General features: G+C 40.0%; 2 protein-coding genes and 1 long non-coding RNA gene across 4 annotated transcripts; 1 reads left to right on the forward strand and 2 right to left on the reverse strand.

Annotated features, from left to right (window-relative positions):
• Nucleotides 1–6,303: 6,303 nt before the first annotated feature.
• LOC135463105 (EGF-like domain-containing protein 2) lies at nt 6,304–25,339 on the forward strand. The gene is made up of 11 exons (XM_064740424.1): nt 6,304–6,359; nt 10,765–10,834; nt 11,352–11,495; nt 12,285–12,416; nt 13,013–13,224; nt 15,969–16,111; nt 17,065–17,216; nt 20,988–21,069; nt 21,894–22,053; nt 22,565–22,703; nt 24,176–25,339. Exons 2-11 carry the CDS (start codon nt 10,786–10,788, stop codon nt 24,361–24,363), a joined length of 1,401 nt encoding a protein of 466 aa, XP_064596494.1. The 5' UTR covers nt 6,304–6,359; nt 10,765–10,785; the 3' UTR covers nt 24,364–25,339.
• An 8,073-nt stretch (nt 25,340–33,412) lies between these two features.
• Nucleotides 33,413–192,230, reverse strand: LOC135462850 (uncharacterized). Its single transcript, XR_010443502.1, has 4 exons — nt 192,113–192,230; nt 34,542–34,607; nt 34,153–34,260; nt 33,413–33,483 (listed from the first exon to the last, which is right to left on the reverse strand). It is a non-coding gene; the product is annotated as an uncharacterized LOC135462850 (long non-coding RNA).
• LOC135462849 (uncharacterized) lies at nt 159,887–167,727 on the reverse strand. Of its 2 annotated transcripts, XM_064740135.1 has the most exons (3): nt 167,466–167,727; nt 167,030–167,257; nt 159,887–161,413 (listed from the first exon to the last, which is right to left on the reverse strand). In XM_064740135.1, the coding sequence occupies exons 1-3, from the start codon at nt 167,705–167,707 to the stop codon at nt 161,359–161,361; spliced, it is 525 nt and encodes a 174-aa protein (XP_064596205.1). In that variant the 5' UTR covers nt 167,708–167,727; the 3' UTR covers nt 159,887–161,358. The 2 variants fall into 2 exon arrangements, 1 of the variants encoding a protein (XP_064596205.1); XR_010443501.1 differs by lacking the exons at nt 167,030–167,257; nt 167,466–167,727 and adding an exon at nt 164,048–164,156.
• Nucleotides 192,231–288,358: the final 96,128 nt, after the last annotated feature.

The following is a 288,358-nucleotide window of genomic DNA, read 5'->3' on the forward strand; positions in this document are numbered from 1 at the left end:
AACAGGCACTCATCCTGGATCAGTGATGCAAATGGGGTCGATTCCCGCCCATGGGACGATAGTCGACATTTGACAAATCACTCCTCTTTCGTATCATCATCTCCTTTTCCTCTTCCTTGATATCATCACTCTCTTCCTTAACATAGTTTATCCATCTCCTCTTCCTTCTGCTCTTCTTTCGCATCATCCTTGCAGTGTTCCTTTGCATCATCTTTTCGTTCTCCTTGACATCATCTTTCTCCTCATTCTGCTCCTCTCCCACTCTTTCTCATTCTCTTCCCTTCCTCTCCTTCATCTCCATCCTTCTCTCTCTCATCGTCCTTCTTCACTATCTCTATCTGCTCCTCCGCCTCATCATTTTCTTCCTCGGCCTTTTTTTCCCTCGTCCGAATCCTTCCCTGCCTCATCTTGATCTTTTCCCTCTGTTTTTTCCTTAAAAGGGATTGTGCCACATTCACCCGCTAAAAAAAATTAATGGTACACTCACTTTTACCAAGTATTAAATGAACATTAACTCTAACAACATTTTTATCTTACCAACTGTCAAATATTTTTCTCCAATGCACTGATCAATAAACAATCAAACAAATAAATAATGGGAAGGGTTTTTTGGTTTAGCTTCTGAATCTTTCTGCCATAAAAGAACATTAGTCCGCTTTCTTTACTCGAAATCCAAGTCTGTCTACAGTGATAGAAACCTAAAGATACCTTGAAGAAATATATAGTACGGGAACGTTATGCCACAGGTGTTTTGCGAAACCCACGCAGGGTCTTTTCCATTTACTTCTTACCTGCTTTTCAGGAATAAAGCATACGTACACTTAATCCATGTAATAAAGAGAAGGAAACATTTTCTTGTGCTATATCTTCTTCGAAAAGGCCCATTTTTTCGCTACAGATGATAGATTGCATAGATTTTTTAAGTATTAAAAGCCTTTATCTGAGCCATTGCATAAGTCATATGCGGGTCTGGATGGATGAACTTTTCGTCTGGGCGCAAATCCTCTTCAAACGGCCAGAAGTAAATCAGGGGTAGAACTTAATTTCTAAAATTGTAGTTTTCTTAAAGACAATCACTGAGTGTAAAGGAATATTATTTGTTTTACGACATGTGCTCAGTAAGGCGAATTGTATCGCGCTAAAGCCCATACATTTCGCTTGCACGTGATCCATTTTGCTGTATGAAGTTTGTCGAGGCTGATCAGCTGTCTACTTGTGACGTCACGCGATCCTTACCATGCTCTGCAGGCGAGTTCGGCTACGTTCGGTCGGCAAGTGCAAAGCGCACATGCAATTGTCACCCAAGCAGCTCATGTTCGTCTTGTTATTATTTTTACACCCATGGTATGAATTGGTGTAGTGAATCATTACCACTGAAATCACACTTTAAACGAGAGTTTTTCTCCTACTAGAAGTTTTGAAATGGTGAAAATAAACAATTTCTGTTTTCTGTCCAGGACATTTGTTTAAGCACCATATTTATATAGTTATATCTAGTTAGGCTTAAACAACATTGATATATATGACGTTCAATAATTTATCTGTTAAACTGTGTTGTAATATAGGAGTGATATATATATATTTTTTTATAAAATTGTAGATACCTATCTCTATTTTTTTCTCACATTTGCATTATATACTTACATTATATGACATAAAATTCACAACATTATAGACCCTGACAAAATTGTTATCTAAAAAGAATTAGTTTAAAATGCACCCGTACAATTACACGGATATATGACGCCTTATGAGTGATGAAGAACATGGTCCCACAATATTTCCTGCCTACGCACGACGGTCCGAAGCTGCGTAAAAAAAAACACATCCTTCTCTACTGTTACCCTGCCATTCTTGTTAATTGCGATGATTGGTACTTGTTGCTGCATCCCCGGAATTTATGCGTCAAAACCGACACTCGTATAACAGCAATCAACCAACATGGATATTCCAGCAGAATGACAGCATGACGCTTGTTCTCCGTGACAGGATATAGGGCCTACGAGAAAAGTGCCTGCGGTGGAACCTGGCGGACCTCTGGCTTTACTCTAAGAAAATCTAAGTAGAGCGTTCTGTAGCTCTACCTCGTAGTGTAGAGGTTTCTGGAGCTAGGGTAAATGCGTCTACGTGTATGACGCTTTTATCAATTTTAAATTCACTGCTAAACCCCGTTTTTTTTTCATTCAAACACCATCTACATGCATAACAGAGGTGAGAGGTCGAATGGAAACTGAATAGTATCAAATAAGCCCATGATGGATTGATCGCTCTCACACTAAACTGTATTTGCATTACAAAAAGCGTTAGATTTACATATCATACAGTGTAAACGCAGTATTATGCTGCATGAAAGTAATTTCTGCTCTCGACCCCGTTTATGGACGTTTTCATTTATTAATATGAATGATTACTTGACTTGCAAGCATATGTTTTATAAAGAGGGAGTTTCAAACGCGGTTTTTTAAGTCTAAGCAGACTTCTTCTATTCTATTCTGTGAACTTATAAACGTTTACATTCACGTGGAAGATCAGTTGGGTGATGTCAGTTTTTGAAATGCTAATGCGGGTCGATAGGATCCGCCTTTTGCGTGGTTATGACCCAAGCCAGTGGGCCACAAGTTTACAAAGGAATCATGCTCTCGTGCAAGTCTCGATCATATCGAGACTCTGATGCAAACCTCGGCCATCTTTAAACCACGGCCTGGTGCAAGTCTCGGCCATACAGAAACCACGGTCTCATGCAAGTCTCGGCTATATTGAACCCAAGTTCTGGCCCAGATCTTTGACATACAGTAAACTGCTTTACAAGACTATGCTTCAGTCTTAGTTAATTGATGATAATTTTACAAGATGGCGGGGGATTGACACCAGTGTCCCTGTTTTCTATAGCTCTCAAGATACTTGAGACATCTTCGTAAAACATTTATATTCTATCGCTGTTGTGAAGTAAACTCGAACCACCAGGTTAACCGCTTTGAAATTATCCCTGCCAGGCTTTGAGTGAAAGTGAGCTTGTAATAAAGAACACTACAACAAGGAGCGCAAAATGTATATGGCAGGAAAGACAGTTGTATAACTCGCGGATGGACACACGTCGCCAGTGAATCAGACATTTTGTCAGTTTACCTCAGTAAGGGTTTAATTCTATCTGCTCATATAAAATGGCTAGACAACTAACACTTCAACAGAAGTCATATTTGCAATTCATTTGGCGTCACTGGTTCAAATTGTTCTGTAGTAAGCAAAAACTAGCCTGTCAAAGTTATTCCATCATACTCCTTCTCTCCAAGTTTCTTAACTTTTTACAATGGGTATAATTCTCTTGTAAGCAAATATGGACAGTGTGTCCAGATTCTCTTGCGCTCTGCTTTATGACTGTGTCTAATTCCGCTTAACCCTGGGCGAGGTGCCAAATATTCATTAATCATGTTTAATTAAATCACTATCGTAAATATATTAACAGTTGCAATCAAAGCGCATCTGAGATACATATTTCTTTACCGATAACTTGCATGATACATGATTTGAATACTGATTTCACCAGAACATACCGTGCGTCTTTCCAACTTTATTAAAAACTGTTGGGTACTTCTTCCGTGTATGATTGCGTCCAAATTTCGCATTTTATATACTTTCTTAACTCTTTGGTGGTTTGTGTTAAACGTCGTTTCGGGAACCTGCCTTGCGATTTTTGATCTGTGACGTTATTATTGGTTGAAGGCCGGTATACAAATGTCTGTTTCGACGCATAGGTTTATTGCAACTGTTCGTATAAACACAGAGGTGCAAAACTGTGCTATGTTCATACAGTCGCTACCCGTATGAACGCATATCTTGTGCAATTGGCATCTCGCTATTATGCAATAACTACACTTACCTAATATACATGTCTGTGAAGATTGATCCTACTTCCCGGTTCAAATTCACGTGTGACGATACATGTATAACTCCAATTTCATGTAATTAAAACGGAATTGAGATGCATATTTTCGATGAAAGACTTCAGGCAATGAAACTATCATTGTTGATGTTACGGATACACATAAAATTTGACATTTTCGTTATAATTCAGTGTGTGTTGTGTTGCTTACATTTACACCTGGAAGTTAATATTTGCAATACTGGCCTTAACAATGATAAGAATACTGTTCGGAAATGTTTTCAAATCGCATGTCTTTATGCCTCAAAACTGTTATCCGTTTACATGTCCAGCCAAAATGGACGTCTTAAAAGGTCAATTCCCAAAACAACACTCAACGCAAATCACCAAAGAAGTGTAAATGTATATACTACATTCAGGTTTGAGCATCAGGAGTTAGAAAATAAAGAAATTCACCAGATTTCGATGCTGATGTCGAAAAGTTAACACTTTGTAGATAGGACACCGTTGATTCTGTAAGTGATTTGCTCAAGACTTTTGTCTGTGATAGTCGTTCCACTGCTTTTATTAACCCAAAATTGTATGGCGCTCCACCGAAAGTACAAATAGCGTTATCAAATAAATAAATCTAAAAGGACAACCTTTTCCGTCTTCGAGTCACAGGAATGACCCGGATAGCACAGCTGGTAGATCGTCCGCTTCGGGACCGGTAAATCCAGGATCAATCCTTGATCGAGTCACACCTAAGACTTTAAAAGAGGAAGTTGCAACTTCCCCCTTTGGCGTTCAGCATGAAGGGGATAGTGCAACGACAGGTTGACTTGTATCAGTATAATGGCTCGAGCCGGGCGGCTTACTCGCCTTCGGTAAGTCATCTCAGTGAAGCAGCACTAAATGCAAAGAGCGGTGAAAATCCGTCCTGCAACAAGGAGGCACATTACACGTACATGCATTCTAACGATACCTTCGTCGTCATATGACTAAAAAATTGTTGAGTACGACGTTAAACTCCAAGCACTCGCTCACAGGGTTAGTGGCACGGAAAGCGCCTGAAACGCGTCTCCGGTTGTCGGAAGAGATAAAAGCGTTATATTTGCTGCGCCTTTAAATAAAAAAAATGTTTCCCTGCTTTATTTTGTCAGCGACAAACGGTGCTATAGGTCGTTTAGTCTGTCAACATGTGAATATTTACTCTCACAACATCGACTATTTATTTTACAATTGGCCTACGTCAAAGATCATTTTGCTTGTGGGGTTTACTATATGAATGACAGAGAGCATATCACAGAGAGCATTCTAACTGTATTTTCTTTGTAATAGCGGATGGATGTTCAGTATATTAACATGTAGAACTTGTAACGTTACACTGTACTTTTCAGTGAAGAAAGGCAATTTTCGTAGAAAGCAGGAGTGGTTTTTAGTCAAAAAAGCAAACATAGATGACAGTTACATGGAAAATGGATGTAACACGTTTATAGCAACAGTTGATCTCTTCTAGATTGTATGAGATGAGAATGTTCTGAAAGTTCAGAGTTCCGCTGTGAGTTGAAGTATAGGGAGGATTTGCTTGCTATGAAGGCGTGTGGTCACCTATGCCGCCTAAGGCAAACCGACCGCTTCAATAGCCTAATGGCTAGGGCGTCCGCCTCAACGCCGAGCGGCCCAAGATCAAACCCGGGGCTTGTCATACCAATGTGTTAAAATGATTGGTCCAGTGTGAGTATGATGTGATCCTGTGGGGTATCTTATCTGCGGCTTTTGGCATAACACTTAACTGGCGTCCGCACATTGGCGACCGCACCTTGGTGTCATGGACCAGCCACGATGAGATAGTATATGTGCACACACATGGTGATTCCTTGTCGTCATACGACTGAATAATTGCTTAAAAACGACTTGAAATGCGCCCCTAAACGAATAATTCAGTCAAATACATACATACATTTTTTTTTACCATCCTTGACTTTTCTATATTCATTTAACGAAGAGGGCAGATGCACTTAGAATCTCTGCATCAGCGGTCATTTTTATCTTTCTTTTCGCGCGCATTATGAGAATGAGAACTTTGAACTCGCTTTTAATAACAAATGCAGAGTCGTCATTATTATGATAATCACATGGTTAAAAGCCAAACTATCTCTTTCACTCAATACATTGATATAAGTCATTTCTGATACGGAAGCACAGATTTTATTGACCTGAATAGCAGGTCGTGTCGAGCGTGCGTACTTTTTTTTCAAATGCAAAACAACTGCAACAGGGTCTTGGACTTTGATGCATCAAAATTCTTTTCACCCTAAAAGGTAGACACAATTAGCATAAAAGAGGACGTGACATAAAGGAAAAAATGTGCTTATCGCTTTCCATTTAGGTATATTTTGGTAAATTATTCATAAAAACACATTATAATATCGGGTTATCATGAGATAGACGCAGTCAAAACCAGGGAAGAAGACGAGACTGTTTCTCTGCCATTTAGGTATGTAATTTTTCATAAACTATTAAACAGAAACGCTCGATACCATACGATTCCAATTCCATGATGCGTCATCTAAACAGTGAATTGCACTAAATAATTACTTGCCACAGTGGCATTAATTAAAGAAATCCTAAAGAAAATAAAAGATGATTAAAATATCATTGAAAATATTGTCTGATGAGGTGTTATACACAACGCAAATATTTAAAGTAACTTCAACGTTTAAAACCTATGTAAACATGTGCATTTCTTATTGACACACATAAATAGATTCCAACAACCTGCGGATGGTCGTCGGTTTCCTCCAGGCTCTGCCTGGTGTCCTCCTACCATAATGCTGGCCGCCGTTGTATAAGTGAAATATTCTTGTATACGGCGTAAAACACCAGTCAAATAATTTTTTTTCATTCGGTGAGACTAAGAACACATTAGGAGCAGTTTCTCTCCGTAACCATCGCAACACTTTGTGTTGGTCGATTTATAATAGTATTCCGCAACTAACTTGACGAAGTGAAAATATTTAGAGTTTTAATGAAATCTCGCTTTTTTTTCTGTACCCCGGCTGGAGGCATACACGGTGTATTTATCACAGCGAAACAGAATGACTTGTGGCCCGTTGTGGTCAGTTTGATTCTACCCTAACTGTTCATCTAAACGCTTGAACAGTAGCAACTTACGCAAACCCCTAGCACCATAGCTTAAACAGAACTGGATAAAAATCCAGCGATGTCTATTACTTTATAAAAAACGTCAATAATCTAGATATGCTCAAATGATGTATTGTCATTGCGATTGGTAAGACTAACATGAAAATGTATACATGTAGATAAACTATTCTTCAAGCACATAAAGGTAACAAAAACTGTTAACAAAACGATCTCTTGTAGTCACAATCTTCAAAATATGTGTAGAAAAATCTTTTACTTCGTCTTGTGTTTATGTATGAACTGAAGAGTATGTTTATTTATTTGATTGGTGTTTTACGCCGTACTCAAGAATATTTAACTTATGCGACGGCGGCCAGCATTATGGTGGGAGGAAACCGGGCACAGCCCGGGGGAAACCCACGACCATTCGCAGGCTGATGCCAGACCTTCCCACGAACGGCCGGAGAGAAGGCCAGCATGAGCTGGACTTGAACTCACAGCGACCGCATTGGTGAGAGGCTCCTGGGTCATTAGACTGCGCTAGCGCACTAACCAACTGAACGAAGGAGGCCCCGAAGAGTATGTTAAGTGCATTCTTCAATAGTTCTTCCGTTGTTTAGTAGATTGATTAATAATCGTACTAGCCTCCACATATGCGGACTCTTTTATCGGAATTAATTGATGTTTTAGAAAATAAATACAAAAACTTTACAAATATACGTTGACGTATCTATTCAATAAGTCTTCTTTTAAAAAATATGAACTTATTCAAACAGTTTCTACAGTTGTGTCTGTAGATAACCAGGGAGATCTGAATTATTACAATTAGCCTCACTGCACTCGTTCCCCATTGCTACGTGGGGTGTAATTTGCTACTATCGGAGCACTTATACAAACCCTTTGTATAAAACCTCAGCTGGTGTAAGCTGACAACAGGCTGTATTTCACCGATGATGTGTGACCATTTGTCAACCATTGCACGGTCGTCTCTCTTCTGATTTTACTCTCCGTGCTTATAATGATGATATTCTGTACGGATTATGTCGAAGAGCATGAGATACAAATATCTTTTCATCAGCTTCGCCTTCATATACCGGGTTTTGTTTGGACATACATTTCACGTTTATGGATCGTATAACGAATCTTCTCCCTTGGTTTGGTGAACTGTGCTGCTGCAAATTTTATTTATTTATTTATTTATTTATTTGATTGGTGTATTACGCCGTACTCAAGAATATTTCCCTTATACAACGGCGGCCAGCATTATGTTGAGTGGAAACCGGGCAGAACCCGGGTGAATTCCACGACCATCCGCAGGTTGCTGCCAGACCTTTCCACGTACGACCGGAGAAGAAGCCAGCATGATCTAGACTTGAACTCACAGCGACCGCATTGGTGAGTGACTCTTGGGTCATTACGCTGTGTTAGCGCGCTTACCAACTGAGCCACGGAGGCCACGATGCTGCAAATAGCTGACAGTGTGCACAATACACCATAAAAGGGGAGGCATTTTTAAATCGACGCTTTATGTTAAGTGTCTAGTTTTTAATTTATTGCAGTTCACCAGTGCTTGTGTTGTGTGGTGTTTTAATATTATACCATTCAAAGGATTAAAAACTGGCCTGACTAGTTTGACTAAAGGATTCAACACCATCCATCTGGAGAGAGTTTCACCTGAATGGTGTAATAAAGCGCCAAGCATTCTTTTTTCGGGACTAGAAAGTCACGTCACATGAGATGTTAACATAGCACAGACCAGAGATTTTTCGCATATGCGATTAATATGCGATTCAGCAAACCGAATTACCATAAGTTGAAACTATTTTACCTAGCTACTTTTATAAAGCTTTTGAATAAAAATAGCCTACGTCAAACCGCCTAACGTATTTATCCCTGTTTGTTGACGTGTGAGTGACATTCTATATCACAATGACGTATATGTTGAAAAGATCTCCATATCCGTATATTGCAAGGGCTGAGAAAGATATTTACACACCTTCCCTAGATTTAAAGGAAACACAAACTCTCCAGATGTTAATCTTAACTGGATCTAGATTTGTACAAAGACCAAAACGGCTTTCTGTCTCGCAGACTTTACGACTGTTGCATTTGTTAAGCCCTGTGTCTTGTGTAACGATTTCCATCAACCTCACAGGTTATTACTTCAAAAACTTGTGTGTCAAGGTTATTCCGTCAAAGGCCATCAACCTAAGCGTGTTAAGTTTTACAATGAGAATACCTGTAATTCTCTTGTAAGTAGATATGGACAGACTGTCCAGAATCTTTGGTAGTTTGCTTCATGATTGTGTCTATAGTTTATTTCTCTTTGTGAGTACTCAGTCATACTCGCTACCAAAATTGCCTTTAGTTAATGACACGTAACAACAGAAACCGTTTAAACTTTTGAATCTCACAAACGAAACTAACGTCCGTTATGTTTGGAATCTTTTTTTCACCTTCGGACAGGGTGATGGACCTGAAAATTTTCATCTTACCCAACATTCTGTTTACAGAGCATGCAATCCTTAGAGGACTACCCCAACGCCTTTTTTATACTAAATGTTCCCTAGACACAATATTTTTGCTATGCTAGCATATAAACTGCATTTAAAAATGCATGCCCTGTAAACAGAATGTTGAGTTAGATAACATTGTCGCGGCTCATGATCCTGCGCGAAGTTGAAAAAAAATTCCAAACATGGCGGACGTTAGCTTGGTTTGCCCAATTCAATGGTTTTAACGGTTGAATTTGTGTTGAAAAGTTGTTTACAGATGCCGGCTTTGACATATTTACTGTGTGTTCCTATCAGGGAATCGGTCGGAAGCAAAAGAAAGGTGTTCAAGCCGGTTTTCTTTAAGTCCATATGACCGAACCTTCGCGTTATACGGTAGGAGAGACCAGCTTAACTTTGGGCTAGGTTTCAACGGCAAGAATCCATGGCCTCGGGTGACGACAGAATTATTAGAAAACAGTGACATGCTAGATACTGGGCGGAGTTCAACATGCTTTACCGAAGGGTAACACCAGTTACGTGAACAGCTGCCGAATTAACTATAAACCCTGTTACTGACACTGTCATATTTGATATTGTTTACACGTTTAAATATAATTCAACCATATTAAGTGAATTTCATTTTATCTTTTGTAGCATATGATCTACGGGCAGTATAGATACAGAGATGGATGATAGGAATTTAAAGCGAGGAATTCTATTCGCAGAGTTTTAGTGTAGGCTGTGAGTCTAACCGCTTGTCCGTGCAACCATTGTAATACAAATTACACTGTTAGCCCATTTTCCAGCATGCAACTTGCTTTTGAACACTTATGACGCCACAGGGGGCAATGAGTTCCTGGTGTGGAAACTAAGATTATAGAGTTTAACATTATGAACTAGACACTAAGTGTAAATTGTAGTAGTATGGACATTCAACGCATCAGTGTGTAGAAGTTGGCTTGTTACATGTCACGGACTAGATCGCCACGTTGAATACATAAACGGGCGCAATCAAAGCGCAAAGTGGTCTTCAACGAACTTTGAACATCGCGAATAGCCGTTCATCGAGTGCTGATTGTTACCAGTGCCCCAAAAGCACTGAACTAAACACAACAATTTACCCATCATACACTGCAATAAATAATGTACATCACTTCCACGACTGGGCAACATTAATTCTAAACACAAAGGTCATCGACAGCGAAACAAGGAATGACCAACATTCGAATCTCGGCTCATTATTTTTCTGTTTTTTTTCTCCAGATCGCCTTTTGTTTCACAACCATGAAGCCGTTTATCTCTGTTGCCTGTCTGTTTTCGCTGATCTTAGCAGGTAAGAATCCATCTTCGGTGATGCATTATTAAGTCACCTGCACAAGGACAACGTTTATGTTGGAAACAGGATTCCTTACTCCCGGGGGGGGGGGGGGGGAACAATATTTAGTCTCGTTCTATAACAATCGAATACTAGTAACACGGTAACATGAAGTGAACAGTACATTTTTACAGGGTTATTTTTTATTTCGAAGTTGATACATACGTCAGTCTCAAAATAGGGAATATTACCCGTCTGACATCGACCCACGCCTTGTACCCTATTGTTCTGTGTATAGACGTGTGAAAAGAGACTGATACTCGTATATTTTGACTGATACTCATATGTTTTGTAGACAACAAACTATTGTAGGCTGGAAACATGAACGGGTAATGATCATTGTTGGCTATTGGCCTTTCAAAATAATGTCTTACCAATAAAATTTTATTCAGTACACCCTGAGATGGATTAAAAATAACTAATACTTTCATAGCGACGTTGCATGTTGTTTTTTTTTTTGGATGTTTTGTTTCAGCACTGGCCATTAATATTGACACTGGCGCTTTCACGTACGACTGTCGCCGAGCGTCAAACTCATGCGGAAATGGAGCTTGCGACTCGCAGACTGGAAACTGTATTTGTGGTAATGCTGGATTAGGACGAGATTGCAGCATACCGTGTAAGTGTTCCTAGAAAATACCTTGCGTATTTCCGACATAATTGAAAACTGTTGACTGCTTCTCTTTGTATGATTCCGTCCTGTTCTCTTACTTTATATATTCTCTTAGATCTTTGGTGGTTTGTGTTATACGTCGTTTTTGGGAATTGGCCTTGCGAATATTGACCTGGAACGTCCTTATTGGTTGGTACGGCTAGTATACGAATGTGTGTCGATTCAACGCACGGCTTGTAACATTTGCTAGATCTTCTGCAAACTGAGATGACATCAATCAGCGTCACAAGGAACTGATTCAATAAGAAGCGTGTCAAGGGCATCACATGTCACAACAGGGTTTTTAAAGTTTACAAATTATTTACACCTCATTATTTACACCTCCAGAGACGGTCACATGATATTCTGCAAAACATGATGTACATTGACCACGTGCCTAAGGAAAGCAACATCACTCTCACAAAAATAAAATCACACGTTCACGAGGCAGTATCCAACGATCTCCTGATAATACCCAACGATCACGTGCGTTTATTCCACGACAGTTATCTCCCTTTGTTAGCTGCTTGTTCGTAAAGTAATCAACGGTTTACGGTCATGGTTCCGTTATCGACGTACAAATCCAGCGATTTAAGCACAACCCAAAAAGGTACACTTCTCTCGAGCTGACAATTCATCATATCCCATCCCACAGTATGAACGATCTGTATAGTAAAACACTCTTGTTTGAAAATAAGGACTGAGGTTTCATTCCATAACTGTATCTAATTGTTTGTTTCATTTTTCTTCCAACAGTTGGCTCTCAACAGACTAACTCGTTTCAATGCAACTGCCAACAAGGGTCATCGTGCTATACCCCAAATTTCAATGACTTTAGGTGTGATTGTTTACCTGGATGGACCGGGGAGGACTGCAACACGTGTAGAGGTATGTCACGGAACTCCTGCAACACCTCAATAATCTGACAATGGTCATTTTGTATGACACAGTTTCAGCTTGTTGTGAAATTAGCATCCACGCGGTCATCACAAATGAGCTAGCTGTGAACCACTCTGTTTAGACTGTGTTCATGTTTCATTAGTACCTTACCGTATGTGAGGGGACTAGAGGTTCACAAGTCCACTCCCGCTACCGCAGGGTACCAGAGGTTAGTTAGGTCCACTCCCGTTACCGCAAGGTACCATAGGTTCATAAGGTCTCTACTGGCCTGACAGGGGAATAAAGGTTCATTGGCTGTGTATCAGTTTGTCAGTCGGTCTAGAAAGAGTTTTATGGATTTCTTTTGTGTGTTTGTGTCTCACGCTCCTCAACGTTTAGCAAAATTGTGGTCGTTGTGTAATACAGAACAAGTTCGAAGTTTATGTCATCTTGACCTAGTTATTCCCGCTTTTGTTCCCTTAAAGACTTTGATGTAGGTATTATTCTGAAGTTTCAAAGCAGTAGGTGGCCGAGCTAGCAGAAGGCTTATTTTTCTTGACATTACCACTATGAATCAAAAGACGCGGTCATTTTCAATTTCACAGTAAGTTTGCAGTGTAGTTCAAGCAGAATGGACGTCGCCATGATACCACAGAATCTTCCGTTTGCTGGACATCTTGATTTTATCTCTGCAACTGGCCAAACCGTGACAACCTGCAGACAAACAACCCTGTTTTCACCCTCGTGGACTGGTAGCCAGTTCAACCTACAGCTGGGGACTGGCTCATCTTCTTGTCCTCAAGCTCTTGAGCCACGGGTAAGAATCCTACCGTATTTCATGCAAGTAACAATATCAAACTTCTCCCCGACGACAGCATTTGTTTTAAATCAACTCTAGACCAAGTGAATATATGTCCTGATAAACAATCACAGGCAGTTATAAAAGCATATTCTAATGGAAAGCGAAATTACTCTATGTGGTTGGCAGCAAAAGTTAAAGTAGGATCTCCACATCCAAAGTCCATCGCGCTACCAAGTAAGCTGGAATTTCCCATTACCTACTGGTAATATAATCGCTGGAAATCTACTTCCGTTACAATATCGATTTATTTTGGTGGCGTTGTACAACCAACGCAGTTCAAGGTACGTAAACACGCATACATCGAATGCTCGTCCAGGTAATCAATCGAGTGTGAGTTATTTTATTAGCGCAGCAAGGACACTGTTTCCATTATAAGCGTTCTGTTTTGTCTTATTGAGGTCATATAGACTGACTGTCGTAGTTTAAACGTGTTGGGATGTCATTTTTATTAATATGGCGTATTCTGTGATCTCACAAGAATTTCGGATTACGCATTGATTTATACCAAACGTAGTGAGGCGAGGCCGAAGGCTGAGCCAAGAGAAAGGAGGCATATTGCTAACGTATGAGCTAAATTATTTTACCGGTCATGTTCATGTAAATGTGAAAGCTGAACTTCCGGTTTTTATGACAGCTGCCATGTTGAAGTGTTAACCTCACCAGAATGTAACAATTATCTGTACTACATGCTTATGATTTTCACTGCCTTGTAACTCATAATCATCATTAATCTTTCAAACAGCGTTTTCTCTCTCTCTCTCTCTCTCTCTCTCTCTCTCTCTCTCTCTCTCTCTCTCTCTCTCTCTCTCTCTCTCTCTATGTCAGTCATAGCGGTAGTCTCCATAAGAGCCCGATGGTGAAGACGCGACAAATGTTAGTGTCGAAGTATCCTGGCACACACAATCAGCGATCGGCTAGTCCATTAACAAAACCATGGGTATTTCTCCTATCCGCATTTGGAACTTTCGTACAGCGTTTTCTACCTGACATTTCTCAATCAGCCATGCATCCATGGCCGAGGGGATCGCACTTTCATTACACCACATTCGGCGAAGTGAACTATTCTCCGCGATATGGATGTTTCGTTTGTCATGCACAACAGACGATATTTATCTGTGCAGCTATCCATCGTGGAGAATACTTGGTACAACATTGAGAAGGAAGCATGGCTGGCCCAAACTGTTGCCGTCTTTTCGGTTAAAATTACCGATTTAAGCAAAACAGAAGCAGAACATTGTCCAATAAAAGTGCGATCCCCACGGCTCGGGGTTAGCCTACTGATCGACAAAATGTAGCAAAAGCTACAATGGTTCCAAATACAAATAGAAAAATACCGATGGTCTTGTGAATGAACCTCTGTTAGACGTTGTTTTCGTTACAATACATGCAACGGGTTATTCATTAGTCTAAGGCTACATAGGCCGCTCATCTCCTCGGCAATCGAAGGGAAAAAAGTAGCACAAAGACAGGCTTTTCCCATGTACTACGACTTGTTGACAATGAACTGATTCTTCATTAGCAATTCTTTTAAACTACACCACACTTAATTGATAAAATGAGGAAACAGTTATTGAAAAAAAGTACAAAGTTTTGCTGGTCTACAATGAATATATTTCAGGCAACCCTTGAAATGCGTATTTATTATCGGAAATTCTGCATGTATTTTCCAATCAAAATATGTTTAAATTTTGTCTTGTTTCTATATGGAATACTTACATTACTGCTGCTTTTATGATAAATAAAAAAAAACATACTTTATGGCAAACGTCCCGGTTTCTTTTCATCACAATGCTTACAATTGTCGTAGTCAAACACCTGTTCACAGCCCGGAACAGCTTCTTAATTAAAAGCATTGGGCATGCGTTTTCACTACGTTTATTTCATAAATGCCATGCACTTACTAGAAATCTCGCATCACATTTCAATGCCTTCTCAAATGACACCCCCCCCCTCCTACCCCCGACGTCATGATAATTATCCATGTTGTTAGAGGGAGTGATGATTTATGTATTTATTTATTTATTTGATTGGTGTTTTACGCAAGAATATTTCACTTATACGACGGCGGCCAGCATTATGGTTGGAGGAAACCGGATATAGCCCGGGGGAAACCCACGACCATCCGCAGGTTGCTGACAATCTTTCCCACGTACTCAAAGAAGGTATAAAGAATGGAGAAATGCACCATATGCAATACCACAGATACATATCCAACCAATTCCTTGTTTATTGTTTCAGCTACTGTAAATATAGCCTAAATAATAGATAATATTTTTTTTATTAATCTGCTAAAAATTTCTCAATAATGGCCAACACGCTACGTTCGATCTTAGGGTTTGCCTGTTTCATATTGGGCTTACCTAAAACTGATATAAGTCCGCGTTTCACATGTTATTTATACACTTTCCAAATTTACCCCTCCTTTAACATTGTGGCGACAGGAGGCATTCAGTTAACAACACTCAAGACGCACGATTTTTCTTTATCGGTGACCAAATTTTGCTTCCTGCATGAATGGATTGATGCCTAGTAAATAACAAGCAGCGTAGTTCTATTTTTGGGAGGCTCCGAAGTGTGCACCAGCTTGCGCATAGAACTCGTCCACATCAGTCGGAATATAATTCAGAGAACTATAACATTTTAGTCGCTGGTTTTGCTATCCATTCCTTGATATTCTTCCTTTCTCTTTTATCTAACAGGCAAATAACGAGAGATGCTATACCCTTCAGTTGAGGTACAACAGTAACTTGCGAACGTTCCTTGACGAGACTTTCACACTGTGTTGCGGCCAAAACGGAGATACTGTAGCTCAGAGCGGCGTGACCGTGAGCGTGAGCGAAAAGTAAGTGTGTGTGTTAGCAGGACACATTCAATCACTGCGGAGAATTTCAAGGGCAAAGAAATTGGAAACAGGAAATAAACATCAGTATAGAAAAAAAATGTAAAATGTTTCTTTGGAAATAACCGTACTGACATTTGCAAATGCATTTTACTTACGGGTGAATTAATAGCAGTGAGCTTTATGGATTTTACAGTCGTTTCAATGAACCCCATTGATAGTGAATGAGGGCTTGTAATTTGATGCTTATTAGGCATTTATATGAAAAGTTAAAATCCTATCTGACATGAATTGACAAAAGACCGAATTTCACCCGGTTACACGTGGCCATTTGCCAGCTATCACACTGTCGTCACTGTTCTGGTTTGACCCTCTGTGTTGTTAGTCTTTTATTATATTGTATTCGAGCATGAAGCATCAATTTGCTGGTGAACTAAGCTGCTTAACCCTAACAGAGTTAATCTGTAATACTGTATGTTTACTACTGACTTAAAACATTCTTCGAACAAACCAGTTGACTCACGAATATCCTACCACGAACACACCAGATGACTCATGAGTAATCTACTCCGAAGACACCAGATAACTCATCAAAAACCTAACCCGGACAGACCAAATGACTCATGAATAGCCTACCCCGGACAGGCTAGATGACTCATAAATAACCTAACCCGGACACAACAGATGACTCATGAATAACCTAACCCGGACACAACAGATGACTCATGAATAACCTAACCCGGACACAACAGATGACTCATGAATAACCTACCCTTGACAAGCCAGATGACTTATGAATAACCTACACCGGACACACCGGACACACCGGACACACCAGACACTACTTTCTCACCATTCACATTATGTTTATATAAACACCGGCCTGAGCTGTAAGCCACATAACTTTTGTGTTAAACCCTAAGCAAGGAAGTACTGAAAATTGTTTTTCTTTATAGTGTCTTCAGCAACGGCGTTACACCGATCACCCTGACGGGATCTATCGGTGGCCTTACAGGAGAGTTCCGATTAACAGCTTCCAACACACCCATTTCAGCCGGAACTACCCTAAACATTGGGGATGACATATCGTTTTATATCGCGAGACCATGTGAGTATATCCGTGATTTCGTCAGAACGGAGGAGTCGACATGTGAAAGACACGACCTCTCGTATGCATTTGTCACACAAAACACAAGAAGGCAAAAGGAATGGAAGTTCGAAAGAGCACTTCATCATAATATCTCACAAATGTAATTTCTTAAGTGGATAGCTTAACAGTGAGGCGCCCAAGGGATCTGTTTGATTTTATCGTGGCAAATATACCCATGGCCTAACAATCACACAACTAGTTAAACACTTTTTTAAACGATGCATATTTTATACATTGAAGTAGGCCAGTATTGAATCATGAAATGAAATCATCGAAAAAGGATATCTTATTAAGATGATAGTGTAGGTTTAACCCCCTGTTTGTGGTCTTTGAGCAATGCATTAAGAGAAAAGAGAGCAAAAGTATAACATGAGTTATTCAGAAAGAGGGGAGGTGATGACAGATCGTAAAAGACACAGCTATTTTTGAACGTGTTAGGTGACTCTATATATCAACCTCTGATCAGAGAACTTCCCGAACTCATGGGATGCGCTATGTTAGAGCAACATAGCCCTCATAAAACCGTGGATGCATCCGGTCCTCTCATGAGGCCGTGGAGTCATCCGGTCCTCTCATGAGACGGTGGAGTTATCCGGTCCTCTCATGAGAAGGTGGAGTCATCCGGTCCTCTCATGAGACGGTGGAGTCATCCGGTCCTCTCATGAGACGTGGAGTCATCCGGTCCACTCATGAGACGGTGGAGTCATCCGGTCCTCTCATGAGACGGTGGAGTCATCCGGTCCTCTCATGAGACGGTGAAGTCATCCGGTCCTCTCATGAGACGGTGAAGTCATCCGGTCCTCTCATGAGACCGTGGAGTCATCCGGTCCACCCATGAGACGGCGGAGTCATCCGGTCTTCTCATGAGACCGTGGAGTCATCCGGTCCACTCATGAGACGGTGGAGTCATCCGGTCCTCTCAGGAGACCGTGGAGTCATCCGGTCCACTCATGAGACCGTGGAGTCAACCGGTCCTCTCATGAGACCGTGGAGTCATCCTGGTCCTCTCATGAGAGCGTGGAATCATCCGGTCCACTCATGAGACCGTGGAGTCTTGAAGTCAAATCGTGAGTCCGTCTTTCACCGGTTACGTGGTTACGTAATTATGCCATAAAACAGTAACTTGCCACTGATTGGATTAAGATGATACGTGGCGGCACTTTTGAGCAGCTCAACACGGTGCCTCATTTTGCTTACCTTGAACAGTAATATCACAGTTGGGCAACATCACAAGAATGTAAAGTTGTGGATTTTAAAATGTCTGCGTGCAATTCATTTGATTAGTGTTTTACGACGCCCTCAAGAATATTTCACTTACGACGGCGGCCAGCATTATGGTCGGAGGAAATCCGGCAGAGCCCGGGGGAAACCCACGGCCATCCACCATTTTGGTAAGCCGGCCCGGCGAACCCATGCAGTGTATGTATGTACATGTTTGTATGCATGTATCGTTGGGATTTTATGTGATACTTAAAATTTCACATGACGACAAGGAATTATTAAGTGTGTGTACATATATATCGTGTCTTCTAGTGGCAGAGAGAGCCCATGCCGCTAAAGTGCTGTCGCCACTGAAGTTTCATGCTGATGACATTAGACATGACACCCTACCCAGTCATATTATGCTGTTTTTCCCCCCCCCCCTCTAACCCCCTGGATGCTGAGCGTCAAGTGAGGTAGCAGCAAGTACCATTTTCAAAGTCTTTGGTATGACCCGTCAGCTTCTCTACACTGTATATACATGTATATAGGGCTAGCAACCAGCCGACAACAACTCAGATGCAGCATACATAAGTAAACAGAGACCAGCGTAAATTCACACTCCATGGAAGATGTGCCTTTCGGTATACAACGGTATCAGTTTGAACCAAGAATCTACGGGCGTTTTATGGCGGAGTTTGACAGCGACAGCTCAGAGCGACAGCTCAGAGCAGTGCATTGTCGTCGAAATGTCACATCACGTGGAAATCAAACTGGCACAACAAACCATCTCTGAGTGTAAGGAAATATCTATAAATGAGAAAAAAATGGCACGGACTGATCAGTTAAAAATACGCTCGGGCTCGTCACTATATCGACCAGGGCTCACCGTGCTCGGGGCACTTCGGATTCACCATGCTCTGAGAAAGATTAGCAATGGCGTAACTGCGAAAAAATCCAAACATTGAAGGAAAATATACCAAATATTCAGAGGTAATTAAGAGGTATAAAATATCCCCTAAATGAAAATTTTAAAATGTTTTTGGGCAAAATTTTCTTCATTTGGTTTAGAAACATAATCTTTGTTTCACAATTCTGTTTCATGGATCTTATAATTAAGAGATAAGTAAACATATTTAAATGTACCGCAGGTGTTCTTTTAATGAATTAGACAATCTGTCCACCTAATACCCTCTCAGATGAACTAAAGCATCACATCTATCTATCTATATGCATATCGGCCCTAAAGTGTGGAAAACAATTAAATTCGATTGTGAAAGATATTATTGCAATTATATTGTTTAAATTTAAATAATCAACTTCGTATGACGGTAACATCGTAACTGTTTTCTAATTGTCTTAACACAAACACTTACGTATATGTATCTTAGCATTTTAAGAAAAATTACCATGTGTAAATGACACCTATACTCTGCACCATTATATATGATGTCTAATGCATTACGTGGAACTATGCATCTTCCCTATAGCTAGTCTCCATGGCACATAACACATGTTATGTTATCTGTAGAACCTAGCGCCACCTAGAGGAGAAACATGCTCGCCTCTTGGGTGGAAATTGTGAACTGAATTACAGGAAATCTAATGTGCTGAGACTTAACCACACGTTGCAACCGAAACTCCGTATTTAAAAACTACGATTTCGCCAATCGTTGATGCTATCCGGTTAGGAAACCACTGAATATTTTTTTTATTTAAAAGCAAGTCTAAAAAAATTTATATCAAATACATTGTTGTCCCTTTACAAAACTCACTACAACTACCTTTGTAACATTTTCCCACCATGCATCAGCCGTTTTTCAAACTTTTGCTGCTCATTAGAGAGAGAAAAAAAAATACATATTTGCGCGGATACGTCACATAATGTGTTAGAGATCGAAGAAAAGTGTAAAGTGCCATGGAGACTAAACATAGAGATGTTGCATATTTGTTATCGTAGCTAATATATATACTTTATTCCAGCAGGTCCATTATTTTAGGTCTTCCTTGATATTGTGCGTTATACAAATTCCAATGAAATGAAAGAAAAAATATTAATTCTCTCGTTAGACGTAAATGTTAAATTGGCCACCTCTCCGGCCGTAAGTGGGAAGGTCTTCCAGCAACCTGCGGATGGTCGTGGGTTTCCCCCGTGCTGTGCCCAGTTTCCTCCCACCATAATGCTGGCCGCCGTCTCACTAGTGAAATATTCTTGAGTACGGCGTAAAACACCAATCAAATAAATAAATAAATGAATAAATTGGCCACATTGTTGTTTAAATGATTTATTATGTTCAATGTGTTAGTGCCAACATTTTTGAAATGTCACGACGCGTTGAGTCCAAGTTGTAACATGACATATATACATGACATACATACTATAATATTACAACATTTTCTAGAAATTGTGTAAGTGTTAAATGTAGCAGTTGACAAAACCGTTCAGATAATCGTGTATAGAAATTTTCAGTTTTAAGAGAGTAGGCACACCAAGTGTATTATTGTTTGCTTTGTTTTTTTGTTTTACAGCCAACGTTCAGGATTTCCGGGTCCACACTTGTCGAATTAACAACCCCGGGCTCACACCCATCAGTATCATCGATGTCAACGGGTGAGTCTGCCTGACTGAAATGTTCAAGAACCTGTGAGGTATAACCACAGGGCAGAATGTTCATTTTGTTGGACATTCTTACACTGATAATTGAATGCGATCTGTGTGGAAATAAAAATTTAAATTTTTTCCCAAATGATAAATGCACATTTTCGTTTTCGAGCGGCGATTCCTTCTGATTAGATTTCCGGTCTGAACGTGTTGTCAGCGTGCTGCATAAAGTGATTGCTAACCTATAGCGCGACATAACACAAACAAAGTGAAGAATACCTTGTAAATGTATTAAAGTTCGGTACACTGCCATGCAATCAGCGATAATTAATGCTGTCAAAATTTAAACTATCTTCCACTCTCGGCGTGAAATGATAACATTTTATTTTTTGTACATATGCATACAAGTGTAAGCAAGATGCACCGTTTGGACGATATAGTTTCCTTTCAGTTCATGGAATGTGAACGTATTTCTTTCACAACCTTTCTTATATACTGATTATTTAACAACATTTCCAAAAATAGGCATCAGTAATCCTTAAGTACACGTAAGTGCACCGGAGCGTACGACTTATAATGATAAAATGGGGTGTCTGTGGGAGAGGTGGTTAGTGCGTCAGGGGGGAGCATCGAACCAGGAGTAATGACACAGGAGCCAGGTTGCTGGCAACCCTGGTATAAATACGCGTTAAACACAAATCAAATAAATAAATATAGTTGTAAACATCTGTAATATATAAACTAGCGTTTGGGAGTACCTGTTTCTCATGAAATCAGCACTTACGAATCATGTGATAAAATATTTTTCATTTCTGTCAATTTGAATTAAACAGGTGCCCAGTTAGATCAAGTTATGGCATCTTCAAGAACATAAGAAAGAGTTCTGTCCTAGGGTCGGCGGGAGTTTATATCGACATGGAAGCCTTTGCCTTGGAGAACGCAAACGAAATTGTTATGACCTGTGAAATGCAGTCATGTGGAGTAAATACATGTGTAAGTCTTGCCAAATGTACCCATCATATCAGTGCGTGTATGTTCCTTCACATTATCTCTCTTCCTTCGCATCACCGTTCCCCTCTTCCTTCTCATTACTGTTCTTCTCTTCCTTTGCATCTCCTACTCTTCTTTCGCACCATCCTGCTAGTGTTCCTTTACATTATCATTTCCTCTTAGTTCGCATCACCCCTTTCATCTCTTCCTTCGCATCATCTTTCTCCCCATTTCTCTCCACTTCCTACTCTTTCTCATTCTTTTCCTTTCTACTCTTCCGCCTCATGTATTCTCTGCCTCCTCCTCTGCCTCCTTGTACGCTTCCCCTTTCTGTTTCTTCCTTAAAAGGTTTTGCTTGTGCTTGAGGTCTTCACTTTAACCAAGTCCTAAAAAAAACATTAACAGTTGTGAAGTCAAAATTCTTATCTTACCAACAACTGTGAAATATTTGCTCTATTGCACTGATGAAATAATGAAAAACAAATAAATAATATCAGGTTGTTTTTTTGTTCAGCCTCTGAGCAATTGTCAGAACGATCCTGTCTTTCAAAACATTGGAAGGCGTCGTCGAGAGGCTACTAGCAATGAGACCGGCATTGAGACTGGGGAGGCCACAGCTTCATTCAAGATCAGAGTGTCCTACACCGACGAATGTGAGTGTAAATATAGTACAAACCGAGTTGTGTTTCAAGTTTCCTGTTTGGTGATGTTCCTAATTCGAAAGTAATGACATTTACTGACAAGAAAATAGTAGAATCTAATGGCATATCCTTTTGTGTAGGAATAACATATGACCATAACATATTTACCCAGAAATGAAAGTGTCTTTCCTGGTTCAGACGGCTAAAGATGGCTAAAGAGCTGGTTCGAAGCTACTTTTACTTCAAATGACACTCGACGTCATATATACCTACCCAGCTTTGAAATATCTAGCTCAGTTGCAATGGCCTAACCTTGCTGTTGATTGTTCTAATACGTATGACCTATGCTGAGGAAATGAAAGAACATAAAATATGCTGTTTCTGTAACATTTTCCTCATTTTTGAGATAGAATACACCTCAAATAATAAGCTCGAGAGGAAAATTCATGAGTTAGGCGTCAAACACCTAACAATCAGTTAGTGATTCCAGATATCTATATTACTGTGAGTAAAAACCATTATGACAAATATAAGTAAGTCTTCCTCGAAAAGCAATACTGGTGTGAAGTCTGCATGTATTCTAGTGGTGCTTATTGCTGACAAACACAGATGATCCTTCACACATTCAAGGATTAGGTGCTATTTCAGGCCTAGTCAGCCATATGTAAATACAGGGATCAACTGATATGCCTGTATGCTTGGGTTTTATCGTCATATTCATTTATTTGACTGGTGTTTTACGCCGTACACAACAATATTTCACTTATACGACGGCGGCCAGCATTATGGTGGGAGGAAACCGGGCAGAGCCCGGCAGAAACCCACGACCATCCGCACATTGCTAAAAGACCTTCCCACTTACGGCCGGAGAGGAAACCAGCATGAGCTGGACTTGAACTCACAGCGACCGCATCAATATAATTAAAGACGTATAACATAGAGAGTAAATTGTTAATTGCAATTTATTAGACGCCACTCTCTACACCGGCCCGGATAGCGCAGTTGATAGAGCGCCCGCTTCGGGACCGGTAGATCCAGGATCAATCGTTGATCGAGTCACACCTGAGACTTTAACAGAGGAAGTTGTAACTTTACTTGGCGTTCAGCATGAAGAGGATAGTGCAACGACTGGTTGACCCGTATCAGTATAATGGCTCAGGCGGGGCGGCTGACTTGCCTTTGGTAAGTCGTCTCGGTGAAGCAGCACTAAATAAAAGAGCGGTGGAAATCCGTCCTGCAACAAGGAGGTACATTACACGTACATGCACCCTAATGATTCCTTCATCGTCATATGACTGAAAAATTGTTGAGTACGACGTTAAACCCCAAGCACTCACTCACTCACTCTACAATTACTCAAAATACTGTGTTGTCTTTAAAAATGTAACATACAATCACATTTTCATAATAGCAAACAAAAAGAGACAAAACAGAAAAAAAAAAAACAGGTAAGAAGATTAAAACAATATTACATATTTGCTCAGGTCCAGCCCAGAACACGTGCAGAATGCACGAAGCCTTCCTCCCAGTCGCTATTGTGTTCGGTGTCCTGCTACTGGCGGCCATCATGGCAGCTGTGTTTCTCTGCGTCAAGATGTCGAAGGCTCCCAAGCGTGAGAACACGCCAGCCAGTTCCCCACCAACCTACTACAATGTAGCTATGAAAGCTTAAGTGCAAGGAACGGACTTTCCTTTTCACCCACGTAAATGTTTGTGTTTTTTTTGTGGTACTACCACTTGTACCGTTAGTTTACCGTTATATTATCGGCTTAAATATATGTATGCGTGTAGTACTGTAATAATATAACATAACTAATAACAGAAGATACTGTTCATAATTTGACGCGTTGTGCTCCAATGAGATACACTTGTGTTGCAGAGTTCAGTTTGTACAACAAGATGGTAAATAAGGAAGCGACGTCAACTATTTGTGTTACAGCGCCCAGTGTTTATGTTACATAAGCTGAAACTTATGTTTTAATGTCAGCTATAGGATTTTACCAGCCTTTGTTTTCGTATGCATGTGTTTATCTTACCACAGCACACATTTTCGTCCTGCTTTCAGTGGTCCAATTTGAAAAAAAATATCGACCTAGTGGAGAAATATATGTTTTAAAAATGATTTTTTCATTATGTTTTAGAACTCCGAATATTAGAACATTTACCACAAGGTATGGTTTTGTCGAAAATGGTTTCTCTGTTTTAGCATAAATTTTGATTGAAAAAATTGGTTTTAACTTTATCATGAAGTGAGCGGAAGAAAATTGTCAATACATGGAGATGTATACAACTGTTTTGAAATAACGACTTTTCATGTCCATTTAGCTGTGCGTAAACCCCTTTCATTTCTTCGCTCCTAGAAAGAAAATAAGCCAAGTTTTATGTGCACGTCTCTAAGACTGCTGTAACAAGCCATGTACTGTTTTATGTGCATGTCTGTAAGACTGCTGTAGAACATTTTACCTTTTAATATTGTGTACAAAAGTCTCACATTCAAAACGATATTTTTGATTTCATCACTTTGACTATAACTTTTTTATTATCAGCTTAATTAATTTTATTTGTTAGATAAAAGTATATTAGCCTGGAGCAGCTGGCCTTTCCACTGAATAATTGTTATGCTAAAATAAACTTCAGGTATCAAATTGCCTTTACGTTGCCATTCTGTTTCTCAATACTTAGTTTATGATATTCAGGTTTACTCTAAATGCTTTCAAATATCCATACATTACCCGTTTCTTGCAGCAAATGGCGGGTGGTTGTCGGCTTCCCTCGGGCTCTGTCCGGTTTCCTCCGACCATAATGCTGGTCGCCGTCGCATAAGTGAAATAAGTGTAAAACACCAATCAATCAAATCAAATAAACACTTACTTCATTATTGCTTTGGTCGTCTTGCCAGTAAGCGGTTGACGGTGTTCGTGAGTCATTTGCAGTCTTTTGTTCCGTTAAGATCTGTTCTCTTCCATCACTATGGTGAGGAAGTTTGTATGTCACACTTTTACAGTAACTTTGCCAAAGGGCGATCTGATGAACCCAGTTTGGAAACTGGTTTAATTTATTCTCCGTGTATATTCCTTGTGTTTCTACGTCATCTTAGACAACTGTTGTCTGATTCTCCCTGCATCAGCGAGAATGTCCAACCTAATGTACTTTAATAGTTATTTAGTAGTTTTTGTCCTCGGATTGTTAACGGATAACGTCAACTTTGATTGACATCTTGTATACGAAGGTCTGTTTCAAACCATGTGTCCAGTGTAAATATAGCCAAAATCTTGAATCTTTGATCACCAGCAACAAAGTTGCATACCACAGTTTTTCATATTAGAATACGATTTAAAGAGTTGCATTCTTTTAAAACCTCACATTCACATCACAAATTCTACATCAAACCAGTTTGATTATTCAAATAGTGATTTATATAGGTTGTACACCTACGATGATGACGAGACTGAAGCGTCGTGCTAACCCTATATAAAATATTAATATGTTATAACAATCTGTAAACTGCATTTAAATATAACATGTTCTCTCGTTCCGATTAATCAAAACCCCCCAATAGTCAGTCCGCCTATCCAGTACGCCGCGGTCCTCTGGCTAGGTGACGTCATGCAGTGAAAGTGCTGAGACCAGGTACTTCAGACTCACCACTCACAACTTCATTTAAAAAGAAAATCATTTTTGGATATTACCGTCTGTGATGAATTATAGATTTCATCGGTAGAAGTAGCTTTCATAATAGATGAACAAACGTATTCCTCAATTAGCGTGTCCACAACATCCAGTTTGTCCTCATGTGTAGGAGAAGTTGTCTCCCTTGCGAAAAAATTTGCTAACGTAATTGTTTTCATAACAGTGTTAATTCCAACAGCTGAATCTAAGCCGACATGTTGTTGGAAGAAATGGAATATAAGATTTACAGCATACAGAGCACCGACAACAGTGTGACAATTGACAAATGGTCACAAGGAACCGATGAAATACTGCCTCATGTCAATTTGCATCGGTTAGGGTTTATTCCATTAGCTCGTATCCAAACTCTAACACACCACACTACACTTAACTTTATTTTAAAAAAAAAATAAGTTTTGGATATCACCGCCTATAATCGATTGTAGATTTCACTGGATTAAGTACCTGACATATACGATGAACAAACGTTCCTTTATCAGTGTATCCTAAATGTCCAGTTTTTCATACCTCACAGGATAAGTTGTCTCCCTTGTATACAGACCAACGACTACAGTGTGATAATTCAATTTGCATCAGTCATGGTTTTGTTCTAAGTGTTAATGGAAACTAAAAGAGAACAGATGTTTGCATGACGCATATTGTTCCCACTCATTGATCATTTTATCACTTCACATACGTTTAGAATAAGATCATATGAATGGTGATATTAGTGGCCAGTTTTAAGGATCTCGTGTGAAAACTGCTGGAAATATCATTTTAATTTCAAATCCGAAGTCCAACTCCAAACAGACAGCTTTAACAGTAACGGTTCTTACAGGTATTTACCGAGTAGGCGTAAAACGGTCGATGCTTATACAGTCCCCGGGGTTGTAGGTGGATTGACTCAAAATATGCATGTTAGATATCGCAGGATGTATTTCTCGAAGCCGGGTTTGCCTAAAGCCAAAAATTAAATCTGGTTTCAACAATGACTTGTGAACTCTAAAATTTGAAATGTGCATTTCTAGCAAGTGCTAAGTGCTAAGTTAAAGGGAATGAACATTCCTGTATATGTATTTTAAGCAACTGACATAATTAGAAAATTCTTAGAAATTGTATTTAACAATACCTTCACCTACTTGTTAAGAGCTTTTACACCCTAAATCACTGGTTGTAAAACATGTAAATGATGTCAGATTTGCTTTCTCGTGTACAGGAACTCGCACACATTGTGTGATTGAAGTTCAGAAAAATTGTTATTCAAACCTGGAAATCTAGAGGCTTAGAGAAATTTGCATGACGTTACTGGCTATACATTGTCAATATGTTCCATAAAACCTAACTAATGACCCATGCATTGGTCTGCCTGTGACCAGTGAATTAAGGTATTTTCGGATACAGTTTCAAATAATCATTTGTGTGAGGCTTCTTCCATTCTTATGAGAAAAGCTGACGCGGTTTGTACTTTGAGTCAGGTGCTGCTTGTTGTGATGATTTTGACTAACAATTATAAATAATAAATAAACACTGATTTGTGAAAATGGATCCTCAACGTACTGTGTTGTAATGGCAGCAAACAATGAGAAATTTGAAAGGGCGTTTGCATGACATAAGTAATCCTCGTGGCACTGTGGTACAATGAAAACAATGCTACATGTATAACCGTGACTGAAATTAAGCAGACCAAACCAGTGTTAAATTTTATTTCATTCATAAGATATACAACAAACTGTTTTACGCTCATTTATGGGAGGAGGGAAGGAGGAGAAAAGTGTTACATGCAGAAAAGCTGTTTTAACCAAATATAAGGGGTGAATATATACTCAATCGCACAATCTGTTGTACATTTAAATATGAGAAAAATCTTCAAAATTACTCCAGCTTTTGTCTCCACAGGAGACAATCTCGCTGCCTTCATATTTATGCACCCACACTCCAATATCTGAACCAGTTTTCAAGGAATGTGATTTCCAGACAACACATATTTATTCTATAACATATTTAGGGCATATAATTTTCTAAAAGCTATAAAAGGACATATCCAGAAAAGTTCAATTGGTTTCACCGTACGATTTGTGTGGTCGGTGCAGAAAAAGAAGAAATAGTAATGCATTTCAAAGCGACTTAACTAACCAGAAATTCACTGATAAATGTAGATGTGGCAAGATTCGGATTTCAGCCTGTGTCATGGGATTACAAATCACGTAAGATAACGCGACACTTCACGAGATTGTAACAAGACAAGAATATGAACATTCTACAATTCCATCAACATTCGTGTATTGGTTTAAGCAATAAATACACACTACTACAGTAAAAAAAAAATAGGTGCTTAACTGTTTCACCCATCAGTGACTACAGGCCAAGTCAACCGAAGAGAGAAATAGGTATATACATGTAAGGAGCAAGACGAGAAAATTTCATATGGTATTTACATAAAAAAAACTTGTTTTTCTCCACTGTGAAAATGGTTGCCCAAGCTGTTGAAGTTAATTTCGTTCTAGGCTCATCGTACATGTAATATATACAAGTATTAGTTGAATATAAACAAATATAATTTCTACTGTTCTCATCTCTGCAATCCGAGAGTAGTTTTTGTACATATTTGTTTTCTATTCTATCATTTCTCCATATTAGAAAAGTCATACTTTTACACCTATGTATATGTACATACATATTTTGCTGTGATGGCTAAGCAATTTTGTTTCAAAACCTGAACAGGTGAAAACATGCAGCTACAGTCGTAAGTCAGGTAAGCGTACACACAAAAGACTTACAGCATAGCCTGTAAAACCATAGCAGCGTTAATTGGCAGATGGTCACACGTAAGCGTTGAAACAGCGCCTCTGTTTTATTCTAACTCTTCATATAAATTCTTAAAATAGCAGTATATAATACAGGTCCTAGCATAAGACCTTGAGCAGAATTATATAAAATGCAATTTATTCGACGACACCGGTCTAGATTAGTTAAAATGCTGTGGTGTCATTTAACACACAGTTACATGAAAAGAATGCAAAGGCATATCCACATTATTTTGTTTTAAGAAATTTCAACGCAATCGATGTACCTGGTATAATTCTCTAAACAAAGTTTATTTTATAGCCTGTCTAATACAGGGCTTTATCATGATAGCTGCTTTCACGTGCCGTGGTAAAGTTTAGCATTTATTACGAACTATGTGAGCTTGCGGATTTAATCGACGAGTGACATGATGAGGCCTTTGAGGCAACCCTATAAAACATGGTGAAGCAAGTACCGTCATAATAATCTCTATGCACCAATTGTCGAGTTCGAACTCTTTTTTCATTGAAGGTACAGTCCTCCAGTACAATGTGGCTTGTGAAAAAATGCTAGGCAACGTTTACTGACACTAATTTACCGCCCACTTGTCTCACCGGGTAGCACAGTTGGTAGAGTGTCCTTTTCGTGACCGGTAGATCCAAGATCAATCTTTGATTGAGTCACATCTAAGACTTTAACAGAGGGAGTTGTAACTTCCTCGCTTGTCGTTCAGCTTGAAGGGGATAGTGCAACGACTGGTTGACCCGTATCAGTATAATGGCTCGGGCGGGGCGGCTTACTTGCCTTCGGTAAGTCGTCTCAGTGAAGCAGCACTAAATGAAAGAGCTGTGTAAATCCGTCCTGCAACAAGGAGGCACATTACACGTACATGCACCCCAAGGATTCCTTCGTCGTCATATGACTGAAAAATTGTCGAGTACGACGTTAAACCCCAAGCACTCACTCACTCACTCTCACCGTGTTCCAGAGGCTTAAAAAGCAACCCTTTCCTTTAGAAACTTGTCAATTCATAAATGTTCAAGTCCTCAGTTTCCTCAGTAGTTTATCTTCTCCAACTTTTAGTTAGCTAACACTCTCCTGTTGGAATCATTCACATAAATTATATCTCGTGTTCTTTTTTCACAAAATATATTGTACGTAGTAGAATTTTCCACACATTGTTATATATAAATAAATTGTGGACTGGTCACCGAGGAGAAATTAGTAGGGCTGATAGACCAGAAAATGTTATATTTCATATGTATTTTGTTTTTATCGTTCTGCTAAAAAATGTTTCTCGTTTTAGATTTATGGACGAAGGAAACCGGAATGAACGGATTGGGTCCCTGAACTTAGCCAGGTAGACTACTTGACAATCTACTGACGTCAATCTTCATTTAAATCACCGAAATAAAAAAATCAAGTTTGACATCGTGGATGAAATGCCCATCGGATTCCGGTAAGAACCACGCTAAAGCACATTAAGCAATGTTTCAATGCCTCTCTACACTGAGGCAAAACTCTTTAGAACAACATAAAAACACAACAGCATAAAAAAGTTAAACCAGAGCAGCAACAACGAGGGTTATAGTTGACAAATGGCCACACCTATTGCGTGCAATTCAGCTTCTTGTCATTTACACTGAGTTAGAGTTGTATTCTAATCGTTCATGCAAAGCTTTGAATGGTAAAAACTTACAATCTCACATGCACCGTGGTAGAATTAACGAGAAAAGTTATTTTTAACTAGGCCTACTGATGTCTTCGAGCCTGATGGCTGCTCGTATCTTAAACTTTTGGCAACTGAAGTTTATCGTACAAAATATCTGCATCAGTGTTGGTGTGAGCGTTTGGGCCTTGACTGGTGCGAGACATATCCACATATCCACAGTCAGATGAAAGAACAGCGTTTCCGCTTCCGTCCTGACCGGGCAGAATATTTTCGGGGTTCTGATTGGCTGATTTTACACCCACGCTGTATAGACTGTCATAGTGATAGGCTTTACTCCGGGGACTAGGCATTTTCACCACATCCTGTTGCTTTTGTACAGCTGTGCCGTGTGGAATATTGTCATCTGAATGAAGGGAGTCCCCATCCAGAATCTCGTGTGGCTTCTTCGGTATTTTGTGTACCACACTGTATTCTACCGGTTCTGAATTCTTCAGCTCGTCACTATTATTAGCCTTGGTGTCATCTTTTATCGATGATCTGCCATCAAAAACGGATACTTCCGTTCGAATAAGAACTAACGGAGTGACCTTGGTATTTGTAGGTGTGGTTGATTGATCAGCCTCTGAGTTGTTGTAGTTTATACGGTTGGCACTGGCTTCTTCCGTAACCTCTGAACTCGTGTTTTGGTCGACGCTGTGCTTGTTGTGATGACATCTGAAAATAGAAAGACTTACATCCAGTGTTTGTATGATAATGAATAATTCTAACACCGTCTTCGGGGCCTCTATGGCTCAGTTGTTTAGCGCGCTAGCGCTGCGTAGTGACCCAAAAGTCTCCCACCAATGCGGTCGTTGTGAGTTCAAGTCCAGGTCATGTTGGCTTTCTCTCCGGTCGTACGTGGGAAGGTCTTGCAGCAACCTGCGGATGGTCGTGGGTTTCCCCCCGGGCTGTGTCCGGTTTCCACCCACCATAATGCTGGCGGCCGTAGTATAAGTGAAACATTTTTGATTACGGCGAAAAACACCAATCAAATTAATAAATAAATAATACTTTTGTTCGTTGCAATTCTTTTAGCTTCTATGCGATTGTCTGCGTCAGCTGTGGAGAGAGTTGTAATACTTATTGAAGCAGCAGAAGAATGAAACAAAGTTGAAACTCTACGTTTATTAAAAAAATACTGTTAGTTGTTATACCGTGTTTTAACAAAAGTTTTGTTCACAATCAACGGAATGCAGGCTGAGTGTTATCGAGTAACCTGTAAGGCTTGAAACCAGCGTCTGCATGTTGGTGACAGCATTACGTCAAGAAGATCAGTGCCTGGTGTATTTCGAAGCGGTCATATCTTGATGACTATTTATGATCTGGCATGAGACATGATTTCGAGAGGGATTTAATGCATTTATTCCCGTAAGCCAACCATCGGATCTTCATCACCGCCATCACCTCTGCTTCGATTTTTATGAATCCGTTGTAATTTCTAAATTTATATGTTTCTAATTCGTGCAAGGTTTGTGTTGATTTTGTTTTGGAAATTTTTCTTGTGATTTTTAACCCGGATCGTGCATTACTGTAAGAGAGCTCGGACCCAAATGTCCGTTTAATTGTTTTCGAATGGCCTTATTTCCGTTTGCTCTTACCTGGTTATCAGAATGATAACTACAATGGCTATAAAAACAACGCCACCGCTAATTCCTCCTGCCAGAGCTATTACTAATGTTTGAGATGCATCGTCTGAAAATCAAAAATATGGTCATTAGCTTTCTCTTATGTCACAACAGTAAGAACTGGAATCCAGACTTATAACGTATATAACGAAACATATAACAGCGTTTATCCTAAAATCTGCAATAAATGCATGTTCGTTTCCATGTAGCTCACGATATCTCAGGCAGTGTTATCGTGTTGCAAGTGGATTAGTCCAAAGTAAAGGTGTACAGATTCTGCTAAGGCACTTGCCTTTTCCAGCATGTCTTTGACATATTCTTAAAACGAATCTGATCATAATTGGACGCGGTGTAAATTTCAGTGGAAATGCTCAAAATTCAATAATATTGTGCGTGAGGTATGTGATATGGTAAAACATTTCCACTTTAAATAATTTTGTAGAAAAAATGAAATTCAAAACTTTTAAAATTTGATGTATTTTGGGGAATTTTCATAACCCAAAGGAATGCCATTGAATCGCCAAACGCTTACGATATTTTGGTCAAAAAGCTGTTTCCACTCTTGTTTGTAGAATGGTGACACTTGCATGTACAGTGTGAAAAGAAGACAAAATGTGTAGGACTACTGAAGATGTTCCGACCGGATTCTGATGTGTTAAAATATATGTAGAAATAAAAAATTGATTCTGTGTGGTAAAACGCCTATCGTACATAGATAGAAGACAAAGGGCGTCTCTTTTAAAGCGAATCCTCTTATCGTTGCCACGTCTGTTTTCCCAGAAGAATATATTTCAGGCATTTAACGCCAAAAAAATCGGGCCGTTTTATTTTGAGCAAACACCTGTTCTGACACTTAGGTATACACTGGGGATAACCATCTATTTCACGTTTGAAGGTTATTATCTACCTTTTTGATCCATTCTTTTTTCTGATGAGGTGGTTGTTTGGCCTAATGGAGAACCTGGTGACGTCTTCTCTGAAGTTTCTGGTTTTGACGAAGTTCCTGCTAACAAATTTTTGATAGAAATGCTTTGTCTGTTTGCATAGTTTTCATATTTTTTATTGTTTATCGGATCCAAGGATAAGAGAACTTCTGGATTTTTTTCGACTAGTGATGTCTAAAAAATTCCTTTTGCACTCATATCATAATATCACTCACATTTTTGTGGATCTAATGTTGTAGGAAATCATATAACTTTATTTATGAAGATTATAAATTTGAGAAGAAAGACAGTCTCATATAATGTAATATGCCAGTGTGGAAACTTTGGCAGTACTGTAATGAGCTATGTATCCAGGTAGTCTTACCAAGGCTCTGTCAAGAAATAATGCCAAAACCAAAGCTGCCCTGGCAAACAGGTCATGAAGATACTGATTCAAAAGAGTCAGATCACACTCAATTCGTAGATCAACAAGCCGCTCACGCTTACAACAGCACTAGTGTCTCACGTTTACAAAAACTTTGAACTCTCGCGCTTATGAAAACGATAACGTCGCGCGCTTACAACAACATTAACGTCTCGTGTTTGCAAAACTGTTTAGAAGTTGTTCACGAGTACGTAAATAAAATGATCAACCCAACTGCTTATTTACAGAATTTATGGATAAATGATTAACTTTTATCTTTCCGCTTTGATTTGTTATTTCTCAGAAATGAGAAGGATAAGTATACCTGTAAACATGAATATGAGGTTACCATGACTTTCCACTGGCTTGTGCATGGACATTGTGTGAGTTGGAGGCGTGGTCAGCCTGTTTGACTGCTTTGTCGATGTTGACACTGTTATGTGTGGAAACAAATGAAGGACAGGCATTGTTATCGACGATAAACAGGTTTGCACAACAAGTATCGGCAAAAAACTGTCTAGATAATGAAATATCTAAGAGCTGTCAGTTGCTTAAACAGTCAGATACATACTGAAGATTTAAATTGACCTGATTGATTTCTGAAAAGGCTGCAGTGAGTATCCAAGTTAGATGAGAAACGATCTGTCCTGTGCTTTTTATAACGTTACTGTTTTATGTGTACTTGTTTATAAACCTGTCATTTGATGAACATACCAATCGGTGTTGTTGTTGAACTCTTGTGTGTAGATGGTGTGGTTACAACGGTAGTTGACGATGAAACTGAAATAAAGCAAACACATGGTGTTAAAGGTAAGTGCAACCCCCACTACAACATTTCAGACCTACTCCAAATAACTCAATGTGTAGGAGTTGTGACATAAGATGGCTTCCATCTTGACTTTCATGTAAGCTGAATATATTAACTGAGAATAATATATTTAGAAAGGACTGAATTATCCAGTTATCTAAATTTTAAATGTGGGTTTAAACAGCAAATAGTCATCAAACAAAAATGAATATAAGCACATAGCTACCGTTTTGTGTCACTTCCTTCAACGAATACAACATTTTTTCAGTGAACGGACGTAAAATGTAAATCATACATATCTTCATACGGCACAGTGGCTGTTTCGTTCGCGAGACACCCAAAACGCTACATATGACGCATACAATTATTTTGGTAACCCTGCAATTTAGTAACGGCTAACAACAAAGTTCATTGATGGTTGATGTGTTACACTGAGCAACTTATAACGCATGTGTTTTAATGGGGGTACCAAGTACACTGGAATCCATCGCAAACTGAGAAGCAAATCTTAGAAGGTCGTGTAGGTTTAACTATCGGAATAATTACAGAGCAAAACACAAAGATGTTATGTAAACAACCTGGAATACAGCCATTTTCCCCAGGAGGTCCAGTCCTATACCCTTCTTCACACTGACACATCACAAAGACAATTTGTAGACGAACCTTGAGTTGGGTTAAACGTTGTCTTACTTTCGAGCAGTGTGCATTGCCCATGCGAAGTTGGGTATGGTCAAGAACGCCTTATCATGTCGACGGTGTACTTTCCATGAACACAAACGTTTATCAGGGTTTACTTATTACATCCCATTCACGCGATGAATCACATTTTACACTAGACATGTTCAACTTTCATCCGCGATAAATTATGATTTAATGTAATTCTAGCGAATGCCTTATATTATACTGATCCGTATAATTTTGGTTCTGCTCTGTCAACATTTGCTTTGCCTCGCCATTTTTCAGTAAAACGGTGGTATTTGACATTCGGAATTTCTGTCAACAGTGTTTTTTTTCATTCCGTCCCATGATCAACGACCGGGGTTGACTTTGTAATTAAAAGGTGGTATTTCCTATAGAGGTAAGACACATCCAGTAAAACGATGCTTACGAATATCTCCATTAATGTCAAATTGCTGTCTATCTCACTCTCATGTATAGTGTGTTTGCTTGTACATTGCATAAACGTGAAAGACGAATGCCCTTTACACAGGGCTACAAAAACACTTGTGCAGTTTTAATGCTACATAGCGCCTTCAGTATAACTTTACTGCATACCACTTACGAATTCATGCTACATATGAAGTATTGCCTAATGTCAAACTATCACCATTTTCCTGCGATGCAACTTAAATGGGTATATATTATTCCGCCTAGTACCCCCTACCGGTACAGGTTACCAATTATCGGTTTAGGCTTAACTGTACGATCTTACCACATAACGGTACGATCTTACCACTTAAGGTTACAGTCTTATACAGGGATCACGTATATATCCTAGATATTTCTTTTACTTTCCTGAGCTTGCACATGCAGGTCATTGAGAGTTACAAAAGATGAACACTAAATATCGATGTGATAACGGATTCTGCAAAATGATTATGTAAAGTGGTCTATAACCGAATGACTAATCATTTGTATGCAATGATCGAGACTTTTTCAGGCCGTTGTTCCCATACAAGTCATACTTAAAAGTGCGTGTTTTAAATTCATTTAGATAAACCACTCCACGTTCCCCTGTTAACTAGTAACGACTTGTTTATGATGCAGTATGCAAATATCAATATAAAGCCTTCGTATTATTTAGTTGTTTGAAGGTAATATTTTTAGCAATACTTTATAAATGTAATTTTACCCAAGAGGTGCACAAAAACCGAACCAGCTGACATTAAAACCACAACACATACCGCCCTTTTTCCCCAGCAGATAAAAACACGTTTACAGAAGGCAGCTGATGCTCACATGTATGTCATATTAATTGAAGGAATTAAGGAATCCAAATAATGCCTTTCTACTTTGAGCAGATTATACATTTTGTTCTAAGCGAAACTTATCGTTAAGGTAAGTGTTATTCCAAAATAATTGAAACTGCTTCTATTAACTCGTCCCGTGCAGACATTTGTCCATCAAACACTGTCACCATCACCCACAAAACTCATTTAATATAAAATTTGTGTGTATTATACTAGGGAAGTCTTACCACTTACCGATACACTTTGCTGCATTACTCTGAGAGAGAGGCCGATGGTAGCCTTCTTTACAAGTACAGGTAAATGAACCCGGGATATTGGTACAGACGGCGTTAGCCCCGCATGGAGCCGACGAACACTGGTCGTTGTTGGCTGTAAGGAGAGGCAAAGTAGTAAAGTAAACAAACAGCCTTTGCATGCTAAAAGACATTAAACGATTTACGAATCATTTTAGCTCCACTTGCAGATGTCATCGTTACCATGTAAAGCACACATAATTAAATTTTTAGGTTGTATGAGTGAAACTTTATCAGTGTATTTTAAAACACTTCAGGTGTACATAGTACACACTCAGTAGCAGAGTACACTGTGACAGGATGAGCATATACGACTCGGTTCAGTACATAGCTGTCACGCTGACATGAGCCAAATACATTCCTCGCTGTCATGCACTAAACAGATGTCTCGCTGACATGCGCCAAATACATGTCTCGCTAACATGCACCAAATACATTCCTCGCTGTCATGCACCAAATATATGTCCCGCTGACATGCACCAAATACATGTCTCGCTGACATGCACCAAATACATGTTTCGCTGACAGACACCAAATACATTCCTCGCTGTCAGGCACCAAAATACATGTTCCGCTGACATGCACAAAATACACGTTTTGCTGACTTGCACAAAATACACGTTTCGCTGACATGCACCAAATACCTGTCTCGCTGACATGCACCAAATAAATATGCCCAATTATATATAACGGCATCCTTCCTTCAATTACATGTATTATCTAATATGTGTCTTTTTGCTGTGAAAGAAACTAACACAGTACGACTCGGCTAGACAAAAGCCATAAAACTTGTGGTTTTGAATTTCCTTTATTCAGGTGATTGTTAGTGAAGGAGAACCGAAGCCTTCTTACGTTAGAATCAATAGCTTCACATTTCACACTTACCTAAACAATGTCCAGTTGTTGATCGACTGTACCCAGCAGAACAAATACAGCTGTAAGTACCGTTGTTATTCTTCCTCCCATCACACGTGGTGTTTGTAGAACAGCTCTTGTTAGCACTGCATGATTCTGTCCTCGGAGAACACGAAAATAGAAAAGAAACAAACGGTTACACTTAGTGTCATTTTGAAATGCACTTTTTAAAATTTGGACTATAAGTTTGATTTGACGTTTTTTTTTTTATCAGTATCTATATTTGTAACCTTTTTAGATATTTTAAGTTTACTGGAACGTGTTGTCTGATGATGTATCCGTTAAAAAGCACTAAAAAACAGTTGTGTATGTAATACTGAGGGACTTTTGCTGGCCGAGTTGTCTAAAGCGGTCTACGCGAATACCACCATCTATGCACTGACAAATACGGTCCAACTATTATTTGATCGAATGCGACAGCATATGACGAGATTAACGTCAAAAAAGTGCAAGGTGCCAAGGTTGTCTTCTTAACTCTGCTCTTTGCCCCCAGATGTAGTTGTTTCTAATATAGGAGTATCACATTAGATTATCAAATGACCTAAATCGTCCGTTGTTTATCGCAAGGGATTGACGGTAAAGCCAGGTACACGTCTCGTTGCTATAGGATCATCTCTGCTGGAGAAAAATTCTAAAATTTATTTTGATTAAAGACTTAGAGCATAGGGGGTAAAACCACGTCAGCCACGACATTGTGATCACACGTTGTGGTCAGGCAGTCACACGTAACTGGTGAAATACGTCCTCTTCCTGACAGTTGCAGATACCAACATAACAAATGACGAGATTGTATGCGTAACTACCACTTTTTTAATTGACCTGGCGTATCTCAGCGTTGCGGTTGGTAATAACATTGAAAACTTACAGGGACAGCTTTGACATATCAAATCGTATGGGGATTTATGTTCATATTAGATGACAGTTTTGAAGTACATATATATTATTATATTTTATTTTATGAATATTATTACATTTTGCGACTTTTATAACAAAAGTAGCTGTTATACAGTCAGACCTCAAACGAAATGGTGCCTCCATATCCAGTTTTTTCCGGCTTAAATAAGCTATGACGCAATTATGGGCATTGCCTACTTCTGTTGACGTTTGTCAAACATATCTAGATGTCAGCAGAAGTGGTCCGGCTCTTTCCTCAAAGCTCCATATCACAGATCTGGGCGAATTCACATGTATATGCACTAAAGAGAGCTCTTCCACCGTGCCTACAGCTATTACTATGGACATTTTCGAAACTTATACAGTACATACTTGCATGGAAGATACATCTATGTATCTACCTTCGCTAGATTTAAAGGAAACTACAGATTCTCCAGATGATGTAAACATATATTTCTACAAAGACCAAAACGGTTTCCTGTCTCGCAGATTTTATGACAAGAAGGGTAGTTTCAGTTTTGAAATTGTAAAGTATTCTTATACTCGGGTAGCAATTTAACGAAGGGTGCTGCATGTGGCGTGTACATATCCCGCCTTGTGGCATTTGTTAGATCCGATGCTTTACTCGTAGTCAACGATCTCAATCAACGTCATAGGTTGTTACTGCAGAAAAAAAAGTGTGTCAACTTTATACTATCAAACGCCTTCACACTTAGTTTCTTAAGTTTTACAATGAGTATAAATCTGTCGTAAGTAAATATGGACACAGTCTAGAAATGCTGGCAGTCTGCTCCACAAATGCGTGTACCTTCGCTCAACCCTGAGCTAGGAACAATATGTTTGTGGTCTTAGATCTCCACGTTGGAGACATAATTGAGGTATGTATGCATTCACATTGATAATGCGGGCCTCCGTGACGTAGGGGTTTAGCACGCCACCGCGGCAGAGGGACTCAGCCGCCTCCAACCAGTGCGGTTGACGCGAGACCAAGTTCAGCTCATGCTGGCTACCTCTCCGGCCGTGCGTGGGAACGTCGGCAACCAGTGGATGGTCGTGAGGTTTCACCTGGGCTCTCGTGTTTCTTCTCATCACAAGGCCGGCCGCCGTCGTGTAAGTGAGATATACTTGAGTACGACACGTAAAAACACAATCAAATCAGGAAATAAACAAATAACTAATGCGGTCGTTGTGAATGCAAGTCTAGCTCAAGCTTGCCTCGCCTACGGCCGCACGTACGAAGGTTTTCCAGCAACCTGCGGATGGTGGTGGGTTTCCGTTGTCTGTCCGGTTTCCCTCAACTGTAATGCTAACCGTCTTCGAATAAAATTTTAATGGTCTTTCTATTATTGCTTAATTCCTTTTTATTGTTTCTCTCCTGCTAACCTAGTTTCTAAAGGTTCTGAATTTTTTAGCTTACCGTGACAATGTATTAAAGGTGGTGTTACTAAGTTGGATACAGTGCTTTTGACGAAGCCGATTTTACACACACATGCCGACCTGTCACACCTGGATCCATGACCACATCTAATACCGTTACACAGCGCCGCCTCGGAACCTGGAAATAGAATATGGTATATACTGACAACAGGCCACATTAGTTTTGTCTTAAAAGTGCACATGGAAAGAAAAGTACGAACAGAAAGAACGGATCATTAGCAAAATTATCATATTTTAGATAATTAGTCTTCATTAAGATGATAATAATGAAACAGACGTGGTCACGGTGTAACCAATAAATTCACTAGTTTACATGGTTAACCTTTTTTACAAATCTTATTGTTTGTAAAAATGTGACTTTGCATAATGTGAGTATAATCATCGTAGGAAATAATATGCTCAGAGAGAGGTTCCATCACCAAAGTTCTCTATTGACTATTGAGTGATAAACCCGCGTATACCTTGCTTTTTTGTTTATTTATTTATTATTATTATTTTTGGATAATGGCATTCATTCTCTACATAGACGTCTGCATATAAACTCGAGAATATACTGAAACGGAAAGTAAATATTACATTCATCAGGAAACAGTAAGTCTGCTGGAGATTGCATATTACATGTACAAATAAAGCTTTACTTTCTCATATATAACCGAATACATAATCTACAATGCACTATACGTATATCAGCTAACACAACAGTTCCTGACCCATATCAGGCAAACTCACACTTGGAATTGGTGGAAAGAACCTGCTATCAAAAATCCGCAGATAATCATCGTGCGTCTTGAATTTATCGCCTGATAAGTCGTAAGAGAATGTCAGTGAATATGAAAATATCGCCAGCAAATGGGAGGTTGTCGCAATGCTTTTTATTGCATTTTACATCTGCCTAGCTTTGTCACGAGAGTTTCGTACGTCCCTGGGTAACGGTCATCATGAGTCTTATGCACATTGTTGTTACATAATCCTTAGGACTTCATTCGATCACGTACGCATGTACATGTACGATGTCGGCCAGCATTATGGAAACACGACAGACTCCAGGAGAAGACCCCGATCATCCGCTGTTCGCCAGCAAACATTTCATTTGTTCAATGAATAAGCAATTGACTCTACCCGAACATTCTGACGTATAGAAAACTCAATAATGTGCATGTGTTAGGTTATCGCGTAGAGTTTTAGATGAGATTTGACATGCAAAACCTCGAAGCAAAAAGTGAGTTCGACATTTAGGAGTTGAAATAGGCCTATGTTTGTTTTTCGTGACCCAAACAGACCACCATACAACCTCGACATCGAAGTAACCGTCAGTCATACTGTATGCTCTCATATCTATATTTGTAATGACGCAGCGGAGCGTGACTGGGTGACAGAAAGCAATTATCACTTTCTCCTAAGATCTTTTTGACAAACACACCTCTCAAGATTTATCTGTATGTCTTTTATACTTTTTAGGTTAGTTTTGACACACCTTAAAGTCCAAATAAGCTTACAATGTTTCGTCTGCCGGTTTAAGTGAAAAGGTTTGCCTGGCACTTATCACATGATCAGATTTAACCAATGAAAGTCAGGAACTTGTCACTGTAGCTTGTGTACAGATAGGCTAACGTGTTAAGGTCCAATTTTCTTCAAAAAATTTAAATTACAAGAAGGGAAGTAATTTTCTGCAAATTTCCTTGATGACAAACCCTTGAAATTGACTTTTTTTGAAAAATCGGTGAGAACTGATTGTTATGCCCAGGTCAGGTTGAAATCTTAGAATCACAACTCGTTGACTTCGGTGGAGTTTTTTTGTTGTTGCTTACAGATTCTTTCTCTTTTCCCCTACCTTCCCTTTTACCGTGTAGGACTGGTGGTGTTGAAAGCCTACCTAACTGGTAATCTTATATATTATTTTTGTAAATTATCTAAAAGAACAACATACACACTTCTAAAAGAGCGCTATGAAAGAAACGGACTTCACCGATACACTTGCTAGTGTGAAATACCTGCCAAATCATCACGCCATGTTAAACATGGCCACACACTTCTGAACGGAAAGCCTTTTTATCTTAACCCACCCTCATTTTGACAGATTTACACTGACACGCCCGGGCAGAAAGGGCGAAAATAAGTGCATCGAGCAGCGGTCTTTTGTACTCATACAAGTATAGTGCACATTCACATACTTGCTGATTTATTTATTTACTTATTTGATTGATTTATTGGTGATTGATTGATTTATTTATTTACCTGAGTCTCAATGTTGGTTAACGCCATACACTATTCGATGGCAACTACAGCTACTCAGGTTTCCTCCACACTATATTCTGACTACAATGGTAACATTCTTGGGTATACCGTTAAATACGAACTCAATAAATAGATATAAAAGTTAAACCTGAAAACCAATAATTAAGCAGAGGTTCTTTCTTGGCAAGCAATTCCAATTTGTATTAGATCTACCATAATGCAGTGCTGTAAAGAGATGGGGTAAAATATATAATTGGAGGAAAACCATTCCTAAATAGTGCAGATATGCACACTTTACACTCGGCATACACAGACACTTTAGACTCAACTCAACTCAACTCAACCGAAAGGTTGTAAAAGCTCGTAAATGCGAAATAAGGATGGAACTCTTCTAAAAAGGGCGCTACAATTATATTAAGCAAGCAGTTGAATCTTGAAGTCGTATGGTCATCGGTGACTGAGGCCAATTCTATACGACCAGACGAGTTGAGTTCAGTTGTGTCTTGAGTACTCCTGTACTCCGAGCTTCAGGGGTGTTAACAACCTTTAATAGGGATTTAATGACCACCCCCCCCCCTCCCTCAATGGCTCATGAAGTACATGTTGGCTCTCAAATCTTGACTAACGAAGCGGGAAAGGTGGGGGATGGTTGTGGAGGGGGAGGCCGTCAATTTACCAGTAGCGCAAGCTTAATTTGCTATTGGATGCAACAACAACAATGGCAACCATACTATATATACCATCAATATAGGCTGGAATCATTCAGATACAAAATACATAGGAGTGGTACTAGAGATAGATACTAAGTTAAGTGTTGTTGTTGCTCTTGTTGTTGTTGTTGTGCTTTTGAATTCAGTGATAAAATCTTTTAGCCTGTAGCCTGCGGATGGTCGTGGGTTTCCCCGGGACTTCCTCCTTCAATAATGCTGGCCGCCGTCGTATAGGTGAAATATTGTTGAGTACGACATAAAACACCAAGCAAATAAATCTTAGCCTGTGTTTAACATAGAGAATTACACACCCACCTGAAACGACTGTCAGCAGGACCAGCCCCATTATAGCCAAAAGCCATACCCTGTGACTTGCGGAGATGACGACTTCCATCTTCAACGGTTTAGATGCTAAATATACGGATAAACCTTGTATAACGTAAATAAACACATATTCGGTCTTAAGACTGTGTTTCAGCGCCAGACAAGCGTTTCTATAGAACGAGTAAAAATGTACGGAGGAAAGCTTTCCTACAGCCCTGTGCGTTTACTTCCTAATTGGTAGAGCGCACATTTTCATACCGAGAAAATAGGTAAAAAAGTAACATGAAAGCGGTGAAAGATTGGGCTGACTGCACACGAACTCATAGGATTATTGCCTGTAAAAGGCGTTCCCATATCTGTAGGCTAACATCACACAGGCAGGACAATATAAGTTCTTTTCAAACATCAGTTTCTTGTGTCCATTTAGAGAATAATAACGCCCTTTACAGCAGTAAGCATATGTTCCTTCTTACTTGTGTCTGAAACGTTTGCAAATAAGGAACTCTATTCAAAAGATGAAGTCAAACGCAAAATCTTTAAATGTCTTTTTTTTGGCAGATATTTGAGAATTGTACGAAAAGACTTCTTATAGAAAACTCTTACTGTATTGATTCACGGTGAATTAAAACGGATATTTTGTTACTATGACATCCTGTTTAGCTTCCGTCCTTACTGGATAAGACACACCGATAATCTGTACGTGACCAACGGGGAAAATGTTCAACCACGGATGGCCCAAGTGTATATTAGTTGTTGTTACATGTACACCCCAGTCACAAATTGTATAATAGCTATTCTTCACATAGCTGTGTCTGTGTCACATGCCCACCTGTTACATGTACATGTCAGTCCCGAACAGTACCCTAGTTATTATTCATCTGTCTTTGTGTCAATGTGCCAGCCTGTGAAATGTACATCCCGCTCCCAAACTGTACCCTAACTAGTATTCACTGTTTGTTTCACTAACTGTTTGTTTAACCGAACCCGTCGATTACATGTACACCCGAGTAGCAAGCTTTACCTTAGCTATTAATCAAATAACAGTGTCTGTGTCACAGTATTCGCGTGTTAAATGTACACTCAAGTCCCAAGGTGTACCTCACCTAACTCTCTCTGTTTTCCACGTATTAGAATATTGGGCCATTCGGTGCTTTCTTGTCTGTGAGTGTGCCACCAATTTAACAACGATACTAATGGCCTTAAGAGGAATAGGTAAAGTAAAATATGACCCTGTGGGGCGTTGTGTCCAGGGCCTTTAAGGATAGGGTAATGCAGCACTACAATTATGGCGGCATCTGGTCCGGTCTGCAACAGGGAGACACCGTCACACTATCACCGCTATAACGCACAAAGCGATGTTTAACCCCAAAGAAAGAAAGAAGTGCAGGTCACAGTCCATCTACATGTATATCGGAATATCTTGTATCTTAGGTGTGTAGCCTCCAGGTATCAGCTGCTACAAGCACAGGAGTAAACTGCGAAATTCCGTTTCTGTTATTTTTTTAAGTCAGCGACGAGTGCGATAGCTGCCAAATGGCTTTGAATATTTTGTCACAGGGTTTGAAGTCATTAATACACAGTGAACATCCATGTACCAGCGTTACCCGTGTCCTGTTTGCGCGTTTCAGGCACAGGGAACATCCATGTACCAGCGTTACCCTTGCCATGTGTGCGCGCTTCAGGCACGGCGAACACCCATGTACCAGCGTTACACGTGCGCTCTTCAGGAACTGTCACAACCACACACATAAACTCACAAGATACGTACGCACCCTGTAATCTTTTTTTCAATCCATGGCACCAAAGTGAGAATACAAATTAATCAAATGTCTTCTTTTGTTGGAAATGGAAGTTGACTATTCTGATGAATGAATGAAGCTACTAACCAAAACGGCATCCAACAGAGTAATGATGATAAGTTTCCTACAGGGCTCTACTGGTGCAGATGGTACAACAGACTAACTGGGTTTGGTGTAAAAAAAAATGGAGACAATGAATATTCTCTATAGATTCCTTTATGTGTATGCAAAGAGCCTATACCGGAGATTTTTCGCAAAACAATCCATACTCCCAAAACTTTTCAAAAATGATTGCCTCTGGGTAAATATCAGGCTCGTACCTGCAGCACTTAAAACGGTACATGATTCTAAAAGTTCCAACGCGACTCACTTTAAAAATTTAATAATTTGATTAGATTTGATCTGTGTTTTACGCCGTACTCAAGAATATTTTGCTTATACCTATACTATAGGCATAAGCAGTATAAGCACTATACAACAGTATAGTGGGAGGAAACCAGACAGAGCCAGGGGGAAACCCACGACCATCCGCAGGCTGTTGCCAGACCTCCCCACGTACGGCTGGAGAGGAAGTCAGCATGAGTTGGACTTGAGCCGCAGTGGTGAGAGGCTACTGGTCCATTACGCTAGCGCGCTAACCAACACGGAGGCCCCATAAATTTAATGAATGGTAATAATATGGCTGATATTAAGTGAAAGGTGATTTTTGGGGCTGTTTTAAAAATAAAATAGAAAATATCGATTGGATTTAGCTAGTCGAATGACTTGGGCTGTTTTAGCGCCAAGGAAAAGCGCTGATTTAAGTCTGCTCAATAAGGTGATAGTCTGGGGTTATTTATTCAAAGGAGTGCATGTTGAAATCGACATGTACACGTAAAGGCAATTTACATGTACACGTGCGTGTAGATTCGGGTGTTTTTAAATTCACCGCCAGGCTGGTTATTTTACAGCATTCTACACTTAGACTGATTACTGAAATGTCCATTCACTGAAGAAATAAAAAACTTGGCTTTTGCGTAATGTTATAAGAAGAGCGTTTTGTCTCTCCTCTAGTGCGGTGACCGGCCCGGATAGCACAGTTGGTAGAGCGTCCGCTTCGGTACCGGTAGATCCAGGATCAATCCTTGGTCGAGTCACACCTAAGACTTTAAAAGAGGAAGTTGTAACTTCCTCGCTTGGCGTTCAGCATGAAGGGGATAGTGCAACGACTGGTTGACCCGTATCGGTATAATGGCTCGGGCGGGGCCGCTTACTTGCCTTCGGTAAGTCGTCTCAGTGATGCAGCACTAAATAAAAGAGCGGTGGAAATCCGTCCTACAACAAGGAGGCACATTACACGTGCATGCACCCTAATGATTCCTTCGTCGTCATATGATTGAAAAATTGTTGAGTACGACGTTAAACCCCAAGCACTCACTCACTCCTCTAGTGCGGTCGATCCAATAACCCCTATCATGAGTTAACTCCCGTGAATCTGAACTCTACATCACAGCTGTACACTGGATACGGTTAGTGACCGTATCTACACTATAAAGGTAGATAAATGTCCCATCTTTTCACAACCTAATGTTACCTTAAAATAAATAAGCGCAGTAGAGTAAATAATTAAGATTCTAGAAACAATATAAAGCGGATTTTCATGAAATCTGCGAGAAACCGTGCATGAATCAGAGCTGATTTTCACGTTATATAATGAAGGCGCAGAAAAAGGTGAAATACCTCGTCCCCTTAAACAACTAATTGAATATTACGAGATTTATCTTGCAATAATAAAGTCATGTTTTTAATTTTCCACAACATCAGAGGGTAGGGCACATTGCTCACAGGAAGAACATGTAGTCTACACACATCCCCTTACTTATTCTATTAATTCTGCTATTAGTTGAGGCGTTGAGATGTCACGCGAGGTAAACCCCATGTACACACAGACAGCGTAAAGAGGGCAAATCTTTTGCACAGTTTATACCACTACTGGGCCGTCTTGCGTCTTGAAATACACAATGTACAAGATAATATCAATACTGATATCATCCTATTTATGTCCTTCGTTTATATTTCACCAGTGTAATAATATAATGTCTGTTTTTGTCTACAAGTGTTCATTTATTATACAGAATGCATTTAATCTCAGTGCGAGATGGCGAGAAGCATGTATTGTGATTAAGCTAATAAAATTCAGTTCATTTCTATGGGATATGCACTCTAGTGGGAGAGGAGTTTGACGCCCATTTTTATTCTCCCTAGTAGGCAGAACTCCAACTGTAAACTCTGGTGTCTAGCGCAGCCATGCCGAAATTAAACAGGCCACACGTGTCTTTCGTTACACAAATGAGAGCACATCATCCTTACTTCTATCTGAACCGATAATGCCGGATATCCAATGATGAGTCAAAGACGATGGTTTATTGAATGCTCAGTGGTATTTAGCCACCTACATAGGTGTCACGTAGAGCATTCAGCCTTCTCTAGGGTCGGCTTTAAAAAGTTGTTGCGCCAAAATTATGACTGATGTCTTTGTTTAATGCGATTGTATGCTAAACATGATGACAGCACAGTATGCTAAATGTAATGACAACAGAGCATTTAGAGTAACTCTACTATTTTTTTACCTAATTCTGATTAGGCTATTGTGATACAGGCCGTGTAAATTGCCACTATTTATTCATTTAAATAGTTAGAATAAAGCCCTGGCTGAAGTAAACTGACAAGAGGCCAAACTTCACCTGTTACATATAGCCATTTACCAGCTATCACACTCGTCGTTGCTTTTTTTTAGTCTCTGTAATCATACTGTGTTCCTGCATCAACCAGAATTCTGCTGGAGGACTAAGCATGCCCGAGACCTGGTCCCATTGTATTGTTTTATTGTGATTGTATGTTAAATGTGAGGTCAACAGAGGATTTTGAGTAATATTAGATCAGTGAATCTGCTCTAATCGCTACTAATAATGAATTTACGTGAAAAGTTAAAATAAAACCGTGACTGATGTAAACGAACATTTCACTGGTTACCTGTGGCCATTAGCCAGCACACTGTTTTCGCTGCTCTGATTTTCCTCTCTATGCTATACGTCCTTAGCTACATTCAATTGAAGTCTTTTTTATTTTCTTACTTGTTTGTTTTTTAACGTTTTACTGTGGAATAATTCACTTATTTGACAGCGGTAAACATTGTGCTTGCAGGAAACCAGAGTAAAACAGTCCAGAAATACTAGTTGCAATGTGCTTATAAACGTCTGCGGTATGCGAAGAGAATGTCCAGCTACATGGGGCTATCTTCACGATCAGTAAATACAGAAAACGAGCACAAACTTGTAAAGAATGTGGACTTCCTGGTTAAACCAGTATCGTTACAGGCTCCTTTGTAGATATGTTTCTGACGCAAGGGCGAACACGGTTGTGTATGCATACAACGTGTGTTGCATACCCGTATACTATGATAAATAACCCTGGCTATTCTAACTATCTACATAGCTTTAGACTATTATAAACTCTTACGTTATGTATAGCATGATCATGGTTTATAAATGGACCTATACACTTCCCTATATGGCAGGGAAAATGGCGGATTTACTGCTTGTGCAAACAAATTGACGATGATGACGGGAAAAGGGGTATTTCGTTATCACTAGTAAGTAACAACACTACATCTTGTAATTCCAATAGAAATAGTAATTTAACAGAAATGACAGGGCCATAGGAGCACATAAGGTTTCAAGGCTGTTTAAGCTCGGAGCGCCATGTTAGATGTGTGTTAATAGCCATGTGGGCTCTACCTTGATGATTCTTACATACCGTAACTAAACCGAAATTTTCCCATGGCAATCCAGCCGCGGAGAGCGAATCCACAGAAAGGCGTTTTCGGGTCTGTTACTAGCAGGCTATAAAATGATCTTATAAAGTGTATTTTGGGTTATGCATACAGTTGGGACAGTAGTGCGGGAATGCGGCTTGCAGTGCCTTCATACGTGTGAGGTTTTCATAGTTTGTGTTGTGCCTTTACAAATCATGCCGTGCCTTTATGCATCGATATACAGTATTTAGTTTTTCCATACAACTTATAGGGCTTACATACAACGTGTGGTGTCTAAATAAAGATGTGGTGCCTATATACATATACTGAGTGAATAGCAGTTTGTGCTGCTTACTGTTTTTATGTAAAGTATGGGGAGATTCATTAAGTATGGATTGATTACTTCAGTATGGAGTGATTCATTAAGTATGAAGTGATTGATTCGCCAGGTAATGATTGATTCATTAAGTATGAAGCCATTCATTAAGTATTGAGTGATTCATTAAGTATGGAGTGATTGATTCATTAAGTATGAAGTCATTCATTAAGTATTGAGTGATTCATTAAATGTGGAGTGATTCGTTAAGTATGGATTGATTCATTAAGTGTGGATTGATTCATTAAGTATGAAGTGATTTATTAAGTATAATGTGATTTATTAAGAATTGACTGATTCCTTAAGTATGAAATGATTCATACATTTTATGTTGTTCATACACATAAGTCATAGTCGTTAAATGCACACTGACAAAGCGCATGCTTTTTCTGCCATTGTGTTTATTGGCGATGCGTGTTCGGGTTTTCTCATTAATGTTAGCCACGGATGTCATAACCACGATGCAGGAAGAGCTATACCAAGCCCTCTAAAGGCTCTGTTCAAATCGTGCCTCTATAAACACACTAGACAGACAAATTTATGATAGTGAATCGGAATTCCCATCCGATACCTAAAAGGGTCTTCCAGAGATGAGTATTACAATTGTAATCGCACAGGGCAGAGAATTTCAGTTTTTTGGAAGTAATTCTAAATTTAAATGCACTTTGTATATAAGCCACACTTCCAAGAACGTCCCACCGGCCCGGATAGCACAGTTGGTAGAGCGTCCGCTTCGGGACCGGTAGATCCAGGATCAATCCTTGATCGAGTCACACCTAAGACTTTAAAAAAAGAGGAAGTTGTAACTTCCTCGCTTGGCGTTCAGCATGAAGGGGATATTGCAATGACTGGTTGACCCGTATCAGTATAATGGCTCGGGCGGGGCGGCTTACTTGCCTTCGGTAAGTCGTCTCAGTGAAGCAGCACTAAATAAAAGAGCGGTGGAAATCCGTCCTGCAACAAGGAGGCACATTACATGCACCCTAATGATTCCTTCGTCGTCATATGACTGAAAAATTGTTGAGTACGACGTTAAACCCCAAGCACTCACTCACTCACTCACTCACTCCAAGAACGTCCCTGGAAATCTGGGTATTTTATGTCATTTTAGTAGAAGTCCCAGTTAAAATCCCTTCTCGTTCAATACTACATTGTACATTACTACTTTATCATATCTTACACACGGTATAGAAACGGACAGTACACATCATCACATTATTAAATACTATCAACCATTATTTTAAATAATCAAATTTTAAATAAATCTGTTAAATCAATACTGTATTTATATTGTTTACGCAGAATTATTTCCTATTACGCTAAATCACTACATACAACGTCTTTGTCAATGTTTCACTTATACGACAGCGGTCAGCATTATGGTGTGAGGAAACCGAGCAGAATTCTGGGAGTGGTCAGCATTATGGTGTGAGGAAACCAGGCAGAGTTCTGAAAACTGAGAAGCCTCTAACCAATGTGATCTCTGAGAGTTCAAGTCAAGCTTTTGCTGGCTTCCTGTCCGACCGTACGTGGGAAGGTCTGTCAGCAACCTGCGGATGGTTCTGCCTGGTTTCCTCCCACCATAATGCTGGCCGACGTCGTATAAGTGAAATATTCTTCAGTACAGCGTAAAACAGCAATCAAATAAATAAATAAATAAATAAACGGCGTTATTGCCTTTCATTGGAAACATGCATGGGTACAATTGTGATTAGTATTTTTATATTATGTCATAAATAATATCAACATAGCTTATACATCAGTATGTAGGTAATGAGAAACAACAATGCAGAAACCAGGAAAAGCGTGCAAAGCCTGAAGGAATCCACCGCATCCTTTATATACATCTACCATAAACTATCTGTCCGTTAAATGTATTTATCAATAAATAAATCAATCAAGAATACAGTTTGTCTACATGTATATACTGAACGCATCAGTTGTGATAGCGATGCTAAGTAGAAAGGGTGCAATTCGTACATACAACAACCTGTCGTAACCCAAATAAGGCCGACCTCGCCTCACCACGTATCTGTACCTAGCAAACCCACAGCCAGTAGCCGGATTTGAACACTGCGACCAAGTTTATGTTTTTATTCGACTTGTATTTAACTCCGTACTCAAGAATATTCCATTTATACGACAGTGTTCAGTTTTAGGGTGGAAAGAGACAGGTAGAGTCCTGGAAAGCCCACGATCATCCGCAGCTTCCTGGCCGACTACCACATTTACGGCCGGAGAGGAAGCCAGTATGAACTGGACTGGCATCGGACATGGACAATCGCCACATTGTATTGCGACCAAAGTTTCTATATCTGTTTACAAAAATAGCCCACATCCGTGTTTTTTTTTTTTACTCTACTCCATATGAAGGCATTTGTGAAATCTTCAAGAGATGAGCATCTCTTGTATCTGTTCCGTTTTGGGGGTTTTGGGTCTGAGGCCGATGAGCATCTCTGTATACTGTAACTCATAGCCGATGAGCATCTCTGTATTCTGTACCTCAGCAGCCGATGAGCATCTCTGTATACTGTACCTCATAGCCGATGAGCATCTCTGTATACTGTACCTTCATAGCCGATGACATACTCTTATAACTGTATCGCTCATAGCCGATTGAGCATCTCTGTATACTGTACCTCACAGCCGATGAGCATCTCTGTATACTGTACCTCATAGCCGATGAGCATCTCTCTATACTGTACCTCATAGCCGATGAGCATCTCTGTATACTGTACCTCATTAGCCGATGAGCATCTCTGTATACTGTACCTCATAGCCGATGAGCATCTCTGTATACTGTACCTCATAGCCGATGAGCATCTCTGTATACTGTAGCTCATAGCCGATGAGCATCTCTCTATACTGTACCTCATAGCCGATGAGCATCTCTCTATACTGTACCTCATAGCCGATGAGCATCTCTCTATACTGTACCTCATAGCCGACGAGCATCTCTGTATACTGTACCTCATAGCCGATGAGCATCTCTCTATACTGTACCTCATAGCCGATGAGCATCTCTGTATACTGTACCTCATAGCCGATGAGCATCTCTCTATACTGCACCTCATAGCCGATGAGCATCTCTCTATACTGCACCTCATAGCCGATGAGCATCTCTCTATACTGTACCTCCTGGCCAACGAGCATCTGCCTATGCTGTACGTCCTAGCCGACGAGCATATCTCTATGCTGTATGTCCTAGCCGATTGGCATCTCTTTATGCTGTACGTCCTAGCCGAGGAACATTTGTCTATGTTGTAAGTGCTAGCCGACGAGCATCTCTCCATGCTGTACGTCCTACCCGATTGGCATCTCTCTATGCTATACGGCCTAGCCGAGGAGCATCTGTCTATACTGTACGTCCTAGCCGACAAGCATCTGTCTACACTGTACGCCCTAGTCGATGAGCATCTGTGTATACTGTACGTCCTAGCCGAGGAGCATCTCTCTATGCTGTACGTCCTAGCCAACGAGCATCTCTATGCTATACGTCTTAGCCCAGAAGCATCTGTTTATACTGTACGTCCTAGCCGACGACCATCTCTATATGCTGTACATCTTAGCCGACGAGCATTTCTCTATCCCGTACGTCCTAGCCGACGAGCATCTATTTATGCTCTACGTCTTTTTATAGTATTCCACCATGAAATGCAATTCATGTATTCATTTATGAGATATGTGTTTACGCCGTTTTTAACATTACCTTATGAGTAGAAGAATTGGGGTGACACTGAGAATTCAAACACTGATCTTGTCAGTGATTTGTCATTATTGGTTGAAGACTCATTTCCTGTAGTCAGCTGTAGATGGTTACATGTGATGTATTTTCCAAAGCAATGTACAAAAAATACACAAGATGTGTACTATATGCACACATCAGTTGTAACAAATTTGGCCATGAAGATTAATGTGTACCATTCATTAGCCATACTTAAGTCAAGGTTATTCCATTTAAGACCTTGCCGTCTTAAGTGTCGAATATGTGACAATGAATACAAAAAAAGTGTTTTTGGTAAATCTGAACGTAATGTCCAAAATCTCTGACACTCTACCCATAACTCCATTCACGCAATCGGGGCAAGGATTGGATATTTATCGTCACGTTGGATATATGAACAGTTGCAATCAAACCGCAAATGAGATTCGCATTTTGATTATCGATAACTACTTAAAGACTTACAGCAGAGAGAGTAAAACCAGTCACGGTGATTGCAATATACGTCACTGTTCTAATTTAGCTTGTTCGCCTAGAACATTGCAAGCGCCGTTCCATTATTATTAGAGGCCGAACAATGTTCAGAGATGTGAACAGGCACGTGTGTAGAAAGATGCCAGCAAATAGTTCAGAGCTTTAAATAGTAAAAGCCTGTGTTTTCTTTATTTGTTTCAACTAATTATTTAATTTTTAGTATCAATTTCAATTGTTAGATTGTTGTTTGACTATTCAATCACATGTCATAATGGAAATAGATACCATGGTGCAAAACCCGTGCAAAGTTATGTACTATATGTGATGTATATACAAGTATGAAAAAGTTAAAGATGTGAGAATTTGAATGCATAAAAGAGTCAACCCTGATTCCAGTCTATCTGGGTACTACATGCAAAGAAAAATTACTGATATCCTATCTCCCTATGTTTTCTGTCAGTTTTTGGGTGGGACCAACTATCCCTCTCCATATGGTTTCGTAATGGATATTTTTAAAGTGTAGGAACATAGAATGGCCTTTTAGAAATATTGTCAAACGTGTCGTAATGTGTACATTTGTAAATATGTCCCTGGGTTTGTATACATCTGCTCCATTAAATATTCTCGAAATGTTTGGGTTTTGGCTGGGAAAGCCCCATACATCAAACAGTATAAACTATGTGTGTGGGCTGTGGGTGAGAGGCGTACTCACACTAAATTATTAACATTCTAATGCCGCAGCTGAAAAGAGTAATAGTTGGAGCTAATGGTTGTTGGGGTGGGGTGAGGGTTGTGGGGGGTGGGGGTGGGGGGGTCCTCGGACTAAACAACTGACATTTGTCAAAACTTGACAGACACCCAGATCTATTTACAAAGCAGTGATCGCTGAGGGTTGTTGGGAAGGGGGGAATTCGTGCCTATCCCATTTTATTATGGGGCATATATATCATATTTCCTTTAAAAAAATAGACAAATATGTTTTACTATGAAATCCGGATGTCTGAGATACCCTCCACCATCCAGCAGCACTTCCTAGAATAAAAATGTAAATCAGAGTGTCATTATAATTCAGTTTGTAGATGTTTCAATGATGTACAATACATGTACAAAGTTTCAGGGAAACTGGTGCAATGCTTTAGCAAGAGTTACATGGATTGTAATTCAGCCTAAGCATGGATAAATTTAGAGGATGAGGAAGATGTGTGCCACGTTTCTTGGAAAGAAGTTCAGAACTTTAGGAAGAGTTGCAGCGACAAAACCTGGATACATAGAAAAGCGCCATTACCCAAAGCCTTAAATGGGAGTAATTTTGAAATAATTTTCGATGCCAATTAAACTGAAGCTATTAAGTTCAAAGGATAAGCGAAGATGTATCGATGCAGTAGTTTAGAAGGTGATGCATGGACAAAATCGTGTGTACAGACAGACGGACAGTCAGACAGATGGACAGACAGGGTGATTCCAGTATACCCCTCCACCCTAACTTCATTGAGAGGGGTATAAAAATATTTTCTTTCACTGATAGCATTCACAGTTTCTTTTCTCTCATATTATCAGTCCTTCTAAGCATACGCCAAACCGCATGATACTGTACCATGTAGCAATCGTTCAATGAGCGTGACCCCCAGAAAAAATGGTTTTACACTCTGATCAAAAGAAACACTTAGCTCTCTTTCAACAGATGTATGGTATATAGTAAACCGGTTCTGCCATTTGTCAAAAAAAAAAAAAAATATCATAGATAAAGGTAGTATAAAGGCGGTGTAACAAATACTGTGTACTTTACTGGGGTGTCTATTCACTGCTAGTACGCAGGCTTTTACATGCCTTCAGAAGATTATCACGGGCTGTTTTCAGAATAATGTTTATTTCTATTCATGCTGGGGAGGGTGATAATTTGTATTATGTGTATTGTTACTTTTAATGGGTCATTTATACGTATACATGTGATACTTTTGTAAAATGTCCTGCTTTTTTCGGCTATACCGCAGTGATCTCGTCTTTCACACGTACGCAGGCAAGCGCAAGTTCCACAATCCCTTGAATAACCAGGTCAGCTTGACTTGAACATAAAGATCGGGTAACGAAATCTTGCATGTATATGTGTACCTTAAGAAAGTGGGGATATTCACTCAGGAGCTGAGTGTAACACTGCGAATGTGGCTTCATAGTTAACATGCGAATGTGGCGTATACCAAACCATTGTTATTACACGTACATGAACTTGTTCAATGTGTGCCAACTTCGCAGGTTCATACAACTAAGGCTTCATTCTGAACACAAGGTCTGTCTCCAGCCTGAGGATGATCGTGAGTTTTCCGCCGTCGTATAAGTGAAATATTCTTGAGTACGGAGTAAATAGTATAAATAAATTGTTCTCAAGACAGCAGATTGACACCTTGACAATCAGTACACCGTCTATGCAATCAATTTTACATTCACTGCAGGTCCTCCCACCATAATGTTGGCTACAAGTGAAATATTCTTCAGTGCGGCGTAAACACCAACAAAATAAATAAATACATAAATAAATAAATCTGTGAGTCCCGAACAATTCTTCATCCTATGAATCAAACCTTGTGAAATGTCTGATAGGGGTTGACCATTGAAATTTTAAGCACAAGTAACAGCTGGAAGGGTTAGAACATCGTCAGATAGAGGTAGGTGAACTGTGACAATGAACTGTCACACTGACTTTGGTCTAGTGTGTATCCACCTTTAGTTGCAATATATACAGATTTACAGGCAAAATGAAGCAGAATCTTGATACCATTCAACAGACAGGAAACCTAACAAAGGCATCCTACAGGAGCAGCTGAAAATGTAGCTAAACATGATTTTAACCTGATTTGTGGTAAAAAAAGAGAATCGCACACTGGAGTATACAGCCCTCAATTGTGCGCGAACTGACATGGTGAAGTGGTGACAGGAGGAAATTAGGTTTACGTTTTAATTAGGTCACTGCCGTATAAACCAGGTTAAAATGCCATCGATACACTGTGTGTAGTTCGCCATTAGCAGGGTCTTCATCGATGTGCCACTACAAATCTACTCGTCGATGCAGGTATTTTTTTCCAGACATCAACTATAATGGATAAGTGAATTTTGCCAGAAACTTCGTTTCAAATCATCGTTAAACATAATCCACAAAATAGTCAAGAAAGTACATTACAAAGCAAAGGCAAGCGCTCATCGGTTTTTGATGACGTCATAAAGGCACAAGGCCCAGAGTGATCTGTACACAGACCCCCATTACAACTTACGTTTTTCGGTAGGGACGAAGGGAGGTATGAGCTTTATTGATGAAAGTTTGAAATTCTGGGCGAGAAGACACAAGGTGTGAGGTAGTGATGAGGCTGCGAGTGACGTCCCCTTGGCGTTGCTAGGCACGCCTCCCAGCTGCCGGCATGGAAAGGTCCAGATTTTGACGGTCAACCTATGTCAAGATTTTTATGGCTTCTTTTTCACAGGCTGGGCCAGGTATGCACCAAAGCTTATTGGCCACGGAATGTTTGGGACTGAGCTACAGCGCTAGACGTAAACATTGTCGCTCATGGAAAATTAATGGGGGTCCGAGGCCTGTACTGACGAAGTCACCAAAATGTGAAAAATGTCACTATGCGCTTAGATTTCGCTGCAGCCTGATAATTTTTGGTGGGTATGTCTGTGATGTGTTTTGCATTGATTGGGCCGTTTCATAGCTTCTTGGGGCTATTTATATTTTGAAAATATCCATTTTGATGAAAAATCGGTAAAATGCTGTTCAGTGTAGGGTAGCATGTGTATAGGCATCCTGAAATGAACAACATGCAACGTTCTAGTATTCCTACGCTTGAAAATGGAGACGTTCAGAGCAGAAATTGCTGCAAAAATTGAAAGTTTCAGTGTTTATAGTGAAAACTGAGCCTGTCGAGTGTGGACTGGACCATTGACGAGGGATGGTCGATATGGTCTTGCCTCCTACAAAGACCCCGTCACACATCGATGGAAGAAGAAACACATCAGTAGACTTGTTTATATGGCCAGACAGGGGCTGTCACATTTAGATCCCAAGCTTGATTGTTCACACGTGTGCCACAACACACGCTGTGTAAATGTGGACCACATAAGCTTGGAACCGCATTGTGTTAACAATAACAGGCAGCGCTGCTGTCTCGGCCATGGGCAGTATGCAAGGTGCATGTTGCATTTAAGACTGAGCAGGTTGGTTTCCCCTCATTAAAAATAATAAATAACAGATTGTTTCAGATTTTGCTCAATTTTTGTTATCATTTTTTAATTTCTTTCATAAGCAACAACAGCAGTGACAAATTATATACAAAATTGGCGGTTATAAATATCTAGTGCATGTGTGATCTGTTTGGGTGTTGTCCAGTTGTCCCTTGGCATAGTCAGTTTTTTCTTCTGGATTTGAAAGCCTGTACTCAATGTGCTCTCGAAGTTTTCTGGCTGTATTGCGGAGTGATCTCCCCTTAACTGTCTGTCGCTTCTTATAAACCTTGTGGTACTGGTTCACCCTTTCAATCTGTTGTACTGTTCTCTCGCTCCTAGGTGAAATACTGGCGCCGACAGCTTGGAGTTTGACAGCCGTGGACTTGTCCTGGCCATTGTTAAGTCTGTGGATTGTGGACGCCGCCCTTCCCTCCATATTTCTGCTGTAGTTTACATTCTTGGGCAAGGAGACGCTGAGTGATCTGTTGACAGCTTCGCACTTTTCAGTGCTGGTGTTCATCCGGAGACTGGTGACGGCTGTCTCGCTCAACCTCATGTGCAGTACTTCGGTCAATAGTTTCCTGTCGTTGTCATCCATGTTAAAAGGGCAGAGTTTACTGGTGGATAAAAACAGGGACCTCTCCCACCAGCTGCTGGTTTACCCTCCGGAGCAAACCACACTGTTCCTGCGGCATTTGGAACAGTCCCCACCGTAACACCCACAACCCTGGGTAGGCAAGTTTTTATTTTCCTCATGTCACCAATGTTCTCAGACATAAGTTGAGAAAATATCAAGCTACACCTGGCCTTAACATCCTGACTCAACACCTTCTGTGCTTTCTTCCTGGCTTCCCTCGTTCGGCCCTGTCCTTCGAACATGGCATCGCTGAACTTAGCCTGGTTACATTTCTTGAACTGGGATCTACCAAGGTGCGTGGGGTCTGCTAACTGTTCGACCTCCCACAGTGGCTCGACCAGTCGGATGCCGTCCTCCACTCCCTTGGCTGACCTGGAGTCGCCGTCCGTGGTTACATGTTTGGTTAAAACACCTTGCCTCGCCAATCCCTCGCCAATCTCGTTCCCCATATTATACTCGGACCAGCGGGCATGTGGGTTTGTGTTCGCTGTGCACTCCTCGTGTCCTCCAGGGCACTTTACTTGAAGCCTTTTCCTCTTAGCCAGGACCCAGTCCAACACAATTTATTCTTCAGTGCTGCGGAGACAATGTATTGCTTGTCTGTTGATGTCTCCACAGCCAGGGAAATTGCTTGTGAAGCATTCTGGCCCGGTTTCTTGGGACTGGTTATGGTAATGCTGTTGTAGCGAGTGTCTGTGGCCAGATCTATTGTGCTGTCATCCTCTCCTCTTTGCCTTTTGTATGCCTTTACCTCTTCCACCTTATTTGTCATATCCTCTCTGTTCAGCTTTGCGATTGCAGATGCGACATGGTTTGCAGTGCGATGCATGTTCCTACGAGTGGCAGGCGGCACGTCCATCGCTGCAAATAGGAGTCTGGCTCGGGTGTTCCCCATTGGTGTGTCCTGGAGGCCTACTTGAAGAGCTCGGTTCACCGCCGCAGCTTTTTGGCCAGGTCTGTTGCATTCTACCTCTTTGTAGAATTTGTGGAAGCCAGATACATAGTCACAGTCACAGCACTTAAAACTGAACGCCCAGGCTAAACCCCACTTTTTCTCTGCAGCTATCTCTAACCTGGGCAGTGGACAGTGGTCCTTGGTCTCACTGTGCTCAAGCATAACTTTGTTCCATATACACACCATTTTCTGTATGTCTATGAGTCGCATTCCTTCAGCAGCCCATTCCTGCTCATGTGTATCTCTGTCTGATCCAGCCGTGGAATCTACCTTGCACCGTCTTGGCCGCTGTATTCTCTTATTGTCAGGATGGTGTGTTCTTACAGCCTCCTGATTGGGCTGGAAATCTGTGTCCATCAAGGAACACCCAGGCAGAGGATTCAGCATGTCTGTAACTGCTGACAGGTTATTTGAGCGATCCTGGGCCTTTCCAGCTTGAAATCTTGGGGGGCCTGGCTGGGTGGTCTTTTAAAGGGTTTCATCCTGTTATTCAGTGGGGAACTGGGAAACTAGTCTTTTCTTAAGTCCTGTCCACTAAAAAAGTGCCTGTGAGTAGGTCTTCATCACCTTGAGGCATTATTCTTGCTTTGATTTTGGTCACAAATGATTGTTCCGAAATCGTGACAATCCACTTTGATACCCCCTACCACACTGTCAGTCAATTTTTTTCACATAGTTGCTGAAGTAAATGTCTTATATTTTGACATTTAATTGTCAGATAAATTGCCTATATTTTGCTGTATGCTTTGATACTTTTGGCTTGTAACTTTGATATTTAAAGCTGCTCTGAGTAGAAAAGTCTTCTTAAAAATGTATATTTCTCTAAATGGTTGCTTTTGAAAAGACTAAAGTGCTCTGTCAATGTGATTTTTTAAACTTTTCTTGCAGGTAAACATCTTGTCTTTCCAAAACAGTTGACCTGATGGAGATATATCGAACGGTATATGCACTGCAAAGCTTCAAAGTTTACACTTCAGAGTTTTTTCACCCTGAAAAAAAGACACATACCCAAGATGTGGGTACCCCAACTTGAATTCATTCAACTCCAAAGTTTCTGCATGTATCAAGCCCTAATTTTGCCTGTGAGGTTCTGAAGTGTCAGGAACTGTGTGGTGCAAAAAGGATTGATTTTGAAAAAAGTTGGCTGGTGTGATAGGACACAGACCCCCATTACAACTTACGTTTTTCGGTAGGGACGATTGTAGTTCTGTGAATTTTAGGGTGTAAAGTCTTTTTTTGCTGCCAGCCTGCCGTTTTTGGTGTACAGGTGCATGCTTGGTATCAAAATGATGGAAATTGTCTAAGCTTTGGGCAGGTATGAGTTTTAATGGTGAAAGTTTGAAATTCTGAGCGAGAGGACACAAGGAGACAGGTGGTGATGAGGCTGCGAGTGACGTCCCCTTGGCGTTGCTAGGCACCCCTCCCAGCTGCCGGCATGGAAAGGTCCAGATTTTGACGGTCAACCTATGTCAAGATTTTTATGGCTTCTTTTTCACAGGCTGGGCCAGGTATGCACCAAAGCTTATTGGCCACGGAATGTTTGGGACTGAGCTACAGCGCTAGACGTAAACATTGTCGCTTATGGAAAATTAATGGGGGTCCGAGGCCATCTAAGTCTACGTCTAGATTTGAAGACGCCAGCCTGTGTTATGGTGGGAGGAAACTGGGCAGAGCACGGGAGAAACCCACGACCATCCTCAAATTGCAGAAGAGGCAGCCAGCATCACGTGGATTTGACTTCCATGTGACCTCATTGGTGAGAGCCTCCTGAGTCTATGCGCCCCGCTAGCGTGCTGACTCCGTCCGTCACGGAGTCACCCCGGTTTCATAGTGGGATTTCTATCGCAGGTATATGTGTGAACAGGAAAGGCAATAAGTACCTTGCTAAAATAAGATCGATATCTAAAGAATTCTTTCTTTAATTTTTATTATTGTGAAACTGATATAGCTAATTTATTTGCTTTAATCAAAAAATTTCTCCAAAATTTTAGGTGTTTCAACGTGCATGAGATGGCTACACGATGAGCTAATCGATCTACAAAGGCCGGGATCCAATGTGTACATGCTACTGCGATGGTGGATCCCTCAAACTGGCAAAGGGCTCGACGAATCTATCGGAGCAGAGGCTCAGGGAAGTAGAAAGACTATCATTGTTTAAAAGTGAATCATTCATACATGTGTTTGGAAGAAAAAACGTTAATGCCTACCCTGGTTAAAAACAAAACATAAGATGGTAAAATACACATTGTGATACAGGCTCTTTTTCACTAACGTTAAAAAAAGCGTTAATGCCTACCCTGGTTAAAAACACTACATAAGATGGTAAAATACGCATTGTGATACAGGCTCTTTTTCACTAAATTTCTTAAGATAAATTAATTGCTTATTAAAGTCGGTAGTTTTTTCATTAAGTCCGAAGTTGGGTTACATATATAGAAATTCAGTTAATCTTCTAATCAAACACTTTTGCATTTAGGAACAAATTTCAGGTAGTCTGTTCCTGGGGAATTTGTCAAAATCGCATGGCTCACCTGGATACGAATTTCATATCCTAACCACCTGGGAACATCAAAAGACCTCGCCTATCTGATATGTCAAATGCATATCCTCTAGTCTATATGATTTAAAACATGGCCATCCCTTTTTTTTGGTGATGGGAGTAAGATTTAAATGATTGATGGCCACGTGGTCACGATGATGGCCAGGTGGCCTCGGGAAATCGCCATTATTTACAGAAAGACTTCGCGACGTGGTTATTGTACTCGCGAAATCGCGCTCGCGTAACGGTGCACAGCAACGCAATATGCGACGCGAAGTGTTGAATGTATTGATATTCTTACATACATGTTAATTTTGTTGTTGATGAAATTCTACCATAATAATATCGACCATCCAAAAGCGTTGATAGAAGTGTAGGGTAAATTATTAGGTATGATTATTTCTCCCATATATTTGTATTACTATTTTCTCATTACACTGTATTTTTTCCTTCACAGAAATATGTATATATCACTTGTTGAATGGGTTTACCTACATATACGTAAACGTTTTACTAATTCATAAATATATTTCATAAAGCTGCAGCTTACTGTGAAAACAATGCATTGACATCGATGCATAACGAAGGATGGACGATAAGACCCATTTTACGTTCATAGGTGAAACAAATCTTCATCTTTGTGTTTTCCTCTTCTTGAAAGAATAGGCGTATGCATAAAATACATCAAATAATGTGTGTACATACTTTCACGCTCCACGGCCTATTAGCAATATTAGTAGTTGAAAGTCGTTGATTTTTTGAATTTATGTGAAATTTTATTAATATGATCTCTGCACAGCTTCTAACACCGAGGATGATCCGTGTGCATCAAATCCATGTGGAGATAACTCTGTGTGCGTGGATAATAACGGCCTCGTTAGATGTGATTGTAACGACGGATTCCAACGCTCGGCAACGGAGAGTCCCACTGCGGCCTGCACTGGTACAGTATCAGTTTATTAATAAAACATAGACACATATCTGCAGAGTTTGTACCCATAGTACCATGCCTTCGAAAATAGGCATTCTTACATCAGCCTGTACAAAGTGCCGTAAACATATCTCGCGTAACGGTGCACAGCAACGCAATATGCCACGCGAAGTGTTGAATGTATTGATATTCTTACATACATGTTAATTTTGTTGTTGATGAAATTCTACCATATTAATATCGACCATCCAAAAGCGTTGATAGAAGTGTAGGGTAAATTATTAGGTATAATTATTTCTCCGATATATTTGTATTACTATTTTCTCATTACACTGTAATTTTTCCTTCACAGAAATATGTATATATCACCTGTTGAATGGGTTTACTTACATATACATAAACGTTTTACTAATTCATAAATAGATTTCATAAAGCTGCAGCTTACTGTGAAAACAATGCATTGACATCGATACATAACGAAGGATGGACGATAAGACCCATTTTACGGTCATAGGTGAAAAAATCTTCATCTTTGTGTTTTCCTCTTCTTGAAAGAATAGGCGTATTCATAAAATACATCAAATAATTTGTGTACATTCTTTCACGCTCCACGGCGTATTAACAATATCAGTATTTGAAAGTCGTTGATTTTTTGATTTTATGTGAAATTTTTTTAACATGATCTCTGCACAGCTCCTAACACCGAGGATGATCCGTGTGCATCAAATCCATGTGGAGATAACTCTGTGTGCGTGGATAATAACGGCCTCGTTAGATGTGATTGTTACGACGGATTCCAACGCTCGGCAACGGAGAGTCCCACTGCGGCCTGCACTGGTACAGTATCAGTTTATTAACAAAACATTGACACATATGTACAGAGTTTGTATCCATAGTACCATACCTTCAAAAATAGGCATTCTAACATCAGCCTGTACAAAGTGCAGTAAACATATCTCGCGTAACGGTGCACAGCAACGCAATATGCCACGCGAAGTGTTGAATGTATTGATATTCTTGCATACATGTTATTTTTATTGTTGATGAAATTCTACCATATTAATATCGACCATCCAAAAGCGTTGATAGAAGTGTAGGGTAAATTATTAGGTATCATTTTTTTGCCCATATATTTGTACTACGATTTTCCCATTACATTGTATTTTTTCCTTCACAAAAATATGTATATATCACTGGTTGAATGGGTTTACTTACATATGCGTACACGTTTTACTAATTCATAAATAGATTTCATAAAGCTGCAGCTTACTGTGAAAACAATGCATTGACATCGATACATAACGAAGGATGGACGATAAGACCCATTTTACGTTCATAGGTGAAAAAAATCTTCATCTTTGTGTTTTCCTCTTCTTGAAAGAATAGGCGTATTAATAAAATACATCAAATAATTTGTGTACATTCTTTCACGCTCCACGGCCTATTAACAATATTAGTATTTGAAAGTCGTTGATTTTTTGATTTTATGTGAAATTTTATTAACATGATCTCTGCACAGCTCCTAACACCGAGGATGATCCGTGTGCATCAAATCCATGTGGAGATAACTCTGTGTGCGTGGATAATAACGGCACCCTTAGATGTGATTGTAACAAGGGATTCCAACGCTCGGCAACGGAGAGTCCCACTGCGGCCTGCACTGGTACAGTATCAGTTTATTAACAAAACATTGACACATATGTGCAGAGTTTGTATCCATAGTACCATGCCTTAAAATAGGCATTCTTACATCAGCCTGTACAAAGTGCAGTAAACATATCTGATTATGATAAGCCGGCTTAGCATCAGTTTTATTTTATTAACATTATTTTATTAAACAATTAAGTTATCGATAATCAGCTAAATGACCTTTACTTTTTATTTTTTTTTATTTGATTGGTGTTTTACGCTGTACTTAAGAATATTTCACTTATACGACAGTGGGAGGAAGCCGGGCACACCCCTATCAGGGAAAACACGCGACCGTCTGCAGGTTGCTGCAGACCTTCCCACGTGCGACCGGACATGAAGCCACCACATTGAGACCTTTACTCGACTAAACAATATGAAACCGGTATGGGTCTCTTGTGAAACATGACCTAACTTTGACTGTATGACTGTAGCTTAAAGTGAGGAGGTACATGGTGGTGGTGGATGGCATATTCCGTGCAATAAGCTGTTAAAAGATATGTATAAAAGGTTCAAATTCCCCATGTAAGCAGTTTAACGTTTTGACAGCCGGGTGTATATTCCTGGGTCATGGCAGAGGGATCAGTTGAAAATGGTGCGTCCCTTTCAATGACGAGGACATCCTCTCACTGTCTCTTCGTGTTGGTGACAGGTGCTTTCCGGAGTGTATCGTATGCGCCTGAGTCCCTACATATGATATACATCATATGCTCTTGGATGCAATTTGTCGATGCGATTTGGTACATTAAATGGCATTTGTTTTATTCCAGCAATACAAGCTCCCGATGACGAATCAGGTACGGAAACTTTGAAATAAAAATGTTTTGAGATTTTTAGCCTTGGTGCCAGATTGACAGCAGTTCAACTTAGCTTGAAAATTGAAAATAAATTAGAGTTACTCTTGAATGAAGAGGTAGAAATTTACAAACATTGATCAGTGTGACACACTGGCAGTAAAGCTCAGACTTCCGTGGTTTTCTGCGCTGTTTGTTTAACGACCAATTGAACATGTTAAAATATGTGACGTTGACTTATCCAATCATTTGGTTTATTTATTTGTTTATTTATTTAGTTATTTTCATTAGCAGGATCGCCGGCTTTGGGAGCAGCCCTTGGAGTCGTTGCTACAATTGCAGTTGTGCTGGCTATTGTTAGTGTTGTTTTATACAAACGGTAAGAGACCATTGAATATTTTTACAATCTCTTCCATTACTACGTGTGTTGGGATAAATTAAGATATAGCACATGTATTTGTGTATATGATTTCTACAAAAACATAACTATATGTATTTTTTACTGAAGTACATGTAGGTTACTGTTTGCGATTTGTTTTTACAACGGATCGGTACGCTTTTACTGTTTAACAAACACCAAAACCACGTTTTTCTTTGCTTTGCATTAAATGCATAGCCCATACATTTTAAACCAGTCTGACGCATTTATCACCAATTGCGTAAGGACTGTAAAAAAATTACTTCGGCAGAAAATTACATTGGAGAAATAACGGTTAAGCTTACTTTGTAAAGAAGGGGCCTCCGTGGCTCAGTTGGTTAGCGCCGCTAGCGCAGCGTAATGACCCAGAAGTCTCTCAACAATGCGGTCGCTGTGAGTTCAAGTCCAGCTCATGCTGGCTTCCTCTCCGGCCGTACGTGGGAAGGTCTGCCAGCAACCTGCAGATAGACGTGGGTTTCCTCCGGGCTCTGCCCGGTTTCCACCCACCATAATGCTGGCTGCCGTCGTATAAATGAAATATTCTTGAGTACGTCATAAATTAGCTACAAAATAAATAAATAAATAAATAAATAAATAAATAAAGGAATACTTTGTAAACAACATTGTAAACTCTGATTACACCTCTTTGGCTAAGCTCGCTTTGGAAGAAACGATATGACAAGCTTCAAATACATATATATTGATATAACACAAAAACTTCCTGGAGTGGTTCAGTTGGGGACGATTTTCATCAGGTGAATTTTGTTACAAAAGTACTTACGTATAACATAACGTAATAATAAACCTTGTCAAATAAATAGCTATTATAACTAGGTAAATAATAATTACGTAACATTTTCGATATTTTTTTTATAAATAAATAAATATTAAAAAATTAACATGGTCATTGTAATATCAGTACACTGAAAAAATTATTATATTCATTTTAACAGAAAACCCATTCTTTGGCAGATCCTAGCGTGAATTCTGTTAGTATTATTCAATATAATATTCTTTTAGACTAATTGAATTAATAGAAGATGGGTGTTATATTTAACAGAATAATTTCCTGCAAAAACAGAATACATTCTAACGTCACTCGGACGACAGACTTTCTGTTAAATTTATTAGATTATGTTTTTTTTTTACTTTTTCCCTTGGTGGATAACGGGAAATTTGCATACCTTCCCAGGAACTATTACTGTTTATAAGCTAATTGAAATAGTACACATGAATTATTGTAGCTAATCTAGCTCATTCGAAGAACACAGCTATTTTATTCACTTTTAGGAAAGACAATATCCTCATTAAATGTTTATGTTTTTTTTGTTTTTAATTTCAAGGATTTGCCTTTTTGATAGTAGCACGAGTAGGCGTTTGTTCGAATTCTGTCTTGTCCATGTAAGGTATTCTGGTTTTAGACTTTTTTCTTCTTATATTCACTGCAGCACTAATGTCTAGTGTAATATTTTCCCTGGAACATAGTTATCCCCCTTTGGGGCATTTCATTGTCCCTGTGAACCAAAACATATCCAGCTCGGTAGTTTGACGTTAAACGGGGACAAACAGAGAATCCTACCCAAATAGCGGTTTGGCGTGTGCATAGTGGCACATCTCGATGTGTCATGCACCATTTAAATAAATCTTTGTTGTACCTCGTTCTTTGTTCCCCGTATAACTTGTTATGGGCATGCGTACTGATGGCCAATCAAACTATCACCTGCCTTGTTTTAAAACGAAGACAATAAACACATTTCACTGAATTATTTAAATAGTTTTCTAGTTTAAGTATTTTATTGGTTTATCTCAAATTTCTAGTGTACATGTACGAGAATGAAAGGTAGGAATGAAGGTAAACAAAGGCGTGCAGTTTTATTAGACGTCACTTTATTAGCCTTCTGTCTCATAATTGGTGTCTGAGTAGAAATTTTCTCCTACTGTTCGAAATTGAGAAACAAATAACAACTCACCGGACTTAATTAACCATTATGCAACAATGATTTAACCCATCATCAGATGAAAACTATGTGTGCAACTCTACAAAATATCAGCCTTACTGTGTATGATTCAAGTGCAGTTCTTTTATGTTACATCTTATTTGTACCATGTCCTTACTGTTGTTTATGCATTTATACGTGCTGATGTGGAGGTGTTATATGCATTTATACGTGTTATTGTGGAGCTGTTATACGCATTTATACGTGCTATTGTGGAGCTGTTATACGCATTTGTACGTGCTATTGTGGAGGTGTTATATGCATTTATACGTGTTATTATGGAGCTGTTATACGCATTTATACGTGCTATTGTGGAGGTGTTATATGCATTTATACGTGTTATTGTGGAGCTGTTATATGCATTTATAAGTGTTATTGTGGAGCTGTTAAATGCATTTATACGTGCTATTGTGGAGGTGTTATATGCATTTATACGTGTTATTGTGGAGCTGTTATACGCATTTATTCGTGCTATTGTGGAGCTGTTATACGCATTTATACGTGCTATTGTGGAGCTGTTATATGCATTTATACGTGCTATTGTGGAGCTGTTATATGCATTTATACGTGTTTTTGTTGAGTGTTATATGCATTTATACGTGTTATTGTGGAGCTGGTCATAAGCCTTCCTTTAGGAAATCTCCTCTAGTTTTTCATTATAGCTGACAAGTGAACGGTATGGACAAAAATAGACATATTCGAGGGCGAATATATTTCATTATTTTTTTCTATTTTATCAACAAATACAGGAGAAGAGGAGCAGCACCTAGGAACGAAGAAGCCGCACCGGATCTAAATAACCCGAGCAAAACATACGAATCGATGGATTTTGACTGCAAGAGTCTCCTGCCAAGAAGACGTATGAGCCAATAATTGTAAATTACTCAACAAAACGGAACAGCTGCAGAACTGGACAGAACTGACTCTACAAGCAATCACGATTATTACAACGTTACAGATAACCCAAATGCCCCACCTGGCAATTCTGAATCACATGACTATATAGAAATACATGAATGAGTCGGATTTCAGACGCGTACGCAGCACGTACAATCTGCTATTCTTGTATCTTAAAAACAACCATGAGACCGTTCTAATACAGCATGTATCATGTATAAGGCCACTAGTTATACCACAATGTGTCATAAAACGTAAAACCTGAGCAACGAAGGCTGATCGTTTGTATCTGGTCACCCGTGAAATCATTGGAATCAGGGCTCTTCACAAGTTACCCCGTTCATATACGTGCTTTATTAGAAACATCGTACACCCACCCCCTCCTCCCTCTCCCCTCCCCCACCATAAGTCATGGTCTTATCAAAAATGCTTTTAAAATGCTTTTTAAATATCGGATTCTATGGTGCCCAGGTGGAATGAGTGAAGTCACTTCGGTGCTTTGTGGTTTGGAATATTTCGCCTCGACAACAAATAAAAGAATAACACCATATCAGTGGTAAATTGACAAGAAGCCTTATTTCACCGGGTATTTGTGACCATTTCCAGATTATCACGCTATCCTCGCTGCTCTGGTTTTACTCAGTATGCAGTTAAATCTTTACATTTCGTCTTTCATATCGTTCATATCAGCGGTTTGGTTGTCTTTAATGTTAAAGTAAAGGTTTTCGGGGAGCACGCGTTGTTGTTGTTTTTGTGGGGAATTGGTATATAACACCCTTGATAGTGAAGGGTAGTTTTAAAATGCCCATGCAAAGCTTGAGGATTCACGTCAGTTTTCTCTTAATTTTGGACTGCAAAATAAATAGTATAAGATTTGAACATGTTGTCTCTAAATGTTAACTGCAAGTAGATTAGATAAAATACATGTTTTGATAACATTCCCCTGTTACATGTATATGATTTTAGGCCTTGCCATTTGGGTACACGTCATTCAGCATCGCTTCGTTGTTATACGGCTCTTTTACGCATTTAATCTACCTCTGTCTGCATTTTCGTGAAACCTTGACCACACCTAAATGTGTTGGTTGATGCAACTTGCTATTTACTGAGATTTTATCGTAATATAACCTGTATTCTACCGGGTGTATTTACGTTCTTTAGTTGTGCAACAGGCCACAAAACCTAGCGGACAATTTGTGGCAGCTGGATATAGAGAGAGACAACCCGAGACGCTAAGGCAAGGCATACGCGCACACACTGTGGCTTCAGGAAAGATGTCCTCTTGTCATAAACTCTAGAAATGACAAAGGCATCAGATAAAAACATCACATCTGATGATAGTATTTATGATTGTTTTCTCATTACTAATCTTTCAGTAACAAAAATGAGAGTCCTACCCAAATAAACCGAAGTTTTACTATGTACACTCTAACCGTCTAAAATATCACCCCTGATACTTACATTCCAGGACATCTTTAATATACATCAGAGTTTTAAATGATGCCAACATTTACCACTGCATCGTATTTGCTAATTTTTTTTTTAAACAATCAGTCTAAAGGCCCGTTTATATGTACAGCTTGAGATATTATTTTTATATAGTATAAACTACCCGGGGCCTCCGTGGCTCAGTTGGTTAGCGCGCTAGCACAGCGTAATGGCCCAGGGGTTTCTCACCAATGCGGTCGCTTTGAGTTCAAGTCCAGCTCATGGTGGCTCCCTCTCCGGCCGTAAGTGGGGGAAAGTCTAGCAGCAACCTGCGGATGGTCGTGAGTATCCCCCGGGCTCTGACAGGTTTTCTCCCACCACAATGCTGGCCGCCGTCGTATAAGTTAAACATTCTTGGGTACGGCGTAAAACACCAATCAAATAAATAAATATAAACCACTCCGCCCAAACACTCCGCCCAACCACTCACATAGAATATGATCTTTTCCACAGTATTATAGCCATAGATTACTACCGTTTCGCATGTGTATACCGTTGTGACAATTACTATATGGTTTTAGGCGAGACCCGTTTGTTGTTTCGCCATGAAATATTTGGAAGCATGATGTCAAATGATTCACATGATTGCGCTCACGGATAGCATGAGAATACACGTCCCTATTTTACAATCGCCAATGGACCTTGTACAGCATTTCTCCTCTCTCTTCACGTGCCACGGCCCCTGATACGAGCACATACTGACTATCTCCACGGACTGCCAGAGAACACGTGTCTGTTGTACGGCTAAAGCCGTACAGAGACCTTCTACTGAGCCTAACCCTAACACAAACACATACTGGCTGTCTTTACAGTCGCATTTCTCGACTAGGCAACAACGGGGATATCTGGATCGCTGGCACAGATTACGTTAAGCCGTATGGTTTATTTTAATACCCGGATCACACATCTCGGATCGTACCTATTGAATATCTGCATGAATGACGCCGTTGTTAACATCGGACTGATGTAACACTTAAGTCTACTAAGACATACCCATTCCTTAGGAAAATGTACCACATTTCTGTCAAACCTAACTAGATATATTACATTTCAAACATTTACCACATATAGTAAAGGCCTATGTTCTATCACAGAGTAGTCATAGTTCAATAAAATGTGTTGAAACAACAACTTTCATATAATATCTTACATAAGCATTTGCGTTTATACCATAATATCAGCGGTTTTACAGCATAGAGAAGCACGGAAAATAATGAGAGCTGTCCTTCCTAGAAATTGCCAGACTTGACAGCCGGAATCTGCATATACGTGTACCTGCAGAAGGAGCCCCATGAAAACTTGGTTGATATTTTTTCAATCCTTGTTTCATGTTTGTAGTTGAATCATTGCATGCCACTTTGTTATTTGCCAGTGGTTTTAAGTAATAATTGGTTAGCGCACTAGCGCAGCGTAATGACCCAGAAGTCTCTCAACAATGCGGTCGCTGTGAGTTTAAGTCCAGCTCATGTTGGCTTCCTCTCCGGCCGTACGTGGGAAGGCCTGGCAACAACCTGCATATGGTCGTGGGTTTTCCCCGGGCTCTGCCTGGTTTCCTTCCATTATAATGCTGGCTGCCGTCGTAGAAGTGACATATTCTTGAGTACGGCGTAAACACCAACCAAATAAATAAATAAATAAATAAATTTTAAGTAATACAGCTTCAATTTGATTCAGTGTAACGAGTTACACGTATTACTTCAAAAACGAGTAAGTTTCTTAAGTTTTAAAATGAATGTAAGTAAATATGAACAGTGCGTTCAGGTCTTAGCTACCTGATTGTGTTTAATTCCGCTTAACTCGGGAAAGGGGTTTAATATTCATCGCACTGAATTATTTATTTATGTGATTCGTGCTTTACGCCCCTGTCAGGGATATTTTACGGCGGCCATTATTATGATGGGAGGAAACCGGGGAAAACACACCACTATCCACAGCTTGGGGTTAGACCTGTCAACGTACGGTGATGTAGTAGATCGCCAGATTGCATATGTGAACAGCTGCAATCAAACCGCAACTTAGATAACATATTTCATTATCGACACCTTATATAGTGGCACTGCACAATGTTTGAACACTCATTTCACACATTCGCCTGGATGATACCGTGCGCTCTTCCAACATCACTGAAAACTGTTGACTGCTTCTCTTCCCATGATTCCGTCCTATTTTCGTACTTTATATTCGTTGTTCTTTGGTGGTTTGTTTTACACGTCGCTTGGGTAATTGGCCTTGCGATTATTGACCTGGGACGTCCATCTTGGCTCATTGCACAAAGCTACCCTAACGTGAACTCTTAACTTTCGCATGCTGGCCTCCTAAGGTAACCATCCGCGTTCACGAAACTACCTCACAGTAACAGTAGCTTAAGTTAAGTTACATCTTATCGCAAAATGGATGCTTGCTTAATGTTTTAAGATGTACTTAGACGAGGTCGAGTGTTTAGACACAGATTGTCGCAAATAGAAACCCTTTGTGACGAGGAGCTTTTAAACCGATACCGTATGCCGAGACACGCCCTCTTTCGTATTTTATACATGTTATATCACTCATCGAACACGTAGAACGTGCATTTGGTGGGATGAAATCACGTTCTCGGTACTCGCTGAAATATAAAATATATCATATACTTTACACATGTTGTACAAAGCAATTTTTAAAAGAAAATGCAAAAACAAACGTGATGTTGAAATGTTCTTTTCTTTAAGTGGAAACATTTATGATTATTTAGGAAATGAATGCATTTACGCACAATTATAATTTCACAGATTTATATAGGTCATTATTTATACTGCAGTTGTTTTCACAAGTCCACGATCTGTCTACAGTTTACCCCTACAGCACTATACAATATGTACCAATATCATTATGGCAGCATTTCCTTTATATACCCTTGCACTGATGTTAAATAACCTAATCCTACTTTAATTGATGCTAATCAAAACCCTGATTTTGAGTTTGATCAGACTACTTCCCCTGAAGGTATTCAAGTTACGCCAAAATTAATTCAAAACATATTCGCATAAACCATACCTCAGTTAAGAGGTCAAATAAAGAAGTATTTCTTGTTCAGACCACAAATAGGCCTACACTGATGTTCTATATTTCATTCCATCAACATCAATGAATAACATGTAGAAAAAGCAATTTATATACAGACTGACTGACTCATTTCACATTCTAACTTTACTGAAATAAGGATTAGGTCATTTTAACAATATCAAGGGCGACGATTCTGTAAAATGACGGGAGTTTATTTACATACATGTATATACCGGGTGAAATATTTGGTAACAAAATGTGTAGTACATGCACGCATTGTGTTTTCAGCCCACAGTTTACGTTTTCAAATGCCTTTCCGGCAGCACTCCCCGAAAGAATACTCAGATAAGGCCCAGGAATGAGTTCCTGGCCATGAAAAAAGCACTTATCAAATGTCGAAGTTGACTTGAGACAAGTGTTCACATGTTAAGTGATTTACTACAACGCAAGACTAAAGCCACATGCAGGGCGCTCTGCCTCAACTTGAGGTGTACACCGCGCACGGCCAACAGAACTGAGAAGGAACGTGACACTGAATCGGATATTACTGTATCAGAAAGTAAATGTGACGACAGTGTCTTCCCTTTGTCAGATCTGTCACCGCTAGTAGCCGGAAATACGATAGGCAAAAGGAAAGATAATAACAACAACGCCTGTATTAGTCTGACCGGTGGAGCGGAAGATTTGGGAAAAAATCCTGTGAGTGACTTCACTAAGAAGACAGGACATGTACATGTGCTACCAAAGGAAAGTGCATCGCTTCATTTCCTCAATCTCATCTACACTAAGGAATTATACAACCTTTTGGTGGATCAGTCCAATCTACATGTATAAACCAGGCAGTGTGTTGAGAAAAAACCTGACAACAAACGGATCCTTGCAGCAACTCAGAAAATGTCGGATGTAATATTGCTGGACGTTTTATAAACCATTTTATAATGCATGCGTATGAAGTACGCATAACACCTAGAGTAGCGTCTGACCCCCAACAGCTTTAGTACCATATATATATATACACCTTAGGGAAGGTACAGAAAATAAAATATAAAAATGAACAATATTTGTTGGCGTTGTATCTCGTCAGCTGAAATCATCTATGGATTTTGTCTTACGTGCAGGGTATTAACAGGGTATTAGCAACACAAATATTGATTCCCCCTGTTGGGCGAACAATTACTGCTGACGTATTCATTACATCGTTGTATATACGACATAAACCATAACCTGAAGTATTGCCATGTACTAAGTCACGCTCAGACTGTTTAAATTTAACATGAGTGCACAAGCTACAAAACATAAATATTTCACTATGAATGCAAAAAGACAGGTACGCAGAGTTCCTTTAACTTAAGGTATTTTAATGTTGCATACGTGGTTCTAGTTTCAAAACGATTATTGTCATGTTTATCTCGTATGTCGTGTTTGCGTAGACTGATGATGTAATCACGTGTGTGTGACGTTCTCGCTCTTTGGAGTTTCTTATAAGCATATGCACGAGTCAACAGAGCATCGTCCTTTAAATCAGGTTTAGGGAGACTATCATATAGAGGGACAAGAAGCTGTGTGACACCCTAATGGCTCTGCTGGTAATGTTGATTACCGTCCCAGGTTTATATGGAGTGCCACCAATTCGTAAGTAATCCTGGCCTTCGCTAAATTGTCAACCTCATAACAAACTGACAAGTACTTGTACAGATTCAATGAAAACTTACTTGTTAATACATGTTCTTGCAATACTTCAAACAATCGTGTAGTGAGCGTCAAGTTTTTAACTAGTCTTTGGAAATACCTTCTCCCTGCCCTTTTTTTACACTTTCTTATATTAATGCTAACAAACAATTTCGCCATGTAATGATTAATTGCCTTAGATAGCTAACATATTTGAGCACTTTTAGAGACATATATCTGGACACATTGATAGATATGACCATGCTAAGAAATTTTAGACAATATCACAAATTCCTGAAATTTTCTATTTGAACTGTAAGGATAGGCACATTTCCTATAATTGAAATCTATATGTTTGACATGTAAAAAGTAACTCGGTTAATTTGATATTTAATTGTTCGCAAGAAAACTCGTAACCTTCTTTTCCATTCTGACTCCTATTAAAGAATAAGTTCGGCCCATCGGCTTTTAAGTGAAAGCGAATCTTTAGAAAATGTTTCCATTTCCATGGACTGTTTCCATTTTAATTTCTTTTAACCAAATGACCCTTGTTAACAATAATATAGGCTTTTTTCACAGTATGTTTTATTTCTTGGATATTGTATTCATTTATACCTATTTTTCATACTTGATTTTTCCACTGATGAGTCTAATATAGCTCATGAACTGAAAAAGTATTGCTGCAACGAGCAGATCATTACCAAAAGCGATTTCTCAAAATTCTAAGTATAAAATAAATTTAATTCGTTAGCTATGAAGTGCCAATAAATAAACAAACACATAAATAGAAAAATAACGCATAAGATGAGCCCGTATGGAAAGTTAGGACAAAATGGAACATCTTTTGAGGCAGAGTAGATATTTGTAGTGACACGCAAAAGAGTATGATGCAACGTTCCGTTTTTTTAGACTAGGCACATTCAGTTTGTGGTGGAATTTGTGACAATAATGTCACACTTTATGCCCAATTAACAACCAGATAAGATATTCTGGTCTATCTCAAATTGTTTTCTCGTCAGGAGACGCTGCTGGACTAACCCAATATATACCGATATCGAACGCTTATGTCCTTTAGATTATGTGTGATGTAGTATTAAACACGTTTCATTTTGCCGTAATTAGTGGTGTATCATTTTGCCCCACCATGAAGGTCAAAATGGGTCATTTACTAAAGTTTTGTTTTCCGCTTTCTGTTGAAAATGTTGAAGTGAAATGCAATTTCTTGAGGAATACTTTTAAAGATAATGTATGTAACATCTTGTAAACTTCCAATTGGAGTTACACTTCTTCAGTTATTATATAATTTAGAGGTTTGAAATTAAGTGTGTCGCATGACCTCTTCTTCTAAAAAATATCACAGCACGAAATTGAATCTATGCATCGAAACAGACGTTTGTATACAAACAATGACGATTCAAGTCAATAATCGCAAGGCCAATTCCCAAAATGACGTTTAACACAAATCACCAAAGATCGAAGGAATTTGAAAAAACCCGAAATATGACGGAATTCTGCAAATAGAAGAATTCAGCAGTTTTTAATGTTATTGGAAAGACGCTTGATATGGCCTAAGCGAATGAGTGAATTCAGCATTCAAATCTTGTAACATGCTAGAATAGTTGTCGATTACAAGATATGTATATCCGTTGAGGTTTGATCGCAACGGTTCATATATCAAACGTGGCGATCTAATTCAAAACGATGAATACCCTGCCTCAAAACACCGGGTTGAGCAGAATTAGACACATCATGAAGCAGAGCGCCAGATATTCTCCACGCGTCTGTGTTACATATTTACTTACATTAGAATTATACTATATATTACTTATTGTAAAACATTAAAGGCCTTGGAGTGAAGGCGTTTGATGGAATAACCTTGACACACTATTTTTATTAGTAAGAACATTTAACGCTAATTGAAACCGTCGCACAACACACACGATCTTACATATACTACAAGGCGAGGATACGCACACGCCATATGCATTTGATATGATGCTTAGAGGAGAATTTACAATGCCAAAGCTGAAAGTATCCCTATTGTCATAAAATCTGCGAGAGAGAAAACGGCTTTGATCTTTGTGCAAATACAGATAGCATGCACCATCTGACGTGTCTGTGGTTTACTTTAAATCCAGCTGTGGCGGGTTAAATATTTTTTACCGGGATTTTCATTGATGTTTTTTTAAATCGTTCCTCCAGAGTATAGGTCGATATGGTGTATACGGTGATGTTGCGGCAGTTGTGATGATAAACTCATCAACAGTCTGAAATAATAATTTACCTTCAGACAAATAAAACAATACTAGGAGCTGTGTCTGTAGGAACAATAATGTATTTCTTTTGAAGGTCACCAAGTTCTTTCACCTGAGTACTGGTGTTGAGACAGATACATAACCTTCTTCTTAACTAGCTCAGATCAAGTGTCAACGGCTGAGTGTACTACCTGTAACCGTTCAAATAACTCTTTGCAAAGTTTTCGAGCGCTAAAAGGATTTTCTTATAAGCTCTCACATGTGTGGTCTCTCCTTCGGCTCTGTCGGTGTTTCTTTCTCTCGAATGTCTGTTTTGACTAGCAGATACTTCAAGACTTTTTGGCATTTACGGTAAGAATGCATGCTTTTTATGTATTGTATGTGATGAAACTGGTATTTGTGTATTTGACAGTGGATTTGACTTGACAGCACGAGGCTGAATTGTGGAATATTTAAACCAAGAGACACTTACATATACAAACGAAGCAATACAGCGCCATCGACGTTGTCAAAAACCGTTTTGGAAAAACTTTTATCCTTTTCCGCGTTCAAACACTCCCACAAGTAAGTCTCAACACTGCCAAAGTTTGAGGTGAATCGTGGGAGTTGAACGATAAGCGACAGGAAAAGCCACGTTACAAACTTTGGCAAACTCATCTCTATTACTTGCATCTCAGGGACTATAAACTCTCTGTTTTTTGGCATCCAAATGGATACGTTGTTTGACTTGTGGTTGCATTGAGGAGCCAACTATTTTACCATGTACAACAAATGTTTAGCTTATTTGACGTATTTACAAAATGACGTCAACATTTTGTTGTAGAAACGCACGAACATTATGACCAACAACTTCACCCCGGTGTGGAAGTGGAACTTTCATTGGTCTACAGTGGAATTAAACTGGCTACATTGCTTTACCTAATTATACTTAAGCCTTGGTGCTCGAGGGCGTGTAATTTGCTATCATGTATGCATTTACATGGTAAACCCTTACCCTGGTAAACTCACAAGAGAATGTATTTCACCAGTTGCGCCTGGCCATGCGCCAGCGCTGCATACCACACTGTCGTCGCTGCTCTGCCTTTACTCTCTATGTTCAGCGTTTTTAATTATGCAAATCTGCATATCACGCTCTCTTATTGGCAAAAGTAGTATTTTGATAGTTGGGATTAGTCAGGCTATATAGGCTGACAACTGCGATCGATTAAGCAGCATTCTTATTTTGTCTTTCTTCACATGATTAGCGCGCTAGCGCAGCGTAATGACCCAGGCGCCTCTCTGTGGTCGCTGTGAGTTCAAGTCCAGCTCATGCTGGCTTTCTCTCCGACCGTACGTGGAAAGGTCTTACAGCAACATGCGGATGGTCATGGGTTTCGCTCGGAGCTCTGCGCAGTATCCACCCACCACAATGTTGGCCGCCGTAGTATAAGTGATATATTCTTGAGTGCGGCGTAAAACACCACTCAAATAAATAAATAAATAAATAAAATATATCCAACGTGGCGAACTAATTCAACACGATGGATATACATCCTCTGTACTCCCCCCTCCCCACACGCAAAAAAAGACCGCTTCATTATGTCAGTATGAAAGGCATAATTCTGTGTTTTTTATCTCGCAAAGGCTTTGTTTTCAATAATTATTTTGTTCACTGTCTAGGTAATGGAAAACTAGGTTGATGTTGTTCAGGTATTTAACTACTGCACACTGTCAGATTTGTTATTAATTAATTGCATTAATCAAATGCTTTTTTTCTGCTGGAATAAAGACAAATTTTCTCTGAAGGTCAAGAAATGCTGTGGGTTATACTATGGAATATTTTAAAACCTACTTGACTTTGATTGGGCTTTAGTATCCTTTTCGAACTCTATCTAATACCGCTTAACCTGGGGCTAGAGGCCGTAAAGGCAGCCATGGTTATTACATCTGCAGGATGATTTTATGAACAGTTGCAATCAACGTGCGACTGAGATACCTTGTGTAATTGTTATTTGACTTGGAACTCATTCATCGAATACGAATTTGAAATTTGATATGGATTTCATGCCTGGAATATCCACTGCCTGCCCGGCATCATTGAAAACTGATCACCGTTTCTCTCTTGTGTGTTACCGGCTTTATTTCGTATTTGTATAATTTCTTACATACTTTTGTCTTTGGAAGCTAGTGTCAAAAGTTGTTTTGGAAATGGATGGCGATTATCGACTTGGAACGCCCTTTACGGACTACGAATGTTATACGAATGTCGGACACGACACTTATATTTGTATCTTATGCATATGCCAAAATTCTACTGGTAGACGTACCATCTTGGTGTCTTTGTATTGTTTTAATGTGATAGTATACTAAATGTAATGACAGCAAAGCTCCAAAGTGACCAACTTCCAACACATGGTGTATTTAGCAATTCTAAGCATGAAACTTTGATACCGGTATGCAAAACAGCGTATATCTGGTGCTAAATCGATCGCATTGTCAGAAGGCAGGTCCAATAGCTGCTGTCTCTCTCTATATATATATGCTGAGTTGTTCAACAGCTACGCCCAGTCGATCCACAAGTCTTTGATTTCAAACGTCAACAATTCGTCGTATAAATACACCGACAGCTGTGAGCACCGACTTGAGCTCCCAAAATACAGAGCAAAAATCAATTAGACCAACAGTGGACAGGTTGATAGTAGATATTTCTTCAGATATATAGACGTGTATATGCACCACAATGCAAATATGTGAATGTTAATGAATAATGCCTGTTCAATAGAAGGTTAACCTGCCGATGTCGTTTATTTTCCATTTAGTGGCTCAGAAAACAAAGTTCGTGCAGTTAAGCATTAACGCATTGTTGTGCAGTTACAACAGTTGCTGTTTATAATAATCACAGCCTGGTTGTAGCACGAGCACCATTGTACAGTTAACAAGCTCATTACATGATACAGTGTTAAAAAAGCCTACCTGCCCTACATGAGCATATATACAAAAGAAAATTTACTTGGATATGAAAAGTTTTTGTTGACTGTACTGCCGAGAGCATCGTTTGTCCTGACAACGAGTATTAAGTGGTTTTACGTAAATAATAAAATAAAAATGAAGTGATGAGATTTAGATGATGAATCCTGACCGATTCACATATATGCAGTAAAATCATCAAATATTTGATCACAAAAAGCAATACTGCTTGTGAGTGGAAGTTTCAAGGGGAATAACTCTTGCCGATTTGTTGACACGGCTGCAGAAAGGAAACGATTTTCAGTAGTTTAAAATATTACGAAAGGTATGTGTGATTTAATTTCTACCTAACCGTAATCCACATGTACAGTTTATTATGAGAGAAATATCTCATTAACTTATATGGTCCCAGTCCCTTCAGTATAATGCTAAATCCTTCCTGCTTAACACACTGAAGATCGGTGATCTCCCGCCAGGTCAAGAAAATTTCCCGCCGGAGATTCTTTCGACCCTGCGGGAAATTTTCATGATATGCTGGGGAAAATGTTGCCATGACGTAAAATGCATGGTACAATTGTCGGAGGGCTGGAAGCTACGATCTTCCTGTAGCTGGCTGGTTGACGTGTCTGTAAATGGCTTGTAGATCTGTGTGTAGCTGGCTGATAGATCTGTCTATAAGTAGCTGCTTAGTGCTGATCAGTCTGTAACTGGCTGGTAAATTTGCCTGTACCTGTCTGGTAGATCAGTCTGTAACTGGCTGGTAAATTTGCCTGTACCTATCTGGTAGATCTGTCTGTAACTGGCTGGTAAATTTGCCTGTACCTGTCTGGTAGATCTGTCTGTAAGTGGCTGGTAAATTTGCCTGTACCTGTCTGGTAGATCTGTCTGTAACTGGCTGGTAAATTTGCCTGTACCTGTCTGGTAAATCTGTCTGTAACTGGCTGGTAAATTTGCCTGTACCTGTCTGGTAGATCTGTCTGTAAGTGGCTAATTCACTAGTAGATCACCTCGTGGATCACCTGTAAATCGCTGGCAAATCTGCCTGTGCCTGGCTGGTAGATCAGCCATAATTTATGGCTGGAGGGAATTTTACTTTAGTTCTAGTGGTTGAAGCGTGGACCAAAGATCGCTGGTTCAAATCCCTAGCTGGTAAGGCCCATCACATTTCACCCTGCTCCCAGCGCTAATTGTTACGAGGATTGGAACCAGTAATCACTGAGTTTGGAGTCCACGCCTCTACCACTAGACTAAAGAGAAATTCTTTCCAGCTCAGAGATAGATAGCGCTTGTATAATAACCACTTACAATAATTATTTAGCTATTCATTTCCCATGAAATCATGTCTTTGGCGCTCTGACTTACATCCTGTTACACAAACGCTAAAAATGATAAAAATGTAGCTGCCGTTGTAATAAAATCTTTTCTGTTATTATAAAAACATCGCACTTGGTGATCAGCGAGTCTTTCTCATCCATTTCAAATTCATGAGCGTATAGGGGCACATATCTTAGGCTTAAACATGTGCAAAAGCTGTCAGATTTTCAGAAGGAACCAAAAGCTGTATCTGACCTGTAGGAGGAAAGAAATACTGCTCTGGATGGTCTTCTGGAGGAGCCTAAGTTTGTGTCAAATATTCAGAAGCAGCCAAAACTGTGCTACGTCTTCTTTAGAATCTTAAATTTATGTAAGATCCTCAGGAGGAACGAACAGCTGTGGCAGATCTTCAGGAGAAACCAAAATCTGCCAAAAATTTTCTGGAGGAACAAAAAGCTATCTTACATCATCAGGAGAAACAAACAGCTGTGGCAGATCTTCAGGAGAAACCAAAATCTGCCAAAATTTTTCTGGAGGAACAAAAAGCTATCTTACATCATCAGGAGAAACAAACAGCTGTGGCAGATCTTCAGGAGAAACCAAAATCTGCCAAAAATTTTCTGGAGAAACAAAAAGCTATCTTACATCATCAGGAGAAACAAACAGCTGTGACAGATCTTCAGGAGAAACCAAAATCTGCCAAAAATTTTCTGGAGGAACAAAAAGCTATCTTACATCATCAGGAGAAACAAACAGCTGTGACAGATCTTCAGGAGAAACCAAAATCTGCCAAAAATCTTCTGGAGGAACAAAAAGCTATGTTACATCATTAGGAGAAAAAAAAAAGCTGTGACAGATCTTCAGGAGGAACTAAAAGCTATGTTACGTCATCGGGAGAAACAAACAGCTGTGACAGATCTTCAGGAGGAACCAAAAGCTATCTTACATCACCAGGAGAAACAAACAGCTGTGACAGATTTTCAGGAGGAACGAATAGCTCTGTCAGATCTTTAACAGCCGTAGTAGTGCTTGTCGAGTAAATCGATCACGCTAATACGAAACATGATCCAGGGGTATCAGGTTACCCACAACGCACCTAAGGTGTTAAAATCTATCCAATCACTACAGGTAAAGCAAAAATGAAAAAAAAAAACCGGCATAATACATGATTTCATTCGCTCTGTCGTCACAACCACGGACGTTATGCATTTTATACCAGTCAACGGCAAACTCAGCAGCTGACCTAGATATTCCAAAGCTGAGTATGAATGAAGTCGTTTTATATCGTTACCAGACGCACATGTTTGTAGAATATAAAGCTTTTGTAATAACAAAGGTGATATCTATTCACTCGGAAATAGCTCCTTTCTCACTGAAAAGGAATTTCGACGTTTCGCATATCTAGAGTATAAATACTAGTCTATCACGTTAACACGTTGAAATGCCTATAATAAAGAGCAAGGCGGCGTATTATTTGGGGAGGAACACGTGTTGCGTGACAAACTCGGTGTTGCTTGAAAGGTCCTCTCTGTCTATCTTTGCATGCGGTAGAGTTATAAAACTGAACATAGCTACCTGGGCCAAGTCTGTTCCACACTCTAAAGTTCGCTCAGTTTGCCCACCGCTTAGCTAAGTGTCTGACCTACATTCTGAGATGCGGTCAATTACAACTCTGTCCGTCGCTAACTAAGTTAAGTCTCTGACTCACATCCTGACGTCCGATGAATTGTAACACTGCACATTACTATGTAAGCTCAGTTTCGGACTCGCTCCCCGACACCATACCATCTATAACGCTTTGTCTCCAGTTGGATTATCTCTCTTATCCACATAATAATGTCCGATCTTCCTAATACCGTACATCGCTAGCTCAGATCCATAGTCTGACATCCGATGAAATATACCAGTGGGCATTGCTAGCTGGTTTAAGCCTTGATTCACATCCTGATGTCCGATAAATTATAACACAAGCCGATCTAAATCTCTAGCCCTCATCCTCACGTACGTCGCCAGTATTTTGCTGAGCACAAATACACAGACCGACCATTGAATTTATCAGGTTCTTTCTCCCGTCTTTGCAGTTTATAGCAGGAACTAGGCGGTTGTGAACTTGAGTGCGGCGTACTGTTCCCAGGGGCCAACGTAAACCCTAACGGACTATCCTCCAACTTGGAGCCCTCGTGCCTAGTTTCCAGTATCACGTCGTTTTACCATTAAGCCGTAAATTACCTCGTCTAACCTACATGTTTCGGCTGTTAAAGTCATGTCTACCTCATCAAACACCTGGCTAGCATTTATCCCAGGTAACCCTACCCCACTGTCCACATGGCTTTGAAGCGTTTCTTGTGCTCTGCCTTCCACATTTCCATGTCTGCGGTTAACCGTCTTCTTTAAGCTAACACCTTTCACATACCTTTGTAAACAGCCAATCTCTGGAAGGCGATCTCAGATTCAGGCACAAATGAAACTCGTCTTATTCCCAACGTCATCTAGGAATCCTGGTAACGACACCAAAATGTAACGGGAAGCAACAAATGTTGTCTTCCTTGGCCTACCCAGGTTCGTATGTTAGGACGGGAATCAACCAAAATGCCAGACAGCCAAAGTCCAAAAAGTGGACTTAAAGACAGGTTAACAAAACAATACAGAAATGTATCAACTTAAGATGAACAAAAGTATCCAAACATAAGGCAACGTTAAAAAAAAAACACGACTCAGCGTGAAGGGGTGGTGGTGGTCTGTATGTTGTAGTTTGCTATCAATGGCAACCTGATGCTATCCCCAATCTATTCGCCCAAGCAAGCATGGTATCTTAAGTGGAGACCTGTTGACAGAATGATGCTTTGCAAACTATTCCCATTTTCTATAGCCGGCACGGCCCCTGTCTCACATGTACAACTCGATGATCACAGGTTGTATAAATTGTGAAACACATTGATCCAGGTCACTCCAGCTTCGGAAGTTCAAGACATTCCTCTAGCCTTAGTTATACAACATTTCTAACCAATTACTTAGACACAATATGTATATAAACACCTCTTAAAAACAGGAAACTAATTAAACAAACACATATGTCAGAACAAAGGTTCACTTTATTCAAAAGAGGAAAGTTAAAGGTCAAGCAGATACACAAACAAAGAACAATAGTCATGGACAGAGGGGCTATAAACCAAACTATACTGACCAAACCAAACTAATCCTTAGTTGACTTTGACACGGTTGCCATGGTGACTGAGGTTGGCACTAGATAGAGCGTTGTACCACAATCAGTAACAAGTAAATGTGAGGACCATCACGATGACAGGTGACGCTGTGGTTCACGAACGGCAATATTCTCCGGATTATTTTCAAGGAAACTCCCCTCATTTTCATATTTCGTTGATATTAACAAAATGTTTACAGAAACCGCACGTCTACTGAAATTGTATACAAATTTTACACATTTTTTAGTTCGCAGCCGTCAATAGTATAAATAGCAAATAATTTCTCAAGGAAAGCAAGGTTTATAGATTTTCCGATCAGATGATTGAGTACGATGAGACAGAGACATTGTGAGGAGGAGGATGGGCGCATGCTAAAAGTCACAAAAATTCTTCTACCCGAGGATCCTGATGACACATTCTTTTAATTTTTGGATCAGAGTTATGAAGTTTTAATGACCGATAGGGAATGTAAGTGGAACGACGATATAATTTGCCTGATTAAAAACATATAATTATGTGGTCTTCAGCGTGGCCATACAAGTTGACAAGTTGTATATAACTCGGTCTATCTGTACATCCATCTGAAAGGAAGCTATATTTTACCGGTTGTTTGCTATCACATTCTAGTCGCCGTCCTAGTGTTAGGCATTGGAATGTCGATGCTTTCATTGTCTACGCTGCAGTCCTTTCGGTATGTAAGGGCTCCAATTTACTGATAATAGAGGAAGATAATATCAGAACAAACTAAAGCCAATTGCCCTTTCGGTGCTCGACAAAGGTGGAAACCGTGTCATTTGGAGCTTGTAAACAATTCATAATATACGTGTAGACACTAAAGCTCAGCCAAAGTCAAGTAGGTTTTTAGAATATTCCATTGTCTAACCTGCTTGTTGACCTTCAGAGAAAATTTGTCCTTAATCCAGGGGGCAAAAACCCCCATGAATGTAAATAATTAACTGGAATTATGACAGTGCACAGTAGCTAAATATCTGTACAACGTCAACGTAGTTTACTACTACATATACACTGAACAAAATAACTAACGAAAACAAGATAGAAACACGCAATTATACTTTCCCTTCATACTGACATCCTCAAACGTCCTTTGAGACCACAGGGTGTATACCAATCGTGTTGAATTAGGTCGCCACGTTGCATATATGGACAGTTATAATAAAACGCAACTGAGATACATATTTTGTTATCGACAACTTATATTCTACTCTGGTTCTCGGTTTGAGTAGTGAATTCACTCACTCACCTAGAACACGCTTGGTTTCTTTCCAACATCATGGAAAACTGTTGACTGCTTCTCTCTGCGTGATTCTGTCCTATGGTCGTACTTAATGTTCGTAGTTCCTTGGCGGTTTGTTTATTTTTTCTTATCGTTTGGGAATTGAACTTGCAATTATTGACCTGGAACGTTTTTACTGATTGACATCTAGTGCGATGCATGGATTTAGGATTTAGATGCCTAATACAGAGACCTCATACAGGGCTCGGTACAGAATATTCTTACTGTTGCACCGATTCTAAACAACTTGAAATTTCTTAAGGAGAAACGCGATCTGTGGGTTGCGACCGGTAATCGCGGAGGACGGAATTTATGTGGCTTAGGATTGGCTGGTCCTACGAGACCCTCACGCCCGACACTCCACTCCCTTACTTTGTGATTATATATCCACACGAGGACATAATATGAGAGATTTAGCCTACGCAGTCTCGTACGTATGTCACACAGAATTTAAAGTTAGGAATGTGTAGTGTTGACTGTGAGGTAGAGCGATTGTACGGAGAGCGACGCTGAAAGGGGTGTACATGAGGAAATGTAAAAAATCCCGCTGTGTACTTTGAGATTTACGCTTTCTTTACTACCCATACTTCCCAGTCGGGATCCTCGCTGTAAGACACAGATTCTTTCCACGTGAATCCTCTGCACTCACGGATGGCCATATTGAAATTAAAAAATGCACAGCCTTCGGACTTTAAACAAATGCGGGAGCACATCGTTGCTGCGGCAGCTCGTGTCGTGAACAACGGGGATCCTAGGATCAGATCAGATTTGGACACTCTGGTTACAACTGTGAAGAAAGACAAAATAAGAACGCTGCTTGACCAATCGCCGCTGTCAGCCTATATAGCCTGACTAATCCCAAGTATCAAAATACTACTTTTGCCAAAAAGAGAACGTGATATGCTTTATGACTACCATCGATTTTGTCAATCATTAATACACCCTTTAACTGGGATATGTTTGGTTCGCACGGGCCCATCATAAAGGACATTTAATAACATACTCGTAAGAATATTGACTTTTATGTGTGTAAAATTCTGCTTAACTACAATCACTCATTTATTTTAGCAAAACAACACCACCTTACACGTCACCCCCACCTAACAGCCATGTGTTATTTGCCTTACCCACTGTACTCGATGAAGCGCTGGCTGGTATTTTCGGCTGAAACACGGATTCCTCTAAAACAGGAAATTTAGAAATGTATGCCATTGTATACAAATGAATGTGTTTAGATGCCAATGCTGGCTGGTGTTAATTACAAAGCGAACAATTACGTTCTGTTTACCACCTTGGCTGAAAAGTATTGTGGCTTTTTGCACAAACATTTAGGAGTACTGTTCAACAAAAACAGGGAAGTATTGCGTATAGAAGACAACTTATTGATCGGACCGTCACTTTTGAGATATTTTATCAGTTATTTGCCAAAGGTAACTGGTTTACCTCGGGGATAACAAGTCTCTCCAAACCATAAAACTGACTGTCACCGTTTAAGTGAAACTGTTTCTGTATGTCGTTATATACTTGTACAGTGCGTTTGCTGGAGGTTTACTGCGGACATCCCAATGTCTAACAGTCAAGCAAATTATCCACCCTCGTATTGGTTACAAAAATCTCAGGTGCAGTGTAATATATGTAAACACCAATTAATCTAATAAATATGTAAACGAATACTACCACGAGTACATTAACTATATAAACAAATACTACTGGTTGTAGATGAATCTCACTATAAAGCTGTAATAGCACAAGTTTTGATCAACACGAATGCAAGAGCTGGTGGTCTTAGATAAAAAAGAAAACACCACTACACGTACAGGTATGATAATCATCGAAAAATACCACCCTATAGCAAATGGCAACTTACCATATTCACAAATATAGAAACGTTTTTCTTTACAGAATACGCCGTCAATGGGGAAATCTTCACCATTCCTGCAAGTGACAGGGCATCGATTGACAACAGCTAAGTACCAGAATAGAGAAGAGCTGGATTCTGTAATTAATAAAAATAATGGAAGTGATGTCATTAGGAAGTCAAGGGCATTGATTAGAGTGTAAGGAAAACTTTTGCATGGATGTCGCAGTCTGGTTAATTACTATAGAAGACGTTTGTTTATGATGTAAGGCATATTATAATTGAAAAAGAATGTATACGCATGTATAATTAGAATGGCCACACAACCTTGGAGACTTATACTGTATCGAAAGCCCCTTCTGTCATATAATAGCAGGATTGTAAATAACATAATCTAAAGGTGTGCAGTTTACGTGACCAGTCGTACTTGGGAAGGTCTGCCGAGCAAAAAAGAATAATCAGGACTTCCTACCACCGTAATGCTGAGCACCGTCGTATAGGTGAAATATTTTCTACGGCTTAAAACATCAATCAAATAAGTAAGTAAATAGTTAAAATGAACTTCTAAACGTTTGAACCGTACTAAAACTCTTACATGTAGGCATGTAGTCAATGATAGTCATGACATTGTAACCCTTGATGTCAAACATGACTAACCCCTTTACCACGGCATATCTAAACCCAAAACCACACTGACGTATAAGTCACATGCTTAGTAAAACCTAAACGAGCAGCTGTAAATAATTCATTGTTTTATTTGTCTTTTACGCTGTAACTCAAGAATATTTCACTTATACGACATCAGCCAGCATTGTGGTGGGAAAAAACTGGGAGGAGCCCGGGGAAAACCCACGACCATCTGCGGGTGGCTGCCACAACTTCCCACGTACGGCTAGAGAGGAAGCTAGCATGAGCTGGACTTGACCTCAAAACCACCGCATTGGTGAGTGGCTTCTGGGTCATTCTGATTCACGTGGACCACGGAGGCGCCACGAGCAGTTGTAGTCTTGCTACACTTCGGATTGGTATTTGAGGGCTTCAAAGTCATATGGGGACGAAATCATGCTTTACACATACATGTAGATTTGCAAGTTACCAGATAGACTTTTGTCACATGTCAGTTCCATCATTTTGAGTGCAACGGGAAACTATTTCCACCTGAAGTAGTCTGGGCCCAAGCTGTGTGCTTCATTGATTTATTCCTACCACTGTCATGACGTTTGTGGAGAAACACAAGTCTTGATTATTATGGCAAGAGAACAATTGTCACTTTCGCAGGGAAATGTGCCCATTCACATTGAGATGAACCATTTACATCTGTGTTCATGTCCCTTGTGTAGCTTTCATCCTTTTCAGACTTTAACACTTAATGGCACTTGTCTCTATGCTAGTTAAGGTATTCAGCTTTTTCAGCTAAATAAAATTTCCTTTTAACCGAGACAAACTTTACCAAACTGAGTAACTTACCCTCCAGTCTATCAAGTATTAGGCTAAATTTTGATTGACGTTGACTTTAATTATACTGGATTCTAGATTAACACCGCTCATTGATAAAAAGTTAATAATTGACTTTTTTTTTCTTTACGTGCAAATACTTAATATGTTAATATTCACAGATATGCTGATCAGCAGTATTCTTTATTTAGTATTCATTTAGCCTGCTGCTCTGCCCGGTTCCCACACACCATAATGCTGACCACCGTCGTATAAATGAAATATTTTTGAGTACGGCGTAAAACACCAATCAAATAAATCATTTAGCCAGCTTCCACCAGTGTGACGCTATAACCAGTATCCATTTAGTCACCTTCTACCCTAAATTATGTACACGTTTTGGTAGAATTGCAATTTTATGACTAATTCACACTAATTCTACCTGGGTTAACCTTGTCGTATCCATCCTCATCATGAATTTATAATCGGTCATACTTCGTGTTTCTTCATGTTCTTCGGCCGTCCATAATGTTGTCTATGCACACTTTTCCGCACTCTTTTCAATTTCAGCTAATATAATAAAAGACCACAAAAGAGGCATTGAGGGTTACGGCAAATGTTCGCCCGTCATCTATAAAATGCGCCCTCTTGTCATCAGAGATGCATAGATGCTGGTCGTCGTATAAGTGAAATATTGTTTAGTACGGCGTAAAATAACAATTTGTCTTACCTATAGATTTCGCGTAATCTGTAAGGTATACCTTGTGCATCCAATAGCAATAGTTGTCCTGCAGATGAAGATCTTGGAGGTCATTGCCTGAAGTAAGCAGTTCATGGAAAGGTTTCTTTGCAATAAATCCTTTGTCCCTAACACAGTTGTGAAAAGCCTCATTCGCAGATACAGACTCCTTCTTAACCTGGTAACATCGCCCCTGCGCCAAGGTCATTGTGTCTGGACACGCTCCAACTGCAATGTATGTGTGAACTCGTTTTATTAACGTTTTAGCATTTTAAAGTATTAATAATACAGTGCAACCAGAGCAGCAACGACAGAGTGAGAATTTGTAAATGGTTATGCATAACCGATGTAATACGGCATCTTTTCAGTTGATCTCAGTTACGGTTTTATTGTAACTGTTCATGTAAACACTTAAACAGTAGCAAATTACACACCATGGCTTAAACCAAATTACGTGAAAAATAAAGTGATGTTAATTGCAATTTATTTCACGTCACTTGTCTTACGCTTAAAGCTTTAGGACATGTCTTAGCCAAAACAATTTTTATGTTTGATTCCAGCCCTTTCTTTAAGTGGTAGCAATGTACTTGTGTCAGAAGGGGTGAGTGTTGAAAGTCTCCTAAGCCGACATCCAAATTAATCAAACAACCGGTCAGAAGTTGAACATTTTCAACAGATAAATTGACAGCTGTCATATGTTCAAATAGCACAATGACGTACAACCTAGATTTAAGATTTTAAAAAGGTGCGAATATATCATACAGGGAATTAATCAAGGCGTGTTGTTGATAGAATTCCCTTACATGTAAAGTAGAAGAACAACCGAATGTAATGCTAGGCACCTGTAACAGATCTGCACCATTTATATCTACGTGTTACGATTTTTTTTTGCAGATTTGACGGTTGTTAAATGCAATATTCAAGAATTTTTCTCACGTACGATCTGTGCTTGGTAAAACAGGACATACCTTTTTAAAGTAACTTAAAAGCTTCTTCACGTTTATACGACAGAAATGCACGACACATGGACGAAAAACACATGGACGGAAGATGGAAGTTGTCTTCAGACGACAAACGCAAGTCTCCAATGCTCAGGAAGAAAAGCGCAGGGGGAATGTTTCTTACGTTATATCAGGGTATCATACAAATATGACCCCTTCAGTGTTTGAGCACAAAGGGCGTTCTGTATTACACAAATATGATCCTTTAAGGTTTTTAAAACAAGGGGTATTATGTATTAAACTATTTTCCCGATGCACTTTACTGTTATATATATATATATATATATATATATATATATATATATATATATATATATATATATATATATATATATATATATATATATATATATATATATATATAAATATGTATATTTTACAGATTGTGGGGTTTGCGTTCTTTATACATCCACAAAAGAGGCTGGCGGAATAGACTTTTTTAAAATAACCTACTAGACTGAGACAAAAATATCATTAATTGTTAATCTGTTAATCCGGACCGTTAATTTCGAACGGCGAATTATTGGCGTGTAGTTTGCTATGTCACTCAGATAATCAGACCCCTGTATTCAATTTTCATTAAAGCCTACAAGAACGCTTGGTTTTTATTTCTCAATATAGAGCTATGGATGTGAGCTACTATCAAAACGCACAAGAAAGCTTGTCTACTTTTTCCTTATTGCGCTAAGATGGCATTGAAATACAATTTTTCTATAACCACAGCGATCAGGGGAAATTCAATATGCTGGTGAGGTGACGTCAAGGGGCACACAGCATTGGGTGGGCTACGCTGGTCCAGTTTTCCCATTATGTTTATCGATAACGTCACTTCCAAATATTTCCGACCACTGACAGAATATGTGGATGAGACAGACGGTGCATAAATCTGCCAAAAATTGAATTACAAAGAGACATAAAATGTTCCTCAAAATGAAATAGAAATTTTTCTTGAAACTATACTGTCTGTCTTATAATATGATTCCAAAGGCAACTCTTGTTGCATTCATTTACGAGCAATAGCAGTCGAAATTAATAGTTGAAACGTACATAGACTCGATTATCTTAGTTGATTGTAAATTGGGCAAAAAAATGTGACATTACTGACATCAAATCCATTACAAACTGAATGTGTCCAGTCTAAAAAAAACGGAGGGTTGAATCAAAATCTGTATGTTATTACAAATGTTTATTCCACCTCTTAATATGTTCCCTAATTTGCTCTATGGGCACATCCTTTCCGTTATCTTTCTACCCCTTTGTTTACTTTACCCCTGGTGACCCTGGTCACGTGATAGCTAAAGAAGTAAATTTATATTGTACTTGGAATTTTGAGAAATCGTTTTCGACAATGATCCGCTCGTCACGGGTGTACCTTTTCAATGCATGACCTATTTTGGACTCAAAAATGATTCCTTTTTACTGTATTTATCTGCATAACTTATTACTATCAGGTTGTGGATGAGTTCAATATCACAACAACTGCCGCAACATCAGCGTATTCCATGTTGACCTATACTCTGGAAGAAGTATTTGAAAAAAAGTCAGTGAAAGCCATGGATCGTTGGATTTAAAGGAAACCACAGACTCTTCAGATGGTGCATGTTATCTGGACCTGTATTCGCACAAAGATAAAAACCGTTTCCTCTCTCGCAGACTTTACGACAAGAGTATTGTAAATTCTCCTCCCAACATGATGTCAAATGCATATGGCGGTCTTGCACACCATGTGTACATATCCTCGCCTTGTAGCATTTGTCAGAGCTTGTGTGTTGTGTGACCGTTTCAATCAGCGTTACATGTTCTTACTACAAAAAATGGTATGTCAAGGCTATTCCATCAAACGCCTTCACCCCACGTTTTTTAATGTTTTACAATAAGTAATATTAGGTATAATTCTCCTGTAAGTAAATATAGATCACAGGCTCTTGCAGAATACCTGACGCTCTGCTTCATGATGTGTCTAATTCTGCTCAACCCGGGTTTTTGATAAAGGGTATTCATCGTTTTTCAATTAGCTCGCCACGTTTGACATACAAACAGTTGCAATCAAACGGCAACGGATATGTATACCTTGTTATCGACAACTATTCTAGCATGTTACAAGATTTGAATACTGATTTCACTCATTCGCTTAAGTCACACCTTGCGTCTTTCCAACAAATTTTTAAACTGCTGACATCTTCTGTTTGCAGAATTCCGTTCTGTTTTCGTAATTTATATACTTTCTTCGTTGTTTTGTGATTTGTGTTAAACGTCGTTTTAGGAATTGGCCGTGCGATTATTGACTTGAAACGTCATTATTTGTATACAAACGTCTGTTTCGACGCATAGATTCAATCTCGTGCCGTGTCATGTATTGGAAGAAGGGACCATACGAAACACTTAATTTCTAACCTCTAAATTATATAATAATTTAGGCAGTGTAACTCGAATAGGAAGTGTCCAAGATGTTACATACATTATCTTTAAAGTAATCCTCAAGAAATTGCATTTCATTTCAACATTTTTAACAGAATGCGGAGAATAAAACTTCAGTAAATGACCCATTTTGATCGTCAGGGTGGGGCAAAATGATACACCCCTTACGGCAAAATGAAACGTGCTTGATACTACCCCATAAATAAACTAAAGCGTACAAGCGTACAATATGGCTATAGTGGGTTAGTCAAATAGTGTTTCCTGACGAGAAAACAATTTGAGATAGACCCGAATATCTTAACTGGTTGTTAATTGGGCACAAAATGTGACATTATTGTCACCAACTCCATCATAAACTGAATGTGCCTAGTCTAGAAAACGGAACGTTGCATCACACCCTTCTGCGTGTCGCTAAGAATATCTACTTTGCCTCTAAAGATGTTCCATTTTGCTTACTTGCCCTATGGGCACATCTTTTGCGTTATCTTTCTATTCTTGTGTTTGGTTATTCGTTGGTCACTTCGTAGCTAAAGAAGTAAATTTATATTATACTTCTCATTGCATGAGCTATATCAGACTGATCAGTGAAGAAATCAGGTAGGAAGAATAGGTATAAATAACGGCAATATCCCAGATATAAAAACTACTGTGAAATAGGCCTACAATAATGTTGACACTAGGCATTTGGTTCAATGATATTAGAATGAAAACAGTCAAAAATATTTTCCTGAACAATTTCTTAAGATTCGTTTTCACTTAAATAACGGATAGACCAAAAATGATAATGATAATGAGAATCGACAAGAAGGCAGATGTTAAGAGTTTACTTTGCGTTACAGCTAAATATCAAGTAACCGAGTTACTTTCTTACATGTCAAACATATAATTTTAATTATGGGAAATTTGTCTATCCTCATAGTTTTAATAGTAAATTTCAGGAATTTGTGATATTGTCTAAAATTTCTTAGCACGGCCATATCTAACAATGTGTCCAGTTACATGTTTCTAAAAGTGCACAAATATGTATAGCTATCTAAACCAACTAATAATTGGATGTCAAGATTGTTGTTAAGATTAATATAACAAAGTGTAAAACAGGACAAAGATACTTCCAAAGACTTTAGTTAGAAATTTGGCGCTCACCACACGACTGTTTGAAGTATTGCAAGAACATGTGTACAAGTACTTGTCAGTTTGTTAAGAGGTTGACAATTTAGCGAAGGCCAGGATTACTTACGAATTGGTGGCACTCCATATAAACCTAGGACGGTAATGAACATTACCAGCAGAGCCATTAGGGTCTCACACAGCTTCCTGTCGCTCTTTATGATAGTCTTCCCTAAACCTGATTGAAGGGGCCATGCTTTGTTGATTCGTGCATATGCTTATAAGAAACTTTTCAAGAGTGAGTACGTCACACACACGTGATTACATCATCAGTCTACGTGAGTACAACTCGTGAGATAAATACGACAATAACCGTTCTGAACCTAGAACCACGTATGTACCCTTCAAATATGGTAAGTTAAAGGAACTCTTATCTGCTTACCTCTAGTTTTGCGTTCATAGTGAAATATTTATGTTTTGTACAATGTGTACTACTGTTACATTCAAACAACCTTAGTGTGACTATGTACTTGACAAAACGACGAGCTAAGGCTTTTGTCGAGTGTACAATGACACGATGAATACTTTATTTGTCATTATTCGCCCAATAGTACGAGTCAATATTTGTCTAGCTAATACCCTGTCGGTACCACAAAGTAATTATACACACAAATGTACTATATACTAAGAACTATTTCAAGACAGCACGTAAGACAAAATGCACAGATGGATTCAACGCCAACAAATACCGCTCATGTTATCTTTTATTTTCTGTGACTTGGCCATTTTTCCACCAACAAATAATGAAAATAGCGTAAGGAATCAACAGGTATGTTAGAAATAAGTTTTTGGATACATCAGGAGACCTATATTGTCCTCCAGATAACCACCGCATGGGTGGCCTTTATGATTAAAGCGTCGGCGTCAAAGCCCGGAGACAAGGGATCAAAACCAAGTTAGGTCATGTACTTCTGTTCCGCTAAGCTTTGCGCCCAGCACTGGGCAGATGTAAGAGCAGACAAACATGATTTGATGGGAGGGAGATAGGAGTTGCCTTGTTACAAGAAGGCGCTATGTATGTTCACACACCTATATATGTGGTTATATGGCTGAAAAAACAAATGTTAAGTATGACGTAAAACTTCAACACATATAGTAACCAGAACCAAAAGAGATTTGGACAGGAAATACTTCTGTGTTTGACCGCTTTACAAATAGATGGTGTATGCGAAAATATGTGGCGTTAAATCTAGCCTAACTTGATTACTGTCAAGGTGAGTGGCCTGATCAAACTCAAACTTCTGACTATAATCAATTAAATCAGCATCAGGTTATTTGACATCAATACAAGAGCTATGTAACGAAAATGCTACCATAATGATATTGGTATTTATATTTGATTTGATTTGTTTTTTACACCGTACTTTAGAATATTTCACTTATACGACGGAGGCCATCATTATGCTGGAAGAAAACCGGGCAGACCACGGGGGTAACCCACGACTATCCATAGATTGATGCCAGATCTTCCTACTTATGGCTGAAGAGCAAGCCAACATGAGCTGGGCTTGAACTCGCAGCGACCGCATTGGTGAGAGGCCCCTGGGTCATTACGCTACGCTATCGCGCTAATGAACTCAGCCTCGGAGGTCCCTGTAAACTTAGAAATTTTCTTAAATACATTTATTTCCTAAATGATAAATGATAAATATTTCCACTTAAAGGAAAGACCATATTAACATCACGGTTATTTTTGCATTTTCTTATGGAAATATCTTACAAACGTATTCCTTGAAAAGAACATGAAGTTTGAAACCGCAGTTGGAATATAAAAGAATGTAGAAAGTTGAGAAGGCGTTTTATTATTTTTTCCTGTGTAAATTCTCCTCATATATATATATATATATATATATATATATATATATATATATATATATATATATATATATATATATATATGCAATGTAGTGCGATGCAATGTAGTAACGGACGAGAAGGGGTTTTAACTGAGAAGTCTACTAAGAGGACGTACAAAATACTCAGATTTCCAGAGACGTTCTTACAAGTGGCTTATATGCAAAGTGCATTTAAGTTTATAATTACTAATAATTCCAAGAGTATTAAGTTCACTATCCTGTGCGATTAGAATTGTAGTATTCATCTCTTGAAAATCTTTAAGTATGGGGTTGGAATTTTTATTCACCATCATACAATTGTCCCTCTTGTGTGTGTATAGAGAGACGATATTTGTAGACATGACATGATTTGTACAGGCGCAACACAAAATATGTAAACCCTACACTCTGTATGTAGGCAGTGTATAACGTTATGGATGCATTGCAAGCAGCATTCCCGCACTACTTTACCAAATGTATGCATAACCCAAAACACTCTTTATAAGATCATTTTACAGTCCGCTGGTAACAGACCAGAAAATTCGCTCTGAATTCGCTCCCCGCAGCTGGATTGCCATGGGAAAAATTCGGTTTAGTTACAGTATGTAGGAATCATCAAGGTAGAGCCCACATAGCTATTAACACACATCTAACATGGCGTTCCGAGCTTAAACAGCCTTGAAACCTTATGTGCTCCTATTGCCCTGTCATTTCTGTTAAATTACTATTTCTATTGGAAGTACAGTGTGTAATGTTCTTTCTTACTAAAAATAACGAAATACCCATTTCCCCAGTCTCATAGTCAGTCTATTTGAATCAACAGTAAATCCTCGATTTCTTTTTCCATAGATAAGAAAGTGTATTGAGCTATGTATTAACTAGGACGATACTGTACATAATGTTATAAATGCATAATAGTCTATGGTCAGGTAGATGGTGAGAATACCCTGGGTTATATATCATAGTATACGGGTATGCAAAACAAGTTGAGTGTATAGATACTGGTTTAAGCAGGAAGTGTACCTTCTTTTCACGTTAGTGCTCGTTTTTGTATTTTTACTCGTGTCGATCACATCGTGAAGGTAGCTCTATGTAGCTGAACATTCTCTTAATAGACCACGAGCGTTTATTAACAAATTGCAACTAGTGTCTGTGGAATGTTTTACTCTGGTTTCCTGCCACCACAATGCTTGCCGCCGTCAAATAAGGGAATTATTCCAGAGTAAAACGTTAAAAAACAAACAAATAAGAAAAAAAAGCCTCTATTGAATATAGTTACAGACATACAGCATAGAGAGGAAATCCAGAGCAGCGAAGAAAGTGTGTTATTGTCGTAGCTGGCTAATGGCCACAGGTAACCAGTGAAATAGGACCTCATGTCAGTTTACATTCAGGTTTCATTCTAACTGTTCATGTAAATTCAATAATAGTAGCAATTTACATGTCTCATAGCACCGTGGTTTATACAAAATAAGGTTAAAAATAATACAGTGTTGTGAATTGCAATTTATTAGTCCTCACTGGTCTAGAATTACTCAAAATCTTGTGTTCTCATCACATTTAACATACAATCACAATAAAACAATACAATGGAGCCAGGCCTCGGGGTTGCTTAGTCCTCCAGTAGAACTCTGGTTTATGCAGGAACACAATATGATTACAGACGCACAGCATATAGACAAAAACACAGCACCGACGAGTGTGATAGCTGGTAAATGGCTATATGTAACCGGTGAAGTTTGGCCTCTCGTCAGTTTACTTGAGTCACGGTTTTATTCTAACTGTTCACGAAAATACATAAACAGTAGTAATTTACACGCCCCATGTCACCATAATAAAATAAATCATAGAATTACTCTAAATGCTGTGTTGTCATCACATTTAGCACACTGTGTTGTCATCGAATTTAGCATATTGTGTTGTCATCACATTTGGCATACAATCACATTAAACAAAAGACTTCAGTCATAATTTTTTTGGCAAAACAGCTGTTTTAAAGCCGACCCTAAAGAAGTCTAAATGTTATACGTGACACCTATGTAGGTGGCTAAATACTACCGAGCATTCAATAAACCATCGTCTTTGACTCGTCATTGGATACCCGGCATTATCGGTTCAGATAGATGTACGGATGATGTGATCTCATTTGTGTAACGAAAGACACGTGTGCCCTGTTTAATTTTAGGATGGCTGCGCTAGACACCAGAGTTTATAGTTGGAGTTCTGCTTACTAGGGAGAATGGAGGTGGGCGTCAAATTCCTTTTCTGCCTGAGTACATATCCCATAGAGCTTGTATTAGCTTAAGCACAATACATGCTCCACGCCTTTCATCTACCTTTGAATCTTAGATATATTGACAAAGTGGATCCAATTTACAGCTGTGATGAAATTTCAATTTCATGGTAGTTAACTTATAATAGTGAGTATTAGATCGACTGCACGAGAGGAGTGACAAAACACCCTTCTTATGACACATTACGAAAGAAACCAAGTTATTTATTTTTGCATTGATGTGACATTTCATATAGTAGTGCTGAAGAAAAACCCGCATGTCGGTGAATTTAAAATCACCCGATTCTACATGAAAGTGTATGTGTAAATTACCTTTACGTGTACATATATATTTCAATGTGCACTCCTTTGAACAAATAACGTAAGACTATCATCTTTTTGAGCAGATTCTGGCTCCCTCTCCGGCCGTAAGTGGGAAGGTCTTCCAGCAACCTGCGGATTTTCGTGGGCTTCCCCAGGGCTGTACCCGGTTTCCTCCCACCATAATGCTGGCCGCCGTGAAATTTATCAGTGAAATATTCTTGAGTACGGCGTAAAGCACCAATCAAATAAATAAATAAATAAATATTGAACAGATTCAAATTAGCGCTTTTCCCTGGGGCCAAAATAACCCATATCATTCAAGTAGCAAAAATCGATCAGTGGCACCCAATCGATCTTTTTTTAACAATAGCCTCAAAAATCACCTTTCATATAATATCAGCCCTATGACGTATTACCGTCCATTAAATACGGCCCCGGTGGCTCAGTTCATTAGCGCACTAGCGCAGCGCCAGGACCTTGGAGCCTCTCACCAATGCGGTCGCTGTGAGTTCAAGTCCAGCTCATGCTGACTTTCTCCCCGCACTACACGGAAAAGTCTGAAAGAAACCTGCGGATGGTCGTTGGTTTCTCCCGGGCTCTCCCTGGTTTCCTCCCACTATAAGTGGTATAAGTGCAATATTCTTGAGTACGGCGTAAAGAAAAAGGTCAAATCAAATCAAATCAAATCAAATTGAATCATGAATTTATAATGTGAGTCACGTTATAACTTTGAGAATCATTTACCGGCTTAAGCGCTGCAGGTACGAGCCTGATATTTACCCAGAGGCAATCAATTTTAAAAATGTTTGGGAATATCGATTTTTTGGCCAAAAATCTCTGGTATAGGCTCTTTGCATGCACTCAGAGTAATCTATGAAGAATATTTATTTTCGCAAATATCTCCTAGAAAACATTTATTGAGTAGAAAGGCATAATCCTAGTTTTTACATCACTTTCAACGATTTTAGGACGAAAAACAAATATACAGTATAAATATAGATTTATTTTTATACTTCTTCAGTTACGTATAGCCATTTGCCAGCTGTCACACTCGTCGCTGGCTCAAAGACATATAATTGTGGCTGTAACAGCTGATACCTGGAGGCTACACACCTGAGATACAACTTCTTCTAATATACACACAGATGAACTGTCACCTTCACTTCTTTGTTTCTTTGGGGTTTAACATCGCTCTGTGCGTTATTGCGGTTATGGTGTGACGGTGTCTCCCTGCAGTAGGCTGGAACAAATGCCGCCATATTTGTAGTGCTGCATTACCCTATCCTAAAGGCTCTGGACACATCGCCCCACCCAGTCACACTTTACTTTACCTGTTCCTCGTAAGGCCATTAGTACCGTTGTTAAATTGGTGACACACACACCGACAACTGAAACACAGCACTGAATGGCCTAATATTCTAATAGGTGGAAAACACAGAATTTTCTAGAAAAAGTGTTGTGATACAATTCTCAGATATCTGCAAAAAAAAGACAGTAGTAGAGAACGTTGCAAACGTTTCGTTTTAAAGAGGCATAATTGAGGAAGCGCAGGTGTGCAGTTGAGTCCGTGCTCTGCCTGTGACGTCACAAGTCACGCGAGACGCGTTAATTGACCACCTCCTTCAGCTCCATGTCGCATTAAAAAAAACCCATGGGTTCGCGCCAAAACTATCCGATACGTCAACGAAATTCAGGCGTGAAAACCGCGCAGTCACCACACTGGTCAGTTTTGACGCGAATGGAGCTCACCCATTGGTCAGATTTGGTGCGACATGGAGCTGAAGGAGCTACTGGCACGTGACATTTTGGAGCACCATGGAACGTGTGACGTCACACGGCTGACGTCATGCGCAGCCTGCGGACTCAACGACACACCTGCTTCTCCTCAATTGCTCCTCCTCAATAAGACACGTTTGCAACAGTCTACGGAACCATCGGTTTGCGCCAAAAATGATCCATAGGTGAGCTCCAATTCGTTCGCGCCAACACTTACCCATGGGCGCCCCGAGCGAGGACAGCTCCTTCAGCGCAGCTTTTTCAGCTCCTTCAGATCTTTTGCGCCCAAACTGACCCATGGGTGATCATGTGGTCTGTTTTGGCCTTTGAATTTTGTTGACGAATGCATGGACACTGGATATATATCATCTCTTTCGGGTAGGCTCTCTCACTATACACGGACACAAGGACGACAGTGGACTATGTCTCGCATCGGCCGCCAGCCAGGTCGCTAGCAGCAACAGCATCCTTTCGCCGTAAAGCGGCGGGGTCAGAGAACGCTCGAGGGCAGAGATTTAGACCCGGTCGTACCGCTCTCCATGCATTCTACTACGACCGCGACAGTCCAGCGGCTTACAACTGTGTTCTGCCCTTGCTCAAGGCAGCCCGGCAACATGGACTCAAAGTGAGCCAGGCCCGCGTGTCGGCTTGGCTGGCCCAGCAGGACATGTACACGCTGCACCGCCCCGCTCGACGGCGCAACCCTCGTAACCGAGTTGTGGATGGGGTTATAGACAGTCAGTGGCAAGCGGACCTGGTCGACATGACAGCGTGTGCCAAAGAGAACGACGACAACCATTACCTACTTACCTGCATCGAGTTCCTCTCCAAGTACGCTTGGGTGGTTCCACTGCGCATCAAAACCAGTTCTCGTCTGATCGAGGCGTTTCAACGCATTTTGAAGACGCGGTGTCCACCGTTATATCTGCAAACGGACAAGGGCAAAGAGTATCTGAACAGACCGTTCCAAGCATTTTTAAAGGACAACAGGGTGTGTTTCTTCACACAATTAACGAAATCAAAATGTCCGTGGCAGAGCGGTTTAACCGTATTTTGAAAGGACGCATGTACAAATATTTCACCGCTCACAATACTCGGCGGTACCTTACCGGCGCTGATCTACATTCGACTACAATCGAGCGTATCGCCGGAGTATACGGTGGGCCTCCAATGAAGTCACCACCCAGAACCAGAGAGAAGTGCCTCAAGCCTTGTACGGTCCACCCACATCCAAACGATCGGTGTACCCGATGGGAGCATACGTTTCCCTGCATCGTCAGCGGACCGACAGGGTGAGAAAAGTCCATTTTTGTGGAGCACGCTCAAGCTCTCATTTACCCACCCCCGCAACGCGTCGTCTTGTGTTACGGGGAGTGGAAGCCGTTGTACCCAACGTTGGGTTTGATGAAGGTGTACCCAGCCCGTCAGCATTCGACCCGGGGGAGCGGACGCATACTACTTGGTGTTGTTAAAAAAACCCGCGAGACGCGTCTCAAATTACTACGATCGCCAATCGGATGGTTCCGAAGCGGACGCAGTGTTTGAGAATGACAAAGCCGAACCTCACAGGTATTTCGTGGTTGATTTCAAGCAAGCCACACCCGACCACATGCGACTTCGCACACACATCTTCCTCGGGAGATTTAGCACGCCTACCTCCCCAAGTCATAAAACTTTGTACGCACGATCTGCCGAATCAGTTGTTTCCACGTCAACTTCCCACGTTGTCACGCAGGCTCCAGCATTACGGTCCCTTGCTCTACCTGCTGGTTCAAACCACCCCAGCTATTCACGTCATCGATCCGGGTTTACCTTGGTGTTTGTGTGAATGTGCCAGTAATGTGTTAAATTGAAACGTTCCGCTATCACCGGCTGAGAAGGGGGTTTATAAGACGGGTCTTTGCACCTTGGTCAAGAAAAGTGTTCACTTGTATAAGAAAGGACGGTTTGCTCAATGCGGTGGTTACATTGGAGCGCTGCTTAGCTCCCTCCTCACCGCCGCACCAGCCCTCATCGGTGGCATCGTTAAGACCATAGCTGGGATGTACGCAGCACGCCAAGACAATGGCCTTGGTCTAGCCGCGGCTCTTGGACACGCTCCCGTGGCCACCACCCCCGTACCCCGTGTCCCCGTACCCCATGCCCAGTACTGTGAAAGACCTCAAGGCGCTCGACCAAGAGATGGCATCGATCCTCCATGACACGACCCTGTCGGACGATGAGAAAATACAGCGTTGTCACCACACCCTTCAACGGTACCGTGCGTTTCAGGATCAATACCAAGTCGTGCAGTAGCCGAGTCCGAAGATAAATCCGCCCATCGCCAAACCTCTCGGTAGTTTGAGCGAGGGGGAGATTCTAGAAAGCGTCCTTGTCGTTTTGGGTGAAAAGCTGCCCTGCTCTGGGCGACACCGAACGATCACACAACGATCGCTGGTGTGATTGGTTGCGGGAAAAGATGGACACACCAGCCAAGACGACAAAATCCCCTACTACATCACGGTCTCTGCCCGCCCGGTCTCGCCTTCCGCCTCTTCCTCCTCCTTCCGCCACCACCACCACACCAATCCGACCCAAGGGAAAACAACAGCGTGACCCTGACTGCGTCCGTCTCCAGCCATCCTACCCCAGCTAAATTGGAGTCCGTATTAAATACCAGCGCCAAATGGAAAGACGGTCAGTCCGCCTGGAGGAGATCACCTCGCCAACATGGTTTACGTGACGTTGCCCAGTAAAAGCTCGCTCGACTACTTCCCCAGCAATACCTTGACGCATTTCACCACCCAACTGTCACAGCCCCATGCATTTGATTGGTAACTGGGAATGTGGGTTGGTAGAAATACAATACCCCCTACCTGGTTCAACTTGCGGCAAGACGAGGTGTGGTATGTCTTCGACTCTAAAGAGGACCCGTAACGCGCTAAGCCCAGCAGGCTATTAACCTTCACCCAAAGATCTCGCCAAGGGCCTGACCGACTTGTTGTCCGACACACACATCCCTTTACACAAGCCTCACGCCGGTGATTTGACGTTCGGTTTCGATAATGTGTAGCGGAAATACAGCCTACCTTTCAGAAACAACTGAGGCTCGGTTTCAGCCCTTGTCTGAAGTAGGTCATGAATGAACGTGGTGGGAGGGAAGCAGGTCATGAATTTACCCCACGATTGGCTCATGGGGCCAGGGGAAGAGCCGCATATAGGTGCCGAGGATTTACATGCCACCACTCCCACGATGTACGTGTGCACAGACATTGTCGAACCGCGTGTGGTGTGAGAGACGTTGGCGCCGTTGCTGCGGCTGGTCACCACGAAAGGGAAGTGCGGACAGCACATTTCTAGGACCTTCCAACACGTGGAATACATTCCCGTGCGGCGCAAGCATTTCTCGACGGTTAAAATTGATATCAGGGACTACACGGCCAACCAGTCGCATTTGAACGTCAAGTGGTCCTGACATTTCACTCTCGACAGCGGCGCGCATTACCTTCGCAATGAGCGTCGTAGACAACCCCGCCATGTGCCGATCCTACATCGGCTATTACACCAAGGAAGCCGGCGGAGGAGGGTTACCTGCTTTTTGGGGTGCCAATGTACAGCGTGTTCACGGCTTGCTCGGCAGTTTTATGAAAATGGCGCAGCCCTTGTTAAAGCAGACTGTGAAAGCGTAGGGTAAAACTGCGTTACGTGCCGGACTGAAAATCATTGACGACGTGTGGGAGGAGGGAGTACCGGTGAGCCAGTCTTTGAAACGACACGCTTTGGAGTGGGGAAACATCTGGCAGTGGCTACGCCCAGTGCAGGATGCTGGGCAAGCTGAACGGGGTGGGAGGGGAGGACGTATGTAAAACGGAAGGTCCCACGCACCGATCCCACTCATCACCTGCACGCAGGACCAATAAGATGCGCTGTATCCACACAAAAACCCCGCTCCGCACCGGATGTTTTTAGCTTGTGCCATGGCTCTCCCCCTCGCCGAGTGTTGTTCGTCGGTCAGAAGTGACTTTAATTTGTTGACCTTACCCCCTGCCGACACTAGCATTCGTAAAAGGTTGCTGGGATACTGGCCCTTCGCCAGCCTAAGCGACGTGGGGCCGGTGGAATTTCTCATCACCAACGCGGAGTGTGACACTTACTTAGACTTGGCCAACACTTGGCCTGTGGCCGCACTCGCTGTGGAAACAGGTTAACGTCTCCCTGAACGACAAACTCAACACCACTTCCACCAACATGCACCCGTACCGTGACTACTTGGAGACGTTGTTGTCTTACATCACCTTCTGAACAAAGTGTCCCTCGGCATCCGACTCACCCCGTCCAAGGACGCGCTTGCCTCGATGTGAGGAGGGTCCCGACTACAAGGCCCGCTTGGAAGAGGTGTTGATCTTTGTGTGCAAAGTCACAGTCACCAGCGGCGTTCAACTTGGGCATTTGAAAGCGATAGCCAAAGCCCCTGCCAGGTACCCTATGCGTGCTGACCAAGTCTTTCTCCGTGCCCAAAGCCCACACCCTCATCAACGAACAAAACCTATTTCTGGGTAGCTTACGGACACGCTTAGAGGTGGGATGTGTGAGCAACACGGCTTTTGACGGCAGCTAAGCTAAAATTCCGTTCCATTTCCAGCACTTTTGCACAAACTTAGTCGCCTTGCATGTCGGCGGAAGTCATATCCCTGCCAAGCCCCTGACACCCGACTTCGAGATTGGAAATTTGGTCAGAACGTACATGAACCTCTTTACCAACACGGGAAAGGTGTTTCACGACAAGGCGAACTCCATCCTTTGCACCGCGTTGGCCAAAGGCAACACGCTGTTTTGTTTTGACGTGACCTGCAATCTCCATGACGATCACCAACTGAACATAGTCCAGCGGTTTTCCAGACCACTGTCGGAAAACAATAAGGTGGTGTACTATGCCGAATTCAACAATATCATAGAAATAGACAAAAGCCGAAACGTGCTCGGTGACTTTGCCAGTCGAAAAAACAAAACAACATGGACGGTGCAATTGCAACGTGTGCTTCAGGCGGATGTGTTTACCCGCGCTGTGCTGGGGGATGTTTACGCTCGAGACCAGCTTCCTCACCAAGTGACCCACAAACCCTGGGCCTGCATCATCCACACAGACACGTGCCTCGGGCGGGGACAACATTGGGTAGCCGTCTTCATAGACACATAGGACCCACCATTGAACGTGGAATGATCGGCGGCTGCAGACTTTCGGCACGGCCCTGTGTGGACAATAGCCCCCACCCCCCGTTTTTTTATCACTCCACAAGCCAGTGGGCTGCAAAATAACGTTCTTTCCATGTTTTTTCCTGTTTGACATGTTATGAAATAAAAAACCAAAAAAAAATAATAAAGAGAAAATGACAGTCGCATACAGTGGTGTTTTGACTTTTTATTTCAGCCTTCAACGGCAATACATCAGAAGGGCATGGTATATAACTGTGGGGGATAGTCTGGTCAAATATCCAGGTAAGTGGTGCTTACATCGTCCGGCATTACTTCCCGCTTTGCGAATAGAAAAAAGTAAAAGCATCTTTCATTTGTGTGTAGGAATACACTATGTTGCCTCTCATACGCATACTGTGGTTCACATCACTTGGGCTTTGGTGGTCGCGCAGCACGGAGAGGTAAACGTCTTCTTCCGCGCCCCAAGCGCTAACGCCTTTGCAAGAGAGCTTGTCTTTACTGTTCGTAATAGTACGCCTTCGAACACAAATTGGACGATAGCGTCAACAGTCCACTCAAATTGATAAACGTATGCCGGGAACCCTCCGCCTCGTATACTGCCTGCAGCTTAGGTTTACCCAAGGATTCCCAGTCCGGGTGAGATCAGGCCATGTACGCGGAGTCCGTGTCCATATCGCATTACTGTCAGTCCGCCTTGTTAAAAAAACGAATCATGAAATCATAATAAAACTCCAACGTACGGAATTTGGCACACTGGTACACCATACATCCTATTTGCAAGGGTAGGTTGTAACGAATGGTTTTCTTGCTGCGCGCCATTTTCGGTACGGCACCGTACACTCTTAAGTAACTTGCGCGTCTTCGTCACATCCACATGACGGTCTTCGTTTGTGACGGTTTTGCCATAGCCGGAATTTCCCAACAACTTCATCGTTTCCCCGGTAAGAGCCTTGGCAGGGTCGGCGTCCCCTTCTCGCCGGGCTTGGCTGACGGCACCCGCGAATGATTGGAAGGCTCGCTCGGGCGTGTACTCCATCACTTGGTAGGCGCGGGTCACTACCAGTCCGTGAGTTAGATTATCACTGGAGCAAGGAAGTGGCCAGCAGAATTTTCGTACCGAACATACTCCCGATCTGCATTCGCCTGGAACCGGCCATGATGTCACTCACCTCCGCGAACTCCGCCACGGTGGGGCCTATGTCCTCCCGGCTCACATCGGTGTTTTTAAAAATGGGTGGACAGTCAGGAAAGTCCGTTTGAGATGGTCCGGCACTTGGATGTCGCATTCCACGAAGTCAAACAACCGGCCTTTTGGGCGAAAGCCCCCACCAGCTAAGCCTGCGTCTTGGGCTGTAGCTGTGAAGGAGGTAAGCCGTACCGGTGCTGGAAGTCGCGCAAGGCCGGGTTCGTTTTCCGCAGACGAAGAAACTCACACTCCTATATGGACACCAACTTGTATTCCTGAGAGCCGATGCAGACATCGGTTGTGTCCGCTTCCCTGCGCAAGTCTTGGGGTGTTAACTCTCGCTGGTCGTTGTAGCGCAGTTCACTTTGACGTGCGTGATTCAGGTGACAGCTGTGGTAGTGGTAATAGCAACCGTGGAACTGGAAGACGCTGGGACGTCCGTCGTTCAGAGGGGCCAGGAAAGCTTCGAAGTCGTAGCATGCTCGGTAAGGGAATATTCCGTCGTAACCTTCCTGTAGGTAAATATCCATGTCCCCCAACACTTCGAAAATAGTGGGTTGTTATGGAATACACCCTCCTTGTATTTTCGGCGAACGGCGTCGGCGCACGTTTGACAGTGCCTTCGCAGATTCGCAGATTCCTTAGCTTATTAAAGCTCTTAGACCACATTTGACAGGTGAAAGACTGGACGTAAGGCCCCATGTCCTTGATGTACATGAAATGTTGATTGTGGAGGTTTAACCGCATGGTGGGAGAAGCATAGCGCTCTGCATTGCGGTGGACAACTTGAGCCGAGTACGACTTGTCGTTGTTTCTGCTCCCAGGCGAGTGGATCTTTGCTGGGAAGATGCTGGGTGAGCAGTTCGCGCAGGTCAGCCCGCCTCGCCTCATGGTGCGTCGTGTCGAGTACCTTAACTGTCCCGTTTCCTAATGGCGCAGGATATACCCATAGGTGACGGTGAAGGCGTTGGGCTGGTCCTCATAAATCACGTTCACTTATTCGGGGATGGCTTCGAGATCGTTGAGCCTGAAATTATAGAGGTCCTGCACTGGCTTGCCGCGGTGAAAAGGGCTCCGAATCGAGCGCCAATGCTGCCGATACACTTCCCGTAAATCACTCTCACTGCTAGGCAGGAGATCATCGAGGGGTTGGGTCGGGTCGGGTTGGAACTGACTCGCTGGGATCTTTCACTTTTCCCTGGTCGACTTCTCCGATCGACTTCTCCGTCTCCGACTCTCTAGAGCTGACTTCGTTAATGGTTGTGGTGGTGTTATATATATATATATATATATATATATATATATATATATATATATATATATATGTATATATATATATATATATATATATATATATATATATATATATATATATATATATATATATATATATATATATATATATAAGGAGGCTACATATCATTGGAAATACGAGGTCTACGGGACCAATACTACGGTATACAAATTTATTTCATTGTTGTATGTATAACCATAGTAAAGTAGAATATAACTATAGTAGAGTCACATTCCGTTTAAACATGTGAATCATACAGCGCCAAAGGCTGGTTCCCGTCTACAGCCGTGTTAACAAGCGGTGTTATTCCCCCTGAAATTCTTTCTCACAAGTGGTATTGCTGATTCTGATGTACGAAATATGACATGGGTTTATACTGCATCGTATGATAAATACGTCGGTTTTAGTCGACGGCCTAACAACACCGAGGCTATCAGGAAAGACTGAAAATAAACAAAAATCACCTAGCTATCTGAAAAAGCTGAAAATGACACAAATCCAACAAAGACACTACTGCTGACATCGATTTGACAACAGATGTTCCTATGTAATCTTTTTTTTGCGATACGAATTTCTTCACCGACCCTGTTTGCAACCAGGGAAATCACGTTGTCTCTAGCTTTTGGATTGTTTAACAGAATAGCTTGCCATGTCACATAATCATCTGTGGGTATCGGCAGTCATACATTTTCATGTATGTGCAGAATAGCGGCCGGCGATGACCTAGCGAGCATGATGGCAGGTGGGCTTAGATTAGCCTTACAGCGCCACCTTTAATGTCCCAATAATTATTGTTTCATTGAATTTTACATAAACCCGTTTAAAAAGGTGGGCTTAGGTGAGCCATACAGGTCATCGCCCGCCGCTGTTCGCTTCTGCACATAGATGAAAAGGTATGACTTCCGATACCAAGAGATAATAATGTGACATGACAAGCTATTCTTTAAGACAATCCACAAGCTGGAGACCACGCGATTTCCCTGGTTGCAAACAGGATGGGTGAAGAAATTCGTCCTGCAAAAAAAAGTATTACATAGGAAATTGCCCGTTGTCAAATCAATGTCAGTAGTACTATACACACTGCTACAATGATATACTATAGAATTTTAGACTATACACTGTTATATTATACAATGTTATACAATGTTACACTATACGATGTTATTTTGCTCCCTTCTAGAGTACGACTTCCTCATCCTCCTCGCTCATTGGACGACGCACCGTGGACCTCAACAAAATAACCGAGCGGGAAAACACACACCCACCCAACCCAACAGCTCATTGGTCCGCTTTGGCTCGTTTTGGCTCACGCAACTCAACACGTACAAGCCTACCCATTACGAGCACATCTATGATGTCCAATACTTATTGTTTTATTCCAATTTACATAAAAAGGCACCATTTTCCAGAGAATATGACCACAGAAACATACTATACGATACTATAGCTATACAATACTAGTGCGTGTGTATTTGTGTGTGTGATTTACCTTTCCGTGTTCAGTACGTTGATAGACACGCTAATCCCACAAGCGGTAAAAGGTCTTGTCACACCCTTCGCATTTCCACACACGCTGTTTTTCTTATCGCCGCTGGTGGCGGAGCAAATTACCAAATGGAGGTCACCCATTGTTCAGTTTTGGCGCGACATGGAGATGATGCTCTCGCGCGAGACATTTTGGCGCGACATGGAACATGTGACGTCAAGCGCAGAACGCGAGCTCAACGACACACCTGCGTCTCCTCAATTGCGCCTCGTCAATTGCTCCTCCCCAAACGAAACGTTTGCAACATTCTCTACTACTTACGTTCGACTTCCTCTTTTGAACAGAGTTCCCTATTTTCAAAAGCTTCAGATATAGTTAAGAACGAACATATGCTTACTGCTGTAAACGGCGTTATCATTCTCTAAATTAACACAAGAAACTAATGTTTGAAAAGAACTCGTGTGGCCCCGCCTGAGTTATGTTAGCCTACAGATAAAGGAACGCCTTTTACAAGCAATAATCCTATGAGTTCGTGTGCAGTCAACCCAGTCTTTCACCGCTTTCATATCTGTTCGCATTTTATATATTTTCTCTGTCTGAAAATGTGTTCTCTTACCAACTAGAAAGCGGATCACAGGAATGATTTAATTGATACGAAGGCTTTTCTCCATATATTTTGATTCATTCCACAGAAGCGCTTGTCTGGCGCTGAGGCACAGTCCTTGGACCGAATATGTGTTTATGTTATACATGAAGACCTTACAAGGTTTGCGCGCATATTTTTCATCTAAACCATTGAAGATGGAAGTCTTCATCTCCGCAAGTCACAGGGTATGGCTTCTGACTCTGATTGGGCTGGTAGTGTTGACGGTCGTTTCAGGTGGGTGTGTAATTTTCATATATTAAATACAGACTAGGATTTATTTGATTTTTCAGTTTTATTGGTAGAGCTCTCTTTAGCACATGTACATGTGAACTCACCTAGATATGTGATATTCAGCTTTGAGGAAAGAGCGGGACCAAAAGTATGTATATTTATGTATTTGATTGGTGTTTAACGCCGTACTCAAGAATATTTCACTTGTACGACGGCGGCCAGCATTATGTTGGGCGGAAACCGGGCAGAGCCCGGAGGATACTCTCGACCATCCGCTACAGGCTAAAGGCTAAAGATTTACTGAATTCAAGAGCACAACAACAAGAAGAGCAACAACAACACTTAACTTAGTATCTACCTCTAGTATCACTCCTATATTTGCTAGAATCAGTGGTATAGCCTCCTATCCCCAGTTACGAACCCATGCATGTTGAATACCTTAATGCATAATACACAATGTTTTTGTATCTGCATGGTTGCCATTGTTGTTGTTGCATCCGATAGCTAAGTACGCTTACGCTACTGGTAAATTGACGGTCACCCCCTGCACCCCCATCCCACACCTTTCCGCCCGCTTAGCCATGATCTGAGTGCCGACATGTACCCCATGAGCCATGAATTCACCCTTGAGAACTATTAAATCCATGGTAAAAAGTTGTTAACGCCCCTAAAGCTCGGAATACAGGAGAACTCAAAACGCTACTGAAGTAAACTTATCTGGTCAAACAGAATTGGTCCCAGTCCCCGATGGCCATACGACTTCAAGATTCAACTGCTTGTTAAATACAATTATAGCACCGTTTCCGGAAGACTAGCATCTTTCATTCGCATCCATGAGCTTTTACAACCTTTCGGCTGAGTGAGTTGAGTTGAGTCTTTAGTGCCTTTGTATGCCGAGTATAAACTGTGCATATCTGTATTACTTATGAGTATTTTTCGTCCAACTATATATTTTACCCCATCTTTTTACAGCACTGCTTTAGGGTAGATCTATTACAAATGGGAATTGCGCGACAGGGAAGAACTTCTGCTTAATTATTGGTTTTCAGGTTAACCTTATATCTAAATTATTTATTGAGTTCGTATTTAACGTTACACTCAAGAATGTTACTACTGTAGTCTAAATATCGAGTGGAGGAAACCGGAGTTAATAACTGCTCTATCAGATACCTGGTAAGCCTACACACTTAAAGCCATGATTGAAGGATAGTTTTAGTTAACCAGCGCCTTAACCGTCTTCAACGAATATGGGCCAGCCTATTTGTGCGCTACACATTGGAAAGTTTGTCAATAAATTGCCAAGTGTTGGGTGGTTTACCCTGGGAACTCCGTTTTTTTCCTCTCATTAAGCTGTATGCTATCGAACAGTGTATGGCGTTAAACAACATTGAGATATATGTAAATAAATAAATCAATCAACCAACAAGTCAACAAGTAAGTAAATAAATAAATCAGCAAGTATGTGAATGCTCACTATACTTCTATGTGTACAAAGGACCGCTCCTCGATGCACTCTTTTCACCCTTCTACACGGACGTGTCAGTGTAAATCTGTCAAAACGAGGCTGGGTTAAGATGAAATATCCTTTCTTTCAAAGGTGTGTGATCGTGTTAACATAGCGTGAGAATTGCACGACAGGTATTTTCAAGGCACCTATATAGACTTACCTTGTGCGTACACGTGTATGTGTTTTCATTTAGAAAATTTGCACGCATTGTACTCAGGATTCTCCGCTAGGTATGCTTTAAGCACACCTCGTCATACACAGCAAAAGGGAAGACAGGGGAAAACGAAGCAATCTGGTAAAAAAAAAACTCCACAGAAGTCAACAAGGCGCGATTTTAATTTTTGAGCAATCATTTCTCACAAATTTTTAAAAGAGTCAATCTCCGCTGTGCGTCATTACACATATGGATATGAGAGGATCGCAGGAAGCTAATGATGATCGTTAATGATTGTGGGACGAACCTCTTGATGATCTTTACCAAACGTAGTACGAAGCACATAATGATGGTTACCTATGGTCGTACGAAGCGCTTGATGGTGGTTACCGATGGTCGTATGAAGCTCTGGATGATAGTTACCAATGCTCGTACATGTACGAAACTCGCGTGAGAAAGCCAGGCCGATGTAAGATTCCTCGGAACTGATTTAAAGAAGAGCAATAACTTGTGGTTGCAGCTGGTTTCTGAGGATGCAGTAAAATCATTGCGACGGCCTCCATTTGCTGGCGATCGATATCTTCAGATTCATCGACATTCCCTTATGACTTAACATGCGGTCAATTCAATGCGTACGGCGATTATCTGCTAATTTGGATGGCAGATTCTTCCCCCCCAATTCCAAGTGTAAGTGTACCTGAGACGTATGGGTCAGGAACTTCTGAGTTAACTGATATACTTACAGTACATTGTAAATTATGTATTCAGTTATGTAGCAAGAGAAAAGCTCTATTTATACACATAATACCGCAATCTCCTTACTGTTTCTTGATGAATGTAATATTTAATTTCGGTTTCAGTTTATTCTTGAGTTCATATGCAGACGCCTGTGTAAAGAATCAATGTTATTATCCACAAAAATGGAAAGAAAAAAAGTATTACCGGGTTTATCATTCAGTTGTCAAACTGGGGTGATGGAACCCTCAGCGTGTTATATCTCACGATGATTATACTCACGTTATACATAATCACATTTATACAAACAACAAGTATTGTAAGAAAAGTTAACCACGTAAACTAGTGATTTTATAGGTTACACCAGGACCAGGTCTGTCTCATTATTTTTGACTTTATAAAAACTAATTATTTAAAAGATGATAATTTTGCAAATGATCCGTTCTTTCTGTTATTACCTTTCTTTCCGTGTGCCTTTTTGAGACAAACTAATGTGGCCTGATGTCAGTATATACATATTCTATTTGCAGGTTCCGAGACGGTGCCGTGTAACAGTATTAGATGTGGTCATGGATCCAGGTGTAACAAGGCGTCATGTTTATGTAAAATCGGCTTCGTCAAAAGCGCTATATCAGATTTGGCAACACCACCTTTAATATATTGTCACGGTAAGCTAAACTTCAGAACCTTTAGAAACTAGGTTAGCAGGAGAGGAGTTAAGGAACCAAAAATGATCATTAAAGTTTTATTCGACGGCGGCCAGAATTACAGTGGAGTGAAACCGGACAGACAACAGAAGCCCTCGGCCATCCGCCGGTTGCTGGGAAACGTTCGTACGTGAGTTAGACTTGCATTCACAACGACCGCATGAGTTATTTACTTATTTCCTTATATGAATCAGATTTTAGGCCCGCACTCAGGAATATTTCACTTACCCGACGGCGGTCAGCATTGTGGTGGGAAGAAACACGTGAGAGCCCGAGGGGAACATATGAACATTCACAGGTTTATACTCATTGTAAAACTTAAGAAACTCAGAGTAAAGGCGTTTAACAAATTAAAATTGACACGCCCTTTTCAGGAGTAACAGCCTATGACGTTGATTGAAATCGTTGTTTGCGTGTAGCACACCGGATCTAACAAATGCCACACGGCGGGATATGTACACGCCACATGCAGCACCCTTTGTTAAATTGCTGCCCAAGTATAAGAATAATTTACAATTTCAAGATTGAAACTACCCTTCTTGCCATAAAGTCTGCGAGACAGGAAACCGTTTTGGCCTTTGTATAAATACATATTTATATAAGATGCGTCATCTGGAGAGTTTGTAGATTCTTTTAAATCTAGCAAAGATATACAGATTTATATACGTATCTTTCACTCAAGTATGCATTGTACACGTTTCGAAACTTTTCACAATAACAGCTGTAGGTACGGTGGTAGTGCTATCTTTAGTACATGTACGTGTGAACTCACCTATATCTGTGATATGCTGCTTTGAGGAAACAGCGGGACCACTTCCGCTAAAATCTAGGTATGTTTGACAAACGTCGGCAGAAGTATTTATTTTTATTTTCTTGATTGGTGTTTTAACCGGTACTCAAGAATATTTCACTGATACGACGGCGGCCAGCGTTAAGGTGGGAGAAAACCAGGTAGAGTCCTGGGGAAATCCACGACCCATCCGCAGGTTGCTGCTAGACTTAGGGTCGGAGAGGCAGCCAGCATGACCTGGACTTTACCGCATTTGGTGAGAGGCTACTGGGTCCTTCCGCTGCGCTAGCGCGAACTGAGCCACGGAGGCCCCGTCGGCAGAAGTAGGCAATGCCCATAATTACGTCATAGCTTATTTAAGCCGGAAAAACCTGGATGTAGAGGCTCCATTTTTTTTTAGATCTGACTGTATAACAGCTACTTTTGTTGTAAAAGTCGCAAAATCTATTAATATTTTTATCTGTACTTCAAAACTTGCATCTAATACCACCCTAAATCACCATAAGATTGATATGTCAAACCCATTTCTGTAAGTTTCCAATGTTATTACAAACTTCAACGCTGCGATACCCCAGGACAGTTACAAAAGTCGTAGTTACGCGTACAACCCCATCATTGGTTGTGTTAGTATCTGCAAATGTCAGAAAGAGGGCGTATTTTACCGGTTACGTGTGACTGCCTGACCACAACGTGTGATCACAATGTCGTGGCTGCTGTGGTTTTACTTTCTATACTAAATCTTTAATTAAAATAAATGTTAAAACTTTTTTCCAGCAGAGATGCTGTACCTGGCTTTACCGTCAATCCCTTAGGATTAACAACAGATGATTTAGGGCATTTTTACATGCGATACTCCTATATTTGAAGCGACTATAAGTAGGGGCAAAGAGCAGAGTTTGGAAGACAGCCTTGGCACCTCGTCATATGTTGTCGCATTCGATCAAACAATAGTTGGACCGTATTTGTCAGTGCATAGACAGTTTTCACGTAGACCGCTTTAGACGACTCGGCTAGCAAAAGTCCTTCTTAAAATATCTAAAAATGTTACAAATATAGATACTGGTAAAAAAAATGTCATATTAAATTTATAGTACGAATTTTAAAAAGTGTATTTTAAAAAAGACAATAATTATAACCGTTCGTTTCTTTTCTATGTTTGTGTTTTCCGAGGACAGAATCATGCAGTGCTAACAAGAGCTGTTCTGCAAACACCACGTGTGATGGAAAGCTGAATAACGACAATACTTACAGCTGTATTTGTTCTGATGGGTACACTCGATCAACAACTGGACATTGTTTAGGTAAGTGTGAAGTGTGAAGCTTTAGATTCTAACGTAACAAGGCTTCTGTCCTTCTTCGCTAACAATCACCTGAGGTAAGGAAATACAAAACCGCCAGATTTTTTATGGTCAGAATCAGAAGATTTTATAACACCCACGCCATTCCAAGTTTTTGTGCCCAGGGAACAGGACCCAGGTTCACAAAGTTATCGTACATACGATACGATAATCGCACAAATAGGACAATAGTACAGTAATAGTGACGTACAAAATATTGTATGACAGATGTACGATAAAAAAAATGTGGTACACGGCTTTGTGACACTGGACCCGGAAGTCCAAAAATGTATTAAATGTTGAACTCGACTTAAACCTTAACATGATTAAAGACCTACAAAATATACCGTAATGCCCGTGTTGTAGACATGTATTTACTGCATGACAGCGAGACATATATTTGGGGCATGTCAGCGAGACATGTATTTATTGAACTGTATCCTATATGCTACTCGTCTCACAGTTTAACCCGCTACTGAGTGTTTACTATGTACACCAGAAGTGTTTTAAATACATTTATAAATTATTCACTCACACAGCCTAAAAACGAAACTTTGTGTGCTTTACTTGGCATCGATGATCTCTGGAAGTGGAGATAAAATGATTCGTAAGTCGTTTAATGTCGTTTAACATATGGGGGCTGTTTGTTAACTTCACTATGTTTCTTCTTACAGCCAACAACGACCAGTGTTCGTCGGCTCCATGTGGGGATAACGCCGTCTGTACCAATATCCCGGGTTCATTTACCTGTACTTGTAAGGCGGGCTACTATCCGCTTCCCTGTCAGAAAATTACAACAGCCTGTATCGGTAAGTGGTAGGAATTCCCTATAAAAACACACAGCTTTTATATTTAATGAGATTTGTGGGTGATGGTGACAGTGTTTGATGGACAAATGTCTGCACGGGACGAACTAATGGAGGCAGTTCCAATTGCTTTGGAATAACACTTTCCTTAACGGTATGTTTCGATTAGCACAAAGTGTAAAAGCTGCTCAAAGTAGAATTCCTAAACTCCTTCAAAGAATATGACATACATGTGAGCAACAGCTCCTATTACATAGGATATATAAGTGGTTCCTGTATAAGACTGTAACGTTTGAGTGGTAAGATTGTATCGTTAAGACTAATCCGATAACTGGTAACCTGTACCGGTAGATGGTACCACCGCAATTCTAGGTGATTACGCGGCACTAGTAAGTGGCGCAATTTATCCCAAAGTATTAATCTTTTTTAGGTTTAAGGGAAGAGCACTTTCATGTAGATGGACAAATATATACCCATGTAAGCTGTTGTGTTGATTTCTACGAGCATCGCGGTAAAATGGTAACAGTTTGATATTAGGCAATACATCGTATGTAGCATGAATTTGTAAGTGGTATGCAGTAAAGTTATACTGAGGGTGGTAATTAGCATTAAAACTGCACAAGTGTTTTTGTAACCCTGTGTCAAGGGCTACAAAAATGTGTCGCCTTTGTGTCGCCTTTCACATTTATGCAATGTACAAGCAAACACACTATACATGGGAATGAGATCGACAGCAATTTGACATTAATGGAGATATTCGTAAGCATGGTTTTACTGGATGTGTCTTCTGTGCAAATACCACACTTTGATTAGAAAGTCAACCCATGTCGTTGATCACGGGGTAGAATCAAAAACACTGTGGAAGAAATCCTGAATGTCAAATACTACCGGTCAACTGAAAAGACTATGTATGTCCATAATGGCGAGGTCCAATATAAGCAAACCAAATGTTGACAGATCAGAAGCAAAATTATACCGATCAGTGTAACATGTCGCGGATAAATGTTAGACATGTCTAGAGTAGAAAAGGATTCATTGTGTGAATGGGATGTAATCAACAAACAAACATAAATTGTTGTGTACATGAAAAGTGCACCGTCAACATTATAAAGTGTTCCTGACAATACCCATTTACGCATGGACAATGCACGCAGCACAAAAGTAAGAGACTTACTTCACACCCTTTTCAAGCTCAAGTTCACCAAATGCAAAATGTCATGCAACGCGCTCACCTAGAAGTATTTGTCCCTCTTACTGTCACTGCAACCATGATGAAAAGCATTGTTGGCATTGTCTGTTTTGTTGTTGTTCTTTTTCGCATTTTTTTCTTATTTGCTTGTTTTAGCCAGCGACAACTGTGAGTCTGAACCTGTGGTAAATATATGTGGTAACTATGCCCTATGTACAATGGATCGTGGTCAAGTCATCTGTCAGTGTTAAGAAGGGTGCAGAAATGGACCCACTGGGAATAATGGCTGTATTCCAGGTTGTTTATATAACGTCTTTGTACTTTGCTGTGTAATTATTCCGATAGTTAAACCCACACGATCTTCTACAAGTTGTTTCTTAGTTTGCGATGGATTCCAGTGTACTTACTACCCTCATTAAAAGATATCCGTTATAAGCTTCTCAATGCAATACACCAGCCATCAATGGTCTTAGGCGTAGCTAAATTGCAGGGTTACCAAAATAACTGTTTGCGTCATGTATAGCCGTTTGGTGTCTCGAGAACTAGACAGCCACTGTGCCGTGTGGAGATGTGTATGATTTACATTTTACGTCCTTTCACTAAAACAAAATGTGGTATTTGTTAAAGGAATTGACCAAACGTGCACCTATGTGCATTACATACATTGTTGTTTGTTGACCATTTGATGTTTACACCTAAATTTAGATTGTTATGTATGACTATTTAACGTCTTCATGTACTGTTAGTCTGCGGACCTTTGTGAAAGCATAACAGGCCCTGTTATATATGTACAGCGCGGACCTGGCCGAAAGCACCTCGTTCAATGCTCTGTTTATTTAACTGGCTGTTCATTGGCTGTTAATTCTGTGTCTAAGAATAGTTGAATCCACCTGGCACGTATATAAGCCGTGTTTTCTGTGCAGAGAGGAGGTATTTTTGCTGCATCCACTGGGAGCCAGGAGAGTGTGCGACGCTCTCGTATCGAGTCCATTATATTTATATGAGCTGGTGATGCCAGTTTCATTTGGGAGGACAGATTTTTAGGCCGGCACCGTTTGTGTTACCACAGTAGTACTGATGTCTGGTTATGTGAATTTCTGCGGAAGTCACGTTTATTGGTGTTCGGATCTTTATTATGATTATACAGTGTTGACTGTGTAGTTTGTTTAACACGCTGACCTCACCTGACCGACAAGTCGTCAAGGGACTCTAAACTGAAGTTTTCAGTTTTGCAAAGGACGTTCGTTCTGCCACAAGGTGACATTACTCTACGTCTCTGAACGGCTCGTTTGTGAGCTTCTGCGGGAGTTGTGACTGATCTGAAGTGGATTATACCTCCATGCCTGTATTTATCCTGTGTTGTGCTCTGCGGGTGTGACGTCATTCAAAGGCTTGACTGTTTCAGTTCTGTGTAACCTGTGTACTGTGTTCGTGTTCGCTAACCTGCGAAGTACCTGTCTAGGACAATTTGTGAATTGTGTGGTTTATCCCATGGTCCCTTTACGTTGGATTTCCTGGAATACATTCCTTGGGATGCAAAGGTGAACTGGAAACTTGTAAAGACCGGTAATACTGATGTGTATGTTGTTGTTGTTGAACTGTGTGTAAAACTGTACGTCTCATTTTATATATAAAGCATTGTTTACATTGTAATATTGAGTCACTGAGTCTGTTTTCTGTTGCTGTTTTCAATACCGTAACAGAAATTGGTGACCTTGTCCGGGAACTGATTGTTTCCCTTTTGTTTTGCACCGGATATTTGAAGTTAAACACAAGTGAGGAAGCGATTGCTTAATTTTAACGGTGAATGATTCAGTGGCTAAATATTTACAATGGGAGATTTTGATCCTAAACAGTTTGTTAATGCGCCCGATCAGGATGTTTTTGAGAGTTTAAAGAAGGAAGACTTGGTTAAGTTAGGGACATTTTTAGGTTTGTCCATAAAGTCTTCATGGAGGAAAAGAGATATGCAGCATACTTTGTTGAAACATTTAGTGGAGATAGGAAGTTTGATAGTTCTGCATTATCTGATTATGAGTTCGAGGGTCAGTCTGATGCCGAGCTTAAGTTTAAGCAGTTTGAGTTAAAGTTGAGATTGGGAAAGAGGAGAGAGAGAAAGAGAGGGAACATGAGAGAGAGAGGCAAGAAAAAGATAGGCAACATGAGATAGAGTTAGAAAAGTTGAAAATGCAGAGAGGGAGAGAGGAAAGAGAGAGGGAAGTGCAGAGAGAGGAAAGGGAGAGGGAAGTGCAGAGAGAGGAAAGAGAGAGGGAAGTGCAGAGAGAGGAAAGAGAGAGAGGCAAGAAAGAGAGAGGGAAAGAGAATTGGAGTTCCAAATGAAAAAGTTAGAGGTAGAGAGAGATGAGAAACCGGGTCCTTCCGGTAGACAGGGTACAGGATTTGATGTGACCGAATACATTCGGTTAGTTCCATCCTTTCAGGAAAAAGAGGTGGATAAGTATTTTCTGCATTTTGAGAAAATTTGCAAATAGTTTGAAGTGGCCTAAAGAGTTCTGGACTATGTTGTTACAGAGTGTGCTAATTGGGAAGGCCAGGGAAATTTACACTCAGTTAAGTGTAGAGAATGCTTCCAATTATGACTATGTGAAAAAGGTAATTTTGAAGGGTTATGAATTGGTGCCTGAAGCTTACCGCCAGAAATTTCGTAACTGTGAAAAAGGTAGAGATCAGACATACGTTGAGTTTCTTCGAGCTAAGGAGCAGTTGTTTGATCGCTGGTGTATAGCCAAGAAAATAGGCAGGGATTTTGAAAGCTTGCGTCAGCTTGTGCTGGTAGAAGAGTTCAAGCGTTGTATTCATAATGATGTAAAGGTGTTCGTTCATGTGCAGAAGGCGAGTACACTTGAAGAGGCAGCCAGTTTAGCTGATGATTATTCCTTGACACATAAGGTTACATACACGGGTAAGCCATTTAATTCATTTATACGTAGAAATACCCAGTCACATGCAACAGGTAGAGGTAGCTCTACACAGAAGAGTTCTACACCAGGCTCCAATGGTTCTACAGCTCATGGTTCACGTAGTTCAGATTGGAATGGTGGCCCTCGAAATAGGGTCACTTGTAATTTTTGCAAGCGGGTAGGTCACGTGATGAGTGAATGTTACAAGTTGCAAAGGAGACGGGAAGCTCAGAATGAGTCTAAGCCCACAGGTCTTTGTGTTGCAATGCACAAAACATTGCCGCACGTTACATCAGCAGTTAAAAGCAGATCTGAGTTAGCTGACATGGGATTGGATAAGATTCCCAAATGCTCTATGGATAGCTTCGCTCCGTTTATCAATTCTGGTTCAGTGTCGCTTAGAAGCGACATGTCTTGTGCTACCCCTATAAAGATATTAAGGGATACTGGGGCATCTCAGTCTCTGTTGTTGATGAATACTCTGCCCTTTTCTGAAGAGTCATACTCTGGGGTTCGTGCCCTTATTAGAGGTGTAGAGTCTAGTGACTTTGTCAGTGTTCCCCTTCATGATATTTATTTGTCATCAGATTTGATATCTGGACCTGTCAGGGTAGGCATTAAGCCTTCATTACCTTTTGAGGGTATTCATTTGTTGTTGGGGAATGACTTAGCACATGATAAGGTTACTGTTGATCCCTTAATGGTTGATAAGCCTTCTCTGAATTCAGTCACAGAGCCAGTTGAAAGCGAGATAGCGGGTTTATATCCGTCCTGTGTTGTTACAAGAGCTATGTCTAGAAAAGTCAGTACGGACCAGGGTAGTACTGTTGATTTGAGTGAGACTTTTCTCAACAACATGTTGGATGGAGATTCTTCCAAATTAGACAGCCAGCAGGAAGTAGATACTAATTTTGTTAATGGTGATCAGCCATTTTGTAGGACTACGTTGATTGCTGAACAACACAGTGATCCAAGTATTTCTTGCTTGTTTAATGATGCAGCTAAAGATGGTGAATCTTTACCTGACCCATGCTACTACTATGTCAAGTCTGGCATATTGATGCGGCAGTGGAGACCTCCCGATGTTTCGTTGGAGGATGAATGGGCAATTAAGCATCAGGTAGTTGTGCCCAAGCCTTATCGTAAAGACATACTGACTATAGCGCATGAAACGCCGTTAGCAGGTCATTTAGGTGTTAATAAGACCTATCATAAGATTCTCAGTCATTTTTATTGGCCAGGAATAAGGAAAGATGTTACTGAATTTTGCTGGTCTTGTCATGCATGTCAGTTAGTGGGGAAACCTAACCAGACAATCCCCAAAGCAGCCTTGAGGCCTATTCCTGCAATTGGTGAGCCATTCAGTAGAATCTGAATAGATTGTGTTGGTCCGCTACCTAAGACAAAGTCTGGAAATCAGTATATGTTAACCATAATGTGTACTTCAACTCGTTTCCCTGAGGCAATTCCACTAAGGAATATTACTGCCAAGACTGTAATTAAGGCTTTAGTTAAGTTGTTCACCATGTTTGGTCTGCCTAAGTCAGTACAGTCAGACCAGGGTTCAAATTTCATGTCTGGTGTGTTCCAACAAGTTATGCATGAGCTAGGTATTAGCCAGTATAAATCCTCAGCTTATCACCCACAAAGTCAAGGAGCACTAGAGAGATTCCATCAGACACTGAAAAGTATGATAAGAACTTACTGCTTTGAGACAGGGAAAGATTGGGACGAGGGTGTACCTTTGTTAATGTTTGCTGTAAGAGAGTCTGTACAAGAGTCACTTAGATTTAGTCCATTTGAGCTTGTGTTTGGCCATACTGTGCGTGGTCCACTACAGTTGTTCAAGGAAAAGTTTGTGTCTGGTGATAGTGACAATGTTAACCTATTACAGTATGTGTCAAGTTTTCGTACTAAGCTCAACAGAGTATGTGAGTTAGCCAGAGACAATCTTACAGCTTCTCAGAAGAGTATGAAAACTAAGTATGACAAAGAGACAGTAAGACGCAGATTTGAAGTTGGTCAGAAGGTATTGGCCTTACTTCCAGTTAGTGGTAAGCCACTTGAAGCTCGTTATTTTGGACCTTATGTAGTAGACAAGAGGCTAAGTGATCTTAATTATATTATTTTCACTCCTGATCGGCGCAAATCTAGACAACTTTGTCACATTAACATGTTAAAGCCTTATGTAGACAGATATAGCACTGATCTCAATGTTGTACATCCTAGTGGAGTTGCTATCTCTTGTTTTCCGGTGCCAAGTTGTAAGAGAGAGTTAAAGCGTTTTTTGGGCATGGCAGGTTATTATCGAAAGTTCTGTAGGAACTTTTCATTTGTTAGTGAGCCATTAACTCAGCTGTTAAAGAAAGGTGCTAAATTCTTGTGGTCCATTGAGTGTCAGAGATCTTTTGATAGATTAAAGGCCATGCTAAGCAGCGGCCCCATACTTGTAGCACCTGATTTTAATTTACCATTTAAGCTAGCTGTTGATGCTAGTGATATATCTGCTGGGGCAGTTTTGTTACAAGAAAATGAAACAGATCACGTTGATCACCCTGTATGTTTTTTCTCTCGCAAATTTGACAAGTGCCAGAGAAATTATTCGACAATAGAAAAGGAGTGTCTGTCCTTGATTCTAGCATTACAGCATTTTGAAGTATACGTGACTTCGTCAAGTTACCCCATTGTTGTATATACAGATCACAATCCCTTGACTTTCTTGCACAAACTAAAAGGTAAAAACCGAAGATTGTTACGGTGGAGTTTGCTTTTGCAAGAATTTAATCTAGAGATTAGACACATAAAAGGGAAAGATAATGTCATTGCTGATTGTTTGTCACGTGTCTAGTTGGTTTTCTGCAGCTTTGTTTTTATAGACTGTGGTAAACGTTATTGTTATTCATGATTATGAATATGTTAAAGAAAGTTTTATGCAAAACTTTCTTTCCCTGAAGGGTGGGGGTGTTATGTATGACTATTTAATGTTTTCATGTACTGTTAGTCTGCGGACCTTTGTGAAAGCATAACAGGCCCTGTTATATATGTACAGCGCGGACCTGGCCGAAAGCACCTTGTTCAATGCTCTGTTTATTTAACTGGCTGTTCATTGGCTGTTAATTCTGTGTCTAAGAATAGTTGAATCCACCTGGCACGTATATAAGCCGTGTTTTCTGTGCAGAGAGGAGGTATTTTTGCTGCATCCACTGGGAGCCAGGAGAGTGTGCGACGCTCTCGTATCGAGTCCATTATATTTATATGAGCTGGTGATGCCAGTTTCATTTGGGAGGACAGATTTTTAGGCCGGCACCGTTTGTGTACCACAGTAGTACTGATGTCTGGTTTATGTGAATTTCTGCGGAAGTCACGTTTATTGGTGTTCGGATCTTTATTATGATTATACAGTGTTGACTGTGTAGTTTGTTTAACACGCTGACCTCACCTGACCGACAAGGTCGTCAAGGACTCTAAACTGAAGTTTTCAGTTTTGCAAAGGACGTTCGTTCTGCCACAAAGTGACATTACTCTACGTCTCTGAACGGCTCGTTTGTGAGCTTCTGCGGGAGCTGTGACTGATCTGAAGTGGATTATACCTCCATGCCTGTGTTTACCCTGTGTTGTGCTCTGCGGGTGTGACGTCATTCAAAGGCTTGACTGTTCCAGTTCTGTGTAACCTGTGTACTGTGTTCGTGTTCGCTAACCTGGCGAAGTACCTGTCTAGGACAATTTGTGATTTGTGTGTTTATCCCATGGTCTTTACGTTGGATTTCCTGGAATACATTCCTTGGGATGCAAAGGTGAACTGGAAACTTGTAAAGACCGGTAATACTGATGTGTATGTTGTTGTTGTTGAACTGTGTGTAAAACTGTACGTCTCATTTTATATATAAAGCATTGTTTACATTGTAATATTGAGTCACTGAGTCTGTTTTCTGTTGCTGTTTTCAATACCGTAACAGAAATAACTGGGTAATTCATATCTTAATATATTATTCCCAGTTAATATATTCAGCTCACATGAAAGTTAAGATGGAAGCCATCTTATATCACAGCTCCTACATATTGGGTTATTTTGGAGTAGGTCTGAAATGTTGTAGTGGGAGTTGCACGTACTTTTAACACCATGTGTTTGCTTTCTTTCAGTTTCATCGTCAACTATCGTTGTAACCTCACCATCAACACAAAAGAGTACAACAACAACACCGATTGGTATGTTCACCATATGACAGGTTTATAAACAAGTGCACTTAAAACAGTCACGCTATGAAAAGCACAGGACAGTTTGTTTCTCATCTAGCTAGGATAAGCACTGCAACCTTTTCAGAAATCAATAACATCAAATTAAATCTTCAATCTTTATCTGACTGGTTAAGCAACTGAACACTCTTTGATGTTTCAATATCCAGACAGTTTTGTTCGATGCTTGCTGGGCAACACTGTCTATCGGGGGCAGTCATGCCTTTTCTTCATTTCTTTCCACCCGTTAACAGTGCCCACATCGATAAAGCAGTCAAACAGGCCGGTCACGCCTCCAACTCACACAGCGTCCTTGCATTAGCGAGTATATTCACGTTTACATTTATACGTATCTTTCTCATTTCTGAGAAATAGCAAATCACCGGGGAAAATTAAAAGTCCATCATCCATCCATATATTCTGTAAATAAGCAGTTGGGTTGATAATTGTATTCACATATCCATGACCAACTTCCAAACAGTTTTGCAAGAACGAGACCTTACTGCTTTTTTAAGCGCGAGGCGTTTTCGTTTTTGTAAGCGCGAGTGAGTGAGTGCTTGTGGTTTAACGTCGTACTTAACAATTTTTCAGTCATATGACGGCGAAGGAATCCTTAGGGTGCATGCACGTGTAATGTGCCTCCTTGTTGCAGGACGGATTTCCACCGCTCTTTTATTTAGTGCTGCTTCACTGAGACGACTTACCGAAGGCAAGTAAGCCGCCCCGCCCGAGCCATTATACTGATACAGGTCAACCAGTCGTTGCACTATCCCCTTCATGCTGAACGCCAAACGAGGAAGTTGTGATGTCAAAGTTTTTGTAAGCGAGAGACATTAACGCTGTTGTCAAGGTGAGGGGCTGGTTGATTTACGAATTGAGTGTGACCTGACACCTTTTATGCCGCATCTTCATGACCTCTTTGCCAGGGCAGCATTAGTTTTGACATTGTGTAATATATTTATTCCTTGACAGAGGCTTGGTAAAACTACATGGATACATTGCCCATTACAATACTGCCAAAGTTTCCACACAGGCATATACCATGTATATGAGACAGCATGTCGTCTGAAATAACTCAAGTTGTATGATTTCCTGTCTTTTTGAAGCAAAATTATATAAACAAAAGGTTGAGTGATGTTATGATATGAGTGCAAAATGAATCCTTTAGAGGTCACAGGTCGAAAAGAATCCAGAAGGCTCTGTTGTACTAAGATCCGACAAACAATAGCACGAAAACTATGCAAACAGGCAAAACATTTCTATCAAAAATTTGTTTGCAAAATCTTCGTCAAAACCAGAAACTTCAGAGAAGACGTCACCGGGTTCTCCATTAGGCCAAACAACCACCTCATCAGAAAATAGAATGGGTGAAGAAGGTAGATTATAAGATTCAAATGTGAAACAGATGGCTATCCCCAGTGTATACCTAAGTGTCAGAAACAGATGGCTATCCCCAGTGTATACCTAAGTGTCAGAAACAGATGGCTATCCCCAGTGTATACCTAAGTGTCAGAAACAGATGGCTATCCCCAGTGTATACCTACGTGTCAGAAACAGATGGCTATCCCCAGTGTATACCTAAGTGTCAGAAACAGATGGCTATCCCCAGGGTATACCTAAGTGTCAGAAACAGATTGCTATCCCCAGTGTATACCTAAGTGTCAGAAACAGATGGCTATCCCCAGTGTATACCTAAGTGTCAAATCAAGTGTTGGCTTAAAAAAAAGGGTTCGATTTTTTGCATAAAATCCCTAAAACATATTGTTCTCGGAAAACACCCGTGGCAACTACAAGAGGATTCGTTCCGAAACAGACGCCTTTTTGCCTCTGTCTATATACATTAAACATTTTACCATGACGAATCAAATTTTTATTTCCACATGTTGGAACATCTTCTGTAGCCCTACACATTTTGTGTCCCCACTTCTTACTGTACATACAAGTTTCATCAAAACCAAAATATCTTAGGCATTTGGCGATATAATGGCGCTCTGTTGGTTTAAGAAAATTCCCCAAAATGCATCAAATTTTAAATGCTTTAAGGTTGAAATGATTTACCATATTACATACCTCACGCACAATATTATCGATTTTTGAACATTTCCACTGAAATTTACACCGTGTCCAAATGTGATCAGATTCGTTTTAAGAATATGTCAAAGATATGCTTTTGTTGTCCTGGAAAAAAACAACTGCCTTAGCAGAACCTGTCCTACCTTACTTTGGGCTAATCCACTTGCAACACGATAACACTGCCTGAGATAGCGTGAGCTACATGGAAACGAACATGCCTTTATTGTAGATTTTAGGATTAACGCTGTTATATGTTCCGCTAAATCTGGATTCAAGGTCTTACTGTTGTAACAGAAGAGGAAGCTAATCTCTATATTTTTGATTTTCAGGCGGTGCATCTCAAACATTAGTAATAGCTCTGGCAGCAGGAATTAGCGGCGGCGTTGTTTTTATAACCATTGTAATTATCATTCTGATAACCAGGTAAGAGCAGATGGAAATAAGGTCATTTGAAAAAATCAAACAGAAATTTGTGTCCCAGCTCTCCACCGTAATGCGCGACCCGGGTCAATAGTCATTAGAAGAATTTCCAACAAAATTCAACACAAACCTTCCACGATTTATATATAAATTTAGAAATTACAACGGATTCATGAAAAGTGAACCAGTGATGACGGGAGTAAGATCCGATGGTTGGCTTCTGGGAATGAAGGAATCCAATCTGTATCCAAATCGTGTCTCATGCCAGATCATAAACAGTCATTACTCAGGACATAACCGCTTCGCAGTACACCAGGTACTGATCGTCTTGTCGTCATGCTGTCACCAGCATGCAGACGCTGGATTCAAGCCTGTCAGATTACTGCATAGCAGTCAGCCTGCAATTTGTTGACTGTGAACAATCCTTTTTTAAACATGGCATGTTTTTTTTGATAAACGTAATGTTGCAATTTTGTTTCATTGGAAACTAAAGGAAATGGAATGAAGAAAGTATGATGAAAAACTAGAACTGCGCATCTCCCTGAATATTTAAGTGTGGTCCTGGTGTAAATCTTTTAAACACTGAATGCAAGTCTTTCTATTGTCAGAAGATGTCATCACAACGAGCACAGCGTCGACCAAAACACGAGTTCAGAGGTTACGGAAGAATCCAACCGTATAAGCTCAAACAACGCAGAGGCTAATAACACAACCACTCCGACATATACCAATATTACTCCGTTAGTTGTTATTCGAAGGGAAGTTTCCGTTTTTGATAGCAGATCATCGATAGAAGATGACACCAACGATAATAATACTGACGAGCTGAACAATTCGGAAACGGTTGAATGCAGTGCGCCACACAAACCCCAGAAGAAGTTACACCAGATTCTGGATGAGAACTCCCTATACTCAAATGATAAGATTCCACACCACGCAGCCGTACAAAAGCAACGGGATGTGGTGAAACTGCCCACTCCACGGGGTCACACGCATCAATATGCAACTCCACACAGCGCGGATGTAAAATCAGCCAATCGGAACCCAGAATATACTCTGTTCGATCTGAATGGAAGAGGAAACCCTGTTCGTTCATCAAACAGTGGATATGTGAACATATCTTGTACCAATCAAGACCTAAACGCTTACACCAACACTAATGCAGATATTGTGTACGATAATCTTCAGTAGCCAAAAGTTTAAGACAAGAGCAGCCACCAGGCTCAAAATCATCAGTAGTTACAAATAGCTTTTCTCGTTAATTCTACCACGGTGCATGTGAGATTGTAAGTTTTTACCATTTAAACCTTTACAGGAACGGTTAGAATACAACTCTAACTCAGTTTAAATGACAAGAAGCTGAATTGCACGCAATTTACGTGAATCATTTCAACAAGGAAGTTTGGAATTCGAACTCTTTTATCGCTAAAGTTAACAAAGACCTACTGTGTCATGTGGCCTGTCAAAAATGTTAGCTGTCTAAAAGTTGGAGAAGATTAACGACGGAGGAAATTGATAAGTTTAACTTTTTTGAACTTGAAAATTTTCTAATGGAAAGAGGTGTTATTTGAGCCTCTGGAACACGGTGAGACAAGTGGTCGGTAAATTAATGTCAGTGAAAGTTTCCTAGCATATTTTTTCACAAGTCACATGATAATGGAGAACTGTTTGTACCTTCAATGAAAAAAAGAGTTCGAAGTCGACAATTTGTACATAGAGATTAATATGACGGTACTTGCTCCGCCACGTTTTATAGGGTTGCCTTGGAGGTCTCATTATGTCACTCGTCGATTAAATTCGCAAGCTTACATAGCTCGTTATAGATGTTAAATTGTACCACGGCACGTGAATATGGGTATCAGGATAAATCCCTGTGTTAGACAGACTGTAAAATAAACTTTGTTTTGAGCGTTATACCAGGTACATCGATAGCGTTGAAAAATTTGTAAAACAAAATAATATGTCTGTGCATTCTTTGAATATTATTGTGTCTTAAATAACACCACAGGATTTTAGTTAATCTAGACCGGTGACGGCCAATAAATTGCATTTTATATAATTCTCCTAGAGCTCTTATGCTAGGGGTCGTATTATATGCTGCTATTTTAAGAATTTATACGAAGAGTTAGAATAAAACACAGGACGTATTTCCACGGTTACGTGTGACCATCTGCCCATTATCACTGCTAAGGTTTTACAGGCTATGCTGTAAGTCTTTTGTATGTAGGCTTGCCTGTCTTACGACTGCAGCTGCATGTTTTCACCTGTTCGGGTTTTTGAAACAAAATTCCTTAGCCATCACAGCAAAATATGTATGTGCATACACATAGTTGTAAAAGTAGGACTTTTCTAATATGGACAAATGATAGAATTGAAAACAAATATCTACAAAAACTGCTCTCGGATTACAGAGGTGACTACAGTAGAGGTTACTTTGTCTTTATTCAACTTATACTTGCATATATTAGTTGCACGATGAGCCTAGAACCAAATTAATGTCAATAGCTTAGGAAACTATTTTTGAAGTGGAGAAAAACGAGTTTATTTATATAGATACAAAACGAAATATTTTCGTCTTGCTCCTTACGTGTATTTTCTAATTTCTTTCTTCGATTGACTTGGCGTGTAGTCATTAATGGGCGAAACAGTTAAACAGCTACTTTTTTATTCTGGTAGTGTGTATTTATTGCTTAAACCAATACAAGAATATTAACTGAATACAGAGGGTTTATATTCTCGTGCTGTTACAATCTCGTGTTGTGTTGCGTTAACTTACGTAATCCCATTTGTAAGCCCATGACACAGGCTGAAATCCGAATCTTGCATCTACATTTATCAATGAACTCTGGTTAGTTAAGTTGGTTTGGGAATGCATTATCATTTCTTCTTTTTCTGCATGGTGTTATGTATGACTATTTAACGTTTTCCTGTACTGTTAGTCTGCGGACCTTTGTGTTGTATGTTATAAGCATAACAGGCCCTGTTATATATGTACAGCGCGGACCTGGCCGAAAGCACCTTGGTCAATGCTCTGTTTATTTAACTGGCTGTACATTGGCTGTTAATTCTGTGTCTAAGAATAGTTGAATCCACCTGGACCGTATATAAGCCGTGTTTTCTGTGCAGAGTGAAGGTATTTTTGCTGCATCCACTGGGAGCCAGGAGAGTGTGCGACGCTCTCGTATCGAGTTCATTATTTTGATATGAGCTGGGGATGCCAGTTTCATTTGGGAGGACAGTTTTTTTTATGCCGGCACCGTTTGTGTACCACAGTAGTACTGATGTCTGATTTATGTGAATTTCTGCGGAAGTCACGTTTATTGGTGTTCGGATCTTTATTATGATTATACAGTGTGGACTGTGTAATTTGTTTAACACGCTGACCTCACCTGACCGACAAGGTCGTCAAGGACTCTTAACTGAAGTTTTCAGTTTTGCAAAGGACGTTCGTTCTGCCACAAGGTGACATTACTCTACGTCTCTGAACGGCTCGTTTGTGAGCTTCTGCGGGAGCTGTGACTGATCTGAAGTGGATTATACCTCCATGCCTGTATTTACCCTGTGTTGTGCTCTGCGGGTGTGACGTCATTCAAAGGCTTGACTGTTCCAGTTCTGTGTAACCTGTGTACTGTGTTCGTGTTCGCTAACCTGGCGAAGTACCTGTCTAGGACAATTTGTGAATTGTGTGTTTATCCCATGGTCTTTACGTTGGATTTCCTGGAATACATTCCTTGGGATGCAAAGGTGAACTGGAAACTTGTAAAGACCGGTAATACTGATGTGTGTGTTGTTGTTGTTGTTGAACTGTCTGTAAAACTGTACGTCTCATTTTATATATAAAGCATTGTTTACATTGTAATATTGAGTCACTGAGTCTGTTTTCTGTTGCCGTTTTCAATACCGTAACAGAAATTGGGGGCTTGTCCGGGAACTGATTGTTTCCTTTTTGTTTTGCTATTTGAAGTTAAACACAAGTGAGAAGCGATTGCTTAATTTTAACGGTGAATGATTCAGTGGCTAAATATTTACAATGGGAGATTTTGATCCTAAACAGTTTGTTAATGCGCCCGATCAGGATGTTTTTGAGAGTTTAAAGAAGGAAGACTTGGTTAAGTTAGGGACATTTTTAGGTTTGTCCATAAAGTCTTCATGGAGGAAAAGAGATATGCAGCATACTTTGTTGAAACATTTAGTGGAGATCGGGAAGTTTGATAGTTCTGCACTATCTGATTATGAGTTCGAGGGTCAGTCTGATGCCGAGCTTAAATTTAAGCAGTTTGAGTTAAAGTTGAGATTGGAGAAAGAGGAAAGAGAGAGAGAGAAAGAGAGGGAATATGAGGAAAAAGAGAAAGAGAGGGAACATGAGATACAGTTAGAAAAGTTGAAAATGCAGAGAGAGGAAAGAGAGAGGGAAGTGCAGAGAGAGGAAAGAGAGAGGGAAATGCAGAGAGAGGAAAGAGAGAGGGAAGTGCAGAGAGAGGAGAGAGAAATGCAAGAAAGAGAGAGGGAAAGAGAATTGGAGTTTCAAATGAAAAAGTTAGAATTAGAGAGAGATGAGAAACCGGGTCCTTCCGGTAGACAGGATTCAGGATTTGATGTGACCAAATACATTCGGTTAGTTCCATCCTTTCAGGAAAAAGAGGTGGATAAATATTTTCTGCATTTTGAGAAAATTGCAAATAGTTTAAAGTGGCCTAAAGAGTTCTGGACTATGTTATTACAGAGTGTGCTAATTGGAAAGGCCAGGGAAATTTACACTCAGTTAAGTGTAGAGAATGCTTCCAATTATGACTATGTGAAAGAGGTAATTTTGAAGGGTTATGAATTGGTGCCTGAAGCTTACCGCCAGAAATTTCGTAACTGTGAAAAAGGTAGAGATCAGACATACGTTGAGTTTGGTCGAGCTAAGGAGCAGTTGTTTGATCGCTGGTGTATAGCCAAGAAAATAGGCAAGGATTTTGAAAGTTTGCGTCAGCTTGTGCTGGTAGAAGAGTTCAAGCGTTGTATTCATAATGATGTAAAGGTGTTCGTTGATGAGCAGAAGGCGAGTACACTTGAAGAGGCAGCCAGTTTAGCTGATGATTATTCCTTGACACATAAGGTTACATACACGGGTAAGCCATTTAATTCATTTACACGTAGAAATAACCAGTCACATGCAACAGGTAGAGGTAGCTCTACACAGAAGAGTTCTACACCAGGCTGCAATGGTTCACGTAGTTCAGATTGGAGTGGTAGTCCTCGAAATAGGGTCACTTGTAATTTTTGCAAGCGGGTAGGTCACGTGATGAGTGAATGTTACAAGTTGAAAAGGATACGGGAAGCTCAGAATGAGTCTAAGCCCACAGGTCTTTGTGTTGCAATGCACAAAACATTGCCGGAAGTTACATCAGCAGTTAAAAGCAGATCTGAGTTAGCTGATACGGGATTGGATAAGATTCCCAAATGCTCTATGGATAGCTTCGCTCCGTTTATCAATTCTGGTTCAGTGTCGCTTAGAAGCGACATGTCTTGTGCTACCCCTATAAAGATATTGAGGGATACTGGGGCATCTCAGTCTCTGTTGTTGATGAATACTCTGCCCTTTTCTGAAGAGTCATACTCTGGGGTTCGTGCCCTTATTAGAGGTGTAGAGTCTAGTGACTTTGTCAGTGTTCCCCTTCATGATATTTATTTGTCATCAGATTTGATATCTGGACCTGTCAGGGTAGGCATTAAGCCTTCATTACCTTTTGAGGGTATTCATTTGTTGTTGGGAAATGACTTAGCACATGATAAAGTTACTGTTGATCCCTTAATGGTTGATAAGCCTTCTCTGAATACAGTCACAGAGCCAGTTGAAAGCGAGATAGCGGGTTTATATCCGTCCTGTGTTGTTACAAGAGCTATGTCTAGAAAAGTCAGTACGGACCAGGGTAGTACTGTTGATTTGAGTGAGACTTTTCTCAACAACATGTTGGATGGAGATTCTTCCAAATTAGACAGCCAGCAGGAAGTAGACACTAATTTTGTTAGTGGTGATCAGCCATTTTGTAGGACTGAGTTGATTGCTGAACAACACAGTGATCCAAGTATTTCTTGCTTGTTTAATGATGCAGCTAAAGATGGTGAATCTTTACCTGACCCATGCTACTACTATGTCAAGTCTGGCATATTGATGCGGCAGTGGAGACCTCCCGATGTTTCGTTGGAGGATGAATGGGCAGTTAAGCATCAGGTAGTTGTGCCCAAGTCTTATCGTAAAGACATACTGACCATAGCGCATGAAACGCCGTTAGCAGGTCATTTAGGTGTTAATAAGACCTATTATAAGATTCTCAGTCATTTTTATTGGCCAGGAATAAGGAAAGATGTTACTGAATTTTGCAGGTCTTGTCATGCATGTCAGTTAGTGGGGAAACTTAACCAGACAATCCCCAAGGCAGCCTTGAGGCCTATTCCTGCAATTGGCGAGCCATTCAGTAGAATCTTAATAGATTGTGTTGGTCCGCTACCTAAGACAAAGTCTGGAAATCAGTATATGTTAACCATAATGTGTACTTCAACTCGTTTCCCTGAGGCAATTCCACTAAGGAATATTACTGCCAAGACTGTAATTAAGGCTTTAGTTAAGTTCTTTACCATGTTTGGTCTGCCTAAGTCAGTACAGTCAGACCAGGGTTCAAATTTCATGTCTGGTGTGTTCCAACAAGTTATGCATGAGCTAGGTATTAACCAGTATAAATCCTCAGCTTATCACCCACAAAGTCAAGGAGCACTAGAGAGATTCCATCAGACACTGAAAAGTATGATAAGAACTTACTGCTTTGAGACAGGGAAAGATTGGGACGAGGGTGTACCTTTGTTAATGTTTGCTGTAAGAGAGTCTGTACAAAAGTCACTTGGATTTAGTCCATTTGAGCTTGTGTTTGGCCATACTGTGCGTGGTCCACTACAGTTGTTCAAGGAAAAGTTTGTGTCTGGTGATAGTGACAATGTTAACCTATTACAGTATGTGTCAAGTTTTCGTACTAAGCTCAACAGAGTATGTGAGTTAGCCAGAGAGAATCTTACAGCTTCTCAGAAGAGTATGAAAACTAAGTATGACAAAGAGACAGTAAGAAGCAGATTTGAAGTTGGTCAGAAGGTATTGGCCTTACTTCCAGTTAGTGGTAAGCCACTTGAAGCTCGTTATTTTGGACCTTATGTAGTAGACAAGAGGCTAAGTGATCTTAATTATATTATTTTCACTCCTGATCGGCGCAAATCTAGACAACTTTGTCACATTAACATGTTAAAGTCATATGTAGACAGAGATAGCACTGATCTCAATGTTGTACATCCTAGTGGAGTTGCTATCTCTTGTTTTCCAGTGCCAAGTTGTAAGAGAGAGTTAAAGCGTTTTTTGGGCATGGCAGGTTATTATCGAAAGTTCTGTAGGAACTTTTCATTTGTTAGTGAGCCATTAACTCAGCTGTTAAAGAAAGGTGCTAAATTCTTGTGGTCCATTGAGTGTCAGAGATCTTTTGATAGATTAAAGGCCATGCTAAGCAGCGGCCCCATACTTGTAGCACCTGATTTTAATTTACCATTTAAGCTAGCTGTTGATGCTAGTGATATATCTGCTGGGGCAGTTTTGTTACAAGAAAATGAAACAGATCACGTTGATCACCCTGTATGTTTTTTTTCTCGCAAATTTGACAAGTGCCAGAGAAATTATTCGACAATAGAAAAGGAATGTCTGTCCTTGATTCTAGCATTACAGCATTTTGAAGTATACGTGACTTCGTCAAGTTACCCTATTGTTGTGTATACAGATCTTCAATCCCTTGACCTTCTTGCACAAACTAAAAGGTAAAAACCGAAGATTGTTACGGTGGAGTTTGCTTTTGCAAGAATTTAATCTAGAGATTAGACATAAAAGGGAAAGATAATGTGATTGCTGATTGTTTGTCACGTGTCTAGTTGGTTTTCTGCAGCTTTGTTTTTATAGACTGTGGTAAACGTTATTATTATTTATGATTATGAATATGTTAAAGAAAGTTTTATGCAAAACTTTCTTTCCCTGAAGGTTGGGGGTGTTATGTATGACTATTTAACGTTTTCCTGTACTGTTAGTCTGCGGACCTTTGTGTTGTATGTTATAAGCATAACAGGCCCTGTTATATATGTACAGCGCGGACCTGGCCGAAAGCACCTTGGTCAATGCTCTGTTTATTTAACTGGCTGTACATTGGCTGTTAATTCTGTGTCTAAGAATAGTTGAATCCACCTGGACCGTATATAAGCCGTGTTTTCTGTGCAGAGTGAAGGTATTTTTGCTGCATCCACTGGGAGCCAGGAGAGTGTGCGACGCTCTCGTATTGAGTTCATTATTTTGATATGAGCTGGGGATGCCAGTTTCATTTGGGAGGACAGTTTTTTTATGCCGGCACCGTTTGTGTACCACAGTAGTACTGATGTCTGATTTATGTGAATTTCTGCGGAAGTCACGTTTATTGGTGTTCGGATCTTTATTATGATTATACAGTGTGGACTGTGTAATTTGTTTAACACGCTGACCTCACCTGACCGACAAGGTCGTCAAGGACTCTTAACTGAAGTTTTCAGTTTTGCAAAGGACGTTCGTTCTGCCACAAGGTGACATTACTCTACGTCTCTGAACGGCTCGTTTGTGAGCTTCTGCGGGAGCTGTGACTGATCTGAAGTGGATTATACCTCCATGCCTGTATTTACCCTGTGTTGTGCTCTGCGGGTGTGACGTCATTCAAAGGCTTGACTGTTCCAGTTCTGTGTAACCTGTGTACTGTGTTCGTGTTCGCTAACCTGGCGAAGTACCTGTCTAGGACAATTTGTGAATTGTGTGTTTATCCCATGGTCTTTACGTTGGATTTCCTGGAATACATTCCTTGGGATGCAAAGGTGAACTGGAAACTTGTAAAGACCGGTAATACTGATGTGTGTGTTGTTGTTGTTGTTGAACTGTCTGTAAAACTGTACGTCTCATTTTATATATAAAGCATTGTTTACATTGTAATATTGAGTCACTGAGTCTGTTTTCTGTTGCCGTTTTCAATACCGTGACAATGGTGTCGCCACGTTATGGCTGAGATATTGCCGATTTGGCGTTAAGCCATAGTCATTCATTCATACTTTTTCTGCACAGACCACAAAAATCGTCCGGGCAAAGCTTTTCTGGATATGCCTGTTTATAGCTGATGGAAAATGATATGCTCTAAATATCTTATAGACTAAATATGTATTGTGTGGAAATCACACTTCTTGAAAACTGATTCAGATATTGGAGTGTGGATGCATAACTATGAAGGCAGAGAGATTATCTCCTGTGGAGACAAAAGCACGGGTAAATTTGAGGGTTTTTCTCATATTTAAATGTACAACAGATTGTGCGATTGATAATATATTCACCCATAATGTTTGGTTAACTTTCTTGCATGAGACACTTTTCTCTTTCTTCCCTCCTCCCATAAATTAGCGTAAAACATTTTGTTGTAATTCTTATGAATGAAATAAAATTAAAAACTTGTTTGGTCTGCTTAAATTCAGTCACGTCTATAGCATTGTTTACAATGTACCACATTGCCACGAGGAGCAACTCTGCCATGCAAACGTCCTTCCATATTCTTATTCTTTACAGCCAGTACAATAGAGTAAGTCGAGGATCAACTTCCACAAATGAGCCAGTACAACACAGTACGTTTGTGATCCAACTCTACAAATCAATCAGTGCAACACAGTACGTTGAGGATCCACTTCCACAAATCAACCAGTACAACAGGGTACGTCTGTGATCCAGTTCCACAAATCAACCAGTACAACACAGTACGTTTGTGATCCACGTCCATAAATCAACCCGTACGACACAGTTCGTTTGTGACCCACGTCCACGAATTAACCAGAACAACACAGTACGTTTGTGACCCACGTCCACAAATCAGCCAGAACAACACACTACTTTGAGAATCCACTTCCACAAATCAGCCAGAACAACACAATACGTTGAAGATCCACTCCCACAAATCAGTGTATATATATTACTCACAATTGGTAGTCAAAATCCTCACAATAAGCAGAACCTGACTCAAAGTTCAAACTGCGTCAGCTTTTCTCATAAACATGGAAGAAGCCTCAGACAAATGACTATTCGAAACTGTATCCGCAAATTTCTTTATTCACTGTTGTTAACTAAATTAAATGTAATTAAGATCACAGGCAGACAAATCGGTGGATCGTTAGTTGGGTTTTACGGAACATAATGACAATGGATAGCCAATAACGTCGTGCAACTTTATCTAAGTCTCCTGACCTACAGGTCTGAAGGACAATACCAGTGAACTGTAATCATATGATGCACGCAAGTCCTTGTGCACGAGAAAGCAAATCTGACATGAAATACATGTTATACCACCGGTGATTTAGGGTGTTAAAGTTCTTACATACGTAAGTGAAGATACTGTTAAATATAATTTATAAGGTTTTTCTAACGACGCCTAAGGCTTAAACTGTATATACACGCATGCTCATCCCCTTTAACTTAGCACTTAGCACTTGCTAGAAATGCCCATTTCAACATCTTGAGTTCACAAGTCATTGCTCAAACCAGATTAAATTCTTGGCCTAAGGCAAAGCCAGCTTCGTAAAATAGATCCTAGGAGATCTAGCTTGCAAAGCGTTTAGTCACATCACTTACAACCTGGGGACTGTATAAGCATTAAACGCCTACTATGTAAATACCTGTAAGAACCTTTGTCATGAAACTGCTGTTATAACTGTCTATTTGGAGTTGCATTTTGGGTTTGAAATCCAACTGATATTTCCAGCTATTTCCGTAACTAATATTACCATTCATATTATCTTATTCTAAACCTAGGTGAACTGATACAATAATCAATACATGGGTACAAAATGCGTCATGCAAGAATTTCTTCTCATTCTGCATTTGCTTTCTATTAACATTTTAAAGAAACCCGTGTCTGACCCAAATTGAAATGAGGCCGTAATTCATAGGTTATCTTTGATCATTGTCAATTATCACTCTGTTGTCGCCGCTCTGTATGCTGTAAATCTTATATTCCATTTCGTCCTACAACATGTTGATTTGGATTTGGCTGTTGAAATTAACACTGTTGTCAAAACAATTACGTCAGCAATTACGTTAGGTAAGTTAGGGGGAGGGTGGGGGTGGGTGGGGTGATTAAAAGGAAGAACAGAACATGTTTAAATGCAATTTACAGATTAATATAACACAACAATTTTCTAAAGGTTTACTACGGTGCTTAAGTCTCGTCATTCTCGTGTGTGAGTAGGTGAGTGTTTTCTTCACGTCTTACTTTTTTTAAGAACGGCCAATTTTTCAACTGGTCAATTTTTTAACCGGCCCCGTTAGTACAATTGATAGAGCGTTCGCTTCGGCTTGGCGTTCAGCATGAAGGGTATCGTGCAACTACTGGTTGACCCGTATCAGTATAACGCCTCGTGCCGGACGGCTTACTTGCTTTCGGCAAGTTGTCTCAGTGAAGCAGCACTAGATAAAAGAGTAGTGGAAATCCGCCCTGCATCGAATATACACGCTAAGGACTCCTTCGTCGTCATATGAATAATTGTTAAGTACGTTAAACCCCAAGCCTTCATTCACTCACAGTTTTTCAGCCATATAGAAGAATGAGTTCTTAGAGTGTATGTAATGTGCCTCCATGTTGCAGGACGGATTTCCACCGCTCTTTTATCTAGTGCTGCTTCACTGAGACGCCTTGCGGATTGCCAGTAAGACGCCCCGCCCTAGCCGTTATCCTGGTACGAATCAACCAGTCGTTGCACTATCCCCTTCATGCTGAACGCCAAGATACCACTTTCTATTTTAAGGTCTTAGGTGTGACTTGACTCAGAATTCACCCCAAAGCGGACGCTCTACCAGCTGTGCTATCGAGGCTGGTCTTTTCGTATGTGTACAACCAATGGAAATACAAGTGTTCCACGGCGACATCCTCTGGATCACTACTTCAGTGATCAAACTGTAGCATTTGATGTAGCATTTGTGATCAGAATGTGAGGTTTTCAAGGAATGCAACATTTTAGATCGTATTCTAATGTGAAAAACGGTGGTATGAATTTTTGCTGGCTGGAAACACAGGTTTTGAAACAAACATTCGAATACAAGGTGTCAACGAAAGTTGACGTTCTCCGTCAACAATCCGTGGACAGACACCTCTAAATAACCAGAAAAAAACATAAGGTTGGAAGTTCTGACTGATGCAAGGAGAGCTAATCAACAGGTTTCTAAGATGACGTAGAAACGCAAGGAATGTACAGGGAGAATAAATTAAACATGGTTCCGAACTGTGTTCATCAGGTTGTCCTTTGGCAAAGTTACTGTAAACTTTCCCACGTGTGACATACAAACTTGTTGGCCATATTGATAAGGACAATAGGAACGTAAGGCTGCAAACTGCTTCACGAAAGCTGTCAACCGTTTACTGTCAAGACGGCCAAAGAGACAATGAAGTAAAGAATTAATTGCTTTGATTTGATTTGATTGATTGGTGTTTTACGCTTATTTCACTTACGCGACGGCGACCAGCATTATGATAGGGGAAGCCTACAACCACCCGCCATTTGCTACCAGACATTTGCACGTACAGCCGAAAAGAACAAAACGAACGGATCAGGTGTGGCTATTTTAAGCCATTCAGAGCAATTCTGAATATCATAGATTACATATTGAGAAACAGAACTTCCAACGTAAAGGCAGTTTGATATCTAAATTTTATGTCAGCATAACGATTTTCAATGAAAAGACGTGGAAAACCCCTCAAGTCTATTGTACTTTAGAGGAAGATAAAAAGTCGTTATTACAAAAAAAATTATTGCATTTCCATACATAGAAAATTTTCTTCCGAGCACTTCATGATACAGTTAAAACAAACTGTTTCTGTCAAAACAGGCAAATCATTTTCGACAAAACTACACCTTTGGATTAGTATTATTTCTAATATTTGGCGCTCTAAAAGATGATGAAAAATGGTGGGATAACTATATGCATACAAAAACAAAAGCTGGTAAAATGATATAGCTGACATTAAAACGTAAGTTTAAACTCCAGGTGTGTCATTCAGATCAAAAAATAGAAACTTCACGACTTATTCGCTTAAATGCCAACACACCCATTTGTCCTTTCGCAGTTAAACATCAGCACTGCTGCATAAACACTGTGCGCAATGACACAAATAGTTGACTTCTCTTCCTTACTTACCATCTTGTTGGGCAAATTCAACTCCGCAACACAAGTGTATCTCATTAGAGTACAACGCAGCAAATTATGAACAGTATCTACTATTATTATTTCTGTTATTACATTACAACAATACACGCATGCATATATTTAAGCCGATGACATAACGGTAAACTAACGGCACAAGTAGTAGTACAAAAAAAACGGACATTTACGCGGGTGAAAAGGACTGTCCGTTCCTTGGACTTAAGCTTTCATAGCTGGATTGAAGTAGACTGGTGTGAAACTGGCTGGCGTGTTCTCACGCTTGGGCGCCTTCGACATCTTGACATGTGATGGGCCTTTCCAGCTGGGGAGTTGAACCAACGGTCCACGCTTCAACCACTAGACTAAAGGACAATTCCCTCCAGTCATAAATTGTGGCTGATCTACCAGCCAGATCAAGGCAGACTTACCAGTCAGTTACAAAGAGATTCACTGGCCAGTTATAGGCAGAAAATGCTAGAAATTCCAGCACACATACCTGTTGTAATATTTTAATGTACTGAAAACCGTTTCCTTTCTACAGCCGTGTCAACAAATCGGCAAGAGTTATTCCCCTTGAAAATTCCTCTCACAAACAGTATTGCCTTTTGTGATGAAATATTTGATGATTTTACTGCATACATGTGAATAAATGGATTTTACTGTTTAGTATTCGAATTGAAAAACAAATCTTCTATTATCCTGTTCTTGCTAACTCACAAAAATCGTCAGATTGGGTTTTCATCCAAGATTTATATTGGAACGATTCACACTGGAAATATATTTGATGTTCAAAATCCAATAACTGCCTCAAATATTTGACTGGACTATCGAGAGTTAATTCATTTTTCTCTAGTGGTGTCTCCCAAAATACCTGAGGTCAGTATCGGTCTCATACGCTACGAACATATAAACATTTTACATCGGAGCCGATAAAGATTAATTGGTGATGAAAAGAGCAAATACTTTATCCTCGAATCTCTAGAGATCAAAAGAATGGTTTTAAAAGTATGCATCTATGCACCACAAAAAGCCTAATTGCGTCAATTTTTAGCATGTGCGTGATTTTTTAATGTTTACAGACAGATCTGTTAGTCAGTCACAAACACCTTCGCCAACCTGTTAGAGACAGGTGTTGACCCGCCAGGCAGTTACTTATTGACAGTGTGTTAGCTGGCAAATGGTCCTACATCTCCGGTGAAACACGACCTATTTTATCTCAGATAAGGTTTTATTCAACTGTTCATGTAAATGCATAAATAGTAGCAAATTACACGACCCTGCAAACATTTAACCTTAAGAATTAACATACATCTATGATAACATTAAAGCAATCCACCAGCCCGTTACAGACTGGTGGCTGGGTTAGTTTCAGTCCAATTTACCACATGTTTACAGACAGACCCATTTGTCAGACATTTGCAGACACACTAATCTACCAATCATTTACAGACAGACTGATCTACAAGTTAGTTGTTCACCAATCAGACATAAGCTAATGGATAAGACAATTACAGAGATACATGTGCCAATATACTGGTATCAGACATTTACAAAGTGATCTATTAAACATTTACAGACATTCATAAACTGACGGACAAAACAGACATTTACAGACACAGTGATCTAACAGGACGTTGGAGACTTGCATTCAAGTTCCTTACGAAAGTAACTTAATCCCTTTTCACTTCGAAAACCATTTTTTTGCCTCATTCCCAGCTTTGTTTCAGGTCCATATGATTAGCTCTACAAAAAGTACAAAAAAATAGGACGGACTCATGCAAAGAGAAGCAGTCAACAATTTTCAATGATGTCAGACAGACAAACAGTATGTTCTTGGTGACAGAGCGAAATCAGTATTATAAATCGTGTTCCATGCTAGGATGCAAGGTATGGAAAGACAGGGCTTCTGGATGCTCTCTCCACATTTACTTACAAGAGAACTATACTCACTGTAAAACTTAAGAAACCTGGAGAAAAGGCGTTTGCTAGAAAAACCTTGTCACGCCGGTTTCTGCAGAAATGAGTGGTGACCATTTTATAACACACAGGATCTAACGAATGCCACAAAACGAGATGTGCACACGCCATATTCAGGGCCGTTCAGTGTTTTGCTACCCAAAGACGTCGGCGAACGAGGAGACCATTTTTGTCATTGTAACAATGTAGATCCAGATGAGATATACCATCTGATGAGTCTATTGTTGCCTTTAAATCCATCGAAAGCGAATATATATACTTCACTGCTTTTGCAACATATGGATTGTCTCCCACGGGACATTGGCGCCTGGAATGGGACAGGGAAAACTGAACTTACCTGAATGCGGAAACGCTACACAATTTCCGGAACATAACCATTTTCTCGCTGGGCCGTCCATAAGATCCAGTAGTGTTTTCTTTGTGATAATTGTGAGCACTGGACTTCAATCAGTTGGCTGGCCAGTTCACGATTCCTGGATTTGTGCGTGTTCGCGATTTGACAGTGACGTGACTGTCAACCAACGTTGGAAGCCATTGATGGAGCGTTCTTTGCAGTACTTTCAGTCTTATAGTTAAGTTTTTTGGTTACGTATTTAGACTACGCTTAAGGCTTAGATTGCAGTTAAAATAAAGCTGCGTGAGATGTGAAAGTGAATTCTTGACGGACAGTCATCCTCTGACCTTTTTGACATTTTGGACTTTTTTTGACAAGTTGTTTTGGGAGTATTTCGTAACGTAACTGAGGCGCTTACTGAGGCGATTTGGAATTGTTTTATATGAACGCGAGTGCACTTTGGGCACCTAAAACCAGTTTTGAGCTAACCATGTACTAATCAGTCAGTGAGTCAGACATACCTCCATCTATCCATTCTTTTTCCGATGTCTTAGTTTCACTTTCAGGTCAAGAGTATAAGTTACTATAGCAACCAGTGAACCCTTGGATAATCCACCGGAAACTCCACGCCGGAGGGACAGTTACCCCTTGTGGATGAGGACAAACCGATTGATTATCTGTTTGTAACGGGTAAATATAAAATCGGTCCGTGATCGTTCGCGCGTGTTCAGCATCAGTCATCACACTCTTATATCCCAACGAGCAACAATCCATTTGTTGCCCCACCTGTTGCAAATCTTTCCCCTCCTTGAGGCGAGCCTTATTGTCAGTTACACAAAATATCTTCTTTTTAAAGGATTAGAACCAGTCCATCAGTTTCAAAGTAGCAGTTTTGAAGTTATCTGTCTTCTGAAAGAAAACATATTCTAACAATGCTATCTTACATGTATATGATATCAAAAAGTCATTATGAAGTGAAGCTGCAAGGGTTTGTCTACATCTAGGTGAAAATGCATCTTTTACCACAATACTGGATAAACAAGAAGTTACAATTGGTGGTTAGTGGCGTGTCTTTGCTGCAGTCATATTATATGGAACAACAAAGGAAAGGTGAGTCAGTAGCAATGTGGAGTTGTAGACTAGAGAACACAATTCAATAAGCTAAGCGAAAAGCACCTCTGGGTGAGAGACAGATGCTTCGCATGCTTAGAACTAAATTTTGGATAGGTTTACAAAATGAAAGCTTAAAGACTGCTACTAGACATATATTTAATTCGGATATCTCTTATAATGAATAAATTATAAACTTGATTCTGATATTTTCTATATCATCTTATAATCTGTTACTTGAAATTCGAGCAGTGGAGAAAGAGTTGCTGGTTGTAGATCAGTAAATCGAAAAGATGTCCACCGAGCTTCAATAGTAACTATAACCGCAACGCAGTTTCGGCCGGGGTAAACGTCATTGGTTGTTGTAGATATTACTGTACACTGTGAAGTGGGAGACAGCATAACAATATCTAAATCCACAACGGCTTCGGGAAGTCATTGACAGTGCAGCAGAAAAGTATAGTCAACATACTATATATAGTATGTTGACTATACGTTTCTGCTGCACTGTCAATGTGCAGATGCCGTCTAACTTCATGTTAAAGCAATAAGATTACTTCTATTTCCGAAAAAAAACCGGTGCTGTCAGATAAACGCTTATGAAGTAAAAAATATTGACAGTTGGCATAGTGCAGAAAGAGTATGTCTTGGGCTACAATTTGGTCCAAGTTTCATGTTTGTGGCTTCTGTAGTTCTCGAGTTACAGGTCATTGAAATTACCTAAATAAGTATTAGTTTTTTGACTATATCTCAAAAATAAAAATTCAAAGACATGCAAAAAAATAAAAACAGATTAGGAATCAGGGGCGCAGAATACATCAGACTACGTTCAAAAAATTTGAATTTTCAAAACTATGTGATGTCACTTCGACCAATGGCGGGCTTCCAAAGTTTTTACCGGAAGTAACAACTTTCTGAAACTTATTGTAGCTTCTAACGATCTACCTGCAATCCTAATTTCAAAACAATCAGTTCAGTGGTTTTTGAGAAGATGTTAAAATGATTTCATATAAAATCCAATATGGTTGCGAAAGCACGAGGCGGGGAAAAATCGGAGTCCGTGGTGCACAACTTCAGACATCGGGGAATAACACTGCAAACATTTCAGGTCAATCGGTCAAGGGGTCTAGGCTGAAGGCGGTTCACAAAATCGAAATAATAATGATAATAATCCAAACAATTTCAATAGGTGTCCCACAGGACTTCCTGCGAGGACCCCTAATTAGTGGTGATGGGAACGAGGCTCAGTTATAATCGATCGAAGAACGGTTGGAGGGCCTTTAGAACAAGTCTAACGAAACTGTTCCCATGGATTTCTTGTCCCAAATACTTGAGCGCCTGGACTTAATAGAAAAACGCATGCCTGACAACACTCGTGGTGCGGTCGTGTCCGAAACCTATCTTCAACGGAGCCCAATTTAAACGAATAACTACCTCCCCCACCGGACGGATTAGGGGTCGTTCTTCAGAGTGGCAAGTCATTGGCAAGTCAAACGAATCCAGTATAATTGTTAATGGTAAACACTGTAAGGGTTTATTAGACACTGACTCAATGGTTACTACTGTTTCTTTTTTTTATATTAACCATTTGAAAGCTGTTAGGTTGGGGTCTCTTGAAAAGTTAACATTAGATATCCGTGGAGCGGGAGGAGATAGCCTTCCTTACCATAGATATATAGAAGTTTTGTTAGGAGCTCAAGGCGGAAGGAGAAGAATTGTAGCACCTGCGCTCGTGGTTCCAGATAGCAACTATAACAATCATGTTCCGATGATTGTCAGGACAAGTATCATTAAATTGTTTGTAGATAAGGTACGCAATCGTGGTGGCGGCCCACGGTGTCTCCCTGCGAAAGTTTTGGAGACTGGAGGCCTGGTAGGAATGTTCGAGCCACAAGCTGTCGAGCAGCCTGTATTCAGCCCGACCAAGAGGTGTGTGTGTGTGTGTGTGTGTGTACAGGGGCTTGTTGGGAATCCCCAAAAGGTATCTCAACCACTGAGATTACTTAGAGATTTTGACAGAAAATTATGGAAAAGTGGACTTTTTTCGCAAGACCTGTAAAAATAATGGTTCCCAAACATGCCATTGATCTTACCAGCTGTATTTTGTTTTGCAGAGGCTGAATAAAGACATCAGACATTTTGATGTGTCCTGTACATTAGGACCTGGTTCTAGCTACTGTAGCATCCTTGTAACAATCGATCATTGTACGCAATGCGCTAAAGCCATCCAGATCAAGAATCAAACAGCCAGATTAACGGCTAGAGTATTTTTCGATCATTAAATTGTACATTATGGTTTTCCTGGTCGATTCCACAGCGATCAAGGTAAGAATGTCGAGTCGGATGTAATCCCACAATTATTAACGATTGTTGGTGTGGTGAAGACCCGGATGGTTCCTTACCATCCAGAAGGTAATGGTATTTGGGAATGTTTTAATCAGACTTTGTTAAACGTTCTAGGTACCCCGATAGAAAAGCAAAAGTCTGACTGGAAGCACTATGGTTTCGTGTTTTGCACACGCATACAATGTCACCAATCGCGAGTCCTTGTTTATACTCCATATTATCTCATGTTCTGCTGACACTTTCGATTGGCGGTTGATGCGTATTTGGGTATTTACCCTAACGATTGTGAAACAATAGGCCCTAAGACAGTGTACGCTTCCGAACACAGAAAACGGTTGAAGTGTGCGTACAAATCAGCTTCCGCTGAAGCCTTACAGTCTTCAAACAGGTACAAAATGAGGTACGACTCCATGGTAGGACAGTCGACTATCCATCCGCATGATCGGGTACTTGTGAAAAATGTTGGGCTGAAATGTAAACATAAATTAGCCAGAAAGGAATCCCTGTCTACAAGGTCAGGCAGGGGAATGGTAACAAGGTGAGAACCTTGCATAGAAATATGTTCCTTCCCTTTATTTCCCTATAACAACCTCTTCCTCCCTCTACTAATCACCTTGTGTCTATAGGTCGCGTTCTCAATGACGCGTCGTCGGAGTCCATTCCTGAAAGAGAAACGGAGTCGTCCTCGGGGTCAGGTCAGTTGCCGAAGCGCACTCGTTCCACATTTCCGTTTCAGCCTCACAGGACATCACGGGAGTCTGATGGCCTTAGGCAAGCTACCCGTGTAGGACGGCAGCCATACTGGTTCAATGGAACTTAACTGAACTTAAATATCGGGAAGATATCCTGACTTTTTCCCTCATTAAGAACCTTCTGCAGCTGCTGTATTTTCTTTACCAGGAACATGGAGACCACACGTTTTTTCTTACCCACCAAACCCAAATATCATATGCAAGCTGATGACAGAAATCAGAAGGTCTTGTTTCCATATGCTGCAATGTTTCTGCATTAGCAGTTCTATTGTCAGTCATTATCTCTATATGCCTATCCTTTACACGGTTCTTAATGACTAAAGGGTTAAATGAACTGTTCACAACTCTAAATAGTTGATGTGATTCCTGACTTCAGATGGCGTCCAGAACCACCCACAGGCCAATTCTCCCATGACCCCCACCCCCCAGCCCCAGCCTGAGGCATCCCTCTTAATAACAAGGTCGGGTTATCTATGACTAATAGGGTTATAGCTTATTTCAATCTTCTGATCCACCATTCCAAATCAGTCCTTGATTTATCAGACAAAGACAACATTTATCAAATTTACCTTTGTTTAGTTTTAGAATTTTTGTGTTTGGAAATTGCACGTCATAAAACCAAGTACTCTGGCTACTTCCCTACTTAAGGGGAGACTACTCTTTAGTAACTATTCACAAGCAGCTGTTAGGCTGTTAATTTTACTTTCTTATTAAGAGAGTCCATTTAAGTTTGGCATAACTCTGTGTGAGCCATCCTTTTTTCTCAAATTTGACAGATAAACTAAACTAAGCAGTCTCCGTGTTGACGTGCCCTGAAAGAGCGAAGGCGTCAACGATCATTTTATCCAGATCATCCAGCTTTGCGTTTAAATTTCCACGTTGATCATTACGACGATATTCCGACATTTTGTCCGCAATCATAGCTATAAGCGACTTTTCAAGGGCATCTTGTGCATACTTCTGCCGGATGTCATTGGCGCATGCGGGCCTAGCTGTCTTTCGCGAGAGCTCTTCATATACAGAAAGAGAAGACAGGAGAGCACAATTTTCAGGCCTCAGGTATTCTTCCATTTTCGCAGTCAAGGTTTTGATGGAAAATTTGTTACTGGCATCTCTTTCCAATTATTTTAGCCAAATCAGAATTTTCTGGTGGGCGTGTTTTGTTTTCAGAGTTAAAGCCGCTCTCGATTTCCTCTAACATATTCCCATCATCTTCAGTTTCAACAAAACTGGACTTGCCTTTTTTGGTAACTTGCGTTTTTTTTTTTTCAATAGCATTTCTAAATCGTCAAAATCTCCGTGAGCGTGATCTGATGATTCATTAATATCAGACCTACTGCTAGGGTTACTGAAAATTTGGTGAAATTTTCTTTTTGAACCAGTAGTATAGGACCTTTTCTTAGCGTAAATTTTCCCAATCTTAAATCAAGGGTTTTGAAACATAGTTATCCACATCTGGCGCAAGGTCCCCAGCGTCTGCTATATCGACGCCATGTTTTCACATAGGCTGTCGAGTTTTTGATTTTTAGGATCCCCAACCTCTAGGCCTACATTAGTTGTGCGGTGATCTAACGAATCACCTAACACTGTATCAGCATCTACAGTGATAGACGGCCATCCATGCTGCGTAGGCCTATATTGTTCATATTTAAGTAACAAGAAAATCAGCGACGGCCAGTCGCCACTTCTCCCTGTTACTGCGGCCGTGGGTTGTATCAACCCAACTTTGTGCCCTTTAAAGCTGTTGCACTCCGGCAATCTAAGAACCGAAGGGCGTGGGTGCTACACCTAAGATAATTCTTAATAATTGGCACCCAGATGGAATATCATTAGAGCGTACACGCATTAACTCTAGTTGTAAAACTGTCTTAGTTTAAGTTTGGTATGTAAGTAATATATTAAACGGTTCGTCCAGCTCGTATATTTAGCGTATTTGTAGTGAAACGAAAGTCAGTATATAATGAAATATCCAGGGACATTATACCCGCTTTGCTGTTTCAAAAGTGAGTGAAATCCAGAACTGTAATGTAAATGAGAAGCCAGTGAGTCACTGATCGAGCACAAGAATGGAAATCTTTATTTGTATGAATTTTCAATGCATACATACAATTTCAGAAGAAAAAAAGCACTTGTATGTATTGTACATTTAAACTCACAAATTGCATCAGGTAATAACATTTAGAAGAGAACATGGACGCTTACATTACCAGAGTCTTGTTTCTTACCTGTAGATGCGAATATGAAGGCAATCTGTGCTCGATTTTATAACTGCACGTTGTAGCAACGTAGTACAACTCAGTACAAGTAAGGACAAGTCTCGACTGGTAAAAGCTACCAGGGCGTCTAACAATGCTTTGTTTACCTGACTTCCCAGTTCATCCGGGTGACCCTATGTTCGTCAAGACGTTTATAAGGCATATTAAAAGAGAAAAAGGTGTGTCTTTAAAAATGTAATAATATCCAATTAATGCAAATAATTTACAACAATCAAAAATGTATGTATTCTAAATAACAAAGCTAAAACCATAGTCTATACATATACTAAGCTATATACAATAGGTACAATGTTAATCTGGACACATATCCAAAGAACATTCTGTTCATTTGATTGGTTAGAATGCGAAACATACGAGACCCGAACATGACGGGACTCTGTGAGGACATTAATTTCAATATACCCCCAGAGTGAAAATGTAGACAAAAAGGGAGACAGCTTTGCTTGAGCAAACATAAGTTTTTGTCATTTGCTTTGATCAGGACACAGACCCCCATTACAACTTCCGTTTTTCGGGAATTTAAATCTGTGTATTTAAGGGTGCAAAGTCTTTTTTGGCTGCCAGCTTGCCATTTTCGGTGTACAGGTGAATGCTTGGTATGAAAATGCAGGACGTCTCAAAAATGCTCTTTATGCTTCGCCTCGGAAAATAGTATCGACCTCAGCCAAATATCTACATATAACTAATAATATCAGATATACAGTATTAGTCTATACGTATATTAAGACATAAAAGATATACAATATTTGTCTATACATATATTATGACACATAAGATGAACAATACTAGTTTATACATATTATAAGACACATAAGATGTACAGTATTAGAGTGTATATTAATCACTGTGCTACCTCTACGCCATGAAAACCAACCACTTTTCCATACATTGTTATTTATTGTTACTGAACAGGTCTGGTATAAAGTTTATTTTGTCAGAATTATGTACAAAACATATGAAGATGCTCACATCATTAGGGAATTCACTGTGACCCTAACACACGATAGATCCGGACAATGAAACTGCTAACACGATGCCATTTCTACAGATAATATAAAAAAATATGTTAATTAGCTCATTAATTGTACTATAAATAAAAATCCACTGAGTAACGACGTTATATGTCAAATTAAAAAACAACCCTAAGCAAATTGCCTGGTTTATATGATTGGACCACTGTTGGTCTTGACGACAAATACTGCTTGAGACAAAAAAAGCAAACCATAAATGCCGTGTACCGGAAGTTAAGACTTACTGGTAGTAAATATTCTCCAGCTGGCAGCTGTTCTACCCCATTGTTAGGTGACTACCGCATGAACTGATGAACAGAGAGAACGTTCCAAGTGTCATCGAGTTTGTCACGCAACACGTGTTCCTCCCCAAATAATACACCGCCTTGCTGTCTATTATAGGAATTTCAACGTGATTACGTGATAGACTTGTTTTCATACTCTAGATATGCGAAGTATAGAAATTACCTCGCAACGATATGAAACGACTTCATTCATAGGCAGCTTTAAAATATCTAGGTCAGCTGTTGAGTTTGCCCATAATTGGTCCTAAAATTCATAACAGGTGACAGAGATAATGACAGCATGCAATATGCAGCTTTCTATCATTTCTGCTTTACTTTTGAGGATTGGATAGATTTTAACACATTAGTCCTGGTGACCCGATACCCCGAAATCATGGTTTTGTTTTATATTGAGTTAGTCAACAAGCACCGCTACCGATATGTTAAACCCTTTCACAAGGAACTGAAAGGTGTAAACTGTTTGCATTCTTCACTTTGTGGCTTGGCTATATTCAAGGTGAAGCAGATTGGAACATGCCGGTTCTCCTCGTTGTTTTCGCCTATCTCGAAAAACGTAATGCCCTGAAAACCATCAGCACTTGCCAAGAGATAATCCACCACACTTTCCTCATTTGACTGGAAGTTTGTACATTTACCGCTATTTTCGCCCTATCGACCGTTTACTATTCTCATTTCGTTTTCTTTACAGAACTCTAAAAGTTTTCTTCCTTGTGAGTTAAGCTTAGCGTTGTCGTCTGTTCTTCTTTCGCCATTTTTTTCAGTCGATAAAGTATCAGATTCATCACTAGTCCTAGCATTTAAGTCTCCACATATGAACACCTTACCGCTCCGTCCACATTTACGCGTAACAGGCGCTAAAGTATCCTTCATGTAATCCTTCGCACGCTGGTAACTAACGTAAAACTTAGAATCTTCGTGTGGTAGGTACAATGAACAGATATACACGTCTTTATTTAAACTGAAATTTTCTTTAATAAATCTAATCCGTATTATACCAATCCCTGTGGGTGCTTCTTTGCGTATTACTATTTTCCCATTCAGAGATTTTCTATAGATTAACGACGCGCCATAGTAATAACGTGTAGCTCCATACGGTTTATACCCAGAAACATGTGCTGCCTCAAACCCCTCTAACCTGTGACTAATACATTTGTCTTCGTCTGCAATATTCCTCTCTCCCAGATTGGTTTCGGACAAAAAATTAACATCGTGGCGTTTCATCATGTCGATAAAGTCATCATCCTTTCATGTTGGTGTGAGACCATTAATGTTCCACACCATAAAACGTAACTTTCCATCGTCTGTATGATTTTTTGCACACAGATCTGTAGGATGAGGCATTTGTTCTTAGCTTTCTTTGTTATAGAATTCATTCATTTTTCGCATGACCATTTCGCTAACTCTGCAATAGGTAAAGGTGACCATTATCGGTCTTTGATCTTCGAGGTCTTCATGTCCAAGCATCTGGACATCTGTTTTAGACACGTCACTGTCAATACCCATTCCTAAACCTTTCTGGCAGTATTTTAAAAAGTGTTTCTTCTCAAAGAAATGCGTCGAATACTTCGCACTATATGTTTGAAAGATTTCGTAGAATATAAAAGTGTTTTTGTTTCTCAACTTCAAATAGCTTAACACATCGCATATCATTTTTTCAGCCCAATTGAAATATACTTCTATTTGCTCAATGTCATATTTGCCATGTATTGCCTTTTGCATTTCTTTGTGACATTGTTTCTCAAATCATTAATTTCCCTTTTTATAATGTCTTCAATGTCACGAATATCTCGGACTGGAGTGTCATCTTGTGAATATCGATGTGCCATCCTGTCCACATTTAACTAAAATAACGATCGAGTGGTAGCTAGAAACAGTAGTCGGTGAGTTGGTACATGTGCTTCCTAAAGATACAGCTTTTGATTTCACCTAAAGATCTGTCGCAGATATATTTGTTCCTCTTGAAGACCAGACACAGTTTGCTTTTTCCGATGATGCAACTCAGCTTTTTGTTTCTTTGGGAAGATTTTTTTGCTGATGTTGGTTCCTCCTGAAGATCTTGCACAACTTTAGGATCCTCCAGAAAACATAGGACAGTTTTTTGTTCCTTCTGAAGATCTGAGACAGCTTTTGGTTCCTTCTGAAGATCTGAGACAGCTTTTGGTTCTTTCTGAAGATCTGAGACAGCTTTTGGTTCGTTCTGAAGATCTGAGATAAGTTCAGGCTCCTCCAGAAGATCATCTAACACAGTATTTTCTTCCTCCTACAGGTTAGATACAGTTTTGGTTCCTTCTGAAGATCTGAGATAAGCTCAGGCTCCTCCAGAAGATCATCTAGATGCAGCTTTTGGTTCCTTCTGAAGATCTGAGACAAGTTCAGGCTCCTCCAGAAGGTCATCTAGTACAGTATTTTCTTCCTCCCACAGGTCAGATACAGCTTATAGTTCCTTCTGAAGATCTAACACAAGTTCAGGCTCCTCCAGAAGATCATCTAGATCCAGCTTTTGGTTCTTTCTGAAGATCTGAGACAGCTTTTGGTTTCTTCTGAAGATCTGAGACAGCTTTTGGTTCCTTCTGAAGGTCTGAGACAGCTTTCGGTTCCTTCTGAAGATCTGAGAAAACTTTTGTTTCCTTCTGAAGATCTGAGACAGTTTTTGGTTCCTTCTGAAGATCTAAGACAGCTTCTGGTTTCTTCTCAAGATCTGAGATAAGTTCAGGCTTCTCCCAGAAGATCATCTAGCACAGTATTTTCTTCCTCCTACAGGTCAGATGCAGCCTTTGGTTCCTCCTGAAGATCTGAAACAGCTTTTGGTTCCTTCTGAAGATCTGAGACAAGTTCAAGCTCCTCCAGAAGATCATCTAACACAGTATTTTCTTCCTCCTACAGGCCAGATACAACTTTTGGTTACTTCTGATCTGAGACAGCTTTTGGTTCCTTCTGAAGATCTGAGACAAGTTCAGGCTCCTCCAGAAGATCATCTAGCACAGTATTCTCTTCCTCCTACAGGTTAGATACAGCTTTTGGTTCCTTCTGAAGATCTGAGATAAGTTCAGGCTCCTCCAGAAGATCATCTAGATGCAGCTTTTGGTTCCTTCTGAAGATCTGAGACAATTTTAGGCTCCTCCAGAAGATCATCTAGCACAGTATTTTCTTCCTCCCACAGGTCAGATACAGCTTTTGGTTCCTTCTGAAGATCTGTGACAAGTTCAGGCTCCTCCAGAAGATCATCTAGATCCAGCTTTTGGTTCTTTCTGAAGATCTGAGACAGCTTTTGATTCTTTCTGAAGATCTGAGACAGCTTTTGGTTCCTTCTGAAGATCTGAGACAGCTTTTGGTTCCTTCTGAAGATCTGAGAAAACTTTTGTTTCCTTCTGAAGATCTGAGACAGTTTTTGGTTCATTCTGAAGATCTAAGACAGCTTCTGGTTCCTTCTCAAGATCTGAGACAAGTTCAGGCTTCTCCCAGAAGATCATCTAGCACAGTATTTTCTTCCTTCCACAGGTCAGATGCAGCCTTTGGTTCCTTCTGAAGATCTGAAACAGCTTTTGGTTCCTTCTGAAGATCTGAGACAAGTTCAAGCTCCTCCAGAAATTCATCTAACACAGTATTTTCTTCCTCCTACAGGCCAGATACAACTTTTGGTTACTTCTGATCTCAGACAGCTTTTGGTTCCTTCTGAAGATCTGAGACAGCTTTCGGTTCCTTCTGAAGATCTGAGACAAGTTCAAGCTCCTCCAGAAATTCATCTAACACAGTATTTTCTTCCTCCTACAGGCCAGATACAACTTTTGGTTACTTCTGATCTGAGACAGCTTTTGGTTCCTTCTGAAGATCTGAGACAGCTTTCGGTTCCTTCTGAAGATTAGAGACAGCTTTTGGTTCCTTCTGAAGATCTGAAACAGCTTTTAGTTCCTTCTGAAGATCTGAGACAAGTTCAGGCTCCTCCAGAAGATAATCTAACAGAGTATGTTCTTCCTCCTACAGGTCATATACAGCTTTTGGTTCCTTCTGAAGACCTGGCACAGCTTTTATTCCTCCTGAAAATCTGACAGATTCTGCACATGTTTAAGCCTAAGATATGTGCCCCTATACGCTCATGAATTTGAAATTGATGAGAAAGACTCGCTGATCACCAAGTGCGATGTTTCTATGAAAATAAAAACAGATTTTATTATTGGCTTAAGTGTTTGTCTGGCTGGATGAAATTCAAAACGCCAAGGAGTTGAGTAAATGCGAAACGAATAACCAAATAATTATTGTAACAGGTTATTATATAAGCGTTGTCTACCTCTGGGCTGGAAGGAATTTCCCTTCTAGTGGTAGAGGCGTGAATTCCAAACTAGTGATCCCTGGTTCAAATCCAGTTGGCGCGTCAACCACTAGACGAAAGGAAAATTCCCCCCCCCCCCCCCCCCCAGCATGAAGGTTGGCAGTGCTTGTATATCACCCTGTTTAATTATGGCTGATCTACAAGCCAGGCACAAGCACATTTGCCAGCCAGTTACAGACAGATAGCTAATATTATCGAGTTAGACAGATCAACCAGCGAGGTACAGGCGGATCGAAGATTCCATTTAGATATGTATTTCCCACCGAATGATTAATGCCACTTCTCCTCCATGATGATTAGCATATCGGATTGGAGACTTTAGAATCTAGGACTTTGATCAATACTAAAATGACTCATGTTATGTACTCATATTGTTAGAAAGAGCAGATTGTATAGTATCTGTCTTCCTCATATTAATATTTAATATAACATCATTTTATGGAAATTACGGGGTTTATCTTTACTCATGCATAATGCTAACCATGTTTCTGTTAGTAAATTATAGGTGGGGCGTAGTAAGAGGCGAACGCTGTACTATGCACGTCAGCCAATCAAAACGTAGGATTTTTGTAGTTCCTTGCCTTCAGGCTATGAAAAGGGCATCGATCATGGCGTCTGGCATGTCGAAGAAAAAGACAAGATCATAGGCAAAGCCATTGGCAAAGGGAAGATGAAGATCGCGACAGCCTCAAAGGATAAGTTAGATGGTATTTCAGATTCTTTCGATCCCGCGGAAGATTTTCTTGGTCTGGCGGAAGATCAGCAATATTCTGTGTGTTACGGCGGGCGGATTAAACATGATACTGAAGGGACTGGGACTATTTCTCCCGTATTAAACTTTACATGTGGATTTCGGTTAGGTAGAAATTCAGGTACACCTATCTATCGTAATATCTTTAAACTTCTGAAGACTGTTTTCTTTCTATGGCCGTGTCAACAAACGCATTTTTACGTTATTCTCCTTGAAATTTGCTCTCACAAACAGTATTGACTTTTGTGATAGAATAATTGAGGATTTTACTGTGTCTATTATCCTGTTCTTCCTGATTCACAAAGGTCGTAAGATTGGGGTTTCCTCCAAGAGTTATATTGGAACGATTCAGACTGGAACTATAATGTAATGTTATAAATCGAATAACTGCCTCAAATAGTTCCCTGGACCATCAAGAGTTAATCCATTTTTCTGTAGTGGTGTCTCCCAAAATACCCGAGGTCAGTATCGGTCCCATACGCTACCAACAGAAAAGAATTTTACATCGGAGCCGATAAAGATTAACTGGTGATAAACAGAGCAAAGATTTTATCCTCGAATCCCTAGAGATCAAAATAACGGTTTTCAAAATATGCATCTATGCAAAACAAAAGCCTAATTGGTTCTTTTTTTCAGCAAGTTCGTGATTTTTAATGTTTACAGACAGATCTACTGGTCGGCTACAAACATATTCATCAGCCTGTTGTAGAGGAGTGTGGGCCTACCAGACAGTTACGTATTGACAATGTGATACATGGCAAATCGTTCTACATCACCGGTGAAACATGACCTCTGTTATCTCAGACAGGGCTTCATTCAAACTGTTCATGTAAATGCATAAATAGTAGCAAATTGCACAACCGTACCCACACTTAACCATAACATTTAGCACAGATGTATGATAACATTAAAGCAATCCACCAGCCCGTTACAGACAAATGCCCCGGTTAGTTTCAGACCAATCTACCACATATTTACAGACAGACCCATTTGTCAGACATTTACAGACACACTACAGACTGATTTTCAAGTCAGTTATAGACCGTCCGATCTACCGGTCAGACACAAACTAATCCATAATACAATTAAACAGATATCTGTGCAAATATAACAGACATCCATAATCATACTAACCTATAAGACTTTTACAAACGCAATGGTCTAATAGTACGTTACAGACTGATTTACCAACAGGTCTTTTTTGATTTGACTATGGGTCCATCATTTACACCTCTCCTGGGAAATCGTACTGTGTTTGCCCTTCTACAACAGTCACACTGATGTCTCAGTGCATCTGAAGTAAAGAAATGCGCGTTTGATCTTCATAAACTCATTAGGGGATTTTAACGGCCATTTTCTTTTCTTATTTACTATTATCAGCAGCCGTCGAAGAATTGTATGATTTCACAAGTGATTCATTTCTTCATGATTTGAAACGGTGATACATTCCAATGTGTCAAGCCCATGTTTAGGTAAATGTCCCTGGTTTGAGTAGATAATCTGTGTGGTCATTTGCAAGCCACCTTAGAAGCTATTAAGAATTACAAAAAATTAAAATTACGTACTCTTTATTATATAATATTGCAATTTGACTAATAATTCATGCGCACAGATAAGGGTGGCGACAAAGTCAACAAATCGTACCGTACTATTGCTGGTGTACTCCTATCCGCCAGTTGCTTCACTTTGACGAGCTTAAATCTGCAGTACAACACTCGTTTGGAGGAACGTGATGATACGTTTTCCATGGCGTGCTCAGCCTGTTTGCCGAGCCAGGCTACTTCCGCTTCAGGGAAAGGGGAATTCTCTTTTTTCCGACAGACCTCGACTGTTCCCTACGAAAACAAGCTCTTTGGAAAGCCTCATATTGATTTGTCGCTACCGACGTTAATGACCTTTTCCCAGATCACTGGAGACCACTAAAATTACAAATGTGTTCGGCTGTATTTTTAATAAGGTAAACAGAATGGTGATTATGCTAGGATTTTTTTATATGTTGTTTAAAATGTGCAAGCTGAATGTGGTGGTATGGCATTCTACTATGCGAAAGTTAGGGATATATATGTTTAAGGCTGAAGATGATAAATTTACTACATAAATAGTAAGGAAAAGCAATGCGCTCGTGTAACCTATAACAGGCCTCTACGCGGAGAGGTTTGAAATGAGGTTAGACGTTATGTTTATGCAACTGTACTACATGGGTCTTGAAATAAGTCATGACGACCTGCATCAGACTGCAGCCAGTCAATACATACGATAATGAGGACTGGAGAGACCTTTGCAGGCTGCGGGACCAATCAGCAATAAATATATCATCTGTTTAAGAACGCAAATTGACTCACGGACTGCGAGTTCGGACTATAGACTTGGATGTCACGCCTGAAAAATCGTCTCTGGTTCTCTGTGTCACTGAAAATTGCTGACGGCTTCTCTCCCACATGTTACAAGACTCATTTCTTTGTTTGCATTTATTATTAATTCTCTTGACACATTCCTTTAAAAACTGCTCACCGAGGATCATAAAGCTGTCTTCAACTTAAGTCAGGCAATGTCTTCACTTCCAAACAGTTCACCGTGCTAAAATTATAATTCAGGTACACGGTTTTTACTTGTCTTCGGTTTTTGTATGCGTTTCGTATATAAGTTCTGGAGAAGATTGAGTCTAAGGAGGCTAAAAAGACTTTGTGATCCTGGGCCTAGGGCTATAGATTGTTATGGAAACGGAGCTTCCGAGTGTCGACATAGAACATCCATTCCTTTTTTCTAAGACGTCTACAAATTTAGGATTACGCTTTGTCCAGATATACCGCTAGACTTTATAATGGACATATGTGGTGCTAGATGGTGTGACCGAACACTCTGTTTTCACGCTGCCATAGCTTCTGGATTATTGTCCTAAAATGTGAAAATCTGGTGGAAATTGAAGCCTCTATTGACAAGGAATACTAACATTAATTGTTGAGTTAATACGTTATTTAAGGCCGAGAGAAAACAATACAAAATTGCTTCGTGCGTTTATATATTTATTGAATAAAATTTAAATCTTGTCAACATCAGATAGCAAATAAAAAACATACACATCCTGAAATAATCGTTACCTTTCTTTAAATCGAGTCCACCCCAGTGAATTGTCCACAATAACTAAGTCATCTCAATAATCCTTAGCTAGAGAACATAGAATTTACATCACACCAAGACCAGGCATTAATTAAATTCTTTCAGAATTCTGTAAATTTCCAAATCAGACGTGCAAAACTTGGTTGAATCATCCATAAAGCTTATATGGCCATTAAAAACAAGCCTGCTTTGCAATAACTCGAGAAACATACACTCTAGGCCAAAAACGTCATTTTTTTCGTTTAAACGGGACACTGTTTTTAATTTTCAATATGAAGATCAACGTTAAATAGAAAACCAGATATCTTTACTGGATGTTTTATGTATTTCTATCTGCAGTCAAAATTTCGTTTCGGTTGACCTTTGTCTTCTTATGTAAAACATAAACTTTACAATGTGATCGGTTTTGCCAGGTTTCACCTCGTCAGAGAGTTCAAATCTAGGTTGTTGTTTTTTCTTTGGCAACATGCTTTTTATGTGACTTAAGATATATGCTGTCTTGAATTATTTATTTAATTGGTGTTTTACGCCTTACTCAAGAATATTCACTTATTCGACGGCGGCCAGCATTATAGTGGAAGAGAACCTGGCAGAGACCGAGGGAAACCCACGACCATCCGCAGGTTGTTGAGAGACATTCCGGGAGAGAAAGCCAGCATGAGTTGGACTTGAACTCACAGCGACCGCATTGGTGAGAGGCTCCTGGGCCATTACGTCGCGCTTAGCGCGCTAACCAACTAAGCCACGGAGGCCCACAAACTGAACATAAAGAAATCAATATAAAAACAACATGTAGGAAACAGTATGTAGCAATTACGGCATAATCATGAACAGCATAGAAAATAACAATCTCTTAAAACACACGCATATATAGCGCCCTACATTCATCACCCAACAGTTTGATTTGATTGGTGCTTTACGCCGTACTCAAGAATATTTCACTTATACGACGGCGACCAGCATTATGGTGGGGGGAAACCGTACAACACCGGCAGGAAATCCACGACCATCCGCAGATTGCTGGCCGGGGAGGAAGTCAGCTTGACCTGAACTTAACTCACATCGACCGCTGTGAGAGACACGAGAGTCATTACGCTGCGCTAGATAAAGCCTTATCCTATCAATTATTAAACTGTGAATCATTAGGTGGGCTAAGTCTTTGACTCAATTTTAGCAGCAAATTCCTAGCCAATCGATTATTACACTGTGCATCGATAGGTTGGCCAAATATCTGACGCACGTACCGACGTATAACCGTGTCCGATCAATATACCACCCTAGATCGATAGTTTGCTCAATAAATGTGCCAGTAAGAATATGCATCATAATATGGTATTTTAATAATATCACTCGCAAGAATTCTTTTTTCTACAAAATGTCTGTAAAATCCCTTACGATGAAAAACTTCCTCTTCACTGAAAGAAAATCAGACATTTAAAGAATGATTTTGGATTACCATGATGTACAAATCCGACAATGAGACGTACAAAAGACACTTCCGCTGTATAAACATTTCTGACAGTTTAATTAAGACAATCATCTACGTGTCTCTGAACTTGTTTCTGTTATTATATTTATTTTAAACACAGAAAATCAATGAAATAAAAATGTGGTCCATTCAATGTTTCTTCTCCAAAGCATAAGATCACCACACTTCCTATATTCTCAGTGTAAACTCTTTTCATCTACCGTAAAATTATGTTTCTTTGTCGTCATTATCTTCGTTATCATCCTCGTCCCCACTCTAGCTCTCTTCCTTGATTTCTTTTGATCTGCGTTTTCTCTTCTTACTTGTCGACTTTCTTCTTTTTGCTGGACGCCGTGCTTTTCCCTTTTTCTGCACAGGACTGTCTTTGTCTTCACCCTCTGTGTCTTCTCCATCCCCCAACTGAACGTCCTCAGTTTTCGCGATCGTGTCAGGGTCTTTCCATGTTTTCTGACATTTGTCTCTAACGCTCGTCCTTTTTAAGCTGCTGGTGGAACTCGTTGATGCATCACCATCCTCATGTTTCATTCCTCTTTTTATTGCTTCACCTTTTTGTACATGGGAATCATTGCCCTTAACAACTTTCTGAGGGCTGTTGGCTTCCTTTTCTTCTTCTCCATGTTCGTCGCCTGCTCCACTTTTTCTTTTAAGTCCCTTAAATGGCATAATCTTCTCTTTCAGAATATAACGGTTTCAAATGAAGCGATGACTTCTTTAATAAGAGACTGTTAAACACTTACGTTGATGGACGAACGAAAAATGCCCCTTGTCGGAATGTTGCTTCTGAAATGTACATAAATGGGAGTTTTCAGTACGAGAACTTCTTCCAGAAATTGTGTTCAGTTATTAGTTAACAAATGACATGAAATGGTCACCTTCTCACTGATAGCATCAGCCAAATCGCTCTCGTCACATCTGACATGTAACCCAAGATGATGATGGACTGGAATTTCTACCATGAAAAAGACAAAACAAAAACTGTTTGTCAAATCGGGAAAAAAATACAGTATATTGTGCTCCTCAGCATGCATTCAGGATAAAATAGCGCAACCGGAGTATGACGTAAATCGCTGCTCTGGATTTTACTTTTACTTTATGACCTACATATGTAAATTCTAAAAATGTGATGTAAGCCCATCTGCCTGCCCTATAGTATAGTGTTGACTTAGGTTTAGTGTAGGTAGCTCCTCGCAGCAATTCCCTGTGCAACTAGGCACAGCCGCGAAGCTGGTTACACAAAATGAGCGTTCAGACATCTGCTTTCACTGCAGTAAATTTGGGTGTAATAATAATTGACAGGACATTTGAGTGGATAGCTTACACTACATTTGGGTGTAGACCTTGCATTACATTTTGGTGTACGCCTTGTATTACATCTGTGTGTAGGCCGTACACTACACGTGGATGTATGCCTCACGGGACGTATGAGTGTAGCCCTTACACCGCATTTGAGTATAGACTTTACACTATGTTGAGTGTGTAGACCTTAAGCTACATTTGGGTGTAGGCCTTACTCTACATTTGTGTTAGGCCTTACAGTACATTTGGGTGTACATTTTGCATTACATTTTGGTGTACGCCTTGTATTACATTTGTGTGTAGGCCTTACACTACACTTGGATGTATGCCTCACGGGACGTATGGATGTAGGCCTTAGGCTACATTTGAGTATAGCCCTTACACCGCATTTGAGTATAAACCTTACACTATGTTGGGTGTGTAGACCTTAAGCTACACTTGGGTGTAGACTATACACTACATTTGGGTGTAGGCCTTACTCTACATTTGTGTTAGGCCTTACACTACATTTGTGTTAGGCATTACACTACATTTGCGTTAGGCCTTACACTACATTTGTGTTAGGTTTTACACTACATTTGGGTGTATGCCTTACTCTACATTTGTGTTAGGCCTTACACTACATATGTGTTAGGCATTACACTACATTTGTGTTAGGCCTTACACTACATTTGTGTTAGGTTTTACACTACATTTGGGTGTATGCCTTACTCTACATTTGTGTTAGGCCTTACACTACATTTGTGTTAGGTTTTACACTACATTTTGGGTGTAGGTCTTACTCTACATTTGTGTTAGGCCTTACACTACATTTGTGTGTAGGCCTTACGCTACATTTGTGTTAGGCCTTACACTACACTTGCATGCAGGCATTGCACTACAATTGTGTCCGGCCTTTCACTACCCTTTGGATGTATGCCTAACTGGACATATGGGTGTAGGCCTTAGGCTACATTTAAGTGTAGCCCTTACACCGCATTTGAGTATAGATTTTACACTATATTGGGTGTGTAGACTTTACGCTACTTTTTGGGAGAAGGCCTAACGCTACATTTGTGTTAGGCTGTACGCTACGTTTTTGTGTAGGTCTTACACTACATTTGTGTTAGGCCTTAGGCTACATTTGTATGTAGGTCTTATACTACATTTGTGTGTAGGTCTTAGGCTACATTTGTGTATAGGTCTTACGGGTTTGGTGTAGGTCTTACACTACATTTGAGTGTAGGTCTTACGCTACATTTGTATATAGGTCTAACGCTAGAGTTTGGTGTAGGTCTTACAATAATTTAAGATAAAGGACCTACTTACTCTCACACATATCTGTAAGTTACAGACAAACATACCAATTATTTATTTATTCAGATCCCACATCAGATTTACCAACTGTTTACACAAATAATTCTACCCCTGGTGATATCTTAATTCACATCCTACGTACATCTTCAACTAAAAGACATTATCTGCAAGAGTTCTACCTGCAGATAAAAAACAATAACTCGCAACATTATAGTGTCGGTATATCTTTACTAAAGCCCACTTATAAAGCATTACAACGTTTAGTGTAATGTCAATGGTACATTTTATCTTGAAAAGTTTAAAATGGACCTATAAGGTCAAAGATTTTTTCACTAAATGAATAAATGCCTGATTATGCGTTTACTCCGGATCGGCGTACATTTATATCACAGTCGTATTATGACACGCTTGAGTGAATTGACATTAAATTATACAGCCTATGTTCTGTAATTTGATGCTTTTAGAATAAAGACAGGCCCAAAAAAGTCCGATAAAATCGCAAGTACAGCAGAGGAATTGATCGATTGTCCAATTGATCTCATATGTTACTACCAGGCTTGTCTACACTTATGTTACTTGCTGATCTCTCGTGAATCCTGTGCCGAGAGCTGTGGGGATAAAGGACATGGTGCCGAAAGTACCCTATTAGCCTGCTAACACCATCACTATCGTCCACGTTGAGGTATATGTATATAAAAGCTGGCTCAAATTAAACTCCTCAGGCTACGGTTGTGTAAATGTTGATACTAGCTGATTATTACTATGTAAATCACCTCCGAAATATAGATTCATGCATGCTTATCCAGAAACAAAAGTACCTACCTCGTAGTTATGTAAATCTATCCCTAATTCAATGTGGGCGTTCCCAGTACGTTTCGAAGGATGTCTATTTCCTCACAAAGTCTTACCAGTATGCAATGTTCAACTACATATACTGACAGAGCCCGCGTACACAGCATGTTTCAGGGCTGTGTATGTAGGTCACCATGGGCTGGGTCGCATATATGGAGTAGCACTGGGCAGCCCACATCCATGAGCAGCCAACAGTAGGCTGCCCAGTGCTACTCGCTTTAAGGCTACACCAGTTTTCCGCAATTAAAAGTGACAGAGCTCCCAATTTTTAACAACGACGGCGTAGCTCTCAGGGATAAGGAGTTCCCTATCTGTTTCTTCAGCGAAAGGCGTTTAAAAAGTCATCGATGACGCCTTATCTAGGGAAATGATTTATTTATTTCTCTGATTGTGTTTTACGCTGTAGTCAAGATATCTCACTTAGACGAGAAGGCTAACAATAGAGGTATTGAAGAAGTTTGCACGGAACGTTAACATATGTGGAAAGAGCTACAAGAAACTACTTCAGTAACGAGTGCTACACATGTATATGTAATTCTACACTGTGGAGTAACATACGGTTGTCCTGACCAGCTATGCTCTTAAAAATCTCCAATGACAATCCCTAAAAAGGGATGCTCCACAGTGATATTTAGAGCTGCATTTGTTAATCAAGGGATTGTTTTATTTAATAGGCATATCTGAATATTTCATTTCTTTTCCACAGCGCGTAATAAACAGTTTAAATATTTTTTTTAGACATAAGACATGTTGATACGATCTTGTGTTAAACCATGAAGACTCAGTTCCATAAACAACCATGTTCTAGCATAAATCACCGCAATATGTTTCTCCGCTTGTCCCATTTCTTCCAGTGTCTTCTTTAAAGTAAAGGACCGGTAATGTTTTTCATGCCTCTATGCTTTGTAATACACTAAATAAACATTCACAGTGTTGAAATTCGGCAAAGATTGCGGCCTCCAGCGTAAATTTGGGGAGATATTTACTTATTAAGTTCACCTAAGCGGTCCCGCCTGTCACCCAAAATAGCAAAGCAAACTTCGGGCACCGAGTCAGGCGTCCCTTTTGTTTACTAAGCAAACAAGTTCACACTGTCACAAAAGATTTTGAAAATGGTCCGCAGATGTTGTGCTGGTTACTGCAGTAACACGAAAGACAAGGAGAAAGGGATTTGTCTCCATATGTTCCCACACGACGATGAGAAAAGGCTCGATTTGTGGAACAAATTTGTGAAAACCAAACGAAAAGATTGGGTGACAGCGTCTCCAACTTCCCTGCTGTGCTCTTCACACTTTCGGGAAGATGATTTCTCCAACTTGGTTGAATTTAAGATGGGCTTTGTGGGTCAGCTGTATTTAAAGAACACTGCTGTACCTAATGTTCACGGCCAAATGTCTGCCAAGCCCTCTACAAGTGGACAAGATCAGCAAGTATCCGGTGGTAAGCGTCGCAGTGCAGCCACAGTGAAATTGTCAGCTCACAGGGTAGGTGACATTGTTATGTGCAACACTGTTTTGACAGCCTAAATAGAAACCATATCTTAAATTAAAAATTTCTGGCTGTAGGCCTAATGAAATCAAACATCGATTCGAGCAGGTGATATTGCGGCCAACATTGTGGTAGAACACACTGTAGAAAAAGCTGTGCCGGTTCTAAGAATGTTGTTGTTGTAACCTTATCCCTTCTGCAGCGTCCTTGCATAGTATGATATGCATAGCCTAAGCCAGCCTACCGCATTTTGCTGGCTGACTTATGCAGATAATTACCGTTTCATTTCTCATTTTTCTCCGTTTGGCTTAATTTTAAACATCAGGCGATTGCAAGTGTGCTACAGTTATCAAATCCATGTTAGGAAATACTGACAAAATTATCGGTATAGTAGGCCTACTTTTTGAAATTGAATTTGAAAATTCAGATAACTCAGCAATTTTGGTAACATATTAAACTTGCAATGTTAAGCCTGTTTTTGAATTTCCCACCCTCAGCCAGACCACTCATGCTTTCAAATTTAATATTAAAAATCACAATTATTTCTGTCCCAACAGTCAGTAACATTTTAATATTCAAATTTATTTGATGTGAATTTATATCGCTATTTCGTAAATGGGACATTGTGGACACAGCATGCTGGAAGAACCACACGAATTCTTTTCCCCAACCATTTCCAACACCATCTACACAGCTGGCGATATGTTACATACCGATATTGCCTGCAAACCAAATTATGAATGATAATGTACATAAATGGTCTGGTATATATCTTGTTATTTCGTTTTAACTTTGGGCATATTAAGCTAATTCAATAATTACAATAATAAGTTTATGACGAAAACTACATTCTGCAAGTCATATTGTTTTTTTGTTTTACTGCAAACAATTTTTTTTATATCCACTGCGCATGATATATGTCGATGTAAGTAAACAAATGTCTTTGAAAATTGAATTATATGTATATGTTTGTGCTACATGTATTTCAATCATACTGGAAAGATGAATGTGTGTATACTCAACTGACAAGCTATGTATCAAGGAAGTTAATAAAAGTTCTGTCAAGGACTTAATCAAACAGTATCCGTAGCATTTTTTCTGACATGAGCATGATGAACTAACAGCTTAGAGGTACATGTATGCAAAGCGAGGAGTCCTGTGGTGAGGACAATGCTCTCGATATGCTTTCAAAATGTGTTCTAGCCGTGGAGCTTGAGACCAAGTGTTTTATAAATAACAGCATAATCCCTCTTTCCACATATAGGCCACAGGGACTTGATACCGATACATAGAATGACAACAAAATATATAGGCCCCTATGCTGTATATGCAGCTATATATGTATGGCCCTTCATCGGTACCAAGTGCCTGTGATATAGGTCAACTTTTGTCAAACATGGAATCACATTAAAAAGTAAAGCCTCGCTACATTCTCAAAATTTCAACCTGGGATGTTGAACTTACGAATTATGGGTCAAATTCATTGGTCCATACTGTTGCCTATACACATAGTAAGCCGTTTCCAGCACATCCCTATCCAGAACAACAGACTGAAAACCTGGGTGCTCTGTTATGCACTTCGGTTTTTCATCCCCGGGTGCCAACTCGATCCTATCCACCACTCTGGAAATTTCTTGGCAGCAAATGCATTCCTCTTGTGAATCCAGCGGATGACACTGACCACAAGTACACCTGGAACGAATGGAGAATATAAGCATATAGACCTAGTTACTAACGCAGGGCAAATAACCAAAACAGCGCCTGGGTTGGCCATAAGCCTATTATAAAAATATCACGCTTGGACATTTTGAGATAAGGTGGAATAAGTTGGGATCTAACGCTATGCTTATTTTATGACACAATATATGAACATTACGGTTAACTAGAAAACTTGTCGTACCATTCAGTGTTCTCACGTCGGTCAGGACCCTCAGGCTCAATGTCCGTGACATTTCCTTCCACCTCGGGTGTCTCGTCTCCGTCCGATGACCACTCTGGTTCGAACATATACGGGTTTATGTCCAAAGTAGTAGCTTTGCAGGTGTCTACCTCTTCATCAAAGTCCGCATTTCCATCACTGCTACTGCTGCTCTCCATACTTTCCGACAAAAGACTCGACTCCTCGTATTCAGCATCAGCCATTTCTTTTGTTTTAGTATATGTGGCCCAGTAGCTGCCTGAAGACCGGCTTCCCGACTCTACGTCACGGGTCAAAGGTCATATCCCTGCTGAGCTGGGCGACTCGAACTCGGGGCTACTCGCCGGGGGGCACTTAATTAAGCTTAATTGACCCTAATTTAGCGAATTGTTTAAAACGGCTTATGGGGTTAGTTTTGGTAACCCTGTTCAGTATTTTTAATCTCGGGAAGCCCACTCACCGGTCCTTTACTTTAAGATCGATGATAGCGCGTGTAAATTTGGCTATGGTCAATGTGTCTGCGAAAATGGGGTTAAAATATCTGGTTTTGAAAGACATCCTCGAAGCCAGGAGAGCATGGTTAAGATAACACCAGTGCAACTGCCGGAGGTTGTGAGCCACTCAAGGGTTGCTCCAAGCCGGATGTACATGTATAGTGTGATAGATGCATCTATGACACGCTATTTCCTTTACGTACTCCGCAGTCGGTTATTTCTACTTTTAGGCAGTCAACAAGGATCTTATCAAGTTACTTTTACACTAGAGGTATCTAGGGCGATATACAGTGCGGCGTTTCATGCATTATATTGTTCCCACTAACGCGGCTAGTTTCTGGGATATAAAATGACATGCAAGAGAGTGGAGCGGTGAGTTCAAACCCGGTCATATTACGGATTCTGTGCACTACGTACATTAAGAATGTGTTTTCCCTCTTTAGATGAGTGACTGACTGGGTGCTTGGGGTTTAACGTCGTACTCAACAATTATTCAGTCATATGACGGCGAAGGAACCTAAGGAATTAGGTTGTATGTAATGTGCCTCCGTGTTGCAGGGCGGATTTCCACCGCGCTTTGATGTAGTGCTGCTTAAAACGACTTACCGGATCCACAAGTCTTTGATTTCAAACGTCAACAATTCGCCGTATAAATACACCGACAGCAGTGAGCACCGACTTGAGCTCCCAAAATACGGAGCAAAAATCAATTAGACCAACAGTGGACAGGTTGATAGTAGATATTTCTTCAGATATATAGACGTGTATATGCACCACAATGCAAATATGTGAATGTTAATGAATAATGCCTAGGGTATTCAATAGAAGGTTAACCTGCCGATATCGTTTATTTTCCATTCGGTGGCTCAGAAAACAACGTTCGTGCAGTTAAGCATTAACGCATTGTTGTGCAGTTACAACAGTTGCTGTTTATAATAATCACAGCCTGGTTGTAGCACGAGGGCCATTGTACAGTTAACAAGCTCATTACATGATACAGTGTTAAAAAAGCCTACCTGCCCTACATGAGCATATACACAAGTGAAAATTTACTTGGATATGAAAAGTTTTTGTTGACTGTACTGCCGAGAGCATCGTTTGTCCTGACAACGAGTATTAAGTGGTTTTACGTAAATAATAAAATAAAAATGAGGTGATGAGATTTAGATGATGAATCCTTACCGATTCACATATATGCAGTAAAATAATCAAATATTTGATCACAAAAAGCAATACTGTTTGTGAGTGGAAGTTTCAAGAGGAATAACTCTTGCCGATTTGTTGACACGGCTGCAGAAAGGAAACGGTTTTCAGTAGTTTAAAATATTACGAAAGGTATATGTGATTTAATTTCTACCTAACCGTAATGCACATGTACAGTTTAATATGAGAGAAATATCTCATTAACTCATATGGTCCCAGTCCCTTCAGTATAGTGCTAAATCCTTCCTGCTTAACACACTGAAGATCGGTGATCTCCCGCCAGGTCAAGAAAATTTCCCGCGGGAGATTCTTTCGATCCTGCGGGAAATTTTCATGATATGCTGGAGAAAATGTTGGCATGACGTAAAATGCATGGTACAATTGTCGGAGGGCTGGAAGCTACAATCTTCCTGTAGCTGGCTGGTTGACGTGTCTGTAAGTGGCTTGTAGATCTGTGTGTAGCTGGCTGATAGATCTGTCTATAAGTGGCTGGTAGATTAGTCTGTAACTGGCTGGTAAATTTGCCTGTACCTGTCTGTTAGATCTGTCTGTGACTGGCTAATTCACTAGTAGATCACCTCGTGGATCACCTGTAAATCGCTGGCAAATCTGCCTGTGCCTGGCTGGTAGATCAGCCATAATTTATGGCTGGAGGGAATTTTACTTTAGTTCTAGTGGTTGAGGCGTGGACCAAAGATCGCTGGTTCAAATCCCTAGCTGGTAAGGCCCATTACATTTCACCCTGCTCCCAGCGCTAATTGTTACGAGGATTGGAACCAGTAATCACTTAGTTTGGAGACCACGCCTCTACCACTAGACTAAAGAGAAATTCCTTCCAGCCCAGAGATACATAGCGCTTGTATAATAACCACTTACAATAATTATTTAGCTACTCATTTCCCATGAAATCAAGTCTTTGGCGCTCTGACTTACATCCTGTTACACAAACGCTAAAAATGATAAAAAATGTACCTGCCGTTGTAATAAAATCTTTTCTGTTGTTATAAAAACATCGCACTTGGTGATCAGCGAGTCTTTCTCATCCATTTCAAATTCATGCGCGTATAGGGGGCACATATCTTAGGCTTAAACATGGGCAGAAGCTGTCAGATTTTCAGAAGGAACCAAAAGCTGTATCTGACCTGTAGGAGGAAAGAAATACTGCTCTGGATGGTCTTCTGGAGGAGCCTAAGTTTGTGTCAGATATTCAGAAGCAACCAAAACTGTGCTACGTCTTCTTTAGGATCTTAAATTTATGTAAGATCCTCAGGAGGAACGAACAGCTGTGGCAGATCTTCAGGAGAAACCAAAATCTGCCAAAAATTTTCTGGAGGAACAAAAAGCTATCTTACATCATCAGGAGGAAAAAAACAGCTGTGTCAGATCTTCAGGAGGAACTAAAAGCTATGCTACATCATCAGAAGAAACAAACAGCTGTGACAGATCTTCAGGAGGAACTAAAAGCTATGTTACATCATCAGGAGAAACAAACAACTGTGACAGATCTTCAGGAGGAGCCAAAAGCTATGTTACATCATCAGGAGAAACACACAGCTGTGACAGATTTTCAGGAGGAACGAATAGCTCTGTCATGTCTTTAACAGCCGTAGTAGTGCTTGTCGAGTAACTCGATCACGCTAATACGAAACATGATCCGGGGGTATCAGGTTACCCACAAAGCACCTAAGGTGTTAAAATCTATCCAAGCATTACAGGTAAAGCAAAAATGAAAAAAAAAACCGGCATAATGCATGATTTCATTCTCTCTGTCGTCACAACCACGGACGTTATGCATTTTAGACCAGTCAACGGCAAACTCAGCAGCTGACCTAGATATTTCAAAGCTGAGTATGAATGAAGTCGTTTCATCTCGTTACAAGACGCACATATTTGCAGAAATGTAAAGCTTTTGTAATAACAAAGGTGATATCTATTCACTCGGAAATAGCTCCTTTCTCACTGACAAGGAATTTCGATGTTTCGCATATCTAGAGTATAAATACTAGTCTATCACGTTAACACGTTGAAATTCCTATAATAAACAGCAAGGCGGCGTATTATTTGAGGAGGAACACGTGTTGCGTGACAAACTCGGTGTTGCTTGAAAGGTCCTCTCTGTCTATCTTTGCATGCGGTAGAGTTATAAAACTGAACATAGCTACCTGGGCCAAGTCTGTTCCACACTCTAAAGTTCGTTCAGTTGCCCACCGCTTAGCTAAGTGTCTGACCTACATTCTGAGATGCGGTCAATCACAACTCTGTCCGTCGCTAACTAAGTTAAGTCTCTGACTCACATCCTGACGTCCGATGAGTTATAACACTGCACATTGCTATGTAAGCTCAGTTTCGGACTCGCTCCCCGACACCATACCATTTATAACGCTTTGTCTCCAGTTGGATTATCTCTCTTATCCACATAATAATGTCCGATCTTCCTAACACCGTACATCGCTAGCTCAGATCCATAGTCTGACATCCGATGAAATATACCAGTGGGCATTGCTAGCTGGTTTAAGCCTTGATTCACATCCTGATGTCCGATAAATTGTAACACAAGCCAGGCTAAATCTCTGGCCCTCATCCTCACGTCGTCGCCAGTATTTTGCTGAGCACAAATACACAGACCGACCATTGAATTTATCAGGTTCTTTCTCCCGTCTTTGCAGTTTATAGAAGGAACTAGGAGGTTGTGAACTTGAGTGCGGCGTACTGTTCCTAGGGGCCAACGTAAACCCTAACGGACTATCCTCCAACTCGGAGCCCTCGTGCCTAGTTTCCAGTAACACGTCGTTTTACCATTAGGCCGTAAATTACCTCGTCTAACCTACATGTTTCGGGTAGTCATGTCTACATCATCAAACACCTGGCTAGCATTTATCCCAGGTAACCCTACCCCACTGTCCACATGACTTTGAGGCGTTTCTTGTGCTCTGCCTTCCAGATTTCCATGTCTGCGGTTAACTGTCTTCTTTAAGCTAACACCTTTCACATACCTTTGTAAACAGCCAATCTCTGGAAAGGCGATCTCAGATTCAGGCACAAATGAAACTCGGCTTATTCCCAACGTCATCTAGGAATCCTAGTGACAACACCAAAATGTAACGGGAAGCAACAAATGTTGTCTTCTTTGGCCTACCCAGGTTCGTATGTTAGGACGCGAATCAACCAAAATGCCAGACAGCCAAAGTCCAAAAAGTGGACTTAAAGACAGGTTAACAAAACAATACAGAAATGTATCAACTTAAGATGAACAAAAGTATCCAAACATAAGGCAACGTTAAAAAAAAACACGACTCAGCGTGAAGGGGTGGTGGTGGTCTGTATGTTGTAGTTTGCTATCAATGGCAACCTGATGCTATCCCCAATCTATTCGCCCAAGCAAGCATGGTATCTTAAGTGGAGACCTGTTGACAGAATGATGCTTTGCAAACTATTTCCATTTTCTATAGCTGGCACGGCCCCTGTCTCACATGTACAACTCGATGATCACAGGTTGTATAAATTGTGAAACACATTGATCCAGGTCACTCCAGCTTCGGAAGTTCAAGACATTCCTCTAGCCTTAGTTATACAACATTTCTAACCAATTACTTAGACACAACATGTATATAAACACCTCTTAAAAACAGGAAACTAATTAAACAAACACATATGTCAGAACAAAGGTTCACTTTATTCAAAAGAGGAAAGTTAAAGGTCAAGCAGATACACGAACAAACAACAATAGTCATGGACAGAGGGGCTATAAACCAAACTATACAGACCAAACCAAACTAATCCTTAGTTGACTTTGACACGGTTGCCATGGTGACTGAGGTTGGCACTAGATAGAGCGTTGTACCACAATCAGTAACAAGTAAATGTGAAGACCATCACGATGACAGGTGACGCTGTGGTTCACGACCGGCAATATTCTCCGGATTATTTTCAAGGAAGCTCCCCTCATTTTCATATTTCGTTGATATTAACAAAGTGTTTACAGAAACCGCACGTCTACTAAAATTGAATACAAATTTTACACATTTTTTAGTTCGCAGCCGTCAATAGTATAAATAGCAAATAATTTCTCAAGGAAAGCAAGGTTTATAGATTTTGCGATCAGATGATTGAGTACGATGAGACAGAGACATTGTGAGAACGAGGATGGGCGCATGCTAAAAATCACAAAAATTCTTCTACCCGAGGATCCTGATAACACATTCTTTTAATTTTTGGATCAGAGTTATGAAGTTTTAATGACCGATAGGGAATGGAAGTGGAACGACGATACAATTTGCCTGATTAAAAACATATAATTATGTGGTCTGCAGCGTGGCCATACAAGTCGACAAGTTGTATATAACTCGGTCTGTCTGTACATCCATCTGAAAGGAAGCTATATTTCACCGGTTGTTTGCTATCACATTCTAGTCGCCGTCCTAGTGTTAGGCATTGGACTGTCGATGCTTTCATTGTCTACGCTGCAGTCCTTTCGGTATGTAAGGGCTCCTATTTACTGATAATAGAGGAAGGTAATATCAGAACAAACTAAAGCCAATTGCCCTTTCGGTGCTCGACAAAGGTGGAAACCGTGTCATTTGGAGCTTGTAAACAATTCATAATATACGTGTAGACACTAAAGCTCAGCCAAAGTCAAGTAGGTTTTAGAATATTCCATTGTCTAACCTGCTTGTTGACCTTCAGAGAAAATTTGTCCTTAATCCAGGAGGCAAAAACCCCCATGAATGTAAATAATTAACTGGGATTATGACAGTGCACAGTAGCTAAATATCTGTACAACGTCAACGTAGTTTGCTACTACATATACACTGAACAAAATAACTAACGAAAACAAAGCCGTTGCGAGATAGAAACACGCAATTATACTTTCCCTTCATACTGACATCCTCAAACGTCCTTTGAGACCACAGGGTGTATACCAATCGTATTGAATTAGGTTGCCACGTTGCATATATGGACAGTTATAATAAAACGCAACTGAGATACATATTTTGTTATCGACAACTTATATTCTACTCTGGTTCTCGATTTGAGTAGTGAATTCACTCACTCACCTAGAACACGCTTGGTTTCTTTCCAACATCATGGAAAACTGTTGACTGCTTCTCTCTGCGTGATTCTGTCCTATGGTCGTGCTTAATGTTCGTAGTTCCTTGGCGGTTTGTTTATTTTTTCTTATCGTTTGGGAATTGACCTTGCAGTTATTGACCTGGAACGTTTTTACTGATTGACATCTAGTTCGATGCATGGATTTAGGATTTAGATGCCTAATACAGAGACCTCATACAAAGCTCGGTACAGAATATTCTTACTGTTGCACCGATTGTAAACAACTTGAAATTTCTTAAGGAGAAACGCGATCTATGTGTTGCGACCGGTAATCGCGGAGGACGGAATTTATGTGGCTTAGGATTAGCTGGTCCTACGAGACCCTCACGCCCGACACTCCACTCCCTTACTTTGTGGTTATATATCCACACGAGGACATAATATGAGAGATTTAGCCTACGCAATCTCGTACGTTTGTCACACAGAATTTAAAGTTAGGAATGTGTAGTGTTGACTGTGAGGTAGAGCGATTGTACGGAGAGCGACGCTGAAAGGGGTGTACATGAGGAAATGGAAAAAATCCCGCTGTGTACTTTGAGATTTACGCTTTCTTTACTACCCATACTTCCCAGTCGGGATCCTCGCTGTAAGACACAGATTCTTTCCACGTGAATCCTCTGCATTCACGGATGGCCATATTGAAATTAAAAAATGCACAGCCTTCGGACTTTAAACAAATGCGGGAGCACATCGTTGTTGCGGCAGCTCGTGTCGTGAACAGCGGGGATCCTAGGATCAGATCAGATTTGGACACTCTGGTTACAACTGTGAAGAAAGACAAAATAAGAACGCTGCTTGACCAATCTCCGCTGTCAGCCTATATAGCCTGACTAATCCCAAGTATCAAAATACTACTTTTGCCAAAAAGAGAACGTGATATGCTTTATGACTACCATCGATTTTGTCAATCATTAGTACATACTTTAACTGGGATATGTTTGGTTCGCACGGGCCCATCATACAGGACATTTAATAACATACTTGTAAGAATATTGATTTTTATGTGTGTAAAATTCTGCTTAACTACAATCACTCATTTATTTTAGCAAAACAACACCACCTTACACGTCACGCCCACCTAACAGCCATGTGTTATTTGCCTTACCCACTGTACTCGATGAAGCGCTGGGTGGTATTTTCGGCTGAAACACGGATTCCTCTAAAACAGGAAATTTAGAAATGTATGCCATTGTATACAAATGAATGTGTTTAGATGCCAATGCTGGCTGGTGTTAATTACAAAGCGAACAATTACGTCCTGTTTAACACCTTGGCTGAAAAGTATTGTGGCTTTTTGCACAAACATTTAGGAGTACTGTTCAACAAAAACAGGGAAGTATTGCGTATAGAAAACAACTTATTGATCGGACCGTCACTGTTGAGATATTTTATCAGTTATTTGCCAAAGGTAACTGGTTTACATCGGGGATAACAAGTCTCTCCAAACCATAAAACTGACTGTCACCGTTTAAGTGAAAATGTTTCTGTATGTCGTTATATACTTGTACAGTGCGTTTGCTGGAGGTTTACTGCGGACATTCCAATGTCTAACAGTCAAGCAAATTATCCACCCTCGTATTGGTTACAAAAATCTCAGGTGCAGTGTAATATATGTAAACACCAATTAATCTAATAAATATGTAAACGAATACTACCACGAGTACATTAACTATATAAACAAATACTACTGGTTGTAGATGAATCTATAGAGCTGTAATAGCACAAGTTTTGATCAACACGAATGCAAGAGCTGGTGGTCTTAGATAAAAAGAAAAACACCACTACACGTACATGTATGATAATCATCGAAAATTACCACCCTATAGCAAATGGCAACTTACCATATTCACAAATATAGAAACGTTTTTCTTTACAGAATACGCCGTCAATGGGGAAATCTTTACCATTTCTGCAAGTGACAGGGCATCGATTGACAACAGCTAAGTACCAGAATAGAGAAGAGCTGGATTCTGTAATTAATAAAAATAATGGAAGTGATGTCATTAGGAAGTCAAGGGCATTGATTAGAGTGTAAGGAAAACTTTTGCATGGATGTGGCAGTCTGGTTAATTACTATAGAAGACGTTTGTTTATGATGTAAGGCATAGTATAATTGATAAAGCATGTATACGCATGTATAATTAGAATGGCCACACAACCTTGCAGACTTATACTGTATCTAAAGCCCCTTCTGTCACATAATAGCAGGATTGTAAATAACATAATCTAAAGGGGTGCAGTTTACGTGGCCAGTCGTACTTGGGAAGGTCTGCCGAGCAAAAAGAATAATCAGGACTTCCTACCACCGTAATGCTGAGCACCGTCGTATAGGTGAAATATTTTCTACGGCTTAAAACACCAATCAAATAAGTAAGTAAATAGTTAAAATAAACTTCTAAACGTTTGAACCGTACTAAAACTCTTACATGTAGGCCTGTAGTCAATGATAGTCATGGCATTGTAACCCTTGATGTCAAACATGACTAACCCCTTTACCACGGCATATCTAAACCCAAAACCACACTCACGCATAGGTCACATGCTTAGTAAAACCTAAACGAGCAGCTGTAAATAATTCATTGTTTTATTTGTCTTTTAAGCTGTAACTCAAGAATATTTCACTTATACGACATCAGCCAGCATTGTGGTGGGAAAAAAACTGGGAAGAGCCCAGGGAAAACGCACGACCATCTGCGGGTAGACTAGAGAGGAAGCTAGCATGAGCTGGACTTGACCTCACAACCACCGCATTGGTGAGAGGCTTCTGGGTCATTCCGATTCACGTCGACCACGGAGGCGCCACGAGCAGTTGTAGTCTTGCTACACTTCGGATTGGTATTTGAGGGCTTCAAAATCATATGGGGACGAAATCATGCTTTACACATACATGTAGATTTGCAAGTTACCAGATTGACTTTTGTCACATGTCAGTTCCATCATTTTGAGTGCAACGGGAAACTATTTCCGCCTGGAGTAGTCTGGGCCCAAGCTGTGTGCTTCATTGTTTTATTCCTACCACTGTCATGGCGTTTGTGGAGAAACACAAGTCTTGATTATTATGGCAAGAGAACAATTGTCACTTTGAAAAATGGAAAATGTGCCCATTCACATTGAGATGAACCATTTACATCTATGTTCATGTCCCTTGTGTAGCTTCCATCCTTTTCAGACTTTAACACTTAATGGCACTTGTCTCTATGCTAGTTAAGGTATTCAGCTTTTCCAGCCTTTTCTTTTTAACCGAGGCAAACTTTACCAAACTGAGTAACTTACCCTCCAGTCTATCAAGTATTAGGCTAAATTTTGGTTGACGTTGATTTAATTATACTGGATTCTAGATTAACACCGCTCATTGATAAAAGTTAATAATTGACTTTTTTTTTCTTAACGTGCAAATACTTAATATGTTAATATTCACAGATATGCTGATCAGCAGTATTCTTTATTTAGTATTCATTTAGCCTGCTGCTCTGCCCGGTTCCCACCCACTATAATGCTGGCCACCGTCGTATAAATGAAATATTTTTGAGTACGGCGTAAAACACCAATCAAATAAATCATTTAGCCAGCTTCCACCAGTGTGACGCTATAACCAGTATCCATTTAGTCACCTTCTACCCTAAACTATGTACACTTTTTGGTAGAATTGCAATTTTATGACTAATTCACACTAATTCTACCTGAGTTAACCTTGTCGTATCCATCCTCATCATGAATTTATAATCGGTCATACTTCATGTTTCTTCATGTTCTTCGGCCGTCCATAATGTTGTCTATGCACACTTTTCCGCACTCTTCAATTTCAGCTAATATAATAAAAGACCACAAAAGAGGCATTGAGGGTTACGGCAAATGTTCGCCCGTCATCTATAAAATGCGCCCTCTTGTCATCAGAGATGCATAGATGCTGGTCGTCGTATAAGTGAAATATTGTTTAGTACGGCGTAAAATAACAATTTGTCTTACCTATAGATTTCGCGTAATCTGTAAGGTATACCTTGTGCATCCAATAGCAATAGTTGTCCTGCAGATGAAGATCTTGGAGATCATTGCCTGAAGTAAGCAGTTCATGAAAAGGTTTCTTTGCAATAAATCCTTTGTCCCTAACACAGTTGTGAAAAGCCTCATTCGCAGATACAGACTCCTTCTTAACCTGGTAACATCGCCCCTGTGCCAAGGCCATTGTGTCTGGACACGCTCCAACTGCAATGTATGTGTGAACTCGTTTTATTAACGTTTTTGCATTTTAAAGTATTAATATTACAGTGCAACCAGAGCAGCAACGACAGAGAGAGAATTTGTAAATGGTTACGCATAACCGGTGTAATACGGCATCTTTTCAGTTGATCTCAGTTACGGTTTTATTGCAACTGTTCATGTAAACACTTAAACAGTAGCAAATTACACACCATGGATTAAACCGAATTACGTGAAAAATAAAGTGATGTTAATTGCAATTTATTTCACGTCACTTGTCTTACGCTTAAAGCTTTAGGATATGTCTTAGCCAAAAATTTTTTTATGTTTGATTCCAGCCCTTTGTTTAAGTGGTAGCAGTGTACTTGTGCCAGAAGGGGTTAGTGTTGAAAGTCTCCTAAGCCGACATCCAAACTAATCAAACAACCGGTCAGTAGTTGAAGATTTTCAACAGATAAATTGACAGCTGGCATATGTTCAAATAGCACAATGACGTACAACCTAGATTTAAGATTTTAAAAAGGTGCGAATATATCATACAGGGAATTAATCAAGCTGTGTTGTTGATAGAATTCCCTTACATGTAAAGTAGAAGAACAACCGAATGTAATGCTAGGCACCTGTAACAGATCTGCAACATTTATATGTACGTGTTACGATTTTTTTTGCAGATATGACGGTTGTTAAATGCAACATTCAAGAATTCTTCTCACGTACGTTCTGTGCTTGGTAAAACGGGACATACCTTTTTAAAGTAACTTAAAAGCTTCTTCACGTTTGAACGACAGAAATGCACGACACATGGGCGAAAAACACATGGACGGAAGATGGAAGTTGTCTTCAGACGACAAACGCAAGTCTCCAAGGCTCAGGAAGAAAAGCGCCGGGGGAATGTTTCTTACGTCATATCAGGGTATCATACAAATATGACCCCTTCAGTGTTTGAGCACAAAGGGCATTGTGTATTACACAAATATGATCTTTTAAGGTTTTTAAAACAAGGGGTATTATGTATTTAACTATTTTCCCGATGCACTTTACTGTTATATGTATATATATTTTACAGATTGTGGGGTTTGCGTTCTTTATACATCCACAAAAGAGGCTGACGGATTTTACTTTTTTAAAATAACCTACTAGACTGAGACAAAAATATCATTAATTGTTAATCTGTTAATCCGGACCGTTAATTTCGAACAACGAATTATTGGCGTGTACTTTGCTATGTCACTCAGATAATCAGACCCCTGTATTCAATTTTCATTAAAGCCTACAAGAACGCTTGGTTTTTATTTCCCAATATAGAGCTAGGGATGTGAGCTACTATCAAAACGCACAAAAAAGCTTGTCTACTTTTTCCTTATTGCGCTAAGATGACATTGAAATACAATTTTTCTATAACCACAGCGATCAGAGAAAATTCAATATGCTGGTGAGGTGATGTCAAGGGGCACACAGCATTCGGTGGGCTACGCTGGTCCAGTTTTCCCATTATGTTTATAGATAACGTCACTTCCAAATATTTCCGACCACTGACAGAATATGTGGATGAAACAGACAGTGCATAAATCTGCAAAAAATTGAATTACAAAGAGACATAAAATGTTCCTCAAAATGAAATAGAAATTTTCTCTTTTTCTTGAAACTATACTGTCTGTCTTATAATATGATTCCAAAGGCAACTCTTGTTGCATTCAATTACGAGCAATAGCAGTCGAAATTAATAGTTGAAACGTACATAGACTCGATTGTCTTAGTTGATTGTAAATTGGGCAAAAAAATGTGACATTACTGACATCAAAACCACTACAAACTGAATGTGCCCAGTCTAAAAAAACGGAGGTTTGAATGAAAATCTGTATGTTGTTACAAATGTTTATTCCACCTCTAAAGATGTTCCCTAATTTGCTCTATGGGCACATCCTTTCCGTTATCTTTCTATCCCTTTGTTTGTTTACTTTACCCCTGGTGAGCCTGGTCACGTGATAGCTAAAGAAGTAAATTTATACTGTACTTGGAATTTTGAGAAATCGTTTTCGGCAATGATCCGCTCGTCACGGGTGTACCTTTTCAATGCATGACCTATTTTGGACTCAAAAATGAAAAGTTCATATTACTGTATTTATCTGCATAACTTATTACTATCAGGTTGTGGATGAGTTCAATATCACAACCACTGCCGCAACATCAGCGTATTCCATGTCGACCTATACTCTGGAAGAAGTATTTGAGAAAAAATCAGTGCAAGCCTGTTAAAGATATTTAACCCGCCATCGCTGGATTTAAAGGAAACCAGAGACTCTTCAAATGGTGCATGTTATCTGGACCTGTATTTGCACAAAGATAAAAACAGTTTCCTCTCTCGCAGACTTTACGACAAGAGCATTGTAAATTCTCCTCCCAACATGATGTCAAATGCATATGGCGGTCTTGCACACGACGTGTACATATCCTCGCCTTGTAGTATTTGTCAGAGCGTGTGTGTTGTGTGACCGTTTCAATCAGCGTTACATGTTCTTACTACAAAAAATGGTATGTCAAGGCTATTCCATCAAACGCCTTCACCCCACGTTCTTTAATGTTTTAGAATAAGTAATATTAAGTATAATTCTCCTCTAAGTAAATATAGATCACAGGCTCTTGCAGAATATCTGCTCAACCCGGATTTTTGAGGCAGGGTATTCATCGTTTTTGAATTAGCTCCATACGAACAGTTGCAATTAAACAGCAATGGATATATATATATACCTTCTTATCGACAACTATTCTAGCATGTTACAAGATTTGAATACTGATTTCACTCATTCGCTTAAGTCACACCTTGCGTCTTTCCAACAAATTTTTAAACTGCTGACATCTTCTGTTTGCAGAATTCCGTTCTGTTTTCGTAATTTATATACTTTCTTCGTTGTTTTGTGATTTGTGTTAAACGTCGTTTTAGGAATTGGCCTTGCGATTATTGACTTGAAACGTCATTATTTGTATACAAACGCCTGTTTCGACGCATAGATTCAATCTCGTGCCGTGTCATGTATTGGAAGAAGGGACCATACGAAACACTTAATTTCGAACCTCTAAATTATATAATAATTTAGGCAGTGTAACTCGAATAGGAAGTGTCCAAGATGTTACATACATTATCTTTAAAGTAATCCTCAAGAAATTGCATTTCATTTCAACATTTTTAACAGAAAGCGGAGAATAAAACTTCAGTAAATGACCCATTTTGATCTTCAGGGTGGGGCAAAATGATACACCCCTTACGGCAAAATGAAACGTGCTTGATACTACCCCATAAATAAACTAAAGCGTACAAGCGTACAATATGGCTATAGTGGGTTAGTCAAATAGTGTTTCCTGACGAGAAAACAATTTGAGATAGACCCGAATATCTTAACTGGTTGTTAATTGGGCACAAAATGTGACATTATTGTCACCAACTCCATCATAAACTGAATGTGCCTAGTCTAGAAAACGGAACGTTGCATCACACCCTTCTGCGTGTCGCTAAGAATATCTACTTTGCCTCTAAAGATGTTCCATTTTGCTTACTTGCCCTATGGGCACATCTTTTGCGTTATCTTTCTATTCTTGTGTTTGGTTATTCGTTGGTCACTTCGTAGCTAAGGAAGTAAATTTATATTATACTTCTCATTGCATAAGCTATATCAGACTGATCAGTGAAGAAATCAGGTAGGATGAATAGGTATAAATAACTGCAATATCTCAGATATAAAAACTACTGTGAAATAGGCCTACAATAATGTTGACACTAGTCATTTGGTTCAATGATATTAGAATGAAAACAGTCAAAAGTATTTTCCTGAACAATTTCTTAAGATTCGTTTTCACTTGAATAACGGATAGACCAAAAATGATAATGATAATGAGAATCGAAAAGAAGGCAGATCTTAAGAGTTTACTTTGCGTTACAGCTAAATATCAAGTAACCGAGTTACTTTCTTACATGTCAAACATATAATTTCAATTATAGGAAATTTGTCTATCCTCACAGTTTTAATAGTAAATTTCAGGAATTTGTGATATTGTCTAAAATTTCTTAGCACGGCCATATCTAACAATGTGTCCAGTTACATGTTTATAAAAGTGCACAAATATGTATAGCTATCTAAACCAACTAATAATTGGATGTCAAGATTGTTGTTAAGATTAATATAACAAAGTGTAAAACAGGACAAAGATACTTCCAAAGACTTTAGTTAGAAATTTGACACTCACCACACGACTGTTTGAAATATTGCAAGAACATGTGTACAAGTACTTGTCAGTTTGTTAAGAGGTTGACAATTTAGCGAAGGTCAGGGTTACTTACGAATTGGTGGCACTCCATATAAACCTAGGACGGTAATGAACATTACCAGCAGAGCCATTAGGGTCTCACACAGCTTCCCGTCGCTCTTTATGATAGTCTCCCTAAACCTGATTTAAGGGGCGATGCTCTGTTGATTCGTGCATATGCTTATAAGAAACTTTTCAAGAGTGAGTACGTCACACACACGTGATTACATCATCAGTCTACGTGAGCACAACTCGTGAGATAAACACGACAATAACCGTTCTGAACCCAGAACCACGTATGTACCCTTCAAATATGGTAAGTTAAAGGAACTCTTATCTGCTTACCTGTCGTTTTGCGTTCATAGTGAAATATTTATGTTTTGTACAATGTGTACTACTGTTACATTCAAACAACCTTAGTGTGACTATGTACTTGACAAAACGACGAGCTAAGGCTTTTGTCGAGTGTACAATGACACGATGAATACTTTATTTGTCATTATTCGCCCAATAGTACGAGTCAATATTTGTGTAGGTAATACCCTGTCGGTACCACAAAGTAATTATACTCACAAATGTACTATATACTAAGAAGTATTTCAAGACAGCCCGTAAGACAAAATGCACAGATGGATTCAACGCCAACAAATACTGCTCATTTTATTTTTTTATTTTCTGAGACTTGGCCATTTTTTCCCCCAACAAAGAATGAAAATAGCGTAAGGAATCAACAGGTATGTTAGAAATAAGCTTTTGCATACATCAAAAGACCTATATTGTCCGCCAGATAACCACTGCATGGGTGGCCTTCATGATTAAAGCGTCGTGGTCAAAGTCCGGAGACAATTGATCAAAACCAAGTTAGGTCATGAACTTCTGTTCCGCTAAGCTTTGCGCCCAGCATTGGGCAGAGGTAAGAGCAGACAAACATGATTGGATGGGAGGGAGATAGGAGTTGCCTTGTTACAAGAAGGCGCTATGTATGTTCACACACCTATATATGTTGTTATATGGCTGAAAAAAAACAAATGTTAAGTATGACGTAAAACTTCAACACATCTGTGTTTGACCTCTTTACAAATAGATGGTGTATGCGAATATATGTGGCGTTAAATCTAGCCTAACTTGATTACTGTCAAGGTGAGTGGCCTGATCAAACTCAAACTTCTGAATATAATCAATTAAATCAGTATCAGGTTATTTGACATCAATGCAAGAGCTATGTAACGAAAATGCTACCATAATGCCATTATTAATGCTACCATTGGTATTTATATTTGATTTGATTTGTTTTTTACACCGTACTCTAGAATATTTCACTTATACGACGGAGGCCATCATTATGCTGGAAGAAAACCGGGCAGACCACGGGGGTAGCCCACGACTATCCATAGATTGATGCCAGATCTTCCTACTTATGGCTGGAGAGCAAGCCAACATGAGCTGGGCTTGAACTCGCAGCGACCGCATTGGTGAGAGGCCCCTGGGTCATTACGCTGCGCTATCGCGCTAATGAACTCAGCCTCGGAGGTCCCTGTAAACTTAGAAATTTTCTTAAATACATTTATTTCCTAAATGATAAATGATAAATATTTCCACTTAAAGCAAAGACCATATTAACATCACGGTTATTTTTGCATTTTCTTATGGAAATATCTTATAAACGTATTCCTTGAAAAGAACATGAAGTTTGAAACTGCAGTTGGAATACAACAGAATGTAGAAAGTTGAGAAGGCGTTTTATTATTTTTTCCTGTGTAAATTCTCCTCATATATATATATATATATATATATATATATATATATATATATATATATATATATATATATATATATATATATATATATATGCAGTGTAGTGCGAGGCAATGTAGTAACGGACGAGGAGGGGTTTTAACTGAGAAGTCTACTAAGAGGACGTACAAAATACTCAGATTTCCAGAGACGTTCTTACAAGTGGCTTATATCCAAAGTGCATTTAAGTTTATAATTACTAATAATTCCAAGAGTATTAAGTTCACTATCCTGTGCGATTAGAATTGAAGTATTCATCTCTTGAAAATCTTTAAGTATGGGATTGGAATTTTTATTCACCATCATACATTTGTCCCTCTTGTGTGTGTATAGAGAGACGATATTTGTAGACATGACATGATTTGTACAGGCGCAACACAAAATATGTAAACCCCACACTCTGTATGTAGGCAGTGTATAACGTTATGGATGCATTGCAAGCAGCATTCCCGCACTACTTTCCCAAATGTATGCATAACCCAAAACACTCTTAATATTTTACAGTCTGCTGGTAACAGACCAGAAAATTCGCTCTGAATTCGCTCTCCGCAGCTGGATTGCCATGGGAAAAATTCGGTTTAGTTACAGTATGTAGGAATCATCAAGGTAGAGCCCACATGGCTATTAACACACATCTAACATGGCGTTCCGAGCTTAAACAGCCTTGAAACCTTATGTGCTCCTATTGCCCTGTCATTTCTGTTAAATTACTATTTCTATTGGAAGTACAATGTGTAATGTTCTTTCTTACTAAAAATAACGAAATACCCATTTCCCCAGTCTCATAGTCAGTCTATTTGAATCAACAGTAAATCCTCGATTTTTTTTCCATAGATAAGAAAGTGTATGGAGCAATGTATCAACTACGACGATACTGTACATAATGTTATAAATGCATAATAGTCTATGGTCAGGTAGATGGTGAGAATGCCCTGGGTTATATATCATAGTATACGGGTATGCAAAACAAGTTGAGGGTATAGATACTGGTTTAAGCAGGAAGTGTACCTTCTTTTCAAGTTAGTGCTCGTTTTTGTATTTCTACTCGTGTCGTTCACATCGTGAAGGTAGCTCTATGTAGTTGAACATTCTCTTAATAGACCACGAGCGTTTATTAACAAATTGCAACTAGTGTCTGTGGAATGTTTTACTCTGGTTTCCTGCCACCACAATGCTTGCCGCCGTCAAATAAGGGAATTATTCCAGAGTAAAACGTTAAAAAACAAACAAATAAAAAAATAAAAAAGCCTCTATTGAATATAGTTGAAGACATACAGCATAGAGAGGAAATCCAGAGCAGCGAAGAAAGTGTGTTATTGTCGTAGCTGGCTAATGGCCACAGGTAACCAGTGAAATAGGACCTCATGTCAGTTTATATTCAGGTTTCATTCTAACTGTTCATGTAAATTCAATAATAGTAGCAATTTACATGTCTCATAGCACCGTGGTTTATACAAAATAAGGTTAAAAATAATACAGTGCTGTGAATTGCAATTTATTAGTCCTCACTGGTCTAGAATTACTCAAAATCTTGTGTTGTCATCACATTTAACATACAATCACAATAAAACAATACAATGGAGCAAGGCCTAGGGGTTGCTTAGTCCTCCAGCAGAACTCTGGTTTATGCAAGAATACAATGTGATTAAAGACACCCAGCACAGAGACTAAAATCATAGCAACGACGAGTGCGATAGCTGGCAAATGGCTATATGTAACCGGTGAAGTTTGGCCTCTCGTCAGTTTACTTGAGTCACGGTTTTATTCTAACTGTTCACGAAAATGCATAAACAGTAGTAATTTACACGCCCCATGTCACCATAATAAAATAAACAATAGAATTACTCTAAATGCTGTGTTGTCATCACATTTAGCACACTGTGTTGTCATCGAATTTAGCATATTGTGTTGTCATCACATTTGGCATACAATCACATTAAACAAAAGACATCAGTCATAATTTTTTGGCTAAACAGCTGTTTTAAAGCCGACCATAGAGAAGGCTAAATGTTCTACGTGACACCTATGTAGGTGGCTAAATACCACCGACCATTCAATAAACCATCGTCTTTGACTCATCAATGAATACCCGGCATTATCGGTTCAGATAGAAGTACGCATGATGTGATCACATTTGTGTAACGAAAGACACGTGTGCCCTGTTTAATTTCAGTATGGCTGCGCTAGTCACCAGGGTTTATAGTTGGAGTTCTGCTTAATAGGGAGAATGGAGTTGGGCGTCAAATTCTTTTTCTGCCTGAGTACATATCCCATAGAGCTTGTATTAGCTTAATCACAATACATGCTTCACGCCTTTCATCTACCTTTAAAGCTTAGATATATTGACAAAGTGGATCCAATTTACAGCTGTGATGAAATTTCAATTTCATGGGAGTTAACTTATAATAGTGAGTATTAGATCGACCGCACGAGAGGAGTGACAAAACACCCTTCTTATGACACATTACGAAAGAAGCCAAGTTATTTATTTTTTCATTGATGTGACATTTCATATAGTAGTCTAAATGCTGAAGAAAAACCCGCAGTCGGTGAATTTAAAACCACCCGATTCTACATGCAAGTGTACGTGTAAATTACCTGTACGTGTACATATATATTTCAATGTGCACTTCTTTGAACAAATAACGTCAGACTATCACCTTTTTGAGCAGATTCTGGCTTCCTCCCCGGCCGTAAGTGGGAAGGTCTTCCAGCAACCTGTGGATTTTCGTGGGCTTCCCCAGGGCTGTACCCGGTTTCCTCCCACCGTAATGCTGGCCGCCGTGAAACTTATCAGTGAAATATTCTTGAGTACGGCGTAAAGCACCAATCAAATAAATAAATAAATAAATATTCAAATTATTCAAATTAGCGCTTTTCCCTGGGGCCAAAACAACCCATATCATTCAAGTAGCAAAAATCGATCAGCGGCATCCAATCGATCTTTTTTTAACAATGGCCTCAAAAATCACCTTTCACATAATATCAGCCCTATGACGTATTACCGTTCATTAAATACGGCCCCAGTGGCTCAGTTCATTAACGCACTAGCGCAGCGCCAGGACCTTGGAGCCTCTCACCAATGCAGTCGCTGTGAGTTCAAGTCCAGCTCATGCTGACTTTCTCCCCGCACTACATGGAAAGGTCTGAAAGAAACTTGCGGATGGTCGTTGGTTTCTCCAGGGCTCTCCCTGGTTTCCTCCCACTATAAGTGGTATAAGTGCAATATTCTTGAGTACGGCGTAAAAAAAAGGTCAAATCAAATCAAATCAAATCAAATTGAATCATGAATTTATAATGTGAGTCACGTTATAACTTTCAGAGTCATTTACCGGTTTAAGTGCTGCAGGTACGAGCCTGATGTTTACCCAGAGGCAATCAATTTTGAAAATTTTTGGGAATATCGATTTTTTGGCCAAAAATCTCTGGTATAGGCTCTTTGCATGCATTCAGAGTAATCTATGAAGAATATTTATTTTCGCAAATATCTCCTAGAAAACATTTATTGAGTAGAAAGGCATAATCCTAGTTTTTGCATCACTTTTAACGATTTTAGGACTAAAAACAAATATACAGTACAAATATAGATTTATTTTTATACTTCTCCAGTTACGTATAGCCATTTGCCAGCTGTCACACTCGTCGCTGGCTCAAAGACATATAATTGTGGCTGTAACAGCTGATACTTGGAGGCTACACACCTGAGATACAACTTGTTCTAATATACACACAGATGAACTGTCACCTTCACTTCTTTGTTTCTTTGGGGTTTAACATCGCTTTGTGCGTTATTGCGGTTATGGTGTGACGGTGTCTCCCTGTAGCAGGCTGGAACAAATGCCGCCATATTTGTAGTGCTGCATTACCCTATCCTAAAGGCACTGGACACATCGCCCCACACTTTACTTTACCTGTTCCTCGTAAGGCCATTAGTACCGGTGTTAAATTGGTGACACACACACCGACAACTGAAACACAGCACTGAATGGCCTAATATTCTAATAGGTGAAAAACACAGAATTTTTTAGAAAAAGTGTTGTGATACAATTCTCAGATATCTGCAAAAAAAGACAGTAGTAGAGAACGTTGCAAACGTGTCGTTTTAAACAGGCATAATTGAGGAAGCGCAGGTGTGTAGTTCAGCTCCATGTCAAACCCCATGGGTTCGCGCCAAAACTATCCGATACGTCAACGAAATTCAGTTCTAGTTTTTCATCATACTTTCTTCATTCCATTTCCTTTAGTTTCTATACGCTGTAGGGAGAACAAACGACAGTTGTATTAGAATACTTCTTCAAGGAGCAGAAGAATGAAACAAAATTTAAATACTACGTTTATAAAAAAAACATGCCGTGTTTAAAAAAGGATTGTTCACAGTCAACAAATTGCAGGCTGACTGCTATGCAGTAAGCTGACAGGCTTGAATCCAGCGTCTGCATGCTGATGACAGAATGACGCCAAGACGATCAGTACCTGGTGTACTGCGAAGCGGTTATATCCTGAGTAATGACTGTTTATGATCTGGCATGAGACACGATTTGGATACAGATTGGATTCCTTCATTCCCAGAAGCCAACCATCGGATCTTACTGCCGTCACCCCTGGTTCACTTTTCATGAATCCGTTGTAATTTCTAAATTTATATATAAATCGTGGAAGGTTTGTGTTGAATTTTGTTGGAAATTCTTCTAATGGTTATTGACCCGGATCGTGCATTACGGTGGAGAGCTGGGACACAAATGTCTGTTTGATTTTTTCGAATGACCTTATTTCCATCTGCTCTTACCTGGTTATCAGAATGATAACTACGATGGCTATAAAAACAACGCCGCCGCTAATTCCTGCTGCCAGAGCTATCACTAATGTTTGAGATGCACCGCCTAAAAATCAAAAATATAGAGATTAGCTTCCTCTTCTGTTACAACAGTAAGACCTTAAATCCATATTTAGCAGAACATATAACAGCGTTAATCCTAAAATCTACAATGAAGGCATGTTCGTTTCCATGTAGCTCACGATATCGCAGGCAGTGTCATCGTGTTGTAAGAGGATTAGTCCAAAGTAAGGGTGGACATGTTCTGCTAAGGCAATTGTTTTTCCCAGGACAACAAAAGCATATCTTTGACATACTCTTAAAACGAATCTGATCATAATTGGACACGGTGTAAGTTTCAGTGGAAATGTTCAAAATTCGATAATATTGTGCGTGAGGTATGTAATATGGTAAATCATTTCAACCTTAAAGCATTTAAATTTTAATGCAGTTTTGGGAATTCTAAAATTCTTAAACCAACAGATCGCCATTATATTGCCAAATACCTAAGATATTTTGGTTTTGATGAAACTTGTATGTACAGTAAGAAGTGAGGACACAAAATGTGTAGGGCTACAGAAGATGTTCCAACATGTGGAAATAAAAATTTGATTCATTGTGGTAAAATGTCTAACGTACATAGACAGGGGCAAAAAGGTGTCTGTTTCCGAACGAATCCTCTCGTAGTTGCCCCGGGTGTTTTCCGAGAACAATATGTTTTAGGGATTTTATGCTAAAAATCGAACCCTTTTTTTATACAACCAGTTGATTTGACACTTAGGTATACAGTGAGGATAGCCATCTGTTTCTGACACTTAGGTATACACTGGGGATAGCCATCTGTTTCTGACACTTAGGTATACACTGGGGATAGCCATCTGTTTCACATTTGAATCTTATAATCTACCTTCTTCACCCATTCTATTTTCTGATGAGGTGGTTGTTTGGCCTAATGGAGAACCCGGTGACGTCTTCTCTGAAGTTTCAGGTTTTGACGAAGATCCTGCAAACAAATTTTTGATAGAAATGTTTTGCCTGTTTGCATAGTTTTCGTGTTATTGTTTGCCGGATCTTAGTACAACAGAGCCTTCTTGATTCCTTTCAACCTGTGACCTCTAAAGGATTCCTTTTCCACTCATATCATAACATCACTCACACTTTTGTTTATAAAATTTTGCTTCAAAAAGACAGGAAATCATACAACTTGAGTTATTTCAGACGACATGCAGTCTCATATACACGTAATATGTCTGTGTGGAAACTTTGGCAGTATTGTAATGAGCTATGTATCCATGTAGTTTTACCAAGCCTTTGTCAAGGAATAAATATATTACACAATGTCAAAACTAATGCTGCCCTGGCAAAGAGGTCATAAAGATACGGCATAAAAGGTGTCAGGTCACACTCAATTTGTAAATCAACCAGCCCCTCACGCTGACAACAGCATTAATGTCTCTCGCTTACAAAAACTTTGATATCTCGCGCTTACAAAAACGAAAACGTCTCGCGCTTACAAAAGCAGTAAGGTCTCGTGCTTGCAAAACTGTTTGGAAGTTGCTCATGGACACGTGAATAAAATTATCAACCCGACTGCTTATTTACAGAATTTACGGATGGATGATGGACTTTTAATTTTCCCCAGTTATTTGCTATTTCTCAGAAATGAGAAAGATAAGTATAAATGTAAACGTGAATATACTCGCTAATGCATGGACGCTGTGTGAGCTGGAGGCGTGACCGGCCTGTTTGACTGCTTTGTCGATGTGGACACTGTTAACGGGCGGAAACAAATGAAGAAGAGGCATGACTGCCCCCGATAGACAGTGTTACCCAGCAAGCATCGAACAAAACTGTCTAGATATTGAAACATCAAAGGGCTTTCATTTGGTTAAACAATCAGATACAGACTGAAGATTTAAACTGACCTTATTGATTTGTAAAAGGCTGCACTGTTTATCCAAGCTAGATGAGAAACAATCTGTTCTGTGCTTTTCATAGCGTGACTGTTTTGAGTGCACTTGTTTATAAACCTGTCATTTGGTGAACATACCAATCGGTGTTGTTCTTGAACTCTTTTGTGTTGATGGTGAGGTTAAAACGATAGTTGACGATGAAACTGAAAGAAAGCAAACACATGGTGTTGAAAGTAAGTGCAACTCCCACTGCAACATTTCAGACCTACCCCAAATAACCCCATGTGTAGGAGTTGTGATATAAGATGGATTCTATCTTCACTTCATGTGAGCTGAATATATTAACTGGGAATAATATATTAAGAAATGAATTATCCAGTTATCTAAAATTTTAAATGTGGGTTTAAACAGCAAATAGTCAACAAACAACAATGAATGTAAGCACATAGGTACCGTTTTGTCAATTCCTTTCAACGAATACCACATTTTTGTTTTAGTGAAAGGACGTAAAATGTAAATCATATACATCTTTATACGGCACAGTGGCTGTTTCGTTCGCGAGACACCCAAACGGCTACATATGACGCATACAGTTATTTAGGTAACCCTGCAATTTAGTAACGGCTAACAACAAAGTTCATTGATGGTTGATGTGTTACACTGAGCAACTTATAACGGACGTCTTTTAATGGGGGTACCAAGTACACTCGAATTCATCCCAAACCAAGAAGCAACTTGTAGATGATCGTGTAGGTTTAACTATCGGAATAATTACAGAGCAAAGTACAAAGATGTTATGTAAACAACCTGGGATACAGCCATTTTCCCCAGGAGGTCCAGCCCTATACCCTTCTTCACACTGACAGATGACTTGACCACGATCCATTGTACATAGGGAATAGTTTCCACATATTCCAGGTTTAGACTCACAGTTGTCGATGGCTAAAACAAGTAGATAAGAAAAAAAGAAAAAATAACAAGAACTAACAGACAATGCAAATAATGCTTTTCACCCTGGTTACAGTGTCAGTAAAGAGAGAAATATTTCTGGGTGAGTGCGTTGCACGACATTACGCATTTGCTAATTTTGAGCTTGAAGAGGGGGGTGACCATCATTTGCGAAGACAGTTTGTAGACGACACTTGAGTTGGGTTAAACAATGTCTTACTTTCGTGCTGTGTGCGTTGTCCATGCGTAAATGGGTATGGTCAGGAGCGCTTTATAATGTCAGTGGTGTACTTTCCATGTACACAAACATTTATCAGGGTTTGTTAATTACATCCCATTCACGCGATGAATCACATTTTACAATAGACATGTCTGACTTTCATCCGCGATAAACAGGTGTGTAATTATACCGAATGCCTTGTGTTATACTGATCGGTATAATTTTGCTTCTGCTCTGTTAACAATTGGATTGCTTATATTGGACCTCGCCATTATGGACATATATATAGTCTTTTCAGTGGACCCGTAGTATTTGACATTCAGAAATTCTTCAACAGTGTGTTTCCACGCTGTGATCAACGACAGGGGTTGACTTTCTAATCAAAGGGTGGCATTTGGTACAGAAGTAAGACACATCCAGTAAAACGATGCTTACGGATATCTCCATTAATGTCAAGTTCCTGTCGATCTCATTCCCACGTAAAGTTTGTTTGCTTGTACATTGCATAAAGGTGAAAAATGAATGCCCTTTACACAGGGCTACAAAAAGACTTGTGCACGTTTAATGATACTTATCACCTTCAGGTATTACTTTACTGCATATCACTTACGAATTCATACTACATATGAAGTATTGCCTAACTATCACCATATTCCCGCGATTGGACTTACAATGGTATATATATTTTTCCATCTACATGGAAGTGCTTTTCTCTTCAGCCTAAGAAGGATTTATACTTTGGTATGAACTGTACCACTTACTAATGCCGCCTGACCACCTAGTATTGCGGTAGTACCACCTACCGGTACAGGTTACCAATTATCGGCTAAATCTTAAAGGTAGGATCTTACCACTGAACGGCACGACCTTACCACTTAACGGTACAGTTTTATACACGAACCACTTATATATCCAAAATATTTTTTTTTAATTTTCCTGAGCTTATACATGTCGGTCATTGAGAGTTACAAAAGATAAACACTACATATTGACGCGTAAATGGATTCTACAAAGTGGTTATGTAAAGTGATCTTTAACTGAATGAATAACCAGTTATTACATAATAAGTCCCCGTCTTCTTGTTATAATACAGTGTGCATAGTATCATTATAAAGCCTTTGTATTATTTAGTTGTTTGAAGGTAATATTTTTAGCAATATTTTATAAATCTAATTTCACCCAACAGTTTTACAGGAACGGATCCAGCTTACTGTAAAATAACAACATATACCGTCCTTTTTTCCCAACTGATAAAACACGTTACAGAAGGCTAAATGAACATGTTTAATATCATTCTCTACATAAGTCCGCCACATGTGTTACGTATGTATTAAACATACAGCAGCTGATTCTCTCATGTATATCACATTCATTGAAGGAATTTAGGAATCCAAATAATGTCTTTCTAGTCTGAGCAGCTTATACACTTTGTTCTAAGCGAAACTTACGGTTAGTGTAAGTGTTATTCCAAAATAATTGTAATAGCTTCTATTCACTCGTTCCTTGCAGACATTTGTCCATCAAACACTGTCACCACCACCCACAAAACTCATTTAATGTAAAATCTGTGCGTTTTATAAGGAAGTCTTACCACTTACCGATACAGTTGGTTGTTATGTTCTGAGAGGAAGGCCGATAGAAGCCTACGTTACAAGTACAGTTAAATGAACCCGGGATATCGGTACAGACTGCGTTAGCCCCGCAATGAGCCGACGAACAATGGTCGTTGTTGGCTGCAAGGAGACAAAATAGTAAAGTAAACAAACAGCCTTGTTATGTTAAACGACATTAAACAATTTACGAATCATTTTAGCTCCACTTGCAGATGTCATTGTTACCAAGTAAAGAACACAAAATAAATGTTTAGGCTGTGTGAGTAAATAATTTATAAATGTATTTAAAACACTTTTGGTGTACAAAGTAAACACTCAGTAGCAGAGGAAACTGTGGACTATATAGGACTCGGCTCAGTAAATACATGTCTCGTTGACATGTGCCAAATACATGTCTCGCTGACATGCACAAATACATGTCTTGATCACAGGCACCAAATATATGTCTCGCTGACATGCACCAAATACACGTTTTGCTGCCATGCACCAAATACATATACCACAATTATATATAACGGCATTCTTCCTTCAGTTACATGTATTATCTAATTTGTATTTTTTTACTGTGAATGAAACTAACACAGTACGACTCGGCTAGATAAAATCTTGACAACTGATGGATGGACGATGCAGTTTGCGTTCAAAATTGTAGCACTACTTGTTTCGCATCTGCTTTTAAGTTATAGAATATGGGTTGTTTCACATGGTAAACCTCAAACCCATTTACGTTATGTCACGATTCTGAACCTTCTGGGATAATAGGCAATTAGAAACGAAAAATGGCTAATCACACTTCACACAGAGGAATTTTTTACGACAGTTCAAGCGATAACATCAACATGACATTTCCTCAAGTCAAACTGACAGGACACCATCAAACTCAGGTTGTTCTAACGTGTATTAAGCATTAACTGCACCGGTATTAAATTTAAACATTAGTTTTTGTATTAGTGCAACACGGGCATTACGATCTATTTTGAAGGATTTTAATCATGTTTAGGTCTAAGCCGAGCTTAACATTTAATACAATTTTGGACTTCCGGGCCCAGTTTGACAAAGCAACGTATCACATTTTTTATCGTACAGTTGTTGTACAATATTTTGTATGTCACAGTTACCGTACAATAGTCCTATTTGTGCGATTATGGTACATGTACGATAACTTTGTGAACGCGGGTCCCGTTCCCTGGGCACAAAAACTTGGAATGGCGTGGATGTTATAAAATCTGTCTGATTCTGGCCACTATAAAACTGGCAGACTTGCGTTTCCTTAATTAAGGTGATTGTTAGCGAAGAAGGAGCGAAGCCTTGTTACGTTAGAATCTAAAGCTTTACACTTCACACTTACCTAAACAATGTCCAGTTGTTGATCGAGTGTACCCAGCAGAACAAATACAGCTGTAAATACCGTTGTTATTCCGCCTCCCATCACAGGTGGTGTTTGCAGGACAGCTCTTGTTAGCACTGCATGATTCTATCCTCGGAAATCAGGAAAATAAAAAGAAACAAACGGTTACAATTATTGTCATTTTGAAATATACTTTTGTTTAAAATTTGGACTATAAATTTATTATGACATTTTTTTTACCAATATCTATATTTGTAACACTTCTATTTAAGTATACTACAACATGTTGTGTGATGATGTATCCTTTTAAAAACACTAAAAAAAACAATTGTATATGTAATACTGAGGGACTTTTGCTGGTCGAATCGTCCAAAGCTGTCTACGTATATACCACTATCTATGCACTGACAAATACGGTCCAAACTATAGTTTGACTGAATGCGACAGTATATGGCGACAATAGTTTCAGAAAACGCGCAAGGTGCCAAGGCTGTCTTCCAAACTTTGATCTTTGCCCCTACTTGTAGTTGTTTCAAATATAGGAGTATCGCATGTACAAATGGCCTAAACCATCTGTTGTTTATCTTAAGGGATTGACGGTAAAGCCGGGTACAAGTCTCGTTGCTATGCGGGAGAGAGGTTTTAACATTTGTTTTAATTAAAGGCTTACAGCATGCCGCAAGATGGTGATCACACTTTGTCGTCAGGTATCACACGTAACAGGTGAAATACGTACTCTTCCTGACATTTGCAGATCCTACCACAACCATTGACGACACTGCACGCCTAACTACGACTTTTGTAACTAACCTGGGGTATCACAGCGTTGAAGTTTGTAATAACATTGGAAACTGAAAGAAATGGGTTTGACATATCATGCCTTATGGTGATTTAGGGTGGTATTAAATGCAAGTTTTGAAGTACAGATAAAAATATTAATAGATTTTGCGACTTTTACAACAAAAGTAGCTGTTATACAGTCAGATCTCCAACAAAATGGTGCCCCTATATCCAGGTTTTTGCGGCTGAAATAAGCAATGACGTAGTTATGGGCGTTGCCTACTTCTGCCGACAAGGGCCTCCGTGGTTCAGTTGGTTAGCGCCAAACGCGGTGAAGTCCAGGTCACGCTGGCTTCTTCTCCGACCGTAAATCTGGCGGCAAACCTGTGGATGGGTCGTGGATTTCCCCAGGACTCTACCCGGTTTTGTCCCACTATAAAGCTGGCCGCCGTCGTATCAGTGAAATATTCTTGAGTACCGGGTAAAACACCAATCAAGAAAATAAAAATAAATACTTCTGCCGACGTTTGTCAAACATATCTAGGTGTTAGAAAAAATGGTCCCGCTGTTTCCTCAAAGCTGCAACGATCTAGGTGAGTTCACATGTACATATACTAAAGAGAGCACTACCACCGTACCTACGGCTGTTACTGTGAAAAGTTGCGAAACGTATGCAATGTATACTTGAGTGAAAGATATGTGTATAAATCTGTATATCTTCGCTAGATTTAAAAGAAAATACAAACTCTCTAGATGATGCATCTTATGTAAGTATGTCGTATACAATGACCAAAACGGTTTCCTGTCTCGCAGACTTAATGACAAGAAGGGTAGTTTCAAGTTTGAAATCGTAAATTATTCTTATACTTGGGCAGCAATTTAACGAAGGGTGCTGTATGTTGCCTGTACATATCCCGCCTTGTGGCATTTGTTAGATACGATATGTTACACGCATACGACAATTTCAATCTACGTCACAGGTTGTAATTACAGAAAAAAGGTGTGTCAAGTTTAATCTGTCAAACGCCTTCACTGTTAATTCCTTAAGTTTTATAATAAATATATACCTGTGCATGTTCGTGGGTTTCCCTGGAGCTCTCCCCTGTTTCTTTCCACCAAAAATGCAGACCGCTGTCGTGTTAGTGAAATATTCTTGAGTACGGCGTAAAAACACAATTAAATAAGGACATAAATAAGTAACCAATACCTTCGTTGTGAGTGAAAATCTTGTTTATGCTGGCTGGTTTCTCTCCTATTATTTATATTGTTTCTCTCCTGCTAACCTAGTTTCTAAAGGTTCTGAATTTCAGCTTACCGTGACAATATATTAAAGGTGGTGTTGCCGAATGGAATATGGTGCTTTTGACGAATCCGATTTGACATACACATGCCGACCTCTCACAGATGGATCCATGACCACATCTAATACTGTTACACAGCACCGTTTCAGAACCTGCGAATAAAGTATGTACATACTGACAACAGGCCACATTAGTTTTGTCTTAAAGGGGCACACGGAAAGAAAAGTAATAACAGAAAGAACAGATCATTGGCAAAATTATCATATTTTAGATAATTACTTTATATTAAATCGAAAAAAATGAGACGGACCTGGCCTTGATGTAGCCTTTAAAATCACTAGTTTATGTCGCTAGCTTTTCTTACAAATCTTATTGTTTGTAAAAATGTGATTTTGTATAATGTGAGTATAGTCATGTATGGGATATGACACGCTCATTGAGGGGTTCTATCACCCCAGTTTACTACTGACTAACGGATGATAAACCCGTTAATACCCTTTTTCTTTCTTTCTTTTTTCTTTGTTGATAATTACATTGATTCTTTACACAGGCGTCTGCATATAAACCCAAAAACAGACTGAAGCCGAAAATAAATATTACATTCATCAGGAAAGAGTAAGTCTGTTGGAGATTCCATATTACATGTATCAATAAAGCTTTACTTTTTGATACATAACAGAACACATCATCTACCATGCACTGTACGTATATCAGCTAACTCAGACGTTCCTGGCCATGCGTCTCAGGAACACTTACACTTGGAACTGGTGCAAAGAACCTGCCGTCAAAAATTCGCTGGTAATCGTCCCACGTCTTGAATTGATCTCATGGTATGTCGTAAGGTAATGTCTTTGAATCTAAAGATACTGATGGCCAGGGAATGGGAGGCCGTCGCAATGCTTTTCATTGCATCCTCAGAAAAAAAGCTTCTGACCATAGATTATTGTTGTTCCGTAAATCAAGTTTGACAAATCTTACATCGCCCTGGCTTTGACGCGCGAGTGTCGTACATGTACGACCATCGGTAACGATCAACAAGAGCTTCGTACGATCCTTAAGTGCTTCGTACGATCACCTGTAAAGATCATCAAGTGCTTCCTGCGACCGATGCTTCCGAATATCTCCATTAATGTCAAATTACTGTCCATCTCATTCTCAACTAAAATTTGTTTCCTTGTACACTGCATAAATGTGATAGGTGAATGCCCTTGACACAGGACTACAAAAACACTTGTGCAGTTTTAATGCTACATACCACCTTCAGTATTGCTTTGCTGCATACCACTTACGAGTGAGTGAGTGCTTGTTGTTTAACGTCGTACTCAACAATTTTTTTTCAGTCATATGACGACTAAGGAATCCTTAGGGTGTATGTAATGTGCCTTCTTTATTGCGGATTTCCACTGCTCTTTTATATTCTGCTTCACGGTTAAGCCGTTACACTTTTAAAACTTCCTCTGTCAAAGTCTTCGGTATGACTCGACCCAGGATTTATCCTGGATTTACCGCTATACCAACCGTGCTGTCCGGGCCGGTACCACTAAGGAATTCATGTTGCATATGAAGCACTGCCCAATGTCAAGCTATCACCATTTTCCCGCGATGCTCGTAGAAATCAACACCACAGCTTACATGGATGTACAATTTTCCGTCTACATGGAAGTTCTTTTCTCTTCAGCCTAAGAAAGATTTATACTTTGGCATGAATTGAACCACTTACTAGTGCCGCCTGACCCACTTAGTATTGCGGTAATACCACCTAACGCTACGAGTTACCAATTATCGGTTTAGGCTCTGCGGTACGATCTTACCACTTCACGGTACCATCTTACTACTTAACGTTACAGTCTTATACATGAACCATTTATATATCCTAGAGTTTTTTTCCTGAGCTTGCACATGCAGGTCATTTAGAGTTACAAAAGATAAACAATAAACATTGATGTGACAACGGATTCTGCAAAATGATTATGTAAAGTGGTCTATAACCGACTGACTAACCGGTTGTTTAAAGTGATAGAGACTTTCTTCAGAACTTTAATCTCTTGCAAACAGATTTAAAACCGCGTATTTCTAATTCACTTAGACAAGCAGTCCGCGTTCCCCTGTTAATTAGCAGGGCCTTGTTTATAATACTGATGTGCACGATATCATTATCAAGCCTTTGTATTATTTAGTTGTGTGAAGGTAATTCTTTTTACCAATACTTAGTAAATCTAATGTTACCCAAGACGATGACAGGAACCAATCCAGATTACTGTAAAACCATAACACATACCGTCTTTTTTCCCAACTGATAGAACACGCTTACAGAAGGCTTAATGGATATTGTTAATATCTGCCTAACTCCCACACATGTGTAACGTATGTATCAGACATACAGCGGCTGATGCTCACATGTATATCATATCAATTGAAGGAATTTAGGAATCCAAATAATGTCTTTCTACTTTGAGCAGCTTATACACTTTGTTCTAAACAAAACTTACCGTTAAGGTAAGCGTTATTCCAAAAAAAAATTGTAACTGCTTCTATTAATTCGTCCCGTGCAGACATTTGTCCATAGAACACTGTCACCATCACCCACAAAAATCACTTAAAATAAAGTTTGTGTGTATTATACTAGGGAAGGCTTACCACTTACCGATACACTTTGCTGTATTACTCTGAGAGAGAGGCCGATGGTAGCCCGCCTTACAAGTACAGTTAAATGAGCCCGGGATATTGGTACAGACGGCGTTAGCCCCGCATGGAACCGACGAACACTGGTCATTGTTGGCTGTAAGGAGGGACATAATAGTGACGTTAACAAACAGCCTTCCTATGTTAAACGACATTAAACGATTTGCAAATCATTTTAGCTCCACTTGCAGATGTCATCGTTACCAAGTAAAGCACACAAAATAAATGTTTAGGCTGTGTGAGCGAATAATTTGTAAATGTATTTAAAAAACTTCTGTTGTACAAAGTAAACACTCAGTAGCAGAGTAAACTATAACTCGATGAACATATAGGACTCGGTTCAGTTAATACATGTCTCGTTGACATGCGCCAAATACATGTCTCGCTGACATGCACCAAATACATGTCTCGCTGACATGCACCCAATACACGTTTTGCTGACATGCACCAAATACATATACCCTAATTATATATAACGGCATTCTTCCTTCAATTACATATATTATCTAATTTGTATCTTTTTGCTGAGAAAGAAACTAACACAGTACGACTCGGCTAGATAAAAGCTTGACAACTGATGGATGGACGATGCAGTTTGCGTTTATAATTGTAGCACTACTTGTTTCGTATCTGCTTTTAAGTTATAGAACATGGGCTATTTCACATGGTAAACCCCAAATGCATTGACGTTATGTCACGATTCTGAACCTTCTAGGATAGTAGGCAATCAGAAACTAAAAATCGCTAATCACACTTCACACAGAGGAATATTATACCACAGTTCAAGCGATAACATCAAAATGACATTTCCTCAAGTCAAACTGAGAGGACACCATCAAACTCAGGTTGTTCTAACGTGTATTAAGCATTAAATGCACCGGTATTAAATTTAAACATTAGTTTTTGTATTAGAGCAACACGGACATTACGGTCTATTTTGTAGGTTTTTAATCAAGTTTCGGTCTAAGCCGAGCTTAACATTTAATGCATTTTTGGACTTGCGGGCCCAGTTTGACAAAGCAGCGTATCACATTTTTATCGTACAGTTGTTGTACAAGATTTTGTATGTCACAGTTACCGAACAATAGTTCTATTTGTGCGATTATCGTACATGTACGATAACTTTGTGAACCTGGGTCCCGTTCCCTGGGCACGAAAACTTGGAATGGCGTGGATGTTATAAAATCTGTCTGATTCTGGCCACTATAAAACTGGCAGATTTGCGTTTCCTTAATTAAGGTGATTGTTAGCGAAGAAGGAGCGAAGCCTTGTCAAGTTAGAATCTAAAGCTTCACACTTCACACCTACCTAAACAATGTCCAGTTGTTGATCGAGTGTACCCAGTAGAACAAATACAGATGTAAGTGAGGTCGCTATTCAGCCTTCCATCACAGGTGGTGTTTGCAGGACAGCTCTTGTTAGCACTGCATGATTCTGTCCTCGGAAATCAGGAAAATAAAAAGAAACGAACGGTTACAATTATTGTCATTTTGAAATACACTTTTGTTTAAAATTTGGACTATAAATTTATTATGACATTTTTTTTACCAATATCTATATTTGTAACACTTCTATTTAAGTACACTAAAACATGTTGTGTGATGATGTATCCGTTTAAAAACACTAAAAAAACAGTTGTATATGTAATACTGAGGGACTTTTGCTGGTCGAGTTGTCTAAAGCTGTCTACGTGAATACCACTATCTATGCACTGACAGATACGGTCCAACTATAGTTTGATTGAATGCGACAGTATATGACGACATTTGTTTCAGAAAACGCGCAAGGTGGCAAGGCTGTCTTCCAATCTTTGCTCTTTGCCCCTACCTGTAGTTGTTTTAAATATAGGAGTATCGCATGTACAAATGCCCTAAACCATCTGTTGTTTATCTTAAGGAATTGACGGTAAAGCCGGGTACACGTCTCGTTGCTATCGTATCATCTCTGCGGGTGAGAGGTTTTAACATTTATTTTAATTAAAGGCTTACAGCATAGGGGGTAAAACCACAGCAGCCGCGACATTGTGATCACACATTGTGGTCAGGCAATCGCAAGTAACCGGTGAAATACGTACTCTTCCTAACATTTGCAGATCCTACCACAACCAATGACGACACTGTACGCATAACTACAACATTTGTAACTAACCTGGGGTATTACAGCGCTGCAGTTTGTAATAACATTAAAAATTTACAGGAACAGGTTTGACATATCATCTCTTATCAAATCGTATGGAGATTTATGGTGGTATTAGATGTAAGTTTTGAAGTAGGTATACAAATATTGTTACATTTTGTGACTTTTATAACAAAAGTAGCTGTTATACAGTCAGATCTCAAACGAAATGGTGCCTCTGTATCTAGGTCTTTCCGGCTGAAATAAGCAATGACGTAATTATGGGCATTGCCTACTTCTACCGATGGGGGCTCCGTGGTTCAGTTGATTAGGGCGCTAGCGCAGCGTAATGACCCAGGAGCCTCTCACTAATGCGGTCAAGTCCAGCTCATACTGGCTACCTCTCTGGCCATACGTCTTGCAGCAGCCTGTGGATGGTCGCGGGTTTCTCCCGGACTCTGCCTGGTTTCCTCCCCCATAATGCTGGACGCCGTCGTATAAGTAAAAATTTCTTGAGTACGGCGTTAAAATTGGTCCTGCTCTTTTCTCAAAGCTGCATATCACATATCTGGGCGAATTGGCATGTACATGCACCAAACAAAGCTTTACAGCAAGACAGTTCTCAAATGTATACAATGCGTACTTGAGTGAAAGATACGTGTATATATCTGCATATCTTCGATAAATCTAAAAGAAACTAGAAACTCTCCAGATAAAATATCCTGTGTAAATATGTATTTACATAGGATATATAAAGACCAAAACGGTTTCCTGTCTCGCAGACTTAATGACAAGAAGGTTGGTTTTAATTTTGAATATGTGAATTATTCTTATACTTGGACAGCAATTTACTCAAGGGTCCTGCATGTGGCGTGTATATATCCCGCCGTGTGACATTTGTTAGATCCGCTGTGTTACACGCATACAACGATTTCCAGCAACGTCACAGGGTGTTACTGCAGAAAAGGGTGTGTCAAGTTTAATTTGTCAAACGCCTTCACTTTTAATTCCTTGAGTTTTACATTGAATATAAACCTGTAAATGTTTGTGGGTTTCCCTCGGGCTCTTCCCTGTTTCTTTCCACCAAAAATGCAGATCGCCGTCGTGTAAGTGAAATATTCTTGAGTACTGTGTAAAAACACATCAAAAAAAAATTTATAAGTAACTAATACCTTCGTTGTGAGTGAAAATGTTGCTTATGCTGGCTTCCTCTACGGCCGCAAGTACGAAGGTTTTCCAGCAACCTGCGTATGTCGTGGGTTTCTGTTGTCTGTCCGGTTTCCCTTCACCGTAATGCTGGCCGCCAACGAATAAAATTTTAATCGTCTTTTATTATTGCTTAATTCCTTTTTATGGTGTCTCTCAAATCCATTGTTATTGTTTCTCTCCTTCAAACCTAGTTTCTAAAGGTTCTGAATTTCACTTACCGTGACAATATACTAAAGGTGGTGTTGCCCAGTCTGAAATAGTGCTTTTGACGAAGCCGATTTGACATACACATGCCGACCTCTCACACCTGGAGCCATGACCACATCTAATACCGTTACACAGCACCGTCTCGGAACCTGAAAATAGAATATGTATATACTGACAACAGGCCACATTAGTTTTGTCTTTAAAGGGCACACGGAATGAAAAGTAATAACAGAAAGAAAAGATCATTGGCAAAATTATCATATTTTGGGTAATTAGTTTTGATTAAGTCGAAAATAATGAGACAGACTTGGCCCTGATGTAGCCTTTAAAATCACTAGTTTACGTCGTTAACTTTTCTTACAAATCTTACTGTTTGTAAAAATGTGATTTTGCATAATGTGAGTATAATCATATGTGGGATATGACACGCTCATTGAGGGGTTCCATCACCCCAGTTTACTAATGACTATCGAATGATAAACCTGTTAATACCCTTTTTCTTTCTTTCTTTTTTCTTTGTTGATAATTACATTGATTCTTTACACAGGCGTCTGCATATAAACCCAAGAATAGACTGAAACCGATGTTAAATATTACATTCATCAGGAAAGAGTAAATCTGCTGGAGATTCCATATTACATGTATCAATAAAGCTTTACTTTTTGATACATAACAGAATACATCATCTACCATGCACTGTACGTATATCAGCTAACTCAGACGATCCTGGCCATGTGTCCCAGGAACACTTACACTTGGAACTGGTGCAAAGAACCTGCCGTCAAAAATTCGCTGGTAATCGTGGCACGTCTTGAATTGATCTCATGGTATGTCGTAAGGGAATGTCGATGGAACTGAAGATATCGATCGCCAGGGATTGGGAGGCCGTCGCTGTGCTTTTCATTGCATCCTCAGAAAAGAGCTTGCGACCATAGGTTATTGTTTTTCCGTAAATCAAGTTTGACAAATCTTACATCGCCTTGGCTTTGACGGGCGAGTTTCGTACATGTACGACCATCGGTAACGATCAACAAGAGCTTTGTACGATCCTTAAGTGCTTCGTACGACCATCGATAAAGATCAACAAGTGTTTCGTGCGACCGATGCTTCCGAATATCTCCTGTAATGTCAAATTGCTGTCCATCTCATTCTCATCTAAAGTTTGTTTGCTTGTACACTGCATAAATGTAATAGGTAAATGCCCTTGAAACAGGGCTACAAAAACACTTGTGCAGTTTTAATGCTACATACCACCTTCAGTATTGCTTTGCTGCATACCACTTACGAAAGAGTGAGTGCTTGTTGTTTAACGTCATACTCAACAATTTTTTTTTCAGTCATATGACGACGAAGGAACCCTTAGCGTGCATGTAATGTGCCTCCTTTAAGGAGGATTTCCACCGCTATTTTATATTCTGCTTCACTGTTAAGCCATTACACTTTTAAAACTTCCTCTGTCAAAGTCTTCGGTATGACTCAACCCAGGAGTAACCCTGGATCTACCGCTTTACCAACTGTGCTGTCCGGGCCGGTACCACTAAGGAATTCATGTTGCATATGAAGTATTGCCCAATGTCAAGCCATCACCATTTTCCCGCGATGCTCGTAGAAATCAACACCACAGCTTACATGGATATACATTTTTCCGTCTACATGGAAGTTCTTTTCTCTTCAGCCTAAGAAAGATTTATACTTTGGCATGAATTGAACCACTTACTAGTGCCGCCTGACCCACTTAGTATTGCAGTAATACCACCTAACGCTACGAGTTACCAGTTATCGGTTTAGGCTTGGCGGTACGATCTTACCACTTCACGGTACCATCTTACTACTTAGCATTACAGTCTTATACATGAACTATTTATGTATCCTAGAGTTTTTCCCTGAGCTTGCACATGCAGGTCATTGAGAGTTACAAAAGATAAACACTAAATATCGATTTGATAACGGATTCTGCAAAATGATTATGTAAAGTGGTCTATAACCGACTGACTAACCGGTTGTTTAAAGTGATAGAGACTTTCTTCAGAACTTTAATCCCATGCAAGCAGATTTAAAACCGCGTTTTTCTAATTCGCCAAGATAATCAGTCCGCGTTCCCCTGTTAATTAGCGGGGCCTTGTTTATAATACCGATGTGCACGATATTATTATCAAGCCTTTGTATTATTTAGTTGTGTGAAGGTAATTATTTTTTCCAGTACTTAGTGAATCTAATGTTACCCAAGACGAACAATGTGATTTTTTATAATGTGAGCATAATAATCGTGGGATATAACACGCTCAGTAAGGGGTTCCATCACAAAGTTCTCTTGAATATTGAGTGATAATAACCCGCATACTTTCCTTTTTTTCATTTCTACACTTACACCTGTAACTGGTAGGAAGAATCTGCCATCAAAAATTAGCAGGTAATCGCCGTACGTATTGAACTGATCGCATGATAAATCGTAAGGGAATGTCCATGAAACTGAAGATATCGATCGCCAGCGAATATGAGGCGGTCGCAATGATTTTTATTGCGTCCTCAGAAACCAGCTGCAACCACAAGTTATTGTTGTTCTTTTTAATCAGTTCCGAAGAATCTTACATCGGCCTGGCTTGATCGCGCGAGTTTCGTACATGCACGACCATTGGTAACTATCATCAAACGCTTTGTATGGCCATCGGTAACGATCATGAAGAGCTTCATACGACAATCGGTAACCATCATCAAGTGCTTCGTACGACCATTGGTAAAGATCATCACAAGCTTCGTCCGACAATCAGTAACGACCATCATGAGTTTTCTACAATGCTCTCATATGGCCTCATGTCCATATTTGTTATGACGCTCAGCGGAACTTGACTCGGCGCCAGAAACCAATTATCATTCCTGTCCCAAGACCTAACGACATATATGTTACCTTTGGCAAACACACTTCTCAAGAGAAGTTTATCTCTATGTCATTTTATACTTTCTTGGTCAGATTTGACACACCTGAAGGTCCAAATAAGCTTACAATATTTCGATTTCCGGTTTAAGCCAAAACCTATCACAGCGAGATGATTTGCAAATGATCAGATTTTACCAACGAAACCCGGTTCCTTGTCAATTTAATCTCAGTCAGAGACTTGTCACTGTAGCTTGTGTACAGATAAGCTAACAAGGTACGGTCCAATATCAATAAAAAATTAACTTACAAGAAAGAAAGCAGTTTTCTGCAAATTCTTTGATGACAAATCCATGAAATTGACTCTTTTAAAAATCTGTGAGAAATGATTGTTCAAAAGAATCGCACATCGTTGACTTCTGTAGAGTTTTTTTAACAGATTGCTTCTATTTTCCCCTATCTTCCCTTTTGCTGTGTATTAAGTGGTGTACTGAAAGCCTACCTAACTGATAATCTTGAATATAATGCGTGGAAATTTTCTAAATGAAATACATACACATGTTTCACACATATACGCACGAGGTAAGTATGTATACGTGAATTGATAATATATTGTGTAAAATACCTGTCGTGCAATCGTCACGCCGTGTTAAACATGGTCACACACTTCTGAAAGGAAAGCCTTTTCATCTTGACCTAGCCTCATTTTGACAGATTTACACTGACACATCCGGGTAGAAAGGATGAAAATAAGTGCATCGAGCAGCGGCCCTTTGTACACATACAAGTATAGCATACATTTACATACCTGCTGATTTATTTATTTGCTTATTTGATTGACTTGTTGGTTGATTGATTTATTTATTTACATGTGTCTCAATGTTGTTTAACGCTGTGCACTGTTCGATGGCATACAGCTTAATGAGAGGAAAAAACCGGAGTTCCCAGGGTAAACCACCAACACTTGGCAATTTATTGACAAACTTCCCAATGTGTAGCGCACAAAGAGGCTGGCCATATTCGTTGAAGACGGTTAAGGCGCTGGTTAACTAAAACTTTGACAAACCGTTATCTAATCGCTGCCTTCAATCATGTCTTTAAGTGTGTAGGCTTACGAGGTATCTGATAGAGCAGTTATTAACTCCGGTTTCCTCCACTCGATATTTAGACTACAGTAGTAACATTCTTGAGTGTAACGTTAAACACGAACTCAAAAAATAATTTACATATAAAGTTAAACCTGAAAACCAATAATTAAGCAGAAGTTCTTCCCTGTCACGCAGTTCCCGTTTGTAATAGATCTACCCTAAAGCAGTGCTGTAAAAAGATGGGGTAAAATATATAGTTAGACGAAAAATACTCATAAGTAATACAGATATGCAGACTTTATACTCGGGATACATAGGCACTAAAGACTCAACTCAACTCAGCTCAGCTGAAAAGTTGTAAAAGCTTATGGATGCGAATTAAAGACGCTAGTCTTCCGGAAACGGTGTTATAATTGTATTTAACAAGCAGTTGAATCTTGAAGTCGTATGGCCATCAGGGACTGAGACCAATTCTGTTTGACCAGATAAGTTTACTTCAGTAGCGTTTTGAGTTCTCCTGTATTCCGAGCTTTAGGGGCGTTAACAATTTTTTACCATGGATTTAATAGTTCTCAAGGGTGAGTTCATGGTTCATGGGGTACATGTCGGCACTCAGGTCATGACTAAGCGAGCGGGAAAGGTGTGGGGTGGGGGTGCAGGGGGTGACTGTCTATTTACCAGTAGCGTAAGCGTACTTTGCTATCGGATGCAACAACAACAATGGCAACCATGCAGATACAAAACATTGTGTATTAAGCATTAACGTATTCAACATAGATGGTTCGTAACTGGGGATAGGAGGCTATACCATTGATTTCTAGCATATAAAGGAGTGATACTAGAGATAGATACTAAGTTAAGTGTTGTTGTTGCTCTTCTTGTTGTTGTGCTCTTGAATTCAGTAAATCTTTAGCCTTTAGCCTGTAGCGGATGGTCGAGAGTATCCCCCGGGCTCTGCCCGGTTTCCGCCCAACATAATGCTGACCGCCGTCGTATAAGCGAAATATTCTTGAGTACGGCGTTAAACACCAATCAAATACATAAATATACATACTTTTGGTCCCGCTCTTTCCTCAAAGCTGAATATCACATATCTAGGTGAGTTCACATGTACATGTACGAAAGAGAGCTCTACCAATGAAATTAAAAAATCAAATAAATCCTAGTCTGTATTTAATATATGAAAATTACACACCCACCTGAAACGACCGTCAGCACTACCATCCCAATCATAGTCAGAAGCCATACCCTGTGACTTGCGGAGATGAAGACTTCCATTTTCAATGGTTTAGATGAAAAATATGCGCGCAAACCTTGTAAGGTCTTCATGTATAACATAAACACATATTCGGTCCAAGGACTGTGCCTCAGCGCCAGACAAGCGCTTCTGTGGAATGAATCAAAATATACGGAGAAAAGCCTTCGTATCAATTAAATCATTCCTGTGATCCGCTTTCTAGTTGGTAAGAGAACACATTTTCAGACAGAGAAAATATATAAAATGCAAACAGATATGAAAGCGGTGAAAGACTGGGTTGACTGCACACGAACTCATAGGATTATTGCTTGTAAAAGGCGTTCGTTTATCTGTAGGCTAACATAACTCAGGCGGGACCCTATGAGTTCTTTTCAAACATTAGTTTCTTGTGTTAATTTAGAGAATGATAACGCCGTTTACAGCAGTAAGCATATGTTCGTTCTTAACTACATCTGAAGCTTTTGACTATAAGGAACTCTGTTCAAAAGAGGAAGTAGTAGAGAATGTTGCAAACGTGTCGTTTTGAGGAGGAGCAATTGACGAGGCGCAATTGAGGAGACGCAGGTGTGTCGTTGAGCTCGCGTTCTGCGCTTGACGTCACATGTTCCATGTCGCGCCAAAATGTCTCGCGCGAGAGCATTATCTCCATGTCGCGCCAAAACTGAAATGGGTGACCTCCATTTGGTAATTTGCTCCGCCACCAGCGGCGATAAGAAAAACAGCGTGTGTGGAAATGCGAAGGGTGTGACAAGACCTTTTTACCGCTTGTGGGATTGGGGTGTCCATCAACGTACTGAACACGGAAAGGTAAATCACACACACAAATACACACGCACTAGTGTTGTATAGCTATAGTATCGTATAGTATGCTTCTGTGGTCATATTCTCTGGATTTGGTGCCATTTTTATGTAAATTGGAATAAAACAATAAGTATTGGACATCATAGATGTGCTCGGAATGGGTAGGCTTGTACGTTTGCGTGTTGAGCTGCGTGAGCCAAAACGAGCCAAAGCGGACCAATGAGCTGTTGGGTTGGGTTGGGTGGGTGTGTGTTTTCCAGCTCGGTTATTTTGTTGAGGTCCACGGTGCGTCGTCCAATAAACGAGAAGGATGAGGAAGTCGTACTCTAGAAGGGAGCAAAATAACATCGTATAGTGTAACATGGTATAGCATTGTATAATATAACATTGTATAGTCTAAAATTCTATAGTATATCATTGTAGCAGTGTGTATAGTACTACTGACATTGATTTGACAACGGGCATTTTCCTATGTAATGCTTTTTTTTTGCGGGACGAATTTCTTCACCCATCCTGTTTGCAACCAGGGAAATCGCGTGGGCTCTAGCTTGTGGATTGTCTTAAAGAATAGCTTGTCATGTTACATAATTATCTCTTGGTATCGGAAGTCATAACTTTTCATGTATGTGCAGAATAGTGGCCGGCGATGACCTAGCGAGCATGATGGCAGGTGTGCTTAGATTAGCCTTACAGCGCCACCTTTAATGTCCCAATAATTATTGTTTCATTAAATTATACATAAACCCGTTTAAAAAGGTGGGCTTAGGTGAGCCATACAGGTCATCGCAAATATGTTCAAATAGCACAATGACGTACAACCTAGATTTAAGATTTTAAAAAGGTGCGAATATATCATACAGGGAATTAATCAAGGCGTGTTGTTGATAGAATTCCCTTACATGTAAAGTAGAAGAACAACCGAATGTAATGCTAGGCACCTGTAACAGATCTGCACCATTTATATCTACGTGTTACGATTTTTTTTTGCAGATTTGACGGGTTGTTAAATGCAACATTCAAGAATTTTTCTCACGTACGTTCTGTGCTTGGTAAAACGGGACAGACCTTTTTAAAGTAACTTAAAAGCTTCTTCACGTTTGAACGACAGAAATGCACGACACATGGGCGAAAAACACATGGACGGAAGATGGAAGTTGTCTTCAGACGACAAACGCAAGTCTCCAATGCTCAGGAAGAAAAGCGCAGGGGGAATGTTTCTTACGTTATATCAGGGTATCATACAAATATGACCTCTTCAGTGTTTGAGCACAAAGGGCATTGTGTATTACACAAATATGATCCTTTAAGGTTTTAAAACAAGGGGTATTATGTATTAAACTATTTTCCCGATGCACTTTACTGTTATATATATATATATATATATATATATTTTACAGATTGTGGGGTTTGCGTTCTTTATACATCCACAAAAGAGGCTGGCGGAATATACTTTTTTAAAATAACCTACTAGACTGAGACAAAAATATCATTAATTGTTAATCTGTTAATCCGGACCGTTAATTTCGAACGGCGAATTATTGGCGTGTACTTTGCTATGTCACTCAGATAATCAGACCCCTGTATTCAATTTTCATTAAAGCCTACAAGAACGCTTGGTTTTTATTTCTCAATATAGAGCTATGGATGTGAGCTACTATCAAAACGCACAAGAAAGCTTGTCTACTTTTTCCTTATTGCGCCAAGATGGCATTGAAATACAATTTTTCTATAACCACAGCGATCAGAGAAAATTCAATATGCTGGTGAGGTGATGTCAAGGGGCACACAGCATTGGGTGGGCTACGCTGGTCCAGTTTTCCCAATATGTTTATCGATAACGTCACTTCCAAATATTTCCGACCACTGACAGAATATGTGGATGAAACAGACAGTGCATAAATCTGCAAAAAATTGAATTACAAAGAGACATAAAAAGTTCCTCAAAATGAAATAGAAATTTTCTCTTTTTCTTGAAACTATACTGTCTGTCTTATAATATGATTCCAAAGGCAACTTGTTGCATTCAATTACGAGCAATAGCAGTCGAAATTAATAGTTGAAACGTACATAGACTCGATTGTCTTAGTTGATTGTAAATTGGGCAAAAAAATGTGACATTACTGACATCAAATCCACTACAAACTGAATGTGCCCAGTCTAAAAAAAACGGAGGGTTGAATGAAAATCTGTATGTTATTACAAATGTTTATTCCACCTCTAAAGATGTTCCCTAATTTGCTCTATGGGCACATCCTTTCCGTTATCTTTCTATCTCTTTGTTTGTTTTCTTTGCTTGATACTACCCCTGGTGACCCTGGTCACGTGATAGCTAAAGAAGTAAATTTATATTGTACTTGGAATTTTGAGAAATCGTTTTCGACAATGATCCGCTCGTCACGGGTGTACCTTTTCAATGCATGACCTATTTTAGACTCAAAAATGAATAGTTCATATTACTGTATTTATCTGCATAACTTATTACTATCAGGTTGTGGATGAGTTCAATATCACAACCACTGCCGCAACATCAGCGTATTTTATGTCGACCTATACCCTGGAAGAAGTATTTGAAAAAAAAATCAGTGCAAGCCTGTTAAAGATATTTAACCCGCCATCGCTGGATTGAAAGTAAACCACAGACACTTCAGATGGTGCATGTTATCTGGACCTGTATTCGCACAAAGATAAAAACCGTTTCCTCTCTCGCAGACTTTACGACAAGAGCATTGTAAATTCTCCTCCCAACATGATGTCAAATGCATATGGCGGTCTTGCACACGACGTGTACATATCCTCGCCTTGTAGTATTTGTCAGAGCGTGTGTGTTGTGTGGCCGTTTCAATCAGGGTTACATGTTCTTACTACAAAAAATGGTATGTCAAGGCTTTTCCATCAAAAGCCTTCACCCCACGTTCTTTAATGTTTTACAATAAGTAATATTAAGTATAATTCTCCTGTAAGTAAATATAGATCACAGGCTCTTGCAGAATATCTGACGCCCTGCTTCATGATGTGTCTAATTCTGCTCAACCCGGATTTTTGAGGCAGGGTATTCATCGTTTTTGAATTAGCTCCATACGAACAGTTGCAATCAAACAGCAATGGATATATATATATATATATATATATATATATATATATATATATATATATATATATATATATATATATATATATATATATATATATATATATATATATATATATATATATACCTTCTTATCGACAACTATTCTAGCATGTTACAAGATTTGAATACTGATTTCACTCATTCGCTTAAGTCACACCTTGCGTCTTTCCAACAAATTTTTAAACTGCTGACATCTTCTATTTGCAGAATTCCGTTCTGTTTTCATAATTTATATACTTTCTTCGTTGTTTTGTAATTTGTGTTAAACGTCGTTGTGGGAATTGGCCTTGCGATTATTGACTTAAAACGTCATTATTTGTATACAAACGTCTGTTTCGACGCATAGATTCAATCTCGTGCCGTGTCATTTACTGGAAGAAGGGACCATACGAAACACTTAATTTCGAACCTCTAAATTATATAATAATTTAGGCAGTGTAACTCGAATAGGAAGTGTCCAAGATGTGACATACATTGTTTTTAAAGTAATCCTCAAGAAATTGCATTTAATTTCAACATTTTTAACAGAAAGCGGAGAATAAAACTTCAGTAAATGACCCATTTTGATCTTCAGGGTGGGGCAAAATGATACACCCCTTACGGCAAAATGAAACGTGCTTGATACTACCCCATAAATAAACTAAAGGGCACAGGCGTACAATATGGCTATAGTGGGTTAGTCAAATAGTGTTTCCTGACGAGAAAACAATTTGAGATAGACCCGAATATCTTAACTGGTTGTTAATTGGGCACAAAATGTGACATTATTGTCACCAACTCCATCATAAACTGAATGTGCCTAGTCTAGAAAACGGAACGTTGCATCACACTCTTCTGCGTGTCACTAAGAATATCTACTTTGCCTCTAAAGATGTTCCATTTTGCTTACTTGCCCTATGGGCACATCTTTTGCGTTATCTTTCTATTCTTGTGTTTGGTTATTCGTTGGTCACTTCGTAGCTAAAGAAGTAAATTTATATTATACTTCTCATTGCATGAGCTATATCAGAGTGATCAGTGAAGAAATCAGGTAGGAAGAATAGGTATAAATAACTGCAATATCCCAGAAATAAAAACTACTGTAAAATAAGCCTACAACAATGTTGACAACAGTCATTTGGTTCAAAGGTATTAAAATGAAAACAGTCCAAAATATTTTCCTGAACAATTTCTTAAGATCCTTTTCACTTAAATAACGGATAGACCAAAAATGATAATAATAATGAGAATCGAAAAGAAGGCAGATGTTAAGAGTTTACTTTGGGTTACAGCTAAATATCAAGTAACCGAGTTACTTTCTTACATGTCAAACATATAATTTTAATTATAGGAAATTTGTCTATCCTCACAGTTTTAATAGGAAATTTCAGGAATTTGTGATATTGTCTAAAATTTCTTAGCACGGCCATATCTAACAATGTGTCCAGTTACATGTTTCTAAAAGTGCACAAATATGTATAGCTATCTAAACCAGCTAATAATTAGATGTCAAGATTGTTGTTAAGATTAATATAACAAAGTGTAAAACAGGACAAAGATACTTCCAAAGACTTCAGTTAGAAATTTGACACTCACCACACGATTGTTTGAAGTATTGCAAGAACATGTATTAACCAGTAAATTTTCACAGAATGTGTACAAGTAATTGTCAGTTTGTTAAGAGGTTGACAATTCAGCGAAGGTCAGGGTTACTTACGAATTGGTGGCACTCTATATAAACCTAGGACGGTAATGAACATTACCAGCAGAGCCATTAGGGTCTCACACAGCTTCCTGTCGCTCTTTATGATAGTCTCCCTAAACCTGATTTAAGGGGCGATGCTCTGTTGACTCGTGCATATGCTTATAAGAAACTTCTCAAGAGTGAGTACGTCACACACACGTGATTACATCATCAGTCTACGTGAGCACAACTCGTGAGATAAATACGACAATAACCGTTCTGAACCTAGAACCACGTATGCACCCTTCAAATATGGTAAGTTAAAGGAACTCGTATCTGCTTACATGTCGTTTTGCGTTCATAGTGAAATATTTATGTTTTGTACAATGTGTACTACTGTTACATTCAAACAACCTTAGCGTGACTATGTACTTGACAAAACGACGAGCTAAGGCTTGCGTCGAGTGTACAATGACACGATGAATACTTCATTTGTCATTATTCGCCCAATAGCACGAGTCAATATTTGTCTAGCTAATACCCTGTCGGTACCACAAAGTAATTATACTCACAAATGTACTATATACTAAGAACTATTTCAAGACAGCTCATAAGACAAAATGCACAGATGGATTCAACGCCAACAAATACCGCTCATTTTATCTTTTATTTTCTGTGACTTGGCCATTTTTCCCCCAAGAAATAATGAAAATAGGGTAAGGAATCAACAGGTATGTTAGAAAAAAGCTTTTGCATACATCAGGTGACCTATATTGTCCGCCAGATAACCACCGCATAGGTGGCCTTCATGATTAAAGCGTCGGCGTCAAAGTCCGGAGACAAGGGATCAAAACCAAGTTAGGTCATGTACTTCTGTTCCGCTAAGCTTTGCGCCCAGCATTGGGCAGAGGTAAGAGCAGACAAACATGATTGGATGGGAGGGAGATAGGAGTTGCCTTGTCACAAGAAGGCGCTATGTATGTTCACACACCTATATATGTGGTTATATGGCTGAAAAAACAAATGTTAAGTATGACGTAAAACTTCAACACATATAGTAACCAGAACCAAAAGAGATTTGGACAGGAAATACTTCTGTGTTTGACCGCTGTACAAATAGATGGTGTATGCGAATATATTTGGCGTTAAATCTAGCCTAAATTGATTACTGTCAAGGTGAGTGGCCTGGTCAAACTCAAACTTCTGACTATAATCAATTAAATCAGCATCATGTTATTTGACATCAATACAAGAGCTATGTAACGAAAATGCTACCACAATGATATTGGTATTTATATTTGATTTGATTTGTTTTTTACACCGTACTCTAGAATATTTCACTTATACGACGGAGGCCATCATTATGCTGGAAGAAAACCGGGCAGACCACGGGGGTAACCCACGACTATCCATAGATTGATGCCAGGTCTTCCTACTTATGGCTGGAGAGCAAGCCAACATGAGCTGGGCTTGAACTCGCAGCGACCGCATTGGCGAGAGGCCCCTGGGTCATTACGCTGCGCTATCGCGCTAATGAACTCAGCCTCGGAGGTCTCCCTGTAAACTTAGAAATTTTCTTAAATACATTTATTTCCTAAATGATAAATGATAAATATTTCCACTTAAAGGAAAGACCATATTAACATCACGGTTATTTTTGCATTTTCTTATGGAAACATCTTATAAACGTATTCCTTGAAAAGAACATGAAGTTTGAAACTGCAGTTAATGTAGAAAGTTGAGAAGGCGTTTTATTATTTTTTCCTGTGTAAATTCTCCTCATATATATATATATATATATATATATATATATATATATATATATATATATATATATATATATATATATATATATATATATATATATATATATATATATATATGCAATGTAGTGCGATGCAATGTAGTAACGGACGAGAAGGGGTTTTAACTGAGAAGTCTACTAAGAGGACGTACAAAATACTCAGATTTCCAGAGACGTTCTTACAAGTGGCTTATATGCAAAGTGCATTTAAGTTTATAATTACTAATAATTCCAAGAGTATTAAGTTCACTATCCTGTGCGATTAGAATTGAAGTATTCATCTCTTGAAAATCTTTAAGTATGGGATTGGAATTTTTATTCACCATCATACATTTGTCCCTCTTGTGTGTGTGTATAGAGAGACGATATTTGTAGACATGACATGATTTGTACAGGCGCAACACACAATATGTAAACCCCACACTCTGTATGTAGGCAGTGTATAACGTTATGGATGCATTGCAAGCAGCATTCCCGCACTACTTGCCCAAAACACTCTTTATAAGATCATTTTACAGTCTGCTGGTAACAGACCAGATTCGCTCTGAATTCGCTCTCCGCATCTGGATTGCCATGGGAAAAATTCGGTTTAGTTACAGTATGTAGGAATCATCAAGGTAGAGCCCACATGGCTATTAACACACATCTAACATGGCGTTCCGAGCTTAAACAGCCTTGAAACCTTATGTGCTCCTATTGCCCTGTCATTTCTGTTAAATTACTATTTCTATTGGAAGTACAATGTGTACTGTTCTTTTTTACTAAAAATAACGAAATACCCATTTCCCCAGTCTCATAGTCAGTCTATTTGAATCAACAGTAAATCCTCGATTTCTTTTTCCATAGATAAGAAAGTGTATGGAGCTATGTATTAACTAGGACGATACTGTACATAATGTTATAAATGCATAATAGTCTATGGTCAGGTAGATGGTGAGAATACCCTGGGTTATATATCATAGTATACGGGTATGCAAAACAAGTTGAGGGTATAGATACTGGTTTAAGCAGGAAGTGTACCTTCTTTTCAAGTTAGTGCTCGTTTTTGTATTTTTACTCGTGTCGATCACATCGTGAAGGTAGCTCTATGTAGTTGAACATTCTCTTAATAGACCACGAGCGTTTATTAACAAATTGCAACTAGTGTCTGTGGAATGTTTTACTCTGGTTTCCTGCCACCACAATGCTTGCCGCCGTCAAATAAGGGAATTATTCCAGAGTAAAACGTTAAAAAACAAACAAATAAGAAAAAAAAGCCTCTATTGAATATAGTTACACACATACAGCATGGAGAGGAAATCCAGAGCAGCGAAGAAAGTGTGTTATTGTCGGAGCTGGCTAATAGCCACAGGTAACCAGTGAAATATGACCTCATGTCAGTTTATATTCAGGTTTCATTCTAACTGTTCATGTAAATTCAACAATAGTAGCAATTTACATGTCTCATAGCACCGTGGTTTATACAAAATAAGGTTAAAAATAATACAGTGCTGTGAATTGCAATTTATTAGTCCTCACTGGTCTAGAATTACTCAAAATCTTGTGTTGTCATCACATTTAACATACAATCACAATAAAACAATACAATGGAGCCAGGCCTTGGGGTTCCTTAGTCCTCCAGCAGAACTCTGGTTTATGCAGGAATACAATGTGATTAAAGACACACAGCACAGAGACTAAAATCATAGCAACGACGAGTGCGATAGCTGGCAAATGGATATATGTAACCGGTGAAGTTTGGCCTCTCGTCAGTTTACCTGAGTCAGGGTTTTATTCTAACTGTTCACGAAAATGCATAAACAGTAGTAATTTACACGCCCCATGTCACCATAATAAAAAAAACAATAGAATTACTCTAAATGCTGTGTTGTCATCACATTTAGCACACTGTGTTGTCATCGAATTTAGCATATTGTGTTGTCATCACATTTGGCATACAATCACATTGAACAAAAGGCTTCAGTCATAATTTTTTTTGGCAAAACAGCTGTTTTAAAGCCGACCCTAAAGAAGTCTAAATGTTATACGTGACACCTATGTAGGTGGCTAAATACTACCGAGCATTCAATAAACCATCGTCTTTGACTCCTCATTGGATACCCGGCATTATCGGTTCAGATAGATATACGGATGATGTGATCTCATTTGTGTAACGAAAGACACGTGTGCCCTGTTTAATTTTAGGATGGCTGCGCTAGACACCAGAGTTTATAGTTGGAGTTCTGCTTACTAGGGAGAATGGAGGTGGGCGTCAAATTCCTTTTCTGCCTGAGTACATATCCCATAGAGCTTGTATTAGCTTAAGCACAATACATGCTCCACGCCTTTCATCTACCTCTAAATCTTAGATATATTGACAAAGTGGATCCAATTTACAGCTGTGATTAAATTTCAATTTCATGGTAGTTAACTTATAATACTGAGTATTAGATCGACCGCACGAGGGGAGTGACAAAACACCCTTCTTATGACACATTACGAAAGAAACCAAGTTATTTATTTTTGCATTGATGTGACATTTCATATAGTAGTGCTGAAGAAAAACCCGCATGTCGGTGAATTTAAAATCACCCGATTCTACATGAAAGTGTATGTGTAAATTACCTTTACGTGTACATATATATTTCAATGTGCACTCCTTTGAACAAATAACGTAAGACTATCACCTTTTTGAGCAGATTCTGGCTCCCTCTCTGGCCGTAAGTGGGAAGGTCTTCCAGCAACCTGAGGATTTTCGTGGGCTTCCCCAGGGCTGTACCCGGTTTCCTCCCACCATAATGCTGGCCGCCGTGAAATTTATCAGTGAAATATTCTTGAGTACGGCGTAAAGCACCAATCAAATAAATAAATAAATAAATATTGAACAGATTCAAATTAGCGCTTTTCCCTGGGGCCAAAACAACCCATATCATTCAAGTAGCAAAAATCGATCAGTGGCATCCAATCGATCTTTTTTTAACAATAGCCTCAAAAATCACCTTTCACATAATATCAGCCCTATGACGTATTACCGTTCATTAAATACGGCCCCGGTGGCTCAGTTCATTAGCGCACTAGCGCAGCGCCAGGACCTTGGAGCCTCTCACAAATGCGGTCGCTGTGAGTTCAAGTCCAGCTCATGCTGACTTTCTCCCCGCACTACATGGAAAAGTCTGAAAGAAACCTGCGGATGGTCGTTGGTTTCTCCCGGGGTCTCTCTGGTTTCCTCCCACTATAAGTGGTATAAGTGCAATATTCTTGAGTACGGCGTAAAGAAAAAGGTCAAATCAAATCAAATCAAATTGAATCATGAATTTATAATGTGAGTCACGTTATAACTTTGAAAATCATTTACCGGTTTAAGCGCTACAGGTACGAGCCTGATATTTACCCAGAGGCAATCATTTTTGAAAATGTTTGGGAATATCGATTTTTTGGCCAAAAATCTCTGGTATAGGCTCTTTGCATACACTCAGAGTAATCTATGAAGAATATTTATTTTCGCAAATATCTCCTAGAAAACATTTATTGAGTAGAAAGGCATAATCCTAGTTTTTACATCACTTTCAACGATTTTAGGACGAAAAACAAATATACAGCATAGACATAGATTTATTTTTATACTTCTCCAGTTACGTATAGCCATTTGCCAGCTGTCACACTCGTCGCTGGCTCAAAGACATATAATTGTGGCTGTAACAGCTGATACCTGGAGGCTACACACCTGAGATGCAACTTGTTTTAATATACATATAGATGAACTGTCACCTTCACTTCTTTGTTTCTTTGGGGTTTAACATCGCTTTGTGCGTTATTGCGGTTATGGTGTGACGGTGTCTCCCTGTAGCAGGCTGGAACAAATGCCGCCATATTTGTAATGCTGCATTACCCTATCCTAAAGGCACTGGACACATCGCCCCACCCAGTCACACTTTACTTTACCTGTTCCTCTTAAGGCCATTAGTACCGTTGTTAAATTGGTGACACACACACCGACAACTGAAACACAGCACTGAATGGCTTAATATTCTAATAGGTGGAAAACACAGAATTTTCTAGAAAAAGTGTTGTGATACAATTCTCAGATATCTGCAAAAAAAGACAGTAGTAGAGAACGTTGCAAACGTGTCGTTTTAAAGAGGCATAATTGAAGAAGCGCAAGGTGTAGTTGAGTCCGCGCTTTGCCTGTGACGTCACAAGTCATGCGCAGCCTGCGGACTCAAGGACACACCTGCATCTCCTCAATTGCTCCTCCTCAATAAGACACGTTTGCAACAGTCTACGGAATCATCGGTTTGCGCCCATAGGTGAGGTCCATTTCGTTCGCGCCAACACTGACCCATGGGCGCCCCGAGCGAGGGCAGCTCCTTCAGCGCAGCTTTTTCAGCTCCTTCTGATCCTTTGCGCCCAAACTGACCCATGGGTGATCACGTGGTCTGTTTTGGCCTTTGAATTTTGTTGACGAATGCATGGACACTGGATTTATATCATCTGTTTGGGGTAGGTTCTGTCACTATATACGGACACAAGGACGACAGTGGACTATGTCTCGCATCGGCCGCCAGCCAGGTCGCTAGCAGCAACAGCATCCTTTCGCCGTAAAGCGGCGGGGTCAGAGAACGCTCGAGGGCAGAGATTTAGACCCGGTCGTACCGCTCTCCATGCATTCTACTACGACCGCGACAGTCCAGCGGCTTACAGCTGTGTTCTGCCCTTGCTCAAGGCAGCCCGGCAACATGGACTCAAAGTGAGTCAGGCCCGCGTGTCGGCTTGGCTGGCCCAGCAGGGCATGTACACGCTGCACCGCCCCGCTCGACGGGTTATAGACAGTCAGTGGCAAGCGGACCTGGTCGACATGACAGCGTATGCCAAAGAGAACGACGACAACCGTTACCTACTTACCTGCATCGAGTTCCTCTCCAAGTATGCTTGGGTGGTTCCACTGCGCATCAAGTGCCTCAAGTCTTGTACGGTCCACCCACATCCAAACGATCGGTGTACCATTATCGCGCCGGCGATCTGGTGCGTGTAAGTAAAGTGAAAGGGAAATTCGAAAAATCGTTACCTCTCGAATCGGAGCACGGAAACGTTCCGCATCGTCCGCACCCACCTTTCGTCAGCCTGTCGTGTACACACTGGAGGACTAGAACGGGGAACAGTTGCTCGCGACGTTTTACTAGACCGATCTGCAACCGGTGACGGCCGCGGCAGACCAGTTTTATCAGGTGGGGAAGATCTAAAAAAGGGAAGTTCGCCGAGGAAAACTGTACTATTCGGTGAAGTGGGACGGCTATCCACCCAGCTTAAACCAGACGCTACTCCGTTGGTCTCGTAAGCCTTTGTCCCCGCCACCACCGCCGCCGTCACCATCACCATCACCATCGTCGTCGCCGAGTGACATCGCGCGTGGGTTTGACTGCACCGTCCTGGAACTGACGTACACCCAGCTACCCACCACGGCGTTTACCGCCGTGCAGAACGCGTCCATAGACCATGCCACCACCCCCGGTTGAAGTTTACGGGATTTCCCAGTTCACCCCAGCTCTGCCGGCGTCATAAATCATCGCTCCCTAACAACACGTCGGTACCGATTACCGTTTCCACACCTGTCTATTTTCACCCAACACGGCGCGGCGCAGTAGGAGCCGCAGCAGCAGCAGTGGACGGAGCAGTCCGTCTACCTCGCCCTCCTCACCCGTGGCTGTACATCACCCTTACCCGTACATCTCGTGATCCGTAGCTAACCCTACTTCTCTATCCATGAATACTCGATGGGAGCATACGTTTCCCTGCATCGTTAGCGGACCGACAGGGTGAGAAAAGTCCATTTTTGTGGAGCACGCTCAGGCTCTCATTTACCCACCCCGCAACGCGTCGTCTTGTGTTACGGGGAGTGGAAGCCGTTGTACCCAACGTTCGGTTTGATGAAGGTGTACCCAGCCCGTCAGCATTCGACCCTGGGGAGCGGACGCATACTACTTGGTGTTGTTAAAAAAACCCCCTCGAGACGCGTCTCAAATTACTACAATCGCCAATCGGATGGTTGCGTAGCGGACGCAGTGTTTGAGGATGACACTGTCGAACCTCACAGGTATTTCCTGGTTGATTTCAAGCAAGCCACACCCGACCACATGCGACTTCGCACACACATCTTCCTCGGGAGATTTAGCACGCCTACCTCCCCAAGTCATAAAACTTTGTACGCACGATCTGCCGAATCAGTTGTTTCCACGTCAACTTCCCACGAAGTCACGCAGGCTCCAGCATTACGGTCCCTTGCTCTCTTTGCTGGTTCAAACCACCCCTGCTATTCGCGGCATCGATCCGGGTTTACCTTGGTGTTTGTGTGAATGTGCTAGTAATGTGTTAAATTGAAAATCTTTGCACCTTGGTCAAGAAAAGTGTTCCCTTGTATAAGAAAGGACGGTTTGTTCAATGCGGTGGTTACATTGGAGCGCTGCTTAGCTCCCTCCTCACCGCCGCACCAGCCCTCATCGGTGGCATTGTTAACACCATAGCTGGGATGTAACGCAGCACGCCAAGACAATGACCTTGGTCGAGCCGCGGCTCTTGGAGACGCTCCCGTGGCCCCCACCCCCGTACCCCGTGTCTCCGTACCCCATGCCCAGTATTGTGAAAGACCTCAAGGCGCTCGACCAAGAGATGGCATCGATCCTCCATGACACGACTCTGTCGGACGATGAGAAAATACAGCGTTGTCACCACACCCTTCAACGGTACCGTGCGTTTCAGGATCAATACCAAGTCGCGCAGTAGCCGAGTCCGAAGACAAATCCGCCCATCGCCAAACCTCTTGGTAGTTTGAGCAAGGGGGAGATTCTCAAGAGCGTCCTTGTCGTTTTGGGGTGAAAAGCTGCCCTGCTCTGGGGCGACACCGAACGATGACACAACGATCGCTGGTGTGATTGGTTGCGGGAAAAGATGGACACACCAGCCAAGACGAAAAAATCCCCTTCTACATCACGGTCTCTGCCCGCGCGGTCTCGCCTTCCGCCTCTTCCTCCTCCTTCCGCCAAAACCACTGCCACCACCACCACACCAAGCCGACCCAAGGGGAGACAACAACGTGACCCTGACTGCGTCCGTCTCCAGCCATCCTACCCCAGCTAAATTGGAGTCCGTATTAATTACCAGCGCCAAATGGAAAGAAGGTCAGTCCGCCTGGAGGAGATCACCTCGCCAACTTGGTTTACGTGACGTTGCCCAGTAAAAGCTCGCTCGACTACTTCCCCAGCAATACCTTGACGCATTTCACCACCCAACTGTCACAGCCCATGCATTTGATTGGTAACTGGGAATGTGGGTTGGTAGAAATACATTACCCCGTACCTGGTTCAACTTGCGGCAAGACGAGGTGTGGTATGTCTTCGACTCTAAAGAGGACCCGTAACGCGCTAAGCATAAGTTAACATTTCCAGCAGGCTATTAACCTTCACCCAAAGATCTCGCCAAGTGCCTGACCGACTTGTTGACCGACACACACATCCCTTTACACAAGCCTTACGCCGGTGATTTGACGTTCGGTTTCGATAATGTGTAGCGGAAATACAGACTGCCTTTCAGAAACAACTTAGGCTCGGTTTCAGCCCGTGTCTGAAGTAGGTCATGAATGAACGGGGTGGGAGGGAAGCAGGTCATGAATTTACCCCACGATTGGCTCATGGGGCCGGGGGATGAGCCGCATATGGGTGCCGAGGATTTACATGCCACCACTCCCACGATGTACGTGTGCACAGACATTATCGAACCGCGTGTGGTGGGAGAGACGCTGCTGCGGCTGGTCACCACGAAAGGGGAGTGCGGGCAGCACATTTCTAAGACCTTCCAACACGTGGAATACATCCCCGTGCGCGCAAGCATTTCTCGACGGTTGAAATTGATATCAGGGATTACACGGGCCAACCAGTCGCATTTGAACGTCAAGTGGTCCTGACACTTCACTCTCGACAGCGGCGCGCATTACCTTTGCAATGTGCGTCGTAGACATCCCCGTCATGTGCCGATCCTACATCCGCTATTACACCAAGGAAGCCGGCGGAAGTGGGTTACCTGCTTTTTGGGGTGCCAATGTACAGCGTGTTCACGGCTTGCTCGGCAGTTTCATGAAAATGGTGCAGCCCTTGTTAAAGCAGGCTGTAAAAGCGTTGGGTGAAACTGCGTTACGTGCCGGACTGAAAGTCATTGACGACGTGTGGGAGGAGGGAGTGCCGGTGAGCCAGGCTTTGTAACGACACGCTTTGGAGGGGGAAAACAGCTGGCAGTCGCTACGCCCAGTGCAGGATGCTGGGCAAGCTGAACGGGGTGGGAGGGACGTATGTTAAAAGGAAGGTCCCACGCACCGACTCCACTCATCACCTGCACGCAGGACTAATAAGATGCGCTGTATCCACTCAAAAACCCCGCTCCGCACCGGATGTTTTTAGCTTATGCCATGGCTCTCCCCCTGGCCGAGTGTTGTTCGTCGGTCAGAAGTGACTTTAATTTGTGGACCTTACCCTCTGCCGACACTAGCATTCGTAAAAGGTCGCTGGGATACTGGCCCTTCGCCAGCCTAAGCGACGTGGGGCCGGTGGAATTTCTCATCACCAACACGGAGTGTGACACTTACTTAGACTTGGCCAACACTTGGCCTGTGGCTGCATTCGCTGTGGCAACAGGTTAACGTCTCCCTGAACGACAAACTCAACACCACTTCCACCAACATGCACCCGTACCGTGACTACTTGGAGACGTTGTTGTCCTACATCACCTTCTGAACAACGTGTCCCTCGGCATCCGACTCACCCCGTCCAAGGACGCGCTTGCCTCGATGTGAGGAGGGTCCCGACTACAAGGCTCGCTTGGAAGAGGTGTTGATCTTTGTGTACAAAGTCAAAGTCACCAGTGGCGTTCAACTTGGGCATTTGATAGCGATAGCGAAAGCCCCTGCCAAGTACCCTATGCGTGCTGACCAAGTTTTTCTCCGTGCCCAAAGGCCACACCCTCATCAACGAACAAAACCTATTTCTGGGCAGCTTACGGGCACGCTTAGTGGTGGGATGTGTGAGCAACACGGCTTTTGACGGCAGCTAAGCTAAAAATCCGTTCCATTTCCGGCACTTTTACACAAACTTAGTGGCCTTGCATGTCGGCGGAAGTCAAATCCATGCCAAGCCCCTGACACCCGACTTCGAGATTGGAAATTTGGTCAGAACGTACATGGACCTCTTTACCAACACGGGAAAAGTGTTTCACCACAAGGCGAACTCCATCCTTTGCACCGCGTTGGCCAAAGGCAACACGCTGTTTTGTTTCGACGTGGCCTGCAATCTTCACGACGATCACCAACTGAACATAGTCCAGCGGTTTTCCAGACCACTGCCGGAAAACAATAAGGTGGTGTACTATGCCGAATTCAACAATATCATAGAAACAGACAAAAGCCGAAACGTGCTCTGTGACTTTGCCAGTCGAAAAAACAAAAAAACATGGACACGGTGCAATTGCAACGTGTGCTTCAGGCGGATGTGTTTACCCGCGCTGTGCTGGGGGATGTTTACGCTCGAGACCAGCTCCCTCACTAAGTGACCCACACACCCTGGGCCTGCATCATCCACACAGACACGTGCCTCCGGCTGGGACAACATTGGATAGCCGTCTTCATAGACACATAGGACCCACCACTGAACGTGGAATGATCGGCGGCTGCAGACCCTCGGCACGGCCGTGTGTGGACAATAGCCCCCCCCCCCGTTTTTTATCACTACACAAGCCAGTTGGCTGCAAAATAACGTTCTTTCCATGTTTTTTTCCTTTTCCACATGTTATGAAATAAAAAACAAAAAAATTATTAAAGAGAAAATGACAGTCGCATACAGTGGTGTTTTGACTTTTTATTTCAGCCTTCAACGGCCAGACATTAGAAGGGCATGGTATATAACTGTCGGGGATAGTCAGGTCAAATATCCAGGTAAGTGGTGTTTACATCGTCCGGCATTACTTCCCACTTTTCGAATAGAAAAAAGTAAAAGCATCTTTCATTTGTGTGTAGGAATACACCATGTTGCCTCTCATACGCATATTGTGGTTCACATCACTTGGGCTTTGGTGGTCGCGCAGCACGGAGAGGTAAACGTCTTCATCCGCGCCCCAAGCGCTAACGCCTTTGCAGGAGAGCTTGTCTTTACTATTCATAATAGTACGCCTTCGAACACAAATTGGACGATAGCGTCAACAGTCCACTCAAATTGATAAACGTATGACGGGGCTGTTCCCCCTCCGCCTCGTATACTGCCTGCAGCTTAGGTTTACCCAAGGATTCCCAGTCCGGGTGAGATCAGGCCATGTACGCGGAGTCCGTGTCCATATCGCATTACTGTCAGTCCGCCTTGTCCGCCAAAAAAACGAATCATGAAATCATAATAAAACTCCAACGTACGGAATTTGGCACACTGGTACACCATACATCCTATTTGCAAGGGTAGGCTGTAACGAATGGTTCTCTTGCTGTGCCCTATTTTCGGTACGGCACCGTACACTTTTCAGTAACTTGCGCGTCTTCATCACATCGACATGACGGTCTTCGTTTGTGACGGTTTTGCCATAGCCGGAATTTCCCAACAACTTCATCGTTTCCCCGGTAAGAGCCTTGGCAGGGTCGGCGTCCCCTTCTCGCCGGGCTTGGCTGACGGCACCCGCGCATGATTGGAAGGAGGCTACATATCATTGGAAATACGAGGTCTACGGGACCAATACTACGGCATACAAATTTATTTCATTGTTGTATGTATAACCATAGTAGAGTAGAATATAACTATAGTAGAGTCACATTCCGTTTAAACATGTGAATCATACAGCGCCAAAGGCTGGTCCCCGTCTACAGCCGTGTCAACAAGCGGTGCTATTCCCCCTGAAATTCTTTCTCACAAGTGGTATTGCTGATTCTGATGTACGAAATATGACATGGGTTTATACTGCATCGTATGATAAATACGTCGGTTTTAGTCGACGGCCTAACAACACCGAGGCTATCAGGAAAGACTGAAAATAAACAAAAATCACCTAGGCTATCTGGAAAAGCTGAAAATGACACAAATCCAACGAAGACACTACTGCTGACATCGATTTGACAACAGATGTTCCTATGTAATATTTTTTTTGCGATACGAATTTCTTCACCCACCCTGTTTGCAACCAGGGAAATCACGTTGTCTCTAGCTTTTGGATTGTTTAACAGAATAGCTTGCCATGTCACATAATCATCTGTGGGTATCGGCAGTCATACATTTTCATGTATGTGCAGAATAGTGGCCGGCGATGACCTAGCGAGCATGATGGCAGGTGGGCTTAGATTAGCCTTACAGCGCCACCTTTAATGTCCCAATAATTATTGTTTCATTGAATTTTACATAAACCCGTTTAAAAAGGTGGGCTTAGGTGAGCCATACAGGTCATCGCGCGCCGCTGTTCGCTTCTGCACATAGATGAAAAGGTATGACTTCCGATACCAAGAGATAATAATGTGACATGACAAGCTATTCTTTAAGACAATCCACAAGCTAGAGACCACGCGATTTCCCTGGTTGCAAACAGGATGGGTGAAGAAATTCGTCCTGCAAAAAAAAGTATTACATAGGAAAATGCCCGTTGTCAAATCAATGTCAGTAGTACTATACACACTGCTACAATGATATACTATAGAATTTTAGACTATACACTGATATATTATACAATGCTATACAGTGTTACACTATACAATGTTATTTTGCTCCCTTCTAGAGTACGACTTCCTCATCCTCCTCGCTCATTGGACGACGCACCGTGGACCTCAACAAAATAACCGAGCGGGAAAACACACACCCACCCAACCCAACCCAACAGCTCATTGGTCCGCTTTGGCTCGTTTTGGCTCACGCAGCTCAACACGCAAACGTACAAGCCTACCCATTCCGAGCACATCTATGATGTCCAATACTTATTGTTTTATTCCAATTTACATAAAAAAGGCACCAAATCCAGAGAATATGACCACAGAAGCATACTATACGATACTATAGCTATACAATACTAGTTCGTGTGTATTTGTGTGTGTGATTTACCTTTCCGTGTTCAGTACGTTGATGGACACGCCAATCCCACAAGCGGTAAAAGGTCTTGTCACACCCTTTGCATTTCCACACACGCTGTTTTTCTTATCGCCGCTGGTGGCAGAGCAAATTACCAAATGGAGGTCACCCATTGTTCAGTTTTGGCGCGACATGGAGATGATGCTCTCGCGCGAGACATTTTGGCGCGACATGGAACATGTGACGTCAAGCGCAGAACGCGAGCTCAACGACACACCTGCGTCTCCTCAATTGCGCCTCGTCAATTGCTCCTCCTCAAAACGACACGTTTGCAACATTCTCTACTACTTACGTTCGACTTCCTGTTTTGAACAGAGTTCCCTATTTTCAAAAGCTTCAGATATAGTTAAGAACGAACAGATGCTTAGTGCTGTAAAGGGCGTTATCATTCTCTAAATTAACACAAGAAACTAATGTTTGAAAAGAACTCATGTGGCCCCGCCTGAGTTATGTTAGCCTACAGATAAAGGAACGCCTTTTACAAGCAATAATCCTATGAGTTCGTGTGCAGTCAACCCAGTCTTTCACCGCTTTCATATCTGTTTGCATTTTATATATTTTCTCTGTCTGAAAATGTGTTCTCTTACCAACTAGAAAGCGGATCACAGGAATGATTTAATTCATACGAAGGCTTTTCTCCGTATATTTTGATTCATTCCAGAGAAGCGCTTGTCTGGCGCTGAGGCACAGTCCTTGGACCGAATATGTGTTTATGTTATACATGAAGACCTTACAAGGTTTGCGCGCATATTTTTCATCTAAACCATTGAAGATGGAAGTCTTCATCTCCGCAAGTCACAGGGTATGGCTTCTGACTATGATTGGGCTGGTAGTGTTGACGGTCGTTTCAGGTGGGTGGGTAATTTTCATATATTAAATACAGACTCAAAGATTTATTTGATTTATTAGTTTCATTGGTAGAGCTCTCTTTAGTACATGTACATGTGAACTCACCTAGATATGTGATATTCAGCTTTGAGGAAAGAGTGGCACCAAAAGTATGTATATTTATGTATTTGATTGGTGTTTAACGCCGTACTCAAGAATATTTCACTTATACGACGGCGGCCAGCATTATGTTGGGCGAAAACCGAGCAGAGCCCGGGGGATACTCTCGACCATCCGCTACAGGCTATACAGGCTAAAGATTCTTATCACTGAAATCAAGAGCACAACAAGAAGAAGAGCAACAACAACACTTAACTTAGTATCTATCTCTAGTATCACTCCTATATATGCTAGAAATCAGTGGTATAGCCTCCTATCCCCAGTTACGAACCATGCATGTTGAATACGTTAATGCGTAATACACAATGTTTTGTATCTGCATGGTTGCCATTGTTGTTGCTGCATCCGATAGCTAAGTACGCTTACGCTACTGGTAAATTGACGGTCACCCCCTGCACCCCCATCCCACACCTTTCCCGCTCGCTTAGCCATGATCTGAGTGCCGACATGTACCCCATGAACCATGAAATCACCCTTGACAACTATTAAATCCATGGTAAAAAATTGTTAACGCCCCTAAAGCTCGGAATACAGGAGAACTCAAAACGCTACTGAACTCAACTTATCTGGTCAAACAGAATTGGTCTCAGTCCCTGATGGCCATACGACTTCAAGATTCAACTGCTTGTTAAATACAATTATAACACCGTTTCCGGAAGACTAGCGTCTTTAATTCGCATCCATGAGCTTTTACAACTTTTCAGCTGAGTTGAGTTGAGTTGAGTCTTTAGTGCCTTTGTATGCCGAGTATAAACTGTGCATATCTGTATTACTTATGAGTATTTTTCGTCCAACTATATATTTTACCCCATCTCTTTACAACACTGCTTTAGGGTAGATCTATTACAAATTTGAATTGCGTGACAGGGAAGAACTTCTGCTTAATTATTGGTTTTCAGGTTTAACTTTATATGTAAATTATTTATTGAGTTCGTATTTAACGTTATACTCAAGAATGTTACTACTGTAGTCTAAATATCGAGTGGAGGAAACCGGAGTTAATAACTGCTCTATCAGATACCTGGTAAGCCTACACACTTAAAGCCATGATTGAAGGAAGTTTTAGTTAACCAGCGCCTTAACCGTCTTCAACGAATATGGCAAGCCTATTTGTGCGCTACACATTGGGAAGTTTGTCAATAAATTGCCAAGTGTTGGTGGTTTACCCTGGGAACTCCATTTTTTTCCTCTCATTAAGCTGTATGCTATCGAACAGTGTATGGCGTTAAACAACATTGAGATATATGTAAATAAATAAATCAATCAACCAACAAGTCAATCAAATAAGCAAATAAATAAATCAGCAGGTATGTAAATGTATGCTATACTTGTATGTGTACAAAGGGCCGCTGCTCGATACACTTATTTTCATCCTTTCTACCCGGATGTGTCAGTGTAAATCTGTCAAAATGAGGCTAGGTCAAGATGAAAAGGCTTTCCTTTCAGAAGTGTGTGACCATGTTTAACACGGCGTGACGATTGCACGACAGGTATTTTACACAATATATTATCAAGGCACGTATGTATACTTACCTCGTGCGTATATGTGTGAAACATGTGTATGTATTTCATTTAGAAAATTTCCACGCATTATATTCAAGATTATCAGTTAGGTAGGCTTTCAGTACACCACTTAATACACAGCAAAAGGGAAGATAGGGGAAAATAGAAGCAATCTGTTAAAAGAACTCTACAGAAGTCAACGATGTGCGATTCTTTTGAACAATCATTTCTCACAGATTTTTAAAAGAGTCAATCTCATCGATTTGTCATCAAAGAATTTGCAGAAAACTACTTTCTTTCTTGTAAGTTAATTTTTTATGGATATTGGACCGTAACTTGTTAGCTTATCTGTACACAAGCTACAGTGACAAGTCTCTGACTGAGATTAAATTGACAAGGAACCGGGTTTCGTTGGTTAAGACTGATCATTTGCAAATCATCTCGCTGTGATAGGTTTTGGCTTAAACCGGAAATCGAAATATTGTAAGCTTATTTGGACCTTCAGGTGTGTCAAATCTGACCAAGAAAGTATAAAATGACATGGAGATTAACTTCTCTTGAGAAGTGTGTTTGCCAAAGGTAACATATATGTCGTTATATCTTGGGATAGGAATGATAATTGGTTTCTGGCGCCGAGTCACGTTGCGCTGAGCGTCATAAGAAATATGGACATGAGGCCATATGAGAGCATTGTAGGAAACTCATGATGATCGTTACTGATTGTCGGACGAAGCTTGTGATGATCTTTACCAATGGCCGTACGAAGCACTTGATGATGGTTACCGATTGTCGTATGAAGCTCTTCATGATCGTTACCGATGGCCATACAAAGCGTTTGATGATAGTTACCAATGGTCGTGCATGTACGAAACTCGCGCGATCAAGCCAGGCCGATGTAAGATTCTTCGGAACTGATGAAAAAGAACAACAATAACTTGTGGTTGCAGCTGGTTTCTGAGGACGCAATAAAAACCATTGCGACCGCCTCATATTCGCTGGCGATCGATATCTTCAGGTTCATCGACATTCCCTTACGATTTATCATGCGATCAGTTCAATACGTACGGCGATTACCTGCTAATTTTTGATGGCAGATTCTTCCTACCAGTTACAGGTGTAAGTGTAGAAATGAAAAAAAGGAAAGTATGCGGGTTATTACCACTCAATATTCAAGAGAATTTTGTGATGGAACCCCTTACTGAGCGTGTTATATCCCACGATTATTATGCTCACATTATAGAAAATCACATTGATCGTCTTGGGTAACATTAGATTCACTAAGTACTGGAAAAAACAATTACCTTCACACAACTAAATAATACAAAAGGCTTTATAATAATATCGTGCACATCGGTATTATAAACAAGGCCTTGCTAATTAACAGGGGAACGCGGACTGATTATCTTGGCGAATTAGAAATACGCGGTTTTAAATCTGCTTGCAAGGGATTAAAGTTCTGAAGAAAGTCTCTATCACTTTAAACAACCGGTTAGTCAGTCGGTTATAGACCACTTTACATAATCATTTTGTAGAATCCGTTATCAAATCGATATTTAGTGTTTATCTTTTGTAACTCTCAATGACCTGCATGTGCAAGCTCAGGGAAAAACTCTAGGATACATAAATAGTTCATGTATAAGACTGTAATGCTAAGTAGTAAGATGGTACCGTGAAGTGGTAAGATCGTACCGCCATGCCTAAACCGATAACTGGTAACTCGTAGCGTTAGGTGGTATTACCGCAATACTAAGTGGGTCAGGAGGCACTAGTAAGTGGTTCAATTCATGCCAAAGTATAAATCTTTCTTAGGCTGAAGAGAAAAGAACTTCCATGTAGACGGAAAATTGTACATCCATGTAAGCTGTGGTGTGGATTTCTACGAGTATCGCGGGAAAATGGTGATAGCTTGACATTGGGCAATACTTCATATGAAACATGAATTCCTTCCGAATAGCACAGTTAGTAGAGCGGTAGATCCAGGATTAATCCTGGGTCGAGTCATACCGAAGACTTTGACAGAGGAAGTTTTAAAAGTGTAACGGCTTAACAGTGAAGCAGAATATAAAAGAGCGGTGGAAATCCGCAATAAAGAAGGCACATTACATACACCCTAAGGATTCCCTAGTCGTCATATGACTGAAATAAAAATTGTTGAGTACGACGTTAAACAACAAGCACTCACTCTTTCGTAAATGGTATGCAGCAAAGCAATACTGAAGGTGGTATGTAGCATTAAAACTGCACAAGTGTTTTTGTAGTCCTGTGTCAAGGGCATTCACCTATCACATTTATGCAGTGTACAAACAAACAAACTTTAGATGAGAATGAGATGGACAGCAATTTGACATTAATGGAGATATTCGGAAGCATCGGTCGCACGAAGCACTTGATGATCTTTACAGATGATCGTACGAAGCACTTAAGGATCGTACGAAGCTCTTGTTGATCGTTACCGATGGTCGTACATGTACGAAACTCGCGCGTCAAAGCCAAGGCGATGTAAGATTTGTCAGACTTGATTTACGGAACAACAATAATCTATGGTCAGAAGCTTTTTTTCCTGAGGATGCAATGAAAAGCATTGCGACGGCCTCCCATTCCCTGGCCATCGGTATCTTTAGATTCAACGACATTACCTTACGACATACCATGAGATCAATTCAAGACGTGCGCCGATTACCAGCGAATTTTTGACCGCAGGTTCTTTGCACCAGTTCCAAGTGTAAGTGTTCCTGAGACGCGTGGACAGGAACGTCTGAGTTAGCTGATATACGTACAGTGCATGGTAGATGATGTATTCTGTTATGTATCAAAAAGTAAAGCTTTATTGATACATGTAATATGGAATCTCCAACAGACTTACTCTTTCCTGATGAATGTAATATTTAACTTCGGTTTCAGTCTATTCTTGGGTTTATATGCAGACGCCTGTGTAAAGAATCAATGTAATTATCAACAAATAAAAAAGAAAGAAAGAAAAAGGGTATTAACGGGTTTATCATTCGATAGTCAGTATTAAACTGGGGTGATGGAACCCCTCAATGAGCGTGTCATATCCCACATATGATTATACTCACATTATGCAAAATCACATTTTTACAAACAACAAAATTTGTAAGAAAGGGTAACCATGTAAACTAGTGAATTTATGGGTTACACCGTGACCAGTTCAATCTCATTATTATCATCTTAATGAAGACTAATTATCTAAAATATGATAATTTTGCTAATGATCCGTTCTTTCTGTTCGTACTTTTCTTTCCATGTGCGCTTTTAAGACAAAACTAATGTGGCCTGTTGTCAGTATATACCATATTCTATTTGCAGGTTCCGAGGCGGTGCTGTGTAACGGTAACACAATTAGATGTGGTCATGGATCCAGGTGTGAGAGGTCGGCATGTGTATGTCTAATCGGCTTCGTCAAAAGCACTATATCAGACTTGGCAACACCACCTTTAGTATATTGTCACGGTAAGTGAAATTCAGAACCTTTAGAAACTAGGTTTGAAGGAGAGAAACAATAACAATGGATAGGAGAGAAACCATAAAAAGAAATTAAACAATAATAAAAGACGATTAAAATTTTATTCGTTGGTGGCCAGCATTACGGTGAAGGGAAACCGGACAGACAACAGAAACCCACGACATACGCAGGTTGCTGGAAAACCTTCGTACTTGCGGCCGTAGAGGAAGCCAGCATAAGCAACATTTTCACTCACAACGAAGGTATTAGTTACTTATTTATGTTTTTATTTGATGTGTTTTTACACAGTACTCAAGAATATTTCACTTACACGACGGCGATCTGCATTTTTGGTGGAAAGAAACAGGGAAGAGCCCGAGGGAATCCCACAAACATTTACAGGTTTATATTCAGTGTAAAACTCAAGGAATTAAAAGTGAAGGCGTTTGACAAATTAAACTTGACACACCCTTTTCTGCAGTAACAACCTGTGACGTTGCTGGAAATCGTTGTATGCGTGTAACACAGCGGATCTAACAAATGTCACACGGCGGGATATATACACGCCACATGCAGGACCCTTGAGTAAATTGCTGTCCAAGTATAAGAATAATTCACATATTCAAAATTAAAACCAACCTTCTTGTCATTAAGTCTGCGAGACAGGAAACCGTTTTGGTCTTTATATATCCTATGTAAATACATATTTACACAGGATGTTTTATCTGGAGAGTTTCTAGTTTCTTTTAGATTTATCGAAGATATGCAGATATATACACGTATCTTTCACTCAAGTACGCATTGTATACATTTGAGAACTGTCTTGCTGTAAATCTTTGTTTGGTGCATGTACATGCCAATTCGCCCAGATATGTGATATGCAGCTTTGAGAAAAGAGCAGGACCAATTTTAACGCCGTACTCAAGAACTTTTTACTTATACGACGGCGTCCAGCATTATGGTGGGAGGAAACCAGGCAGAGTCCGGGAGAAACCCGCGACCATCCACAGGCTGCTGCAAGACGTATGGCCAGAGAGGTAGCCAGCATGAGCTGGACTTGACCGCATTAGTGAGAGGCTCCTGGGTCATTACGCTGCGCTAGCGCCCTAATCAACCGAACCACGGAGCCCCCATCGGTAGAAGTAGGCAATGCCCATAATTACGTCATTGCTTATTTCAGCCGGAAAGACCTAGATACAGAGGCACCATTTTGTTTGAGATCTCACTGTATAACAGCTACTTTTGTTATAAAAGTCACAAAATGTAACAATATTTGTATACCTACTTCAAAACTTACATCTAATACCACCATAAATCTCCATACGATTTGATAAGAGATGATATGTCAAACCTGTTCCTGTAAATTTTTAATGTTATTACAAACTGCAGCGCTGTAATACCCCAGGTTAGTTACAAATGTTGTAGTTATGCGTACAGTGTCGTCATTGGTTGTGGTAGGATCTGCAAATGTTAGGAAGAGTACGTATTTCACCGGTTACGTGCGATTGCCTGACCACAATGTGTGATCACAATGTCGCGGCTGCTGTGGTTTTACCCCCTATGCTGTAAGCCTTTAATTAAAATAAATGTTAAAACCTCTCACCCGCAGAGATGATACGATAGCAACGAGACGTGTACCCGGCTTTACCGTCAATCCCTTAAGATAAACAACAGATGGTTTAGGGCATTTGTACATGCGATACTCCTATATTTAAAACAACTACAAGTAGGGGCAAAGAGCAAAGTTTGGAAGACAGCCTTGGCACCTTGCGCGTTTTCTGAAACAAATGTCGTCATATACTGTCGCATTCAATCAAACTATAGTTGGACCGTATCTGTCAGTGCATAGATAGTGGTATTCACGTAGACAGCTTTAGACAACTCGACCAGCAAAAGTCCCTCAGTATTACATATACAACTGTTTTTTTTAGTGTTTTTAAACGGATACATCATCACACAACATGTTTTAGTATACTTAAATAGAAGTGTTACAAATATAGATATTGGTAAAAAAAATGTCATAATAAATTTATAGTCCAAATTTTAGACAAAAGTGTATTTCAAAATGACAATAATTGTAACCGTTCGTTTCTTTTTACTTTCCTGATTTCCAAGGACAGAATCATGCAGTGCTAACAAGAGCTGTCCTGCAAACACCACCTGTTATGGAAGGCTGAATAGCGACAACACTTACAGCTGTATTTGTTCTGATGGGTACACTCGATCAACAACTGGACATTGTTTAGGTAAGTGTGAAGTGTGCAGCTTTAGATTCTTACTTAACAAGGCTTCGGTCCTTCTTCGCTAACAATCACCTTAATTAAGGAAACGCAAATCTGCCAGTTTTATAGTGGCCAGAATCAGACAGATTTTATAACATCCACGCCATTCCAAGTTTTCGTGCCCAGGGAACGGGACCCAGGTTCACAAAGTTATCGTACATGTACGATAATCGCACAAATAGGACTATTGTACGGTAACTGTGACATACAAAATATTGTACAACAACTGTACGATAAAAAATGTGATACGCTGCTTTGTCAAACTGGGCCCGGAAGTCCAAAAATATATTAAATGTTAAGCTCAGCTTAGACCTAAACATGATTAAAAACCTTCAAAATAGACCGTAATGCCCGTGTTGCACTAATACAAAAACTAATGTTTTAATTTAATACCGGTGCATTTAATGCTTAATTTACTTTAGAACAACCCGAGTTTTATGGTGACCTCTCAGTTTGACTTGAGGAAAGGTCATGTTGATGTTATCGCTTGAATTGTCGTATAATATTCCTCTGTGTGAAGTGTGATTAGCGATTTTTAGTTTCTGATTGCCTATTATCCTGGAAGGTTCAGAATCGTGACATAACGTAAATGCGATTGAGGTTTACCATGTGAAACAACCCATATTCTATAACTTAAAAGCAGATGCGAAACAAGTAGTTCTACAATTTTGAATGCAAACTGCATTGTCCATCCATCAGTTGTCAAGCTTTTATCTAGCCGAGTCGTACTATGTTAGTTTCTTTCTCAGCAAAAAGATACAAATTAGATAATATATGTAATTGAAGGAAGAATGCCGTTTTACATAATTGGGCATATTTATTTGGTGCATGTCAGCAAAACGTGTATTTGGTGCATGTCAGCGAGACATGTATTTGGTGCATGTCTGCGAGACATGTATTTGGTGCATGTCAACGAGACATCTAATAACTGAACCGAGTCCTATATGTTCATCGAGTTATAGTTTACTCTGCTACTGAGTGTTTACTTTGTACAACAGAAGTGTTTTAAATACATTTACAAATTATTCACTCACACAGCCTAAACATTTATTTTGTGTGCTTTACTTGGTAACGATGACATCTGCAAGTGGAGCTAAAATGATTTGCAAATCGTTTAATGTCGTTTAATATAGGAAGGCTGTTTGTTAACGTCACTATTATGTCCCTCCTTACAGCCATCAACGACCAGTGTTCGTCGGTTCCATGCGGGGCTAACGCCGTCTGTACCAATATCCCGGGTTCATTTAACTGTACTTGTAAGGCGGGCTACCATCGGCCTCTCTCTCAGGGTAATACAGCAAAGTGTATCGGTAAGTGGTAAGCCTTCCCTAGTATAATACACACAAACTTTATTTTAAGTGAGTTTTGTGGGTGATGGTGACAGTATTCTATGGACAAATGTCTGCACGGGACGAATTAATAGAAGCAGTTACAATTTTTTTGGAATAACGCTTACCTTAACGGTAAGTTTTGTTTAGAACAAAGTGTATAAGCTGCTCAAAGTAGAAAGACATTATTTGGATTCCTAAATTCCTTCAATTGATATGACATACATGTGAGCATCAGCCGCTGTATGTCTGATACATACGATACACATGTGTGGGAGTTATTAACGATATCCATTAAGCCTTCTGTAAGCGTGTTCTATCAGTTGGGAAAAAAGACGGTATGTGTTATGGTTTTACAGTAAGCTGAACTGGTTCCTTTGATCGCCTTGGGTAACATTAGATTTACTAAGTATTGGTAAAAAGAATTACCTTCACACAACTAAATAATACAAAGGCTTTATATTGATATCGTGCACATCAGTATTATAAACAAGGCCCTGCTAATTAACAGGGAAACGCGGACTGATTGTCTTAGTGAATTAGAAATACGCGGTTTTAAATCTGTTTGCAAGGGATCAAAGTTCTGAAGAAAGTCTGTATCACTTTAAACAACCGGTTAGTCAGTCGGTGAAAGATCAATTTACATAATCACTTTGTATAATCCGTTAACACATCAATGTTTAGTATTTATCTTTTGTAACTCTCAATGACCTGCATGTGCAAGCTCAGGGAAAAACTCTAGGATATATAAATGGTTCATGTATAAGACTGTAACGTTAAGTAGTAAGATGGTACCGTGAAGTGGTAAGATCGTACCGCTAAGCCTAAACCGGTAATTGGTAACTCGTACCGGTAGGTGGTATTACCGCAATACTAAGTGGGTCAGGCGGCACTAGTAAGTGGTTCAATTCATGCCAAAGTATAAATCTTTCTTAGGCTGAAGAGAAAAGAACTTCCATGTAGACGGAAAAATGTATATCCATGTAAGCTGTGGTGTTGATTTCTACGTGCATTGCAGGAAAATGGTGATAGCTTGACATTGGGCAGTACTTCATATGCAACATGAATTCCTTAGTGGTACCGGACCGGACAGCACAGTTGGTATAGCGGTAGATCCAGGATTAATCCTGGGTCGAGTCATACCGAACACTTTGAAAGAGGAAGTTTTAAAAGCGTAATGGCTTAACAGTGAAGCAGAATATAAAAGAGCGGTGGAAATCCGCCTTAAAGGAGTCACATTACATACACGCTAAGGATTCCTTAGTCGTCATATGACTGAAAAAAAATTGTTGAGTATGACGTTAAACAACAAACACTCACTCTTTCGTAAGTGGTATGCAGCAAAGCAAGACTGAAGGTGGTATGTAGCATTAAAGCTGCACAAGTGTTTTTGTAGCCCTGTGTCAAGGGCATTTACCTATCACATTTATGCAGTGTACAAACAAACAAACTTTAGATGAGAATGAGATGGACAGCAATTTGACATTAATGGAGATATTTGTAAGCATCGGTCGCACGAAGCACTTGTTGATCTTTATCGATGGTCGTACAAATCACTTAAGGATCGTACAAAGCTCTTGTGGTAAACTAGTGATTTTAAAGGCTACATCAGGGCCAGGTCTGTCTCATTATTTTCGAATTCATAAAAACTAATTACCTAAAATATGATAATTTTGCCAATGATTTGTTCTTTCTGTGATTACTTTTCTTTCCATGTGCCCTTTTAAGACAAAACTGATGTGGCCTGTTGTCAGTATATATATATATATATATATATATATATATATATATATATATATATATATATATATATATATATATATATATATATATATATATATATATATATATATATATTCTATTTGCAGGTTCCGAGGCAGTGCTGTGTAACAGTATTATATGTGGTTATGGATCCAGATGTGACAGGTCGGCATGTGTGTGTAAAATCGGATTCGTCAAAGCCTTTATATCAGATTCGGCAACACCACCTGTAATATATTGTCACGGTAAGCTGAAATTCAGAACCTTTAGAAACTTGGTTAACAGGAGAGAAACAATAAAAATAATAGGAGAGAAACCATAAAACGGATAGGAGAGAAACCATAAAAAGAAATTAAGCAGTAATAAAAGACCATTAAAATTTTATTCGACGGCGGCCAGCATTACGGTGAAGGGAAACCGGACAGACAACAGAAACCCACGACCATACCCAGGTTACTGGAAAACCTTCGTACGTACGGCCGAAGAGGAAGCCAGCATAAGCAAGATTTTCACTCACAACGAAGGTATTAGTTACTTATTTATGTACTTATGTGACTGTGTTTTTACGCCGTACTCAAGAATATTTCACTTAAACCACGGCGGTCTGCATTTTTGGTAGAAAGAAACAGGGGAGAGCTCGAGGGAAACCCACGAACATGCACAGGTATATATTTATTGTAAAACTTAAAATTAACAGTGAAGGCGTTTGACAGATTAAACTTGACACACCTTTTTTGTGTATTTACAACCTGTGACGGTGACTGAAATCGTCGTATGCGTGTCATACCGGATCTAACAAATGCCACAAGGCGGGATATGTACACGCAACATACAGCACCCTTCGTTAAATTGCTGCCCAAGTATAAGAATAATGTACGATTTCAAACTTGAAACTACCCTTCTTGTCATAAAGTCTGCGAGACATAAAACCGTTTTGGTCTTTGTATACGACACGCTTACATAAGATGCATCATCTGGAGAGTTTGTAGTTTCTTTTAAATCATTTCAAAATGACACTAATTGTAACCGTTTGTTTCTTTTCTTTTTTCCTGTTCTCCGAGGACAGAATCATGCAGTGCTAACAAGAATTGTTCTGCAAACACGACGTGTGATGGAAAGCTGAATAGCGACGATACTTACAGCTGTATTTGTTCTGATGGGTACACTCGGTCAACAACTGGATATTGTTTAGGTAAGTGTGAAATGTGAAGCTATTGATTCTAACGCAAGAAGGCTTTGGTTCTCCTTCACTAACAATCACCTGAATAAAGGAAATGCAAAACCACAAGTTTTATGGCTTTTATCTAGCCGAGTGGTACTGTGTTAGTTTCTTTCACACCAAAAAGACACATATTAGATAATACATGTAATTGAAGGAAGGATGCCGTTATATATAATTGCGCATATTAATTTGGTGCATGTCAGCGAGACCTTTTTTTGGTGCATGTTAGCAAAACGTGTATTTGGTGCATGTCAGCGGGACATGTATTTTGGTGCTTGACAGCGAGGAATGTATTTGGTGCATGTCAGCGAGACATGTATTTGGTGCATGTCATCGAGACATCTTTTTGGCGCATGTCAGTGAGATATGTATTTACTGAACCGAGTCCTATATGCTCATCGAGTCACAGTTTACTCTTCTACTGAGTGTTTACTATGTACACCAGAAGGGTTTTAAATACATTTATAAATTACTCACTCACACAGCCTAAAAAATTATTTTGTGTGCTTTACTTGGTAACGATGACATCTGCAAGTGCAGCTAAAATGATTCGTAAATCGTTTAATGTCGTTTAACATGCTAAGGCTGTTTGTTTACTTTACTCTTTTGTCTCTCCTTGCATCCAACAACGACCAGTGTTCGTCGGCTCCTTGCGGGGCTAATGCAGTCTGTACCAATATCCCGGGTTCATTTAACTGTACTTGTAACGTAGGCTTCTATCGGCCTTCCTCTCAAAAAATAACAACAAACTGTATCGGTAAGTGGTAAGACTACCTTATAAAACGCCCAGATTTTACATTAAATGAGTTTTGTGGGTAGTGGTGACAGTGTTTGATGGACAAATGTTTTCACGGGAGAAATTAATAGAAGCAGTTTCAATTATTTTGGAATAACGCTTACCTTAACGGTGAGTTCCGCTTAGAACAAAGTGTATAATCTGCTCAAAGTAGAAGGACATTATTTGGATTCCAAAATTCCTTCAACGAATATGTGAGCATCAGCTGCTATCTGTTTAATACATACGTAACACATCTGGGGGACTTATGTAGAGAATGATATTAAACGTGTTCATTTAGCCTTCTGTAAACGTGTTTTATCAGTAGGGAAAAAGGACGGTAAATGCTATTTTTTTTACAGTAAGCTGGATCGGTTCCTGTGAAACTGTTGGGTAAAATTAGACTTATAAAGTATTGCTAAAAATATTACCTTCAAACAACTAAATCATACGAAGGCTTTGTAATTATATTGTCCACACTGTATTAGGGGAACGGGGACTTATTATGTAATAACTGGTTATTCATTCAGTTAAAGATCACTTTACATAACCACTTTGTAGAATCCGTTTACATGTCAATATGTAGTGTTTATCTTTTTTAACTCTCAATGACCGACATGTATAAGCTCAGGAAAATTTAAAAAAAAATACTCTAGGATATATAAGTGGTTCGTGTATAAAACTGTACTGTTAAGTGGTAAGATCCTACCGTTAAGCTTTAGCCGATAATTGGTAACCTGTACCGGTAGGTGGTACTACCGCAAGACTAGGTTGTCAGGCGGCACTAGTAAATGGTACAGTTCATACCAAAGTATAAATCCCTTATAGTGAAGAGAAAGGCACTTCCATGTAGATGGCAAAATATATACCAATGTAAGTCGCATCGCGGGAAAATGGTGATAGTTAGGCAATACTTCATATGTAGGGCGAATTCGTAAGTGATATGCAGTAAAGTAATACCTGAAGGTGATAAGTATCATTAAACGTGCACAAGTCTTTTTGTAGCCCTGTGTAAAGGGCATTCATTTTCCACCTTTATGCAATGTACAAGCAAACAAACTTTACGTGGGAATGAGATCGACAGCAATTTGACATTAATGGAGATATTCGTAAGCATCGTTTCACTGGATGTGTCTTACTTCTGTACCAAATGCCACCCTTTGATTAGAAAGTCAACCCCTGTCGTTGATCACAGTGTGGAAACACACTGTTGAAGAAACTCTGAATGTCAAATACTACCGGTCCACTGAAAAGACTATATATGTCCATAATGGCGAGGTCTAATATAAGCAATCCAATTGTTGACAGAGCAGAAGCAAAATTATACCGATCAGTATAACACAAGGCGTTCGGTATAATTACACACCTGTTTATCGCGGATGAAAGTCAGACATGTCTAGTGTAAAATGTGATTCATCGCGTTGTTACGGTATTGAAAACAGCAACAGAAAACAGACTCAGTGACTCAATATTACAATGTAAACAATGCTTTATATATATAAAATGAGACGTACAGTTTTACAGACAGTTCAACAACAACAATATACACATCAGTATTACCGGTCTTTACAAGTTTCCAGTTCACCTTTGCATCCCAAGGAATGTATTCCAGGAAATCCAACGTAAAGACCATGGGTTAAACACACAATTCACACAAGTCACAAATTGTCCTAGACAGGTACTTCGCCAGGTTAGCGAACACGAACACAGTACACAGGTTACACAGAACTGGAACAGTCAAGCCTTTGAATGACGTCACACCCGCAGAGCACAACACAGGGTAAATACAGGCATGGAGGTATAATCCACTTTAAAACAGTCAGCTCCCGCAGAAACTCACAAACGAGCCGTTCAGAGACGTAGAGTAATGTCACCTTGTGGCAGAACGAACGTCCTTTGCAAAACTGAAAACTTCAGTTTAGAGTCCTTGACGACCTTGTCGGTCAGGTGAGGTCAGCGGGTTAAACAAATTACACAGTCAACACTGTATAATCATAATAAAGATCCGAACACCAATAAACGTGACTTCCACAGAAATTCACATAAACCAGACATCAGTACAACTGTGGTACACAAACGGTGTCGGCATAAAAATCTGTCCTCCCAAACGAAACTGGCATCACCAGCTCATATAAATATAATGGACTCGATACGAGAGCGTCGCACACTCTCCTGGCTCCCAGTGGATGCAGCAAAAATACCTCCACTCTGTTTTTTTTTTTTTGTTTATTTACTGGTTTTAGGGCCACTTTCCTGGCGGATATCGTGGCCCATCAAATCAGTGTTTTATTTTTTTTTTAACACATGAATATTTTGGTTACATAACAGCAGTGCGTTGGTATACTATTTACACATGTGCATGAGTCAATTAGTGGGATTAACCTCTTTGTGGTAGCATGTTACAGCTTATTCTATAGGTTCAAATGCTGCCATGGTCATTTAACAGAAAGGGGATAAATAGTAAGCTATTTACAGGGATTAACGTTATCTCTACATTAGAAATACATAGATCTGCATTAAAAAATTACAATGAGTTGCCTATACAGAAATTTACACAGAGAGAAAACAACAGTAGTGCCTTTATTTATTGGTTAACAGTTTTGTTCTCTTGCTTCCTCCTCTGTGGCGTGGAGTTAAGGAGCTCCCGCCACTTATACCGGACGCCGTCCAGGAAAAACCAGCGTACTGGAAACCTGTGCCTGTAACAGGTGCGACAAGTATAAATGAGGAGCAAGGATGTCAGGCCTCATCCACTTAGTTGAAGCAAGAGATAGTCCTATTGTCATAATGTCTTTCATGTTTCTGGTCTTCGTTTCCTGGTTGTTAAGTTTCTTTGGTCCCATGGGTCTTCTTATTGTTTTCCCTGTCTTCTTCTTTAATTGATTTCCTTCTCTATTTCCAATTTTTAATTTTGGCCTCCCATGGCGGCGCAGACAGCACGTTTCATAGACCGGTAGAACAGTTCATGGCCTAGAGTGTTTAGGTGCACTCCGTCGTTGGTTAGAATTTGTTTTTGTGGTCGGATCAGTCCCCGATATCTCCAGAAGGTGGCCAATTGGTTGTTTGTCAGCTTCTTGTTAATTTCATGGATTTTTGTATTATAAATGTGGACCGAAATTCGCCGAGTTACCTGACGGTAAAGAAGCTGGCTGATGTAGATCCTTGGAATTTGGAATTTCGTTTTAAGTGCACCAACATAGTCTAAAATATCAGCGCAAATTGCTGCTGCTGATTTGTGAGAGTCCGCATCGTTTCCCCCAATGTGAAGGATAACTAGGTCAGGTTTTGTCTCCTGAAGGAGACTTTCCAATCTTCCAGAGCATCTAAGTGTCCCAACTCTAGCTCCCCCAATGCCAAAAAAACGAATGTCCTGGCCTGTTCCAAAGTCGATTCTAGAGTTTGGGATCGAATTTCGAAGGATACTATTCTCCAGTCTATGAACGTAACTGCTGCCGATAATAAAGATTTTCATTTTCAAAATAAATATCAACTAATAAGAATAGATGAATAACAACAAATAAGAGGGCAGAATAGTTAATGGAGAAATATTATTAATTTCTACAGTTATCAACTTTTGTGGTTACATTGTTTTCGTGTGCTATGTTTTTGCAGATTGGTTTCATGGACGTTTTATCGGCCCTCAAGATCAAGGTATCGCCGATATAGTTGGGGATAAAGTTGTAGGGAGGAATTATATATCTGTGGAATAAACGGCCCTCAAAATCAAGGTATCGCCGTTGTTAGTATATGTGTTTGGTAATTACGGAGAATGCACCGTTTTTAATCAGAGAAGGTGACGTATTGTTGACTAGAGCAGAAACGGCCCTCAGAATCAAGGTATCGCCGTTGTTGGCCAATTGTGTTTTATCAGATTCGGCTTTCGTAACCCGTCGATTTGATGTATTCTTTTAGTAAGGAGAATATTTGTGCTCTCAGGTGTGGTTTGGGGTTAAGGATAGTCTGAAGGTCAAGTTCACATTTGTAGATTTGCAGGCATTCTGCCAATCGTCTTCGTTCTTTACTGTGTTTAATACATTGTAGCAAATAGTGCTCTATGGTTTCATCATGCTCTTGACAGGCTGGGCAAGTTGGTGAAGAATTTTGGATTATAGTTGCTAGATGTGCTTTGAGCCCTGTTTTCCCTAGTCTCAGGCGTGATATGTTTTTGTCATCTTGGTTATTCAACAATTGGAACGAATTTAATTTTGTAATCGTTCCGTTTAATATTTTATAGTGCCACCGTCCGCGGGATTCTTTATCCCATTCCTCTTTCCACTGATTGTTAATTTGGGTATTGATCAATGTATATATTTCATTTTGGCTCAGGGGGACGTCTATATCTTGTTCATATTTTCGTAGGCTCGATTTTGCTGCCTGATCTGCAATTTCATTTCCTCGAATATTAACGTGCGCTGGAACCCATGCTAGAGTCAGGTCGGTTTTTTGTTTCTGTATTTTGTCAGTTAGCGAGATTATTTCTTGTAGGAGGTCTGGTCTACTCTCAGATTTGGAGTTTTGGATGGAAATTATTCCGCTGAGGGAGTCGCTTAGTATGGCTACTCGGTTTGGTTTGTTCTCAAGAATCCATTGTAGTGCCATTGTAATTGCAACTAATTCACTAGTATAGACGGAGAGGTGGTTGGGTAGTTTATAGTTTTTAACTATGTTTAGATCTGGTATATTTTTTTTTGGCAAATGATGATCCAGTGTGACCCTGCACATTTTTAGATCCGTCAGTATATATTTTTAGATGACCGTTGTAGTGTTCGTGGAAGTGTTCTAAGGCTTGAGCTTTGATATATACTGGGTTTTCCAGTTGTGAAATTTGGTCGTGGAGTGCAATGTCTATTTGGGGAGTTTGCAATAGCCACGGGGGTTGTTGATATACATTTTCTTGTTGCTTTGGCAAGGCAATGTCATATTTGCAAAGTAGTCTGTTGATTTCATATCCTATTGGAGCTGAGTGTTTTGTCCATTTTTTTTCCAGATATTCATATTCAGAATATGGGAGGATTAAATTGTAACATGGATGTGTATTACCGTAAGCGCTTATTTTTCCTGCATATTTGAGGGTTAGTTGTTCTCTTCTAAGGTGAAGGGGTTTTTCAAGTGTTTCTACTTGGAGACTGCAAAGAGAAGTGCCTTTGAAGGCTCCTGTTGCTACTTTTAAGGCAGAATATTGAATACTATCAATTCGCTGTAGTAGAGTTTTGCACGCGGATTGATAGACTATTGCACCATAGTCTATTTTGGAGCGAATTAGACACTGGTACATTATGAGTGTGGTTTTGTTGGCTCCCCATTTAGTGCCTGAAATGCATCTCATAAGATTGAGATCGCGTTGGCATCTAATTGTGAGGTCATCAATATGGTCTTTCCATGTTAATCTACTATCAAGAATCATACCTAGGTATTTCACTTTTTCTTTGATTTCAATTTTCTTTTTACCTAAGAAAAGTTCAATATTCACTTTTCTTCTGTTTGTAAAAACAATAGCTGTTGTTTTAGTGGCTGAGAATTTAAATCCCCAGTGGTCGGCCCAGTTCGAGATGGTGTTTAATGTTTTCTGTATAGCATCTTTTATTTTCTTAATAGATCTGCCTGTTTTCCATATTGCCGCATCGTCAGCAAATAGTGTCTGCTCTATTTTTGGATGGTTACTGTCTATTGTATTTGCTAAACCGTTTATCAGAATGTTAAATAACGTCGGGCTTAGTACGCTCCCTTGAGGTGTACCATTTTGTTGAGTGTGTCTTTTAGATGAAGTTTGTCCAAGTCTGACTTTAAAGTTCCGATTTCTTAGGAAATCATATATCCAATGTTGGATTCTTCCTTTCATCCCAAGTTGATCGAATTGGAGTATAACTCCATCCTGCCAAACGAGGTCGAAGGCTTTTTCAATATCTAGAAAAACAGCCAGAGTGAATTCGCGCCTACTTATCCCCTTTCGGATTTGATGTTGTAATTTTGTTAGATGGTCGTATGTACTTCGTCCTTTTCTAAATCCACTTTGTGTTTCATTTAGTACTTTATTTTTAGCAAGATGAAATTCTAGTCTGTTTTTGACCATAGTTTCCATTAGTTTACAAAGGCATGACGTAAGTGATATTGGGCGGTAGGAGGAACTATCTGATGGGTTTTTTCCAGTCTTTTGGATGGGAATGACAATGGACGATTTCCAACTTTGTGGCAGCTGTTTTTTCCTCCAACTTGTATTTATGAGTTTTAGTATTATATTTTGTGTTTTTAGCGGTAAGTGTTTCAGGATTTTGTAGCCTAATTTGTCTTCGCCTGGTGAGGTTTCTTTTTTATAGTGAATGGCTTTGTGATATTCCTGTAGGGAGAAATCTTTGTTAAGGTCATGTTCAACGTGATCGTCGGGCTCTAGTCGTAGAAATGTGTTATCTTTGATTATTTTGAACGTTGGATTGAGGTTTCGATCGCTGCTATTTTCTGCGAAGGTTTTTGCGAGGCATTCTGCTTTTTCCTCATTGATTTTGTGTTTGTGATCCAAAGTTGGGATTGGATTGATGGTTTTGCCTTGTATATGTTTGAGTTTGTTCCATACCTGCTTTGAATTTTTTTTTGTATCAAGTGTTCCACAGTAGTTCTCCCAGTATTTGGCTTTGGCACAGGAGACTGATTTTTCGGCTTCAATTTTTAGGTATTTGTATTTTTCGTGGTCTGTATGTAATCTGGTTCTTTTGAATTTACGCAGTGCTCTTTTTTTGTTTCTTATATTTGCAGCACATTCACTGTTCCACCAGGGAACAGGATTTGCATCCCTTTTATGCTGGGAGGAAATAGGGATGTGTTGTGCTGCTATCCTGAGTATATTATCAGTAAGTTTTTGGTTGAATAGGTCTATATCGGAGAGACAGTCATCATCAATGAATATATTTTGGCAATCTTTCTTAAAATTTTCCCAGTTTGCTTTGTGGAACAGAAATTTGGGGTTGTTGAGATTTACTTCAGATTGAGGTGACATACCAAGTTCTGTCATGATAGCGAAATGGTCACTCCCGAGTGTATCTGGTATAACATTCCAGCTTGATTTAGGTGCGAGATCGGGTGTGGTAATAGTGAGATCTATTGCTGAAGTGTTGCCTGTGACGAAGTCTATTCTTGTTCCCTCACCGTCGTTTAGGAAGACTAGGTTGTGTTCTTCTAACCATGCTTGTACTGTGTTGCCACGATCGTCACTGTGTTTACACTTTGCATCCCATAAAGGGTTATGGCTATTGAAATCGCCGCAGATAATAGCACTTGGGCTGAACATGGAAATAATATTGTCCAGTTCTGTTTTGGATATTTTCCTCATACTTCCGGGAGAGTATATGTTTATAATGTGGATTGGTTTATTTTCGTGGTAAATTTGAATAGCTTGCCATTCAAGTAAGTCATTTACGTTATTCGAGCCCATATACAGGTGTATGATGTTTTCCTTGACAAGGATAAGATTTCCACCCAAACGGTCTTGCAACCTATCACATCGGTATGCTTTATAGCCGGGGATATTGAATTTGTTGTTGGGGTTGTTTCCTGGTTTGAGGAAGGTTTCCTGAATACAAATAACCTCGGGGTTAGTTTCAGAGGTAAGTACTTTAAGGTTGTCTCAGTTTATTTGAATGCCGCGGGCATTCCATTGTAGGATTTTGATGTGATTTTGATTGAATTTATTGATCGAAATTTGGAGCCATACGGTTGATCATTGTTGGGGCTGTAATTATATTGACGTATTTAGTCGTTCTGATATTTTGGTTGGAGTAGATGCCTTCTGGGTAAATTTTGGGTTCATTCCCCATTCAATTATTTCTTTTGGGGTGAATTTCCAATTTAGAAAGTCATGTGCAATATTGGATATTATGTGACTTTTTGTTCTGTTTGTTGTCCGTTGATTGTGAACGGAGTTGATCACTATATTTATAAAACCCAGAAATTCCAGTTTACTCATGATAATTTGGTCGGTTTGTTCGGTTCCGGTTTCCTGTGCATGATTTTCTACTTCACTTTGCGCTGTCATTTTGTCCTTTGAGGTGGGTTTTTGTGTCTGCCTGGCTTGTTTGACAGCTTCGGCGTAACTTACTCCTTTGTCTGCCTTTATAAACTCGATTGTTTTGGCTCTTTTGTATGCGCTGCACCCTTTATATCCTGCTGAGTGGTTTTGTTTACAGTTTGCACAGGTGGTCTTTGTTTCTGTACAATTTTGATATTCATGTTTTCCTGAACATTTGGGGCAAACTATGTCGGATTTACAAACTTTCTTTGTGTGACCAAATTTTTGGCACTGGTAGCAACGTCTAGGCGCTTCATAGAAAGGTTTCACAATAATGTTGTGCAGGGACAGCTGGACTGTTTCTGGTAATTTTAATCCTTTAAAGACAATCATTACGCTTGTTGTTAGTGTGTTTCCCTTACTAAGACGTTTTGCATGCAGAACATTTTGATCTTTGAGCTTATTTATCAAATCTTCCATTTTGGTATTTAGGTCTATGCCATATATTACACCTTTACATTGTGTTCTTCGAGGTGTATAAGGTTTAATATTTACTGGTTTGTCTGCTAGAAGGTCAACATGTAAAAGTTTCTGGAATTGCGTTTCGGATCTGCAACGGATTTTAAGGTCACCGCCAGGTAGTTCAGTAACGCTGTGGACATCCCCAGCTTTCTTTTTCAGGTCTTGGGCTAATTTCTGTTTAGGGAATTGGCTAGCCCTCATATTCACTAAACTGTGAACAATTGCTATAAAGCTAACAATGTTTGTGGGAGGGCTTTGGGCCAAACGCTTCGGTGACCTGTTCAATTCAGGGATATCAGTCGCCTTGCGTTTAGCCATGTTAGATGGGGTCGAGGGGTTGTCGAAAGTTTGCTGGGTTAAGACTTCTTAAACTGAAAAAGGAAAGGAGTAATGAAACGATTATACTTAGCTGTTTTGCTTCTTTCTTTCTTCTTATAGGAGTGTAAGGGTTTACGTTTCTGGTTTACGTTTCTTGTTTTCCTTTCTTCTTCTGTTGCCTGTCTTTCTTGATTGCCTGGTAGGAAGCTTAGCTCAGTCTGCTTCAGCGATTTGTGCTTAGTTAAATTCCACTTGGAAGTGCTCGTGAAGCTTCAACTATTCTTCTCGTTGTGATCCCTCTACTCTGCACAGAAAACACGGCTTATCAATACTATACTATATAGTATACTATCCACGTAAAGCTCAGTGCGTTTCGGATCTGCCACGTCAAGTTCAAGTTCCAATTCAAGTTTTTGGGGGTCCGAGGCCAATTTCTCACTCACTTTTCTCACCTCCACTCTGCACAGAAAACACGGCTTATATACGGTCCAGGTAGATTCAACTATTCTTAGACACAGAATTAACAGCCAATGAACAGCCAGTTAAATAAACAGAGCATTGAACAAGGTGCTTTCGGCCAGGTCCGCGCTGTACATATATAACAGGGCCTGTTATGCTTATAACACGATATCCGCCAGGAAAGTGGCCCTAAAACCAGTAAATAAACAAAAATTATAACATATAACACAAAGGTCCGCAGACTAACAGTACATGAAAACGTTAAATAGTCATACATAACAGCGTGAATGGGATGTAATTAACAAACCCTGATAAATGTTTGTGTACATGGAAAGTACACCACTGACATTATAAAGCGCTCCTGACCATACCCATTTACGCATGGACAACGCACACAGCACGAAAGTAAGACAACATTTAACCCAACTCAAGTGTCGTCTACAAACTGTCTTCGCAAATGATGGTCACCCCCTCTTCAAGCTCAAAATTAGCAAATGCGTAATGTCGTGCAACGCACTCACCCAGAAATATTTCTCTCTCTTACTGACACTGCAACCAGGGTGAAAAGCATTATTTGCATTGTCTGTTAGTTGTTGTTATTTTTTCTTTTTTTCTTATATGCTTGTTTTAGCCATCGAGAACTGTGAGTCTAAACCTGGAATATGTGGAAATCATTCCCGATGCACAATGGATCGTGGTCAAGTCATCTGCCAGTGTGAAGAAGGGTATAGGACTGGACCTCGTGTGGAAAATGGCTGTTTTCCAGGTTGTTTACATAACATCTTTGTAGTTTGCTCTGTAATTATCCCGATTACTAAACTTACACGACCTTCTACGATTTGCTTCTCATTTTGCGATGAATTCCAGTGTACTTTGTACCCTTATTAAAAGACTTCCGTTATAAGTTGATCAGTGTAACACACCAACCATCAATGAACTTTGTTGTTAGCCGTTGCTAAATTGCAGGGTTACCAAAATAACTGTATGCGTCATATGTAGCGTCTGGGTGTCTTGCGAACGAAACAGCCACTGTGCCGTGTGGAGATGTGTATGATTTACATTTTACGTCCTTTCACTAAAACAAAAATGTGGTATTCGTTGAAGGAAGTGACAAAAACGGTACCTATGTGCTTATATTCATTGTTGTTTGTTGACTATTTGCTGTTTAAACCCACATTTAAAATTTAGATAACTGGATAATTCAGTCAGTTCTAAATATATTATTCCCAGTTAATATATTAAGCTTAAATGAAAGTGAAGATAGAATCCATCTTATATCACAACTCCCACACACTGGGTTATTTTGGGGTAGGTCTGAAATGTTGTAGTGGGAGTTGCACTTACTTTCAACACCATGTGTTTGCTTTCTTTCAGTTTCATCGTCAACTACCGTTGTAACCTCATCATCAACACAAAAGAGTTCAACAACAACACCGATTGGTATGTTCACCAAATGGCAGGTTTATAAACAAGTGCACTCAAAACAGTCACGCTATGAAAAGCACAGGACAGATTGTTTCTCATCTAGCTTGGATAAGCAGTGCAACCTTTCTGAAATCAATAAGATCAATTTAAATCTTCAATCTTTATCTGACTGGTTAAGCAACTGAACACTCTTCGATGTTTCAATATCCAGACAGTTTTGTTCGATGCTTGCTGTGCTACACTGTCTATCAGCGGCAGTCATGCCTCTTCTTCATTTGTTTCCACCCGTTAACAGTGTCAAAAACATCGACAAAGCAGTCAAACAGGCCGCACGCCGCCAACTCAAACAACGTGCATGCATTAGCGAGAATATTCACGTTTACATTTATACTTATCTTTCTCATTTCTGAGAAATAGCAAATCCCTGGGGAAAATTAAAAGTTCATCTTCCGTCCATAAATTCTGTAAATAAGCAGTTGGGTTGATAACTTTATTCACGTACCCATGATCAACTTCCAAGCAGTTTTGCAAGCACGAGGCGTTAATGCTTTTGTAAGCGCGAGACGTTATCGTTTTTGTAAGTGCCAGATATCAAAGTTTTTTGTAAGCGAGAGACATTAATGCTGTTGTAAGCGTGAGGGGCTGATTGATTTACAAATTGAGTGTGACCTGACACCTTTTATGCCGTATCTTTATGACCTCTTTGCCACGGCAGCATTAGTTTTGACATTGTGTAATATATTTATTCCTTGACAGAGGCTTTTTAAAACTACATGGATACATAGCTCATTACAATACTGCCAAAGTTTCCACACAGGCATATTACGTGTATGTGAGACTTCATTTCGTCTGAAATAACTCAAGTTGTATGATTTCCTGTCTTGATATGAGTGCAAAAGGAATCCTTTAGATGTCACGGGTCTAAAAGAATCCAGAAGGCTCTGTTGTTCTTAGATCCGATAAACAATAACACGAAAACTTTGCAAACGGGCAAAACATTTCTATCAAAAATTTGTTTGCAGGATCTTCGTCAAAACCTGAAACTTCAGAGAAGACGTCACCGGGTTCTCCATTAGGCCAAACAACCACCTCGTCAGAAAATAGAGTGGGTGAAGAAGGTAGATAATAACCTTGAAATGTGAAACAGATGGCTATCTCCAGTGTATACCTAAGTGTCAAATTAAGTGTTGGCTTTAAAAAAAAGGTTCGATTTTTTTGCATAAAATCCCTAAAACATATTCTTCTCGGAAAACACCCGTGCCAACTACAAGAGGATTCGTTCGGAAGCAGACGCCCTTTTTGCCTCTGTCTATGTACGTAAGACATTTTACCACAATGAATCAAATTTTTATTTCCACACATCAGAATCCGGTTGGAACATCTTCTGTAGCCCTACACATTTTGTGTCATCACTTCTTACTGTACATGCAAGTTTCATCAAAACCAAAACATCTCAGGCATTTGACGAGATAATGGCGTTCTGTTGGTTTAAGAAAATTCCCCAAAATGCATCAAACTTTAAATGCTTTAAAGTTGAAATGATTTACCATATTATACTATCCAAAAAAAGAAACGCATAGGTGTTTTGTTTTATTTTAAAATGAAATAAATACATTTTGTCTTCATTTCATGAGCAAAATGTGTTTTAATATTGTTAATAGTCACAGTTAGCACACATTTTATTCCTCAAAACATTTCTTGGTTGAAAATGTTGAGTTTGGAGGCCGTTTTTGGAAGAAGTAAAAAATACAGCACCACACTGCATCATGTGCAGTCTTACACGCCGAACTTACGCATGGAAAGCATGCAGTGTGTGACTATAAAACCGCAACTTCGGGCCGGAAATCGGCGTCTTTCAAGTGGTGTTTTCAAACTTATTCAACATGCCACGTATTGACACTGTCACAAAAAATATTGCCATTGGAAGACTTCAAGCTGGAGAGTCCCAATCGTCCACTTCTAGGCGTCTACACGTCAGCCAGAGCACGATTTCACGGCTTGCTGCCCGCTACAACAATACTGGGACAACAAATGACCGTCGCTGTTCAGGTCGACCACGTGTCACTACAGCAGCCCAAGATCGCTACATAAGGGTCCTCCATTTGCGTGACCGTTGTGCTACAGCTGAAAGCACAGCAGCCAGCATACAGGGACTGAGGAGGATATCAGGTCAGACAGTGCGGAACAGGCTGAGGGAATATGGACTGAGAGCCACGAGGCCCTATGTTGGGATCGTGCTGCCTCCTCACCATCGCGCCAATCGCCTCCGATGGTGTAACGTGACTGCATGGAATCTACGCAACTGGCGACGCATTTGGTTCAGTGATGAGTCCAGATTCCTATTGCAGAGACGTGATGGTAGAAACCGGGTTTACAGACGTGCTCACGAACGTTATGCCCCTAACTGCGTACTCCAAGTGGACAGATTTGGTGGAGGGAGTGTGATGATGTGGGCAGCAATATCGTATTCTGGTCGTACAAATCTTGTCCACGTTCAGGGAAATCTTACGGCCGTACGCTACCGAGACACCATCCTGCAGCCACACCTCTTACCTGGCATTGACTTTCAGCGGGAGTTGTTTAAGCAGGATAAAGCCAGACCGCACACGGCACGTGTCACAAGGGACTTCCTCGCCGAAAACAATGTAAATGTGCTACCCTGGCCGTCCCGTTCCCCGGATCTTAACCCAATTGAGCATCTGTGGGATGAACTTGATCCACGTCTACGCCAACGTCAACCTCAACCCCAAACGCTTCAAGAGCAAGTTGCATGTTTGCAGGAGGAGTGGCAGAACATTCCCCAGGCCTCTATCCAGCGTCTCATCCAGTCCATGACAAGGCGTGCCAGAACTGTTATTCGTGCCCGTGGTGGTCACAACAGATACTGACATTCCACTCAAGTGGGAGACTCATTGTGAGTGTCTTACCTCAAGTTGATGGCCTTGTTGTCTAGATATGGACCCTTCCTTAATCTTTGTAAAAAAATATTTGGAGAATAGCAATTCTTATTTAGTTATGCATAATTGAAAAGACTGCATCACCTCCGCAAAAAACCGGGTTATGCGTTTCTTTTTTTGGATAGTATACATACCTCACGCACAATATTATCGATTTTTGAAAATTTTCCGCTGAAATTTACACCGTGTCCAAATGTTATCAGATTCGTTTTAAGAATATGTCAAAGATATGCTTTTGTTGTCCTGGAAAAAAACAACTGCCTTAGCAGAACCTGTCCGACCTTACTTTGGGCTAATCCACTTGCAACACGATAACACTGCCTGAGATAGCGTGAGCTACATGGAAACGAACATGCCTTTATTGTAGATTTTAGGATTAACGCTGTTATATGTTCTGCTAAATCTGGATTCAAAGTCTTTCTGTTGTAACAGAAGAGGAAGCTAATCTCTATGTTTTTGATTTTCAGACGGTGCATCTCAAACATTAGTAATAGCTCTGGCAGCAGGAATTAGCGGCGGCGTTGTTTTTATAACCATTGTAGTTATCATTCTGATAACCAGGTAAGAGCAGATGGAAATAAGGTCATTTGAAAAAAATCAAACAGACATTTGTGTCCCAGCTCTCCACCCTAATGCGCGACCCGGGTCAATAGTCATTAGAAGAATTTCCAACAAAATTCAACACAAATCTTCCACGATTTATATATAAAATTAGAAATTACAACGGATTCATGAAAAATGAACCAGGGGTGACGGCAGTAAGATCCGATGGTTGGCTTCTGGGAATGAAGGAATCCAATCTGTATCCAAATCGTGTCTCATGCCAGATCATAAGCAGTCATTACTCAGGACATAACCGCTTCGCAGTACACCAGGTACTGATCGTCTTGGCGTCATGCTGTCATCAGCATGCAGACGCTGGATTCAAGCCTGTCAGCTTACTGCATAGCAGTCGGCCTGCAATTTGTTGACTGTGAACAATCCTTTTTTAAACATGGCATGTTTTTTTTATAAACGTAGTATTTAAATTTTGTTTCATTCTTCTGCTCCTTGAAGAAGTATTCTAATACAACTGTCGTTTGTTCTCCCTACAGCGTATAGAAACTAAAGGAAATGGAATGAAGAAAGTATGATGAAAAACTAGAACTGCGCATCTCCCTGAATATTTAAGTGTGCTCCTGGTGTAAATCTTTTAAACACTGAATGTAGGTCTTTCTATTGTCAGAAGATGTCATCACAACAAGCACAGTGTCGACCAAAACACGAGTTCAGAGGTTACGGAAGAATCCAACCGTATAAGCTCCAACAACGCAGAGGCTAATAACAAAACCACGCCGACATATACCAATATTACTCCGTTAGTTGTTATTCGAAGGGAAGTTTCCATTTTTGATAGCAGATCATCGATAGAAGATGACACCAACGATAATAATAGTGACGAGATGAAGAATTCGGAAACGGTTGAATGCAGTGCGCCACACAAACCACCGAAGAAGCCACACGAGATTCTGGATGAGAACTCCCTTTACTCAAATGATAAGAGTCCACACCACGCAGCCGTACAAAAGCAACAGGATGTGGTGAAAATGCCCACTCCGCGAGGTCACACGCATCAATATGAAACTCTATACAGGGCGGATGTAAAATCAGCCAATCGGAACCCAGAATATACTCTGCTCGATCTGAACGGAAGAGGAAACACTGTTCGTTCATCAGACAGTGGATATGTGAACATTTCTTGCACCAATCAAGACCTAAACGCTTACACCAACACTAATGCAGATATTGTGTACGATAATCTTCAGTAGATAAAAGTTTAAGACAAGAGCAGCCATCAGGCTCAAAATCATCAGTAGTTAAAAATAGCTTTTCTCGTTAATTCTACCACGGTGCATGTGAGATTGTAAGTTTTTACCATTTAAACCCTTACAGGAATGGTTAGAACACAAGTCTTACTCAGTGTAAGTGACAAGAAGCTGAATTACAGGCAATAGGTGTGGCCATTTGTCAACTATCACCTTGTCGTTGCGGCTCTGGTTTTACTTTTCATACTGTTGTCTTTTTATATTGTACTAAAGATTTTTGCCTCAATGTAGAGAGGTATTGCTCACTGTATTTTAGCGTGGTTCTTACCGGAAACCGATTGGCATTTCATCCGCGATGTCAAACTTGATTTTTTCCTTTCGTTGATATAAATGAAGATTTACGTCAGTAGGTTGTCGAGTAATCTACCTGGCTAAGTGCGGAGGCCCAATCCGTTAATTCCGGTCTCCTCCGTCCATAAATCTAAAACGAGAAACATTTTTTTAGCAGAATGATAAACACAAAATACATATTAAATATAACATTTTCTGATCTATCAGCCCTACTTATTCCTCCTCGGTGACCAGTCCACCATTTACATATGTATAACAATGTGTGGAAGATTCTACTACGTACACTATATTTTGCAAATAAAAAAAACACGGAATATAATTTACGTGAATCACTTCAACATGGAAGTTTGGAATTCGAACTCTTTTATCGCTAAAGTTAACAAAGACCTAGTGTGTCAAGTGGCCTGTCAAAAATGTTAGCTGTCTAAAAGTTGGAGAAGATTAACGACGGAGGAAATTGATAAGTTTAACTTTTTTGAACTTAAAAATTTTCTAAAGGAAAGAGGTGTTATTTGAGCCTCTGGAACACGGTGAGACAAGTGGTTGGTAAAAAAATGTCAGTGAAAGTAGCATTTTTTTCACAAGTCACATGGAGAACTGTTTGTACCTTCAATGAAAAAAAGAGTTCGAAGTCGACAATTTGTACATAGAGATTAATATGACGGTACTTGCTCCGCCACGTTTTATAGGGTTGCCTTGGAGGCCTCATTATGTCACTCGTCGATTAAATTCGCAAGCTTACATAGCTCGTTATAGATGTTAAATTGTACCACGGCACGTGAATATGGGTGTCAGGATAAATCCGTGTGTTAGACAGACTGTAAAATAAACTTTGTTTTGATCGTTATACCAGGTACATCGATAGCGTTGAAAAATTCGTAAAACAAAATAATATGTCTGTGCATTTTTTGAATATTATTGTGTCTTAAATAACACCACAGGATTTTAGTTAATCTAGACCGGTGACGGCCAATAAATTGCATTTTATATAATTCTGCTAGAGCTCTTATGCTAGGGGTCGTATTAAATGCTGCAATTTTAAGAATTTATACGAAGAGTTAGAATAAAACACAGGACGTATTTCCACGGTTACGTGTGACCATCTGCCCGTTATCACTGCTACGGTTTTACACGCTATGCTGTAAGTCTTTTGTATGTAGGCTTGTCTGTCTTACGACTGCAGCTGCATGTTTTCACCTGTTCGGGTTTTGAAACAAAATTGCTTAGCCATCAGAGCAAAATATGTATGTGCATACACATAGGTGTAAAAGTAGGACTTTTCTAATATGGAGAAATGATAGAATAGAAAACAAATATTTACAAAACTGCTCTCGGATTACAGAGGTGACCACAGTAGAGGTTAATTTGTTTTTATTCAACTTATACTTGCATATATTAGTTGTGCGATGAGCCTAGAACCAAATTATTGTCAATAGCTTAGGCAACTATTTTTGAAGTGGAGAAAAACGAGTTTTTTTATGTAGATACCATATGAAATTTTTTCGTCTTGCTCCTTACATGTATTTTCAAATTTCGTTCTTCGATTGACTAGGCGTGTAATCATTTATGGGCGAAACAGTTAAACAGCTACTTTTTTTTTACTGTGGTAGTGTGTATTTATTGCTTAAACCAATACAAGAATATTAACTGAATACAGAGGGTTTATATTCTAGTGCTGTTACATTCTCGTGTGGTGTTGCGTTAACTTACGTGCTTCGTAATCTCATGACATAGGCTGAAATCCGAATCTTGTCACAGTGCATCTACATTTATCAGCGAACTCTGGTTAGTTAAGTTGGTTTGGAAATGCATTACCATTTCTTCTTTTTCTGCATGGTGTCGCCACATTATGGCTGAGATATTGCCGATTTGGCGTTAAGCCATAGTCATTCATTCATACTTTTTCTGTACCGACCACAAAAATCGTCCAGGCAAAGCTTTTCTGGATATGCCTGTTTATAGCTTATGGAAAATGATATGCTCTAAATATCTTATAGACTAAATATGTATTGTGTGGAAATCACACTTCTTGAAAACTGATTCAGATATTGGAGTGTGGATGCATAACTATGAAGGCAGAGAGATTATCTCCTGTGGAGACAAAAGCACGGGTAAATTTGAGGGCTTTTTGTCATATTTAAATGTACAACAGCTTGTGCGATTGATTATATATTCACCCATAATGTTTGGTTAACTTTCTTGCATGTGACACTTTTCTCTTTCTTCCCTCCTCCCATAAATCAGCGTAAAACATTTTGTTGTAATTCTTATGAATGAAATAAAATTAAAAACTTGTTTGGTCTGCTTAACTTCAGTCACGTCTATAGCATTGTTTACAATGTACCACATTGCCACGAGGAGCAACTCTGCCATGCAAACGTCCTTCCATATTCTTATTCTTTACAGCCAGTACAATAGAGTAAGTCGAGGATCAACTTCCACAAATGAGCCAGTAGAACACAGTACGTTTGTGATCCAACTTCACAAATCAATCGGTGCAACACAGTACGTTGAGGATCCACTTCCACAAATCAACCAGTACAACAGGGTACGTCTGTGATCCACTTCCACAAATCAACCAGTACAACACACTACGTTTGTGATCCACGTCCACTAATCAGCCAAAACAACACCGTACGTTGAGGATCCACTTCCATAAATCAGCCTCTACAACAGGGTACGTTTGTGATCCACGTCCATAAATCAACCAGTACGACACAGTACGTTTGTGACACACGTCCACGAATTAACCAGAACAACACAGTATGTTTGTGATCCACGTCCACAAATCAGCCAGAACAACACACTACTTTGAGAATCCACTTCCACAAATCAGCCAGAACATCACAATACGTTGAAGGTCCACTCCCACAAATCAGTGTATATATATTACTCACAACTGGTAGTCAAAATCCTCACAATAAGCAGAACCTGACTCAAAGTTCAAACTGCGTCAGCTTTTCTCATAAAAATGGAAGAAGCCTCAGATAAATGACTATTCGAAACTGTATCCGAAAATTTCTTTATTCACTGTTGTTAACTGAACTAAATGTAATTAAGATCACAGGCAGACAAATCGGCGGATCGTTAGTTGGGTTTTATGGAACATAATGACAATGGATAGCCAATAACGTCGTGCAACTTGCTCTAAGCCTCCTGACCTACAGGTCTGAAGGACAATACTAGTGAGCTGTAATCATATGATGCACGCAAGTCCTTGTGCACGAGAAAACAAATCTGACATGAAACACATGTTATACCACCGGTGATTTAGGGTGTTAAAGTTCTTACATACGTAAGTGAAGATACTGTTAAATATAATTTAAAAGTTTTTTCTAACGACGCCTAAGTCTTAATCTGTATATACATGTATGTTCATTCCCTTTAACTCAGCACTTAGCGCTCGCTTGAAATGCTCATTTCAACTTCTTGAGTTCACAAGTCATTGTTGAAACCAGTTTTAATTCTTGGCTTAAGGCAAAGCCAGCTTCGTGAAATAGATCCTAGCATACAGATAGCTTCTTTAGTCATACCACCTACAACCCTGGGATTGTATAAGCATTAAACGCCTTCTCTGTAAATACCTGTAAGAACCGTTATCATGAAACTGCTGTTATAACTGTCTATTTGGAGTTGCATTTCGGATTTGAAATCCAACTGATATTTCCAGCTATTTCCATAACTAATATTACCATTCATATCATCTTATTGTAAACCTATGTGAACTGATACAATAATCAAGACATGGGTACAAAATGCGTCATGCAAGAATTTCTTCTCATTCTGCATTTGCTTTCTATTAACATTTTTAAGAAACCCGTGTCTGACTCAAATTGAAATGAGGCCGTAATTGACAGGTTATCTTTGATCATTTGTCGATTATCACTCTGTTGTCGCTGCTCTGCATGCAAGGGAGATAACTTCTTCCATACGGTATCACCAACTGAATGTTTGCTCATCCCATATTTTAGGCACTTATGCCAGTGTCATATAAACTCCATTATAGGCGGTTATAGCAAAACTGATTTTGTTAAGTAAAGAAACTGAGTAGTGTGCTGTTTTAGAGTCTGCTTGCGAGCTTTTGGAATAGAACTGACCCATGCAAACTGAAATGAGGCCGAAGTTCACCGGTTCCAGGTTAACTATCACACTGTTGTCGCTGCTCTGTATGCCGTAAATCTTATATTCCATTCCGTCCTACAACATATTGATTTGGATTTGGCTGTTGGAATTAACACTGTTGTCAAAACAATTACGTCAGCAATTACGTTAAGTAAGTTAGTGGTTGGGGGTGGGGGTGGGGGTGATTAACAGGAAGAACAGAACATATTTAAATGCAATTTACAGATTATTATAACACAACAATTTTCTATAGGTTTACTACGGTGCTTAAGTCTCGCCATTCTCGTGTGTGAGTAGGTGAGTGTTTTCTTCACGTCTTACTTTTTTTAAAAACGGCCAGTTTTTTAACTGGTCAATTTTTAACCGGCCCCGTTAGTACAATTGATAGAGCGTTCGCTTCGGCTTGGGGTTCAGCATGAAGGGTATCGTGCAACTACTGGTTGACCCGTATCAGTATAACGGCTCGTGCGCGACGGCTTACTTGCTTTCGGCAAGTTGTCTCAGTGAAGCAGCACTAGATAAAAGAGTAGTGGAAATCCGCCCTGCATCGAATATACACGCTAAGGACTCCTTCGTCGTCATATGAATAATTGTTAAGTACCTTAAACCCCAAACCCTCACTCACTCAGTTTTTCAGCCATATGAAAGAATGAGTTCTTAGAGTGTATGTAATATGCCTCCATGTTGCAGGACGGATTTCCACCGCTCTTTTATCTAGTGCTGCTTCACTGAGACGCCTTGCGGATTGTCAGTAAGACGCCCCGCCCTAGCCGTTATCCTGGTACGAATCAACCAGTCGTTGCACTATCCCCTTCATGCTGAACGCCAAGATACCACTTTCTATTTTAAGGTCTTAGGTGTGACTTGACCCAGAATTCACCCCAAAGAGGACGCTCTACCAGCTGTGCTGTCGGGGCTGATCTTTTCGTATGGAAATACAAGTGTTCCACGGCGACAACCTCTGGATCACTACTTCAGTGATCAAACCGGGTTGATGTAGCATTTGTGATCAGAATGTGAGGTTTTCAAGGAATGCAACATTTTAGATTGTATTCTAATGTGAAAAACGGTGGTATGAAATTTTCTGGCTGGAGATCAAAGGTTTTAAGAATTTGGCCTTATCTACATTGGACACATGTTTCGAAACAGATATTCGATAACAAGGTGTCAACGAAAGTTGACATTCTCCGTCAACAATCCGAGGACAGGAACCACTAAATCACTAAGCAAAACCTCAGGTTGGAAAGTCTGATTGATCCAAGGAGAGCCAGTCAAAAGGTTTCTAAGATGACGTATAAACGCAAGGAATGTACAGGGAGAATAAATTAAACATGGTTCCGAACTGTGTTCATCAGGTTGTCCTTTGGCAAAGTTACTGTAAACTTTCCCACGTGTGACATACAAACTTGTTCGCCGTATTGATAAGGACAATAGGAACGTAAGGCTGCAAACTGCTTTACGAAAGCTGTCAACCGTTTACTGTCAAGACGGCCAAAGAGACAATGAAGTAAATAATTAATGGCTTTGATTTGATTTGATTGATTGATTGGTGTTTTACGCTTATTTCACTTACGCGACGGCGACCAGCATTATGGTAGGGGAAGCCTACAACCACCCGCCATTTGCTACCAGACATTTGCACGTACAGCCGAAAAGAAAAAAACGAACGGATCAGGTGTGGCTATTTTAAGCCATTCAGAGCAATTCTGAATATCATAGATTACATATTGAGAAACAGAACTTCCAACGTAAAGGCAGTTTGATATCTAAATTTTATGTCAGCATAACGATTTTCAGTGAAAAGACGTGGAAAACCCCTCAAGGCTATTATACTTTAGAGGAAGACAAAAAGTCGTTATTACAAACAAAAATATTGCATTTCCATACATAGAAAATTTTCATACGCGCACTTCATGATACAGTTAAACAAACTGTTTCTGTCAAAACAGGCGAATCATTTTCGACAAAACTGCACCTTTGGATTAGTATTATTTCTAATATTCGGCGTTCTAAAAGATGATGAAAAATGGTGGGATAATTATATGCATACAAAAACAAAAGCTGGTAAAATGATATAGCTGACATTAAGACGTAAGTTTAAACTCCAGGTGTGTCATTCAGATCAAAAAATAGAAACTTCACGACTTATTCGCTTCAATGCCAACACACCCACTCGTCCTTTCGCAGTTAAACATCAGCACTGCTGCATAAACACTGTGCGCAATGACACAAATAGTTGACTTCTCTTCCTTATTTACCATCTTGTTGGGCAAATTCAACTCCGCAACAAAAGTGTATCTCATTAGAGTACAACGCGGCAAATTATGAACAGTATCTACTATTATTATTTCTGTTATTACATTACAACAATACACGCATGCATATATTTAAGCCGATGACGTAACGGTAAACTAACGGTACAAGTAGTAGTACAAAAAAAAAACGGACATTTACGCGGGTGAAAAGGACTGTCCGTTCCTTGGACTTAAACTTTCATAGCTGGATTGAAGTAGACTGGTGTGAAACTGGCTGGCGTGTTCTCACGCTTGGGCGCCTTCAACATCTTGACATGTGATGGGCCTTTCCAGCTGGGGAGTTGAACCAACGGTCCACGCTTCAACCACTAGACTAAAGGACAATTCCCTCCAGTCATAAATTGTGGCTGATCTACCAGCCAGATCAAGGCAGACTTACCAGTCAGTTACAAAGAGATTCACTGGCCAGATTCATAGGCAGATCTACCTGACAGATGCAGAAAGATTAACCAGCCTTTTACAGACAGATCTACAAACCACCTGCAGACAGATCGACAAGCCACTGATAGACACATCGACAGGTACAGGCAGATTGTATCTTCCAGCCCTCCGACAATTGTACCATAAATCTTACGTCATTCCAACATTTTCATGGTCCTGTGGGAGAATCTTTCGACCCCGCGGGAGATTTTCTTGATCTAGCGGGAGATCAGCAATCCTCAGTGTGTTATGCAGGAAGGATTTAGCATTACACTGAAGGGACTGGGACCATATGAGTTAATGAGATATTTCTCTCATATTAAACTGTACATGTGGATGACGGTTAGGTAGAAATTCCAGCACACATAACTGTTGTAATATTTTAATGTACTGAAAACCGTTTCCTTTCTACAGCCGTGTCAACAAATCGGCAAGAGTTATTCCCCTTGAAAATTCCTCTCACAAACAGCATTGCCTTTTGTGATGAAATATTTGATTATTTTACTGCATACATGTGAATAAATGGATTTTACTGTTTAGTATTCGAATTGAAAAACAAATCTTCTATTATCCTGTTCTTGCTAACTCACAAAAATCGTCAGATTGGGTTTTTATCCAAGGGTTATATTGGAACGATTCAGACTGGAAATATATTTGATGTTCAAAATCGAATAACTGCCTCAAATAGTTGACTGGACTATCGAGAGTTAATTCATTTTTCTCTAGTGGTGTCTCCCAAAATACCCGAGGTCAGTATCGGTCTCATACGCTACCAACATATAAAAATTTGACTTTTTTATATAAAAAAGATTAATTGGTGATAAAAAGTGCAAATAATTTATCCTCGAATCTCTAGAGATCAAGAGAATGGTTTTAAAAGTATGCATCTATGCAACACAAAAAGTCTAATTGCGTCAATTTTTTAGCATGTGCGTGATTACAGACAGATATGGTAGTCAGTTACAAACACCTTCGCCAACCTGTTAGAGACAGGTGTTGACCCGCCAGGCAGTTATTTATTGACAGTGTGTTAGCTGGCAAATGGTCCTACATCTCCGTGAAACACGACCTATTTTATCTCAGATAAGGTTTCATTCAACTGTTCATGTAAATGCATAAATAGTAGCAAATTACACGACCCTGCAAACATTTAACCTTAACAATTAACATACATCTATGATAACATTAAAGCAATCCACCAGCCCGTTACAGACTGATGGCCCGGTTAGTTTCAGTCCAATTTACCACATGTTTACAGACAGACCCATTTGTCAGACATTTGCAGACACACTAATCGACAAATCATTTACAGACAGACTGATCTACAAGTTAGTTGTTCACCAGTCAGACATAAGCTAATGGATAAGACAATTACAGAGATACATGTGCCTATATACTGGTATCAGACATTTACAAAGTGATCTATTAAACATTTACAGACATCCATAAACTGACTGACAAAACAGACATTTACAGACACAATGATCTAACAGGACGTTGGAGACTTGCATTCAAGTTCCTTACGAAAGTAACTTAATCCCTTTTCACTTCGAAAACCATTTTTTTAGCCTCATTCCCAGCTTTGTTTCAGGTCCATATGATTAGCTCTACAAAAAGTACAAAAAATAGGACGGACTCATGCAAAGAGAAGCAGTCAACAATTTTCAATGATGTCAGACAGACAAACAGTATGTTCTTGGTGACAGAGCGAAATCAGTATCATAAATCGTGTTCCATGCTAGGATGCAAGGTATATAAAGACAGGGCACCTGGATGCTCTCTCCACATTTACTTACAAGAGAATTATACTCACTGTAAAACTTAAGAAACCTGGAGAAAAGGCGTTTGCTAGAAAAACCTTGTCACGCCGGTTTCTGCAGAAATGAGTGGTGACCATTTTATAACACACAGGATCTAACGAATGCCACAAAACGAGATGGGCACACGCCATATTCAGGACCCTTCAGTGTTTTGCTACCCAAAGATGTCGGCGAACGAGGAAACCATTTTGGTCTTTGTAACAATGTAGATCCAGATGAGATATACCATCTGTTTAGTCTATTGTTGCCTTTAAATCCATCAAAAGCGAATATATATACTTCACTGCTTTTGCAACATATGGATTGTCTCCCACGGGACATTGGCGCCTGGAATGGGACAGGGAAAACTGAACTTACCTGAATGCGGAAACGCTACACAATTTCCGGAACATAACCATTTTCTCGCTGGGCCGTCCATAAGATCCAGTAGTGTTTTCTTTGTGATAATTGTGAGCACTGGACTTCAATCAGTTGGCTGGCCAGTTCACGATTCCTGGATTTGTGCGTGTTCGCGATTTGACAGTGACGTGACTGTCAACCAACGTTGGAAGCCATTGATGGAGCGTTCTTTGCAGTACTTTCGGTCTTATAGTTAACTTTTTTGGTTACGTATTTAGACTACGCTTAAGGCTTAGATTGCAGTTAAAATAAAGTTGCGTGAGATGTGAAAGTGAATTCTTGACGGACAGTCATCCTCTGACCTTTTTGACATTTTGGACTTTTTTTGACAGCTTGTTTTGGGAGTATTTCGTAACGTAACTGAGGCGCTTACTGAGGCGATTTGGAATTGCTTTATATGAACGCGAGTGCACTTTGGGCACCTAAAACCAGTTTTGAACTAACCATGTACTAATCAGTCAGTGAGTCAGCCATACCTTCATCTATCCATTCTTTTTCCGATGTCTTAGTTTCACTTTCAGGTCAAGAGTATAAGTTACTATAGCAACCAGTGAACCCTGGGATAATCCACCGGAAACTCCACACCGGAGGGACAGTTACCCCTTGTGGATGAGGACAAAACGATTGATTATCTGTGTGTAACGGGTAAATATAAAATCGGTCCGTGATCGTTCGCGCGTGTTCAGCATCAGTCATCACACTCTTATATCCCAACGAGCAACAATCCATTTGTTGCCCCACCTGTTGCAAATCTTTCCCCTCCTTGAGGCGAGCCTTATTGTCAGTTACACAAAATATCTTCTTTTTTAAGGATTAGAACCAGTCCATCAGTTTCAAAGTTGCTTTGAACTATAGCAGTTTTGAAGTTAGCTGTCTTCTGAAAGAAAACAGATTCTAACAATGCTATCTTACATGTATATCATATCAAAAAGTCATTATGAAGTGAAGCTGCAAGGGTTTGTCTACATCCAGGTGAAAATGCATCTTTTACCACAATACTGGATAAACAAGAAGTTACAATTGGTGGTTAGTGGCGTGTCTTTGCTGCAGTCATATTATATGGAACAACAAAGGAAAGGTGAGTCAGTAGCAATGTGGAGTTGTAGACTAGAGAACACAATTCAACAAGCTAAGCGAAAAGCACCTCTGGGTGAGAGACAGATGCTTCGCATGCTTAGAACTAAATTTTGGATAGGTTTACAAAATGAAAGCTTAAAGACTGCTACTAGACATATATTTAATTCGGATATCTCTTATAATGAGTAAATTATAAACTTGATTTGGATATTTTCTATATCATCTTATAATCTGTTACTTGAAATTCGAGCAGTGGAGAAAGAGTTGCTGGTTGTAGATCAGTAAATCAAAAAGATGTCCACCGAGCTTCAATAGTAACTATAACCGCAACGCAGTTTCGGCCGGGGTAAACGTCGTTCGTTGTCGTAGATATTACTGTACACTGTGAAGTGGGAGACAGCATAACAATATCTAAATCCACAACGGCTTCGGGAAGTCATTGACAGTGCAGCAGAAACGTATAGTCAACATACTATATATAGTATGTTGACTATACGTTTCTGCTGCACTGTCAATGTGCAGATGCCGTCTAACTTCATGTTAAAGCAATAAGATTACTTCTATTTCCGAAAAAAAAAACGGTGCTGTCAGATAAACGCTTATGAAGTAAAAACTATTGACAGTTGGCATAGTGCAGAAAGAGTATGTCTACAATTTGGTGCAAGTTTCATGTTTGTGGCTTCTGTAGTTCTCGAGTTACAGGTCATTGAAATTACCTAAATAAGTATTAGTTTTTTTGACTATATCTCAAAAATAAAAATACAAAGACATGCAAAAAATTAAAAACAGATTCGGAATCAGGGGCGCAGAATACATCAGACTACGTTCAAAAAATTTGAATTTTCAAAACTATGTGACGTCACTTCGACCAATGGCGGGCTTCCAAAGCTTTTACCGGAAGTAACGACGTTCTGAAACTTATTGCAGCTTCTAACGATCTACCTGCAATCCTAATTTCAAAACAGTCAGTTCAGTGGTTTTTGAGAAGATGTTAAAATGATTTCATATAAAATCCAATATGGTTGCGAAAGCACGAGGCGGGGAAAAATCGGAGTCCGTGGTGCACAACTTCGGACATCGGGGAATAACACTGCAAACATTTCAGGTCAATCGGTCAAGGGGTCTAGGCTGTAGGCGGTTCACAAAATCGAAATAATAATGATAATAATCCAAACAATTGCAATAGGTGTCCCACAGGACTTCCTGCGAGGACCCCTAATTAGTGGTGATGGGAACGAGGCTCAGTTATAATCGATCGAAGAACGGTTGGAGGGCCTTTAGAACAAGTCTAACGAAACTGTTCCCATGGATTTCTTGTCCCAAATACTTGAGCGCCTGGACTTAATAGAAAAACGCATGCCTGACAACACTCGTGGTGTGGTCGTGTCCGAAACCTATCTTCAACGGAGCCCAATTTAAACGAATAACTACCTCCCCCACCGGACGGATTAGGGGTCGTTCTTCAGAGTGGCAAGTCATTGGCAAGTCAAACGAATCCAGTATAATTGTTAATGGTAAACACTGTAAGGGTTTATTAGACACTGACTCAATGGTTACTACTGTTTCTTTTTTTTATATTAACCATTTGAAAGCTGTTAGGTTGGGGTCTCTTGAAAAGTTAACATTAGATATCCGTGGAGCGGGAGGAGATAGCCTTCCTTACCATAGATATATAGAAGTTTTGTTAGGAGCTCAAGGCGGAAGGAGAAGAATTGTAGCACCTGCGCTCGTGGTTCCAGATAGCAATTATAACAATCATGTTCCGATGATTGTCAGGACAAGTATCATTAAATTGTTTGTAGATAAGGTACGCAATCGTGGTGGCGGCCCACGGTGTCTCCCTGCGAAAGTTTTGGAGACTGGAGGCCTGGTAGGAATGTTCGAGCCACAAGCTGTCGAGCAGCCTGTATTCAGCCCGACCAAGAGGTGTGTGTGTGTGTGTGTGTGTGTACAGGGGCTTGTTGGGAATCCCCAAAAGGTATCTCAACCACTGAGATTACTTAGAGATTTTGACAGAAAATTATGGAAAAGTGGACTTTTTTCGCAAGACCTGTAAAAATAATGGTTCCCAAACATGCCATTGATCTTACCAGCTGTATTTTGTTTTGCAGAGGCTGAATAAAGACATCAGACATTTTGATGTGTCCTGTACATTAGGACCTGGTTCTAGCTACTGTAGCATCCTTGTAACAATCGATCATTGTACGCAATGCGCTAAAGCCATCCAGATCAAGAATCAAACAGCCAGATTAACGGCTAGAGTATTTTTCGATCATTAAATTGTACATTATGGTTTTCCGGGTCGATTCCACAGCGATCAAGGTAAGAATGTCGAGTCGGATGTAATCCCACAATTATTAACGATTGTTGGTGTGGTGAAGACCCGGATGGTTCCTTACCATCCAGAAGGTAATGGTATTTGGGAATGTTTTAATCAGACTTTGTTAAACGTTCTAGGTACCCCGATAGAAAAGCAAAAGTCTGACTGGAAGCACTATGTTCCGTGTTTTGCACACGCATACAATGCCACCAATCGCGAGTCCTTAGCTTATACTCCATATTATCTCATGTTCTGCTGACACTTTCGATTGGCGGTTGATGCGTATTTGGGTATTTACCCTAACGATTGTGAAACAATAGGCCCTAAGACAGTGTATGCTTCCGAACACAGAAAACGGTTGAAGTGTGCTTACAAATCAGCTTCCGCTGAAGCCTTACAGTCTTCAAACAGGTACAAAATTAGGTACGACTCCATGGTAGGACAGTCGACTATCCATCCGCATGATCGGGTACTTGTGAAAAATGTTGGGCTGAAATGTAAACATAAATTAGCCAGGAAGGAATCCCTGCCTACAAGGTCAGGCAGGGGAATGGTAACAAGGTGAGAACCTTGCATAGAAATATGTTCCTTCCCTTTATTTCCCTATAACAACCTCTTCCTCCCTCTACTAATCACCTTGTGTCTATAGGTCGCGTTCTCAATGACGCGTCGTCGGAGTCCATTCCTGAAAGAGAAACGGAGTCGTCCTCGGGGTCAGGTCAGTCGCCGAAGCGCACTCGTTCCACATTTCCGTTTCAGCCTCACAGGACATCACAGGAGTCTGATGGCCTTAGGCAAGCTACCCGTGTAGGACGGCAGCCATACTGGTTCAATGGAACTTAACTGAACTTAAATATCGGGAAGATATCCTGACTTTTTCCCTGATTAAGATCCTTCTTCAGCTGCTGCATTTTCTTTACCAGGAACATGGAGACCACACGTTTTTTCTTACCCACCAAACCCAAATATCATATGCAAGCTGATGACAGAAATCAGAAGGTCTTGTTTCCCTATGCTGCAATGTTTCTGCATCAGCAGTTCTATTGTCAGTCATTATCTCTATATGCCTATCCTTTACATGGTTCTTAATGACTAAAGGGTTAAATGAACTGTTTACAACTCTAAATAGTTGATGTGATTCCTGACTTCAGATGGTGTCCAGAACCACCCACAGGCCAATTCTCCCATGACCCCCACCCCCCACCAGCCCCAGCCTGAGGCATCCCTCTTAATAACAAGGTCGGGTTATCTGTGACTAATAGGGTTATAGCTTATTTCAATCTTCTGATCCACCATTCCAAATCAGTCCTTGATTTATCAGACAAAGACAACATTTATCAAATTTACCTTTGTTTAGTTTTAGAACTTTTGTGTTTGGAAATTGCACGTCATAAAACCAAGTACTCTGGCTACCTCCCTAATTAAGGGGAGACTACTCTTTAGTAACTATTCACAAGCAGCTGTTAGGCTGTTAATTTTACTTTCTTATTAAGAGAGTCCATTTTCACAACCATATAATCAACTCTAGCTCAACTGCAGGGATTTTCAGTCTTCAGGATCAGCTGGCAAACAGTAATAGGCATCTTTCAAGTCTGTTGATGCCATGAAGCATATGGCATCATTAATCTTATTGCTGACCAAACAGTGTCCATTTTGAAATGATTGTATTCCACGATCTTGTTTAAATGCTTTAAGTTTGGCATAACTCTGTGTGAGCCATCTTTTTTTCTCAATTTGACAGATAAACTAAACTAAAGCAGACTCCGTGTTGACAGTGCCCTGAAAGAGCGAAGGCGTCAAACGATCATTTTATCCAGATCATCCAGCTTTGCGTTTAAAATTTCCACGTTGATCATTACGACGATATTCCGACATTTTGTCCGCAATCATAGCTATAAGCGACTTTTTAAGGGCATCTTGTGCATACTTCTGCCGGATGTCATTGGCGCATGCGGGCCTAGCTGTCTTTCGCCAGAGCTCTTCATATACAGAAGGAGAAGACAGGAGAGCACAATTTTCAGGCCTCAGGTATTCTTCCATTTTCGCAGTCAAGGTTTTGATGGAAAAGTTTGTTACTGGCATCTCTTTCCAATTATTTTAGCCAAATCAGAATTTTCTGGTGGGCGTGTTTGTTTTCAGAGTTAAAGCGCTCCTCTAACATATTCCCATCTTCTTCAGTTTCAACAAAACTGGACTTGCCTTTTTTGGTAACTTGCGTTTTTTTTTTCAATAGCATTTCTAAATCGTCAAAATCTCCGTGAGCGTGATCTGATGATTCATTAATATCAGACCTACTGCTAGGTTACTGAAAATTTGGTGAAATTTCTTTTTGAACCAGTAGTATAGGACCTTTTCTTAGCGTAAATTTTCCCAATCTTAAATCAACGGTTTGAAACATAGTTATCCACATCTGGCGCAAGGTCCCAGCGTCTGCTATATCGACACCATGTTTTCACATAGGCTCTTGAGTTTTTGATTTTTAGGATCCCCAACCTCTAGGCCTACGTTAGTTGTGCGGTGATCTAACGAATCACCTAACACTGTATCAGCATCTACAGTGATAGACGGCCATCCATGCTGCGTAGGCCTATATTGTTCATATTTAAGTAACAAGAAAATCAGCGACGGCCAGTCGGCACTTCTCGCTGTTACTGCGGCCGTGGGTTGTATCAACCCAACTTTGTGCCCTTTAAAGCTGTTGCACTCCGGCAATCTAAGAACCGAAGGGCGTGGGTGCTACACCTAAGATAATTCTTAATAATTGGCACCCAGATGGAATATCATTAGAGCGTACACGCATTGACTCTAGTTGTAAAACTGTCTTAGTTTAAGTTTGGTATGTAAGTAATATATTAAACGGTTCGTCCAGCTCGTATATTTAGCGTATTTGTAGTGAAACGAAAGTCAGTATATAATGAAATATCCAGGGACATTATACCCGCTTTGCTGTTTCAAGAGTGAGTGAAATCCAGAACTGTAATGTAAATGAGAAGCCAGTGAGTCACTGATCGAGCACAAGAATGGAAATCCTTATTTGTATGAATTTTCAATGCATACATACAATTTCAGAAGAAAAAAAGCACTTGTATGTATTGAACATTTAAACTCACAAATTGCATCAGGTAATAACATTTAGAAGAGAACATGGACGCTTACATTACCAGAGTCTTGTTTCTTACCTGTAGATGCGAATATGAAGGCAATCTGTGCTCGATTTTATAACTGCACGTTGTAGCAACGTAGTACAACTCAGTACAAGTAAGGACAAGTCTCGACTGGTAAAAGCTACCAGGGCGTCTAACAATGCTTTGTTTGCCTGACTTCCCAGTTCATCCGGGTGACCCTATGTTCGTCAAGACGTTTATAAGGCATATTAAAAGAGAAAAAGGTATGTCTTTAAAAACGTAATAATGTCCAATTAATGCAAATAATTTACAACAATCAAAAATGTATGTATTCTAAATAACAAAGCTAAAACCATAGTCTATACATATACTAAACTATATATAATAGGTACAATGTTAATCTGGACACATATCCAAAGAACATTCTGTTCATTTGATTGGTTAGAATGCGAAACATACGAGACCCGAACATGACGGGACTCTGTGAGGACATTAGTTTCAATATACCCCCGGAGTGAAAATGTAGACAAAAAGGGAGACAGCTTTGCTTGAGCAAACATAAGTTTTTGTCATTTGCTTTGATCAGGACACAGACCCCCATTACAACTTCCGTTTTTCGGGAATTTAAATCTGTGTATTTAAGGGTGCTAAGTCTTTTTTGGCTGCCAGCTTGCCATTTTCGGTGTACAGGTGCATGGTTGGTATGAAAATGCTGGACGTCTCAAAAATGCTCTTTATGCTTCGCCTCGGAAAATATTATCGACCTCAGCCAAATATCTACATATAACTAATAATATCAGATATACAGTATTAGTCTATACGTATATTAAGACATAAAAGATATACAATATTTGTCTATACATATATTATGACACATAAGATGAACAATACTAGTTTATACATATTATAAGACATATAATATGTACAGTATTAGAGTGTATATTAATCACTATGCTACCTCTACGCCATGAAAACCAACCACTTTTCCATACATTGTTATTTATTGTTACTGAACAGGTCTGGTATAAACTCTATTTTGTCAGAATTATGTACAAAGCATATGAAGATGCTCACATCATTAGGAAATTTACTGTGACCCTAACACACGATAGATCCCGACAATGAAGCTGCTAACACGATGCCATGTCTACAGATAATATAAAAAATTATGTTAATTAGCTCATTAATTGTACTATAAATAAAAATCCACTGAATAACGACGTTATCTGTCAAATTAAAAAACAACCCTAAGCAAATTGCCTGGTTTATATGATTGGACCACTGTTGGTCTTGACGACAAATACTGCTTGAGACAAAAAAAGCAAACCATAAATGCCGTGTACCGGAAGTTAAGACTTACTGGTAGTAAATATTCTCCAGCTGGAAGCTGTTCTACCCCATTGTTAGGTGACTACCGCATGAACTGATGAACAGAGAGAACGTTCCAAGTGTCATCGAGTTTGTCACGCAACACGTGTTCCTCCTCAAATAATACGCCGCCTTGCTGTCTATTATAGGAATTTCAACGTGATTACGTGATAGACTTGTTTTCATACTCTAGATATGCGAAGTATAGAAATTACCTCGCAACGATATGAAACGACTTCATTCATAGGCAGCTTTAAAATATCTAGGTCAGCTGTTGAGTTTGCCCATAATTGGTCCTAAAATTCATAACAGGTGACAGAGATAATGACAGCATGCAATATGCAGCTTTCTATCATTTCTGCTTTACTTTTGAGGATTGGATAGATTTTAACACATTAGTCCTGGTGACCCGATACCCCGAAATCATGGTTTTGTTTTATATTGAGTTAGTCAACAAGCACCGCTACCGATATGTTAAACCCTTTCACAAGGAACTGAAAGGTGTAAACTGTTTGCATTCTTCACTTTGTGGCTTGGCTATATTCAAGGTGAAGCAGATTGGAACATGCCGGTTCTCATCGTTGTTTTCGCCTATCTCGAAAAAACGTAATGTCCTGAAAACCATCAGCACTTGCCAAGAGATAATCTACCACACTTTCCCCATTTGACTGGAAGTTTGTACATTTACCGCTATTTTCGCCATTTCGACCGTTTACTATTCTCATTTCGTTTTCTTTACAGAACTCTAAAAGTTTTCTTCCTTGTGAGTTAAGCTCAGCGTTGTCGTCTGTTCTTCTTTCGCCATTTTTTTTCAGTCGATAAAGTATCAGATTCATCACTAGTCCTAGCATTTAAGTCTCCACATATGAACACCTTACCGTTCCGTCCACATTTACGCGTAGCAGGCGCTAAAGTATCCTTCATGTAATCCTTCGCACGCTGGTAACTAACGTAAAACTTAGAATCTTCGTGTGGTAGGTACAATGAACAGATATACACGTCTTTATTTAAACTGAAATTTTCTTTAATAAATCTAATCCGTAGTATACCTGTTTGCGTTTCTTTGCGTATTACTATTTTCCCATTCAGAGATTTTCTATAGATTAACGACACGCCATAGTAATAACGTGTAGCTCCATACGGTTTATACCCAGAAACATGTGCTGCCTCAAACCCCTCTAACCTGTGACTAATACATTTGTCCGCGTCTGCAATATTCCTCTCTCCCAGATTGGTTTCGGACAAAAAATTAACATCGTGGCGTTTTATCATGTCGATAAAGTCATCATCTTTTAATGTTGGTCTGAGACCATTAATGTTCCACACCATAAAACGTAACTTTCCATCGTCTGTATGGTTTTTTGCGCACAGATCTGTAGGATGAGGCATTTGTTCTTAGCTTTCTTTGTTATAGAATTCATTCATTTTTCGCATGACCATTTCGCTAACTCTGCAATAGGTAAAGGTGACCATTATCTGTCTTTGATCTTCGAGGTCTTCATGTCCAAGCATCTGGACATCTGTTTTAGACACGTCACTGTCAATATCCATTCCTAAACCTGTCTGGCAGTATTTTAAAAAGTGTTTCTTCTCAAAGAAATGCGTCGAATACTTCGCACTATATGTTTGAAAGATTTCGTAGAATATAAAAGTGTTTTTGTTTCTCAACTTCAAATAGCTTAACACATCGCATATCATTTTTTCAGCCCAATTAAAATATACTTCTATTTGCTTAATGTCATATTTGCCATGAATTGCCTTTTGCATTTCTTTGTGACATTGTTTCTCAAATCATTAATTTCCCTTTTTATAATGTCGTCAATGTCACGAATATCTCGGACTGGAGTGTCATCTTGTGAATATCGATATGCCATCCTGTCCACATTTAACAAAAATAACGATCGAGTGGTAGCTGGAAACAGTAGTCGGTGATTTGGTACATGTGCTTCCTAAAGATACAGCTTTTGATTTCACCTAAAGATCTGTCGCAGATATATTTGTTCCTCTTGAAGACCAGACACAGTTTGCTTTTCCCGATGGTGCAACTCAGCTTTTTGTTTCTCTGGGAAGATTTTTTTGCTGATGTTGGTTCCTCCTGAAGATCTTGCACAACTTTAGGATCCTCCAGAAAATATAGGACAGTTTTTTGTTCCTTCTGAAGATCTTTGACAGCTTTTGGTTCTTTCTGAAGATCTGAGACAGCTTTTGGTTCCTTCTGAAGATCTGAGATAAGTTCAGGCTCCTCCAGAAGATCATCTAGCACAGTATTTTCTTCCTCCCACAGGTTAGATACAGCTTTTGGTTCCTTCTAAGGATCTGAGATAAGTTCAGGCTCTTCCAGAAGATCATCTAGATACAACTTTTGGTTCCTTCTGAAGATCTGAGACAAGTTCAGGTTCCTCCAGAAGATCATCTAGTACAGTATTTTCTTCCTCCTACAGGTCAGATACAGCTTTTGGTTCCTTCTGAAGATCTGAGACAAGTTCAGGCTCCTCCATAAGATCATCTAGATCCAGCTTTTGGTTCTTTCTGAAGATCTGAGACAGCTTTTGGTTCCTTCTGAAGATCTGAGACAGCTTTTGGTTCCTTCTGAAGATCTGAGAAAACTTTTGTTTCCTTCTGAAGATCTGAGACAGTTTTTGGTTCCTTCTGAATATCTGAGTCAGCTTCTGGTTCCTTCTGAAGATCTGAGACAAGTTCAGGCTTCTCCCAGAAGATCATCTAGCACAGTATTTTCTTCCTCCCACAGGTCAGAGACAGCTTTTGGTTCCTTCTGAAGATCTGAAACAGCTTTTGGTTCCTTCTGAAGATCTGAGACAAGTTCAAGCTCCTCCAGAAGATCATCTAACACAGTATTTTCTTCCTCCTACAGGCCAGATACAACTTTTGGTTACTTCTGATCTGAGACAGCTTTTGGTTCCTTCTGAAGATCTGAGACAGCTTTTGGTTCCTTCTGAAGATTAGAGACAGCTTTTGTTTCCTTCTGAAGATCTGAAACAGCTTTTGGTTCCTTCTGAAGATCTGAGACAAGTTCAGGCTCCTCCAGAAGATAATCTAACACAGTATGTTCTTCCTCCTACAGGTCAGATACAGCTTTTGGTTCCTTCTGAAGATCTTTGACAGCTTTTGGTTCCTTCTGAAGATCTGAGACAGCTTTTGGTTCCTTCTGAAGATCTGAGACAAGTTCAGGCTCCTCCAGAAGATCATCTAACACAGTATTTTCTTCCTCCTACAGGTCAGATACAGCTTTTGGTTCATTCTGAAGACCTGGCACAGCTTTAATTCCTCCTGAAAATCTGACAGATTCTGCACATGTTTAAGCCTAAGATATGTGCCCCTATACGCTCATGAATTTGAAATTGATGAGAAAGACTCGCTGATCACCAAGTGCGATGTTTCTATGAAAATAAAAACAGATTTTATTATTAGCTTAAGTGTTTGCCTGGCAGGATGAAAGTCAAAACGCCAAGGAGTTGAGTCCATGCGAAACGAATAACCAAATAATTATTGTAACAGGTTATTATATAAGCGTTGTCTACCTCTGGGCTGGAAGGAATTTCCCTTCTAGTGGTAGAGGAGTGAATTCCAAACTAGTGATCGCTGTTTCAAATCCAGTTGGCGCGTCAACCACTAGACGAAAGAAAAATTCCCCCCAGCATGAAGGTTGGCAGTGCATGTATATCACCCTGTTTAATTATGGCTGATCTACAAGCCAGGCACAGGCACATTTGCCAGCCAGTTACAGACAGATAGCTAATATTATCGAGTTAGACAGATCAACCAGCGAGGTACAGGCAGATCGAAGATTCCATTTAGATATGTATTTGCCACCGAATGATTAATGTCACTTCTCCTCCATGATGATTAGCATATCGGATTGGAGACTTTAGAATCTAGGACTTTGATCAATACTAAAATGACTCATGTTATGTACTCATATTGTTAGAAAGAGCAGATTGTATAGTATCTGTCTTCCTCATATTAATATTTAATATAACATCATTTTATGGAAATTACGGGGTTTATCTTTACTCATGCATAATGTTAACCATGTTTCTGTTAGTAAATTATAGGTGGGGCGTAGTAAGAGGCGAACGCTGTACTATGCACGTCAGCCAATCAAAACGTAGGATTTTTGTAGTTCCTTGCCTTCACGCTATGAAAAGGGCATCGATCATGGCGTCTGGCATGTCGAAGAAAAAGACAAGATCATAGGCAAAGCCATTGGCAAAGGGAAGATGAAGATCATGACAGCCTCAAAGGATAAGTTAGATGGTATTACAGATTCTTTCGATCCCGCGGAAGATATTCTTGATCTGGTGGAAGATCAGCAATGTTCCTTGTGTTACGGTGGGCGGATTAAACATGGTACTGAAGGGACTGGGACTATTTCTCCCGTATTAAACTTTACATGTGGATTACGTTAGGTAGAAATTGAAGCACACCTATCTGTCGTAATATCTTTAAACTTCTGAAGACTGTTTTCGTTCTATGGCCGTGTCAACAAACGCATTTTTACGTTATTCCCCTTAAAATTTGCTCTCACAAACAGTATAGTCTATTGTGATAGAATAATTGAGGATTTTACTGTTTCTATTATCCTGTTCTTCCTGATTCACAAAGGTCGTAAGATTGGGGTTTCCTCCAAGAGTTATATTGGAACGATTCAGACTGGAACTATAATGTAATGTTATAAATCGAATAACTGCCTCAAATAGTTCACTGGACCATCAAGAGTTAATCCATTTTTCTGTAGTGGTGTCTCCCAAAATACCCGAGGTCAGTATCGGTCCCAACAGAAAAAGAATTTTACATCGGAGCCGATAAAGATTAACTGGTGATAAACAGAGCAAAGATTTTATCCTCGAATCCCTAGAGATCAAAAGAACGGTTTTAAAAATATGCATCTATGCAAAGCAAAAGCCTAATTGGTTCTTTTTTTTTAGCAAGTGCGTGATTTTTAATGATTACAGACAGATCTACTGGTCGGCTACAAACATATTCATCAGCCTGTTGTAGAGGAGTGTGGGCCTACCAGACAGTTACGTACTGACAATGTGATACATGGCAAATCATCCTACATCACCGGTGAAACATGACCTCTGTTATCTCAGACAGGGCTTCATTCAAACTGTTCATGTAAATGCATAAATAGTAGCAAATTGCACAACCGTGCCCACATTTAACCTTAACGTTTAGCATACATGTATGATAACATTAAAGCAATCCACCAGCCCGTTACAGACAAATGCCCCGGTTAGTTTCATACAAATTTACCACATATTTACAGACAGACCCATTTGTCGGACATTTACAGACACACTACAGACTGATTTACAAGTCAGTTATAGACCGTCCGATCTACCTGTCAGACACAAACTAATCCATAATACAATTAAACAGATATCTGTGCAAAGATAACAGACATCCATAATCATACTAACCTATAAGACCTTTACAAACGTAATGGTCTAACAGTACGTTACAGACTGATTTACCAACAGGTCTTTTTTGATTTGACGATGGGTCCATCATTTACACCTCTCCTGGGAAATGGTACTGTGTTTGCCCTTCTACAACAGTCACAATGTTGTAGTGATGATTATGATTATGCTAGTATTTTTTTATATGCTGTTTAAAAAGTGCAAGCTGAATGTGGTGGTATGGCATTCTACTATGCAAAAGTTAGGGATATATATGTTTAAGGCTGAAGATGATAAATTTACTACATAAATAGTAAGGAAAAGCAATGCGCTCGTGTAACCTATAACAGGCCTCTACGCGGAGAGGTTTGAAATGAGGTCAGACGTTATGTTTATGCAACTGTACTACATGGGGCTTGAAATAAGTCATAACGACCTGCATCAGACTGCAGCCAGTCAATACATACGATACTGAGAACTGGAGAGACCTTTGCAGGCTGCGGGACCAGTCAGCAATAAATATACCATCTGTTTAAGAACTCAAATTGACTCACGGACTGCGAGTTCGGACTATAGACTTGGATGTCACTCCTGAAAAATCGTCTCTGGTTCTCTGTGTCACTGAAAATTGCTGACGGCTTCTCTCCCACATGTTACAAGACTCATTTCTTTGTTTGCATTTATTATTAATTCTCTTGACACATTCCTTTGAAAACGGCTCACCGAGGATCATAAAGCTGTCTTCAACTTAAGTCAGGCAATGTTTTCACTTCCAAACAGTTCACCGTGCTAAAATTATAATTCAGGTACACGGTTTTTACTTGTCTTCGGTTTTTGTATGCGTTTCGTATATAAGTTCTGGAGAAGATTGAGTCTAAGGAGGCTAAAAAGACTTTGTGATCCTGGGCCTAGGGCTATAGATTGTTATGGAAACGGAGCTTACGAGTGTCGACATAGAACATCCATTCCTTTTTTGGAAGACGTCTACAAATTTAGGATTACGCTTTGTCCAGATATACCGCTAGACTTTATAATGGACATATGTGGTGCTAGATGGTGTGACCGAACACTCTGTTTTCACGCCGCCATAGCTTCTGGATTATTGTCCTAAAATGTGAAAATCTGGCGGAAATTGAGGCCACTATTGACAAGGAATACTAACATTAATTGTTAAGTTAATACGTTATTTAAGGCCGAGAGAAAACAATACAAAATTGCTTCGTGCGTTTATATATTTGTTGAATAGAATTTAAATCTTGTCAACTTCAGATAGCAATTAAAAAACATCATGAAATAATCGTTACCTTTCTTTAAATCGAGCCCACCCCAGTGAATTGTCCACAATAGCTAAGTCATCTTAATAATCCTTAGTTAGAGAACATAGAATTTACATCACACCAAGACCAGGCATTAATTAAATTCTTTCAGAATTCTGTAAATTTCCAAATCAGACGAGCAAAACTTGGTTGAATCATCCATAAAGCTTATATGGCCATTGAAGACAAGCCTGCTTTGCAATAACTCGAGAAAAATACACTCTGGGCCAAAAACGTCATTTTTTTCGTTTAAACGGGACACTGTTTTTAATTTCACCTCGTCAGAGAGTTCAAATCTCGGTTGTTGTTTTTTCTTTGGCAACATGCTTTTTATGTGACTTAAGATATATGCTGTCTTGAATTATTTATTTGATTGGTGTTTTACGCTGTACTCAAGAATATTTCACTTATACGACGGCGGCCAGCATTATGGTGGGAGGGAACCGGGCAGAGACCGAGGGAAACCCACGACCATCCGCAGGTTGTAGGCAGGCCTTCCGGGAGAGAAAGCCAGCATGAGTTGGGCTTGAACTTACAGCGACAGCATTGGTGAGAGGCTCCTGGGCCATTACGTCGCGCTTAGTGCGCTAACCAACTAAGCCACGGAGGCCCACAAACTGAATATAAAGAAATCAATATAAAAACAACATGTAGGAAACAGTATGTAGCAATTACGGCATAATCATGAACAGCATAGAAAATAACAATCTCTTAAAACACACGCATGTATAGCGCCCTACATTCATCACCCAACAGTTTGATTTGATTTTGATTTGATTGGTGCTTTACGCCGTACTCAAGAATATTTCACTTATACGAGGGCGACCAGCAATATGGTGGGGGAAAACCGTACAACACCGGGAGGAAATCCACGACCATCCGCAGATTGCTGGCCGGAGAGGAAGTCAGCATGACCTGAACTTAACTCACATCGACCGCTGTGAGAGACACGCGAGTCATTACGCTGCGCTAGATAAAGCCTTATCCTATCAATTATTAAACTGTGAATCATTAGGTGGGCTAAGTCTTTGACTCAATTTCAGCAGTAAATTCCTAGCCAATCGATTATTACACTGTGCATCGATAGGTTGGCTAAATGTCTGACGGACGTACCGACGTATAACCGTGTCCGATCAATATACCACCCTAGATCGATAGTTTGCTCAATAAATGTGCCAATAAGAATATTTATCATAATATGGTACTTTAATAATATCACTCGCAAGAATTCTTTTTTCTACAAAATGTCTGTAAAATCCCTTACGATGAAAAACTTCCTCTTCACTGAAAGAAAATCAGACATTTAAAGAATGATTTTGGATTACCATGATGTACAAATCGGACAATGAGACGTACAAAACACACTTCCGCTGTATAAACATTTCTGACAGTTTAATTAAGACAATCATCTACGTGTCTCTGAACTTGTTACTGTTATTATATTTATTTTAAACACAGAAAATCAATGAAATAAAAACGTGGTCCATTCAATGTTTCTTCTCCAAAGCATAAGATCACCACACTTCCTATATTCTCAGTGTAAACTCTCTTCATCTACCGTAAAATTATGTTTCTTTGTCGTCATGGTCTTCGTTGTCATCCTCGTCACCACTCTGGCTCTCTTCCTTGATTTGTTTTGATCTGCGTTTTCTCTTCCTACTTATCAAATCTCTTCTTTTTGCTGGACGCCGTGCTTTTCCCTTTTTCTGCACAGGACTGTCTTTGTCTTCACCCTCTGCGTCTTCTCCATCCACCAACTGCACGTCCTCAGTTTTCGCGATCGTGTCAGGGTCTTTCCATGTTTTCTGACATTTGTCTCTAACGCTCGTCCTTTTTAAGCTGCTGGTGGAACTCGTTGATGCATCACTATCCTCATGTTCCATTCCTCTTTTTATTGCTTTACCTTTTTGTACATGGGAATCATTGCCCTTAACAACTTTCTGAGGGCTGTTGGCTTCCTTTTCTTCTTCTCCATGTTTGTCGCCTGCTCCACTTTTTCTTCTAAGTCCCTTACGTGGCATAATCTTCTCTTTCAGAATATAACGGTTTCAAATGAAGCGATGACTTCTTTAATAAGAGACTGTTAAACACTTACGTTGATGGACGAACGAAAAATGCCCCTTGTCGGAATGTTGCTTCTGAAATGTACATAAATGCGAGTTTTCAGTACGAGAACTTCTTCCAGAAATTGTGTTCAGTTATTAGTTAACAAATGGCATGAAGTGGTCACCTTCTCACTGATAGCATCAGCCCAAATCGCTCTCGTCACATTTGACATATAATCCAAGATGATGATGGAATGGAATTTCTACCATTAAAAAGACAAAACAAAAACTGTTTGTCAAATCGGGAAAAAAATACAGTATATTGTGCTCCTCAGCATGCATTCAGGATAAAATAGCGCAACCGGAGTATGACGTAAATCGCTGCTCTGGATTTTACTTTTACTTTATGACCTACATATGTAAATTCTAAAAATGTGATGTAAGCCCATCTGCCTACCCTATAGTATAGTCTTGACTTAGGTTTAGTGTAGGTAGCTCCTCGCAGCAATTCCCTGTGCAACTAGGCACAGCCGCGAAGCTGGTTACACAATATGAGCGTTCAGACATCTGCTTACATTTGGGTGTAATAATAATTGACAGGACGTTTGGGTGGATAGCTTACACTACATTTGGGTGTAGGACCTTGCATTACATTTTGGTGTACGCCTTGTATTACATTTTTGGTGTAGGCCGTACACTACACGTGGATGTATGCCTCACGGGACATATGGGTGTAGACCTTAGGCTCCATTTGAGTGTAGCCCTTACACCGCATTTGAGTATAGACTTTACACTATGTTGAGTGTGTATACCTTAAGCTACATTTGGGTGTAGGCCTTACTCTACATTTGTGTTAGGCCTTACAGTACATCTTGGGTGTACATGTTGCATTACATTTTGGTGTACGCCTTGTATTACATTTGTGTGTAGGCCTTACACTACACTTGGATGTATGCCTCACGGGACGTATGGATGTAGGCCTTAGGCTACATTTGAGTGTAGCCCTTACACCGCATTTGAGTATAAACCTTACACTATGTTGGGTGTGTAGACCTTAAGCTACATTTGGGTGTAGGCCTTACACTACATTTGTGTTAGGCCTTACACTACATTTGTGTTAGGCCTTACGCTACATTTGTGTTAGGTTTTACACTACATTTGTGTTAGGTTTTACACTACATTTGGGTGTAGGCCTTACTCTACATTTGTGTTAGGCCTTACACTACATTTGGGTGTAGGCCTTACACTACATTTGTGTTAGGCCTTACACTACATTTGTGTTAGGCCTTACACTACATTTGTGTTAGGTTTTACACTACATTTGGGTGTAGGCCTTACTCAACATTTGTGTTAGGCCTTACACTACATTTGGGTGTAGGCCTTACACTACATTTGTGTTAGGCCTTACACTACACTTGCATGCAGACATTGCACTACAATTGTGTCCGGCCTTTCACTACCCTTTGGATGTATGCCTAACTGGACATATGGGTGTAGGCCTTAGGCTACATTTAAGTGTAGCCCCTACACCGCATTTGAGTATAGACCTTACACTATATTGGGTGTGTAGACTTTACGCTACTTTTTTGGGAGAAGGCCTAACGCTACATTTGCGTTAGGCCGTACGCTACGTTTTTGTGTAGGTCTTACGCTACATTTGTGTTAGGCCTTAGGGTACATTTGTATGTAGGTCATACACTACATTTGAGTGTAGGTCTTACGCTACATTTGTATATAGGTCTAACGCTAGAGCTTGGTGTAGGTCTTACACTACATTTGAGTGTAGGTCTTACGCTACATTTGTATATAGGTCTAACGCTAGAGTTTGGTGTAGGTCTTACACTACATTTGAGTGTAGGTCTTACGCTACATTTGTATATAGGTCTAACGCTAGAGGTTGGTGTAGGTCTTACAATAATTTAAGATAAAGGACCTACTTACTCTCACACATATCTGTAAGTTACAGACAAACATACCAATTATTTATTTATTCAGATCTCACATCAGATTTACCAACTGTTTACACAAATAATTCTATCCCTGGTGATATCTTAATTCACATCCTACGTACATCTTCAACTAAAAGACATTATCTGCAAGAGTTCTACCTGCAGATAAAAAACAATAACTCGCAATATTATAGTGTCGGTATATCTTTACTAAAGCCCACTTATAAAACATTACAACGTTTAGTGTAATGTCAATGGTACATTTTATCTTGAAAAGTTTAAAATGGACCTATAAGGTCAAAGATTTTTTTCACTAAATGAATAAATGCCTGATTATGCGTCTACTCCGGATCGGCGTACATTTATATCACAGTCGTATTATGACAAGCTTGAGTGAATTGACATTAAATTATACAGCCTATGTTCTGTAATTTGATGCTTTTAGAATAAAGACAGGCCCCCAAAAAGTCCGATAAAATCGCAAGTACAGCAAAGGAATTGATCGATTGTCCAATTGATCTCACATGTTACTACCAGGCTTGTCTACACTTATGTTACTTGCTGATCTCTCGTGAATCCTGTGCCGAGAGCTGTGGGGATAAAGGACATGGTGCCGAAAGTACCCTATTCGCCTGCTAACACCATCACTATCGTCCACCTTGAGGTATATGTATATACAAGCTGGCTCAAATTAAACTCCTCAGGCTACGGTTGTGTAAGTGTTGATACTAGCTGATTATTACTATGTAAATCACCTCCGAAATATAGATTCATGCATGCTTATCCAGAAACACAAGTACCTACCTCGTAGTTATGTAAATCTATCCCTAATTCAATGTGGGCGTCCCCAGTATGTTTCGAAGGATGTCTATTTTCTCACAAAGTCTTACAAATATGCAATGTTCAACTACATATACTGACAGAGCCCGCGTACACAGCATGTTTCAGGGCTGTGTATGTAGGTCACCATGGGCTGGGTCGCATATATGGAGTAGCACTGGGCAGCCCACATCCATGAGCAGCCAACAGTAGGCTGCCCAGTGCTACTCGCTTTAAGGCTACACCAGTTTTCCGCAATTAATAGTGACAGAGCTCCCAATTTTTAACAACGACGGCGTAGCTCCCAGGGATAAGGAGTTCCCTAGCTGTTTCTTCAGGGAAAGGCGTTTCAAAAGTCATCGATGACGCCTTATCTAGGGAAATGATTTATTTATTTATCTGATTGTGTTTTACGCTGTAGTCAAGATATCTCACTTAGACGAGAAGGCTAACAATAGAGGTATGGAAGAAGTTTGCACGGAACGTTAACATATGTGGAAAGAGCTACAAGAAACTACTTCAGTAACGAGTGCTACACATGTATATGTAATTCTACACTGTGGAGTAACATACGGTTGTCCTGACCAGCTATGCTCTTCAAAATCTCCAATGACAATCCCTAAGAAGGGATGCTCCACAGTGATATTTAGAGCTGCATTTGTTAATCAAGGGATTGTTTTATTTAATAGGCATATCTGAATATTTCATTTCTTTTCCACAGCGCGTAATAAACAGTTTAAATATTTTTTTTAGACATAAGACATGTTGATACGCTCTTGTGTTAAACCATGAAGACTCAGTTCCATAAACAACCATGTTCTAGCATAAATCACCGCAATATGTTTCTCCGCTTGTCCCGTTTCTTCCAGTGTCTTCTTTAAGATCGATGATAGCGCGTGTAAATTTGGCTATGGTCAATGTGTCTGCGAAAATGGGGTTAAAATATCTAGTTTTGAAAGACATCCTCGAAGCCAGGAGAGCATGGTTAAGGTAACACCAGTGCAACTGCCGGAGGTTGTGAGCCACTCAAGGGTTGCTCCAAGCCGGATGTACATGTATAGTGTGATAGATGCATTTCCTTTACGTACTCCGCAGTCGGTTATATTCTACTTTTAGGCAGTCAACAAAGATCTTATCAAGTTACTTTTACACTAGAGGTATCTAGGGCGATATACAGTGCGGCGTTTCATGCATTATATTGTTCCCACTAACGCGGCTAGTTTCTGGGATATAAAATGACATGCAAGAGAGTGGAGCGGTGAGTTCAAACCCGGTCATATTACGGATTCTGTGCACTACGTACATTAAGAATGTGTTTTCCCTCTTTAGATGAGTGACTGACTGGGTGCTTGGGGTTTAACGTCGTACTCAACAATTATTCAGTCATATGACGGCGAAGGGACCTAAGGAATTAGGTTGTATGTAATGTGCCTCCTTGTTGCAGGGCGGATTTCCACCGCGCTTTGATGTAGTGCTGCTTAAAACGACTTACCGGAGGCAAGTAAGCCGCCACACCTGAGCCATTATACTGATGAGTCAACCAGACGTTGCACTATCCCCTTCCTGCTGAATGCCAAGCGAGAAAGTTACAACTTCCTCTTTTAATAATAAATTACACTGCATTTGGGTGGATAGCTTACACTACAGTTGGATGTATGCCTTACGGGACATATGGTTGTAGGCTTTAGGCTACATTTGAGTATAGACATTACATCATACTGAGTGTGTAGACCTTACGCTACATTTGAGTGAAGATCTATTACCCCCCCCCCCCCCTACACCCCCCCCCCTGCGCTGAATTAGCAAACACTATACGCTTGCAAATAAACTTAGTTATTCAGTATAATGCAGCAACTCCGGAAAATACTATAGTAGCTCATTGTCGCTCATCGTGTCTTGATCACAGGAACATTAATTAAGGCTCTAATGACACTGGGTAGAATATAAGAGTTGGCCTTTTAGACATTGTGGAATCGTCAACACCCTGTACGTGTACAATGTATTTATTGAATATTTATTTCTTTAATTCGTGTTTAACGCCGTAGCCATACATTTTTCACAAAAGAAAAGACAATTACACCAGTTATGAATTATCCAACAGGAAGTTAAAATACAGTATGAATCCTAAACCCAGATAGCTCAGCTGGTAGAGCGTCCGCTTCGGGAGCGGTAGATCCGGGATCACATCTAAGGCTTTAAAAGAGGAAGTTGTAACTT

This window comes from Liolophura sinensis, chromosome 2, assembly GCF_032854445.1.
Source record: "Liolophura sinensis isolate JHLJ2023 chromosome 2, CUHK_Ljap_v2, whole genome shotgun sequence".
Taxonomy (NCBI): Eukaryota; Metazoa; Mollusca; class Polyplacophora; order Chitonida; family Chitonidae; genus Liolophura; species Liolophura sinensis.

Bases quoted from the DNA above. Each gene is read 5' to 3' on its own strand.
- LOC135462849 (XM_064740135.1), bottom strand. From the start codon at position 167,707: ATGGCTGATGCTGAATACGAGGAGTCGAGTCTTTTGTCGGAAAGTATG. The intron at 167,258-167,465 runs GTACGACAAGTT...CATTCGTTCCAG, and splicing joins CGACGTGAGAACACTGAATG to GTGTACTTGTGGTCAGTGTC. The intron at 161,414-167,029 runs GTAAGTTCAACA...TGTACATTTCAG, and splicing joins ATGAATTTGACCCATAATTC to AAGCAACATTCCGACAAGGG.
- LOC135463105 (XM_064740424.1), top strand. From the start codon at position 10,786: ATGAAGCCGTTTATCTCTGTTGCCTGTCTGTTTTCGCTGATCTTAGCA. The intron at 13,225-15,968 runs GTAAGAATCCTA...TTTATCTAACAG, and splicing joins CTCAAGCTCTTGAGCCACGG to GCAAATAACGAGAGATGCTA. The intron at 16,112-17,064 runs GTAAGTGTGTGT...TTTTCTTTATAG, and splicing joins ACCGTGAGCGTGAGCGAAAA to TGTCTTCAGCAACGGCGTTA.